Source organism: Sus scrofa, chromosome 12 (genome assembly GCF_054392235.1).
Source record: "Sus scrofa isolate SSC_HxYL_T2T_F1_AM1 chromosome 12, Sscrofa_HxYL_maternal_Yorkshire_Landrace_v2.0, whole genome shotgun sequence".
In the NCBI taxonomy this organism is placed as follows: Eukaryota; Metazoa; Chordata; class Mammalia; order Artiodactyla; family Suidae; genus Sus; species Sus scrofa.
The window spans coordinates 3,285,436-3,513,951 of record NC_139394.1 but is presented as its reverse complement, the minus strand read 5'-3'; the positions used below and the strand labels follow the sequence as shown (position 1 = coordinate 3,513,951).

Genomic DNA, 228,516 nt, shown 5'->3' with positions numbered 1-228,516 from the left:
GTTTGTGTTCATTTCCAGAGCTTCTATTCAGTTCCACTGACCAATGTATCTATCTTTATGCCCATACCACTCTGCCTCATTACTGGAACTTTACAAGAAGCCTTTAAGTCCAAGTCAGCTAGTGCAAGCCTTCCAAATTATTCTTTTTCACAGCTTTATTGGTTATTTTTATTCCTTTTATTCCCATAACAATTTTAGAATCAGATTGCCAATTTTCTTTAAAAAAAAAGAAAAACAAACTTCTGCAGTATTGATTAGGACTGCATCGAATCCATAGATCAATCTGGGGAGACATGACATATTTATAAAATGTGTTCTGATTCATGAACATAAGAGCTCTCTCCATTTATACAGGTCTATTAAAAATTCATCTCGGCTCTTTTTTTGCAGCTTATCAGCAAGTTGCTACCCAGAAGATTTTTTTCCCCTTTTTTCCTTTTGTCTTTTTGGACCGCACCCACGGCATATAGAGATTCGCAGCTAGCGGGTGAATGAGACCTGCAGTTGCCGGTTTACAGATACTAGGAATTACCTCCATGATTACACCGGCTTCGTTGCCAAATATAATTGTTTCACCTCTTAAAAATCTCATCTGTTCACGTTAAAGAAATCTCCTTACTTATTTAGAAATCCTCCATGGGGACTATTCGGTGTTATTTTAACCATTTTGTTGGACATTTACAAATATAATATCTTCCCATTCGTTTATGAGAAAACCTCACCAACATGAGGGGAGATGGAAATTTATTAGCCAATTGTTTTTTCAAGTTGCATAAATCGATGGCTTAGGAGTTCCCGTTGTGGTACAGTGAACACGAACCCAACTAGTATCCATGACGACACGGGTTCGATCCCTGGGCTCGCTCAGTGGGTCGAGGATATAGCGTTGCCATGAGCTGTGGTATGGGTCGCAGACAAGGCTCAGATCCCGTGTTGCTGTGGCTGTGGTGTAGGCCGGCAGCTATAGCTCCAACCCGACCCCTAGCCTGAGAACCTCCACATGCCGAGGGTGCGGCCCTAAAAATAAACAAACAAACAAAACCTGGGTGGCTTAAACAACAGAAATGTATTTCTCACAGTTCTGGAGTTTGGGGATGGGGGTGCGAGCAGATTTAACTCTTGATGAGGGTTCACCTGGATTGCAGAGCCCCCCTCTTCCAGGGGGGGCTCGCGAGGCAGTGGGTGGGGGAGGGGGAAGCAAGCTCGCAGGCACTTTTTAGGGCACCGATCCCATCTTGGGAGCTAATCCCCTCATGACCTCATCCAACTGACAGCACCTCCCAAAGGCTCCACCTCCTAATTCCATCACACGGAGAGTGAGAGTGTCAACATATGCTTTTTTTTTTTTTCAGCTGTGCCCGTGGCAATTCTCGGATCAGGGGTCAAACCCGAGCCAAGGCAATGACCTGAGCCACAGCAGTGATAATGCTGAGACCCTAAACCCCTAGGCCACCAAGGAACCCCAACATATGAACTTTGGGGAGACACAATTCCGTAACAGACAATCATGGAGATAAAAATATATCGTAAAACAAAACCTTTTTTTTTTTTTTTTTAGGGCCGCACCTGGGGCACATGGAGGTTCCCGGGCTAGGAGTCCAAGCAGAGCTAAAGCTGCCGGCCTACACCACAGCCACAACAATGCCAGATCCGAGCTGCGTCTGCAACCTACTCCACAGCTCAGAGCAATGCCAGATCCTTAACCCACTGAGTGAGGTCAGGGATCGAACCCGTAACCTCATGGTTCTTAGATCCATTTCCACTGCACCACAACGGGAACTCCAAAACATAATTTAAAAGAGGGATTTCCTCATGGTTCCTAGTCGGATTTGCTTCCATTGAGCTACAATGGGAACTCCCTTTTTTAAATTATGTTTTGGAATTCCCGACGTGGTGCAGCAGAAAAAGATTTGACTAGGAACCATGAAGTTGTGGGTTCAATCCCTGGCCTCGCTCAGTGGGTCGGGGATCCAGCGTTCCCGTGAGCTGTGGTGTAGGTCACAGACGCGGCTCAGATCTGGTGTTGCTGTGGCTGTGGTGTGGACGCGGCAGCTGCAGCTCTGATTCAACCCCTAGCCCAGGAACTTCAATATGCCGCAGGTGCGGCCCTAAAAAGAAAAAAAGAAAAAAGAAAAACCTAAAAGAAAGCGAGACAAAGGAAAAGAGAACAAATGGGACAAGTTGAAAAGAAAGAGGAAGAGGACAGGTTTCCATCCAGCCCATGGATGCCTCCTTGGGCCACCCCCTCCCAGCAGGAGCCAGGCCTCAGCTGAGAGTGAGAAGCTGGGGGAGCCGAGAGACCAGGAGGGGAAACAGGGCCACAGACAAGCTTCTCAGTGGGTGAGAGACTGAAGTTCTGATTTAGACCCTTGGGCCTCTAATACCCCAAAATGAGACATTTCTAACACCCCAGGAATGCCCGCGGCTATGGAACCCGCCCGGGAGACTAGAGCTTTGGCGAATGCGACCGTAGGGCGGGGAAGGCGCAGAGGCATCGGCCCGCGGGAGCTCAGTGTCCTTACAGGCCTGGGGCTGGGCGACCCCACCTGTGCCTGATCCTAGGGGCTCTGAGGGCTCCCAGCCAGGCCTGCAGACCGTCGCCGGCCCCCCACGAGGCAAACGGGAAGGGTCCGCAGAAGAAGCAAGGGCCGCGGGGTCTTCCGTCCCCGGGTTCGCGGAACAGGTGACACCAAAGGTTTACAAGATGTGGGAAGGGAAGCTGCCCACGACCTCTGGTTGGACCTGGTTTATGAAAGAGGCGGGGCCTCTCAGAGTCCGGGTGTCGACGAGCCACCCCGTCTGGGGAGAGACGGTCGGGACGGTCAGCAGCTGCCCGCTTCCCTCCTTTTTGCCACTGCTTTCAAACCAGGACCAATGCAGAGAAAAGCAATATGCCCCCAGCCCATCACAAGAGATGTTTCGTTTCTAATTAGCCCACTGCCGGCTCCCCAGTCAGGGTGCACACAAGGCCTTGCTTTCGTCCTGCTAGAAGCTCCCCAGCACTCTGCCTGCCATCCGGCTCTCTCCATCCACCCAGCTTTCCAGCCATCCAGCCATCTCTCCATCCATCCAGCCATCTCTCCCTCAATGCAGGTGATGGGAGTGACCCCCTGCCCAGGTCAGCTCTGAGGAAGTAGCCCGTGCTCACCTCCTTGGGATGGTCTTTGCTTATTAGAGCCTGGCCAGGGCACAGGGGCTGTCTTGGTTCTGGTCTCTGAGCAGCTGAGCTGGTGCAGTAACAGTGCTCTGAGGGTCCTGGCTTGCTGGGGCCCTGGGGGAGCAGGGCTGCTCCCCCACCCAGAACAGCTCCCCCCACTTGCCGGAACGGACGCAGGGTGCTCCTGAGAGGCAGGATGGCGTAGGGGTGAGAAGCCCAGACATGGAGCCAAATGGCCAAGGTTTGCAGCACCAGCCTGCCCACCCGCTGCCATGGCTGGCCAGCCTCTCACGCCTCATTGGAAAATGGGGGACAATGAAGGAGCCCCCCTTAATAGGGCAGCATGCAGAGTCACAACAGGTGCTGAGGAAGTCTTACCTGTGACCACCACCTGTCGCCAGCCATGCGTTGTCAAGGGCAACAAGAAACTCACAGTCTCACGGAATTTCTTTTTCACCCTGCAAGCGAAGAAGTACTGCACGGTCCCTGCTTCCACAGCAGCTTCCAGGCACCCTTGACCTCTCTTTCCAGCCCTTCCTGCTCATTCTCTTCATTCGTTTCCTGCACCGTTGACCGCCCAGTCCACCGGGTGGTGCCAATGAGCACATTATTGCTGCTTGAAAAACCTGCTAATTGCAGCAGGGCTAATGATTTCTGGGGTTGTCTGTGTTGTGCTAAGGCTACCAGAGGGCACCCCCACCGCCACCGCTGCCACCCGCGTCATGAGCTAATGAGCTGCCAGGAGAAGGTCCTTCCTCCTGCTGTTAAGCATGAGGGGTGCTAGGTGCCTGGCTTCCTAACCTCGGTCTTCCTGCTACTTTTTTTTTTTGTTTGTCTTTTTTCTTTTTAGGGCCACACCTGCGGCACATGGAGGTTCCCAGGCTAGAGGCTGAATCGGAGCTGTTGCAGCCGGCCTGCACCACAGCCACACGGGATCCGAGCCCCGTCTGTGACCTGCACCACAGCTCACGGCAATGCCAGCTCCTTAACCCACTGAGCAAAGCCAGGGATCGAACCCTCAGCCTCATAGTTCCCAGTCGGATTTGTTTCCGCTGCGCCCTTCCTGTTACCTTTCGTTCTTCCTCCTGCTCTGTCCTCTCCCGTCTCTGGTCAGAAATTCTCAGGGGCCCATCCACCTGCTTCCACTGCCAGTCCGGAGACCCCGGGTCACCAGTGCTGACCTGCCTCACAGGTGTTGACCTGGGAGTGGCAGTTCTCAGCCTGGGGAAGGAGAAGCTTCCTGATAAAATACAAATGATTAACTCATAAGGACAACCACGCGCCCCTTTCTATAGGCGGGTCTGCTTCACCTCTCAGAATCGTGATACACCAGCCAAGGGCGGGGGGACCCCAGCCCCTCAGCCACCACGTCCCCTCTCCCGATGTAGTTTTCCCCATAGACCGTCTCACCTCCTAACAAGTGTTCAAGGTGCTTATTGGTTATGCCTCTTCACTGCCTCCCTCCATCAAAAGTAAAGATCCGTGGTTAAAGCAGCGCCTGGCACATAGTAGGCGCACAAGAAATATTCACGGAACAGATCCACGCGACGTCCGCCGTGCATGGTCCAAGCCCAGCGGGAGCCCGAGAACTGCTTGTCCCGGGCCCGCGGTGAGCACAGGAATTGAGAGCCAATGTCCAGAAATCCTGATGGCTCCGAGGCACCTAAGCTCATGGTCATTTTTCTGGTAGTTCATCTTTCTCATGGTTCACAAAGGATCCGTCGCCTGACGGAGTGGAAGTGAAAACGAAACAAAAACCGGTCCTTTGACACAGGTCGTCTGAGAAGCACCAGGCAGCCGACGAGAGTCTGAAGGCCTGGGACACAGGAAAAGCACATCTCTAGGTACTCGCTGAAGTCAGAGCCGGGATGCTCTGCAGAGAGCGGCCATGAGAGGCCTGGGCAAGCTGGGCCGGGATTAAAATCCAGGCCGGTCCACAGGAATTTCAAGGAGCAGCCGATAGAAAGGGCTCATTCTGCAGGGACATCGTGCAGGGAAGGCTGCATGTGTCTGCAAGGTGAGGCTACAGTCCCCAGTAGCCGTTCAAATGCTATCACAGATGTGGCTGGGAAGGCATTTTGTAGATGCGATAAAAGTCCACAATTGATTGGCTTTACATAATAAGGCAGACAGCGGGCTGATCCAGGTGGGCCTCGCCCAATCAGTTGAAAGACCTTAAGAGCAGAGCTGCGGTTTCCCTCTGCGGCCAGTAGCTCTGGTCAGTGCCCAAGAGTTCCCGTCTGCCCTTTCTTTTTCTTTCTTTCTTTCTTTTAGGGCTGAAGCTGCTACACATGGAAGTTCCCAGGCTAGGGGTTGAATCAGAGCTACAGCTGCCAGCCACAGCCACACCCACAGCAACTCGGGATCCAAGCTGCGTCTGTGACCTACACTACAGCTCACAGCCATGTTGGATCCCTGACCCACTGAGTGAGGCCAGGGATCGAACCCACATCCTCATGGATACTAGTCGGATTCGTTTCTGCTGTGCCACAATGGGAATTCCCAGTCTGCCCTTTCTAATAGCCAGCCCTATGAATTCCATCTTGCCTAGCCAGCCCCCACAACCACATAAGCCAATCCCTTGCATTAAGCCTACACACACACACACACACACACACTCCTGCTGGTCCTGTTTCTGTGGTTAAACCCTGATGGACAGAGTGTATCAGTAACTAGGGCCAAGTACTGGTGTGGTCAGGATACCAGAAAATCACTATAACTTCCATTTATCCAAATATAACTGTCAGAACTCCTGCCGCGGGGAATCAGAAGCTGAATGTCCCATGTTCTCATCCTTGGCAGCAAAGCATGTTGTGTTTTGTACCGGGGACATATCTCTGCCAGTCCGTAGTGGCCCAGCATCGAAACCAGAGCCCAGCAAGGCTGAAGCTGGTAGCTTTCTCTGGTCCTACGTGTGGCCGTGGACACGGCGTGGGCTGTAAGGCCATTTCTCAGCGTCTTAGTGAACGGGAGTCCAAGGAGGAGACTGAGGCACGAGTGAAGGGCGGCCTTCCCGAGGGCCCCGAGCTCGTGGGGCGGGCTGGTCCTCAAGCTGAGTCCCCTCATTTATAAAATCAACAGACTGGGTGGTGCCCAGGTGTGTCCCAGCTCTGCATCCTGGGGTTTGCTCCACGTAACACCAAACTCAGCATCAAAGCACAGCTGTGCGGTCGGGGCAGCCGAGTTGATTTTTGTCAAAACGTGTCCCATCCTGGAATCGACCAGCAAGCTTTGAGAACCTCTGAATTTTAAATGGACCTGATGAAGCTTCAAGACCCGCCCTGGAGCACAGCTCCTGTCTGCTCGGCCTTAATCCCTGGGCTGTCCATCCACACTGACAGGTGCTGGGGGTGACCGGGTCTCGCCGAGGCCCGCATTGGGTTATTGTCCCAGCCCTGTGCTTTAGCTGATTTCGCTTGTCCCGGGTTTGTCTCTGACCCACAGACGCACCAACACTCGCCTCCGTCTTTGCCCAGGAAACACCTGGCACTTTACTCCGTCTTTGCCCAGGAAACACCCGCCCCCAGGAAAGCTCCGGGAAAGCTGCCGATGGCCAGCAGGGCCTCCTTCACACGGGAGCCAGCCCGCACCTGCGTGGGAAGCGGCTTCGGAAAAGCCAGCCAGCCCTCCCCCCCCCACCACCCAAGACACACCTCGGTCGGCCTGCTGCCTGCGGGGGGTGGTGTCTGAGTCCCTCCCCTCACCCGACCCCCTCCCTCTGCTGGAGAACCTGCCTCGGCCTCTCTTCAGTGATGTGCAAAACAGCCACAACTTGCCGAAGGGAAGTAGGTCACGTTACGCCGAGGGACGCAGAGAGGCCCCAAGCTGTCCGTTTGCTTTGATCCTGCAGACATTTGACATAAACTGGGAAACGCGGAGGCAAGCTCCCATTTTCCAAATGTAAGAAAGGAGGTTCGGACCAGGTGCTCCCCAGGGGGTGTCTTTCCACCGGGAGGAGGGGGAAGTAATGGAAACCAGATGCTCCAGGACCCCCTGGACATCAAAACAATGATAAAAATGAGAGCGCGGGGAGTTCCCGTTGCGGCTTAGCGATAATGACCCCGACTCGTATCCATGAGGACGTGGGTTCAACCCAAGGCCTCGCTCAGTGGATCAAGGATCTGGCGTGGCTGTGGCTGTGGCGGGGACAGGGACGGGGAGGGGACAGAGGGCTGCCGTAGTCCCCTCCCCAGCAGCTTCGCCTGCTCTTGAAGAGGAGCCTGGACCGGGCGGAGGCTGGGGGGGGGGGGCTCCGAAGTTCACCTGAGACGGATGAAGCTTTCAACCAGATGCTGTTAGAGAAAAAAGCCTGACGGAACTGTTTACTGGGTAAAAGGGAGTTAAATTTAGTTTTCTTGCTGCCAAGCAGGAAGGCGGGCCTGCCAGAGGAGTGTCTGAGCAGAGGCGAGGAGAGAATCGCACGCTGGCACACAGCGGACTAGGAGCCAGCATCTCACACCTGCTCTCCGAGGGACGGTGACATCGCTCTGCGCGTGGAACGCAAACGAAACGACAGCAACCGGCACGGGAAAAAGACGCAGGAAGGAGCTGATGAAGAAGCAAGCGAAGGACCAGCCCTCCCCGGCCCAAAGTCTGAACATGAGACGACGAAGCACCAGCAGTGTGAAAACATCCGCAGGACAAGCAAACGCCGGGCAAGATCAGTCAAGAAAAGAGCGGAACCACAACACACACGAGGCATGAGAACGCAGTCAGCGGCGCGAACAGGAAGACAGAAAGTTACGAGGGCGGTACAGGCACCATTTCACCCGATACGCTGAAATTCGAGAACGAGGGTTTGAGGAATGCGACGCCCTGATCCGGGCGGTTCAGTGCGTGTTTACAAAGGACAGACACACGCGCGTAGCCCTAGGGACTGTCACCCCCACCCCTCACAAGCTCTTACAAAGAGAGCCCTGCTGTCGAGCAAGCCTGTGCTTACAACTGCCTGCTCCCTCACACCCGTGGGCCAAGGAAGGAAGCTGCAGGACGGGGTGGGGTGGGGGGCAGGCCGTGGAGGAGTTTTCGGGGCCTTGATCCTGGCTCTCGCTCCGTGTAACTGCATGAGTCAGCTGACCTGGGAGCAAAGGCAACAGCTTGGTTGCTCACGGCAGCCAGGAGCCACGCGGCCAAAGAGCTCTTCCTATTCAGGAGTGGAGACCCGTGAGCAGGGGGGGAGGATACAGGTGGGGAGGAGACTGTTTTTGTCTCTGTCCCTGATTTTTTTTTTTTTTTTTTTGGTCTTTTTATCTTTTTAGGGCCGCACTCGAAGTCTGTGGAGGTTCCCAGGCTGGGGGTTGAATCGGAGCTGTAGCTGCCGGCCTACGCCACAGCCACAGCAATGCAGGATCTGAGCCACGTCTGCGACCCACACCACAGCTCACGGGTGACACAGGATCCTTAGCCCACTGAGCGAGGCCAGGGATCGAACCCCCAACCTCATGGTTCCTAGTCAGATTCGTTTCCACTGCGCCACGACGGGAACTCCTGTCTCTGTCCCTCATAGCAGTACTAGTATTGTTCGTACTAGTTATGGGACCAGCAGGAACCACTGACTTCTCTGTGCGTCTCACGGGTGAACACCTGCCATGGATACAGGCGTCAGCAATGAAGATGGGGAGCTGGCAGGTGCCGAGACGGAGAAACGCAACACCGCCCCCAAAGCCCCTTTCCTCCAATATCTTTCACTGCTGACGCCAGCAAGGCTAACGTGGGGTGCACCCGGGGGTGGGGGGTGGCCGTGAGATGGGCATGCAGAGAAGTGCACGCCGTCTCATTACAAGGTTAAGACAGAGCTGCTGCTTCCTTTCTGCCTCTCCTCCTGCCCTGAGCACAGACCTGCCCCTGGGGGCAGCCACTTGGCCGGGCAGAGGCTGCTGAAAGACCACCGGCAGGCACCTGCCTGCAGACACCCTCTTATAGGAGAGAAGCGCACCCCCATTTGTTCTCACTGTTGGCTGGGCTTCGGCCACCTGCAGCCCAAAGCATTCCTAAGAGTGAATCACCAGGGCGGATCCTACAAATTCTGGCTTTTGTGATGCCTTTAACAAAAACACCATGAGTAACCAATTGAACAGCATCATCAAAACAGGCAGGCAAAGCAGGTGACGCCTTCGTGTGTCACTTACAGGGAAGGCGAGTGGCTGGCGGGGAATGTTAAGTCAACAGCAACCCTGCTGGGAAGAGACGCAGAGTAAGGATTCTACAACTTTCCACACACACTTGCAGATCTTCAAACCACAGTGAGAGCAAGGCCTCGGGGCAGCGGCTGCACAGGGGGCGCACGGGCCAGCTCTGAGGAAGGGACGTCGCTCGAGCTGTACAGACGTCCAGTCGATACCTATTGTGCGCAGATCCTGGGAAAAGTCCCCATTGCCTTTAGCGAACACGCAAAGAGCCTCAATCATCAAGAGCCACGGCCACGGTCGGATGATCCCCAGGGGCCGGCCTGTGCCGGAGCTTGGCCTTTCCGCCGTGGGTTACATCAATGTCAGGAAAACTCCTAACGAGGTTAACCCTCAAAAGGACAAGCAGGTGATGACCACGCCCGAATTCAGCAGCACCTCCCTGGCTTGATTCCCCGGCCAAGAAGAGAAGGTAAAAATGCTTGTTGGGGGAAACTGGAGCAGGTCAGAGTCACCAACGGAGCCAAGTCTAGGAGGAGGTTCCATGAGAATTAGAGCATCTGGGAGTTCCTGTTGAGGCTCAGTGGAAATGAATCTGACTAGCATCCATGAGGACACAGGTTCGATCCCTGGCCTCGCTCAGTGGGTTAAGGACCCAGCGTTACTGTGAGCTGTGGTGTAGGTTGCAGATGTGTCTCGGATCTGGCATTGCTATAGCTGTGGTGTAGGCTGGTGGCTACAGGTCCAATTCGACCCCTAGCCTGGGAACCTCTATATGCCGAGGGTGCGGCCCTAAAAAGACAAAAAAAAAAAAAAAGAGAGAGAGAGAGAAACAGGGCATCTGCAAAGTCTCCAAGTGCCTCCTCCTACTGCCTATTAGCTGCAAGGAGAAGAAAGAAACAGCCAGAAGTAGTGGAGGCCGCAGGCACAGCTGGACTGGGCAGCTGACACCCATATCACCACAGAGGGGCACTGGACCGTGTGCCTCCCAGTGGGGTGCCCTGGGCCAGGGGCAGCACCCTGATAGGGGCTCCTGGCAAAAAACGTATAACCCCTGGCTACGCACGAGGAAACGTGAGACCAACCCCAAAGGAGGAAAAAAGCTATGGAAAGTCTAGATTAAAAGAGGCTAAAGAAACAGGACAGCCTGATTCTGGACTGGATCCTGGACTGAAGGGGAAAATGCTATAAAGGGATTTATTGGGTCAACTGACAAACTTGAATTCAAACACTCGATCCGACAAAAGCGTTGCACCGTTAAATTTACCGATGCGGGTACCATGATTGTACGGTTATGTAAGTGGATCCCCTATTCTTAGGAATGATGCACAGAAATGTTTAAGGCTAAAGGGCCAGGGGTACGCAGGCAACTTTTCAAGTGGTCGAGAGAGGACAAGTGAGTGAAATATTAGCTGATAAATCTGGGTTTTCAGGTGCTCTTTATATTCTCTGTATTTTAGGCAACTGTTCTGAACTTTTGAAATTCTTTCAAAAAAAATCATAAAAGGCAGGGCCTTTATCTGTGTGTGTTGGAAGGTGAGGTGGGGGGGACAAAGTTTCGGGGTGCGGGGACGGGGTGCAGCAGGCAGAGGATTAGTGGTAGGAACGAGAAGAGTAAGACCAGCTTGTCAAGAATGGCTCCCATCCTGTGAGGCCGGGATCCCTGCATCCCTCTCACCCGGCGCCCTCCCTGCTTCTGACTTCAAGGCCTTAGGTTTGTGGAATTCTGAGCCATGTGGATGGGGAATGCGACCCCACACTCTCGAGTGGAAGGAGGTGGACCCCCCGCCCCCGCCCCGGAGCTCCGTCCTTGACGGGGACCAAGCCGTAGCCAGAAAGCCCAGGAGCTGCGCGTGGGGCAGCAGGTGTCCAGGCCACACCAGCGAGTCCAAGTGCAGACGAAGCCCAGGCGGCTGTTGTCCACTAACTCTGCACAGAAAAGGCTGCCAGAGGCAGAGGGACAGGCCAGAGAAAGGACACCTGTTCCTGTCCCCAAGGACCGGCCAATGGCTCACTTTGTTCCCAAGTGGCCACCTGTCCCCGATCGGTGTGTAGCCACGGGGTCAGAAGGAAGCTGCAGACAAGGAAGCCGGATGCTATTTTTTTTCCTGTTTCTGCTCTGCAGAGCGTCTGAGCATCCAGCCGCTCAGTGAAATGGGGGTGAGGCCACAGAGGGTGAGAGGGATGCCTAGACAGCAGGGTAGTCCGGGCGGGCACCAAGCTGCCAGGGCCTGGAGGGCTGACATCCGTCCAGTCAGAAGGCAGACACCCAGGGACATCTCTAGGAGACACAAGAACATGGTCCTGCCAGAGGGCAGGGTCAGAACAGCCCAGAAGGTCCTGGCCGGGAAGCCTGGTCCCCCCACCCCAACCCCACCTGCCAGCAGCCAGAGCAATTCCGGGGCTCCGGGAACATCGCCCCCACTCAGAAGTCTGCCCAAGAAATGCGGATCAGCTGTGATCAGTCAAGGACAGCCCTTCTCTGGCGAGGGGCTCTAATTAATTTCCAAAGGATTTCCCCCTAAGTGGACACCTGAATCAGGTAACCGGGCACAAGCGACTCCGAAGAGAAACGGCAGTTCCCATTGGTGCTCCGGGCAGCATGGCTTGGTCTTCCTCCAGCCTCCTGAACCCGTGTGTGCTTTTCAAAGTAGAAACACATAGTTGGAATGCTTCTGAGAAAGAATAAGTGTCTGAAGATGGCCAAGAACATCTCAAAAATAGGGAATAATAAGGGGGGTTGGCTCCCCAACTATTAACAGCTCCTTTAGAAACAACTATAATGAAAAGAGTATTCTCGGCACAGGAAAAGAAGCAATTCCGAAAATTACATGGGCATTTAACATGTGATATAGCATTATGCGGCAACGGGGAAAGGGTGATTGAATTAACGGACTGTGTTGGCATTATCAATTGCCTTTCTGGAGTAATATACCCTTAAGAAATCTCTTCCTCACAATATAAACAAAAAATAATTTTAGATGGATGATAAATTCAAAGGTTAAAAAAAGAAAATTAAACTTAAATAGCAGAAGAAAATGGAGGGAAGGCAATCTCCTTAAATATGATGAGAAACTCAAAAACTATACAGGAAAAATGGACATAGGACTCTATAAAATTAAAAATCTGGAAAATGCAGAATCAATGGCAAATAGCAGACTTAGAAAAACACGTATGGTACACACGTAAGCGTAAGTTTAGGATTACGAAAACACCTAAAAATCGATTTTTTTTTTTTTTTAAGAAAACCCTCAAGGAAAATAGTCAAAAGGCCTGAACAGGCAGCTCACAGGGGAAGAAATCCAAACGGGCGAAGCAACAGAGGACCAGCACCGCCAGGGCTCGGGAAAACACAAACCAAAACCACCACAAGTTACCTTTCTCGCTTTTGGCCAGCCCTCTGCACTGCAACTCATTTTTCCCAGCCTTGATGAAGTCTGATGTATTCCTTTCTAAAACAGTTTCTGGGAGTTCCCGCCGTGGTGCGGTGGGTTAAGAATCCAACTGTTGTGGCTCAGATTCCATCCTGGCCTGGGGAACAGCCACAATCCACAGGTGGGGGCCATGAAAAATAATTATGGTTAGTATTTTTGCATCCTCTCTAAGAAATCTTTGCTTACTCCAAAGGTCATGAAGATAGTCTTGTATAATTTCTTTAAGAAGCTCTCTGGAGTTCCCATCGTGGCTCAGTGGTGAGCGAATCTGACGAGGAACCACGAGGTGGCGGGTTCGATCCCTGGCTTTGCTCAGTGGGTTAAGGATCCAGCGTTGCCGTGAGCTGTGGTGCAGGTCACAGCTGCGGCTCAGATCCTGCATTGCTGTGGCTGTGGTGTAGGCCAGCGGCTACAGCTCCAATTAGACCTCTAGCCTGGGAACCCCCATATGCCATGGGTGTGGCCCTAGAAAAGGCAAAAAAAAAAAAAAAAAGCTTTCTAATTTTAGGTTTAGAGCTGGTCTATGGGTCTATGATCCTTCTCCAAAGAATCTTTGTGGATGCTATGAGGTAAAAGTGGAGGTTGATTTATCTCTTTTATCCTGTTGCTCCAGCACTAGTTATTGGAAAGTTGTCCTTTTTCCCTTCACTCAACTGCCTTGCTGATTTTGTTAAACATAATTGATTTCATATATGTATATATATATATTATTTTTTTTTCTTTTTATGGCCACACCTGCAGCATATGGAAGTTCCCAGGCTAGAGGTCAAATCCAAGCTGCAGCTACAGGCTTACACTATAGCCACAGCAACACCAGATCTGAACTGCATCTGTGTTCGATGCTGCAGCTTGTGGCAATGCTAGATCCTTAACCTGCTGAGCAAGGGCGGGGATCAGGCAACATCTTCCCAGACACTGCGTCCGGTTCTTAACCCACTGAGCCACAACGGGAACTCCCCGACTGTACAGATTTGACGTCTGCTTTAAAGCCTTGTCTGTTCAACCTTAGTTCATCTTGGGGTCTATTTCTACTGGCTATTTTTTTTTTCTTAAGTATGAGTCCCACTTTCCTGCTCCTTTGCAAGTCTGGTTATTTTTGACTGCATGCTGGAAAGTATGCAAATACATTGCAGGCAATCTGGATTACATTATCTCCCTCTGAAGAGTGTTGAGATTTTATTTCTGGCAGGTAGTTAATTGACTGGCAGATTCTTCTGGTCCTATCAGGCTTGCTTTAGTCTTTGCAGGACAGGTCTATTTTGATCTTGAACATAATCTAGAATATAGTTCTCCTAAGGCCTGGACTTTCTGGGGTCACACCTGAATGCAAGGTCTTTCCATCTGGCTGGGCTGAAAGTCCCACCGACGTCCTCTTTGCCCAGCATGACACCTCCAGGACCATGTTTGGTTCTCGGCCCTGCAGCAGGCAATCTCTGCTAGGCCTCACAGAGCCGCACCCTGCACGTGTACAGCCCAGGCCTCAGACAAGGGACAACAGACCAAATCTTTGTGCTCCCCTCAAAGTCACACGTCGACACCTATTCCTTCAATATGACAGTGTTTGGAAGTAGGCCTTTGAAGGTGATGAGGCCAAGAGGGTAGATGAGATTAGCGCCCATATAAACAAGACCCCCAAGGGCTCCCTTGTCCCTCACCAGACATCGAATCTGCCAGCGCCTTGATCTCATTCCTTCTGGCCTCTGAAACTGTGAGAAATTAATGCGGGTTGCTGATGTGCCACCCAGTCTAGGGCGTTCTGCTTTAGCCGCCCGACTGGGTTAAGACATCAGGATCTGTGGTGGGCAGCCTCTGGAGATGCTCCCTCCGCGCAGCGGCCTCTTCTCTGGAACCCTGACTTGCAGATTTTAGCCACGCCGCCACCCCAGGAGACGCAGCAACAACGTCATTCTGTTTGGGACCCACGCCCCAACCTGTGGCACAAAATGCCCCCAGGATAGAAAGCTGAGACAGTCACAGGGACTTCGGCTCGTGTGTTCCCTGCTCTCAAAATCAGTCCCAGGTTGCCTGTTATCCAACGCCCCCCAAACATGCGCCTCTTACCTTTGACCGCTGCTATTCAGCACAGAGTCAGGTCTGGCTCCAGTTATTCCCCTCACGGGAGCAAAAGTCCTAAGGCTTTCATGCAGTCTTAAGCAGAAGTTCCCTCAGTTAAGCTGGGTTAGGACAACACACTGGCCTTGGGGTGACCACAGTAATAGCCTCTTGCAGGTTCTATGCTTCTTACGAGCAAGGCACCCCATCACCCGGGCTGTCATTCTGTGTTGGGGGGGGACGGTTGACAAGGCAGGGCCGACACACTTCGGGAGCCTCTTGCTCACTGGGCTCCCCCTGCATGAACTCTCCCGAGGCTTTTAAAAACCAGTTCCTGTCCATCCTGAATCAAGAGGGGCTCTTCAGGTGAATCAGACCCGTCTTCACACAGATTTCAAGACTCTCCTTGATGTGATGGATACGTTTATTGGGCGGTAAATGACGATGTGAAAGTGGCCGTCAACGGTTGATGAGAAAAAACCAAGGTTGTTGTTCAGCCCAGTCTGCAGACACGTCCTCGCTCAACCCGGGAGCAACGTGTCGATGGCCAGAGTCGACAGCAGGACCCCGAAGACTCTGGCGATGCTCAGACAAGACAATTACGTGATGTCCCGCAGCCTCACCTTTGGGTCTTCTTCCTCCGGAACCTAAACCAGCTGTGAGCATCCAGCACGCATTTAGTGAATGGTCCCAGCCCCGGAGCCAAGAGCACGAACCTCAAACAATGAACTTTTGGCGGCCAAAATGCTCAGGGTCAGAGACGCAGCTTCCGCAACGAAACTACCCAAAGACGGTCTCTGGGCAGAAAGTTGGGCTAAGCCCGCCTTCTTGTTCTAGCTCTCGCCAGGTCTTCAGCAGGTCTTCAGCGGTTTCCCGCACTCAGGATTCTGCCTCAGGTTATTGTTCAAACGACAGGCCTTACTTCTGCCCCGCCCCCAATCAATCCACTCATTCAAAGTTCTTCGCCTGCAGGTACCAGTGTTTCAATGGATCTTCCCGTAAACTCCCCGTTAGATGAGACTTTTTAACTTTGGGTAGGAAGAGATAAGACAGTGTAACCGTACCTTTTTGCATGCTGTCGAAAATACCCCCCCTTTCCAAACACAAGAGGGTGTCGGAGCCACGCAACCTGGGGAGCGCCACACCGCAGTGCTTACCCACGTCCGAGGACTGGCTTGAGGGTGCCCCACCACCAGGGCGGCACGCAGATCCGTCTGCACCACGTGCTGCCTGGGAGACCTTGGCCATTAGCTCACCTGTGTCCCTCCAAGAAGGGTCCTTTGCCCTTAACCAAAGTAACCATGTGTTTATTATGACAGCAGAAGTCCGTAGATAATCACCACGATACCTGAAACGCCAGGCAGATGAAGGGCGTGACAAGCACGTGGCATTTCCCCAGAAAACACTCAGTGATGACGATGACAGGAATGGAAGCATATGAGCCGACTGTAGGGCTCCTCATAACCCGGGGTGCAAGCTGCCCTGCTCCCAATCCGTCTAGACTGCGCACAAAGCTGACGCATCAGCACCCAGACCCAGCAGGGGTGGAAGGAAAGGGGCTGAGGCCGCCTAACCCAGGGGTAGGAAGGGGAGCTCAGCAAACAGGTGGCAGCCACCAGGTGGGGAGAGATGGGTCAGGGCTCCGAAGAGAAGGGTGATCCCCCAGAAACAGGCTCCTTTCTCCTTCCTGTGTTGCTTCTCTTCTTCTATCTCCAGGTCACCTCCGTCCTTACAAATCTGGGCCATTTTAAGCGCCAGAACCACCATCCTGATGAGCTGTTAACACACTCGAATCACATTTGCTTGGGTACAGGACACAGGTGCTGATAAACGAGTCACACGCTCCTGTCTGGCATAAAGCCATCTACAGCTTATTGTCACACATTCATTTACTGTCATTTATTCAACAGGCATGTCCCAAGGGTCCTCTATGTGCCAAGCACTGTCCAGGAGCTGAGCCCCCAGAGGTGACCCAAAGCGGCCAAGTCCGCTGTCATGAAGCTGGCAAATTTTACCTGATGGCTGAAATGACCACATCACCACATTCGGCGTGAATGCAGATGCAAGAAATCCTTCACGAAAGAGGTAACAAACCACCTCCAGTAACACGTGACCCAGCGTTTCGTCCCAGGGGCGCAACGCGGATTTACCGCTAAAACTGTTACCCGGTGTACCTCACCACGCTAAAATATTTAAAAAGTCATAGGATTCTGCACCTGCAGAAAAGCCCTTTGATGAAATTCACCCTTCGCTCTTGAGCAAACCTCTCAGCAAAGCGGGAAAATATGAGGACATCTTCAACCTGATAAAAAGCATCTCTGAAAACCCAGGGCTGCCGTCCTGCCTAAGGACAAAACCTGAATGCTGTCCCCCTGAGGTCGGGATCAAGGCCGAAGTGCTCACTGCGGCCCTGAGCTCACGGCACATAACGAAAATTAACTCAGAAGAGATCAGACCTGGAGTTCCCGTTGTGGCTCAGCAGCAACGAATCAGACTGGTATCCACGAGGATGATGCGGGTTTGATCCCTGGCCTCAGTCGGTGAGTTAAGGAGCTGGAGGTTCCGTGAGCTGTGGTGCAGGTCGCAGATGCGGCTTGGATCTGGCATTGCTGTGGCTGTGGGGTAGGCCTGCAGCTGCAACTCCAGTTAGACCCCGAGCCTGGGAACCTACATATGCCGCGGGCGCAGCCCTAAAAAAGACCAAAAGAAAAAAAATGTTTATAATCCATTAACAAGAAGAAAACCTGTTTTTTGGGGGGGTTTTGTTGTTGTTGTTGTTGTTTGTTTTTATTTTAATGGGCAAATGACTTGAGCAGATGCTTCAGCAAAGAAATGCAGGGAACAAGCCAATGAAAAGATGCTCAGTATCATTGGGCTTTAGGAAAAGGCACGTTAAAACCACCGTAAGGGATTTTCCTGTTGCTCAGCGGGTTAAGGATCTGGCGTTTTCATTGCAGCGGCTTGGGTCGCTGCTATGGTGCGGGTGCCATCCCTGGCCCAGGAAATTTCAACTGCTGCAGGTGCAGCAAACAAACAAACAAACAAAACACCACCATGAGAGCCCCTTACCCCGCCCCCACCCCCACTAATGTGGCCAAAATCAGAGACCAACAACCAAATAACCACAGGGATGCAAACACCTGGGTGGCGGGGCATTGCCGATGGGGTCAGGAGGGGCAGCCCTTTAGGAAAACAGCTCGGTGGTCCCCGAGAGAGACGCCTGCGCTCTACCACCCAGCAACCCGGCTCCTGGGTCTTTACCAGAGAAGTGGAAACACGTGTCCACGCAGAGACTTGTCCGTGCATGTTCGTGGTAGCTCGTTCAGAACAGACATGAGCCGGTGGATGGATCGCCAGCGAGGCGCCTCCAGCACTGAAGGCGTCCCGCCCGCAGAGGGAAGGAAATCCAGCTGGGAGACCTCAGGGAGGTAACGCAACCGTGAGCCAGCGGCGGGGGCAGAAGCCTCTTCTCGGCATTCTTTGCTGCGCCTGCCCTGTCCCCAGCAGTGGACCCGGGCTACTGGACCCTTCCTGGCCCGGAAGCACCAGGCTAGAGACGAGGGACAAGCGCAGCGGCCGGGTTTGGGCCTCAGGCCCCAGGTCCCAGCCTCTCGGGGCGGGGCCTCCTCGCGGTCCCGCCCCTTCCGGTGCCCCGAGGCCCCTGCCCGCCTCCACCTGCCCAGAGGGGCAGAGGGGATTTGTCCAGAGGCGGCAGGCTGCGGCTCGGCGGGGAGAAGACCATCTGCGGGCCTCCAGGAAGCCTTCTGTGCCCTCCCGCCTGGCCGCCCTACTGTGAGCACGCGGAGAGGCCCCTGGCGAGCCCCGGAATCCGGGCCACCAGTGTTCATCCCGCTCCAGCCGGGCTGCGCGGCGCCTGCAGCCCTGCCCTGCAAGGTCCCGCTGAGTCTCCTCACCTGCCAGGACCACGGCCTGTCTCCCACCCAGCTCTGCCCCCGACCCCGCCTCCTGCTCTCCTCGGAGGCCTGTCTTACTTAGATTTCAGGCCACGTGGTCACCCTCTAAGCTCAGCTCCTTGATGGGCTTGGAATCATTTCGTAGGCCATCTAGATTTCTCTTATTGGGATGGGAGTGTGACACCTTCCAGCTTCCTGGGTCCTGAGTGGAAGCCAGAATATCTAGCTTGTTTTTTTATTGCTTTGCTTCTTTCTTTTCGTCCTTTCCTTCCACCACACCCCCCGACACATGGAAGTTCCGGGGCCAGGAACCTACGCCACAGCTGCTGCCAGGCCGGATCCTTAACCCACTGCTCCACAGTGGGAATTCCTAGCTTATTTATTCTTAAAAATCGAACTAAACATAGAATTGCCATGTGATCAGCAATCCCACTGCCGGGCATCGATCTGGAACAAGATCAATGAACACATGAACCTCAGGGTTCATTGCCACACTGCACAGAAGAGCTAAGACATGAAGCAACCTAAAGGTCCATCACAGAGGAGTGGATGAAGAAGAGGTGGTACATGTATACAGTGGAATATTACTCAGCCATAAAAAGAATGAAGTTCTGCCATTTGCAACAACATTGGGTGGGCCCAGAAATGATCATACTGAGTGAAGTTAGGGAGAGACAAACACTGTATGTTATCACTTATATGTGGAATCTAAAGAAAGGATGCAAATGAACTTATTTGCAGAACAGAAACAGACCCACAGATTTTGAAAAACTTATGGTTACCACAGGGGACAGGTAGGGGGAGGGAAGGGTGGGCTGGGGTTTGGGATGGAAAGTCTACAATTAGGTTGTGATGATGGTTGTACAACTACGAATACAATTAAAATTCATTGATTTATTTAAAAAAAAAAAAAAAAAAAAGCTAGGAGGAGTTCCTGTTGTGGCTCAGTGGTTAACAGACCTGACTAGGATCCATGAGGACCCAGGTTTGACCCCTGGCCTCGCTTAGGGAGCTGTGGTGTAGGTCACAGACACAGCTCGGATCCCAAGTTGCTGTGGCTGTGGTGTAGGCTGGCAGCTACAACTCTGATTCCAGCCCTAGCCTAGAAACCTCCTCATGCCACAAGTGCAGCCCTAAAAAGCAAAAAAAAAAAAAAAAAATAGCGAAATTGGTGGGGGCAGTGACCAAATGTTAGCAGTTGGAGATCCTGGGTAATAGGAATATAGTATTATTTCTTGTGATTTTCTGTATTTTTAAAATTTCAATAATAAATATAAAAAGCATTTATAAATAGGAGTTCCCGTCATGGCTCAGTGGAAACAAATCTGACTAGGAACGATGAGGTTGCGGGTTCGATCCCTGGCCTCCCTCAGTGGTTAAGGATCCAGCGTTGCCGTGAGCTGTGGTGTAGGCCGAAGACTCGACTCAGATCTGGCTGTGGCTGTGGTGTAGGCCAGTGGCTACAGCTCCAATTAGACCCTGAGCCTGGGAACCTTTATATGCCTCGGGTATGGCCCTAAAAAGCAAAGAAAAAAAATTATGTTTCTAAATAAATAAAACAATAAATATTTACAAATTTGTCACCAAATAGGACAGAGTTGTGGGTGATCTGGGGACCCGGTACTTGTGATTACCATCTGAGGTTTCGGGGGCTGTCTTACGGGACTGAGATGGGAACCTGTGGGATCCGACGCCACCTCCGGGTAGGTAGTGCCAGAATTGACTCAAATTGCAGGACACCCAGCTGGCGTCAAGGAGAACTGGTTGGCTGGGGACAACCCCCACAGCTTTGGTGGCAGCAGTGTCAGAGGGAAGTGTTCCATGTGAACACTTGTGGAGGAGACGCCCGGGAGGTGGGAAATGGAGGTTTTCTAGCAGCCCATTCACACGGCGTTTCCTTCCTGTGGACACTTGCGCACCCAGACCCGGGGTCACAGCTATAGGTAAAGTTAGAAGCAGCAGTTGCTTGGAAGGGTTTACAAGGCCGATCACGTACGACACGCACCAACCCATGTCGATGTCTGCACGTGGCCTCGTCCTCTTTGCCCAGAACCTGTGCTTACCCAGGAGCAGGCAAGGGCCATTTATTCGAGGTTTGGTCTCTGCTCCCTGAGAACGGACTGTTTCCCTCCAAGAAATACCCAGGATTTGAGCTGGTTCCTTACAGCTCAACCTGGGGTCAAAGTCAACGAAAAAGTCACCTCGTTCCCACAGCACACCACCCAACTTCCAGACCCGGGGTCCAGACCGCGCACTGAACTTCAGCGAGGTGTCTCCCGTGCATCAACTGTGAACGTGCCCGGTATGGGCGGGAAGAGCTGATGCCATCTGGGTGGGAAATGCTGATGCCATCTGGGTGGCCGAGGAGCATGCGAGGCCCCGCTCCACCCTGCACACGCGCCAAGACTCCGTTCAGCCCATTCCTACCCGAGGGGGCGCTTCCCCTGTCTCTTTGCCATCCATGCAAGTTGGGGTTCTCCAGAGAAGCAGCAAAGGACCCCAGAGCCTCTTCCTCTCCCTCCCTCCCCTCCCTGCCTCCCGTCTCTTGGGGAGACACAGAGAGAAGGCAAGACAACCTCATCAGGAGCTAAATCGGCTGCGCCTTGACGTCCAGCCTTCGGAACTTGAGGAATAAATCTCTGCCGTTTAAACCGCCCAGTCTGTGGCATTTTTGCTACAGTAGCCCAAGCAGACTAAGAAAGTAGATCTATTTAAAGATGATCTAATCTTAAAATAGATTTTAACCATATAGGGAACAGACACAGAGTGACAAAGCCGACTTTATGAAACTGAAACGCAAGGCTTCCTCGTTTCCCCATCCATGCTGGCGCCGAGTCAGGGGAACACGGGCTCAGAAGGGGGCTCTTTAAGCCGGGGCCCAGGAGGGACTCAGGCCCATGGGACTCCGCCGACTTTGCACCTGGGGCTCTCTGAGTCCTTTCCTGGGGAGACGGCCTGTAGCTTGAATTAGCTTCACCAAGGGGCCCAAGGCCCCCGGGGAATCAGAACCACCTCCCTGGAAGTTCTGGGCAATCCAGGTACATTATTGTTTGCAGACGTGGACCTTTCCCTGCAAAGAAATGAAGGTTTATCCCACCAAGTCCAGAGTTCTAAACAGATTGTGGTATCTTCACCCCCGATTCAGGAAACAGAATGAGACACAGCTCTGATTCCTAGAGGATGAGGTGACCGGTGAGCCTTCAGGTGGGAGATTGGATGCCACCAGGAGAGACTGGCCTGGATGGAACAGGCAGGGTGTGACCTGGCTCCACCAGGGGCTGTTGGCACCCTTGCCGGCAGCACAACCCCCCCCCCCGCCCCAGACAATCCTGCCATGGGGACAGGTCTGTCTCCATACCTGCTGGAGGCACTGTGTCCTGCCAATGGCTGGGGGGATGGCGCTGAAGCAGACAGGCTGTCCTGCACGTCCCACTAGACCCACAGAGCTGCCAGCATCCAAAGGCTGCTGCCCAAAGGTGGCCTCGCACGGGCAGTGCAGCCCGGGGAGCAAGGCCACGTGCCTGCTTCCAGATGGTTTTCAGAACAAGCTCAGAGTCACACGGCCACTTCAGCGACAGTGACGGCATTGCGATCTCAAGTCCACATCGCTGGTGATGGCTACTCCTTTGTGAGGAGCCATTCTCCTTGGGGTTCCAGTTGTGGCTCAGCAGAAACAAATCTGACTAGCATCCATGAGGACGCAGGTTCCATCCCTGGCCTCGCTCAGTGGATTAAGGATCTGGCGTTGCCGTGAGTTGTGGTGTAGGTCCCAGACTCGGCTCAGATCTGGCGTGGCTGTGGCTGTAATGTAGGCCAGTGGCTATACCTCCAGTTCAGCCCGTAGCCTGGGAACCTCCACATGCCACGGGTGTGGCCCTAAAAAGCAAAAGAAAAAAAAGAGCCATTCTCCAGCCGCAGATTTTCAGAGGAGGTCCCCCTGAACCATGGGGCTTCTGGCAAAATCTCATGTGGCAGAGAGGGGACAGAAGTTGAAACTGTAACGACTGCTCTCAGGGCACTTTGGGAAAGGCTTGCCCTGTCAACCCATCTCAGGAGGCTGTGTTTTTTTGTTTTGTTTTGTTTGTTTGTTTTTTTAGGGCCATACCCGCAGCATATGGAGGTTCCCAGGCTAGGGGTCCAAGCAGCGCTACAGCTGCCAGCCTGCACCACAGTCACAGCCACAGCAGATCCGAGCCATGTCTGCAACCTCCACCACAGCTCACGGCAACGCCAGATCCTTAACTCGCTGAAAAGGCCAGGGATCGAACCTGCAACCTCGTGGTTCCTAGTTGGATTCGCTTCCGCTGCACCACAGCAGGTACTCTCATCGCAGGAGACTTCACCCACAGCAGAAAGAGCCACAAGGTCAGTTCCAGGTCCCACATATCATGGCTGTCCCTCGCCCTCCTGTCTTCATCAGAGGCCGGAGAGAGACATGATGTCACCACGACTGCCAATCCCAGCGCCCACCCCCGGAAGCTCCCCCCCTTTCAAGGCCGTGCACTCTGCATAAACAGCTCCATTTCCCTTTTTAAACAGTCACAAAGAAAAAACAACAACGACACAACTCCCAAAGGACACAAAAGCTAGTGTCGGAGAGGTCCAACACTGGACCAATTATTCTGGTAATTTTTTAAGTTCTGTCCCTATTTTACTCACCAATTTCCTCTTTTAAAAAAAAGCGAATGAGTTTATAAATTCAGATTTATACCGTGATGATACTAAGAATAAAGGGTCAAAAACACGGTTACAGATGGAGAGCCCAGGCTACTTTCCACCTGTGTGATTCCAACTCGGCGACATCTGGAACAGGTGGAACCGCGGAGACGGCAGACAGTGGCAGAGAGATGGCGGGGGATGCAGGGAGGCAGCGAGGCGTGAGCACGGAGGACTCTGAGGCAGCGAGACTGCTCTGCACGGTCCTGAGATGGTGGAGACCCACAAAGAGTGCAACCAGGAGGGGCCCTGATGGAAACGGCGGGCTCCGGGTGTAGGTGCCCCGCCTGGACCGCGGGCGCCGCTCAGGCGGGGGATGCTGATGCTGGGGCGGGCTGTGCAGTGGTAGCAGCGGGGGGGATTCTGTGGGAAGTGCCCCAGCCTTCCCCTCAATTTACTGTAAACCTAAAACTGTTCTAAGAAGATGAAGTCTGGGAGCAAAAATAAAAATGCAAAGCTTAAGTCGTATGAGGAAGTGTGCCCCCGACGCTGGGCTTCCTGGCCCCCAAGACGAGAGCTAATCTGAGCGGGAGCCCAGAGCTCATGGGTTCGCTTTGCTCCGGGTGGTGAGGGGCAGGTCTGCAAGGCCTCTGCTAGCCCCACAACGTGTGCCCTGTGTTCACAGCCCCGCGGCTTTACCGGGAGAGGCCACTGACACGCTCTGCCCTGCCGGCCTCACCCTAACCAGGCAGGGCCACCGTCCTGGTGGGGAGGGACCAGGCGTCCGAATCAAGTCCTGAGTTCAGATGTTTTCACTGAACTGGGAGAGCATTTGGGTCCATCCTCATCGTCTGTGGCCCTCGGTCCCCTAGAACACAGGCCGGGGCCCTCTGAGGTCAAGGCCGAGGAGCTGGATGGCCGCCACGTAAAATCAAGCTGCGGACCACGGGAGACGTCCCCGCAGAGCTTCCGGAGGGCCTCTGGCGCTGGCCCTGCACAGGCCCGGGCTGAGCCCATCAGGCGCCCCTCCCCTCCCAGGGCCTTGGCCAGGCTGGGAGACAAACCCCGGAGAGGTTAACACTCAGGGTCATCACGTGAGACTCGCGAAGGCGCAAGAGGGGAGTCACTTTCCAAACAGCAAAGAGAGTCAGCCTGACGTGACTCACGAGGGGAGCGTCCAGGGAGCTGGGGCGGGGGGCGCGGGATGGGGACTGGAAGACACCAGGGTGGGGGGCCCAGCCGGGAACTTAGCGGGGAGCAGAAGCACCCTGGGAGGAGGAGCGGGGGGACCTCCCAGTGGAAGGCAGAGCAACTTGAGGAGCCGGCAGGCAGGAGCCAGATGTTCCGTGAAAAGCACTGGAGGAACCCAGAGGCTGGAAGGGGAAGGGACGGGGAGGGGCAAGAAAGAGCTGAGAGGCTTTGGGAGCAAGCAGCTTCTTCCCAAAGAAGCTGAAGCTGGGGGGCGGGGGGGACACAGCCCTAGAGTCAGCCAGTGGGCCAGATGAGGGCGATGCTGGCCTGAGGAACCCTGGCTTCCCCTGAGATGCCACCTGCAAGGGAGTGCCGCGGGCACAAGTCCAGGAGACGCTGCGTGCTCTGGGCACCCACAGAGACGGAGAGGCTGCAGGAAAGGATGCCGGCCATGTGGCCCAAGCCCGCACGTCCCAAGTCTGTCTGGACAGATTTAGGTGCTCTCAGCACAACCTAGGAGCACCTACTAACATCTGGCAGGATGCTGGTTTTTTTAGGTGGTGGATGGGGACGGAGGAGGAACGAATGAAAAGGCCCCGGGACGCAAGTGCTTAATAATCCTCATTACGTTTTGCTCCGGCACATAAGGAACAGAGGAGACTGCGCAGCAGCCACAGACGACCTGGTTTCCGAGGACGCGGCTCAGGAAGATGGCAGGCGGCCCTTTGAACCCACAGGAAACGTAACTTTGTCTCAACTGAGTTTGCACAAAGCCCCAAGCCAAGAGCAGGAAGGAGATCTTGTGCAACGGCAGATGCTGAAACGGGAGGAGGGATGGATTCGGGGCGTAAGGCTGGTCCAGCTGCAGTCACCCTTGACCCTCCTGGTCCAGGACACGCGTTCTGGTGATCAAGGTTCTGTGAAGTGGGTGCGACAGTGGCCTCGCCAGGAACCACGAGGCAGAGTCCATGGGGTCACGCGTGGCAGGCTTGCCCAGGCAGAGCGCCGCCTGCAGTCGGCATCTGTCACTCACACGAGAGCTTCTGCTCAGAGTGGCTCCTCTCCGCTGAGGTCCTTCTGAAGCTCTGGGGGCGGGGAGGCTCTGATGACGTGCAGCAGCTGGGCACATCCGCGTGCCATTTTAGAGAAGTCTGCCCATTTGGCACAGCTGTCCACTCTCTTGGAGTGAGGAGGTGAGTCAGTCGGGCCCTTGCTCTGGACCCCAGACTGTACATGGGAGTCCGTGCCTGGCACACAGGGGATCAGTTTCCCTGCTTGCTGGGCAAAGGATTCCAGTTTCCAACAGGAAGGAAAATAACAATGATGCTGACGATAATGAAAGCGACGGAGCTCCATGTCCAGGCACTGGGCCAAGAGCTGTTTCTGGTTTGGGTTTTTCATTTTATTTTCATGCATTAAAAAAAAAAAAATGTTTTAACGGCTGCACCTGCAGCACATGAAAGTTCCTGAGCTGGGGTCAAATCAGAGCTGCAGCTGAGGCCAACCCCACAGCCACACTGGTCCAGGTCGCAGCTGTGACCTATGCTGAGCTCGTGGCAACACCAGGCCCTTAAACCACTGAGTGAGGCCAGGGAGTGAACCCGCATCCTCACAGAGACAACGTCAGGTCCTTAGCCCACTGAGCCACAACAGGAACTCCTGGTTTGGGTGTTTTTTTAAAATACGCATCACCTCATTCATTCTTACAGCCCAGTGAGGTATGGGCTGTTACATACACACGCATACGTGCACGTGCACGAGGGATGGCCCACGTGCGTATTTACGTCCATGGTTCCTAGTCCTGTCCACTGAAAGGGCCCAGGGCAAAGACACCCCAGCAACGAGCACCGCTAGGGCCCCGGTCTTGGTCCCTGAAAGGAGCCGGGGCCCTCGGAGCAATGGCTGACCCTGGAACTGAGGTGGAGTATGTGCAAGTGACCCTGGAAGAACGTGGGGTGCTGGGAGAAAGTCAGAGCTAAGAAACGCAGGCGTGTCCTGTCCCAGGACACGGAGCAGATGGAAGGGGCTCCACCGCCAAATCTGGGGCACTCTGAGCACCAGACTCGCTAAGGATGCTCATCTGCCACAGGCCACTGGGAGCAGGAATCCGCAGTGTGCGCCATTAATGGGAGTACAAGCGGGAAAGGAAGGCTCCTTCTCACGGCCAGGACGCCGAGGCCGCCCCGTCCCTGGAGGAGCCCTGGAGATGGGCTCATCATTCTGCAGCCACCAGAGTAAAGGGCCCGGGGCAAGAATCACCGGTGAGGCTGAGTCCCGGGGGACGTGCCACCAGCAGCACTCCTGGGGCCATCAGAGCGGAGGCTCAGGTGCACACACGCTGAGTGGGAGGCCCGACGAGAGACGAAGGGGGTGCCAGGAGAGTGAGAACCACCCAGGTGCATTTCGGGGCCCCAGTGGGTAGGAGCAGCTGGAACCACGGGGCTGGTCATCCATCCAGGGAGCGGGCTCCGGAGCCCTGGAGGCTGGAGTCGTGGGGCGTGTCGGCAGGGGGTGGGCGGGCAGCGAGGCCAGGCGAAGAGCCAGCCATTGAGCGGGTGAGCCCAGATGGACGCCTCCATCCAAGCCGAGAGGCAGGGCTGGAGGCAGGGTCTCGGCTGAGGTGTGACCGGGAAGCAGGGTGTAGACACAATAGACGAAGGGTCAAACCTCCTGCGAGGCTCTCCAAACCTGCACCTGACTGCGCACGGCCGCACTGCCCGTAGTTGCCAAAGAGCGGAATTTACCCAAAGGCTCATCAATGGATGGTGGATAACGTGGTATATCCGTAAAATGGAAAACTCTTCAGTAATTAAAGGGGATGGAGTATTGACACAACCCACAACCCAGGCGAACCTTGACACAGAGGACTGAAAGGTGCACGCAAAACGTCCGGGAAAGGCCCACCCACAGGTCCGTGTCCACCTGGACTTTCAGGGAGCTGAGCGAAGGCACGTGGGCACGACAGGGTTGTCTGGGGATGATGAATATATTCTAAAATTGACTGTGTTCATGGCTGAACAACTTTGAAAATCTACCCAAACCACTGAGTTGTACCCTTTAAATGGGTGAATAGAGGGTATGGAGCTAGTATAGGGTATGGAGCTAGCCTTCCCCAAACCCGGAGTGTGCGTGTGCGTGTGCGTGTGCGTGTACACCTTGCAATGAGAAGGAAGTGTAATCTAGAAGGGAGAGAAGGAAGCAGAACCCGATGGGATCTTCCCAGCACAGACACTGCCCCCTCCCCACGTCCTCCGCCTGCCTCTCATCTGGAAAACCTTTAGCCAAAGAATAAATTAATCAGAGAAATGAGAAAACGCAGAAGCAAAGAAAAGCCATCAAACAGGACAAAATAATCCAAGTTACGTCATTAAACAAAGCCAAGGACCTTTAGTTCCTCCTCGAGGGCGACTGACAATAACCTGATCCATATCCTTTGGGCTGTTTGCAAGATCCTGCAACCCCCACCAGGGGACAGAAATTACCCACATGATGACCAGACTGTAGCCATGACATAGGCCGCTCCATCCTGCACAATTCCCAGCACCGACCCCGGAACCGGAGAGTCGCGGTACTTAAAACAAGACGACACGGATCGGACCACCACACGACCCATTTCAACATGATTATCAAGAAGCTGGCTGTTCTGCACTTGAACCCCCACTCCTGCCGGTGCACCCCTGAAACGCTCCTCATTTAAAAGCTCTTGCTCTTGATCGACAAGGGGAAATGGGTTCTTTGGGACTGAGTCCGCCTTCTCCCCAGGACTGCCTCAGTAAAGCTGCTCTTCCTTTTACCCAACACTTGTCTCCCCGTGTTGGATGCGGTGGAGCCCGAGTTTGGTAACAGAAGGAATCGGGACAGTAGTTTAAGGCAGTGCTTCTCTAACGTTACGGGGCACCAGGAGCACCTGGAGAGTTTGTTAGACCAGGTCAGGCCCCAGCACAAGAGAGTCTATTTCAGTTGGTGCAGGTAGGGCCGGAGAATCTGCATTCCTAACCTACCCCCAGATGGTGCTGAAGAGGCTGATGAGGGAGCACCACTCTGGGGACCAGTAAAACCACTGGAAGTGACGCTATTGGTTCGTGTTGTTGTTTTTAGGTTGAGATATAATTCACGTACCGCAGAATCCAGCCTGTCAAAGGGCAGCGTTCAGCGGTTGTAGGGCATTCGTGATGTTGTGCCACCGTCACCACCACCTCCAGAACATTTTCAACACTCCCAAAAGTGACGCTGTACCCATCATCAGTCACTCCCCACCCTCCCCTGACAACTCCAGCCTCCAGCAAACACCAAACCACTCCTTCTCCATAGATCAGCCCTTTCAAGACACTGCATTTATGAGGAGAATCACACAAACCACGGTTTCTGCGTTGGGCTCCTTTCACTGGGCATGACGTTTTCAAAGTTCGGCTGGGCTGGAGCCTGAGCCTGTGCTTCTCTTTTTCATGGCTGCGTGCTACTCCGTTGTGTGAAAGGACCACAGTTTGTCTATCCACTCATCAGGTGATGAACAACTGGACTGGTGGAGTTCCCACCGATTGACATTGTGCTGCTGTAAACACCGCGTTCAGGCTTCTGAGCGGACAAGGCTGCCATTCTCTTGGGTACATACCTTGGCGTGGAGATGCTGGGTCATACGGCCCTAACTCTGCATTTCACTTTCTGATGAACCGCCAAATTGTTCCACAGCGACCCCGCCTGTCACACCCCAGCAGCTTCTCCACAACCTGACACTGGTTATTGTCCTGATTACAGCCATCCTAGCAGGGTGAGGTATTAGCGCACCGTGGTTTTGCCGTACAGTTCCCCCGTGATGATCTGGAGCACTTTCTCGTGTGCTTATCGGCCATCCGTGTACCTCCTCTAGAAAAAAGTCTACTCAAAATCTCTGTCCAATTTTTAATTGGGCTATGTCTTTTTTATTGTTGAATTTTAAGAGTTCTTGACTTTCTTTTTGTTGTTGTTGTTGTTCTTTTTGCCATTTCGTGGGCCGCTCCCGTGGCATATGGAGGTTCCCACGCTAGGGGTCTAATCGGAGCTGTAGCCACCGGCCTACCCCACAGCCACAGCAACGCGGGATCCGAGCCTCATCTGCAACCTACACCACAGCTCACGGCAACGCCGGATCCTTAACCCACTGAGCAAGGCCAGGGATCAAACCTGCAACCTCATGGTTCCTAGTCGGATTCGTTAACCACCGTGCCACGACGGGAAGTCTGACATATTCTGTACACTAGCTGCTTATCTATGATTTACAAATATTTTCCTATTCCATGGCTGGCCTTTTCACTTCGCTGATAGTACGCTTGAAGGCATTAATAGGCTTAATTTTGAAGTCCAATTTACTTTTGCTGTTGCCATTGCTAGTGGCTTGAGGTCACATCTAGAAAACCAATGCCTGAGTCAAGAGCATGAAGATTGAAGATTAACATCTGTTTTCTTCCAGAGTTTTATAGTCTTAGCTTTTTTTTTTTTTTTTGCTTTGTAGGGCCACACCTGAGGCATATGAAGGTTCCCAGGCTAGAGGTCCAACTGGAGCTGCAGCTGCCGGCCTACACAACAGCCACAACATGATGAGATCCAAGCTGCATCTGCAACCTACACCCCAGCTCACAGCAATGCTGGGTCCTTAACACATCGAGCGAGACCAGGGATCGAACCCACATCCTCATGGGTTCTAGTTGGGTGTGTTACCTCTGAGCCACGACGGGAACTGCCAGAGAGACATTCAGTCTTGATTGTGGGGCTCTGAGGTCAGGAAGAGAGTCCAAGTTCACTCTTTTTCGGGATGGCCACACTTGGTTCCTTCCATTTCCAGGTACGTTTTAGGACAGGCTTTTCCATTTCTGCGAAAACGCCAGCTGAGATGTTGACGGGGATGGTGCAGAGTCTGCAGGTTGGTTTGGGAAGCTCTGCCATCTTCGGTCTTCCAATCCATGGAGACTGGGTCCTTCCAATTAAGTCCTTAATTCTAAACCTTCATGGGTGTCCCGCTATTTTCTAAGTACCTTCTGCACCTTCAAATTTCTATTTTTTTCTTTGTGATGCTATTGTAAGTGGAACTGTTCTCATTTTGATGGATCACTGCTTGTGTGTTGAAAAATTTGACTTTTGTATATGGATCTTACAGCCTGAATCCCTGCTGAATTCATTTGTGAGCGAGTCGTTGTGGGGAGATTCCTTAGGAGTGTCTCTATTCAGGTCACGTAATCTGCCAGTTAAGTTCGTTTTCCTTTTTCCTTTCCTATCTGGTGTTAGTTACTCCTTTTTCTCAGCTGATGGTTCTGCGAGAACCTTCAGCACAGCACACTCATCCCTGTCCTGTTGCCATTTCTTCTAAATGAGAGACGGGGACACCTGTGTAACTTGAAGGGAAGGAATCAGGGGAAGAGGTCAGGGACAGGCACGAGAAGGAGGCGACGAGGAAGGAGGCAACGAGGAAGGTGCACAGTAACTGCGTTGGGCTCGGAAGGAAGGAGAACTGTCCTTCGCACCTAAGTGGTCCCTCTTTCCGGTGAAGTCACGGAAGGGACAGCAGAACAGCGCTGCCGGCATGAGGCAAGTCGCAAAGATGGGACCGCAATGCGGCTGGCAGGACCGCTGGCCAAGGGACAGGCCCGGCTTGCCCGTGTCACCCTGCGGTGCTGTGCCGGGAGTCCCCTCGGCTTTGGAGCGCTGTTTGGCTGCGGCGCTGCCCTGGCATCGGGCGGGCATATCTGAAAACTGAAAGAATGCTGAAGAGAGCTCGAGGCACATCTCCTGACCTTGGGTTGGATGTTTGACATCCGTTTCTTCCTCCCAAAAGGGGGGCGATGGCTGCGCAAGGATCCTTTCGCTCTGCTCTCCTGACAGAAGGCAGGGCCGTCCTCCCCACTTGGGGTTTCTATCATCACTGGACGAAAGACAGAGGTTACATCACGGCTCTGACGGGCACGACCTTCCCACCCGGAGCCCATCCGGCCGCGAAGCACCACCACATGCGACAAAGTGGTTCGGGCAGTTTGGGAGTTTATTGGCTGCAGTTCCTTGGCGCTCGTTACAATGCAAAAAACAAACAGAAAAACAATTGGAATAATAATTATAATTTTTTAAAAACCCTGTCAACAACTTTCAGTCATTTCTTTATATTTTGACAAAACTTTTTTTTAAACAAATACAAAATAATCTAAAAGGAGGAAAACTATACATGGACTATTTACACCTCTGATAAATAGACGAATACTGCTCCAGGTGCCTCTCTGATATTCTTGAGAACCAGGGCCGGGGACTCAGCCAGCCAGAGCGGCTCCAGCTGCGGCCCCAAACCGCCTGGACCTCGGCCCACACCACCCTGGTTCTCCTGCCCAGAAAGTTGGGGTTCCCAGCCTGGACCCTCTTCCATCACCTTCATGAGCTCCAGCGTAGAAACGCCTGAAGCGGCTCTAGGCAGGACCTGCGGGAGTTGGGGGGCGGGCAGAAAGCCCCCACCCCCTTCACCAGAGCTATTTCCAGAGATGTGAGCCTGCCCTGAAGGCGTCGGAGGAGCCGGGTCCTGGGCCGGGGAGGCGGCGCGCTGCACTGCCCGGTTCCGGCGACAGGAGGGCGATGCGGTGGCCCGGCCAGCCCAGCTCTGCCTGGACTGGCGCCGGGCCCAGGCGGGTGGCAGGAGCTGCCCCGAGAGTCCCTGAGAGAACGGCGGGAGAGCGGCCTTCGCGGCTCCTTCACGCCAGTTAGGAGGGCGAGGCCGACACCCAGGAGGCCGACCGGCTCGCCCTCTGGCTCGGCGCCCGGCCCACAGCCAGAGGCCCGCTGCCCCGAGGGGCCGGCACACACCAACGGCGGCCGGCGAGGAGGGCCGGACCACCGGAGGCAGAAGCGGCGAAGCCCTAAGGGGATCGGGTCAGGCCTCCTCCTTCCTCTAGAACGAGGAAGGGAGTCTGCGGGCGGGAGGAAGACAAACCAAGTGAGAAACAGGCCTTCCCGGAGCCGGGGCCACCTCCTCACAGTTTTGGTTACTAGGTGTGTCGCTCAAGGAAAGAGGCTGCCTTTCTGTCTTAAAGCCCAACGAGCAGGAACTCGGAAAAGGCAAGAGCAGCAGGGGGGCCCCCCCGGGGCGCCTGGGCGGGGAGGCCTCGGCTGGAGCAGCGGCCCCGAGTCCCCGCTGGCGGCCACCTGCCCCACGGCTGGCACCTCCTTCACCCAGACAAGCTCCCGCCTCCCCCGGCCCCGGCGGCCCCAGCGCAGCGGCCCAGGGAGCCTCTTCTCCAGGGAGAAGCTCCCCAAGCGCCAGGCAGGGCGCATCTGGACGGCTCGACGGTAACTTTCTCTTTCTTTAAAAAACAAAAATATATCTTTATCGTATGTGGCTTCTCTTCCATTCCACCTTTCTTCTTAACACAGAGTGAGATACGGATACGCAGGTTTGCGGGGCGGGGTGAGGGCTTCTTCCCGGGGGGGAACTGGAGGTAAACGGTCGGCTCCGAGCTCTGCTATCAGACCTGCTGAGCGGGGACGTGGGGAGGCAGGAGCGCTGTTCTTTCTAGAGAGAAAGGCTCAAAACCCGGCGGGACGGCGTCAGGCCCCGCCTCCCCCATGGTAACCCCTCCCCTTCTCCCAGGCGCAAAAGTGAGCAAAAGCCGAAGCTGGTCTCCAGGAGGCAGGGCGGCGCCTGGCAAGAGGCTCCCACTCAGACGCTGCTCCCGGGTGCGGGCGCGGGAGGCTGCGCCGGGCCTCGCGCTCCGGGCCTCCCTCGCCGGGCGCACTGGCTTGGCACCGGCTGCCGCAGGCTCAGTGCCTCTTCGCGGAGGAGACCTTCTTCTTCCTCGCGGCGAGCATCTCGTAGAAAGGGTCCCTGCTGATGGCCGCCCTGCAGCACAGAGGGGGAGAGAGCAGAGGAGACTGAGGAACAGGGCCAGGAGACGCCCCCCCGGGGCAGGGGTCCCCGGCAGCAGCCAGGCCCCCTCCCTGCTCGCCTGCCCCTGTGAAGGCCACGGCATAGGTCAACCTTCCCTGTGTCTACACAGCAAGGGAAGGACACGCCTCAGGAGACATGATACATGCGGCAGGATAACTGTGGGGCACGTAGGCCTGTCCCAACCCAGTCATCAGTCCACGTCTGGGAATCCAACGCGCGCTTACAGCTGTGCTCTGACTCCGCAAAACGAACGCGGTGCTTTAGTTCTGCGGTGACAGTGGCGGCTGCCTGGAGCAGGGAGCGCCACACAGCCCCAAAGCATCTGGCCTGTGGTGTGTTTGGGTGGAGGCTAAGGTCTCTACCCAGTAACTTTTTTTTTTTTTTTTTTTGTCTTTTGTCCTTTTAGGGCCACACCCACGGCCTGTGGAGGTTCCCAGGCTAGGGGTCTAATGGGAGCTACAGCCACAGCAATGCCAGACCGGAGCTGCATCTGCCACCTACACCGCAGCTCACAGCAACGCTGGATCCTCAACCCCTGAGCGAGGCCAGGGATCGAACCCACAACCTCATGGTTCCTCGTCGGATTTGTTTCCACTGCGCCACGCTGGGAACTCCATCTACCCAGTAACTTCTGAGTCCCCGCGCACACCAGCTCGACAGCCAAGACCTGTCCTTGAACAGCTGGAGCCCCAGCAACTTGCTGGCAGCCTGGAGGCCCTGGCACTGGCCCCGGCCCCGGGGAAGCCAGCAAGGACAGTGACAGCCGCCTCCGCCACTTGCCGTCCCCTCTGTCATTCTCCACTTCCAAGCAAGTGGTGAGCGCCATTCCAGAGTTTAACTTGCTTTCCCTGAGAAGCAACATCCCCAGTGCCGCTGTCTCTGGGCCGGCTCGCCAGCCCAGATGACCACGGACTCCGCGCTTAACCAGTGCGGGAGGGCTCCCGCGAGCTGACCGGGCCCCGTTCCCAGAGAGGATGAGTCTGTGAAACGGCTCCTTGGCTCCGTGGGAAGCAGGAGCTGGAAAGGGCCCGGAACGCATCCCAAGAGACCTCGCTGTGCAGGCGTCTGGCCCCGCAGGGCTTGGGAGGGAACCCGCTTCCATCTCTGGGGTGTTAGGGTGTCTGCCTCTGCTTCCTGGGTGGGCTAAGCCCTGGGGGCAGCAGGGGGGTCCCTCCAGTCCACGTGGAAGGGGCGCCAGGACACAGTGAAGTGCTCCGGGCTGGCAGCCCCGCCCTGGCCTTGCACATAGATCCCTGCTTCTTGCAGCCCTCTGCGCACGCTGGGTGCACGTGCGGAGACGGCTGGTGGCCTCGTGCCCGTGGAAGCTCCTGGGAAGAGCACTGACGAGAAGAAAGCTGTCTGCACCTGACCTTCTGCAGAAGCTTCCCAACAGCTTCAGGAAGAGCTTCTGCCTGATCAGATCCCTCCTCTGGCGCCTTCGCTGGAGACGCGTCAGAGCACGGGAGGCCAGAGCCAAGTGCCACACGCAGTGAGGACGGGTCCTTGGGCCTGAAGGACAGTAGGCCTCTGTGGTTTGGGACGGCTGAGTTCACCTCACTGTGCCTGTGTCCTCGTGCCACACAGGGACAGCCACCCTGTGGCACGGACCTCCAGGGGCTCCCGGGAGGTCCAAGGAGGCTGAGCCGTGGAGCTTGCATGTCTGTAAATCCCACGAGGAGACAGGGCCAGCGCCCGGCAGACACGGGGCCACCCCGAGGAGGGCTCAGCATCCACCTCGATGGAGGGACCAAACGTGTCTGCAGGTGACGGCAAAGGGCTTGGTTTCCTGGGCTACAGAGTATGAACGATACGAAAGACAGAATGGACGACCGCAGACAGCCTTTCTCAACAACGGGGGTGGACTACACACGACCCCTCAGCTACGATCTCCGCTGAGCTGCCACCCTGAAGATGAGACCGGCTTCCTAAGACGTGAAAAGGCCAGGCTGGCCCGTGGCACCTGGGCCTGAAGCCTGCGCCTGTGTCCCCTCCCTGGGTCCCCAAGCTGCCCTCGGAAAACCCAGGTGCGGGGCTCTCTTAAAAACGCTGCCTGGGCAAGACGGAAGCTCCGACGAGGGTTCAGCGTGGGGGCGCGGAGGGGCGCGGGCAGCGCGGGGCTTCGCCGGGCAAGGTCCCCCCACCGCCACTCACTTGATGCACTTGATCCACTCCTCCTTCTCCTCGGGGCTCGGGGCAGAGATCCGGTACACCGTGTGGTTCCCCTCCACCACGCGCCCGTCGGCCTCCGTCTTACACGCCTTAATCACCTGGTCCTTGCTGTCCGGGATGTAGAGCTCGAAGCAGTTCTGAGAAGTGGAGAGAGGCAGAGTGACGAGGGCCCGAGAGAGCTGCTCCCAAGGAAAAGCGAACACTTGTTCCCCAAAGAGGAGGACTTGGTTTCAAAAAAAATGATCATCCTTCGTCTGACCTTCATAAAACACACGCGCCACGAACACTTTCCCAGGCCAAAGAGGAGCCTGGGAGCGGACTTCTGGCCAGTGCCGACTACGCACAGCAACGGGTCTCCTCAGTCCAGATACGGAGCAGGCGCGCGTGAGCGCTACTCCCACTATCTAGAAAACTCGGAGAGAACCGCAGGTACTTAATGCCCTTTGAAGCCGAGCCGGCAAAGCGATGCTCCGAGGCAAAGGGAAGACATTCCCAAGGTGTCCGAGGCTCGCAAAGGAAGGAGCCCGGTCACGCGTGCTCTGCTGCTGCCTCTTACGGAAGGACAGCCCCACAGCTCGGCTGATTCTCAGTAAGTGACGCCAGAGCAGGTGGGCAAAATGAGAGCTGTCATCTCGTCTCATCTTTGGCCTGAACTGTAAAGGTAAGTGGAAAAGTTCGGCTGAATTAAATTAAATCAAACGAGTGCTTTTCAGGTGTTTTCCAAGCAGAGCGGACCCCTGAATAACGCGGGCGGGCAGCGACCTCTGAGCAGGGGAGAATCACGCACGATGTGCGGCCCCCGCTGTCGGTGCAGCCGCGCCTCCCCGGTCACGGCCTCAGCCCAGCGCAGAGCGGCCGCCCTGCAGCGTTGGCCATGGAAAACAACCCGGGTGTCGGGCGCTCAAGGGCCAACTGTTACCCTCGCCGTTTCACCCCTCCTGTGCCCCCGAACTGCTCACCAGAGACACTCACTGGTTTTTTGGAGTCTTCCACCTCCCGGATGCCCAGGTTCTCCAGGGGGATGATTCCCCGCGGCTCCTTGTCCTGCAGGAGGCAGAGAGAGAGAGGAGACCTCAGCGCTCCGCCCAGGCACGCGGGTCCTGGGCGGCCTCGCCCACAGCACGGAGTCCGCGCACCAGCTCCGGGGCCCAGGCTCTAAAACAACAGGGCCGAGAAACGTGTGGGCGTCGCCGACGGAACAGCCGCGCAGCCCTGTCACCAAAAGGCCTCTGCGGGAGGACACCCAGGGGAGGCTCCCCGGACGCTCTGGAAGAGGGGGTGTGACCAGCGCCGGGTGGCCCTCCAGCAGGGACACCCAGAAATCAGCTTGCTGCTTCACCCAGCGTGCCCCCGCAGTTTCCAAGCCTCAGCTCCACTGTCAGCAGCCCTAGGAAGCCCCCGTCCCGCTCTGGGTGCCCCCGTTCAGCGCCTCCAGTGCCCAGAACTAGAGCTGTGTCGCATCCTGACCTGCTTGTTACCTCCGCCCCTCCCGCCCCCCCCCCCCCCGCTGTAGGGTCCCCAGAGAGACGCCACCTGCCGGACACCTCCCCCTGGACTAAAAGGGCACCTAACTCCGTGCTGTCCCTCCGCCCTCTGGGCTGCCGTCACGGCTCCCTGTCTCTGCAAAGGCCACCCCACACCTCCCGCCTCCACACCGCCTCGCCCCGTGCCCAGAGGGTCAGTGCCCAGAGACTGTCCCAAGGTCAGGACTCCAACTGGGCTAGGCCTCGGCACCAAGCTTCACAGAACAAACGCTCCCAAAGCACCACACGCACTCTTGGGATGTGCAGCTTCGGGTTCTTCTCCTCTTGGGGGACACCTTCTCCCAACTGATCTTTCTGTTTGCAGGTTGCAGCTGCGCCAGGGCCTGTCCCCGGCATCTGTCACTTGGTCTGTGACTGCTTTAATACTCACTCGTCTTCCTCTGACAGTGATTACATCTCCAGCCAACTGTCCTTAAGCTTTTACCTTATCTGTTACTAAAGAAGCTACGGTTCTCTGACTGTATGTTCTATCCTGAGCGCAGGGTCAGCTCTCCCGCCCTGACACACCAGGCTGGGCTTGGGCTCTGGCCACTCCCACGGTCTCGGGAGAGAAGCGGCAGAGGGGGCTTCCCTCTGACCCCCCGGCCCTGATTCTCCTCTGGGGCTGCTGGTGTCCAGCGTCCAGGGGACAAGGTGCTCACTGCCCACCCTCTGTGGACGCTTTTTTCACCGTCCAGAGCGCTTGCCCACACTTGCAGAAATTGAGTCCTGTTTGTCACTCTTCCCGTTTCCCCAATTTCTCCCCCACGGCAGACGTCACTCAGGGGAAGAAATCCCGCTCAGTTCGCTGCTCCCAGACTACAGGGCATGGGGAGGGCTGGGGGGCATCCTGCCCCTTCCACTCGGCCCTGGCCGCGCCTTAGCCCCAGCTGCCCACCATGGTGGGCCCTGAACGAGTCCTGCCCTCCCCTTACCCAGCTGCTATGTTCCCCACTGCCTCCTGGATTTCCCCTTTGTCAGGTAAGTCTGGGTGGCCATCTCCACCTACCACCTTGGCCCCGAGGCTCCCCGCCTGGCATCTCCAGAAACGTACTTTCTGTGTTCCCACTGCCTCATAAGATGCTGGTGACCCCGCTGTGGTCAGCGCCGTGAGGAACCACCAGACTAGACCCCACTGCCTCACCGCTGAGAGTGTCCCAGGACCTAGGGGGCAAGGCTTAGATGCTGGCTTATGGTTCACTTCCGTCCAGAGAACAGTCAGGATTTTAAAGGTGTCACCGGTCTAGAAGAAGGCCCATACGTGGGGCAGGGATGGGCCCAAACAGAAAGGTCCCGAGCTGCTCGTGGCGTGCTTTGGGGGGTGAAAGCGAAAGACCATCTCTGCCCTGTTCCGGGGCATCTGAAACACAGCACCTCTCACGTTTGAAAGGGCTTTAGTAACAGAGAAGCAGAGCCAGCTGCGGAACTCCAGGGCATGAGTCTGAGCCCTTAAAACACACACGGTCCCGGCCGGCATTCCCCTGGAAACTGCTGAGTGACTGAGTGACGGGCCGGTGCTGTCCTGCCTCTCGCTCCCCGGTGAGAAGCGACATCTGCGTGCTGAGGAACCGCAGCGGGGACCAGGGCAGAAACCCGCTTCGCTCCCGGGCAGGCGTGTGGCGGCGCCCTGGCTCCTGCCAGGCGTGACACAAACACGGCCAGGACTCTCGCTCTGTCTTGCTCTGTCTTCATCATAAAGGACGCTTCTCAGTCTTCACCCTCTCAGACAGAGCTCAGCTGCCCGACTCACTGCAGGCTCAAGTCCATGCTGCCAGCAGGACACAGGCTGCCCCCACTGACCAGGGAGAAGGGCAGAGGCGGGAGCGCGCGGCCGTGGGGAGTCCGTCTGGGTGCAGCCACCAACCTGCCAGGCCTCCGTAAGACTGAAGAGGTCTTACCAGACGGTTTCGCTCTCAGGCTCTTGCTGCGGAAGAGACGCGAGTGCAGCACGTGTGTGCGCAGTCCTAAGTCCCCTCCCACCGGATAAGGACGAACAAGACCGCCAGCGTCAGAAAGGGTCCGTTTCTTGCCACTCCAGGCCACCTCTAGCTTTGCCCTGCTTTTGCTGTTATACATTCTGCCCCTTGGCTGTTCCTTCCCATCAAGCGCTTCCGTGTGTCTGCTGTCACAGAAGATCTGGATTCTCGAAATCACGGTCCCTTGGTCTCCCTTCCAACGGGGCACGAGCTCTTTCTCGGCCATGGGTCCGAGCTCATCCCTCCTAGCTCCGCTCCATAACCCAGTCTAAGGCCACGCAGGCTGCTCCCTGCCACCGTCTCCTGGCCGGGCGTCTGCTGTCCTAGCCGAGAACAGATGCGGGCTCCGAGCCACGGCTCCAGCGGCCTGAGACAGCCCACACCCTCCCCAGGGCCCCAATCCTGGGGTTCCTCTCAGCTCCTTCACGTCACTTAAACTCTCCTCCTGCCCCAAAGATGCAGCAGGACCAACTCGACCGTGTCCCCCCCACCGCTGCCCACCCTGAGCCCCAGCGGAGCAGCGGACGCTCACCGTCGTGTATTCAAAGTAGTAGAGGCAGTTGTCAGTCAGGATGAACCAGCGTCTTTTCCAGGTCTTTACCCTGCCACCTGCAGAGCGAAGGGAGAGGCGTGTGGGACGGGGGTCGACCGGCTCCGGGGGCTCCGGGGGCTCCAAGCTCCGCCCTCAAAGAGGGCGGGGGGGGCGGGGAGGGAGGAGGTGGGGGCAGGGCGCCAGGAGCCCCGAGACCATGGCAGAGGTTACATCCGTGACAAGACACAGAGCCAAAACAGAAGCGCCCGTCACAGCATGGAAGTCTGTGGGTACAAGCAGAGCAAGCGAGTTGGGTGGCATCCTGGAGGTGCCTCCAGGATGGCGGGATGAGAGCATGGGCTGGGGAGAGCGCCGGGACAAGGATGGACCAGAGAAGCGTCAGCAGAGGCTATGGGTGAGGTGGAAATGGGCAAACACAGGCGGAGGGAGAGGGTCGGCCCCCTGGTCCGAGCTGCCCTGCTAGGCCGCCGGCCCTGGGCTTCCAGGAGGGCAGGAGGAGGAACCGGGTAGGAAGGCACGTCGGTCCCCTCACAACCAAGGCCAGTGCTCCTGGAGCACAGAACTCAAGTCCCTGCGGTCTCACCGGCCACCCCCACCCCGTGGTGCGACGCTACCCTGGCTTTCACAGACGTCTGGGCCAGTATCCTCAATTCCTCCCGAGTCCTGGGTGAGAGGGAGCAGGGCTCTTGGACCAGGGAAGAACCCACTGGTACGCAAGGTCCCTATTCAGTCCTGGACTTCGGAGGCAGCCGGGCCAAGGGAGCTCGAGAGGGGCGGCTGTGAGCCGATAGAGGCTGCCCTCGTCCTTTCCAGTATTTCTCAATAAAAGAAACTCTGGGGTCCTGAAGTTATCCTGAGATGGCAGGAAGGAAGGGAAACGGCACTACGACCTCGGGGGGTGAAGGCCCGTCCTGCTCTTCGCCTGACCGTGAACCATACCAAGGTTATCCCGAGCCTGCGCGTGCCGGGTACCCGCGGCACCTCCTACCCGCCCCCGCTGCCTGGACGGGATGTGCTCTTCTCGCCAAGACTGAACTACAGGGAAGAGCACCTCGGCAGTTGTCACAGAGGGCACGGACCACAGGTGTAACCCTGGCGTGGCCAGTGTCGTGCTTTCTGGCTTGCCTGTCACCACCGCCAGCCGAGCACAGGGCAGGGCTGCTCTACAGACAGTACCTCCGACTGCCAGGACGGAGCGCTCACGCGGCTTTCCTCGAAGGATGCGTTGCGGGAGTAACGCAAACCACGCCGCGGAAAGAGCGTCGGGTGTTGGTCCCAGCAGCCGCTAGGCACTCCTGGACTTTCGGGCCCCCTGCATGGCTCTTTGGGGTCCCCAGACCCTGAGAGGTTAAGTGACTGATCATTAACTGCCAAGGTTGTAAATGGCACGGACCAAGGCGAGGGAGGAGGCTGGCTGCCAACTGGCACGCCACCCCCCCCACCACTGCCTGGTGTGGGTCAAGCCAACGGCCCCTCCCTGCTGGGACCTGCCCCTTCCTGTGAGCATGTGCCTCTGGCCCCTGAAGGCCCCAGGGCGGGAGTCAAGAAAGCCGGGGATGGAAATAGGGCATGCGTGTGGAAACGGGACGGGCTGGGCAGAACCAAAATAAAGGAGGCGAGGAAGGAAGACAAGGAATATATTTAGAATTGGAGTCAATCTGTCATAAAAAGGAAACCCCTCCCCATTTCAGAGTCTGAGGAAGTGGCTCTTCCATCTCTTGGGCCTTCACCCCACAAGGAACCTCCCCCGAGCCCACACCCACGTGTCTGCTCACAGGACCACCCAGGGCACCCAGGGCTCAGGAGGTCGCGGAAGAGAGGTCAGATGCCAAGAGGAAGAAGAACCTGGGAGAAAAGCAGGCTGGGCAAACTCTCTCCCCAGGGATGAGAGCTGGGCTCTTTCCCGACAGCCTGCGGCGCTGGGGCCCCTACCGCGAAGCCTCACGTGGTCCCGGGGAGCATGGCCACGGTGACAGGAAACAGACATGACACAAGCAGACAGACCGATGCGCGCACCTAGACAGTCCCTGTGGAACTCACAGGACACCCCCCGGCCCGCAGCCCCACCCCAGAGGTATAAGGTCTGCGGCTGTCACCCTGGAGCTGTGGGACCTGACGGGCCCCCAAACGTTCCCTAAACATCTGAGTCTGGGCCCTTCTTTTCCGTGTGGCTCTGCTCAAGGGAGGCTAAAGCAGACACCCGAGGGGCTCCTGGTCCAGAAAACATGCTTCCCCAAGTCAGCAATGGAGCGGATGCCAACAACATGCCTAGGAGGCCAACTGGGGGCTCTTAACGATGACTCACTGAAAAGAGGGGGGAGGAAAACAAAACGGAACATAAAAACAGCCGAGGTTGTAATGCCCTCCCCTGGCACCCAGGAGGTTAAACAGAAGGACTTCAAGGAGGGGTTCCACCTTTTAGGGGTTTTTAAAATACTTTACTTGACATCATTTTGAGTTTCAGAAACACAATTTCCCTTTTCACGCAAAAGGCCCATGTCCTACGGGGTCTAGTGTAATTCTTTTCCTAGGTTGCATCTCCCATCGCGGCGCGTGTGCGCAAGCGCGCGGCCGCGGGACCCTCGGTGGCCTCTCCTCCTCCCCTGCTCCGCTCGAGAGGCCACTGAGACTCTAGGGGGGTCCAGAAGCGTCAGCGGCGTAGCACCTGCCTGACCAGCTGCACAGGGAGCCCTTCGCGTCTTCGAATCCCCGTCACAGTGTGTTTTCTTGCGTCCCTGCGCACGGGGAAGCTCACACGACCCCACGTCTGGGGACCTGGCTGTTGGACACACCACGTGCCACCCCGGAGAGGGGAAGCAGGAAGGTCGCTCCACACCCCATCCTGACCCGTTCCCTAGGGACTGTACGGCAAGCTAGAAGCAGCATTAACACTACCACCAGCAATTAAAAACAAAAGAACCAAAACAACAGAATAAGAAAACGCTGCAGCGATTACAGTGGCCTGGGCAGAGCGAGCGAGCAGGATGAGGGGATTACATACCTCCTGGAGTGTGGGGCAAGGAAAAGGAGAGCCAAAATCATGGAAACATACAAATGAGGGAGAAAAGAAAATTAAAACAAAGAAATTAAACCCGATTGCTTAGTCTCAAAGTGCAGTGCATTCGTCATTCATGTCCGCCTGGGGGTGGGAGGGCAGACACGGGGTAACGGGCCAATTGCCCAGGCTGGCACGCGAACCAGGGGCCTGCCTCGTCTGCCAACCCCCACCCGGTAAAGGCAAGATCCGAGGTGCCACTGAAAAGCTGGCCCCAAAGATGCCACACATCAGTTCTCACCGAGCTAACGCTGCTTAGCTCGTGCAGAATCCAGAGCGAAGTGAAGACCACTCCGGGGGAAAGTAAGCGCCTTTCTTGAGAGGGCTCTCGCTTTCTAAAGCGTGTGTACAAGAGCACACACGCAACCCTGCTGACACATACGCACATGTGTGTGTACACGAGAACACACATCCTCATGGTTCTACGCGTACATGGACAGACACACGGCGGCCGCGGCCGGAAGGCCTGCCTCGGCGGCGCGTGCGCACAGAGGGCTGACTCTGTGCTACGATGAAAACACAACACGAAGACGTTAGGAGGGTGTGGTGGAGGTTTAGACGAAGTGATGCAGTGACCTAAAAACAAGCCTCACATTTAGTTAATTTTTTTCTTTTTAAAAATAGGGGATGCCTCATGAATTTACATGGCATCCTGGTATAAGAACCAAGATAATCCCTGAGCTGCTCTAATTTTAGTAGCTGGGCTGTCAGCGCTAACACTTAGTATTAGCATTTAAACAAATTTTGCTGGAGGGGGAAGCAGATCCAAAGTGGGAGGCACTCTTTAAATTCCCAGCAGGCTTCCTTTTAACTCCGTCCACTTGGCAACAAAGATGCGGAGCAGAAAGGCTGCCTCTGGGGTGGGGGGTTTTATAGCCCTAACTTCAAAGATTCCACCGGCGGCTTAAAGATACACAGCATGTGACAAATTCAAGAGATGTTTAAAACCCCAATCAGTGAAGTGGTGCTTTAAGGGGAATTTGTGAATTACGTCATTATGCATAAACACAAGGGCTTGAGATATGCTTTTAAAACGGAATATAAATCTCATTGCTGTCTGAACAGTCAGGAGTGAAAGATTCCTTTTCAGCGCTTCCCAGATGTGTCGGTAACGGCCTCGCGTGTGATGACGTCCAAGCTCACGGGACCAGGGGCCGAACTGGTAGAGGAGGTGGTTCTGACCCACCCCCTGGTAACGAGGGAGCCAGGGTGAGCGAACAGAGCGCTCCCTCAGCGGTCAAACAATTAACCTGGGCACAAGCAGGGGCTCGCCCTGCGTCCCAGGTGGTTACTGAAACAAGCACATGTGTGCGGGAACGTGTGCAAAACTCCACGACTTTTTCCTTTTGGAAACTGTCACCTTCATGGCAAGACACAACCACGAATCTCGGTGATACGAGCTCACTCTTGGCAGAGGGGAGAGGAATAAGTTTTAGTTTTTCTGAATGAACAAAATCATTAATGTGGCTGATTCGGATCAGAAAGGAGGGGGAAAAAACCAGCGCCCGAGAATGAGGAGGAGTGGCGTGATTGCGCTGCAGCCAGGCCCTGGGTTGCCATGCACGCTGCCCGTGGGAGCCAGAGCAGGAGGAGGTGATGCACTGGGGAGGCGGGAGCGCCGGGCACACACTCGTGAGGGGAGGAGAGAGGTGGGCACAGCTGGCCGCCCCCCGCGCTCAGGGGGGCAGGGAAGGGAAAAGGACCAGGTCCTCCGGGGCCCTCCTCACTCGATCCCAGAGCGGAAACGCGGAGCGCCAGCTCGTGTGGCCTCTGTGCGTCCCCGGGCCTAGCTGTGCAGCCACCTCCTTTCTGGAGGCGATCCTGTTACCACAGTATCAACTCCTACCAAAGCCTCTCCTTAGCGCCTCCCACGCCAACCCCCCTACAGAGCGGGCCCGGGGGTGCGGGCGGGCGCGCGCACCCTTCCTTTCTCGGGTCCCGTTAGGAGCCCGAGCCCGGAGGGGCATCCCTTACCGAGCTTCAGGAGCCAGCCTTCCCGGTCAGGGTTGAAGAAGGTGTGCGTGAGGTCATTGCCGTCATCCTCTGGGATTTTAAAGGGTTCGTTTTTGATGCTCTCGTACAGATTCTGGGGTAAGAGATGACACTGCTGTCTCTGATTCTGGAAATCTCTCTCCCCCTTCCCTTTCCCCGCCGTTGAACAAGCCTCGCTGGGCACCGAGCACCGGAGGCCGGGGTCTGCGCCTTCGGGCAGCTCACAGACAAGATCAGCCAGACGCCTGATGGACACTTGGGAAAGGAAGGAAAGCCTGACCGGTGGAGCCTGCAGCTGGACACGTCTAAAGCGCTTTCCCCGCTGCTGTCCATCTCGTACTGAAATTCACACGATTGAATGAAGGCTCAAGAGCAGACCCCGGCGACCCGGTCCCGCCCGCCCATCCCCAGTCAGTGCCGCCGCCGAGGCCCCTGCCGTGAAGCAGAGCCGAGCTCACCCGGAGCAGCTCCTCAGGCAGGTCCCCCCCGTCGTTGATGCCGCGATTCATGGCAATGAACCTCTCCACGGTGGGCTTGTCTTTGACGTTGGGGTTGTGCAGGCTGGTGTTCAGCATGATGATGGCAAAGGAGAGGACGTAGCAGGTGTCTAGGAGAGAGAAGCAACCGGATCAGAAACCTCCGACCCCAAAGAAGAAGGAAGGCAGATGAGAGAGAACAGAGAGCAGTGTGCACAAGAGTGGGCAGGAGTTCCCTGGTGGCACAGTGGGCTAAGGCTCCGGCGCTGTCCCTGCTGTGGCTCTGGTTGCTGCCGTGACACAGCTTCAATCCCTGGCCTGGGAACTTCTACATGCCACAGGCGAGGCCAAAGGAAAAAAAATAGGGCACAAGAAATGACAGAAACGGAGTTCCCACCGTGCGGCAATGGGATCGGTGGCATCTCTGGAGTGCTGGGACGCAGGTTCAATCCCCGGCCCGGCACAGCAGGCTAAGGATACGACATTGTCACCGCTGTGGCTCAGGTCGCCGCTGGGGTGCAGGTCCGATTCCTGGCCAGGGAACTTCGACGTGCTGCCAGTGTAGCCGAATTTTTTTTTAAAAAAGGAAATATAAACTACCTATAATCCTGCTATCAAATAATAATTCGTTTTTCTTTCTTACATAAATGTGCCTACACGTAACACACCATCGACGTATCTCACAGGAAAGTTCCCTTGTGGTGCAGCAGGTTAAGGATCCGGTGTTGTCACGGCAGTGGCCTGCGTGGCTGCTGTGGCGTGGGTTTGATCCCTGCCCTGGGAACCTCCACATGCAGCGGCGGCCGTCCAAAAAATAACAATGAATGTATCGCACAGATACAGACTGTAACACAATTAGAATTAAAACATATAGTTTTAAAGCCTGCTTTTTTGCTAATCTTTTTTTTCCCTTTTTAAGTTTTATTGACGTATAGCTCATTCACAAGGCTGTGATACCGTCTGCTGTGCGGCAAAGCGACCCCGTCCCGCCTCTACGCATATCCATTCTCTCCGAATCTTTCCCCACACAGCAGATCACAGGATCTGGGGAAGGGTCCTCTGGGCTTTGGCCGGTCGGTCCACATACCTCGGGGTGCATCCGCCAGGCCCCAACCCCGAGTCCGTCCCTCCCACCCCCGACCTGTCCCCTTTGGTAACCAGAAGTTTTTCAAAGTCGGTGTGTCTGTGTCTGTTCTGGAAAAAAAGTTCATTTGTATCCCTGTATTTTTCTGGCTCTACATACAGGCGCTATCATAGGCTGTTTGTCTTTCACTGACTCACTTCACTCAGCGTGACAGTGTCCGGGTCCGTCCATGTTGTTGGCATCGTTTGGTGCTTTCTGTGTGGGGGGTGGCACTCCACTGTGCCACATCTTCCTTAGCCTTTCCCCTGCTGGTGGACACCTAGGTTGTTTCCAGCCTCGGCTGCTGTAAACAGGGCTGCAATGAACTTGCAGCGCCTGTGTCTTTTTGGGTTATGGTTTTTCTCTGCTCATTTGCTCATCTTATTAGCATCTGCGCATGTCAATAAAGCTTTCTTCTCTTTTTAAGAGCATGATGTTTTGGTGTTTTGGTGCTGTTGGTCTGGCCACAGCCTGCAGCTTGACGCAGCGTGCAGGCTCGATGCAGAGCTCCGTTCCCAGACCAGGGACTGGACTGAGGTCACAGCAGTGAAAGCACTGAATCCTCCCACGAGACCGCCAAGGGCCTCGCAAAAGCATGATTGTAATAGCTGCCTATTTCCTAATGGAGGAACCATAACTTACATTCCTCTTGGGCTCTGGAGAGTTTCCAACTCTTTAGCACTCTAAGTATCACTGACAGCAATGTCTGTAGGCCAGAGCCCAGGCGCTTTTGGTTTAGAGACCACCTAGTGCCCAGCAGAGCCGGTGGATGCGGCGGGCCACAGGCGGGCAGCCTCCCGCTCACCTGTGGACTGGAACACCCCGTTGTTGCACTGACAGTAGCGCTGGGCAAAGGCCTCCATCATCCGGTCGATCTTCTGGGCCTCTCCTGGCAGCCGGAAGCTCCACAGGAACTGCCTGCCAGGTGAAGACAGGGCGTTACCGGACTGGGGCAGACAGTTTCTCTCTCCGTGAATCGTTCCTGGGGCAAAGGGGACCGTGAGGGGCTCCAGCCTCCTGCTAAGTAACCCTGAGTAGACGCAGGCTAACAGAACTCCACAGCTCTGTTCTCTCCATCAGAGGTAAGGTACGTAGGAAAAAAAGAAAAAGTAAGATTTTCCTGTTCAAAAGAGCAGTTCTCCTTAGACCAGTGCACAAGACTGAAATACAGATAATGTTCATTTTAAAAGAACTCCAACTTCCAGGAAAAAAGATTAGTGGCAGAGAGAGATTTTCTATTAAAGTATTCCCGACTGATCCTTTTAAGTCAAAGAGACTCGTGGCCAACAGGTTTAATTCTGGATCATTGTCATCTACCTAAATAACACTAAACACGACAGTCGTATCTTCACTCACAGCAGTGAAAATACCAAATGACAACTTCTCAAAAGGCCAAGGGAAGAAATTTGGCCAAAACATGAACATTTACTTTTTCTAAAACGAAGGGCACACGTCCTACCTCCTACTCTGGGGCAGGAAATTAAGATTTTCTAAAATGAAATTAGGAAAGATTCAACATTTAAATATTCATTAATTTCCAAAATGTGAAATGAAAGACCCGAGGAAGAGTTTCGTCAAAATTTGTTTTCGACTTCATTCCCTTTAACCGTCCAGTCATTTCTAACCACCAGCCAAGAGACGGTGACCCTCCAAGGTGCGTCTGCCACTCAAACAACCGCCAGAGGCACCAGCTCACTGAAGCGCCCCACCGGACGCAGGCCACCCGAGACCCGCCTCGTTGGGGGCTCGCTCACCGTAAGGCCTGGACGAGGTTGAGATCGGTGAACTCGTGGAGCCCCACAAACGCATGGAGAACCTGGATGTTAAACTCATCTCTGGCAAGAAGAGCAGAAGATACGGGGTCGGGTCGGGAGGCAGAGGCCAGACGCTGACGTGGAGACGCCAGGGCCGCCCCGCCCCGGCCGGGCCACCTCCCGCCCGGCGGTCCCTGCGGCATGGAGGGGGACAGGCGAGGCGCCCCTGCGCCCACGCACACACCAGCTGCGGATCCGCTGGGCCCGGACTGCTTCTCCGGGCAACGGCCGACCAGCGTCCCCTGGCGCGCGCCCTGGGGCCTTACCGCTCCCCCAGGTAGTCGCCGATGGCCGTCTTGTTGAGCCCTTCTCCTCTGCACAGGAACTGGGCGATGTCCTCACACGTGTTCTTCAGCAGGTCGTTCTCTATCAGGAACTGGATCCCCTGGAGAGACAGCAGAGACGCCCGGCGCTTCAGACCCGCGGGCACCCGGACAGGAGGCGGAAGGGCGGGGGAGCCAGGGACGCAGAGCAGGTGGCTCTCCAGGGGGCAGGGCTGGCAGCCGCTGCGGGAGCCTCGCCCAGGCCCTGGGCTCCCCCCACCTTACCGAGCACAGGCACCAGCTGCAGCCGCTCCCTTACCTTCTTAGGATCCATGTTGAATTTCTTCCTGCCCATGGCCACCTGTTTGCTCCTCTGCATGTTCTTCCTGTCAACACCACCACAGCCATTTTACCCTCCAGGCGCCCGGGAAGCCTCGAAAGCCTGACAGCACTCCCACGCCTGTCCCCAGACCTGCAGGGCCTTTGAGATTTATCCAGAAAAGCCCGGGCACGCTCAGGGCTAACCACGGGAGGTCACTGACACCCTGACCCTGGCTGCACGCGCCCTGGTTCCTTCCACGGCAGTGGCAGCGGCAGCAGCAGCGGCTCTCCTTCTCAACAGGATGCTTTGGAGCTTTGGTGGGTGTGATCTACGCATCGTGTGATATTTTCAGTAAACACCTCAAGGATGTTTAGAAAGCTCACTGAGTGGTACACCTGTCACCGTCCTCCAGTGTGAGACCGTGTGCATCACCCCGGAGCTGTAGCCGTGAGAGAGAATCGTCTACGAAGACGAAGACGAAGACGAAGAAGAAGAAGAAGAAGAAAGGAGGGAGGAGAAGAAGGGAGAAGAAGGAAGAAGGAAGGAAGAAGAAGAAGGAGTTCCCGTCACGGTGCAGCAGAAACAAACCGGACTAGGAACCCTGAGGTTGTGGGTTCAATCCCTGGCTGCGTTCAGTGGATTGAGGATCTGGTGTTGCCATGAGCTGCGGTGTAGGTCACAGACGTGGCTCGGATCCCGCGTTGCTGTGGCTGTGGGGTAGGCCGGCGGCTATAGCTCTGATTTGACCCCTAGCCTGGGAACCTCCATATGCAAAGGGTGTGGCCCTAAAAAGCAAAAAAAAAAAAAAAAAAAAAAACACAACATCTATTACCTTAATCTGTCCATCCGTTCATTTGCTGGTAGCCGTTTAAAGCCATGTACCGGTTTGGGCTCTTTTAACTAAGAATAGTGTAAACATCCTTGCACAAGCCTCTTTGTGGGCGTGCTCTCCTCTCTCTCGAGTAAAATACCGGGGGCTGACTTGCTGGGTACAGCACGGCCATAGAGGTGACATCGAGACGACCTGCCAGCCCATCTTCCCCAGCAGTGACACAGCATATTATCAACAGCACCAGGCCCCCCCGGCCCCCCCACCCCTGTCTATTTAATGTCAGCCGCCCTAGTGGGTGTGACGTGGCATCTCCTCAGACCAATGATGCTGAGCAGTTTTCCTGTGTCTATTATACACATTAAAGTGTCTGTTCAAGAGTTTTGCCCATTTTTTATTTCAGCTGCCTTTTCATTGGTAAGTTGGATGTGTTCTTTCTATATACGGTCTGGATACGAGTCCTACTGCAAAGACAGGTATTGTGAATATTCTCTCCTGGTCTGTGGCTTGCCTTCTCACTTTTTTTTTTTTTTTTTTTTGTCTTTTTGCCATTTCCGGGGCTGCTCCCACAGCATATGGAGGTTCCCAGGCTAGGGGTCTAATCAGAGCTATAGCCACTGGCCTACACCACAGCCACAGCAACACAGGGTCCGAGCCACGCCTGTGACCTACACCACAGCTCACGGCAAGGCTGGATCCTTAACCCACTGAGCAAGGGCAGGGACCGAACCCGCAGCCTCATGGTTCCTAGTCGGATTCGTTAACCACTGCGCCACGACGGGAACTCCACCTTTTCACTTCTTTTTAGAGGAACTTTTATAAGAACAGAAATTGTAAATTCTGATCAACTCCACTTTATCCATGTCTTTTAAGTTACATTTTTTTTTCTTTCTTTTTTTAGTGCAAAGGAAGAAAGGTGTCATTCAGAATGGACAATACATAGACCTCACGTGATGAGCTGGCCACTTCACTAACCCTGACGGTCCTGGCCGCACATGTTTGAAGAAAAAAAAACCAAAAGGTGTCATGAGGCCTGACAGGGAGACTCAGGCTTAGAAAAACACAGACATGTAGTGAGCTGGGTACAAAATGGTCTGGGAACCCCATGCAGAAGTAAACTCTAAGTGACGAGCATTTCTCTGCAGTTACAAGAAAAAAAAAGAACCTGCCAGATACTTACTCCCTGGCGCGTTGCACTGTACTCTCGTTTCTATGTGCTCTTAGGGTTAGGGTTAGGGTTAGGGTTCGGGTTCGGGAGGTGCAAGCAAACTTGCAGGGATGCCCAGACACAGCTGGGCCCCCAGCATCCCGGAACTGCACACACAGCGGCATCCACTAAGCTTTCCCTTTACCCAAAGGGAAAACCGGAAACTCTAAAATACCAACACGGTGGACAAGAGAGGGGAAGCAACAGTTCACACAACAGCCTAAGGGCAGTTCAAGGCTTTGAGGGACCTGCCGAGTTCTCCGGTTCAGCCCTTCCCTTCCAAAGACATCACAAGCCCTCCCTAGGGGAGCCCCTGCGAAGAAGGCGGGGAGTCCGGTCACGGACGTGCTCGCCAGGAGAAGTGGGCAGAAAACACACTTTCTTCTCAAACATGCGACGTGCGTGCGACTCCGGGCCCGAGCCTGGCGACACTCGGCCACCACACCCCCGGAAGGAGACAGACTCACCTCTCTTCTGTGGACCCCAGGTTTTCAATTTCATTAGCGACTTCTGCTATCTCATCCTTCAGTCTCTGCAAAACACAGAGCCCAGGATTACCCGGAGGAAGACACAGCTCAGATGAAAACCTCCGACACCTCACGTAACTCCCGTGAAACAGAAATAAAATCAAGCAAGACGAAATTTAGAGAGACAACCTCCGCAAAACCTAAACATTCTTGGAAAATTCACCTACTCAACAAGTGTTTACTGAGCTGCCACCAGAGAGGAAGCATCTGGGGAACACCAAGGGGGAAAGACAGCTCCTACCTCGAGGAGTTTGGTCTGAGAAGGAAGCGGCCGATGGTCCACCCTATGTAAAATGCGGATTTTCCACTGAAAAATGACTGCCTCGATACGGCCCCTCAGAGCTGCTCCGCAGCTCACTGAACATGAGGGGGAGAGAGGGCCGCCAGGACAGGAGTTCCCTGGTGGTCTGGTGGTTAGGATTCAGTGCTCTCGCTGCTGTGGCCCAGGTCCAATTTCTGGTCTGAGAACACGCCCTAACCCCGACCCAAACCCTAACACAAGGGCAAAATAAAAATAAAAAGTAAAAAGACTCCCAGGACACGGGACTCCCCAGGGCCCAGGCTGTGCAGCCAGCGGCACCTGTACCGGGCCGATGCTGCCGCCAAGCGGTTGGCAAAGGGAACACGATGCACGCTCTACCTTCCACCCCCTTCCCCATCTAAGCAGGCCCGGGTGATGCACCAGATGGGCCCCGGGGGAGGCGGCCTCCATGGTGGAGGCGGCCTCAAGAGAAGAACTGCTTGGCTTTCCCAGCATTGACCAGTGAAGCAGGAATCAGAGAACTGGGGCGACACTAAGTTAACTCATGGCAGCGCTGGGCAGGCCCAGCTTCCCTCCCACACCTGCAGCCTGGGTTACAGGGTGTGCCCCTTCTGCCCACCCTGAGCTGCCAGCGTGCTTCACAGAGAATTCTAAAAGAACCTGCATCCCCACGGGCTAATGTGATCCATCTCATGGCAGCCTGGCAACGGATGTGCTCATCCCTGTCTCCAGATGAAGAAACTGAGTCCCAAGAGCTCAAAGTCTCAGAGGAGAACCGCCCTGCCGGGGAGCGGCAGCCAAGACCAGGCCATGGGTAGACCGAAGCTCAAGCCTGGTGCGGGTCGCCTCCAGGGCCCCGCGCCCTTGGCAGTCAGCAGACGGGGGCCACTCTGATGGCCAAGCAGCCTCTCGGAGACTCCATTCGCACCCGCCCACAGGGGTCCCCAACCTGCAGGGCAGTGCTGCGGCGAGGGCAGTCAGGTGTCCTGGGAAGATGCTGCCCGGCCGCCTACCTGGATGTCGGCCAGCAGCTCCTGCTTCCTCCGCCGGATGTTCCCCAGCTCCTGGCGCTCCTCTGCCGTCAGGTCACTGGGAACTGCAGGGAGGAGGGAGAGGTTACCGCGCCGGAGATACGAAGCGTCCAGAGGCCCCCAAAGGACGAGAAAGCTCGGGAGAGGCGAGAAGCCCGGGGGAGGTGGGTGCCTGCAGGGACGCTCCGGCTGCCGTTCTGCATCAGGTCTCCCCACGTCACAAGGGCCTCGGGTCCCAGAGAACAGCTCTGACGACGGAGCAGTGGTCAGAAGGGGCGGGAGAGGAAAGGCCGCCCGTGAGAGGTTGGTCAGGAATGAAACTGGGCGGCCAGGCCCCTGGCGAGCCCAGCTCTAGGCTCAGCTCGCTCCCTGGGGCTGACCCCGGCTGGGGGCAGTGGCCGGGACCCTCGCAGGGAGGGGAGCAACGGCAAAGCAACGTGAACGACAGTTTTGTGCCACTGCTGGAGGGGTGGGGAAGGAGTATGTAGAGAGGACAGGTCCAGAAGGGTGTACCCCAAACTGGAAGGGTGTCCGATTCTGCGGACAGGGCTACGGGACTTTTCTCTCTGTTTTACGCCCTTTAACTTTTTTTGGATACCATTTAAAATAAGCTCTTATCATCAGATCTAAGTTCCTTAATTCACCGCCATAGCTCTGGGCAAGAAACCCTTCCACACTCCTTCGGACTCCGTCTCCCGTGAGAGCGGGGCTCGGGCTGGAAGAGCCTACGACGGCCCTTCCACGCGTGCGGGGAGCCACGCGGTCGGCGGAGAGACAGGTGGTGGCATCAGGCGAGCCCGGGCTCCAACCAGCACACGGCAGTCGGGCCACTCGGCCCAAGTTCCTTGACCTGCTCCGGCCATGACCCCACTAAGAACGCGGGGGGTCCCATCGGCCATGCGCCGGGCTGCCGTGAGGATGAGCCGTAGTCACCAAGGGCCTCAAGCCCTCGGGGGCTCAGGAGGCGCGCACAGGTGCTGGTTCTGCTCCCTTGGGGCCTCAGCAAAGGGCCCATGCAGCCTGGCGGGAGGGGCAGCACCTGGGCACTTCCGTCCTTCATCAGGCGTAGGCGCCTGCGGTGCGGCCACACCAAGGAACGCGGTGGCCACCCGCCACCAGCGGGTCGTCATTAAGCTCTTGAAATGTGACTGACCCGGTCTGGGATGTGCTGAGTATGTAAGCTACACATCGGATTTCACCAAAAACGTGAACTCTCTCTTTAAACTATTCTGTATCGATTACGCACTGAGATGATAACTCGGTGAATAAAATACACTATTTTAGTTGCTCTCCCCGGGGCTGCGGGAAAGTGACACGGCATTTGTGGCTCATATTACAATTCTAAGGGTCAGCCCACAGCCACAGCTCTGCTGGGAAGCACGAGACACACGACTGGCCGCCTGTGGCCCTGAACCACACTCTACCACCTTTGGAGGGCACTGCCTCCTAAGCATTTAAAAAACTCAAGCAAGACAACAAAAGAGGGTGGAAGCGATAGGCCACAGTTAAGTCTACCGTATGGGTTAGTCGGCTACATTAGATTCTAAGCGGATTTTACCTTTTTTAAACTTTTTTTTGCCCAAGTCCGCAGCATGCTGAATTTCCTGGGCCAGAGATCAAATCCTCACCACGGCAGTGCCCTAAGCTGCTGCAGTGACAACATCGAAGCCTTAACCTTCTGTGCTACAAGAGAACGCCTTGATTTTTCCTCCCTTACCCTTCTCTAGAAAAGTATCTTTTAAACCTCTCCAAGACCCACAATTAAGAAACATGTTTGAGGAGTTTCCGTCGTGGTGCAGAGGAAACGAATCTGACTATGAACCATGGGGTTGCGGGTTCCATCCCTGGCCTTGCTCTGTGGGTTAAGGATCGGTGTTGCCGTGGGCTGTGACGTAGGTCGCAGACTCGGCTCGGATCTGGCACTGCTGTGGCTGTGGTGTAGGCCGGCAGCAACAGCTCCGATTAGACCCCTAGCCTCCATATGCCACGGGTGCAGCCTTAGAAAAGGCAAAAAGACGAAAGGAAGGAAGGAAGGAAGGAAAGACGTTTGAGGAGGTTCCCTTGTGGCACAGCGGGTTGAGGATCCGGCCGCTACCACAGACGTGGCACAAGCTGCGACTGAGGCCCGGGTCTGATTCCTGGCCCGGGAACTTCCACATGCCACGAGTGTGGGGACAAAAGAAAGAGAAATGCATGTGCTTTCAGAAGCCAACCTCCCCCTTACACACAGTATCCAAGACAATACCCTCACCATGTGAAATCCATTGACATTTTCTATTGCTTCACTCTTAGTTTTCTTAACAGTGACTGTTGTTGCCCATGAAATTGGTTTTGTAGCCTAATGAAAGCACGGGGTCCTGGGGTTTGAAATACACTCTTATAGGATACGAGAGGCTGGAAGACACAGCCATTCAGAGATTCCAACAGACCACCTAAATCCAGCCCAGGCCTTCCAAGTGCGGCCTCAACTGAGTCTCGGAGGCGAGCATCCTAACAGCTGGATCAGGAGAAGGTTAGCTGACAACGGACCAGCTCTAGTTAGAGCGAAACCCATTCTGAGAAGCAATAACCCCATTCGAGAGAAAAGCATGCCTGACGGGGTCTCCCTGGGCTGTTTCTGGGCTTCCTTCTAGTCCTCAAAGATGAGATGTTCCCTTTGAGAAACTAATTTCTTGAGGTTCCAGAAGACAAACAGTCATCCCAACAACATGGTTGTGAAAATGGGAGGCAGTGGTTTACTTCTGAACAGCTGCTCTGTGGGGGAGCGACGGGTGGGCTCTGATTCGGAACCTCGGCGTCGACTGGATCGGATCACCGGTGAGTCTCAGGCGGAGGCAAGACTGCGCTCCTTGCGACAGGGCTGGTGAACAATGGACCACGAGGCAAGAGCGTGTGTCTCAAGAAGCCGTTGCCCCGGTGGCAACTCTCGGTGGAGGCTTCCTTCTCAGAACCTAAGCACCCAGGCGTTCAGGGCTCGCGCTCACACACACACACACAAACACACACACATACACGACAGCTTTCCGGAAGGTCACAATCGAGCTTCTGCAGGACAGCCTCAAACTGTGCCTGTCGCCCTCCACCTCTGCTTTGGAGAGAGGAGACAAACGGGGAAGAGGTACACACCTGCCGTCTCCCAGGGCAGAGGCGCCGCGGGCAAATTCCCAGGACTGGGGAGGCAGAGCGCCAACACCTCCTGAGCAGAGTCCTCGGGGGCGGGGACCTCGCACGCCTGTCACTGCCATGTCCACAGTGCCCGAGGTGCCGAATATGTACCTGGCACAGGCAAACACCAAGGGCCTGGACTGCCTGGAGGTGAGCGCGCCGGGGGAGGGTGCCCGGGGCGGGGCCTCTAGCCCCACAGCTGGGGGGCCTGGAACGGTCCCATGGAGAGGTCACTTCTGCTCCCCGCCCGTCCCCACACCCAGAGCTGCCACACCGCCTCTCCACCCACAGAGACGGCCGAGCCTCCAGCCCGGAAGGGAAACAGCGGGGCCGGGAGAAGACCGGCCCCAACCTGCCCCCGGAGCAGAAAACTTGACAAGAACAGGAAACTCTGAAAAGGAGGCAACTACAGAAAAAGAATAAGCTCTGGGACATTAAATGCATCTTCCCCTCTGGCCTCTTCCAAAATAAGAGAGGTCAACAAGGGACTAATAAAAGACAGAGTTAAGGCGCTCCCGCAGAACAAAGAGCAAAAGAAGAGCCTTGAAAAAAGCGGCACATCAAAATATAATAAGCAAGAGGGCCGTTCACTCTGGAAAACAAGGTGGAAGCGTCCAGAGAAATCCTGAGAGCAAAGTTCAGAAGCAGGAGGATGAGGAGTAAAGAGGGAACCAGACCGCCCACGAGTGGAGACTCGGGCTCCCAGAACAGCGGGTGCCCGCCCCGGACAGCGGAGGCTTCTAAACTCTGAAGGGAAACGACGCTGAGCCAACGGACGGCTCACGGGGCAGAGATGATCAGATCCAGAAGACCGCTGTCCGGAGCAGTGGGCCAGAGTGAACAGGAGGGCACTGGAGAGGCTGCCCGCTTTTTAGGGCGGCACCCACGGCACATGGAGGTTCCCAGGCCAGGGGCTGAGTCGGAGCTACAGCTGCCGGCCTCCACCACAGCCACAGCCACGCGGGATCCTTAACCCACTGAGCGAGCCCAGGGATCGATCCCGCAACGTCATAGTTGGTTCCTAGGTGGATTCGTTTCCACTGCGCCACGACGGGAACGCCACTGCTATTTTTTTTTAAAGGAAAAATTAAAATGTTGGCCTGTGCTTACTAGAAAAGATAGGTCTTCTCCGTCCCAGGGGCAGACAGAAGATGCTTCTACCAACGTGCAGTCAGAGCCAGCAAGACAGTTGCTCGCATTGACTCCGCGGCAGTCTCCGGACACTGCCCGCGCCGTCTCTCAATGGCTTCTCCACACCGCCCTCGGTCACCTTAAAGCACAGCGCTGCTTCCCTTTGGGTTCGACAAATCACTTGAGAACTTTCCCCCCCAAAAAAGCAGATTTAGATCTCATTTTTTCTCGTGGAATTTTGCTTTGAGGAAAAAAAAAAATCTCACATTTTCATAAATGCATTTTCCTCTGCTCAACTTATCAATGAGACACCAAATCTTCAGCTCAAGCTGTCATTCTCATGTTGCCCATAAGAAAAAAAAAGAATTCCCCCGACAAAATGCTTAATGTCATTTAGCAGCATGAAGAAGAGTCAAAACCACGGCTCGAGAGCTGGAGGGGAGAACGGCCCCTGGAACCCGGCCGGCGTCCCAAGGCGCCTGGCAGGCCGCGGCCAGGACGGGAAAGGAACAGCGGTGCTCAGAAGCCACCACGTCCACGCGGCACCTAGAGTCTCTGAGAAGGCAGCGGGGGCCCCTGGGAAAGGCGTCTCTCCGCTCGTGCCCTGGCTCTCCTGCGCAGCCACCAGGGTTAAACTGTGAGGGATCTGCGGATGGGCCAGATGGCAGAGCAACAAACAACCCCTCCCCCGACTGCCACGTGCGGCAGCCACGCTTCGGTGCCAGGGAGGCAGCTAAGCCCTCTTCCCCTGAAAAGAATGGCAACCAGGGAGGCAGCAGCCTGCGCACAAAGGGCACGGAGCAGAGGGCCCGGAGGCTGGGAACTCATGCCTGCAAAGGTTAATTTACGAGGTGTCCTGCTTACAGCGCGGGACCAGCCCAGCGGCAGCCCCTCGCCAGCCCCTCGCAGGGTTCCAGTTTAATGAAGGGGATTAAAGAGCCCCCAACAACAAGGGGCCATTGTGCTCGGCAGTGAATAGAAGAGCCACACAGGGAAGCTTCTATTTATTTCTTTATTTAAATGTGGCTCTGCAGATTTTACCCGGCAGAGACCCAGAGCTGCAACCGGCTTCATCCAGCGCATACAAAGGAGACGGTCTTAAAGGGACAGCATCCTCCTTCCGCCAGCTCTGGCTACTGCAGCAGTCACAGCTCAGCTTCTCCCTCCCCAGCGGCCGGGGGCGGGTGCCGGGAGACCTGAAGTTCAACCGAAAAGGCAGTTCTTCTGACAGCAGGAAGACGGGCGACTGCCCGTCAAACGGGACCGTGCCATCTGTCCCCCGACCCAGGGGTGACATCCAAGTGCTGGAGCTGCACTCAGGGCCCAGACACAGCTCCCCGAGGTCCACCAGCTACTCCAGGTCTCCCCACTCAGCTTTAAAATACTCATTTGCCTTATTTTTCCCACCCTAATCATCACCCGTCAGCCTTCTCCTACAGAGCCCCAGCCTCAGTGTAGGAAGGGCCAAATTCAAACCAGCACAGCAAGGCAACATTTTACAAGGGGAGGCCGGGCGTCCAGAAGGCCTTCCCTCTCCCCATGCGCGGAGAAGGTAGACAGACAGGTCTGGTCCCTCCGGAGCCTGGGCCAGGCGCCCTGCTAAGCAAGGCCGAACCCTTTCCAGGCTGGAGTGTCCGTGAAACTGAACACACACACAGCCTCAGAAAGCACCTGCCAGCCTGGAGCCGCAGCAGCCGGGCCTCCCTGTACCTTCTCAGAAACTGTCACTGCTCCAGAGGGAACAAGAGCTGCTCACAAACAGATTTGGGTGCAAGAGCACAAATCTGGGACTGAAGGCAAGGCGGTGTGTCTACTGCCTCCAAAGAGAGAGGTCAAAGGGCCCAAGCACCGGCCAGTGCAGACGCTCAAGTCAGACACTGGCTCTGTGTGGGCCGCGGGGGGAGTCACCGGGTCTCCCGGGAGATCCCAGCGCCGTGGAAAAATTCAGAAGTCAGAAAGAACTCAGGTTTTGGAGACACCAACGTTCAGTAAACTTTCACAAAACTCCCAACCCTGTGCTGACGTCAGCAATCCATGAGGTCAGATCCCACGACAAGGGGAAGGAAACAACCCACCCTCAGGGCCCGCAGGCCAAGGTAACGGAGAGGCTGTGAAACAGAGCAAGGGTGACTAAGGGGCTCCACCGACAGCCTCGCTCCTGGAGACAGACCCAGACCAGAGGGCGCAGGAGGACGTGACCTAGCCCGGAACCTGGTGACACACATACGGCCAACGGTGTGGTGACCGAACCACCTCGCACCTCTCGAGACAGGCCGCTGACTCTGGGAAACTGTTCCTTCCCTTCCTACTAAGTCAATCCTTTGCAAAATGTAATACCACATGCAAAAAAAAAAAAGTAATACCACATTATTCTGCCTCAAAAAGGAAGGAAATTCTGCCACATGCTACAGTGCGAAGGAACCCAGAAGACACCACACTAGTGAAAGAAGCCCCAAAAGGACCAGAGCTGTACGACTCCACTCCCAAGCAATCCCTAGAGAAGCCAAACTCCCAGGCAAAAGGTGGAAAGGCGGGCGGGTGTCTGGGGCTGAGGGAGGGCGAATAGGGAGTCAGGGTTTAATGAGGACAGGATTTCAGTTTTGCACAAGTTCTAAAGACAGACAGTGATGATGGCTGCACAACAATACGAAGGTACTCAATAACACTGAACTGTACACTTAAGATGCCCAGTTTTATGTGACGTATGTTTTACCATAGAAAGTTGCAAACCAAACCAAACAGCCAAAAATTTAATAGTAATAACCTGCCCTCCTGATTTCTACTCACCTCAGTCCCTTTCCCTAGAAGCTCTGCTTTGACTTTGCGTAAAGCTTGTGAAAGTGTCTCACCACCCATTTACTTCCTAAGATATTAAAAAAAATTGAGACCCGTGAACAGGACCGACGAGAATTAAACTGGCGTAACTGACATTCAACATGGGCAGAGAGAAGAGCCTTCCAGCAAACCGCCAATGTGAGTGCCTCCACTTCTGGCATAAACCCTTTCCACGCAGAAACCACCCAGTCTCCCACCTACAAGTATGGGGAAGATTCTACTACCATAACCCGCATCTTTAAGGCAAACGCAGCTCCTGGCTCAGTCTTAAAGACACCTCATCTAAGCGCTAACCCGACAGCTCAGGCCTCGCTGACCGAGACCAGACTCTGCCCAGGGACTGGGGGTCTGGGGCGACACCTGCGTCATGTCCTCGCCTAGTTGCTCCGTGACCACCTCTCCCCACCCCGGTTTCCTGAAGCTCGGAATGGGCCTGCCACCGTCCCTGTCCTTCCCAGGGCGCAGATGTCCGGGAAACAGCCCCATGGACTGTCTCAGGAAAGCAAGATACTTTATCTCCTCGCCTGACACAGAGAAGAAAATCAATATGCTTAGCTAATAAATTCTAGAACTCAAAGATTGAGTCTGCATAATGTGATGATTTAACTAGCTAAACAAGGAGAAAGGAGGTCGCATTTCAAGGTAGTAAAAGAAGCAAAGTCATAAAATCTTATCCCAAGTTTGGTTTGGTCAAAGAAAGCTAACATCTGCTTTCAATAAAAGCTGAAAACTGGGAAATAATCGCTTTCAGAACCTCAACCTTCTCTCAAAGCCAGCAGCAGTGTCTGACCGCTGGAAGACTGCAGCAGTCTCTTTCCAGACGCCTAACTCCCAACCTGTCTCCAAGGCTGCCTTTGAAAGGACCCTAGGAACTGAAATCTGTGTTCCACCTTGGGCTCCTTGAGACAACACGGAGGGCCCCCGCACTCCCACCCGCTCTGGAGAGCCTGGGAGTCCCCACCCCAGCGGGCCCTCCCGCCTCCGCCCCCGCCCCCATCCCCCCATCCAAGCAGAGAGAGCAGCAAGGCAGAGCCAGGAGCCGCCACTGCACAGCTGTGCTGCCACACCCCTTCCTCCAAAAGGAGGCTCCATGGGGGCCTGAAAAAGTCAGTTCTCTCTCTTCACCTGCCTTCCTAAAGCCTGTCTGTAAGCTGGCCCTCTGTAAAACCGCGACTATGTCTGCAGACTGAACCAGCTCCCTCCTCTGACAGCTGGCAGCTGGAACAGACCCCCAGCATGGAAACCGAGGCGGGATCCAGCCCCCGCCTACATGCACTGTTGGAAAGGGGGCCACCCCACCCAGGGAAGGCTCCAGAGTTCTAAGTGAGTAAAACGAAAACTCCTGGGTGGGTCAGGAGGGGGACCTTCCTGAGTTCGTCCCTCTGCTTTCTGCCGTCCTCACCAAAGCAGGACCCCAGACATTGGTTATGAGCTTGTTCCTCAATCTCAGGCCTAAAAGGAACCGCACCGAAGGCTTCAGCAGCTATTTTGAACGGAAGGCGCTCCTGGAAAATCCTTAAGCGGGGAAAGCCGAACGCGAACCCACAGGCAGACAAGCGGAGAAGCAGCCGCCAGCATAAGAGCGGGACTGCTCGCTCTCCGTGCAGCTCCACGCCATGGGCTCACGCACCACCCACGCGGCCTCTTACCCAGGGCGGGTCCCCTCTGCTGCGGCCCCAGGATCCTGGCAGACCCGGGGCGGCGACGTCAAAGCCCAGGCCGGTGGCAGCTCTCGGCTTCAGAGGCCATGGTGGCCCAGCAGCGCGACCCCGCGATCCCAGGCCCCCGGCCGCCCCCCCAGCTCCCCCAGCTCCGGGCGGAGGCAGGGACAGAGCACGCGCGTCATATGTGCCCGCACAGCCGGGGCAGAGGCGGCGGCGGCCAGAGGAGACAAAAGCGGAGCAGAAACCCGGGCGGAGAGGGTGCCGATGCCGGTGGGCAAGGCCGGCGTGGACGGAGAGGGCCGCGTGGAGCCGTGGCCGGGCGGACACTCGTAGCGAGGGCCGGCGGCCGTGCTCCGGACTAATTTCCATGAAGGCAATTACCGCGGCCCCGCCCCCCGCCCCGCCCCGCCCCGCCCCCGGCCGGGAGGGGCCGCCCCGCGAGCGGTTGCGCAAAGGCTGCGGTGGCTTCTCTCCCCCTCGCAAGCAAGAAGCTGGCGGCGGCTTCACCGGGAGGATGTTAACCCTTCCTTGAGGTGCCCTCTCCCTCCAGAGCCGGTCCGCAAGGGGAGGGCCCACCGTGCATCATCCCTTGGCACAAGGCTGCCTCCTTGTGCGACCCCGCGGCAGCAGGCAGTGATGCAGACAGGGCTGCTCCGACCTAAGCCGGCTTCCGTCCTCCGCTGCCCTGGGCCCCTGTCTCCACGTGGGATGCCCCAGCCTCCCACTCAGTCCGTGTGCCAGCCGCTATCTCCACACACTGGCCTGGGGTTTCCTCACCAGAGGCTGCAGTATCACGTCCCACTACATTCTGGTTAAGGGTGATGGGGCTGGTGGGTCCAGGGACCACACGGTAAGATGGCTGGTGAGGAGAAACATCCCCACCACTGGAAAGGAGTGGCTCTCCAACTCCAGAAAGGCGGGGGGCACCAAGGGCACCGTCAGACACGCAGATCTGGGACCCCAGCCCCCAAGACGCACTTTCACAGGTACGGCCCCTCGTGAAACCAGAACTCGGCCAGCTGCAGGTGGTGTCTGCAGACCCCTCTGGGAAGGGCTGTCTCTGACTACCAAGAGACATAAGGATTTTAAAACAAGTGCCACACAAGTGAGGAGAAAAGAGAAGAGAAATCACTGCACTAGATGAGGTTCTCCGATCTCACCACTACTGGCAGGGTGGGCACCTTTCCGAGAGGAGGGCATCCTGCGCCCTGCAGGCTGTGTAGCTGCACTGCTGCCTCCACGCTCGGGACGCCAACAACACGCTGCCACCCCCAGAGGGCAACCCCAAACGCCTCCAGACGCTGCCAAATTCTGTGCTCCAGATAGGCAACAAACCCCGCGCCCTCCCCTGCCTTGCAGTCCTCTGTCCTGGGGACCCCCACTCACCCAGGCTAACATGGGCCCCATGCTCTGAGCTCTCCCCGTCACCATGACGGGGTCACCACACCTGACCAAACACTTGGGCTCTGCAGCCCAGCCTGTCTTTACAGAAACAGCCACAATATAAGCAATTTTATTTTTGTGTCAAAATGGCAGTTCTCATCTAAAAGAATCATACCAAATTCATGAAAAATACACCCTAAAATTATGAAACTTTACTCTCAGCTGCAGAAGGAGACACGTTTTCAGCAAACATGTGGACTGAGAGTCCCCTTGGGCCGCTGGATCTGGCAGCCTCCCCCCCCTTCCCCGCACCTGGCCCCGGGGTGGGGCGATCCCTCCTCCCCGGCCCAGCAGGGCTCCTCGTGGCCAATTTGTCTCTGCCTCCTCCTCGCTGTCCAGAGGCTCAGCTCTCACAGGGAACCTCCTCTGTTCCACAAGCTGACCGTCACTGTATGGCCTTCCCCACGCCTCCGAACATGTCTGTGGCATGCCGGTTAGCATGTTCCCAGGGGCTCATCTGTCCCTGAAATTAAGCTCTAGCTCGCCAGTAGAAAGTGTAAATCCCCTCACAGCATTCTGCACCGTCCAAAGGGTGCACTCCCGGCCGCAGATGCCGCCCCAGCTGCCTGTGCCAGACTCGGCCGGGATGCAGAGGCGCCCCTTCCAGTCCCCAGCCAGGACTGAGCAGCAGAGGCGCCACTGCTGGGCTGAACTGCAGCCTGTGAGCCTGGGCAAAGGCCTGGGCATGAACCCAGGCCAGGCCGGCTGGCAGCAAGGCCCACACAACTGTCAATTCTCGGCACGGACAGCATGAACCAAGAAAGCAAGGAGACCAGAGGCTGGAGGGAAAGGCCACGGCCAGGAAGTCTGCCGTGTGGCCCGCCTCCCACCTACAGAAGACGATGGAGACTCAGTGGCCCCACATCAGGCCCGGGAAGTCCCCACCAAGATGGGAAAAAGAGACCGTTCGCAGGCCAGTAAGCTCAGGAAATCTACCAACAGAGAAAATAAGAGCTTTAAAAAATTACTTCCTCGGACTCAAAGTTCAGCAGTCTGTTGGGGAAGGTTACCGCCCATAAACCAGTCGCCCTGTCAGCTGCTGCAGAAGAGACACGACGACGAGAAGACATGGGCTTGGCCCCGAGGAGCTTCTATCTTGCTGCTCCTTTTAGAGAAGAATCTAAGTGCCGCATTCCTGCTGGCGACGGGTGCTTACGGGGTCAGCGACAGCGAAGCGGGCGGCCAGGTTGTCCCAGGAGGCCCCACAGAGCTGAGGCCAAGTGGGACAGCGACCGACGCCAACGAAGGAAAAGAAGAAGGAACTGGAAACGCCTGGGAAACTGCACACGTCACACCGTGTCCTCTGAGGGCGGCCGGGAGGTACCTGGGCTGCTGCGTCGCTGAGCGGGAGGCAGGGCAGAGCGTGGAAGCGGCCTGAGGGGCACTGCGAGAAAGGGACCCGCAGCTCTCCTGTGCTGTTGAGGGGGCAGTGACGAGGACACGGTGTTCGTCCAAGGCAGCGCAACTTCGCCCCAGCCGCAGGGACCCCGAGCCCAGACAGCTCCTGAGAGGCAACGCATCTCTGTCCCTCAACTCGCCAACCCTGTCACCCGGGCAAGGGCCCCGCACCAGCCCCGGCCGCCTGGCCAGCCAGGCCCCGCGCCTCTGTCACGTGAACCTCAGGCGGGAGCTTCTACCAACCCGCTCCGGGCCTGGAAGGCGCTGGATTATTCTTTAGTAAAAGCTAGAAGCATGAAGTCTTCTCCAAAGACGCCAAGACGGGCTCCTGCTCCCGCTCTGAGAGGGCGGCGCTCCCATCTAACCTCCAAGGAGGAAAGCAGGCTCCGCACACGGACACCAACCCGCGTCCGAGCTGCCCAGGGTCAGAGGAGGGTCTCTGAGGTTGGAGGGAAGCGTGGGAGGAGCTGGGGGCACAGACCCAGGCCCTGCCGGCCGCTCCGCTCCCTCCTGCCCTCTGCGGGGACAGACCTCGGGGAGGACGGAGCGGACGCAGCCGGGTGGGCAAGGCCCCGAGCCCCCAGACCCAGGGTGGCACACGCCCCTCTGCTGCCCGCTGGAGGAGGCCAGCTGACCCGTGCGAGGAAAGGCCTTCTTCCTCCAGCGCAGTCGGACCCTCGATTCGACCCCAAACCCTGGCAAACTGCCCCCAAGTGGCATGACGCGTGTGGCAGGAGGAGAGGCCCGCTGGGAAAACAGCGAGAGCTGAGCAGAGGACGGAGCCCCCACCAGGGGAGGCTCTCCTGGGCACGGGCGGCGTTTCTAAAAACGCTCTTTACCTCGCCACCGAGAGGTTCACCAAGTGGGACAGACAAAACGGCGTCCGAGCGCGTAAGGAGAGGGTGTGGATGAAGAGCCCAGAAACCTCTGGGGAGGAAGAAGGCGGCGGGGGCGGGGAGTGTCCGCACATCACAGCTTGTGCGGCGGCAGTGACCTGACAGTCCAGCACCGGAGAAGAAGACCAGCCGGAAAGAACCTCAAGAAGCACTGAAAGACATGGGTGGCCTTTCTTTCTTTCCTTTGCCTTTTTTTTTTTTTTTTTTTAAGGGCCATACCTGTGGCATATGGAGGCCCCCAGGCTAGGGGTCAAATTGGAGCCGTAGCTGCCGGTCTACACCACAGCCGCAGCAACGCCAGATCCAAGCCAAGTCTGTGACCTACACCACACTCACAGCAACGCCGGATCCTGAACCCACTGAGCGAGGCCAGGGATCAAACCCACGTCCTCATGGACACCAGTTGGGTTCGTTAACCACCAAGCCAAAACGGGAACTCCCCAGAGGTGGCCTTTCAAGTCACAAAATCTCATGAAGAAAATATAAAGAAAAAATACAAAAACAGAAAGAAAAGTAGGATTATTCAGCCAATGGGGATGGAGAAATTAGCCAACTAGTCACTTGAGGGAAAACTAAGCTGAATGCCAACTTCATTTCCCTAAGAATAAATGCAGCTGAATCAGATTTTCATGTCAAAAAAGAAACCACAAAAACTCGAGAATAAAGCACGGGTTAATATGGTCACAATCTCAGAGAGTCCGTTCGGCTTCGGAGCGGAAAATAAAGCTCCATGAGCGCAGATGCAAAGAGCCAGGACGACAGATGCGCGAACCCCGTGGCAGAGGTTAGCTTCTTACACGGAGAGCAGCGCACAGAGCACAGAGACACGGGGGAACACAACCAGTGGCGGACAGAAAAGGCAGATGCACACAGAGAAACAGGCGGGGCAAATGCCAATGACCTTTCAACTCTCCAAAATTAAAACAGGACCACCAGCAGTCCGCCGAAGGAAGTGTCCGATGGCCGAGGGGCAACGGGCAGGCAGGCGGGGTGCTGCGGGGATGGTGAACCAGGGCCCCCTCCGCGGTGCCCTGCCTTGCAGCCCCCCGGCCCCCGAGCGACCTGCTGGGCACGTTCCCCAAAGCACAAGAATGGTAACGACGACACACCATCCGGGCAGCGGGAAGGAGGAGCTGCAGGTGGACGCCAGGCCAGGAAGATCTCCCAGACTCGGTGCCACGGGAAGCGCGGGACGGCACGCGCAGCCCCTGCGCCAGAAGACGCACCCCACTGAGCAGGACGCACCAGCAGTTGTCCACGGCGACCTCTTCAGAGACAAGGCGTGTGACAGGGCCACCGAAGCAACGCTTCACTGTATACCTTTCTGTGCATCCGGACCCACAACGAAGGCGACAGTTTATGTTGAAATTTCTACTCAGAGAAAACATGGCAATGTCACCAGCCGCGTACCCCCAAACACCTGCTCGGGTTGATGCCCGCGTGCTCCTTCTGCAGAAGAAACATACCGCAGGCCGTGTAACCCGTGACCCCCGCGGGAACCACACCATCACACCCTGGTTTCCCGTACATGGCATTCCTGCTGGTCTCTGTGAAGCTGCGTCCTCAGCCCTTAACAGAGGAAGCAAAGGAGAAGAGACTTAAGAGGCCAGAAAGCGGAGGCGCAGAGACAGCCTCTGCCTTGGAAATAAAACATGCTGAGTTTCCAGGTCGGAAGTTAAGCTGTCAGGATTTCTCTGTAGAGGAAGGGCCAGGACGTCGTCTTCGTAAGCAGGGAAGGCCGGGGGGTGAGTCCTGACCGTGAGCAGAGCTGGGGCAGCGGGACTGACTCTGCCACCCCAGCCCGGGCTCCGGGGGGGACACAGAGGGCGAAGGCAGCACCTCTCAGCGGCACTGCTCGACGCCAGCACCTGGCCAGCCTCCGCGCCCCGCAGGCTGTGGCCCCCGCCTCTCGTGACTGTCCCCACTGCAAGACGGCCCCATCTGAGCTCCCTCTCCACAAGGTGATGGGAGAAGAGAGCAGCCGTGACAAGAGTCTTTTTCTAGAAAGGAAACCACGACTGGGCTGCAGCAGACAGAGAGGAGCGACCAGAACAATGTACATTCAGTGACGCGGCTCTGGAGGGGTCAAAATGCAAGGGACACGTGAGAACTGGACACTTGAAGCAATCTCCCCCAGGTCTAGCCCTCCGCTCTTAGTGTAACCACAGCCGAGTGTATGCGGGTCCTGGCAGCGAACCTTCCAGAGCCACGGGCAGGGTTGGACCACAAGGTCCTGGGCCACAAGGCCGATAGCACCCGCCTTGCCTCCAGACGTGTCCTGCCGAGACCCACACTGCCCAGCTCTTCCTTCCACAACACGGGCTCCTCGGACAACCCCACCTGCTGCCCCCGCAGTCACCTGCCTCTGGGACCTGGGCCCCAGCCACTGGCAGCCAGCCCTATGCTTCATATTCCACAATGAAGAGAACTTGCGAGCCTCAGATGCTTTTTTCAGAGCTGCACGCAAGCCCGATGCTGTCCCCCTCCTTCATCAAGAAGAAAGGGCAGCTCTGACCCTCCATTCAGCACCAGGCACTCGCTCTGGTTGTCTCCCAGAGAGCCTATGAAATTCAGACCAGGAGCTCCTGTTGTGGCTCAGCGGGTTAAGAACCCAACTAGTATCCATGAGGATGCAGGTTCAATCCTGGGCCTTATTCAGTGGGTTAAGGTTCTGGCGTTGCTGTGAGCTATGGTGTAGATTGTGGATGCGGCTCCGATCTGGCGTTGCTATGGCTGTGGTGTAGGCTCGTGGCTATGGATCCGGTTCGCCCCCTAGCCTGGGAACGTCCATATGCCACAGGTGAGGCCCTAAGAGGACCAAAAAAAAAAAAAAAGAAAAAAGATTCAGCCAGAGCCAGTCCCTTCAAAGCTGGTCGTGGCAGATGGTTCTGCAGGTCTGCTGAGATGTGTGCTCTGTGCAACGCCAGGCACTCCCGCTTAAAAATAAAGATGTCACCACTTCTGATTTTGAAAAATACAGCCTCAGCCCATGAGGGAGGGAGAAGTATCTGGGGGGTGCTCACTCATAGCACCTTAACTTCTCCTCCTGACACGCGCCTCCGCCTAAGCAACCTGCCCAACGTGAGGCTGGCCCGGCTACAAGCAACACATTTAGAGAACAGGAGGGGATGAGGGGTGAGTTAACACCAGAGAGACTACTTCAGATGCAACCTGAAAACCCACTATCCCAAAGGAGAGCCACTCTGCGCTCTCCAGCCCCTTTTCCCACGTAACTCTGCCCTAGAGTCACAGCGTGTCCACAGCTTACAAATCTTTTTTCATTTTCATTTGAACTTGACAATAAAGTCCAACCACGAACTCTGCACACTTCCTGACAATGAACTATGCACTGTTACCTCCAGTTTCTAGGGGAGGTAAGACTCCTTGAGTGTGAAGAGTCTCCAGAGCTGAAATTCTAATTAAACTATTCCTGGCCAAACAACTCCAGACTGAGCCCAACTCAAGCTCACTGGCTGAGGGCTCAGCAGAATCAGCACCCCGCCCTTGCACTCGCCCAGCCTGTGCTCGGGGCTGGGATTAAGTAGCCCCGGACGTGCCCTGCACAAGGGAAAGGCCAGGGAGAGGCCAGGTGCCAGGGACGGCGAACACACGTCAGGTGGGGCCCAGGACACCCGGCAGAAAGCCTTTCTGTGCACGGGTGAGGGCTGTGTGTCCCACACACCAAGGAGCTCAGAGTCCTTCCCAAAGAGAGGGGTCAAAGGTTAATCAAAGGGGAACAAACACTAAAACGAGCAGATTAGGAGGTGCCCGCTGGCCCAGCCGTTAAGGACCTGGCACGGTCACTGCTGTGATATGGTCCTAGGGTGCAGGTTCGATCCCTGGCCCAGGAATTTCTACATGCCCCAGGCCAAAACAAAACAAAAGGACGAATAAATAGCCCATTAAACAGCCCAAGCAGGAAAGAAAATGGTGCCCAGTTCAGTGAAATGGTTGCTCTCCGCTGGCACACGGCTGCACGGCTAGAGTGGAAGTCAGCGGTCGGGAGAACCAGAGGCGACGCCTCGTCTGCAGCAGGACGGCGACCGCGGACTGTGGGGCAGGCGGAGTTGGGCTTCTTTAGAACCACGGGGGCTTCTGGCCACCGTGTGGCATGTGGTGTTCTGGGACCAGGGCTCAGACCTGAGCCGCAGCTGTGGCAGGGCCAGATCCTTAACCCACTGCGCCAGGCCGGGGATGGAACTTGCTTCCCAGCGCTTCCGAGATGCCACCAATCCTGCTGTGCCACAGCGGGCACTCCGAGCCATTTGTCAAACTTGATTCCCCCGTCTTGGAGCCTCTCTGGGTAACAAGCTAGTCCACGCCGCGGCGAGAGCAGCACACGCTGGCACCTCGCTTTCCCAGGGGAGACCATGGACCCGCCCAGAAAGGCCACGAGCTCACTTCACGCTCACATCTGCCTGATGCCACCTCCACATCTCCCCTCGATGCCTCGCGACACTGCCTCCCTCTCGTCCCACAGAGACCACACGACCAAGCTCTCCCAGGGGGACTGAGGGAGACAGAGAGCCACCTGTCAAAGCAACGCTGCCTGCTAACCGCCTCTAAACCACCCGGCCCCACGTCACCCCTGCGTCAAGGGCGCACCCTGAGCAGTTGCGTTTCAGCTAAAGCCTCCGACATGGGAGAGGCCGACAACACGGGCCCCCTTACTTTCGACTTTGCAGTGGTTGGTGAACAGCGCCACCCGGGCAGGTCTGAGGCCAGGCCAGGGCAGGAGCAGCGGTCAGAGGGAAGGACCGGCTCAGGGAGTGGTGGTCGCGTCTGCCCACTGCCCAGGCCAGGCGCCATCGGCGAGCGTCCTCCTCCACGGGCACGAGGGCCCCTTGTGCACCAGAGACCTGGGCTACTGCGGACTCCCCTCCGAGACAACCTCCCACGGGGGCGGCTCAGCCCTGACCCGGAATCGCCTCTCGCAACCGCCCCCTCTTTGCCGGCACAGCGTTATGAACCAACACCCACTGCCCTCTCTCCCGGGGCCGCCCCCACGGGACCCCACGGATGTGGTCCACGCCCCGCCCAGCAGAGACGGCACCTGGAGACGTGCCGCATGGTGCGCCCGACGAGGAAAGGCATAAAAAGGAGCCCCAACACTTTCAAAGCCATAAGCCGCTTTGCAAAACATCCTAACGTGCGTTTCAGACCTATTCCCGTCACTCGTTACTGGCTGCAAGCTGTCTTACGTTTAAAGGGCAGCCTCACGTCCTTGTCACCCAGGGAAGGCACCCGCGAAAGCGCCACACCCAGCCAGCCCCTGACGTCAGGACACGCGAGAGCCCCGACCCAGGCTCCTCGAAGCCAGTTCTTCTGCAAAAACTTTCGGGACTTACCATCCACGAACCGTGTCATCCCTTTACTCAGCGTCCAGCTGGTGACAGCGCGGGCGGGCGGGGAGGGGACACCCGCAGAGGAAGCCCCACCGGTGCTTTCCGCCCGGTCTCCCACACCCCTCCTTCCGCGGGGTCACACGCGCTCTGGGGGTACCTGCAACTCCAGAGCTCCTAGGACAGGCACCCACACTCCGGAAGTACAGACACGGTCGCCGAGAAGGAGGGCACAGGCCACCGAGCCACACGCAGGGCGGCGCGTCGGCAAGAAGAGTGGGGGGGGGGAGCCTTCCGTGTCACAACGGGCTCTCCCCTCCCCCCCCACCTCTCTCAGTCGGCACTCCCCCCCCAAGAGGCGGCGACTCGCAGACCTTCCACGCTGATCAAAAGAGACGCCGAACCCCCGCCCCACTCGCCCAGGCAACACCGGGACTCACCAACCCCCTCCTCGGTTTGACGGACCATCTCTCCCCCCGCGGCCGCCCCGAAGGTGGTGGGGCTCGTTCTTCAAAGGAGAGCTCGGCCCAGGTGCCCTGGGAGGCAGGGCTGGGTGGGGCAGGACCACCTGCGGGCAGCCGGCCACCCGCGGCTCCGAGCTGCTTCCTGGACTAGGGGAGCTTGCGGCTGCGCTCCTGGGCCAATCGGCCTCCAGCCACGGCGGCGTCCCTCCCAGCTCACTGCCACCACCCAGTTCCTGAAGTCAAGCTCAAGTAACTTCCTCGAGGTTAACCAGCTCCGCCCTGGCAAGCGTCTGACGCTGGAGTCCAGGGAGCAGCAGAGGCTCTTCTGGGCTTTGCTCAGCTTCAGCCGAAGTGACAGACAGAGCGGAGAAGGCGTTCTTCTCACCCCCCAAGGACTTTCTTGGAGTGAATCACTTAAAACCCCGGTCATCTCACAATGAGATTACAGCGCATTTCCCCAGAGTGTGACTAAGAGATCCTAATCATTCCAAGACCTCATGAGGTCACAGGAGAAAAGCAGAAGGCAGGCTTTAGTGGCCACCCCCCAAAAAAATCTTCGGGTATCACTCCCAGGGTAAGTTCAATGGCATCCCCAGTCTAGGTTCAAACCCAGCCATTCTCCCCCCCCTCCTTTTTTTCTTTTCTTTTTATAGCCACACACGTGGCATATGGAGGTTCCCAGGTTAGGGGTCTAACTGGAGCTGTAGCCGCTGGCCTACACCACAGCCACAGCAACACCGGATCTGAGCCGCATCTGTGACCTACACCACAGCTCATAGTAACACCTGATACTTAACCCACTGAGCGAGGCCAGGGATCGAACCTGCGTCCTCATGGATCCTAGTCAGGTTCGTTACCGCTGAGTCACAACGGGAACTCCCAGCTGCTCTTTAGGGCATGCTCTTGTTATAATCATGACACAGGCTCCTTGTGGAAGTTAGGTTATGGCAGTGAGGGGAGAGGTTTAATCCTGTCACCCTGGGGTAATCGCTGATGACACGTCGGTGTATATTCTTCATATTCTTCCATATTTTTATGTACTACATTCTCATTCTCTCTCTTTCATGTATAATATTTAACTCGCAGAGTTCCCATCGTGGCTCAGCAGAAATGAACCTGACGAGTGTCCATGAGGATGCAGCTTCGATCCCTGGCCTCAATCAGTGGGTTAGGGATGTGGTGTTGCTGTGAGCTGTCATGTAGGTTGCAAATGCGGCTTGGATCCCGAATTGCTATGGCTGTGGTTTAGGCTGGCAGCTACAGCTCCAATTCGACCCCTAACCTGGGAACCTCCATATGCCACGGGTGCGGCCCTTTAAAAAAACAAAAAAACTTAACTCTCTCTGTATCTCTCTTTATAGGTCTATATCACTCATGTATCTGTCACATTTAAGAGGATAATAACCAAATATATTATATAACATGTGAGATACATTTTACTGACACACCCTGGCCCCAGAGCCGTCAGTGCGGAGCGGAGCCACATGGAGCGCCAGCACTGGTTATCACTCAGGCTCCCGCGAGGGGGCTCTGCCCAGCCACAACCTCAGTGTCCTGAGCAGGTGTGAGGCGGGCCAGGCTCAGCTACGACCTTCAGTAGGTTAAGAGCATTTGTGACTTTATGACGTTTTCAGCTTATGATGGGTTTATCAGGATGCAACGTGAAAAGCTTCATGAATATTCACATAATGTTCTGGGGAAAGTCTTTTTCTCAGCACAAGACCCATGTCAGTCACCACCCCAAAGAGACAGAGACGCTCTCGGGGTGGGAGTCTGAGAGAAGAGGGACTGGCCCGTCTTAGGCGTGAGGCCGGAGTCTGGGGAGACCACAAGGCGCTGCAGCCCACCAGGCCCACTGGGGGCCACAGCTCCTGCCCGCCAGTCCCCTGGACAATCCAAGAGGGTGGGTGAGCAGGGGGCCAGGGAGTGGCCAAGGGAGCTGTGAGGAGGCCCCGGGAGCCAGCCCCGTGGCCCTCAGGGGGCCATCATCTGCCCACCAAGCCTCAGCTCTGGAGCGTGCGCGGTTTCGAGACCTTGGTACTTACTCCAACCCTGGGCCACCCCAGGCTCGTCCGTCTCCCACCACCAACCCTGGGCCACCCCAGGCTCGTCCATCTCCCACCACCAACCCTGGGCCACCCCAGGCGCATCCGTCTCCCACCACCAAGCTTGGTCTGTTTCTCTATGTGAAATAATAGGCACACATCGTAGGAAAAGCAAATAGGACCCAAGGCTTGAGACAGAAAACCCGTTTCCTGCCGCCCCCCGCACCCCCGGCCCCCGCCCGGGAACCAGGCTCCTTCCTCTACTGATTGCCTCCTGTTCCCAAACGCCTCCCACTCCTCCTCTCGGTCCCATTCTAGACGCCAACCGCCCGCCGAGGAAGGTGGAGACCTGGCCTGTACCCTCCCACCCCACGTGGTGACCCAAAGAAGCGATCTCCAATCTCCCACCTGCACCGTGTGGACCGCACACCTGGCCGGCGGCACCCGGGCGCCACGAGGCGGATGTGCACTCAACTCTGTCTTATCCTCACGTTTTACCAAAAAGGGAGGGGAAGTCACCTCGCTACAGGAGAGGGAGGAGAGCTGGGAACTGCGTCCCGGCCCCGCAGCGTAGCGCTTTCCCGACAAGCTGCCAAGGGGAGAGGGGCCTGGGGCAGGCCGAGAGCCCCGGCGGGGACTCCGCGAGCGGGGTGGAACGTGACAGAGGCCGCCCGTCTGCAGACACCTGGAAACACCGCAGCCCTCTTCGGAACAGGGCTTCTGAGTCACCTGGAAAGCACGCGTTCGTGCTGTTCGTCCTCGCAGGCGTGAAGAGCAGGGATCAGCGCTGCACGAAAAAGGCAAGACTCAAGGCAGAGGAACGGTGTGTGTGTGACGCGGAGGAGGCCAGAGGAGAAGCGCTGGACTCGTGCTGACCCTGCGCCTCATCACACCCACCAGGACGTGAGGCAGGATTCTTAGCAGCTGCATCACCAAAAGAAAACGAATCCGACATTTTCACAAAATCCAAATCATGCCTTTTATCCTTTGTTTCATGGACACAATTTAAACTTCAATTTTTTCCAAGAAGAATTTTTGCAAGAAAAAAAGACACACGCAGTTCCTCACAAAGTCTGGTCTTCTTTTTTTTGCGGTTTCTTTAGGGCCACACTGGTGACATGTGGAGGTTCCCAGGCTGGGGTCAGTTGAAGGTACAGCTGCCGGCCTACACCACAGCCACAGCAACACCAGATCCGAGCCGCATCCACGACCTACACCACAGCTCATGGCAACGCCAGATCCTTAACCCACCAAGCGAGGCCGAGGGATTGAACCCGCATCCTTATGGATACTAGTTGGGCTCCTTACCACTGAGCCACAACAGGAACTCCTGGTCTTAGTTTCTATGTGAAAAAATCTATTATCGATTCCATAAAATGCCATAAAACTGAAAAAATGTATGCATTTCTGTGCATTTTTCCTGAGGAGGGGTCACATGTTGGCCAGGGGCTCAGAGAGGACCCCCACGTGGGAGAGTCCGCACTTGGACGCAGGCCTCTCAGAGCGGGCGAGGGCAGCGCCGGCCCAAAGAAAACCCAGGTAATCACCTGCTTCCCGGAGGTGATGGACCGATGCCCCTGCAGGACGCATGCCTGCTGCTGTCGGCACACTGGTGGTGTCAGCTGTGCTTTACAAAGCATGAATGCGACATACTCATGACGCTAAACAGAAACACCTTCCTCCACAAAGAGGAAGCAACAGTGTGATTCACAAATGAGAAAGACCAATGCTAAACTTGCTGTGGACGAAAACATGGACCACCTGAAAGCAGGTGCTGGTTTTAAACGCCCTCTAAGATAAAGTCAAAAATACTGGTGGAGGCAAAGTCGATCTGTGCTGCCCTCTGCTGGCGACATGAAAAGATTGTTCAAAGTTGACAATTAGCCATGGCTGCACGTTACCTTTTGAAGGTACCCAGGAGAAAGGAGGAAATTCGTGTTCCACCTCGTGTCCAGGCCATGCGGGCAGACACAGGCAACAACATACACAATAAATAACGAATTCACCAGCACGCCGGAAAGCGGTGAGTGCCCCGGGGGAAAGCGGGAGCTCAGGCACGCGAGTGTGGGCGTGGGGATTAGCGAAGTGCTGAATGCGGTGGTCAGAGCAGGCATCACGGAGATGAAATCTGAACCTCAGGGACCCCCCCACCCCAACCAAAACCCCTGCACACAGCCTCTGCACGCCTAAAATTCCGTGGGGTGAGACACCCACTACCCTTCTCCTCCGACCCTCCCGCGCCCGGCTGCTCGCCCCGTGGACTAAAAGGACCACGCGCCACCTGCAAGACGGGATTACCAAGGCCACGGCCCGCGAACACACCAGACCCCGAGACCGCTGGGGGGTGGGGGGTGCCAGCCTCCCGCTCCCGGGTCCGCCTAGGAGAAAGCCTCGTCGCCTGGCGACCGGAGCGCCCTCCTTCTCAGCGCTTAGAAGCCCTGCCCTTCCATTTTCCAGCTGGTGGTCACACACGCATTACTAGCTTTTTTTTTTTTGTTTGTTTAATGGCTATGCTGAGGAGTTCCCGTCGTGGCGCAGCAGAAACGAATCCGACTAGGAACCACAAGGTTGTAGGTTCGATCCCTGGCCTCACTCTGTGGGTTAAGGATCTGGTGTTGCTGTGAGCTGTGGTGTAGGTTGCAGACGCAGCTTGGATCTGGTGTGGCTGTGGCTGTGGTGTAGGCCAGCAGTTCCAGCTCCGATTGGACTCCTAGCCTGGGAACCTCCATATGCCGCAGGTATGCTGAGTACTGCACATTTCTCTCTCTCTATTCAAGAAAGGCTTGAGTCCTCGCTGTGTGTGCACTTTGAACAGGGCCTGTTGCATGGTGCTGGGCTCCGGAGGTGAGGACAGACGGTGCCTCCAGAGGAGCCGCGAAGGGCAGCAGTCACCCAAACCACCAGTTGGTCTGGTCTGCTTAGGACTGGGAGGGGAGGGCCGGAGCGCCAAGCTCTTGGAGGGAGAACATCAAAAATCAGACCTTGGGAGAGGCAGGGAGAATGGGGGGGTCCAGAGTCCAAAAAAAGGAGAGTCGCTTTTGAGAAAACCCGCCGCCTTAGTGGCATCATCTGGTATTCAGGAGGGGATCTAGGGCGAGTCGCATCCCACCCTGTGGCCACGACCTTGCAGGAAGACATAGAGCCTGGCCCTTCGGGGTGAGGGAGGCACTGCCTGGGAGAGCAAGGGTGCTTCAAAGATGCCCAGCGCAAGCGGCCCTTTGCGACCTGGCCCACCTGGCTCCCCACCTGCCTACTGTCACCCCAACTTCACTTCCCTCCACTGAACAAACTCCGAGTCCAGTTACCCTCCTCTTTTTGAAAATGAGTCTATACCCAAGTCACAGAATGACACTTGCACTGGAGAACGGGCGGGTTCTGTAACCCTCTTCCCGGCCAGCAGACCTACGTGGAAAGAAGTTTGCCAAAAAAAGAGATCTCGGAAACGCAGATTCAAAGACAAGAGGATATAGAACTCGGAACAAGAAACAGGCTCATGGAGCTGCTAGACAGCCTGAGGTCTGTCACCCCAACTAAAGGGGCACAGGCTACTGCACCATAACCAATCATTTTAATTTTAAAAATCTGCATCCGTTTCCAAAGACACACAGAGATACGGTCACAGAGATACAGAACTTCTGCAGCATCGAAATGACCCGGGAGTGGGGCAGGCAACACTCCTACCAGCCCCGCCACCATCCCGCCCACACACGGAGTGGCAGGGGCCAAGCCCACCACACCAACCAAACCTGCCAACACCACGCCCACCAGGTTCCTCCCGGGGTGCTGGGAAGCTCCTCCCTCAGCCTGACGGGACGCATACTCCGTGCATGGAGACCAGACAGATGCCCACGGAGTTACAAGTCATCAAAGGTGATGGCCCTTAACTCTGAAACTGCCCAGACGACAGCCTCTCCCAATCGAGGTCAGGTGAAGAACACAAATGTAAACCAGTAAGAAATTTTCCCTAAAGGCTGAATTCTGGTCTTTTTGTTCTTAAATATCACAACACACTGCTTGGGAAATAAAGCGTAAATATTAAATGATCATTCTGAGAGCTTTAACACAAAAGGGGGGCTACCTCACTGCAGGAAGACAGAATGTGCCCGTCGTCTTTCTTCTTGTGCACAACGATTCCTGATTCTTGCCCTCGGGGGTGGGGGGAACGGTGCAGAACACACAAAACCCTAAAATAAAAGTCCTTTTATTGCTGCCTACGTCACAAGGTTAAACAGTATGTGTTTTTCTACAAGTTTCGGTTTATTTTTTTGCCGCGCCTGAGGCATGCAGAAGTTCCCGGGCCAGGGATCGAACTTGTGCCCCAGCATCGACCTGAGCCACTGCAGTGACAATGCCGGATCTTTAACCCAGTGAGCCATACTGGGGACTCCTACAAGTTTTTGTGTGTTGTTGTTGTTGTTTCCAACTAACATGCCTTAGAGATTTTCCTATGTTGGAGCCTAAAGACTGACGTCAGGTGTTTACAAGTGGTACATCCCCCAGTTAAGTGGGTGCTGGCCTTCGATTTCCTACTGATGAAACGTTAAGCTGTTTCCCACGCTGCCATCATGAGCTGGGTGGCGATCAACATCCTTCCACGTCTATCTTCTTGTACTTGCAGGAGTGTGTGTGTGTGTGTGTGTGTGTGTGTGTGTGTGTGTGTGTGTAAGAGATGCAGAAATGCTGAATTACAGAGTCAACTGGAACGGGCAGTTAACCTTTTATTTTGAATAAACTTAGACCTGCGGGAAAAAAACGCAAAAACACGGCATTGCCATATGCCCTTCCCCAACTTGTCCTGAGGTTACCATCTTACACAGCCTCATACGTTACGGAAACCAGGAAAAGGACACGAAAACGGTGCCAAGAAGCAGTCTGGCAATCCTACTAGCACCTCGCCAGTTTGCTAAGGTCCTTTATTTCCGGCCCTGGCTCCCATCCAGAAGCCCCCACCACGATTTGTTCTGGGGGCGACAGTTCCCAGGCCTGTGTGTCACGACCCTGACACTCGCAGAGTCCTGCCCAGTTATGCGGTAGCATGTCCCACTGTTTGGATTTGCCTGTGGTTTTCTCCTGATTCAAGTGGAGGCGTGCACTTGGGGCAAGAACGGTCCCGAAAAGAGGTTGTGCTCTCCTCGGCCATCACGTGGCGTCTGCGACATGGATGAACCCCTTACCGGGGACGGTAGCCCTGACCACCCGGGGAGGGGCGTCCAGCAGGTCTCTGTGCAGTGACTGTCCCTCGGTCCTTGGCTGACTCCTAAGATCTTGTTAGGAGAGACTCTGAGAGATACTTTCTCACCCACCACTCTCCGTGCCAACGGCTGGGTGATTCCCTAGTTGGCTCCCGTCTTTGGACCTGTCCCCACCATTCTCTGAGCACTTCCTCACTTCCTGCCATCACAAGATTTTCCCGGCAGGCTCATTTTGTATTTTTCCCTGTTCAGTCCCACAATCACCCTTTTTACCAAGGACTGCTGGTTCCTTTCAATGGAGAACGGTATTTAGAAACCAAGATGTAGGCATGGGGGTACCATACACACATTTTTAGGACGTTCCCGTTGTAGCTCAGCAGTGACAAGCCTGACTAGGATCCATGAGGATGCGGGTTCAGGCCTCGCTCAGTGGGTTAAGGATGCGGTGTTGCCATGAGCTGTGGTGTAGGTTGCAGATGCGGCTTGGATCCCACGTTGCTGTGGCTGTGGTGGAGGCCGTCAGCTGTAGCTCCGTTTAGACCCCTAGCCTGGGAACTTCCAAAAGCTGCAGGTGCGGCCTTAAAAAAAAGCAAAAACAAAACAAAACGAAACAAAACCATTTTTAACTGGGACAGACGTTACCCAACTGCCTTCTGAAACGGCACCAACTGCTCCCCACCAGACACGACCAGAACGTCCACTTCCCCTGACCCCACCAACGCTTCGACTATCTGATGCCTGCTGTAGCTTAAACTTCCCTGTTTCTCAGGAACACAGGACACTCATGCTCACTGGCCAGCTGTGCTGCCTCTCTGAATTGTCCTAATCTCCGTCCTATTTTTCCGATGCCTGCTTTTCTGCTGGTCGGTAGACACGCCTTACCTTTCAGATAGTAAATCTTTTTCTTCAGTGTTGCAAATACTTTCTCCCACTTCTTCTGCCTGTCCTACCTTTTTTTTTTGTGAGAGCTTTTGTCACACAACATCAAATAGAAATAATACACTTAGGAGTCCCCGCTGTGGCACAGTGGGTCAATCTCTGAGGCAGTGCAGGATCAATCCCTGGCCTGGGAACTTCCATATGCCACTGGTACAGCTGAAAAAGAATAAATAAATATTTATACATTAAGTTCATTCATGGGAAGTCAAAACTGTGAATTGTTTTTTCTCTCATGGCTTCTAGGTTTTGTGACCTGCTCAGGAAGTTGTGTTCCTTCTCAATAAAATTGGAAAAACATTTTACATAAAATTTACATATACATGCATATATCTTTAAAATTTACATACATACATATATCTTTAAATTTACATACATATACATATATTACATCGTTTACATATTTGTGTTTGTCCTTCTATATTTAAAGAGGCAAAACAAAACAAAAAGCCCCAGACGGATGATAGGGGAATGTACACAGACATATGTAAGAGACACTTTGACCTATAATCCATCAGGAGTTTGGTTTGTTTTTTCAAGCACAGAATGACAAAGGGGACCTCATTCTTTTCTGAATAGATAAGACAGTTGTCACAGCATTTATTGAAGAGCACACCCTTTCCCCACCGTCTAAAACGGCCCCAGGGTGGGCTCACTCGCTATGTGCCGCCCAGGTCACTCTTTCTGAGCCTTTTGGGTTTTTCATCCTGGAAACGAAGACACTTCCCCATTTCACCAGGCTGTCGTCAAAGTGCTTAAAACAGTGCAGGCATCTCGTAAGCACTTAATATATGTTCGCTACTATGAGGAACTAAATGTGCCTACAAACACCGAAGCATCCAGCCAGTGATGCCCATAAAAAACACGTGAGCCGAACATGTGATGAAAAATTGCCGAGGAGCCACATTAAACAACTAAAAGGCACAACGTAAAATAACCTTAATGAAATATTTTACTTAACCCAAAATATCTAAAACATTATCATTTCAATATATAATCAATACAATACGGTGTTTCGCATTGTTTCTTTCGTACTAAGGTGTCGAAATCCAGGGTGTGTTTCCCACGTAGAACGTACTTCGAGTGCTCAGCAGTGGCTACCACACAGGACAGTGTGGGGCTAGACTAGGTCATGCCTCGGTTGTATATTCATGCCACAATATCACACCTGTATTTGCAAGAAAAGTACTGAAAGAACTGAACAGCCATTCGTGACTCAAACACATCTGGCAAACTAGAAACAGGAGGAATCTTTTTTAAAAATGAGAAAAGGTATTTACAATGTATAGTCAATGTTATACATTGTGGGGAGACACAAAGCTTCTCCTTTAAGACGGGGAAAGAGGAAGGGCATTCCCTGTCATTGAGTTCACTGGTGCTGTGCTGGAGGGCTTTCCAGCCAATCCTTCTCCCTCGGGGAGCCCCAGGATAACGGGGTCCCACTGCTCCAGTGAATGGGCAAGAGAAAGGGCGCAATGATTGCAAAGACGAAGAAAAGGACACAATGGTATCACAGGTGGTTTGACCATCCGCAGAGAAAAGGTAAAAAAAAAACCACCACCACAAACCCTAAAGATCAACTGTTAGAATAATTCACAGAGCTCCTCAACGCTCTTGGTTACCAAGTCTACACAGAAAAGCACAAATGCAAACACCTGGTCGTGGCGCAGTGGTTAACGAATCCAAATAGGAACCATGGGGTTGCGGGTTCGATCCCTGCCCTTGCTCAGTGGGTTAAGGATCCGGCGTTGCCGTGAGCTGTGGTGTGGGTCGCAGACATGGCTGGGATCCCACATTGCTGTGGCTGTGGTGTAGGCCGGCGGCTACAGCTCTGATTCAACCCCTAGCCTGGGAACCTCCATGTGCCGAGGGAGCAGCCCCAGAAAAAGGCAAAACAAACAAACAAACAAAAAAACCAATGGGCAAGAGTTTAATGGGGAAAAATTCTAACGTTTTATCAGAAGACTTTAAAGAGGTCCCCTGAGACCCATGGAGAGGCAAGGTGCGCTCGGGACCCAGCACGCTCACGGATCCAAGGCCACTGCAAATCACAGCCCCGCCGGTCTTCCTTGTCTGTCTGCGGCATAGGACATGTGGTTCTGACAGGGACCGACCAACAGAGATGAATCCGGAGCCCAGAAAAGCCCCGTATGGATCTAAACGCCTGACATGACCGAGCTGAAAGAAGCTGCAGGCTGATTTTGTGTAAACACCGCTGGGGACGCACCCTCCGCTTGCAGACCGGGAAGCGTGAGGGCCGTCGCAGCGGCACCTGCGGCACCAACCCCGACATGGAAACCACCTAAATGTCCATGAGAACTGGAACCGATTTTTTTTAACTGTGGCATATTCAAAAGATAAAATATCACACATGCGTAAAAGTGAACTATGACTACACGAAACAACATGGATAAATCCCACGGACATAATGTGTGCACACGCGCACACACACAGCCTTTAAAATCAGAAGAAATCGTCAAAGAATTTTATGCCAAAAAGTGCTAAGGCTGTACACCAGCTACAATGAAAAAAAATATAAACCATCACATGTAAGCAGAAAGTGTGAAGGGTGGGCTGAGACGCTCTGAGATGCAGACTCAGAGCACAGACCCCCCCCACACACCCCTTCCTAGGGAAGAAGAACGGGCTTCTGTAGACTTGGGGTCACCTGAAAACAGGAGGGACAGAGACCCAGGAAAAGGTGGTCCAACAGAGGTCATCTCCAGTGACTCCGGAGGAAGAGGAAACACAGGCCACACAGCAGGCCTGCGAGCAGCCCATCTAGGCGCGAGCAGAGACCGACGGGCCTGTCCGGGGACACACCGGGACGTGCCGAAGCAGAGCGCGAGGGCAGAGCTGCAGCATTTAGAACACGGCCGGTAATGCCAAAGGAAACCAGGCAAAAGGGAGACAAACAGGTGCACCCGGAAAGCAGCACAGCTGCAGACACCACACGGCTCCGTGGGCCCGTGCTCTGTGGGCAACAGAAAGCACACAGAGCAGGTCTGAAACTGGCCATCTAGAAGCACGAGCAGCACTTCCTGTCGTGGCTCAACGGGTTAGGGACCCAGCGTTGTCTTTGTGAGGATGTGGGTTTGATCCCTGGCCTCGCTCAGTGGGTTAAGGATCAGATGTTGCCGTGCTGTGGTATAGGTCCCAGTTGCAGCTCTGATTCGACCCCCGGCCAGGGAACTCCAAAATGCCTCAGGTGCGGGAGGAGGAGGAAGAAGAGGAGGAAGAGGAGGAAGAAGAAACAAAAATATTGTTAAGCAGGTTAAAAAAAGTCCAAAGTGGGAGTTCCTGTCGTGGCGCAGCAGAAACAAATCCAGCTAGGAACCATGAGGTTGCCGGTTCGATCCCTGGCTTCACTCAGTGGGTTAAGGTTCCCACGTTGCCGTAAGCTGTGGTGTAGGTCGCAGACATGGCTCGGATCCCGAGTTGCTGTGGCTCTGGTGTAGGCCGGCAGCTATAGCTCCGATTAGACCCCTAGCCTGGGAACCTCCACGTGCCGAGGGTGTGCCCCTAAAAAAGACAAAAAGACAAACAAAAGAAAAAGTCCAGAATGGCTGCCCCAGGAAAGGACCGCCAGGTGGGGCCGGGAACTGCTCTTCTGCATTAGAACCTTGTTGGTTATGTAACCCGTTTTCCTCTTCTCCATGACGGCAAATGTCTGTATTTGTTACTTAAAAGACCTGTTTATATATCATATAGTTTTTTTTCTTTTGGCCTTGCCTGTGGCATCCAGGCCAGGGATCTAACTCATGTCACAGCAGTGACCACACCAGACCCGTAACACACTGCGCCGTAAGAGAATTTCTAGATGAATTTTTAAATAAGGGGCTGAAATCAATGCAGCGCTTCCAAATACAAAAAGATCAAATGGAGTCAGTAGTGGTTACATTGAGGGTTCCACTGTGTGAAGACTTGACAATATTTGAAAATTACTTTTAATTAGTTTTTTTTTTTTTTTTTGGACTTTTTTTGCTATTTCTTGGGCCACTCCCGCGGCATATGGAGGTTCCCAGGCTAGAGGCTGAATCGGAGCTGTAGCCACCGGCCTACGCCAGAGCCACAGCAACGCAGGATCCGAGCCGCGTCTGCAACCTACACCACAGCTCACGGCCACGCCGGATCCTTCACCCACTGAGCGAGGCCAGGAATTGAACCCGCAACCTCACGGTTCCTAGTCGGATTCGTTAACCACTGCGCCATGACGGGAACTCCTGAAAATTACTTTAACCTGAAAATGGTATCGGCATGTTGTTTCCTTAAGGCAGAATTTGTCTTGATATACAAACCACACAGTTCACACTCTTAAAAAGTGTACAATTCAGTGGTTTGCAGTACACTCACAAAGTTACCTGTCACCTCTAATTCTAGAGCGTTTTTATCGTCCTCAGAAGATCCCCACCCCGCCCCCAGGAGCAGTCACTGTTCCTGCCTCCAGGCCAAGCTGCCGGCAGACCCCAACCCTGTGCATCTGCCCACGGACCCTGCATGGCCTTCAGCCTCGGGTCCTTTCCCTCAGCACGGTGTTTTCGGGGTTCGAGGCACGTCGCACGCACCCCACTTCGTTCCTCTCCAAGGTGGAAGAACACTCTACCGCGGGGCCGCACCCCATCCCGTCCCTTCCCTCATCAGTTGACAGACCCTTGACTTCTGAGAGGAACGCGGTTACAAGCAAGCGTGGAAACTCTTATGTGGCGCATGGTCTCTTAGGCTATGCATGTGCATCACTGTGACAAAATAAATTTTAAGGTCGTTTTCATTTTCCTACCTACCCCTCAGAGTCCAGCTCCAGAAACACACATTCCCCCCCTCCCGCCTCCGCCACCCCCCCCTCCCCCTCACTGTCACCCACCGCGCCCCCTGTACCGGAAACAAACTCGGACTTGTGGTAAGTTTCCCCTCTAAAGAGTTTATGATTCTATGAACCAGGACTCCCCTTCTCAAAGACGAAGAGTGTCTGCTAAAAAAGCTTTCTACGCTTTTAGGTAATCACAGGACAATCACATTAGCTGTCCCCTCGGCTCCGTACAAATTCTCACCACCCACTGAATGATCAAGGCTGGTTTCAACACTGTCCTGAGTCAAAAGGGACATGTTTAAGGATCAAACATGCCCAACAGCTCTGCAGGGGACGGTGGTGGCTAAGCCATCAGGAAAGCTCATTCTTTAACGGGATTAAAGTAATGCATCACAAGCACCAGCCATTTATGAAAAACTCAACTGATATTTCCAGCAACGATCTTTCTGGAACTTTTACTACTTAGGAGAATACAAGACTAATGGGGCGGCGGGGTGACCACATCGCCACATTGGGTGTTCTGTGCACTTCGAAACCAAATTCAATGAACAACTTTTAGAAATAATGGCCAGCCTTCAATAAACATGCGAACAGCTGACATCAGGGCTCAGGCTGTGAGCGTGTTCACGCAGGCGTGGGGGAGGAGGGGGCTGGGGAGCACGGGCACCTGCCTGCTCGCCCCCTTCTGCCGTGGGCCTCTGCTCTGATGCACAAGCACGGCTTCTCCCCTTCCTGTCTGCTCTGCTCCCTCTCTGCCTGACTAATTCTACGTCACCCCCTTTCTCTGCAAAACCACAAGACCAACGTTACAAAATCGGGGCACTCCACCCATCCTTTTACTCAGCTCGGAGAGCGAACCGAACACGTGGCAAGGAGCCAGGGCCCAGGAGCTGAAGCCGCCGCCACGCCCGCGGGAGGGGGGCGCAGACCAGAGGAGGCGGGAAGGCAGTGAGCACCCCACGGGCGCCAGGTCCAAACTGCTTCTGGGTACCTGCCACTGATTTTAAAAACAAACTTAGCGGAAACCATGGTTTGGTCTAAAATCAAATCTCATTTAGAAGGCGTCAGTAAAATACAAGACAAATAAGAAAACTCTAAGGATCTATGTTTCAAAGGGTGTTTCTTCAAGATTTTCTCCAAGCTCGTACTTAAACTATTGTTCAGATGTATATTTTCCCTTAAAAAAACACCTCCCTTTCAGTCTCAAAACTATTCCTACCAAGTTCGGAGGCAGGTCTCAGTTTGCAGAAGCCACCATCACGCAAAGAACCCCACATGCTCCCACGATACCATGAAATCCTTCTCGGCTCCCCACTCTGGGTCTGAGAAGGGACAGCTAGTCAGGTGCCCGGGGAGGGGGGCATGGGCTTCGGGGGCACAGCGTGGCCCCCCCGGGAGCGATGCCACGGCTCTGCTCAGGCAGCAGCAGCAGAGGTGGAGGAAAGCAGGGGCTTCAGGAGAGAGCGGAGGCAGAAAGGACAGCACTACTAACGCCTGGATGGGGACACGAGAGGAACGGAGGAATCCGGGTTACCTCCCAACATGTGACCGCACGTCACGTGGGTGGACCTGCTGTCTCCCAGGATGGGCACGGCTGGGGCTCCACCGTGCCTAGCTGAGCGTGAGGCCCCCTGCAGATGTCCGTGGGGATGACGAGTGAAGCAGGGAGCCATCCAGGCCTAAGGCGTCAGGGGAGGAAGAGGGCTAGAGACACAGCGGGTCCTCATAAGTCAGGAAGTTATCCGGCCAGAAAGTCGCTGCTGACCGTGAACCGCCCGACGCGGAACCAGCATTCCCAGGGGAAATGCAGGACGAGGTTCCTGAGAGCCCCCGATCCCTTCTTATCAAAGGATCAACACATAAGCTGGTTTCACGTGTGTCTCTGTCTCGGGTCACCCCACTGGTGCTGAACTCGCGCCTGCAGGAGGCCCGTTTATCACGCGCGTGCTCGGCAGGGCGCACCACGGCCTTCTAGCACTTGGGAACGCCCGGCACTTCAGCACTTACTTGGGGCCATTTTATTTATTTATTTATTCATTTATTTTGTCTTTTTGCTTTTTCTAGGGCCGCTCCCGCGGCACATGGAGGTTCCCAGACTAGGGGTCCAATTGGAGCTACAGCCGCCGGCCTACGCCAGAGCCACAGCAATGCGGGATCCGAGCCATGTCTGCAACCTACACCATGGCACACGGCAACACCGGATCCCCAACTCACTGAGCGAGGCCAGGGATCGAACCTGCATCCTCATGGTTCCTAGTCGGATTCATTAACCACTACGCCACAACGGGAACTCCACTTGGGGCCATTTTAAACAGAGAAGTTACCCACAGAAAGGGCATAAACACAGCACTACCCAGGGCCCTTATTTGAGGCCTGAGCCCTGTACGGAGGCAGAGCTTGGCCTCACTCCCAGGGCCCAGGAACCCACGGAGGGAGCAGCTGTGTCTGGGCGTGTTCACAGACGCTGTGAAAGCACCACCTTCGTGTTCATCCGGGGCTGCAAACAGATTCCACGGAGCTGGCAAACTCCAGACGGAATCCGTGAATAATGAGGACCGGCCGTGTAACCCCGGGGCACGGCCGTGCTTGACGAGACTCCTTAAACCAAATGCTGACCCCAAATGCTCCAAAGACCCGATCAGGAGGAGGAAGGAGGGAGAAACCTGACCGACTTTGCAAATCTGCCACCTATTCCCAGGTGCCCGGAGTTGGGAAGACGCCTTCTCTTCACCAGTTATAAGGCTGGTAGTGCGGAGGGTCCCAGGCTGGGGTCGAGTCGGAGCTGCAGCTGCCGGCCCACGCCACAGCCATGCGGGATCCAAGCCGCGCCTGCGACCTGCACCACAGCTCGTGGCAACGCCAGGTCCTTAACCCACTGAGCGAGGCCAGGGATCGAACCCGCAACCTCATGGATCCTAGTCGGGTTCATCCCCTCTGAGCCACAACAGGAGCGCCAAGGCCGGTAGTTTGATCCCCACTTTCCGATTCCTTTCTCTATTTCCAGTAATTCAGAACTTGGAAGGGAAAAAAAGGAATATTTATTGCTCTCTCTCCCACTGGAAAGCAAAGAACTTTATTGTGTGCATTTCATAGCAATTTTCAGATAAATTACCTTTAAAACATGTCTAACTGGAAGAAAATCTCCATCACCAATTAACTGGTTTGGGGACCATCAGGACAAATAACGTTGTCAGCGGTTAGGGTGATGCTGGGAACTTGCAAACGCACATCGGTGAGTCGGTAATTTTGACCCAGCAAACGGAGATAATGTCACAAACCTCTTATCACAGAGGGGCTGGTGCAGATTAAATCCCGCATGGAAAATGGAAAATGCCGAGTTAAATACAAAGCTAAAGACAGTTCTGTAGAGCACAAAGCTTCTTGTTTCTTACAAGACAGTCCTTCCTGGAGTTCCCGTCGTGGCGCAGTGGTTAACGATTCCGACTAGGAACCATGAGGTTGCGGGTTCGATCCCTGCCCTTGCTCAGTGGGTTAACGATCCGGCGTTGCCGTGTAGGTTGCAGACACGGCTCGGATCCCACGTTGCTGTGGCTCTGGCGTAGGCCGGTGGCTACAGCTCCGATTCGACCCCTAGCCTGGGAACCTCCATATGCCGCAGGAGCGGCCCAAAGAAATAGCAAAAAGACAAAAAAAAAAAGACAGTCCTTCCTGTCAAAAAGTCATGTGTAATCCTGGTTGGAAAATAAGACATTCAAGAACACATGGAGAGAGAGTTCCCCTCATGGCGCAGTGGTTAACAAATCCGACTAGGAACCATGAGGTTGTGGGTTCGATCCCTGGCCTCGCTCAATGGGCTAAGGATCCGGTGTTGCTGTGAGCTGTGGTGTAGGTCACAGATGCGGCTCGGATCCCGCGTTGCTGTGGCTGTGGTGTGGGCTGGTGGCTACAGCTCCGATTAGACCCTTAGCCTGAGAACCTCCATGTGCTGCAGGAAGTGGCCCTAGAAAAGGCAAAAAGGCAAAAAAAAAAAAAAAAGAGAGAGAGAATACATGGAGAAAAAGAGGGCACGCAGGGCACAGCCCCTCTCTCCCAAAGCTTTCTTCCCACCCCACAGTCTCCAGGCATGTGCCTGGGTGAGCTGCGTGACGAGTCACCAGGAGCATGAGGACACCGGGGCCAGGCCTCTCCCTGAGCCTCTCCCCAAAGGCTGAAAACTACAAACAAAGGCTCAGAGGGCTGTTTGCAGCCCTTGTTAGTACATGGGGTTTGCACCCTCACTGGGGGGAGTCGCGTAAGACCACCAATTAAGACGAAAATGGTACATCATTAGGTATTCAGTGGACTAAATACGTGGTTCTCTACACTGCAATTATGAAAAGACCAATTTCCCCAACTTTAAGTTAAACCACTTTTAACTCCTGCCACCTAACTTGTCTGGGGATCAATCACTGATTCTTTAGAATCACCTTTAGGAGTTCCCATCGTGGCTCAGTGGTTAATGAATCCGACTAGGAACCATGAGGTTACGGGTTCGATCCCTGGCCTTGCTCAGTGGGTTAAGGATCTGGCGTTGCTGTGAGCTGTGGTGTAGGTTGCTATGGCTCTGGCGTGGGCCGGTGGCTACAGCTCCGATTCAACCCCTAGCCTAGGAACCTCCATATGCCACAGGAGCGGCCCAGGAAATGGCAAAAAGACCAAAAAAAAAAAAAAAAAAAAAAAAAAAGAATCACCTTTAATACCTTCGTTCCAAAGCAGATTATCCGCCTGATAGTTCAAACACCCAACCCCTAAACAACAGAACTGTTCTAAAAAGATGTTACAAAATAATCCTTTTTTGAAAAAAATATCCACACCCTCCCCAACTTCTTCTTAAAAGAAGATCCACTCTGCGGGGCAATGGTGCAAACTGGTGGGCAGCAAAGGCCCAGCTGATGACAGGAGAGGGCGTCCGGCCTCTGGCTGCACTGCGGGGAGGAAGACAGCGACCCCAAGGGCGCGTCCACGTAAGTCACATGGGAGCTCCCAGGGCGCGGGTCCCCAGGACGCGCAGAGCAGCTCTGCGAAGGGAAAGCCCGGGAGACGCCGGCGCATGCACACGGCTTCCTAAAGGGCCACCGCGCCCGCTCCCCCCATCGGGCAGTGCTCTTGGGTGCATGTGCCCAACGGAGAATAATTCATAAGTCTGTGGGTAAAGCCTTCTCTCCCATTTACAAAACTGTAATTTTGTATAAGAATAGAAAAAAAAAAATGTTCTCATTTACTTTGCGACTGTTTCAAGTTTTATGGCTTTTTTTTGGTCCCTCCCTGCAGTGGCTTGACACAGGATCTCAGTGACAAGACCAGGGATAGAACCCAGGCCGTGGCAGTGACAGCGCCAAATCCTAACGACTAGACCGCCACACAACTCCCACGTCACCTGTTTTCCCGTTTGACTGATGCAGAACCGTAACAGGGAGGCACCTACTAGGAGCTGGGGACGCCTCTGTCTGAGACCGGGTGAGTGACAAGGACCTACTGCAGAGCCGGGGGAGGTCTACTCGGTGCTGGGTAATAACCCACGTGGGGAAGGGTCTGGAAAGAACTCGGGTATGCCTGTCATTCACTTGGCCTGACACTGACACCACTTCCGAAATCAACTATACTCCCATAAAATTTAAAAAAAACCCCAAATGATAACATATTAAGCCATTCCTTACCTGACTCCTTCATAAAAAGCCTTTTTTACACCTGGTGACACACCTTTTGTGCATCCTGTTCGCCATCACAGTGTACACGCAATGAAACCTTGCTCAGGAGACAAGACCCTCCACACGACCCCATCACGCCACCCGCGGGTGCTATTAACCCAAGACAAGTGAGAGCACGCGCACGCGATGACCTTGAGGAAGCTCGCAGCAGCGTGACTCGCAAGGGCCCCAACCTGAAACCACGCACACGACCACGACCAACCGGGGCCTGGATAGACACACGGCAGTCCATCCAGACGGGGGCCGCCACGCGGCAGTGAAACGGAAGGACTGCACCCCAACAATGACCTCAAACACTCGGTGCTGAGCGAGGGCCAGACACCACAGACCGTACACTGCAGGAGTCCATTTATATCAGGTTTTGGGAAACACACACCAGTCTGTGGTGACAAAAAGATGCACAGGCGCCTGGAGTGGAGGGAGGGACGGGCTGCGATCGGATGGGACGAAGCGCTAGAGGGCAGTGCAGACGGACTGTCTCGACTGTGACGGTGGGGTCTGGGTGGTGTGCACATCTGTCAGACGTCTCCCAGTGTACACTTTAAATGGATGCCATTTATGTAATTTACACCTCGAAAAAGTAATTAAAAAAAAAAAAGACAAGAAGAGGGAACCAGGAGAGTTTATAGTAAAAATTTATGCGGAAATGAATGTACTTATGATGATGAATCAAGACGTCTAAACATCACCACTGGCATCTTAGCTTGCGGTGGACGCCGTACGAAGCTCTCCATGCCCGCTGACGATGGCATTGCTGGTGACACTCCCCAGACACCTGCTGAGTGTCGCCCCCCCGCCCTCCCCCCCGATGTACACGGAGCACCTCACCGGACCCTTCGTGATGACCTGAGAGGCAGGTACAACTGCGCTGTTATCCCAAGCCCGTGCCCCTTAGAGGACTCAGATTGCTGGCCCAAGGCAGAGGGTGACAGTAAACACTAAGGCTGGCGGATGGAAGGTACCTAACAATGCATTTTAGAAAGAGCATTAAACCAGTTAATCAGGAGTTCCCGTCGTGGCTCACTGGCTAACAAATCTGACTGGCATCCATGAGGACAAAGGTTGGATCCCTGACCTTGCTCAGTGGGTCAAGGATCCAGCGTTGCCGCGAACTGTGGTGTAGGGCGCAGATGTGGCTCGGATCCTGCGTTGCTGTGGCTGTGGCGCAGGCCGGCAGCCACAGCTCCGAATGGACCCCTAGCCTGGGAATGTCCATATGCCTCAGGTGCAGCCCTAAGAAAAAAAACATTAAGCAAAATGTAAGCTTCTTTCCACCAGCGTCCCTGAACAGGCACTGTTCTCCCTACCTTACATAAAGGAATTCTAAGACCTACCTGTTCAGAATTAAATCATGGTTTGCGTGGACTCATTTTCAAAAGTCTTGAACACAATTTGTGGACACAAATGTCTATAAAAAGGCCTCGTCAGTCGCAAGGAGACAGAGAAGTGCTGAGAAGGCAGGAGAGCGAAGCTCCACCGCTGGCCTGGGCCCAGTAAGCACAAGGTGGGTGGAGATGGGACGAGCTCTCACCTTAACTCTTCCGACGCCCTCTGAACTCAACAGAGAAATACGCCTGGATGAGGCACGCACCAACCAGAAAAACCTGCTCCTTTTCTTAACGGCGTGCAGAACGTGGAACTCTGTTCGTGCCTCAATTCCAAGACCCAGAGCGCCCAGCGCCTAACTGGGACTCTGTAAACATCTGTTCAACCAACTAACAAGAGATGACCTGGGAAAGAAGCTGCTGTAATTCTCATTCTGATTTATACCAACACTAAACACTTAGAACGAAGCCACATTAGCAACAAGAAAAGAAAGAAAAAAATATTTCAATGCTACATCAAAAACCTAATGACTAGGAGTTCCCACTGTGGCTCAGCAGGTTAAGAACCTGACTAGTATCCATGAGGATGCAGGTTTGATCCCTGGCCTCGCTCAGAGGGTTAAGAATCGGGCGTTGCCGTCAGCTGCGTGGTAGATCACAGATGTGGCTCAGATCCCAAGTTGCTGTGGCTGTGGCGTGTAGGCCGGCAGCTGCAGCTCCAATTCAACCCCCGGCCCGGGAACTTCCATGTGCCATGGGTGCAGTCCTAAAAAGAGAAGAAAACAAAACAAAACAAAACAACTAATGACTAAAAAAAAAATTCAATGTTTGTAAGGATAAATCAACAAATATCATCACATACTAGTGTGACATGTAAATGTGACAGAACTTTCTGGAAAATCATGTAGCAGTACATACCAAGAGACTAAAAATAAAAGTTTTAGTCACTGACCCAGTGATTCCACTTACAGGAATCTCGCCTAAAAAAAAAAATCAGGGAATTCCCGCTATGGCCCAACAGGATCGGTGTCTCTGCAGCGCCAGGATGCAGTTTTGATCCCCGGCCCAGTAGGTTAAAGGATCTGGCGTTGCCAAAACTGTGCATAGGTTACAACGGCAGCTCGGATCTGATCCCAGGCCCAGGAGGAACTCCATATGCCTGGTGCAGCCAAAAAAGAAAAAAAATCAGAAACATGGGCAAAGTTTTACCAACAATGATGTTACCAGGTTATCTGTTACAGGAACAGAGAGGAAACTTCTAAGTGACCAACAAAAGAGGACAATTAAACCATGGTGCAACCATATTACCCAGCGTCTGGCAGAGGCAGGCCACCACGGGGCCCTCGCATCACCGCGTATCTCTCTTTCTATCACATTCTTTTGGTCAAGGAGACCACGGCGTGAACTGTGGCTCCCAGGGGAGGGGCTGGTGTGTCTGCTGCTACAGAAGGTGCTAAAGCCCTGGGTCCTGGGTCCTCAGCTGCAGACCAGCCAAATTCAAGAGTGGCCATCATCTGGGCTCCTCCGGCCACTTGGTGTGGGGGAGGCAGCACCCCCGCCTGGGTTCCAGTGTCTGCTGGGCTCCATGGGATAAACTGCCTGGTTGTGACCCTTGAGGGCGCCTGCCTGTTTCCAGCCACTAGGGGGCGGTAGGGAGCCAGCCGGTTGCCAGCCCCGCCTTTGGGGTCTTTTCTTCTTCTGCAAGACCCCCGTGAATGTGGGGGTCCTCCCCCCGGCAGATGCCACTGAAAATCGTCCATATTTAAATTTTAATGCTGAGAAAAATACTTATGCTTTGAAAAAAGCTACAAAACAGTCCACAGAATGACTGGAACTATTTTTTAAGCTTTTTCTGTTGCTGTTGTAAATAAAAGCCACGTATAATCCCCAAGCTTCAGTTTATCTAGTAATTCCAAACTTTTTCCTTATCAAACCTTACATGTCACAATTTTTCAGCAGTTTCCTGTGAATTGCTGTCCCATGCAGTGTCTCATTTGACCTCGCAACAACTGCACGGCAGCGAGGAGAGATACACCAAGGTCCACACCTCGCAGGGAATCTACGTCCAGGATGGAAGGAAGGGTCAGCTGAGTGTTAAGTGCATTTTTCCAGCTGGAACCATCTGACAGATGTGGTTGTGCTTTAGGCCATTCAGAATTCCCCTCAGAGGGTTCTGAGCTTTCAAGCAGAGGTTTGTAAGAGACTCAGTGGATCAAAAGAAGCAAAAAATAACCAAGCGTGGGGTTTTTTCCCCCTTTGTTGTAGTTACCAAGTTGACCTGTCTCCCCGCTGCAGCTTCCCCCAGTGTCTGTGTGGTTTCCGTGCTGCCCCTCTGAGAAGACATCTGCCCTTTGTGCTGCTCAGCGGCGGGGCAGCCCCAGGCCGGGCAACCCCCTGGAGCCCTGATCTGCACTGCAGAGGAGGGACCTGCAAAGAGCCTCCCCTTTCCCACTCGGGACATGGACTGCCAGGCACACAGGCCCAGTCACCTGCCAGAGTGTCTCCCGGGAGCCCTCAGCCTCTCCTTAGGGGCTGCTGGTGGAGGATCTGAAAACGAAGCCATCTCAGGAGGCTGCAGCTGCCCCTGTCCTTCTTACCTTAGCTCTTGGGCAAACTTTGAAAAGTTAACATTATGGGAAATTTCCGACACAGGCAAAAGTGGAAGGAAGCGTGTAACAAACCCCCCGTGGACCCGTCACCATGAACATTTTGGTGCCGTTTCCTTTCCGTCTTTTTTTGAAAAACGCATATTCCCATATGTCTACCAATCTTAAGTCCTTTTTGGAAAGTGTAGGATTAAAATAAAAAGCTTAAACCTCAGCTTCCATCTTAAGAGACTAGCAAAAAGGAGAAAACGAAATCAAAGCAAGCAGAAGGGAGGAAAAGAGAAGAGCAGAAATCAGTGAAACAGAAAACAGAGCAGCCGGCCAGAAAAGTCCCCACTGTGGAGGGAAGCGGATCAGCAGAGACGAGACAGGCATCCACAGCGGGCACCACGTCTCAGCAGCGTGGTCATGCCGAGCCGAGCGGGCCTGGACCGCACGGGACAAGGAGCGCGGACGCGGGGTCTGGCCTGGCTTCTGGGTCTGGTCCTGTCGCTGACGGCCTCTCATCCAAATAGCTAGGTTTTCACAGCTTAACAAAGAATGCGATGGCATTTTGCTAGTTTAAAATGCTTTTTTCTAAAGCAAACGAAAATCCCACTACAAGAGATCTTAAGATTTTACACAGAAGGGAAAAGTAATTGTACACAGGAAGCATCACACACATCTTTCTAAAAGTTACAGACATCAAATGAGTCTGATGACAGCCCTTCTTAAATTAAAATCCTCCCCAGGTGTCACCGTTATTCAGCCACCCCCACTTGGAGTGACTGCCATGAAGACGTGAGGCCGCAATACTTGTCTTGACACCTCGCACACTCCCTGGGAAACACTAAAGACAGCCCTGCCCGTCCCCCAGCCCCACCAGCTCTCCCCGACGCACAGTTTAGTTCTGGGGGCGGTGTTTACGAGGGTCACAGAAGCTTTTCTTTGCTTGTGCCAGTGTGACCGATCAAATGCTTTTGTTTAACAACCAGGACGCTTTGTCACTCGGCATCGCACGGCCGCGCTCCACGCCCGCACACGCGGAGCCGGGCTCTCCAAAGCGCGCCTTCCTCGCCACAACGCAGGTCCACTGAGCTCCACGTCTCACTCGGTGGACACCCAGCGCCTCCTCGGGATCGCGTCCGTCCCACCGTCTCCGACCCGTGAGAACCCCCGACCTTGGATACCAAGCGGTTCCGAGGTCCTTGTTTTTTCCAAGTGGCAGCTCTCCAAGCACGGTTCAGCCCCGCAAGGACCGCTCCCTGCAGTCCTGCTGCTCCGGGCAGGAACTGGGGGATCTGTAACCTACTTCCGTGTGGAAATCAAGGGCCCTCGGGGATGACACGGAGAACTAAAAGCACACGAACCTGCTGGGGCCAGTAAAACCCCTTTGAACTCACACTTTCTCTGTCAACGGCATTCTTCCTCTAAGGATAGGTTACTTTTATAGTTCTTTAAGGGAAGCTGAAATTCCTCTATTAGAATGCTATATATACACATGTTTATATGTTTCAGAAAATGAGAGGTTACAGCAAGATCAAAAAAGGGAAAGGACAGTAGTATTTAGCCAAAAATTCAGCTTCGTATCCGTGAAACCTATTCGGGGGGAAATTAAGCCTTTAACACAAATTTACGAAAGAGCACTAGCACGCGTCAGGCTCCCTTGACGCAAGACGCCCACCATGTGACATGAAGGAAAAAAGCAGATGATCTGGGAAAATAATCACCCATGTCATGCCAGTATCTTCTTCCAGAATAATGAACTCCTTTTCCCTATTCAGCTCCATTGTTCAGGGATGTTTCCATTACCTGAAACCAAAAAAATTCTCTCTGCCAGCAAAGTAAGCACAAAAACATTCCTAAGAACGGGCGCAACAATACCGCCTTTGGCCTGAAGACACTCTCTGTTCTAGCGATCTGAAGACAAACAGGGCTGCGAGGAGCCCAAACAGGATGCAGGGGCCAGAGCCTGCTGCTGCTAGGCACGCGCACTGCCTCTGAATCAGGAGCGCTCTTCTTGACAAGAAATGCTTAACACAACTGGAAAATGTCTGCACGATACCACGGTCCTTCCCAGCCACGTGGCACATCCCCTCGAGGAGAAAGAGGTCTCGGGAGTTCCCCCGTGGCCTGGCGGTTAAAGGATCCAGCGATGTCACTGCTGTGGCTTGCGTCACTGATGTGTGTGGGTTCGACCCCTAGCCCAGGAACTTCTGCGTGGCGCGGGTGAGGCCAAAACAAAGAGGAAGCCCCTCCTCACAAGAAGCACCAGAGTGGTGTGGCCTGCAGAACAGCCCCAGAGACGTGCACCCTCTAGTTCCTGGGATGTGTGGCTCTGGTAACATCCACGGCAGAGGGGAAGCAAGGCTGCTCATCAGCTGACCCAGGACTGGGGCGATTACCCTGGATTATCCGGGGGAGCGCAACAGGATCACAAGGGTGCTTAGAAGTGGAAGTGGGGCGAAGTCACCGTCAGAGCGATCTCACGTGATAAAGACACTGCTGGCTTTGAGGACATAATGAGAGAAACAAAACAAAACAAACAAAATCAACATAATACTGCCAGGAGCCACGGGATGCAGGTAGCTTCTAGAAGCCGGCAAAGGCCAGGGGACAGATTCTCCCCTAGAGCCTCCAGGACAAAAAAGAGCTGACACCTGGTTTTAGCTGTGAGACCCTTTCCAGACTTGTGACCCCCAGAACAGTAAAATAAATTTGCATTGTTTCAGGCTACTAAAATCATGACGATTTCTTAAAATAGCTGTAAAAAACTAATACAGTCAAGCCACTTTGTCTCCCTATCGTGCTAGGGTCCGGAAAAGACCCAAATCAAAGCAGAACCCACCGACATGTCCAGCTGCTTTTCTGAGTTTTCGTCACGAAAAAAAAATCGATTACCAATTTTTTTTTTTTTTTTTTTGTCTTTTTGTCTTTTGTTGTTGTTGTTGTTGCTATTTCTTGGGCCGCTCCCACGGCATATGGAGGTTCCCAGGCTAGGGGTTGAATTGGAGCTGTAGCCACAGGCCTACGCCAGAGCCACAGCAACGCGGGACCCGAGCCGCGTCTGCAACCTACACCACAGCTCACGGCAACGCCGGATCGTTAACCCACTGAGCAAGGGCAGGGACCGAACCCGCAACCTCATGGTTCCTAGTCGGATTCGTTAACCACTGCGCCACGACGGGAACTCCCGATTACCAATTTTTTATAATGATTTTTATTTTTTCTATTATAGTTGGTTTACCGAGTTCTGTCAATTTTCTACTATACGGCAAAGTGACCCAGCCGCCCCCCCCATCTATATACATTCTTTTTCTCACATTATCCTCCACCATGCTCCATCACAGGTGACTAGATCTAGTTCCCGGATTTATCCATCAGGATCTCGTTGCTGATCCACTCCAAATGCAAGGCTCGGCCTCTATTAACCCCAGATCCCCAGTCCATCTCACTCTCTCCCCCTCCTCCTTCACAACCACAAGTCTGTTCTCCAAGCCCATGAGTTTCTTTTCTGTGGAAAGCTTCATTTATGCCGTATATTAGATTCCAGATATACGTGATATCATCTGGTATTTGTCTTTCTCTTTCTGACTTCACTTAATAGGAAAGTCTCTAGTTCCATCATCCAGCAACCATGCAACTAGTTGCTGCAAATGGCATTCTTTTGTTCTTTTTTATGGCTGAGTAGTATTTCATTGTGTATATATACCACATCTTAATCCATTCATCTGTCGGTGGACATTCAGGTTGTTTCCATGTCCTGGCTACTGTAAATAGTGCTGCAATGAACATATGGGTGCACATGTCTTTTTCAAGGAAAGTTTTGTCCGGATATACACCCAAGAGTAGGATAGCTGGGTCATATAGTCGTTCTATATTTAGTTTTCTGAGAATTACCAATTTTTTATTTGTCTTTCGTCTTTTAAGGCTACATCCGTGACATATGGAGGTTCCCAGGCTAGGGGCCAAATTGGAACCATAGCCACTGCCCTACACCACAGCCCCAGCAACACGGGATCCGAGCCGTGTCTGCAACCTACAACACAGCTCACGGCAATGCAGGATGCTCAACCCATTGAGCAAGGCCAGGGACGGAACCCGCGTCCTCATGGATACTGGTTGGGTTCGTTAACCACTGAGCCGCAACAGGAACTCCAACAATTTTTAATCCTTGTCAAAACACACATTTGTCAAGCACCTTAATTCCTGCCATAAAGCAGACTCACACGAATCCCCTCACTGCAGGTTACATGAGCCCTCGTAAAGAATTTCTTTGCCACACTCATCTTTCAAAAGCAGAATAATCATGTGCTCCATCCACGTGTCCCTTTTTTAAGACTTGTACTGAAATCTCTGAATGCATAGAAAGCATCCCCACAGCCCTCCCGGCATGCCAGGCGTGAGCAACTTCCTAACTGGTTACTACCACACCCAGCTGCAGCAAGAACCAAGCCCCCAAATAAACCACAAAACAGAAGAATGAAATGAGGCATCACACAAGTGAGGTAAGATGGCTAAACTCTAGCTTCAACAACCACCTGCAGGTTTTCAGCAGCAATTTCAATGACCTTGATTTCCAGACGGGCAAGCAGAGCACCGGCCCAACAATTCACTCCCCAAACCCTGAGGGCCTGCAGTGCACGGCGCCCAGGCTTAGGCACCTGGGTTACGTCTGAAAACAGAAGATGAAGTTTCCGGCTTCGGGGAAGCTTCCCTTCCAGCTGGAGAAGACCAGCCACACGTAATACAGGCAACTGGCAGCAGGTGATGAGTGCCTGGGGCGGGGAGTGGGGGACAAGCAGGGGGAGGGGCGTGCAGGCGGGGGGCTTCATGAATCCAGGTAGCCTCCCTGGGGATGGGATTGAGCAAAGGCCGGGAAGTGAAGGCACGGGCCACAAGCACACGGGGCGGGAAGCACGCTGGCAGGGGAAAGCAGAGGCGTGGAGAGCTGCGAGGGCCTCCCCGGGGGCCACAGCCCAGAGGGTCTGCCTCCACGGCGAGACCCCGAGGCCGAGGGCAGAATCCCTAGTTCTCTGCGAATATTACACATCCATAAAATAGTCTTTCTTTGGAAAACTTTCTTGATACATCTTTCCTTTCACTGAAGCGCTGCTGATTCACAATGTTGTGTTAACGTCCGCTGCACGGCAAGCGTCGCAGTCACCCACACAGCCAGCCTCCTTCAGATGCGGCTTGTCCTGGGCTGCTGCCTGCCGTTCCCGCAGCGCCTTGCTGTTGACCCGGAGCGATCTGCCCCTTCTAACCCTCCCGTCTCTTCAGCACCCCTTTCCCCCGTGCTCTGTCGGGACACGGGGGCGGCAATCACAGCGCGCGGCGGTCAAAGTGACCCAACAGGCCGCGCGAGTCCCCGTGGAGGAGGAAGCTTGCCTGCCACGGCCACTCGGGTGACCAGGAGGCTGGGGCTCCGAGGGGACGCCCACGGCGCTCAGAAGCGGCTCCAGCTCCACGTTACTGGCAGGTGTCGCCCTGACACGCGAGGGACGTCCCCAAGAGGTGAAAACCCAGAGGCGTGAGATCAGGAGTCCTGAGCCGTGGTCCTGACGCCAAGGCCCCGAACACGGCCACGAGGCAGCCGGCCCCACGCTCCGCCCGGGCTGCAACGCGGGAGCCGTCGTGTGCCCGGCCCCCCGGCCCCCGGCAGCGCCCTCTCCACAGGCTCCTTCGCTTGTCTGGGAGGCTGGAGGGCGAGGAGCCGCCAGCTGGGCACAGACCTGCACGGGCAGGGCTCTGCGCACCTGCCCGGGGCCCCGGGCTTCTCCACCGTGCCGGCTGTCCTACTCACGACGTGCCAGGGAACCTTCACAGGCACCAGCACGACTCCTGCCACCGCCACGCCAGCCCCGCTTACCGGAGGCCCTGGGAGAAGCCCCTGCCACCCACCCATCGACGAGCTCCTCCACGCACCAGTGGCCTCTTTCAGGAGAAATCTGTTTAATAGGCTGTGACACATGTTTAAGCCCAAAAAGGACCCAACCTCTAGCCAGACATGGAACTCACGGAATTGGGACTCCCACTTCCAGGAGAAAACCAGAGAGTTTAAAGAGTTGATAGTTGAGCTCCCACCATGGCACAGCCGCAACGAATCCGACTAGGAACCATGAGGACGCGGGTTTGATCCCTGGCCTCGCTCAGCAGGTTAAGGATCCAGAGTTGCTGTGAGCTCTGGTGCAGGTCACAGACATGGCTTGTATTTGACATTCTGCGGCTGTGGCGCAGGCCTGCAGCTGCAGTTCCCATTCGACCCCTAGCCTGGGAAACTCCATGTGCCGTGGCTGCGGCCCTAAAAAGCAAAACAAAAAAAGAAAGTTGATAGAAAGCATACCAGGCAGTTCCCTGGTGGCCTAGCAAGTTAGGGATCTGGCATTGTCACTGCAGCGGCTGGGGTTGCCCAGATATTCCCACGCACCGCACCGCAGGCGCGGCTGAAGGGAAAAAGGGCAAGAGGCGTGTCGACGTCCGAGCGTGTCGACGTGAACACAGGGGTGAGAAGCAACAGGAGGCGAGAGCCAGCAGGCCGAGCGGCCGAGGTGAGGACACACGGGTGCAAGTCCCAGAGAGCCAGCCCAACGCCAGCTCTGGCGCCTTTCACACATCAGTCTGCCAGCTTCTCCATCACCTCCCCTGTTAAGCGGGCACGGCCACCATTTCTCCACCTCTGCCACCCAGGCCTGTGTGAGGACAAAGTAAGAACCTATGAAACAAGTGCAGCAGTGAACTGAGCCGCATGGCAGGCGGCTCAGCGCTGCTGCTGAAATAGTTACAGGGCTAACAACTGCTCTGCGAGGCTCCCCCCTCACTTGATCCCAAAGCTGGGTGGTTTACTCCAAAGCAAATCTCACCCGCAGCACCCTGAAAGCTGGAATCCTCCAGGCTCCCACAGCATTTGTTCACATCTCATATGTTTTTGAAATGTTTAAACCCCCAACCCCCGCTACGCTGCAAACTCCTTGAAAACACGGTCCGACTGTAAAATCCTCCACTGCCCCAGCATCAAGCAAATTCCCTGCCACGGAGGGAGAAGATGATGAAAAGTGGGTTGAAGGGATGGAGAGATGGATAGATAACTGGAAAACAATGTAGAAGGCAAGAAAGAGAAAGGAATCAAACATTGTTTTTTCAAGGCAGAACAACTGGGGTAATAGGTAAACGGTGATGAACACTGTTTAAATGAGGGAGGGAGACTGGCACGGAGAGAGGCAGAAGAACGCCTTCAGAAGTCTGAATTCCAGGTAATGAAAGAATGCCCACGGGAAACGTCCATCCGGCACCTGAAAATGCAATACAGCTAAACATCAAAATGCTCTTAATTTCAATCAGCGGGGCTGCTGGAAACAGTATTTCAGGGAAGCAGAGAGCATAAGAGAAAGTAACTTAAGCTAAAAAAGTTGCAAAAACACATGCAGTCTGGCAGCTGCTGCTGCACATGAAAGCCCCAACAGACAAAATGAAACACGAGCTCGCATGGTGATTTCAGCCCCAGTTCCAAGCGCAGCTGCCCAAGTGGACCTCTCCCAGGGGACGGCCCCGAAGTACCTTGTGACTCCACTCGGGGTGTCCATGCAGCTCTGGACACTCATTCTAGAAACCCACCAAGTACTCTCATCCACAACTCTGTTTCCCAACTCCCTTGGAAGCTCGGACCCTCCCAAAGTCTGGCAAGCCCAGGCTATGGGATCTCAGGTCCTCAACCAGTCCTGTGGGTGCTCCCCTTTCTCCCCCTCCCACTGCCTTAAGCTTAAGCTCAGGCCCCCAGCCATCCGCGACCTCACCTAGACGCTGCAACAGCTCCCAAAGGGGCGCCCTGCTGCCGGCTGAACCACACCAGACGGAGGAATCTTGGCACATCCCAAAATGATCCCCAGGAAACAGTCCAGTCCCCCCAACCCCGACAGCTCATCGTGAGCAGAGCCTTCCAGGGCCGTCCCCTCCCCGTGCCTGCTCTCAGGGCACAGAGAACCATGCAGCTCCTCCATTCGCCCTGGCATCTGCTCATTCTCTCTGCCTGAAATGTATTTCTTTGCCATAGTCACCCAGTCAGCACCAACTCATCTTTCAAAGTCCAGCCCAAGTGCCAGCTCTTCCATGCACTGTTCTCTGCCCAATCCGGTCCCACCCCGACTCCAGGCAGAACCGCTCTCCTCTGTTTGCCTGTGTTTTCAGGTACACCTGCCACATCCACCCCACACTCCCTCCTGCCTGCTTCCCAGTCTGCTTCCTCCTGGGCTCCTGGCATCTGGGACAACAGGGGCTGCCCAGCGCAGAGAGGGCACCAGTGCTTGTTGACTGAAGAAGCCTTTATGAACTGCCTGCAGAAAGCAAGCCTGTGATAAGATTACTGGAGGGGAAGGGTTTTCATAGCGTTAAATTAACCGCATCATTCTTACCCAACTTTAGTAATTACACTATAGACTGCAGCGATGCCAGATAAAAGCATGCTTTTGAAATAGAAACCTTCCTCAGGACTCAAAAGAAAAAAAAAAAAAGTGGAAGACATGGAAAGCCCTTGGCGAAGGAGGGTGATACCCTGGCCTTGCTAAAGGAGCCGCGCCTCCCAGGAAGCTGCTCACAACCACCTCAGCACCACCCCTTCTCAGATCAGAAGAGTAACAAAAACCCCCCACATCGCGTGTTTTTGTTGTTTTTTTTTTTAAGTCCATGCAAAGAGAGAAGCAAAACAACCTCACCAGCAGTTTCAGAGGATGTGGGATTACTTCTTGAACATTTCTAAATAATTTTCCACCTCCTCCATGCTTCTGTTATTGCAAGCGAAACTGTGCAACAATAATTAGAGACCCTCAAGAGGCAGTGTGGCAAAGGTGTGGACAGACGGGTTCGGGCAAAGTGCGTTTCCCTCGGAGCCCACTGTCCCGGGCTCTCGTCTTGGAGGGTGAGCAGGACCGGGCCGGAGAGGCCTAGAGGACAGAAGACGCCACCAGCCACACAGCTCTCAGGTTCGAGCTCGCCAACCTCTGCTGCAGCATCTCCCCCTCTCTCTCCCTCTCTGTCTGTCTGTCTCACCCACACACACCCACACCCACCCACACCCACACACACACACACACACACACACACACATCTCCGCCCTCCTCCCCCACCAAGTGACCTGTATGCTTGCATTCACCTTAAAATGAGAAGGCACCCTCCTTCTAGCTCTTACTGTAGAACTATCGATTTTTTTCCCCCACATCCACAGCATGTGGAAGATCCTGGGGCCAAGGATCGAACCTGTGCCACAGCAGTGACAGTGCCGACCCCTGAGCCACCAGGGAACTCCGGAACGACTTATCTTGAGTACATGAAATATATATGAAAAAAATTCTATTTGGCAAGATGGTTTTGAACTAACACATGGGACATTCAGAAAGGAGCGGTTAGAGGCCCGAAAATCCCACAGACTGAACTATTTATCATTGTAACCCAAACCGATAAAAGCCGCTCAACTCACAAGGTCTCCCCTAAAAGAAATATTTTGGTTTTGGCCGGAAGACAACATATGGGTTGAGAGATCTTCAATCTTTAAGAGAAAAACTAAGGAAAAGTAAATTAGCGACTGCCACAAATGGTCAAAATCTGACCTAATAGAAAAAATAAAAACCTAATTTAAAAAAAAAAAAAGCGAAGACAAAAAAAAAATCGGACCCAAACTCCAGTGAGAAAACAAATATATATTTTCCCCATGCTTAAAGTATCAGAGTGAGAAAAACATAAATTAGGTGATATAACAGAAGCCTTAAAAAGAAGAATTAATCTCAGTTAAATAAAGAAACCATCATCCCACATGAATAGCCAGGTCATAATACACAAATATGCCGAAGAAATTTTTTTTCACCCTAGCTAGTAATCAATAGATATAATGAGGTGCCATTTTGTAACCATTAAATTAGGAGTTTTTTTTTTTAAAAAAAAGCTTTCAAATGCTAATCTTCGCCAGTGGCACACTTGCATCGACTCTGGAACACATACCGCACACATTCACACGTCACTAAGAATGGGGCAGACTGACACAGCCGTGTTGGAAAGCAAATTGGCACCACCGTGCATCAAGAACTCTGAAAATGTTTATATCCTCTGACAAGGTACTGTCACCCCTGGAAATCCACCTTAAGGACCACAAAATGTATCCCTATGGTAACCTCATGTTCCAGATTTTCTAGGAAAGCCCCAACTTCATACAACTGAATTCTTTTCAGTAAACGCACATCACTAAGTGTGGAGCTGCATTTGGGAACAATGAAAGTCATCAATATCACAGAAAAACAAAGAAAACTGGTTTGGCCCTGGGTCAAGCACGTTCAGAGACATGGTTCTGGTTTCTGTTTGGGATGGAGCGTCGAAGACAAAACTTTAAGGTCAATGAACGTTAACTTTTGCCACATGGAACCTGGTTCCATCCCCTGTGCCCTCGGCAGCTGCTGCCAGGGACCAGGCCCCACGCTTGTTCCTTGTTCCGGAGGCACAGAGAGGAAACAGGGCATCTCTCCCGGACGCCACCGCCCCACAGCAGCACCCAGGCACGCCCCTGCCAGCCTCACCCCATCGCCTAAGGACTGCAGGTGTGCCCGGGCCAGACGGACGTCCCCACTCTCTGCAGAGGCTTCGTTCTTAAAGGCCTCCTCCCCCTCCTGCCGCCGAATAGGGACGAGCCCGAAGGTGGAAAGAGGCAAGAGGAGACGGATCCGGGGGAGAAGCGAGGGCCTTGACGGCACCACCACGAGTTCGACCAGCTTGAGAACTGGGGCTCGGACGCCCGAGTGTTTTGTCAGAGTCTCGATACAACATTCCCGATGTCACGACTGGACGACCCCGCCCAGCGCCACCTCAGGACCTGTCCTCACAGAGAGGCGACACACTGGCACCTCCTGGAGCAGCAAGTCCTGGAGTCAGAGCCGTCTGAGGACCAGATGAAGGCCGAAGACGTCAAAAGGCCCCTTCCCACACGGCCTCAGAGGGCGCCCAGGAGCCCTTTAAGCGGCAGACCGCAGGTTAAAGGGGTCTGTTCCAGCCCCGAAGTCACGGAGAGGAAAGAGTGGCTGAGCCTTTCTTGGGCAGGGTCCCCAGGGAGGCAAAAACGCCTCTTCCTTTTGCAAAGGGAACCGTGGCGTCCAGGAAGTACAGTGATCTAATAAGAGGGTAACGTGACCTGAAGAAAACAAAAACCAAAAACCCCCTCCCAATCACCTCAGGGTTCAGAAAGAAGCTGGCGGGGGAGGGCTGCATAAAGACCAGCCAGCCGCCAGCATCAGGAACCTCTTTCTGAAAGTGTCAATTAAGCTTTTAGGAAATCACTAATTCCATATTTCCCAAAGAAAAATAAGCTTTCAAATGACTTTTGTTTCATCTTCCCCCCACTGCACACAGACCTTCACAGGACATGTGAAGTCTGAACCAGGCTGTGCCAGCCTAGTGAGTTAAGACCCTCCGAATAAACCCTTCGGGATTACAGAGCGGGTACAGGAGAACGGGCTTCCAGACTCAGTGGCGCTGTCACCGGGTCTGCACAGGACACTTAAGAGAATGCAGTCAAGAAAGGCCTCCTGCTTCGTTTCTGAAATTCTCTTTAATTGAAGAGAGAAACCCAGACTCTCTCTTCAGCTCATTATAAAGAAGTTATGTTCCAAAAGTTTTCTTTATACCAAGGTGGTAGCTAGGAAATCATAACCCCTTTCCCCAAAGATACAATGTTACAACCGTGGTTGGGCGTTCCTGCTGTGGCACAAAGTCTCCGGAGCCCCAGGACGCAGGTTTGATCCCTGGCCCCAGCACAATGGTGAAAGGATCCGGCGTTGCTGCAGCTGTGGCACAGGTCACGACTGCAGCTTGGATCTGACCCCTGGCCTGGGAACTTCACATGCCAAGGGGTGGCCAAAAAAGAAAAGGAGAAAAACCAACCAACCCACCAACCAACCCTGGTCCTGTCCTAGGCTGACCCAGGACCAGGACCCAGCAGTGGAAGGTGAGAGGGAAACCCCGGACACGGCGTTCTAGTGCTTTAAGAGTCCTCAGCACGGGGCGTACCTGCTGCAGCTCAGCGGAAACAGATCCAACTACTATCCATGAGGACGTAGGTTCACCCCTGGCCTCGCTCAGTGGGTTAAGGATCTGGTGTGGCTGTGGCTGTGGTGTAGGCCATCGGCTGCAGCTCCGATTCGACCCCTAGCCTGGGAACGTCCATCCGTCCTAAAAAGCAAAAAAAAAAAAAAAGAATCTGCCTGCAGCGGCTTGGGTCACAGCTGTGGCTCAGATCTGATCCTCGGGGCGTCCATATGCCACAGGTGTGGCCATTAAAGAAAAAACAACAACCCATAAGGGAAATGGAAGGTTGTGGAGATGGAGGCAAAGCCTAAAGAACCGAAAATCTTCCTACGATCACCCTGAGCTATTAGGTACTTTTCCAGTGGTAAACCTCTGGGTGGGGAAATCTTCTCTAATTCAACCTTTCTGGTTCCTCCAAAATACAAAGAATATAATTTTTTTGAATTGTATAAAGAGAAAGCAAAAGCTTCTTCATCTTTCCCCGGGGTCAGCCAGCCCCCAAAGATGTCCCAGAGCCTGTGAGTACGTTACCCCTACACAGCAAAAGGGGATTAACCAGCGCAGAATTAAGGCTTCGGGTCCTTATCCTCATCCAAGGGGGTCCAGGGCAGCACAAGGTCCTCATTAGAAGAAGCAGAGGTCAGAGAGAAATGAGAAGATGCTACCTGCTGGCTCTGAAGATGAAAGGTGGCCACCAGCCAAGCAACGTGGGCAGCCTCCAGGCGCTGGAAAGGGCGAGGAGACAGATGTTCCCCTGGGACCTTCAGAGAGGAGCACAGCCCTAGAAACACCTTGATTTCAGCCCAGGGAGGCCAAATGTGGACTTCTGACCTCCAGAACTCTAAGACAAATGTACGTTGTTGTAAGCCACCAAGTTAGAGTCACCACAGGAAACAAGTACAGCCTGCCTCCCTTCACCTCTTCCAAGCACAAACTCATGTCATGCCTGGTGGCAGGGCAGTCATTGTGTTAAAGGCAACCAGACCAACAGCTTCCTGCCTCGCCCGGTGGGTCAGAACCCCAGGAGCGAGCATGAAGAAAGCCTGGGAGAAGAACACTGCGATCTCTGAGATCCGGCAGAAAGCAACAGCACAGAAAACAGCAGCAGGCCAAGCTGGAGAAGGCTTCTCCGGGTGGGCAGAAAGAGAGAAGCCCGGAGGGGCCAAAAAATCCTTTGCGCCCCGCCAGAGGGTCTTTTTTTTTTTTTTTTTTTTTTTCTTTTTTAGAGAATTTCACATTTATTTCAATCCTTTTTTAAATCTTTTTTAAGGTGAAGCATTATTGTTGATTTACAATGTTGTGTTCATTTCTGCTGTACAGCAAAGTGATTCAGAGACACACACTTTTTTTTAATTCTTTCCCATTACGGTCTAGTGATTTTTTTTTTTTTTTTTTCCCAATCACAGAACAAACAGCACATACTGCTTTTACCTGTAAGGAAACAAGGGGACATGGGATGGGTACCACCCCTCATGGGCTGTGGACCTCAGGCCACAGCGGGTTTTGAGAGCAGCGGCCCTTGCCGTCTGCCACTCACGGTTGAGGGTCCACCCTTCTGGCGTCAGCAGTTCCTCAACAACTTACCCATAAATAAACAGAAAACCATAGCCACATGCTTCACCATTCACATTTATAACCTAGCCCACTGACAAAGCTTGCTCCCTCAGAATTCAAGAAACAAACGCTGCCTATGTCGCTTTGTCACTAAAGCAGGACTGGGTTCCATTTAGCCTCATAAGCGTTTCAAACTCTGCCACTAAACGACAAAAGTTCACCACTCCTTCTATAGGCCACTCTTTAATTTCCTATAAACAAAATGGTCAGTGACTTAACTAAAGCATCTCACGGAACCTGCAGCACCCCACGATCTGGAGCTATTTGCGGGAGGAATGCCCTGCCGCTGGCCAAGAGCTTCCAGGGTAAGCTTAGCTGGAGGAGGATTTGCAAAATGGTAGTTTTGTCAAGTTTTCTCTGTGTTGTGTGATTACGATGCCGCGTCTCTGTGCGCAGACAAGAAAGCAAACTTGGGTTACTCCGCGCCCGTCGGGCTTCCCCGGCAGGAGTTTCGTACCAGCAGCCAGTTCACACGCAACAGCGGTCAGCGATCGGGGGTGGCCGGGGTCCTGGCCCCGACGGCACCCTCAAGTCGCAGCCTGCCCACTACGGGTTCGCTGGCTCTGTTTTCTCATTTTCGCTCTGAACAAAGACCTGGACCGGGGCACACAACTTGCGAACACCGAAAGGGCCGGAAACTACGGAGAACGCGCCCGCGGGGACTCGAGCGATCGCTGAGGCCCGCGGTGGGGCTGCAGGACGGCCGGGCCCGCGCCGGATAGCGGCCCGCGACCCCCGCCGAGACCCCGGCCCCGAGACCCCCGCCCCGAGATCCTCGCTCTGCGAACCCAGCCCGAGACCCCGGCCCCGCGACCCTCGCTCTGCGAACGCAGCCCGAGACCCCCGCCGCGAGATCCTCGCCCCGGCGACCCTCGCCCCCGGGACCCAGACCCAGTGACCCTCGCCCCAGAGACCCCGGGCCCTAAGACCCACGTCCCAGAGACCGGAGGCCGGAGATCCCCGCCTCGCCAGCATCGGCCCGAAGATCCCCACCCTGGACACTCGGGCCCTGAGACCCCGGTCCACGACCACGGCCCCAGAGACCCCAGCCCGGCGACCCCCGGCGCCCGCCCTGGAGACCCGGACATTGCGACGCCGGCCCCTCAGCGTCCCTCAGCCCTCCGCCTCCGGGCCACCGCGGACCCCTGCCCTGCGGAGGCCACCGCCCGGCCCTGCTGCCCCGGGCTCCCGTCCGGCACCACCGTCCCCGGGAAACGCGAGCCGCCAGAGGCGCGGCCGGGCGCCGGGCCGGAGAAGAGAGGAAGCGAGAAAGAGGGCGTCTGCCGGTCGGGCCACGGGCCATACTGACCGTAGCTGTCGTCTTCGTCCATGGTGCCGGGGCCGAGCTCCACGCCCGGTTCGCCGCTCGCCCCTGGTCCCGTCGCTCCCGGCCCCACTAGCCCAGCCCGCCTCGGAGCCCCGCCCCCGGCCCCGCGCCCGCCGCCCGCCCCTCGCCTCCCGCGGGGCGCCCCGCCTGCCGCCTGCGCGCGCGCACACACACACTCCCCTGCACGCGGCCGCTTCCCGGCCGGCGCCTGCGCACGCGCGCCCGCCCAGGCCCCGCCCCCGGGTCCGCAGGCCCGCCCCCGCCGTTCGCGCGCGCGCCGCCGGGGCTGCCGGGGCTGCGTCCTCTAGAGCGCCCGCTCCTGCGTAGGCTCGCCCACCCAGGCCCCGCCCCCGGCGCGCCCCTTGGCCAGAGGCCCCGCCCCGACCACGCCCCAGCCCCAGCCCCGCCCCGGCCGCCTCCGGAGGCCCCGCAGGTTTCGGCTTTCGCAAGGGCAGAGCTGGCCCCAGCGACACAACCCAAGCCAGGCCGCCCACAAAGGCCCAAGGTCGTGTCCGGCCACTGAAGGGCAGGGTGGCCCTCGCTGACGTCAGCTTCGCAGGTCAGGCCCGCCCAGATTGCCAGAGGAGCCTGGCCCTTGGCCAAAGACCAGAATATTTGAATTCACTATTACTGTGGTCTGAATCTTAGTACTGTGACTGTCATGAGATCCCAGTCTCATACTTTCTTTTACTTGTCTTTATTTACCAGATCTAGTTTCAAAGGGAAGCACCTCGTCTCTGAGCCATGAAGGCTTTCGGAGACCTTGATTCCTGTGCCTCTTAAATTCACGAGTTTCTAGACTGTTCCCTGCATGTTTCATTTGCCTGCACTTTGCAGACCAGTCCCCTCCCACCAGTAAACTGAGCTGCCCCCCTTTGCTGAGCATGGGCCTGAGCTCTGCACCTGGGGGTGGGGACCTCTGCAATTTTTAATTTAGAAAAGTGAAGAAAAACGCCATTTTTCCAGCCACTCCCAGTTGCAGTCACTCTTCCTTGGTTTGGTGTTACCCATAAAAATTACAAGTGCCTCAGCTGGAAGGGACATCAAAATCACTCATCGCACAGGGAGGTCCAGGCTCCTCCTGGTGTGCACAGCTCTGGACACGCAGCATGACGTGCTGCACCCCGGAGCTGCTGGAGGAAAGCACAACCCAAATCCCCAGAAATGTCCCTTAAAGGTCACAAGACCTGGATTGCAATACCTGTCTCAGCAGCCTGTTTCCTTACTGGCCAGACAGCCCTAAAATATGCCTCCCAGGAGACAACAAAGAAAAGTAATTCCTCTCATGCAGAAGGAATAAATGAATGAGGAAACTTTCTGCATCTGCTTCCTATTTGCCTTATGACCTGGGCAAACAGCTCGACTCCCCGGACCTGTTTCCCACTCCTAGAACACAGCCTCTGCCTGTAAAATCCGGGCTTCTGCCCAATATTGATCTCCGAAGTGACAGATCTGTCACCGTGCACTCGGCTTCTCCACCGCGGACAATATTTTTGTTAGATGAGATGGATTTCAACACATCAGCCTGAGGAATCCTAATTGTTACATCCCATCAGGGTGCAGCTCTGGCCCACCCTTGGGTGGCTGAGACAATCATGTGTTCACAGACACCCTCTGACTCCCCTGAGTTGTCTGACCAGCCTGTGGTGGAGAAGCTTGATGGCTCCTGAGCGTCCGAGAAGGTGGTCTCCTTTTCCTTAGATTCCGTGCTGCTTGCGAGTCATTCCAGAAGTCAGACACTTCCGCTGTACAGAGTGTTTGTTCTCTTACTTCTCAAAGGTTGATTCTGGTGGACCTAGGAGTTTAGTCGTCACTGGTTTCACCTAACTCTTGCTCAATGACCAAAACTTGGGAGGAAAGCAATTCAGGTAACAAGGTAGTTCTAAGATCTGATCTCAACTCCCAAACCCGGTCCCTGGAGATGGAAAGGGATACGGGGCCTGAATGTTAATCACTTCGATTAGCATAGAATGGACTCTTTACAAATTCCCTTAACTTACATTGTTTCATTTTAACGGAGTGTTCAAAAGGCAGGTCCTGACGCTGAAAGGCTGAGAAACCAGTCACCATGGACTGAAGAGAAGACAGAATAAAATAGAATCCACGTCCATCACACATCATAAGGATGATGTTTGGCGCTGGTAGGGATGTAAAATGGACGTGACTGAGGGTCACTGTCGTAAGACCCTCTATCAGCTCATGGCTGGGAGGGTTCGTTGAACTGCTATCGCCCACTACAGATTTGGAAACTGAGGCTCACAGAGCTCACAGTGTAGAATAGGAGCCACCAGTTCAGCTTCACCTGCCGCTTGTGTCCTCAGCCCCTGGAGCACAGCGAGACCTCAAAGGGCAGAGCTGGAGGCAGGGAGTCTAGTTGTCTGCTGCTTCCCCCAGATCTCTTCAAACATTAGAATTTCAGAGCAAGTTTTGTGAGCCGAGGTAACCCCAGATGCATTCTTTCCTGTGCATATACGATGGTGTTTCAAACTTCTTTAGAAACAGTGTTCAAAAGGGAGCAGGTTCCCGGCTTCCGATACTTTCACACAAGGGAGCACCCACAGGCTTTTAAAAGATGGAGGCTGATTGCCACCTTCACCCACGTGAGCCGAGTGCCAAGCTGTATTAAGTGGGAAAAGGAGGACAGACAGGTGTGTATATTTCCATCTCTAACAAAAATACACATACATGTGACGTGTGTTCACTCGTACATTTAGCCATTTGACAAACATTGGGAGCGGCCTGGACTGTGCCAGCCACTGTTCAACATGCTGGGGGCACAGCACAAAGGAAGTGGCCACAAAGCCGTGCCCTCTTGAGGATTCCACCATAGAGGATGAGTGTGGACTGTGGCTGGCAGGTCACACGGGAGCCTGGAGACCACCCTGCCTCGGGGAGAGGAGTCCGTTGCCAGGGCAACAGAAGCAGGAGACTCTTCAGTACAGACCCTCCATCCTCTTAGGAGTCGAACTGTGAATCCAGAAGGATACGTTGAAGCCCTAACCCCAGTACCTGTGAATTGTGAGCTAGTCTGGAAACAGGGTCTTTGCAGATGTAATCGAGTGAAGATGAGATCATTAGGATGGTCCCAACCCAATGACTAGTGTCCTTATGAAAAGAGATGAGGACACAGATACACAGGGAAGGCCACGTGAAGATGAAGGCAGACACTGGAGAGGCACTGCCACAAGCCAAGTGGCGCCCGGGTTACCAGAAACTGGAAGAGGTAGAGGATTCCTCAGAGAGAGCACGGCCCTGCCAACACTGATTCCAGACTTCCAGCCTCCAGACTGTGAGGGGATAAACTTCTGTTGTTTTAAGCCACTCTGTCTGTGGGACTTTGCTATGGCGGCCCTAGAAAATTCATAGCTTGCTATTTATGTAGTTACTTGGCTGCCCCACGGCCTGTGGAGTTCCCAGGCCAGGGATCAGATCTGAGCTGCACCTGGGGCAACACTGGATCCTTAACCCGCTACGCCAGGCCGGGGATCTCACCTGCATCCCAGGGCTCCAGACACACCGCCGATCCTGCTGCTAAATTATTTACCGTATGCATGTATCACCCATTTTCTGCTTCTTCAATTGAAGTATGGTGGATTTACAAGGTTGTGTTAGTGTCTGGTGTACAGCAAAGTGATTCAGTTGTGAATATATATACATGGATTCTGTTTTTGTTTTTGGCTCCATTAGAGGCACATAGAAATTCCCAGGCCAGGGATCGTAGCTAAGCCACACCTGCGACCTATGGCACAGCTTGCAACAAAACTGGATCCTTAATTCACTGAATGAGGCCAAGGACTGCACCTGTATTCTCACAGCCAATGTTGGGTCCTTAACCCGCTGAACCACAACAGGCACACCTTAAAATAATGTTTTAAATACGAATTTTATTTAATTAATTTATTTTTGCTTTTTTAGGGCCTCACCTGTGGCATGTGGAGGTTCCCAGGCTAGGGGTCGAATCGGAGCTACAGCTGCTGGTCTCCACCACAGCCACAGCCACACAGAATCCCAGCTGGTCTGCGACCTACACCACAGCTCACCGCAACCCTGGATCCTTAACCCACTGAGTGAGGCCAGGGATTTAACCTGTGTCCCCATGGATCCCCGCTGGTTTCGTTTCTGCTGCGCCACGACGGGGACTCCCCATGTGACCTTTCTGCTCTTCCTCATGCCCACATTTTAGTGGCTCCTTCTACTGAATGAAATGATTCTATTTCTTGCCTTTCTCTTCTCCCATCAAGCCGAGCGAGGCAGCAGGAGGCCAAATGGGAGGTACAGGCTGGAGGGTCTAGGGAGAAGAGGGAGGGCAGGGTCCCTCTGCGTATGAGCCCTGACACCCTGTCCACATGCAAAAGGGACAGAGGAAGGAAGGGCCGAGGACAAAGCACAGAGACTCAGGTCCATGGTCTGCTGAGACCAACAGACCCACAGGAACCACTGCATCCAAGGCCTCCCTTCACTGAGCCATTGCCCAGAGCTCTGCTGAGGCCACAGCCCGGGTAGGTCACCGAGGGTCTACCCGACCACCCTGTGAACGCTTCGCCCCCCTTGAGGCCACGGTGAGAGGGGGGTCAACTGAGGCAGGGCAGCGGTCCTTCTAGAAGCCAGCCCCTGACCCCACTCCACCCAGGTTTCAACGGGCATTCCCCATTCAGGAGTCCTCCATGATATAAGACAGGGGCCTGGGCAGCCCTCGCCAGCCCTGCCAGCCTCGCCAGCCTGCGCTCGGGAGGGAGGAGGTGCTGGGGAAGAGGGCGCTTCCCGTGGGCAGAGACGCAAACCGAGCCGCTCACACGCGCCAAGGCTGGGGCATCGTCTTGCTTTGAAAACCTGCAGATTCTATTTTGCTAAAGCCTGCAATTTCTTCTGTGTGTGAACAGCTCTTCAAATCTGTCTGTAATGGAACTTGATTGTATCCAGCTGTCACCAACCGTCCCCCGCCACCCGAAAGACAGCTGGCCACGTGCCACAAGAGTCCAAGAGAGGAGCCAGTGCTCCAGTTCCTGCCAGACCTGGCAAGATGTTTCCACTTGTAAAAAAAAAAAAGAACAAAGGGGGAGGGGGTGGGGGGCGGGGCTGGGGCTCAGAGGATGGCTGCTCAGGGGGATGTTAGCAATGCAAACTCTCAGCACCCCCCCCCAGACCAGCTGAATCGGAACCTCAGAGATGGGGTCCAGCGACCTGTGTTGTAACAAACCCCGGGGACTCTGAGGCTTGCTCAAACCCCAGACCGAGGGCTAGAAGAGCAGTGAACTAGCATCACTCAGGAAGAGCTTCATTGTCAATGCTCAAACCTCACGGCCGAGAGTCCCGTTTCCTTCACGGTCATGTTACACGAGTGTTGAGAAACTCCCAGGTGATCCGCTGCCACTCGGCAAGAGGGAGAACAGAGCAGGTGGAGAGGGAGGGGCTTGGTTTCGCTTTTGGTTTCCCCGTGTTTCGCTGTTGAAAGTGGAGTGGGAGGGGAGCCCTTGCAGTGAGATGAAGTCATTTGCCAAGAGCAAGGGGCACACAGGCAGCGGGAGGGCACACGTGTGGAATAAGCACTGAGGGCGGAGGGGGGCCGCCGGAGACAGAGCCTAAGGGCAGCATCCAGCCAGGGGCAGAAGGGTCCTCCCGAGGGGACCAGCGGGTCCCAAGGCAGGAGCGGGGAAGGAAGGGGCTGACGGCCGGCCGAGCAGGGCCTGTGCGGCCGAGGCAGGGGCCCCTCTAAACACGAGCCCCACCCCCCACCCCGGCATGAGGGGAGGCTAAAGAGGAGCCAGGGCAGTGACCTACCCAAGGCCCTGAAGGCCAAGGGCGAAGGGCACTGCAGACACCTACCATGCATCGGGCGTCACACATGTCCTCAAGCCGCCCGAGGGAGAGAATCAGCAGAACCTGGTTTTACCCAGGTCCCAGCTACACCGAGGCTGTCCCCGCGACCAAGGCTGGCCAGGACTCCCACCCTGGCCTTCCTCACCACACCAGCCAGCCTTCCACTGCCTGCTCCTGAGGGCAGGCCTGCAGACCCCTGTGCTTTTTCTTAATTGGAGACTCCACGCCCGCCCCCCCTGTGGCCCATGGATCCCCCGCCCTGTCCCCGTCTGATAACAGGCACGTACAGCAGCCTCAGCTGCCTTACGGCCTCGGACCTGTCACCCACCTGCCTCTCTGGCACAATGTGGCCCTACCACTTACCTGACCTCCCAAGCCAGAGGTCTTCCTCCCACCCGGAACCTCCCACTTTTTCTGTCACCTCTGCTCTTGGTTGAGTCCACCTCCAAACGCCCAAGGGCCCCACCCTGTCCCCACCACGTCTTGGCTCCAGACCCGACCTCTTCTGGGCCAGCCTGTTGGACGGGTCATCCTCACCGGCTCCTCCACCCCAGCCCCGCTGCACGCACCAGCCGTTAGCCCCGGGGGGCCTGAGGAGCCAATCAGACCTGCGGACTTTTGCTGAGAATACCGCAGGCTCTCTCACCCGAAAGACACACAGAGGCCGGCGTGGCGACGTTCACGTGCACGTGTGTCAACCAGGATGTACCCTGGGCTTTGGCCCTGCAGGCCGCAGCCCACCCACCTGGCCACACTCTGTTCCAAGCCTCCCCTTGTCCCCGAGGCTGCATCAGGTGGAGCTGGCACGCCATCTTCCTGGTGCCACTGGGGCCACCAGCTCTGCGCTGGAGACCACAGGCTGCCTGGAGGAAATGTGGCCTTTGCACCCAGAACCACCAGCTGGGAAAGAGCAACGCAGAAGAGCTAGGGGCTTGCCTGTATGAGCCCTGTGCCCAGGTCTGCAGCACCTCGGGACCACTCCAGCCACTGTGACACGAGCCTCTAGACACAAGGTGGGCTGGGCAGAGAGGCCTGTGAGCTGCATCCGTCTCCCAAGCTCTCCCAGCTGCAGGGCAGCCGCTCTGGCTGGGGTCTAGGTCATGTCTCGGCCCCTGTTCACACCTTGCTGTCCTCACTCTGAGCGGTCTGGCCAAAGCCCCATGGCAACGGGGCAGAGGGTCCCCATGTGTGAGGAGCACGTCTGGGCAGGAGTTCTGGAGCATCACTGGAGGGAAGGCAGAGGGGGGGCTTGGCACCAGAACCCACTCACCAGAAGCCTGCATCCGCCCAGGACCACGCTAGTTTCTGTCACCTGCTCATAGGTGCTGCTTTTGCCATACGTCACCCCGTCACAGGAGTCTGCAGGGATCAGTGCCCCCCGGCATCACCTTGACGTGCAAGACACGTTATCAGCCAGACCCTGACCCTCCTGCTCAGCACAGACGGCCCGCCTGACGGGACTGGCACTGTCCGCGTGAGCCCAGACCGCGCTCCTGCACCAACGCTGGTGCAGCCCACACAGGAGGCGAGGCTTCCGCACCACGGCCTCCCGGACCCAAACCGAGGCCCGGGTCGCCCCTGCCGGCCGTGAGGACAAGTCAGTTTAGTAAAACCTCTGATTTCTCCCTCATCTTTCCCTGCAGAAATCCACACATCACTCAGTTCAAAAAACTGTCAAACGACAAACCCCAGTGGAACGATATAGTTTCCAGGTTGCGATTTAGTGCTCGTGGAAAATCAGCTACGAAGCTCAGGGAGCCACTTCTAAGGATTCCGTCTTCTTAAAATTCAAATAAATGTATGCATTTAAACATTCAAACAAACCTCCTGACTCCCCTTTATCTGTAACGAAGATCTGCTCCTGGCTTTCCGCACAGACAGCTGAAAGCGCCCGACACCCCTTCGTGGACGGGTGACCAGAAGGTGACCAAGGCTGAGTTCGCAGGTGAACCGAGGCAGCAGCCTGGGCTTGGGGTGACCCTTTCAAAGTCAAAGGGAAAAAACAAAGACAGGCAGGACTCACAAAAACTCGTTATTTTATTGCACCGAGAGATCTTGGCGACGGGGGCCCCTCGGCCCCTGGAGCAGGGCAGCAGGTGCCGGGACACAGGCTCTACGCACGCGACCGGGACCCCGGCTGCGAGGCAGGGAGTGAGAGGGCTGGGGACCCCCGGGAGGTGCCCCCAAACACAAAGTTAAATTAAACCTGTATTCTAAGTCAGCCGCGTGACGCTGTTACAAAGGTTCTGATGACTTCTATAGGGACACCTAGGATGTGGGGGCTGGTTTTCTGGGCCTGTCCTTTCCCTCGCAGTTTGGCCAAGGATTCCTGGTGGGAGGGGAGGCCTGGCCTCTTCCTACCAGTGACGAAGGGCACAGATGCGGGCTGGCGCGCGTCACTGCCCAGGAGACCACGGGTATGCGGTCCTCCGAGACGGTCTCGTGATCGCGCGGTGGAGAAAGGAAGAGAGGGGAAATTCGGTGGCAGCAAACACTTGAAGGTTCCTTTTTTCAACTAGAGAATGTGACAAAAATACGGCCGGGGAAACAGTGCCTACTGGAATGAATGCCAACATCTCAGGAGGGAAAAAAACCTCGCCCGCAGAGGCACCTGCCTTCCCTCTCAAGACAAGTGACAAAGCCACCGAGCAGTGGGGTGGGCCCCTCATCTTTGAACAAGGTGTGGCTGACGTGCAGGAATCAGTCCTCTGGGAAAAGGTTCCTGGACCAGCCCAGGCAGGGCTCAGTTTCCCTCCACTGGGACCAGAACAGCCTCAGCTCAGGGCGCTGGAATTATTCTCTACAGCTTTTTAAAGGGAAATACAAAAACAGGGAGAAAAACCAAAAATGACCCACACGAAAAAATTAATGTGTCTCCTCGCACAAAAAGCATGTAACGAAAAGCAGCCTTCGGAGTTCCCGTCGTGGCTCCATGGAAGCGAATCTGACTCGTATCAGTGGGTCGGGGATCCGGCATCGCCGAGAGCTGTGGTGTAGGTCACGGACAAGGCTCGGATCCCGAGTTGCTGTGGCTGTGGGGTAGGCTGGTGGCTGCACCTCTGATTCGACCCCTAGCCTGGGAACCTCCATGTGCCTAACTAAACAAACAAAAAACAAAAAGTGTGTGACACTTTTTCGATACCACTAGGATCCCTCCAGGCGCAGGACGAGCTGCAGAGCAAAGGGCAAAGCTCCGTGAGGAAGAAAGCGGGGGCAGGCAGGGCATCGGGCCTCAGGCCGAGGACGCCACTGGAAGGACAGGAGCCGGTCAGACCCAGGGCCATCTCCCCGCCTGCCGGTCCCCAGAGGACAGGAAGCGCGGGCTGTGCCAAGGGTAGTCTTCAGACTGCCTCTGTACCCCCACCGCTGGGATGCCTGGGCTCCTCCTGGACAGTATCGCCCTCACTGAGGACTCCCCGTCTCTATCGAAGGACAAGTTCGCAGGCGCAGCCTGGGCAAGAAAAAAGTGAGCGTGATCTTGCTGAGTTACACAATCCTCTCAATTCAAAAGCACTCACGAGACGGAGCCAACGGAGCCAGTACGTGCACATTAGAGGAAGGAAACATATTGCTAATGGAAGCCACAGGCCTGGTCAAAAATAAATGTTTTATATCAAGTAGTAAAATAAAAGGAGGCGTCTACCCCAAGGCCACCGCCTCAATACGGACCCGCGGGCCCCTGCAGCTGCAAGCGAGGCCCAGCAGAGACGGCGCGGACTGACAAGAGGCCTGGAAAGCGGCGGGGCCCATGTCATTTCAGCCCCCGCCCCGCCACAGCCACCTGCCCGGCAGACAGTCCAGGGTTTCTTGCTGGGGGGGGGGGGTGCCCCGACTCCACACAGGGAGAGGCAGCTGGGTGGGGCCCGGGGGGGACAGGTAAGGCATATGGAGCCCCCGCCTGAGGAAGCAGGAGGCGCAGGACAGACGGCAGCAGCTGCCGCCAGGAGTAGGGGATGGGTGGCCACCAAGAAGAGCAAATGACAGCACGCTGTCACCTCCGGTGCTCGGGACACACCGGGCAGGCGGGGCCACTGCCTTCCCACCCCCAGGCCCCTGACCAGACGCCGCTGGCCAGCAGCCCATCCCGGGCTCCCCGTCACCACACGGCCCCTGCTCCCCCTGTCATCGTGCGGTTTTGTCACAGTGCGTGTCGTGTCACCAGAGGTCCTGATCCACAGCAGGCCGGGCCTCTGCAGGCCGCCCCCACAGCAGGCCCCGCTGCAGGGCTGGAGCCGGCCGGGCCGGAGTCCATAGCCAGCGGCTCTTCAGTCCAGATGGACAGTCCCAGGAAGGGACGCTGCGTCCCTGCAGGCTGTGGGCAGAGAGCGTGGTTCCTGATGAGACAAACGAGACCCTGGGATCCCGCCGCCCAAGTGCGCGTCCAACACGGGCGACGATGGGGGACGCCAGGTGGAGCCTGGAAACACGGCCTGGTCCGCCTCTGCCAGGGACCCGTGTGTGCATGCCACACCACACACGCCCCAGACACCCTCCCACGCCATGCCACACCTCCCCCGTGACACACACACCCCCCCACACAGCCCACGTCCCTTCCACATGCCACCCCACGAGACACACAGACACCCTCCCACGCCATGCCACACACAGCCCAGGCCACACATGCCCCCCGTAACACACAGGTGCACACACACAGCCCACACCCCTTCCACACTCACACACCACCCCACCAGACATGCACACACACACACACCAGAGCCCACAGCGCACGCCCCAAACTCACCTATCTCGACAGCAGCGAATTCAGCGGCGATGGCTGAGGCTGGCAGCCTTGGCTGGGTGAGTCACGGACCAAAAGTTCCGTCTACTCTGAAGTTTCTGGAAGGCGTTGAAGTTTCTTTTCTTTTCTCTCTTGAATTTTTTCACTTTCTTTTCCTACGTCAAGAATCGCAGGTGTCACAACTCCCTGAAAGCGCTCCCCCAACGTGGGTTGCTCTTTTCCAGGTGTCTGCTATGTGCCAGCCACATGCAACCTACACCTGCAGGCTCAGCCTCCCACGGCCCCACTTCACTGTCGGAGGAGCAAGGGTGACGGGAGGACAGAGGTCCTGCCTGTGGCCCACGGCACCCGAGCCCGGCCGCCTGCCTCCAGCCGCCCCCTTGGCCGCTTCGCAAAACTGCTGCCACTTCAGATGGCCCCCAAATTCCCAGCCTCCTGGCGCCTCCGGAGCAGAGCGATCCCCCCGTGCTCCCCCAACCCTGCCCCCGCCAAGCGCCACCACATGTCACCTTGCCCCGGTCGAACGCTTCATCCCAGTCATCGATGACCGTGGCCGCACGGGCCAGCCTGCTGTCCTGAACGGCGTCCCGACTGACAGCGGACACCTCGCCGTCCCACGTCAAAACTGCAAACCAGACACGGCCACGTCGGGACCCGGGTGGGTCCCCGTGGCCCCGCGGCTGCCCTTCCAGAACCAAGCTGCACAAACTAGGCTGCTCTATCCTGACCATTCCACGTGTGTGACGGCCTCCTCTTGGCGAACATGGACCCGCAGAGAAGGCCCGGGGGAGGGTCAGCGCGGTCTCCGGTGGGCGACCGTCCGGATCCTGTCACTTAAACGCAGACACCGCTAACTCTCCGAACCACCTACCTACAACGTGGAGCTCTTTTTAAAGCCACGCCCTCACTGAGAAACAAAGCTCTCGTGCTTTCTCTCCGAGTCTGAATTAGAGAAGAAATACGTCTGAATAGGAACTCAGAGCACGAGCGCTGGACGAGCTGTTCCATCTACGTCCCCCCCTCCCACCCCGACTCAGGGCCTCTGAGGCCCACCCGCCCGCACCCCCCCCCCCAGCCCCGGCCCCCAGGACAAGCTTTTCTGGACCCCTCCCTGGACAAAACCCGCCTTCGGGGTCCTGACCTTTGTGTAGTGGCTGTGGGGGTCGGAGGGTACGAGGGGCCCTCGCACTCCTCTCCCCATCTTTAGAGCCGAGAGACCCCTGAGCACAAGCCTGAAGCCACAGGTCCATTCCCAGGGTCTCTACCACCTAAATAAGCCAGAAGTCCAGGCCTAAAACCAGTACCTCTCCTCCCGTAAGCTTTATCTGATGAGTACTTCAGCAATTCCTGGACCACATCAGATTCCTTCTCTCCGTCCCAAGATACAAGAGGAGTCTGTCCCAGCCCTGTAATCAGAGGAACATTTATATAAACCTAAAATAAATCACCATAACAGAAAAGAATACACACAAAAAAAGGAATGCACAGGTATATACAACTGAGTCCCTTTGCTGTACAGCAGAAATGAACACAACACTGTAAATCAACTATACTTCAATTTAAACAATGAAATAACCAGGAGTTCCCGTCGTGGCTCAGTGCTTAACGAATCCGACCAGGAACCATGAGGTTGCAGGTTCGATCCCTGGCCTTGCTCATTGGGTTAAGGATCTGGCGTTGCTGCGAGCTGTGGTGTGGGTTGCTGACACGGCTCGGATCCCACATTGCTGTGGCTCTGGTGTAGGCTGGTGGCTACAGCTCTGATTAGACCCCTAGCCTGGGAACCTCCATACACTGTGGGAGCGGCTCAAAAAAAGGCAAAGAGACAAAAAATAAAAAATAAGTAAAAAATAAAAAATGAGATAACCATAAAAAATAAATAAAATAGGAGTTTCTGTCACGGCTCAGTGGTTAACGAATCCAACTAGGAACCATGAGGTTGCGGGTTCAATCCCTGGCCTCACTCAGTGGGTTAAGGATCCAGTGTTGCCATGAGCTGTGGTGTATGTTGCAAACGCGCCTCGGATCCTGCATTGCTGTGGCTGCGGTGTAGGCCGGCAGCTATAACTCCGATTTGACCGCTAACCTGGGAACCTTCAAATGCTACAGGTGTGGCCCTAGAAAAAAAGACAAAAATAAATAAATAGACAAGTAAATAAACCACCAGGGAAACGGTCACACACCTTATGTTTACAACAGCAGCACAAATCTCGCTAATGATAAATTCTCTAAGGGATGTGAAAAGCAAGCTCTTCTGCCTGTGGCAAGGAAGCTAATGACTATTCTTTATCAAGAGAATAGGCTATTAGTCCAAATCAACTCTGAGACAGACGATGAAATTCCCTCCAGTGGTTAAGAATCCTACTGCAGGGAGTTCCCATTGTGGCTCAGGCGTTAAGAACCTGACTAGTATCCAGAAGCATGTGGGTTCGATCCCTGGCATTGCTCAGTAGGTTAAGGATCCAGTGTTGCCAGGAGCTATGGTGAAGGTCACAGACCAGTTCAGATCTGGCTTTGCTGTGGCTGTGGTGTAGGCTGGCGGCCACAGCTCCGTTTAGACCCCTCGCCCAGAACTTCCACATGCCACAGGTGTGGCTATTAGAGAAAGAAAAATAATGATAATCCGACTGTAGTGGCTCCGGAGGTGTGGGTTCGATACCCGGCCCAGCACAGTGGGTTAAAGGATGTGGCATTGCTACAGCTGTGGCTTAGATTCAATCCTGGGCCTGGGAATTTCCATACCCTACAGGTATGGCCATGAAATAAGACAAAAAAGAAAACCCAAACCCAAACAGAAAAGCTACAGGCAGCAGGGAGCCCTGGCTCTAACGGAGGAAGGGAGAGAAGGAGCCCCACACGGCGGCCCCTCACCAGCAGGGCATGGACTCGGAACGGCCAGGGCAGCAAGGCCCCCACCCCCGCCCGCTGCAGCTTCAGGGCAGCCCGACTCCCAGGCCCGTCCCGGGAGAGCCTGGCCACCCAGGACACCTGCAGACAGCACTGCCTGCCCCTCTCCCAGTGGCCAATCTGGCAATGACCTGGTGCCCGCCCCTCGGGTTCAGGGCCCTGAGCAGGACAGTGCTCGCCTGCCCGCAGCCTGCCCCGCCGCCTTCTCCAGCTGCTCCTTAGCTCGGCTCAGGCCTGGTGGTCACCCAAAGCCACCTGCAACCGTCTTGGCCATGAATGCCCACCCCCATTTGGGGACTGTGAGCAGGCTGTTGGGGGTCCCTGCAGCCCCAGCACCTGTCCACCGGCACCTGCGGCTTTGCACTGGGGGAGGGGGGTAGCCTCAGCCCCGCGGCCCCGCAGCATCTCCCGCTTGGCCAACATGCTCACAAAGTGACCCCCTGGTCTGATGACCACTCCGTCTGACCTTTTGCCCAGTGACACCCTGGCCACCTGACATGGTTATTCCTCAGTGTCCAGCACTCAGTGCTTTGCAATGTAATTAAACTCTACGTTAGTTCACGAATTCGTTTCTCAAGAGTTTAATAAAACATAAGCCAATCCCCAGGGGCCTGTGCGCCCTGGAAGCACGAAGACAGCTGGATTCCCACACGGCAGAGCCACCCAGGACCTGGGGGCCCTTCCTGAGGAGCTGACCTCCCTACCTGGGTCCAAAAGACATGGCCCGTCGGGGCGCCTGGTCAGCCCAGGCAGCCAGGAAGGCAGGAGAGATGAAAGAACATGAACAAGTCACCTGGGGGGCTCGGCCTGGGCAGGGCCACAGCACACAGAGCCCAGCAGCAGGAGGCCAGTGAGCCTCAGAAAAGCCCAGTGCAAGGAGAGGCAGAGGGAGGCTGGCTTCCGAACCCAATGCTCCGAGTCCACGTGGCACAGAAAAACTCCAGGCTGTGTGGCCCAAGAGTCATTTAAGCGGCAAGGTTTAGATGGAACAGCCCTGCGTCAGGACCTGTAGAGCTGCCGGGCACACCCCCGGTCTGCTGGCACTTTCAGCTGAACGACCTGCCAGGGGAGGAGGCTGTGGCCCAAATGGGCAGACAGCTGCACGTGGGCAGAGGTAGGCGCTCCCCTGCAGGCCCTCCCACTGCACTGCACCTGCCTCTAGGCCCCCGGCAGGCCCCAGCCCTGCTCCCCGACCCCCCGCTTCCACCCAGTGCACACCTGTGGGCTCCCCGGGGCCCTGGCCGTTCATAGCCAGCAGGAGCAGGCTCCCAGGGACGGCAGCGCTCCTGCCCCTCTGGCCTGTGGACTGGTTCTCGTCTGTGTGCTGCTGGGACTCCTCCTTCCTTTTTTTCTTCTTCTTTTTCCTGGGTGATGCTGCTGTGGTCTCTGGCAGGACCGCATCCGAGAGAGAGCAATTCCTAGAGGTCAGGGCCAACCGTCAGCTCCAAGCACACCGAGACCCGCACCCCGCAAACCTGGATGGCATGTGCCCTGGCGCTGTAGAAGAGCCCGAGGGACACGCCCGAACCGGACCAGGACCGAGCGGGCGAGCTGTGCCTGGCCACTGTCCAGAGAGGCGCTTGTGTGTTCTCAAGCCTGAGCCTGGCCTGGCCCACGTGACCTCCCGGCACGGCCAGGGCTGGCGGGTCTGGACCCGTCCCCATCCCCCGGGACACCCGATGACATGGTCACGTCCCAGAGGTCCCCACTGGGCGGGGACGGAGAGCGGCCAGTGGAGGGGCAGGCCTCCTCGCACTTACCCGCGCCGAGGCGGGTCCCTGGCCAAGGCTTCTCCGCCCAGGCCCTCGGCTCCCTTCCGCCTCCTCTTCCTGCTATTCACTTGGTGGCTGTCGCTCACACATCCCCCGGGCCAACCGCTGCTCCCCAGGCGCCAGCGCTTTCCTTGCTGCTGTCCGCCCTCTTCCTCCCATCTGTCCGCTGGCGGCTCCGGCCGGCCCTCCTTCCTGCGCTTGGGACTCCACGGCTGTCCCTGTAGCAGCCCCTCCTGCGGGGCCGGGGAGGAGGCGGCCACGTCCCCCGTGTGCTTCCTCTTCCTCCTTCGCCGCTTCCCGGGTGGGGCCGCCGCGGCCGTGCAGGTCTCGCAGCCCTGGTCCTCGGTCTCAGCCATGCAGGGCTTCCGCTTCTTCTTACAGGGGCTCTGGGGGGGCTCGCTGGCCTCTGGCGGCTGGTGGGGAGGGGCCTGGAAGCCCCCATTGACCTGAGGCAGGGGCGCAGAGGCGGACGAGCAGCTCTGTGGGTCTGATGTCCTGAGAGGCTGGGGGCTGCTGGGCAGTGACGGGGGCCGGGGGCCGAGGGGGGGCTTCAGATGGCTGGATGGTCTGGGAGCAGGTGAAACAGCCCTGTGGGGACAGTCAGGCAGTGAGGACAGGCTGGGCCCTCCCGCAGCCCCTTCCCTTTCAGGCGAGGACTTTAAATGGTCCTCCCCGTGAACCTGAGAGACCCATTACTGCATCCAAGTCAGAAAACAAGGCGTTCCTGCCATGGCTCCGGGGTCAATGAATCCGACTAGGAACCATGAGGTGGCGGGTTTGATCCCTGGCCTCGCTCACTGGGTTAAGGATCGGCATTGCCGTGAGCTGTGGTGTAGGTCGCAGATGCAGCTCCGATCCTGCGTTGCTGGGGCTGTGGTGTAGGCCGGTGGCTACAGCTCCGATTAGACCCCTAGCCTGGGAACCTCCATATGCCAGGGGTGCAGCCCTGAAAAGCAAAAAAAAAAAAAAAAAAAAAAGAAAGAAAGAAAGAAAGAAAAAAAAAAGAAAACAAGCCAATGACAAAATTCAAATGTTAAGATCAAAGTTAACAAGAACTGCCACGTATCTCTCAGTCCCTTGTCCTCAGGCAGCTCCGAGCACCTCTGCAAAGCCCAGCACTGACAGCTGGCAATAAAAATGCATTCAGAGAGGCAAGTTCTGCTGGGCCCTGACGGTGCAGCCTCCACAAGTCTCCAGGGGATGGAGCCCAGGCAGTGAGCCTGGCCAGGACGGCCAAGCCCACACACCCTCTGCTAGGACTCTCCTAGGACTTTCTCCCGAAATGGGGTTCAGGAAAATGGGGAAGGTAGACTTCCCTCCCAGGTTACACAGCACGAGGAGTGAGGAGCCAGGCCAGACGCTCAGTGCTCGCTCCTGGCTGCCCTGTGACCGTGGAAAGGCCAACTTTCCACTCAGAGCCGTGACTTTCTCATCTGCCAAGGAGTGACCACAACGCCCATGTCCAAGGGCTGCGGAACTGGACAGGACTGCTGCAGCCGCATTGAAACCAGGACAGACTCTGACGGCACATCCCAACCGCGCCACTACGTCATGTTACCCCGCATTTTCTAGAATCAATAAAACACTAGAAGAGTTCCCGTTGTGGCTCAGTGGTTAACGAATCCGACTGGGAACCATGAGGTCTCTGGTTCAATCCCTGGCCTCGCTCAGTGGGTTAAGGATCTGGCACTGCTGTGGCTGTGGTGGAGGCCGGCGGCTACAGCTCCGATTCGACCCCTAGCCTGGGAACCTTCATATGCCGCGAGTGCGGCTCTAAAAAGACAAAAAGGCAAAAAAAAAAAAAAAAAAAACCCACTAGAGATTCTGTGTCAAAGAAACGACAGCCAAGAAACCCTCTCCTCTTTCTTCCCCGTCCCTAGCTGCCACAGGCCTTGCCAGCCTCAGCCCCCAGCCCTCGCCTCTTGGTGGTTCTAGGCTTTCTGCCTGGGTGCACCGAGGGACATGGCACCCTGCAGGCCAGGCGGCGACAGCCCAAACCTCCAGAGGGGCGTCTACCCAGGAGCGGGAGAAGCCCCCACGGAACCAGCCGGGGGTGCTCTGAGGGCCAGGGAGACAGACCCCACCCCACCCAGACGGGGCAGACCCCTCCTTCTCTCCCTGTCATGGGGCCGGGGGGACACCGGCAGACCAGATCACAGCCCACCTGTCACCACAGGCACGTGGCAGATGAATGGAAGATGAAGACAAACGAACAAAGCCAGGACTGCCGAGGCCGAGCTGCCTCTGACCCGCCGAAGCCCCTGGAGCAGGACAGAGGAGGGGCAGGCAGAGCTGCGCGCGGTCCAGCGCCCGCTCACCTGATTGTGCTGCGAGGCCAGGTGGAGGCGGCCGCGGGGTGAGCGGGTTTCCGGGGGTGGGTGAGGTCGGAGGACGGAGAGAGGGGAGGTGGACGGAGGTCACTGCTGGCTGCCCTCCGCAGGGTGCTGGCCTGCAGTTATTGACATAAATAAAAGCTTGGTGGTCTAAAAAAGGTTGCCGTGAGAGAAGAGGGAAAACGAAAATAACATAACGTAACATAAAAAACAAAAGAGCCCAGAAGGGATGAGGACAGAAGGAGAACAGACAGGGGAGTGAGGGCGGGAGAACGGCGGGAGAAGAATCAGAAGTGGTTTTGGTTAGAAACAAAAAGGAGAAAAAGAAGGAAGTTTGAACAAAAACCTCAGCACTGCGATTCCACCCCAGAGCTCCGAGCTGTGCACAGAGGTGCAGCCAGCCCGGACCCCGTGTGTCCCTGCCAGGCGCCTGTCCCTGCCGCCCTAGGACACCCACTCACCAACGGCGGACCTGTGCGGCCCTGGCCCTGTCAGAGGACGAGCCTCCGAATCCCGCCCTCGCCGGGCAGCCCCTACAGCTCGGCCCCTCGGGTGGCCAGATGCCTCCACGCCACTGTCGCACCCCCAAACTAACGTCAACCCCCCTCCCGCACCCCCGGTGACACACGTGCGGGCCCAGCCTCCCCATACCCACCTTCTTGGCGGAAAGGGCCAGCTTTTTGGCCGGTGGAGGAGACATGGTGTTGGCGGGCTCGGGCGCAGCGCCGCTCAGGATGGGGCACTTGGCCTTGGCCAGCCTGGCATCCTCTTGGGCTGGCGGCCCCCTGGAGGGAGTTCCCTGAGACTCGCAGAGGTGGGTGCTTCCGCCCTGGGGGGCCTGGGGGTTCCTGGCGGGGCCACTGCCGGCTGAGCGCTCAGGGCTGGAGCCGCCGGATCCCCTCCTCTCAGCAGCGGAGCCCCCATCGCCCGCCTGGGGCCCAAGCCCGTTGGCGGTCCCGGGGGCCAGGGGCCGGGGCGAGGGGGAGAGGCTGGCCTTGCCGCCCCAGGGGCCCGGCCCTCGGCCCTCACCCCTGCTGCCTCCAGGCTCGCCAGCCCCTCGGGGCCCCTGAGAGGGTCTGGGTGGCGGGGAGAGGGGCGGAGGCGGGGCTGGTTTCTTGACTTTCTTTCCAGGCTCCTCCAGAAGGGTGGGCGCGTGGGTGGGCGTTTTGGAGAGTTTGGGGGAGGGGGACCCCACAGGTGGCTTTGGGGGCGCGTATCCATTCTGAGGCTTCAGGCCCGACACGGAACCATTCCTGGCAACGGGCACCCCAAGCTCTTCGGGGGTCTGTGGCTTCTTCATCATCGCAGGGTCTGGTCTCTGAAGAGAAGCAAAGCAGAGGATGTGTTCAGAACCGGAGGGAGCCTGGCTGGCAGGGCGCCAGGGGGCAGGTCCAGACCAATCGCTTACACGATACACCATACAGACACCGTCACTTCTTTTCGGCAGGTCTCGAGTTGGGGATATACGGGTGTGTATCTTTACAATCACCTTTACTACGAAAGCAGGTCGTTCCCATCAGGATTTGAGAAGCAGAAAGAAGTATAAAAGCGAAAGAAAAATGGGTCAAGTTCCGCGACCTAAACACGGCCACGGGTTAAGGCGCCGGTGTTTTCTCCTTTTGGTCTTTGCTTCGGACACGGGTGCCTGGGGCCCCCCAGGCCCAGCACAGGCTGTCAGCATCCCCTGTGCTACACCCTCCACCAAAGTCCCTGATGTCTGAACAGCAGCCACCTCACTGTGTGCAGTTCATCCGCCAGCCGGGCTCCAGGCACCCTTGAGATTAGCGACGCGATGCCAAGGGGCCCTCCTTCTCTCACCACTGCTGCATCTAAACCACTCACTCAAATGCTCCCCGAGGCCTGCGGCAGTGCCGGTCACCAGGACAGCGCCCCCACGCAGGCCAAGGTCCTGTGCCCCGGAACTGCCGAGTGAACAAACAGAAGCCTAAACTTTCTTCTAAGAATTCCATGCTGATTTTTTAGAAATGAAACAAGGCTGTTAAGACTTTCATAAATTAGGAGGCATGTTGCCAAAGTCCATTTACTGGCCTCTTCCAGCAGGAGGTTTTTTCCAAAACATTTGCTGATTTGATGCCATTCAGAATCATGTAAATGGCCACATCCTTTGCACACAAAAAACAGTGACTCGACGTCATAAAAGCATTTCTTTTTATTTTTCAATTTTATTTTTTGTCTTTTTAGGGCCACACCCACGGAAGTTCCCAGGCTAGGGGTCGAATCAGAGCTGTAGCTGCCGGCCTACACCACAGCCACAGCAACGCTGGGATCCGAGCTGTGTCTGCGACCTACACCACAGCTCACGGCAATGCTGCATCCTTCACCCACTGAGCGAGGCCAGGGATCGAACATGCGTCCTCATGGATACTAGTTGAGTTCTTTACGGCTGAGCCACGACGGGAACTCCCATTTAAGTATTTCCTCATTAACATTCCTACTAAGGGGACACATCTTTCTATTCCATCACAAAACCTGTTCACTTGTTGAGCATTTAAGTACAGGGAACTGATGCAACATTATTTAAAGTAAAATGAGGCGATCCCGTCGTGGCTCAGTGGTTAACAAACCCGACACGCATCCATGAGGACACGGGTTCGATGCCTGGCCTCACAGTGGGTGAAGGATCCAGCGTTGCCCTGAGCTGTGGTGTACGTCGCAGACGCGGCTCGGATCCTGCACTGCTGTGGCTGTGGGGTAGGCCGGCAGCTGTAACTCCGATCTGACCCCTAACCTGGGAACCTCCATATGCCTCGGGTGTGGCCCTAAAAAGCAAAAGACAAAAAAGCAAACAAAAAAAAGTAAAATGACTTTTGTGCAACCGCGGTGTATTCGGAATGTTACTTTCCTAACAACCACACGCAGGGTCAGTGCGGCGGCCTTGCGGGTGGTCTGGGCCGGGGGCGTCCCTGGCCTCGCTCGCCCTCAGGCACCCCCACGTCCCCGCTGTTTCGCTGAGCTGCCCCGAGGCTCAGGCCTCCCCGGTGTGGCCACAGGCACGATCACCTCTGCAACTGGGTCACGGCTTGTTGCTGCGAGCCAGCGCCAACGCTCTCTGGCTTCTGTTTTCTTGAACGGTGGAAGAAAACAGACGTCCCCAAGGGACTAAAACCCCTGTGGAGGGTGGAGGGCCCGGCAGCCCACGTGTGGACTTGGTCTTTGAGGGAAAGGACCACAGAGGCGGGAGAGGGAGGGCCGATCTACTTGTGAATCATGAATTATTCCGCAGTAAGGAAATCGCAATGACACTGTTACTAAAGCTGCGTTAACTTTTTTCAACATTTCAAATGCACACAAAAATAACTCCCAGGGTACTTCCTGACTGCGAACGCTTTAGCGCATCTTACCGCGTGCTCGCCTCTCCCTCCGCACACGTACGTATGACGCCCGTGTCCGTGTATCTTTCCTCAGTCTGAGTAAACTCTAGACAGGACAGCCTTCCACCTCTATATACGCCCACGTGTATCCCCCAAAACAAGGGATGTTCTCTTAACGTAACCATGGCATGATGACCCAAATCTGGAAATTAACGTCGGTACAAACTACTAAAACGTGAAGACAAAAATAGTTTTTCCTAGATGCTGGGAGTGCCCTGGTGGCCTGGCGGTTAGCACTTGGTGCTTTCGCTGCTGTGGCCAGCCTTCAGTGCCCACTCTGGGAGCTGAACTCACACACCAAGGCGGAGCACACGGCGGCTAAAAAATACACACACACTCTCCCCCTTGGGATGCTTGTGGTCAAAGCCTGGCCGGGGGCACCTGTCCCTGCTTCTGCGTGGCAGCTGGTCTCAGACGGCAACACACCGGGAGCTACGGTCTAGATGTGCCGAGGCGGGCTTTCTCACCCCGTCCCCTCCTGCTCCTCACCCGTGGAGGCTGGCGACCCCCTCAGGGAGAAGGCGGCACAGACCAGGACCGCGGTCTGCACGCCTCTGCCCCTGGGCCGCGCGCCCCAGCGTGAAGAGGGCGGGGGGCGCCTCGATCCCCCGAGAGGCTTGGGCAGGAGGACCCGCAGTGTCTACGGGACGCTCCCAAACACGTACCTTTCCAGCCGGTGGGGAGGATGCGGGCCCGTTGCTGACACTCTTTTTGACGTGGTCCAGAGCCGCCCCAGGGCAGCCGGGAAGGGATGAGGCCGTCCTGGAGATGGAGCCCTGCGGACTCTTCTTAGAGCCTGGAATTCTGTGGAGGAAACAGAACACGTCAGGGGCTGTCTTGCTAAAGCTGCGGGGGCATTTCCAAAACTGAGTGGGAGAAGGAGCCGGAATTTCGAAGTCAAGCTTACAAGCCCATTAAAAAAAAAAAAAAAAAAAAAGGCCTGGCAAAGGCAAAAGAACAAAAAGCCAAAAGGAACTGTGACTGTCCCCTCGGGCTCCTCCGAAGCCGCGTCTTGCCCTTACGCCGTGGGAATGTCCCACACAGCCCTGGATTCTGCTCAAAACAGCAGAGAGCAAATTACAGTCAGAGTTCTTCCGAGATGAGAGTCTCGGTTTATCAGAAAGCCAAAGAGACCCCTCGAACGAGTCATCTGACTTCATCCGAACGTCGATGAAGCAGCAAAACTGCTCTAGTTCGGGAGTTCCCGTCGTGGCGCAGTGGTTAACGAATCCAACTAGGAACCATGAGGTTGCGGGTTCGGTCCCTGCCCTTGCTCAGTGGGTTAAGGATCTGGCGTTGCCGTGAGCTGTGGTGTAGGTTGCAGACACGGCTCGGATCCCCCTTTGCTGTGGCTCTGGCGTAGGCTGGTGGCTATGGCTCCGACTGGACCTCTAGCCTGGGAACCTCCATATGCCGCGGGAGAGGCCCAAGAAATAGCAAGAAGACAAAAAAAAAAAAAAAAAAAAAAAAAAAAAAACCTGCTCTAGTTCGCATGTCCTCATCCTCCAGGTCAGTGATAAGAAAAGGTACCTCAGGAGCTCCCGTCGTGGCGCAGTGGAAACGAATCCGACCGGGAACCATGAGGTTGCGGGTTCGATCCCTGGCCTCACTGTGAGCTGTAGTATAGGTCACAGATCCCGCATTGCTGTGGCTGTGGTGTAGGCTGGCAGCTGCAGCTCCAATTTGACCCCTAGCCTGGGAACCTCCATATGCCGTGGGTGTGATCCTAAAAAAAAAAAAGGTATCTTCTGGGAGTTCCCACTGTGTTAAGAGTCCAACTGCAGCAGCTTGGGTCACTACGGAGGTGTGGGTTTGAGCCCTGGCCCAACGCAGTGGATTAAAGCTGTGGTGCAAGTTGCAGCTGTGGCTGGGATTCAATCCTTGGGGCCTAGGAACTTCCATATGCCGTCGGTGCAGCCATTTAAAAAAAAAAAAAAGAACAGAAAAGGCACCTTCTGGAGGCCTCCACCCTCTGGCTACACAGCCTCTGCCTTCCGACAGGCCACTTCGCTGCCCACATGACCGCTCCCCCCACCGAGGAAGGCACGCGGGCAAGCCAACATCCAGACGGTCTCGTCTCACTTGGGGCAACAACAGAGAATACCAGGCCAGCTTGCCATCTGCGTTCCGAGCCGTCTCAACGGGGCCCACGGATGGACTCCTGCTCTGACCTTCCCAGAGGCCCTGACTCGGCCTCGGCGGCCAGGCAGACATGGTTGAAAATGCCCTTCCCCGCAGCCACGCTCCACGACACAGGGCTGGGGACACGGGGCTGGCGGGCTGCTCAAGAGCCCACTCCCGGGGGCTCCCTATTACTGCCGCGCGGGAAGGGCCCAGAGGCGCAAGCTGGGGGCGAGCCTGTTACCGCAGGTAGAAGAGCACGTAGGCCTGCTGGTTCAGAACCACCTTGATGTTGCTGGCGTGGACCAAGGAGTCGTTCATCTGGTACCACTGTCCGCTGCTGGCCTGAAGCACAGGGTGTGGACGAAAACAAAACAAAACAATCAACACCCGTGAGCCTTCCTTTTAAAAAGAGAAGTTCCTTCCTTTTAAAAAGAGGAGTTCCCGCCGTGGCGCAGTGGTTAATGAAGCCGACTGGGAACCATGAGGTTGCGGGTTCGATCCCTGGCCTCGCTCAGGGGTTAAGGATCCGGCGTTGCCATGAGCTGTGGTGTAGGTCGCAGACGCGGCTCGGATCCTGCGTTGCTGTGGCTCTGGCGTAGGCCCGCAGCTACAGCTCCAACTGGACCCCTAGCCTGGGAACCTCCATAAGCCACGGGAGCGGCCCTAGAAAAGGCAAAAAACAAAAAACCAAAAACAAAAAAAAGAGAGAGAAGAAAGAAATTTCTGTTGTCACATATACCCAAGTGCTGACTAGCCAGCAATGACTACATATTAAAACGTCACATATGCGTCCAACTCTGAACGTGCCCCCAAGTGTCCTGGAGTCCCCCCTCTTCCCTGGCACCCCAAAAGATGCACGCTTTCCCTCTGGAAGGCTATCTGGGCAGGAGGTCTGGTGGGCACAGCACCCCCCCACCCCAATTCCTGGCCTTCCTGAGACCTCTCCAGGGATCTAAGGACGGGGCCCTGGGAGCAGCCCCCTCCAGGGTCTCATCGCAGGGGCAGGAGGGGAACAGTTCCAAAGACATCCCTGCGCCCCACGAAGCAGCACAACTGCAGAACACGGCCGCTTTCCAGGGAACAAACGTTCCGCAGAGGCCACAGCCGCACGTGCGCACGTGGGCGCTGGACCCGTCCCCCAGAGGCAGCAGGCATTCGGCCAGCTAAGGGGCCGGACACGGATGCAGGAGCCACGGACCTTCACGTAGCAGTAATAGTGGCCGGCGTGGCAGCTGTAGCCCGAGTGGACCAGGACGGCGTAGAGCCCGTACAGGACGGGCTCGCCGTTACTCTGGGACATGTAGGGACGGATGTTCAGGAACTCCGGATAGCCGACCTCCTGCGTGAAAACCAGGGAACAGGCGATTACGATTCATCCCTGAGCCCGAGGGCCACGCCAAAGGCACGGTCAGCCGGTCTTCACCAGCGCGGGCAAGGGGCCCAGGGCAAGGCTGAGGCTGGGAGCCTTCTAGTCAATGAGTAAGAAAGAAGCAGAGGCGTTCCCGCTGTGGCTCAGTGGCAACCCACCCGACGAGTATCTATGAGGATGTGGGTTCAATCCCTGGCCTCACTCAGTGGGTTAAGAATCCAGCGTGGCCGTGAGCTGTGGTGCACGTTGCAAACGCAGCTCGGATCCCTCGGTGCTGTGGCTGTGGCTTAGGGTGGCAGCTGCAGCTCTGATTCGACCCCTAGCCTGGGAATTTCCACATGCCACGGGGGTGGCCCCAAAAAAGTGACAAGAAAAAGCAGCAGCGAAGGGATCCCTCACAATGCAGTGAGTTAAGGACCCGGTGTTGTCACTGCTGTGGCTCTGGTTACAGCTGCAGCAGGGTTCAATCCCTGGCCCAGGAACTTCCGCAGGCGACAGTGGCGCAGCTTAAAAAAAAAAAGAGAAGAAAAAGCAGCGGAGAGGTGTTTGTCTTTTCACTGCCCGGTTGGGGGACTTGGTGCACTCCCGTCTCTGCTGTGCATTCAAGCTACTAGCTCTCTCACCACCTGGGTCCCATGTGTGAAATGAGGCTTGTCCAGTCTCTCCCCTGCCACCAGGCGGGAACACTGGAGGAGGAGGAAAGGGGACAGGGCTGGGATTTGGCTGGTCAGGAAAAAAGGTGCTGACTCCACACAGTGAAACAGTAGGTTAAAATTTTTAACCTGGTGGATCGGGATAAAGGCCACGCCAAAGTTAATTTCAGAAATCAACCATCTTGCAAAAGAAAATACTATCGAATGTGATCTTTTAACCACAGGGATATAACACACCTGCACTTCTGCCTGTCCACACACTGACTTCTAAAACCGAAGTGTAATTCACACAGAGTGCAAAGCACAGCTCTGAGCGCAGGTGAGGGAGTGCTGACCAGTGGCTGCTGGCAGCAACCCACCCTCCCATCAAGGGACAGATGCTGACCCTGAGAGGCCCTCCCCTCCGCGTAAGCACCACCCTTCAAGTCCCGTGGCCAGCGGTTACTTCTGCCTGTTCCTGGGCTTCCTGTCATTTGGTACTTATCTTCTTTTGATCAACAGAATGTCATGATATTCACCTGCGAATTTTTTTGTCTTCTATCGGCAATCTCGGTCTCAAGAGCCACTGTGCTCAACAGGCTCAGGAGCCCCCGTCTCATCCTGTGAGACAGGGGGCTGAAACCAAACAGACTGGTGTCTCTCAAACTGCGTTCTAATGGAAGGCTGGCTCCAGGAGACGTCACGGTGAAACGCGAGCTCCTCAGGGCAGCAGCATGGTGACCTGTCACCAGTGATGAACTCCCACTGGTGTCCCAGCACCTCACACGGTATGGTGCAATGTGAGGAATGAATGATTCCCACAACACCTAAGTTGAGAAAATTCTTCATAACAAATTCCCCTTCGAGATTCAAAATGCAAGGCAGCTTAATAAAGGCTCTGAGAAGGTCTGCAAGTAAAAAGAATTACTGGGAGTTCCTGTTGTGGCTCAGCAGGTTAAGAACCTGACACAGTCTCCATGAGGATGAAGGTTTGATCCCCGGCCTCACTCAGTGGAAAAGGATCTGGCATTGCCACAAGCTGCAGCATAGGTCTCAGATTCGGCTTGAATCCAGCATTGCGGTGTAGGCCTGCAACTGTAGCTCCAATCTGACCCCTGGCCTGGGAACATCCACATGTCTCAGGTGAGGCCTTAAAATGAAAAAAAAAAAAAAAAAAAAAGAACTATTTAGGAGCTCCCTAATGGCCTAGTGGTTAAGGATCCAGCATTGTCACTGCTGTGGCACATGCTTGATCCCAGAACCTTCCCATGCTCCAAAAACCAAAACAAAGCTATGTAACTTTGGCTTGGTGTTTCCCAGCTCAGTGCAATACAGCACATCTTCTTTCCAAGTACCACACTGCTGTCTGCAGACACCAGTTTGGGAAGTGCCAACCCAAGCAAGGTCCCTGCCACTGACAACTGAGAGCAGATCAACAGGCTCTTAGGAAGCAAAGCATCTTCTATTAAATTGCCATGTGGGGAGTTCCTGTTGTGGCACAGTGGATAACAAATCCGACTAGGAACCATGAGGTTGCGGGTTCAATCCCTGGCCTTGCTCAGTGGGTTAAGGATCTGGCGTTGCCGTGAGCTGTGGTGTAGGTCACAGATGCGGCTCAGATCTCGCGTGGCTGTGGCTCTAGTGGAGGCTGGCGGCTAGAGCTCTGATTCGACCCCTAGCCTGGGAACCTCCATATGCCACGGGAGCAGCTCAAGAAAAGGCAAAAAGACAAAAAAACATAAAAAATAAAAAATAGCCAGTTCTTATTGTGGCACAATGGGATCGGCAACATCTCTGCAGTGCCAGGACGCAAGTTTGATCCCCAACCCAGCACAGTGGGTTAAACGATGCAGCGCTGTGGCAGATGCAGTCTAAGCTGCAACTGTGCCTCCGATCTGATCCCTGGCCAGGAACTTCCATATGCTGTGGAGTGGCCAAAAAAAAAGAAAAACAACTTGGGCTGCAGGATGTTCTCTCATAGGGCAGCAGGTTAAGGATTTGGTGGTTGTGGCACTGCCACAACTACAGTGTGCGTTTGATACCTGGCCCAGGAACTTCCACAGGTCACAAGTATGACCAAAAAATAATAATAAAAAAAAATTTAAATTGAATTATAGGGAGTTCCCTGGCAGCCTAGTGGGTTGAGGATCCAGCATTGTTACTGCTGTGGCTCAGACTCAATCCCTGGCCCAGGAATTTTTGCATGCCACAGGTGCAGCCAAATAAATTAAACTACAGTTGATTTTTTTTTTTTTTTTTGCCTTTCTAGGGCTGCTCCCACAGCATATGGAGCCGCATCTTTGATCTACACCACAGCTTACGGCAACGCCGGATCCTTAACCCAATGAGCAAGCCCAGGGATTGAACCTGGAACCTCATGGTTCCTGGTCGGATTCGTTAACCACTGAGCCACGATGGGAACTCCTACAGTTGATTTTCAATGTTGTGCTAGTTTCGAGCATACAGCAAAGTGATTAAGTTACGTATACATTTGTTTGCAGATTCTTTTCCATTATAGGTTATTACAGGATACTGAGCATGGTTCCCTGTGCTGTATTAGCAGCTCCTGGTTCCTTATCTACATACAGTAGTTTGCTAACCCCAAGCCTCGAACTTCTCTCTCTGCTCCCCTTTGGTAATCATACATTCGTTTTCTATGTCTGTGAGTCTACTCTGTTCTTTAAATAAGTTCATTTGGGAGTTCCTCTCATGGCTCAGTGGTAACGAACAGGTTCAATCCCCGGCCTTGCTCAGTGGTTAAGGATCCGGTGTTGCCGTGAGCTGTGGTGTAGGTCGCAGACACGGCTCGGATCTGGTGTTGCTGTGGCTGTGGGGTAGGCCGGCAGCTACAGCTCCGATTGGACCCCTAGCCTGGAAATCTCCATATGGCGCAGGTGCGGCCCAGAAAAGACCAAAAAAAAGATAACTAAGTTCATCTGTAACTATTTAGAGTCCACAAATAAGTGCTATCTTGACACCTGCCTTTGTCTGACTTACTCAGAATGACCGTCTCTAGGTCTATCCGAGTTGCTACAAATGGCGTTCATTCATTCCCTCGCAGAGCTAAGCAACACCCCACTGTGTGTGGACACACACCGCGTCCGCCTTCTCCGTTCCTCTGTCACGGGCATTCAGGCGGCTCCCGCGTCCTGACTTCTGTAAACAGTGCTGCTGTGAACACCAGGGTGCGTGGATCTGTTTTTAACGAGTTTTCTCCAGACACGCACCCAGGAGTGGGGCTGCTGGATCGCACAGCAGCTCTATTTCAGGGTTTCAAGGACCCTCCCTTCTGCTCTCCATCGTGGCCGCACGTCACCTGCCTCCATCTTAACCAAGCGGCTCCCAGGCAGCCTGGCGCAGGCGCGGCTGCCAGCGCTCACCTTGGTGATCTTGCCCCCGCTGAAGTTGGCAAAGCGCTTGAGCGAGAGCGTCAGGACGTTGGAGGTCCTGTGGATGGTGAAGCGCTTGCTGGCTGGAACCTTCTTCTTGCATCTGCGAGGAAGGGGACAGGGGAGCTGTCAGCTGAGGCTCTCACGGGTGTTGTCCCCATGCTGGGTTAAGGTCGCAACATCAGGAACAACCGCTCTTTCATAAGGGGTCCTTTTTTTTTCCCCTTTCTTTTTTGGTCTTATTTTAGGGCCGCACCTGCAGCATATGGAGGTTCTCAGGCTAGGGGTCCAATCAGAGCTGCAGCCACTGGCCTACGCCAGAGCCACAGCCATGCCAGATCTGAGCTACGTCTGCGACCTACACCCCAACTCATGGCAACGCCAGATCCTTAACCCACTGAGCGAGGCCAGGGACTGAACCCGCAACCTCATGGTTCCTAGTCAGATTTGCCTCCGCTGTGCCACAACGGGAACTCCAGGGGTCTTCTCAAATGAACTGTGCACCCTTTGCAGCCGTAACAAGGCAATTGACACCACCTCGGGGAAGGAAGGCTGTGCCAGGGCAACAAGCCCTGGAGAAAGGTGGAGATTCGAAAGCAAAAACGAAGCGCTTTCCCCCCGGGGGGCTGAATGAGATGAGCAGATGAGGAACTTTGGGCTAAAGCAGGAAAAGCAAATTCAGGCAGATGGGACTGAGCGATAAACAGGCCGGCAGGAAATCACTGAAAGCAGAGCCAGGAGACAAGGAAATGAAAGGGGAGACGATCCAGGCAAAGGTGAAGAGCTTCTAGAGCTACGGGAGGCGAGCTGAGGGCGTAAAAAGCAAGCTTTACGCACAGTATCCTAAACCCTAAACCTGAAGCGCACAGCGGAGGAAGCCGTCTCTGGCCCTCGCCGCTTTTCAGCGCCACGGCTATGAAGTGAAACGCCCACACACGGAGACTGCGCAGCCCGCAAAGGCAGGTCAGGGTCACGTCCGCTGAGATGGAAAAACTCCCGGTGACGGCCCCAGGCGGACAGAGACGCCGCGGAGCGCGCTCACGCAGGAGCGGACGCCACACCCAGGCGGCCCCTGGCGCGCCTCGGTTTCCTCCTCCCGTGCAATGGGGTGAGCACAGTCCCTGCTTCACACGCGAGGGCACGAGAGGCACAGAACACGGGGACCAGCGCGGAGCAAGCGCCGTGCAGCATCTGCCAGGACGGCCACGGCTAGAGCCCTTCATTCGTTGTGTCGAGGGCTCTAGTTTTAAGCCACATCGACGCCCTTCAAGAAGGGGGACAGTGGTCACCTCCAAGGGCAAGAGGGAGGGAGGGGACGCCAGGTTAGGTGACATATTCTGTCATTCGGGACAGCTCGATCTTCTTGCCACGAGCAAGATGAAACTTACTTTGCGCACATGTAGGCGTTCTCGCCACTCAGGACATCTGGTTTCACGAACAGCTCCAGAGCACGCACGATGTTCGCGGCTTGCTGCGACAGAAGGACAGAAACAGGGAATACACAGCAGAAGAAAAGGGCTGACTCCAGAAATGCCACATGGAAGGCCTTTTTCGGGCTGAGGCAGCAAATCCCAGCACTGCTGGCCGCCACCTTCTGGGAGTCAGAACATCGAAGGGGAACGGGAGCCGGGCCGTCACTCTGCTCTGCGGACGAGGCTGAGCCCCGCGGGGTCTCAAGGCCACAGCAGGTCAGGTCCCAGCTAAGCATCCGGCTCAGAGCGCGCTGAGACGGGAGCACCGGGCCCGGACACGCGGCATCACCAGAGAGCTGCCCCAGCTCGCTCAGGCTCCTTCTCAAACCCTGCACTCAGAGCTGTTCCTGGTCACACTTCAGAGCACAAAGCTGCGCTTTTCCCTCTTTTAAAAAAAGGAACACACAGAGGGAAGAGGCTGGAAGGAAATATGCAACATGACGGCTACGTTGAGGCAGCAGGACTCTGAGGCTCCTTCCTGACCTTCTGGATAACACGCTTTATCGGGTCCTGCCCTCTCCCTCCCTGTCCCAGTGCAACGGGAAGAGCAGGGCGGGGTCTGTACCCGGATCTCCAGGGCCACATCCAAGTAGGGGTCGTAGGTGTCCGAGACGCTCTTGCACACGGAGCACTTCACTGCGGGGGAACAAGGCGGTGGTGGGCGGGTGCAGAGGGGCCCCCCAGCCCCACCCCGGGGATGGAGAGAGCTCAAGAGGGGAGGAGGGCAGACCACTTCCCAGCCTGGCCGGCAGCTTTGCTCGGGGAACCCCTCCCGGGAACAAGACCCCCAGCAAAGCAGCGGGCAGGGCTGCAGCACGCAGACCAGGCTGCAGGCCTCCGGGGCCCGGTGGGTCGAGCTGGGCATTTCCGGTTAATACTTGAGTCCCCGGCCAGAAGGGGCAGAGAAGGTCCCCCACTTACCCCGCGATCTGAGATAGCCTCCAAAGATCTGATGGACCAAAGTTGTAGCCTGCGTCTGACGATCCAACCTGGAGAAAGCCCGCAACCCGTCAGGAGGAGGGCAGGCCGCCGGCACCCTGCCAGCCCCCATCTTGTCACCTGCTCAGTGTGAGGCTGGGCAAGGCGGCCACACCACCGAGTCCCACCCGCTCAGCAGCAGCTCCAGCCACAGGTCTCCCGTTGTGTTCTCACCCACGTGGCCCGCTCCCCAGAGGCCGCCTTGGGCCTTTGACACCCTCCTGCCCCCGCGGGAGACAGCCTCACCTCTGACAGCACAGAAAGGACCTGTGCGTCACCTCGTCTCAACGAACAGATGCGCCCCCACAAGCCCCTCGTCCTGCCAGCACCCCGCTCCTTCCGGAGGGTGCACGTACACGCTGTCTATCTGGGGAGAGCAGGAGGGCAAGCAGGAACAGCCCCACCCTTGAACTCTCTCAGCAAGACAGCCTGGGGTCAGGCAGACCTGGATTCAATCCCCCAGCCCCAGAGCCACTAAAGAGTCCTACTGCGCCTGCAGCTGCGGCTACTCATGTGAGGAAGATTCTGGAAAAAACGCTCTACATCTAGCCTCTGCTCCTGGTTTCGTTTGCAATGCACTGAATCTGGCTCAGACTCGCTCCTCTGAGACTGTCCAAAGCCTCCGGGACACAAAGGCAGCTGACCTCCTGGTCTCTCGGCGGGCGCACCACTGCACACTTGCCCGACGAGCACCTCCTCCACCCGCCCGCCCACTCTCTGCCTCCTGCCCCTGAGCCCCCCCCGCCTCCTCAGTCACCAGGGGTGCAGGGCAGGAGACCAAAGGGGAAAACGAGGGTCCTGAACAAGAAACGTAAAGATAGCGAGGCAGGAACCCCTCGTGCCCCTGCAGGAAAAGCCGCCCCATCAGCCTGTGCTCCACTGTGCGGCCTGAAGGGGGCGCCCGAGGCAAGAGCGAGCTGACCTCCAGATCCCCGGGTAAAGGAAAGCCAGGCGCTGCCAGTAAAAACTGGTGAGGGGCAGCCCCTGGGAGCAGCAGGAAGCCAGAGAGGCTGAACTGAGACCCAAAAAAAATCAGTCAGAGAGGTGGACGCCCACTGGGAACAGGAGGCCTTAAAACCAAGAGAAAGTGACCAACAGGAGAGAAAAGTCCCTGAACTCAGAACTGAACTTGGAGGTGCCCATGGGAGGGGCTCGGGAAGCGGCGAGAGCATGGGGACCGCGGGGAGGGGTTGGCTGAGACCCCAGACCCCAACACCAGGCCCCTGGAAACAGAAACCATCAAATGTGCAAACCAGGAACCAAAAAACATTCCCAGGAATTAAGACAAAGCAACGCCAGCGCGCTCCCTGGGGCAGAGGCCCTTCCCAGCAGCGCAAAGGCGGACCGCTTTCCCAGGCCGTGGTGGTGACCCTGCACAGTCACAAAGGAGACAGCCCACCTGGGGGGTGGCACCCCGATTCACCAGGTCTAAGTTATTCCACAGATCTTTACACCGTGACACCTAGAACAGGGCTGATCCAGAAGCGATGGTGCTGAAGGCAGACACGTAGGGACATTTTCCTGTCCAAGCGTCCAGGGTCAGTCAGCCTCCAGCTCCCACTGGTCCAGTCCCTGCTATCTGGGAAAACTGGCCATGATGCTCAGCTCCAGAACATGGCTGTGAAACTGCCAGACTCCAAAGAAAATAAAGACCAAACGACTTGGAGAGTGGGACCAGCCCTAGGCTTCCAGACCCTGCATCTCAGCCTGGGTGGTCTGGGGTCCCTGCATATGCACGTATTCACATTTATTTATTTTCGTCTTTTGGGGGCCATGCCCATGGCATATGGAAGTTCCCAGGACAGGGGTTGAAATCAGAGCTGTGGCCACCGGTCGCAGCCACACCAAATCTGAGCCCCGTCTGAGACCTACACCACAGCTCACAGCAACGCCAGATCCTTAACCCCAGAGTGAGGCCAGGGATCGAACCCATATCCCCATGGATATGAGTCGGGTTCCTTTCCACTGAGCCACAGCAGGAATTCCCTGTTTATTTATTTTTATTTGGGGCTGCACCCATGGTATACGGAGGTTCCTGGGCCAGGCATCCAACAGGGCCACAGCAGTGACAATGCCAAACCCTTAACCCCTAGGCGACCAGGGAACTCCTTAACTGGGAGTTAAGACTGAAGCGGCAAAGGTGGGGACGAATGTGGGAGGAGGATATTAAGTCTGATGTGCTCCTCACGCACTAGGACTTGGGCAGGAGGGAGGAGAGGGCAGTGAAGGACACATTAACAGCCGGCAACCAAAGTCCCCAAAAGAGGAGCAGGGCACCAGGGGACAGGGCCGAGCTGTCACTGGAACAAAGACACAGGTCTTCCTGAATTCCAAAAGAAAGTTTAAAAATGAACAAGCAGAAAGACACCCGACAGAGAGACAGGCACAGTGAAGACGGCCCAGCTAATAATGATACAATCTGGGCGTTCCTGCCATGCAATGGGTTAAGGATCCGGGGGTGTCTCTGTGGCAATGTGGGTTTGATCCCTGACCTGGCACAGTGGGTTAGGGATCTGGTGTGGCTGCAGCTGTGGTGTAGGTCACAGCTAGGGCTCAGATTCAATCCCTGGCCCAGGAACTTCCAGATGCCATGGGGGTGGCCATTAAAAAATAGTAATGAGGAGTTCCTGTCGTGGCACAGTGGTTAACGAATCCGACTAGGAGCCATGAGGTTGCGGGTTTGGTCCCTGCCCTTGCTCAGTGGGTTGCCGTGAGCTGTGGTGTAGGTTGCAGACGCGGCTCGGATCCCGCATTGCTGTGGCTCTGGCGTAGGCCGGTGGCTACAGCTCCGATTCAACCCCTAGCCTGGGAACCTCCATATGCCGCGGGAGCGGCCCAAGAAACAGCAACAACAACAACAACAACAACAACAAAAAAAATAGTAATGATAACAATAAAATCTGACCGACCACACTTCAATCCCAACAATAAAAGATGAAGGAGCTGGACTTAAGGGTAAAAGAAGCAGTTTTTTTTTTTTTTTTTGTCTCTTTGGCATTTCTTGGGCCGCTCCCGCGGCATATGGAGGTTCCCAGGCCAGGGGTCTAATCGGAGCTGTAGCCACCAGCCTATGCTAGGGCCACAGCAACACAGGATCCAAGCCGCGTCTGCAGCTTATACCACAGCTCACGGCAATGCCAGATCGTTAACCCACTGAGCAAGGGCAGGGACCAAACCCGCAACCTCATGGTTCCTAGTCGGATTCGTTAACCACTGCGCCACGACGGGAACTCCAAGAAGCAGTTTTTTAACAGTCTTGCAAAGCAGCCACCTCAAAGGGACCGGGCGTGAGAGACACAGGAGGAAGGGGCTGACGGGAAGCTTTGGGAAGCGGGGCTCATGCTCCACGGGCACAGCAGCGTTTTCAAACCAAACGGCATCAGATGTGACAAAGAAGGACACCCTAACGCTAAAGCCTCCAGCTCTCGAGGACCGCAGAAATGTCGTGTACATCCCGCCACGGCCGCCTCTGCAGAGAGAGGCCGTGAGAGGAGTCGGGGAGGCGGCTGAAGCCCGCCCTCTTCTGCCCCCCAGCTTTCCTGCGGGCTTCAGGTTCCTCCAGAAAGACGGAATTCCTATCACCCCGCCCTTGGCACAAAGATAACGACGAGCTTTGTGAGAGACAGGAAAAGTCCCCGCTGGCAGCAGAAGGCCCTCGAAGAGATTGAGCAAAGCACTTCCCTCCATGAGCGGCTGAGCCGGCGGCGATGGGGCCACGTGCCCGCCTGAGGGCAGCCGCACGCGGGTGGGGGGAAGGGGGGCACGTACTTGGCACAGCCGCTCAGGCAGGCCTTCTGCATGGCATCGATGGTGTAGCGCAGAAACTCGTGCGCGTCCTCCTGGTTCCCAAAGCGGAAATGCCGGGCGATCTCTAAGGAGGGAAGGAAGAAGCCTCAGGCCGGCAGGGAAGGGCTCTCGCCTTCGCCTCCACGTCCCACTGCCGTCGGTCTCCCCGCCAAGGGCGAGGGGGCCCAGGACTAGAGGGCGAGTGAAGCAAAAGGAGCCCCGCCTGACGCCCCGCGGTCCCGCCAGGCCTCACAGCAGTGACCTCAGTGAGACCCGGGCCTGGAAGCCCCCGCGCGTAACAGGAAGCACGGACGCCTCCCACTCCGAGCGCCGAGGAGGACGGGCCCCCCACTGACGATGCAGCTGCTTTCCCAGGAGCACCACGGACCACGGTGGGGCATCACCATCGCATCGCAAGGCAAGCTACAGACTTCAAAACCCAACGGGCCCAGCTTTTCGGCCAGAGCAAAGGAAATCTGACCTTCGTGGCCCATGGACACGGGGTCCTCTGGCTTTGAGAAAAGGCCTGGCCGCCCACCCTTACCCACTTCTCACCTCCTGCCCTCGTTCCTGCTCCACCACCTGCCCAAAACACACGGCCTCCGCCCAGCGGCACCTGCCAGTGGGGGTCTCCACCACCCTGCGTGGGCCGCCCCATGTCCAGCCCCAGGACGGGCTCTGGTCTGCTGTGGCCTGTGCACCGAGATGCTGGGACACGTAGCTGGGGCTCTGAGCACCCGCCTCTCGGTGCCCCCCTCCCCGGCCCCCGGGGCAGGCGGCCGCTCTTACTCCTCAGGTCCCGGATGAAGGACACGGGCTTGATGGCGTTGCCGCTGTTGGCGAAGGCCTGGACGATGTGGTTCTGCATCACGCACAGCATGCAGAAGCTGCCCTGGTGACCTGCGGGCAGTGACAGGGGTCCTGGTGAGGACATGCAGAAGCTGCCCTGGTGACCTGCGGGCAGCGACACGGGGTCCTGGTGAGGACATGCAGACAACACGCCCCCACCCCACAGAGAGGGCTGTGCAGCCCGGGCCGACCCCTGAGCCTGCAGCCCCAGGGAGGGCGCGCGGCCGCCACGCAGCCCAAGAAGTCTGTTCCCAAATGCAGGCGAGAACAACGCTTCCTCGGGCCGCCAAGCTGTAGCTCCTGATCAACAGCCTGGAGAACTCAGGCTTTCCGACACCTCCTTCGTCTGTCTCCAGAGGGGGGACCTCTGCCCTGCTGCTCCCAGGAGACACCAGGCTCAGCCAGCTCTGGGGAGCCACCCCCGCCCCCAGCTCTGCAGCTTGGCCACCCCAGGACACCAGGACCATCCACACAGACCAGAGGCCACCTCGCCCCACCCCACACCCCAGGTAAACTGTCTCCCCAGGCATTAGGGCGACAGCGCCAATTTCAACCTTTACCTACTGCCATGAACTGCCTCACACACAGAGAGGAGAGCAACGACTACACCCCACATTAGGCGATCTTTAAGTACCGCGTGACAGCTGAACTCCCCCCAACCTCTCACAACCCCCTCCTCCGCACCCCGCACCCTCTGGCAGCAGTAACCACGCTCCCCGACTGGGTGGCTGCTGTTCCACTCCCGTACTGACTGTATCACACACGTGGCAGGCACGAGGATGCCGCAGCCGTGTGTTTAAGCTCACTTCCTGCTCTTTAATCTGTGCTCCAGGTCACAGTCCATGCACACGGCTCCCTGCTCACAGGTGCCTTTCCCTGCTGCCGCCAATGCCCCGGCGGACGGCCAGCTACCGCCTCCCTGTGTGGGAGTTCCTCTATGGCCCACAGCTGCAAGGGACACGTCCAGGTCCAAGATGCTGTGGGCTCATATACAGCGGCACTGCCTTCCCAAAGAGACCCAGCTCACACCCCAAATTCAGCACCAACCCATCAGCCTCCCCTCGACACCTGCCATCACCCAGGAACTTAGACCTATCTCAGAATAAAAAATGAGGAGTTCCCATTGTGGCTCACTGGTAATGAGCCCAACTAATATGCACGAGGATGTGGGTTTGATCCCTGGTCTCGCTCTGTGGGTTAAGGATCTGGCATGGCTGTGGCTGTGGTGGAGGTTGGCAGGTACAGCTCCGATTCGAACCCTAGCCTGGGACCCTCCATATGCCGCGGGTGCGGCCCTAAAAAGACGAAAGGCAAAAAAAAAAAAAAAAAAAAAAAAGAACTCTAAGAGTCAGTTGTGAATGGAGACAGGGCTTCAGCTTGACAAAGCTCCGGAGATGATGGCAGTGACGGCTGCTGCGTAACGCTGCTCAGCTTTCAATTTTCAGGTGAGCAGAGGTTTCTCAACTCGTCCCATATCCAGTCATTACTGTTGGTTTTTAAATGACAGTAACTGTGGAGGGGGCCGAACTTAAGCAAAAAACTAATGCTATTTATTTAAGATAACAAACATAACCCTTAACAAATGTCAAACCGGAGTTCCTGTCGTGGCGCAGTGGTTAACGAATCCGACTAGGAACCATGAGGTTGCGGGTTCGGTCCCTGCCCTTGCTCAGTGGGTTAACGATCTGGCGTTGCCGTGAGCTGTGGTGTAGGTCGCAGACGAGGCTCAGATCCTGCGTTGCTGTGGCTCTGGCGTAGGCCGGTGGCTACAGCTCTGATTGGACCCCTAGCCTGGGAACCTCCATATGCCGCGGGAGCGGCCCAAAGAAGTAGCAAAAACGACAGACCAAAAAAAAAACAAAAACAAAAAAACAAATGTCAAACAAAAAAACTCCCTTTTTTTTGCCTTTAGGGCCACACCCGCAGCACGTGGAGGTTCCCGGGCTAGGGGTCTAATCGGAGCTATAGCTGCCGGCCTACAGCACAGCCGCAGCAACAGCAGATTTGCGCCAAGTCTGCGACCTACACCACAGCTCACGGCCCCACCAGACCCTTTACCCACTGAGCGAGGCCAGGGATTGAACCCCAGACCTCAGGGATATTAGTTGGGTTCGTTACTGCTGAGCCACATCGGGAACTCCAGAAACTCCCACTTAGAACATTTCATTCAGAGGTCCCATCGTGGCTCAACGGTTAACGAACCCGACCAGGATCCATGAGGACTTGGGTTCAGTGCCTGGCCTCGCTGAGTAGGTTAAGGATCCGGCGTTGCCGTGAGCCGGGGTGTAGGTCGCAGACTCGGCTGGGATCCCACGTTGCGGTGGCTGTGGTGTAGGCCAGCAGGTGCAGCTCCGATTCAACCCCTAGCCTGGAAACCTCCATATGCCGAGGGAGTGGTCCTAAAAAAAAAAAAAAAGAAAAGAAAAAAAAGAAAAAAAAAAATCTAACTCATATTAAGATGTCACTATGAAAGCTGTGTGGAAATTAAGCCTCTAATTATTACGTAAAATGCTGAGACTGTTAGCCTGAGAAATCATGACTCTTAAATAGGGCAAGGAACAGCTTAAGCCAGAAATATCTGCAACAGGATTCCCCAAATCCCTGGCAACACACAGGATTAGTTTAAGTAGCACAAGGACACTTTCTTCAGGTAATTAGACGAATGTAGCACAAGGGTCGTATCGACGACTTTGGGACACTGCTACTTGAACACGGGAGCACTGCACGAAAAGATGGGCTTTAATCCTCTTGGATGTTTTCTGTTTGTTTTCTGGACAGATCTGGTGCAGAAGCGGTCCAGGCACGCGGCAGGACTGGGCTCTGTGACACCCCCCAGTTGCACCATACTCCCCCGGATCCTTGAGAACCTTCAAACAGCGAATTCGAGGTGGAAGAGAGGCCAGCCCAGCACACGGAGGGGTCACTTGGGGATCTGGTCAGGTGCCAGGGAGTGAAAAACTCTAAAACTTCTCCTAACATGCCTTACTCTAAAGATGCTAGGAAATTAAGGCTGACATTGCACAGGGAGACACTGGCACGGCCCCCACCCGGGCATGGGGGGGAGCTGCTCCAACTCATGCCCTGGCCACCAAATGCCACAGTTCAGCTGGGCCGGGTCACAAGGACAGCTGTTACTCACTCCCACCTACATTAACCCTCCCTCCCAAAGCGAATTTATCCACTTTTTTCTTTAATAGTTAGTGCTTCTTGCGTCTTGTCTAAGGAAATCGCCCAACCCGAGGTCAGAAAGTTATTTGCTCACATCTGTTACGAAAGCATTGTTTTGACTTTTGCTAAACCCATTTGTTGGTGTGTGCTGTGAAGTGAGGATTCTGTCTCTTTTTACCCACATGTAAACCCTAGTTTTTTGAAGTTCCCGGGCCACGGATCAAACCCACAGCACAGCAGAGACCCAAGCCACTGCAGTGACAACACAGGATGCTTAAACTGCTGTGCCACAAAAGAACTCCCTAAAGCCTAGGTTGTTTGGACTTTTTAATTTTTTTTATTTTTTTGTCTTTTTTTGCCATTTCTTGGGCCGCTCCCGCGGCATATGGAGGTTCCCAGGCTAGGAGTCCAATCGGAGCTGTAGCGGCTGGCCTACGCCAGAGCCACAGCAGCACAAGATCCGAGCCGCGTCTATGACCTACACCACAGCTCACGGCAACGCCGGATCCTTAACCCACTGAGCAAGGGCAGGGACTGAGCCCGCAACCTCATGGTTCCTAGTCGGATTCGTTAACCACTGCGCCACGACGGGAACTCCTGGGGCTTCTTTAAATTCCACTTATTTAAAGTCGGAAGCACATGTCTACATGAAAACCGATGTATAGTGCCACGCCCCCACACATGTGTGGGTCTCTTCTGGGTTCTCCCCACTGGTCAGCACTTCCCTCCCTGACTCAACTCCAGGCCTTTTTTGGGGCTCTTTTTAGGGCCACACCTGAGGCATATGGAGGTTCCCAGGCTAGGGGTCCAATCGGAGCTGTAGCCGCCAGCCTACACCACACCCACAGCCATGCCAGATCGGAGCTGCATCTGCGACCCACACCACAGCTCACGGCAACACTACATCCTTAACCCACTGAGCAAAGCCAGGGATCAAACCCACAACCTCATGGTTCCAAGTCAGATTTGTTTCCACTGAGCCATGATGGGAACTCCTATAAGAGCAAATGTTTTTTAAATAATTCCTTGTCTGGTGGAGAGAAATTCAACCAATGTTTTGTGTGCAGATGCTATTATCTAGTCATATTGCCAAATTTCTAGCTTGGCTCTGGGTTCTTTTGCTTTTCTACACAGGAATATCATTTTCAACTAACAAAGCATTATTCCTCCTCTTCTGACACCTTTGCTTTGGCAGCATTATCAATGGCCACCCTGGCTTCCCTCCTTATTTTAAAAGGTGTGCCTCTAGGAGTTCCTATCGTGGTGCAGCGGAAACAAATCCGACTAGGAACCATGGGGTTGCGGGTTCAATCCCTGGCCTCGCTCAGTGGGTGAAGGATCCCGCATTGCCGTGAGCTGTGGTGTAGGTTGCAGACACAGCTATGATTTGGCGTTGCTGTGGCTGTGGTGTAGGCCAGCTGCTGTAGCTCCAACTGGAGCGAGAGCCTGGGAACTTCCATGTGCCGCGTGTGCGGCTCTAAAAAAAACAAACAAAAAGGTGTGCTCCTAGAGTTCCCTGATGGCTCAGTGGGTTAAGGATACAGCACCGTCACTGCTGTGGTGCAGGTTCAATACTTGGCCCCAGGAACTTCCAAAAAAAAAAAAAAAAGACTATTGAATTTGCTAGTATTTTATCTAGAATTTTTTTTTTCTTCTTTTTGCTTTTTCTAGGGCCACTCCCACAGCATATGAAGGTTCCCAGGCTAGGGGTCGAATCGGAGCTGTAGCTGCCGGCCTACACCACAGCTCATGGCAACAACGGATCATTAACCCACTGAGCAAGGCCAGGGATCAAACCCACCACCTCATGGTTCCTAGTCGGATGCGTTAACCACTGCGCCATGATGGGAACTCACAGAATTTTTACATGTATATTCGTGAACGAGCTGCGGCTATAGTTTATCTTTCTCACATTATACTGTGTGATTTTGCTTTGCCCAAGTTAAGGGACCCCACGGCACGAGCTCGGGAGCAGTCTGTCACCCTCTTCTCTCGAGAAGCGCTGGTGAGGCGCTCAGATGATCCGTTTCTTGCAAGTTGCAGGAGAGGTGCGCATACACCGTCTCCACCTGGCGTTTCCGTCATGGGGAAAATGCTGGCCCCTGATTTCGTCCTGTAATAGCTGAGGGGCTGGTCAGCCTTTCTGCTTTTGCTTCGGTTTTGGTGAGAGTCACATTTTCCTCGTCTCACCCGTATCCCAGTTCTACTTGGGATGTTTTATGATCCAGATAACCCCCCCCCCCTTTTTTTTTTTTGATTTCTTGGGCCGCTTCCGCAGCATATGGAGGTTCCCAGGCGAGCGGTCAAATCGGAGCTGTTGCCACTGGCCTACACCAGAGCCACAGCAACGCGGATCCTTAACCGAGTAAGGCCAGGGATCGAACCCGCAACCTCATGGTTCCTAGTTGGATTCGTTAACCACTGCACCACAATGGGAACTCCAAACTCCTTTTTTTGTTCAGGTAACTATGTTCAGACAAGTTTAGAGACCATTACTCTGCCCTGGTTCTCTGGCAAGGCCCATCCTGCAGCGGGCACCATTGGAAAATGTAGGATTTATCAGTAACTACGAACCGTGAACTTCCCCTCCGAGTTCCACCCAGGCTGAAAACGGCGGCGCCACGAGCACTCAGGGCTGTCCCGTTAGGAGCCCCCCGGCCCAGCCCGGCCCACCCGGCCGCGCGCTCACTCACAGCCCCGCGTGTGCTCCCTGGAGAGCAGGTAGTTGGCCAGGGGTGGCGTGTAGGTCAAGCACTGCACGGTGGAGTTGAGGAAGCAGGTGTTGCCGAGGTTGTGCAGCCCTGCGCCCACGCGGTAGACGCGTCCCCAGCGCAGGGACAGCCGCTCTCCGGGGAAGAGCACCTTCTGGGGCGCGGGGACCCCGTCCCCATCCCCGTCGGATGCGAGCTCGCCACCTGCGGGGAGGGATGGGGGAGAGGAGGCCGCCTTACAGCCGAGCCCGCAAAGTGCTGGGTTCCCGCTGCTGAAGCCCAGGGCCCCTCGGGGACGGGACGAGGTTCCGAGAAGGAGCAGCTGGAGGAAGCCAGCCGGGACCCGGAGCCACCCCGCTTCTCCCGGTTTCCAAGCCCTGCTCTGAAGCTCTAAGGACACGGATCTCTTTCTGGACCAGCCCCGTCTCCCTACGGCTGACCCTACGACCTCCCGACCCCATGCGCAGCATTCACCACCGCCCACACTCTGTTCCGCTCCTGGGGTCGGCCCACAGCAGGCCTCTGCCAGCACGCCCTGCACCCCAACCCTGCCTGATGGCCGGTGGCTCACCCCAACTCCTGTGGCACCCACTGCCCGCACCGGGGGGCTCACCCCCACTCTTGGGGCAGCCGGCTCCCTCCGGCCGGGGGTTCAGCAGCACATATTTGCTTTTCAGCGACTCCAGCTGGTAGGAGAAACTCTTGCTGGCCGGCTCGAACTCCAGCTTCTGCAGAAGGACCTTCTTGGCGGAGGAGGCCAGAAGCCTCCCCAGCTCCCCATCGTCAGCCGAGTCCCTGCGGCCCGGCTTGAGGGCTTCCTTCAGCTTGTCCACTATGGGCATGGCGCATCACTGCGGGGGCAAGAAGGGACACAGAGCGACAGTGAGCAGGTCCCGGGAACAGGTGTTCCTCCTCTGGCTGCTCCCTCCGGGTCACCGGATGCCACCCACCAGAAAGGCGGCTCTGGATCGGCTGCCCACCCCTCAGAGGATGCATCCGACATGAGACGGAGCTGACCACTCGGACACAGCGGCGCCCACGCCCTCCCTCAAAAAGACAAAGCGGGAGTTCCCGTCGTGGCGCAGTGGTTAACGAACCCGACTAGGAACCATGAGGTTGCGGGTTCGGTCCCTGCCCTTGCTCAGTGGGTTGACGATCCGGCGTTGCCGTGAGCTGTGGTGTAGGTCGCAGACGCGGCTCGGATCCCGCGTTGCTGTGGCTCTGGCGTAGGCCGGTGGCTACAGCTCCGATTCAACCCCTAGCCTGGGAACCTCCATATGCCGCGGGAGCGGCCCAAGAAATAGCAACAACAGCAACAACAACAACAAAAAGACAAAGCGCCTCTGCAAACAGCGCTAAAAGGACAGGCCCTTCTTCAAAGAGCCCCATCAGGTTACTCTGGGTGTCATGCTTAGGGCAGGTTCCCTCAAAAGCAGGGACACACTGGTTCTAGCAAGACACGCCGGTCCCACACGTGCATCCAAGTGACAAAGGAACCTGCCCGGAGACTCCTAAGCACACTTCTCTCTCCAGACCTGTCCTCCCCGAACCAAGGCCCCAAGCCTCATGGGCCAACAAACAGGAGAGATGAGGCTGGTCCCACCGGGAAGAGCTCAGTGCAAGGTACACCATGGATTTCACAGACTCCGTTTGAGAATGCAAATATCACGGTCTGGACTTCCCGTCGTGGCGCAGCGGAAACGAATCTGACTGGCATCCATGAGGACGCAGGTTCGATCTCTGGTCTCGTTCAGAGGGTTGAGGATCTGGTGTTGCCATGAGCTGTGGGGTAGGTCACAGATGTGGCTCGGATCCTGCGTGGCTGTGGCTGTGGCTACAGCTCCAATTTGACCCCTAGCCTGGGAACCTCCATATGCTGCAGGTGCGGCCCTAAAAAGATTAAAAAAAAAAAAAAAAAGTGTCCTTTTAAGATTGTTCATATGCCACAATGATGATATTTTACATTTATTGGGTTACATAAACCATGCTGCAAAAATTATTTTCACCCACTTCTTTTTACGTTTTAACATGGCTACCATAAAACTCAGTTAGCCCGGTGGCTTGCGTTACTGGACGGTGTTCGCACAGGAGGAACCCACTCTCCCTCTCCCAGCGACGCGAGCCGCTACAGTCAGACTCTTAAGCCCTGCATCACAGACTATCTTTTGGAAAGTGAGAGAGGAGACAAGACAGTACCAGGACCAGCACGGCACACACCAGACACCTGAACTTGGGGAGGCGGAGCACGCGGGGGTGCGGCAGCAGATCTGGGCCCTGGAACCTGACAGGCCCAGGTTATTCTGTCACCGGTTAGCTATAAACTCCAGGGACACTCACGGTGACTGCTGGAGATGATGCTTCGTGAAACAGGAACAGGATAGCCTCAGAGGGCCTGTGAGGTTAATGGGGAGACAGGCCCTGGGTGAGAGCTCCCCAAGCCTCCGTGTAGCAACTGCGACAAACCAGAACTTTGTCACCTCTGCCCGCTACACTGCACCTCCCACTTGTCTTCCCTCCCACCACCCTCAAGCATCGGGGCCAAAGCTCAAGGACTATCTGAGTCACGCTTAGAAAAACCAGGTCCCTTGCACCGCTCACTGCCACTGGGACGGTGGCTGCCTCTGGTACGAGGTCTCTGGCCTGACCCAGGACACCTGACTGGGCAGGTGTAGCTGGGACTCTGCTCGAGTGAAAGCACCGCCTCCAGTGCCTCTTAGTAATAAACCATCCAAACGTATGGTCACGGGGCATCTAATCCTGTGTGTGGATGAAATTTATTTTCCTGTTAAAAACGTCTGTAAAAAACAGAAATGTAAGAAATTAATTTTTTTGAAAGCAAGCACAGGTTCTTTGACATGAAACAAATGAAAGACGTTTCCTATGGGGGATTTTCTTTTCTTTTTTTAATAGTTATTTCCCCAATTCGTTTTTTTCTTACTGCACAGCGCGGGAACCGGTTACGTGTACACATTCTATTTTCGCACGTTATCATGCCTCGTCTTATGTGACTGGACACAGTTCCCAGTGCTATGGGGAATTTTCTGAGTGTCTCACCAATGGAACCATGACTGCTGGACCACACGTGAGTCCCCTGGGGGGATGACAACAGGCAGAAGCCCAAGAGGCCTTACCTGGGGTGTCGGGACGTGGGTGCACTGTTCTTGCAGCACAGGGTCAGGTGCTCGGCCAGACGGGCAGGTGCGGTGCTGGGCCCTCAGGCCCACGTCCTCCCCGGCTTTGGCCCGTTAAATCACCAAAGCCACAAGCATGTGGTCCAGAATGAGTAGCAGAATCTGTGGGATGAACAGAGCATCACACGAGGCCGGCTCTCTTCCCACGGTCTCATCAGCCCCACTCCCTGGCCACAGAGCACGAAGGCCCAGCACCTACCCCACCGGGAACAGGATGGATAGCGCGGGACTCAGGAAGAGCAGAGAGGTGAGCTGCTGACCAGCTACCGAGGATTTCCACGGACAGGACACGAGAACCTTGCTCTTCTCTCTCCATCTTAACCACCCGCCAGCGACAAGGCCCGTGGACCCCGACACTCGCCAGTCAACGCCAGTCTTTCTCACATTCGCTGAGAGCCCGAGATAACAGACCCTCTCCAACCTTCAGGTGTCACGAGCCAGTAAGATTCCCCCCGCCCCAAACAATCAAAGGCACAACGAGAGCAGGCAAATCTTCACTCTGCTAAATCCCGGGTTTTGTTCTTCTTCTTTAGTTACCATCCACAACCACTATGATTCCAGAAAATGAAAGGACTTCAAACTCTTCACTGTGAAAACATCCAGACACAATGTAACCAGAACAGTGCAGGGAAGAGCCGAGCTTCCCTCCCTCCTTCAGCCTCAGGACTGACCACCAGGACCAGCCCTGACCCCTTTCCTGCCCCACACCACTCTGCCACCAGTTTCCGACACATCACATCTGAGGTCCCTACTTCAAGGCACATTAGCACAGACAAACAAAAAAGACACAGTGGAGCTCCCTGGTGGCTCAGTAAATTAAGGATTTCAATCTGTGGCTGGAGTTTGATCCCTGGTCCAGGAACTTTCTGCATACCAAGGGCAGGGCCCCTCCCGCCCCCAAAAGGGCGTAACTGACACGATCTCAGAGTGCAGATCTCAGAGTGCAGACAACCCGTTTCGGTCTTAGGAAAACCCCTACAAGATCACACATTGCCGAGGACAGGGGAGGACTCCGTTGTGGGCGTGGGCTTGTGGGCGTGGGAAGGCAGAGGATTAAACAGCACTTGGGAGATTTAACCCAATTTGAGATAAATACCTTAAAGAACACCCAAGTTCCACACAGTCCCCTCCTCAGTGTGGACGCAGAGACTTTGAGCAAACACAATTTTCCAAGTTTTGACACAGAGATCAAACCTCTACATCACCAGTTCCACCGGAAACATTAAGCGACAACCCGAATGGGACCTCTGAGGTGCAGCATGCGAGAGAAAAAGGTCCTTGTCATCGTCAGCAAGGTCTTTTTTCCCCCCATTTTCAGAGCCACACCCAAGGCACGTGGAGGTTCCCAGGCTAGGGGCTGAATAAGAGCTGCAGCTGCCGGCCTACACCGCGGCCGCGGGATCGGAGGTGCATCTGGGACCTACACCACAGCTCACGGCAACCCCACATCCTCAACCTACCGAGCGAGGCCAGGGATCGAACCCACGTCCTCATGGATACCAGCTGGGTTTGTAACCCAATGAACCACAATGGGAACGCCGTCGGCAAAGCCTCTGATGCAAACACTGGGTAAGAGGCTCTTCAAAATTCAGAAAGGATACCCTCTCCTGTCCGTTTCCTGTGGTCCATAAACATCTCACACTTACCCCTGCTTGTTTCTACCTCGACTCAAAAGCTTCCTCCAAACAGTCGCCATTCAAGCACATTTTCCCTTCCCTCCCTTTAAATGCACTTTTCCAGTATAAACTGCACCCAAGACTGGCAGCGTCAACCACGTGCTGGCAGAGAGGAGCTCCGGACCAGGGAGCTGGGGCCTCCCTGGGGCTCTTTCGGAGGGCTCTTCTGCAGAGCAAACAGCAGGCCGCAGCCAGGAGGGAGCAAGCTGAGCTCCCCTCTCCTCGGAGGCCTGATTGTCTGCATCCCTCAGAGACAGTGGACTGTGTCAGGACCACGATGCTTTCCTCTCTCACCTGTCTTGGTTTGAGGATGCTAGTCTCGCTCCTGGAACCCCAGGGGAGACCCAATGCTACGTGACCAAAGAAATGAGTATTTAAGAAACACATCTTGTACCCGAGTCCTCACGTCCACCACGACCATGAGGAAAGCTACTTTCTCCACATCTCTTACTAAAAGGAAACAGACAGAAACTCAGCTCAACTACCAAATGAACGCCCTTCCCATGATTCTGACTTAGGTCACTCCATTGGAAGTCTGAATCCTGCATAAAAGACGCTTCTGCATGTAACGACTGAGCCCAACATCGACAGCAGCGTGGGCTCCTGGCCAGGGCTGCTCTCCCTTCCACCAAGGGTCGGCCCAGGTGTGCGGAGAAGAGCAGAGAGCAGTCCTGGACAAGTCTCCCCGTCGGCCCTGGAGCTCCTCGCGGACCGCGTAGCCCGAGGCCTTCCTCTAGACCCCGGAGCCCCTCGCGGACGCGCAACCCTGGGGCCTCTCCGTGGGCTCCGGAACCGCTCGTGGACGCGCAGCCTGTGGGGACTGCGCAGCTTCACGACCTCCCCGTGGAACCCACAGTCCCTCGCAGACGAGCACTCAAGTGTCCCCAGAACCCTCCCAGCGCACGCCGCATCGGACTGCACCTTCCCACGCCCCGCCTGCCTGAAGCCCTCCACCCGGTCTGCGCGCTGCCCCGACCCAGCCCCAACCTACCTGGCCCTCGGCAGGCCGGGAAGCAGGCCCGCGGCGCTGGCGTCTACTCTGCACGGCCCCGCACACGCACCATCCGGGCCTCCGGCGCCTCACACACGTGTCACGATGACGCTTAAAGGCGCCAGCGACTCGCAGCCCGGGCGGCGGAACCCCTAAAGCCCTCTGCAGCTTTAAGAGGCGGGGCTAGCTTGGACCCCATTCCCTGGGCCCGCCCACAGCCGCTATACGCACCCTGTACGTCATCTCCCCTATCCGCGCTCCGCGAGCCTACGCGGTGACGCAAGCACGTAGAGCGGGAGTCGTCCCGCCCTCTAGGCCCTTGCCGGGCGAGTTCCGGAAAAGCACGTGAGGCGCCTGCTTCCGGGTCTGGCGCGCTGGGCGCACCTGTGGCGGCGTCCGACCTTCCTTCTTGCGCACTGTCCGGACGGGCGCGCGTGGCCCTGGCTCGCACCCTCTGAGGCCTTTAATAACCAAGACACTTGCCGGGCGAGAAGAGGGCTACAGGCCCAGTAAAGCCTGGTGTGGCGGAGCAAAGAGCTCTTGGGATGAAGGGGTCGGAAGTGAGGGCGAATGACCTTTACAGAGTGCGGGGCCTCGCGCAATTCCCAGACTCCACTCCCTTCCTCCAAAAGAGTCTTCCTGACTACAGTTAAGGTTTGAATTGGTTGAATGTTTGCAAACACGTTTTGCTTTTACAGTATTTTTAAAAATGTCTTTCACCTGAATCCGCCGGATTGCCTTCCGTCGGGTTCCCCAGAGCACGTGAAGAGAGCGCTGCTCGTGGCCTGACCTCCAGATACTCTCATAGAAGCAAAAGATGATTGTTATTTCACAGTAAACGACGTTTCCTAGAAGGAGTACACGACCCAACTGCTGACAAGTGTGAAGGGTGGGCTGGGCGGGTTCCTGGGTGAACCAACTAGAAACCCAGACCTAGTTGTCATGCCCCCTTTCCGCACAGTCCTTCAAGCAGGGATGGTGGGAGAGGATGGGTATAATTGAAACAAAATCGGAGTTCCCGTCGTGGCGCAGTGGTTGGCGAATCCGACTAGGAACCATGAGGTTGCGGGTTCGATCCCTGCCCTTGCTCAGTGGGTTAACGATCCGGCGTTGCCGTGAGCTGTGGTGTAGGTTGCAGACGCGGCTCGGATCCCGCGTTGCTGTGGCTCTGGCGTAGGCCGGTGGCTACAGCTCCGATTCAACCCCTAGCCTGGGAACCTCCATGTGCCGCGGGAGCGGCCCAAAGAAATAGCAAAAAAAAAAAAAGAAAAAGAAACAAAATCCACCGGTAGTTATTACTTGGTGTGGGGGGGTGTTGAAAAAGCAGACAAGCATAAACAAACTCACAGGAGCCTGAGTTTACGCTCTACCCTGTCTCTGAGAATCCTCAACTACAGAGATTCAGATTGGGATTTGTCCCTGAGTCCTCTCTGTGCCCTAAAACAACGACTCAAGGCTTTCTCATTATTCCAGTCCTGATACAATGCATAAATGAGTGATTAAAAATATGGAGACATACTACCTAGCCATAAAAAAGAACGAAGTAATGTCATTTGCAGCAACATGGATGGAACTAGGGACTCATACTGAGTGAAGTAAGTCAGAAAGAGACAAATACTGTATGATATCACTTATAACTGGAATTTTTTTTTTTTTTTTGTCCTTTTGCCATTTCTTGGGCCGCTCCCTCGGCATATGGAGGTTCCCAGGCTAAGGGTCGAATCGGAACTGTAGCCACCCCCCTACGCCAGAGCCACAGCAACGTGGGATCCAAACCGCATCTGCAACCTACACCACAGGTCACGGCCACGCCGGGTCGTTAACCCACTGAGGAAGGGCAGGGATCGAACCCACAACCTCATGGTTCCCAGTCGGATTCGTTAACCACTGCGCCACGACGGGAACTCCATAACTGGAATCTAATACACAGCACAAAGGAATCTTTCCACAGAAAAGAAAATCATGGACTTGGAGAATAGACTTGTGGTTGCCCCGGGGGAGGGGAGGAAAGTGGGAGGGAGTGGGAGCTTGGGGTTAAGGAATGGATTAACAATGAGATCCTGCTGTGTAGCACTGAGAACTATGGCTGGATACCACGGAGCACGACAATGGGAGAAAAAAGTATGTACGCATGTATGTGTAACTGGGTCTCCATGCTGTACAATGAAAAAAAAAATTGTGTTGGGAAAGTAACAATAAAAAAATAGTCTATTAAAAAGGGAATAGGAGTTCCCGTCGTGGCGCAGTGGTTAACGAATCCGACTAGGAACCATGAGGTTGCGGGTTCGGTCCCTGCCCTTGCTCGGTGGGTTAAGGATCCGGCGTTGGCGTGAGCTGTGGTGTAGGTTGCAGACGTGGCTCAGATCCCGCATTGCTGTGGCTCTGGAGTAGGCCGGTGGCTACAGCTCCAATTAGACCCCTAGCCTGGGAACCTCCATATGCGGCGGGAGCGGCCCAAGAAATAGCAAAAAGACAAAAAAAATAAAATAAAAATAAAAAGGGAATATAATAAAAAAAAGATGTCAACATTACTATGTAGGAATATATTTACTCCAGAGATAAGACATGTTTTTATGTTTGTAAAGTTGTTTGTTCAAAATTAATGGAAAATAAATTACTTTTGAAAACAGCAAAAATAAATAAATAAATAAAAATAAAAATGTGGGGACATGAGTTCCTGTCCTGGCACAGCAAAATGAATCTGACTAGGAACCATGAGGTTGCGGGTTCAACCCCTGGTCTCGCTCAGTGGGTTAAGGATCCAGCGTTGCCTTGAGCTGTGGTGTAGGTCACAGACAACTCGATCCTGCGTTGCTGTGGCTGTGGTGTAGGCCGGCAGCTGTAGCTCCTATTTGGCCCCTAGCCTGGGAACCTCCATATGCTGCAGGTGTGGCCATAAATAGCAAAAAAAAAAAAAAAAAAAAAAAAAAATGGGACATGCTGTGGCGGGATCAGTGGCATCTCGGGAGCACTGTGACACAGGTTCAATCCCCAGCCTGACACTGGGTCGAGGATCTGCCGTTGCCCCATGGCAGAGGTTGCAACTAACTGTGGCGAGGATCTGCCGTCAAGACCATATGCTTCGTGACAGCCAAAAAAGAAGGAAAAAAAGGTTGTTTTGGACACTTCTTTCAACTAACCCCCCGGGCCTCCTTGTGATCATCTGTGAAATAAAGATGATTTCCAGCAGATCTTTGATTTTAATAACAATATTGATGATATTTGCTGCTACTGCTGAGTTCATACTATGTGCCAGATACCAGGCTGGCCACTTACCAACACTATCTGATTTAATTGTCATGGCAGCCCTACAAAAAGATAGTGTCCTCGTTTTGCAGATGAAAAAATTGAATGTGCAAGATCCCAGCATGCAAGTGGTGGTTTACACCCAGGTCTGTCAGGCTCTAAGTTCCCTCAGGCCCTCAGAGGTAACTCTGAAATTTTGGGGCGCCCCCACTCCCACCTTACCCCACTATCTTATTCCCTCCTAGAAGCCTTCAGAGTAGCATCTCTAGAAGCACGTTCACAGGGCCAATATAAAAGCCTTGCCTAAAATGCTCAATCTCAGAGGTCACCAGAGAAATGCAAATGAAAACCACCATGAGTTGATATTCCACACTTTCTGGAACGGCTAGAAGTTAAAGGACCACATGACTACATGTTGGAGAGAACGTGGAGAAGCAGATTGTAAAACTGCCAGGAATGTAAAATGATGCAATCAGTGAGGAAAATAACTTGAACTTAGCTTAGGAGCACATCCATTGCTGTCACCACTGCAACCACCTTGAGCTTGTAGGCGGGAGTCCCAATTGTGCAGAGGCCGACCTCCTTCCCCTTGACCTCCGGATGGGGCGGCCAGTGCCTCCTGGACACCCCCGAAGGCCCCATGAGCACCTGGAAACTCATCATGCCCCCGAATGTACCCCCTTCCAACACACACTCCGGGCAAGCTGCTGCTCACTGGGCTGGTGTGTTGGAGGGCAGACCAAATCCTTGCCCTTTTCAGCTGCTTTCCTGGGGGTGAGCCGCTGGGGGGCACTGCTGAGACTGGAGGGCAGAGGAAAGGAGAAGCAGGCCTCTCCCTCCCCCCCAGCTTTGTTTTGTTTTGTTTTTTTCTTGTTGTTTTAGGGCCACACCCATGGCATACGGAGGTTCCCAGGCTAGGGGTCCAATCGGAGCTGTAGCTGCCGGCCTATACCACAGCCACAGCCACGGGGATCGGAGCCACGTCTGTGACCTATACTACAGCTCACAGCAAGACCAGGATCTGAGCAAGACCAGGGATCGAACCCGCATCCTCAGGGATACTAGTTGGGTTCATTGCTGCTGAGCCACAACAGGAACTCCCCCTCCCTCTGCTTTGAATAGAGTTTCGGGCAGTGGCTCCAGCTCGGTCCAGAGAGGCCATGGTCTGTCCTCTCCCCGGGCTCTTGCAGGGCAGCCTCCTGCTCTGCCCCTCCATCCTCGAGGTGCTCACCGCTTCCTGCTGCCGCTCCTTGACTCCCCAGGGAGTTTCTTCCATTAGAATGTAACCCATCCCTACCCCAATCCCTGCTCTTTGACAGGCTGCTCTGAGTGGTGTCGGTGTTCCTGGCTGGACCTGGACTCATACAGCGACCCCAACGTCCACCTGCCCAGCCAGCATCCTGGGCTCCTCTCTCTCCCTCACCCCATGTAAATTGTCAGTCAACAAATGATGCTATTTTTTTGTTGCTGGTGGTCTTTTTCGGGGGGCTGCACCCACAGCATATGGAGGTTTCCCAGGCTAGGGGTTGAATTGGAGCTGCAGCTGCCAGCCCACATCATAGCCACTGCAACGTCAGATTCGAGCAGTGCCTGCAACCCACACACCACGGCTCATGGCAACACTGGATCCTTAACCCACTGAGCAAGGCCAGGGATTGAACCCACATCCTCATGGATACTAATTAAGTTTGTCACCACTGAGCCACATCAGGAACTCCCAAATTATGCTAATTTTGCTTTTCAAATATTCCTCAAGCCATTCCTTCCCCTCCGTCCAGCCAATGGCTAAGGTGAAGCCCTTCTCTGCTTTCTCCTGGGATATAGCCAAACCCTTTGCCAAATAGAATAACATACTTCAAAAGCTTACCTGAGCCCAGGTCTCTCCTGTCTGAAACCCTTCCCTGTCCCTGGTGCTGATGGGAAAGCCAAGCTCCTTAGCAGAGTCTCTGAAAGCCCCCGGGGGCTGGCTCCTGCCTGCCTCTCCCCACTCCCCAGCCACTCCCTACCCTGGATCCTTCAGCGGAGCTAAATGCAAGTGTTCCCAGATCCAATTAGACAGTCTCTACTCCAGGCTCAGGTTGGTCTTTTTTGGGGCTGAGCCTGCGGCACATGGAGGTTCCCAGGCTAGAGGTCCAATCGGACCTGTAGCCACCAGCCTACACCAGAGTCACAGCAACTCGGGATCCGAGCCGCGTCTGCGACCTACACCACAGCTCACGGCAATGCCGGATCCTTAACCCACTGAGCGAGGCCAGGGATCGAACCCACCACCTCGTGGTTCCTAGTCGGATTCGTTAACCACTGTGCCACAACGGAAATTCCTCAGGCTGGTCTCTCCCCCTGGTCCTTCAGCCACCCCCCTGGTGCCACCTCCTCCAAGACGTTGCCCTAGATTCCTTCCATCCCTGCTAGTGGGTTGGTGTTGCCTTGGGCTGGCAGCAAATTCCACTTATACATTCAACCGGAATGTTCTCTGGACTTCTCCTCCCCTCCCCCCAGCCATATCTCATTTCATCTCTGTCTCCCTGGGCCTGGGACACCGGAGGGACACTGTGGATAAAGGTGAAATCCACATGCTAGCGATGAGACAGTTGAATAATCCCTAAATCCTGAAAGAGAAAACAAGGCACATGGGAGATGCAAGAACACAATCATCTCAATTTTCAAAAAAAGCTGGAACCAAAATGAATCGAATGAGAACTTGCCTTTCAAAAACCACGTTAGCAAATTCAGCGTATCGTCACTCAGAAGTCACCTGGGGGCTCCTTACCTTGGAGGTCAAGGCAAAAGGGACTGCGCCCTCCCCGGGTCCCTCGGCCTGGATGACCAGAGCCGTGCTCATTTCTGGAAAGACCTCGAGCACACTTCTCATCGTAAACCACTCATTGTTCTGACTCTCACATCGACCACTGTGAGGTCTGGTTCCTGTGAGCCACTCCCGCTGGGCCCACACAGCTAACAATTGCCAGTTTTTAGAACCTGCCAAATTAGATCCACACCCGGGGCTAGTTGAACTCACCAAGGAAAAGCCCCGTGGCAGGGCTCGCGGAGCGGAGCAGGGTTTGAGGCCTTCTCTCCCCTGCATGCGGATGGACTGGGGCCTGTGTTGGGTGCTTTGGCCAAAAGTAGCCAAGAGGCCTTAAATCCCTGGGCTGGCCTCGGCCGCTGGCCCGCCTCCTGTCCCCTCCCAGGTGGAGCTAAGAAAACTCACTGCCGTCAAGGCCGCAGGTGTGTGCTTTCCCTGTGTCTGGGAGTAACTACCCACCCCTGGTAAGACTGAGGCCCTGCTTGAAGCCTTGCAGAAGTTCGCGGTCCCCAGTGCCCGCCAGCCCCCCACTCCCTGCCGACCCCCCACTCCCTGCCGACCCCCCACCTCCACTCACTTCATCCCGCTGGGTGTGGCTCCCACCACCCTCCCAGGTAGGGCTTGACCTGTTCCTTCCCCTCAGGTGGTGCTGGTTATTCCTTGTAGCTCAGCGCTGCTTGTGTCTGTTGGGGGTTCTGACCAGTGGCCCCCCTTGGATTTCTTTCACAGAAAGAGCAAGGCTGAAGGGGAAAGAGTGGGGTCTGGTAGAATCTTGAACAATCTGGCTACCCCATGTGTGGCTCTTCAGACCGATTTAAACCTGCAAGATCGGGAGTTCCCGTCGTGGCTCAGAGGTAATGGACCCGACTAGTATCCATGAGGACATGGGTTCAATCGCTGGCCTTGCTCAGGGGGTTAAGGATCTGGCATTGCTGTGAGCTGTCGTGTAGGTGGCAGAAGTGGCTTGGATCTGGTGTTGCTGTGGCTGTGGTGTAGGTCGGCAGCTACAGCTCCAATTCAACTCCTAAGCTGGAACTTCCATATGCTGCAGGTGTGGCCCTAAAAAAACCAAACTAAAAAGTAAGAAATAAAACGGCAAAGATAAAGAAAGCTGAGATAATTGTTGAAACTGGATCATGGATACATGTCACCTCTGCGTGTGAAACTTCCCGGACCAGGGACTGAACCCTCACCACAGCAGTGACAATGCCAGATCCTTAACCAATAGGCCACCAAGAAACTCCAGAAAGTTTTTATTATCCAAATACGCGGCTGAACCATTTTCCCCATACATCTCATCATATGGAAAAAAAATCCAAAATCTGTCTGCGGTGGACGGACCGCCTTTAATGTTCTGGGGCACAGACATTGGGGCAAACATTGTCCCGCTAACTCTTTGCCGCTTCGCAAAGCAGCAGTGAGCTTATTCTTGCTGACTGGGGAGCAGCTGCAGAAAGTGGTAGACCCCAATCTTCCAGCGTGTCCTGGAGTAACAGATTCTCCGTGCGGGCCAGAGGGCGGGCACGGGTTCAAACACACCGTGAACAAGTGTTCCCATGATGACGTGCAGTAATAGGAGACTCCGCTAAAGTTTCAATTGTGAGGGGACCATCTTTCCAAGCTTGAGGGGGAGGGGGGAGGGGAGAAGGGGGGGGCACGGCAAACAAGGGAGGCCTGAGGGAGTAACGCCACCATACAGACCTTATCTGGATCCTGACTCAAACCAACAGGCCATAAAAAAGGACCTAGGAGACCATCGGAGATACGTGAACACTGACTGGGCATTCCATGATATTAATAGATTCTAATTACTTTTTCGGGGTGGGATAAAAGGATTTCGGGAAGTGTTTTTAAAGTAGCTATTTTCAGAGATAAGTACTGAAACATTTACAGGTGAACATGGTTGGCGTCTGGCATCTTCCCTTGCCGATCGGCTCAGGCAGGGTGGCTGCGGGGGGAGGATGCAGGCAGAGAGGGAAGACGGTGGGCTCACTGTTCAAGACACAGGATGGACACACAGCTCTGATCTCCTGTGTGCGTGTGCGCATGCACGCACCCGTCCTACTCCGTAACAGAAAGGGAGACGCACGTGCTGAATGCAGGGGCCCCATCCTGCCTCTTGGCCAACTTACGAAAAGCACGAAAAGCACGTTTGTGGAGTTCCCTGGTAGCTCAGTGGGTTGAGGATCCAGTGCTGTCCTGCTGTGGCTAGGGTCTGATCCCTGGCCTGGGAACTTTCACATGCGGTGCTGCAGCCAGAAACACACCCAAACGACAACAGCGAAAGGAAAAGCACGCCTGCTGTCGCCTGCCCCCCGGTCTCATCCCACACAGGTCTCCGAGCCCCCAGGCCCGCACCCTCCCCTGCTCCTAAGCTAGAAAGCGGCTGTCAGACACAAGCACACGGAGAGAGGCAGCGTTCTCGTTGATAATACTGTTTATTGTCCACGGACCGAGCGATCACTCGAGAAGGATACAAGGCATCGGAGACATGCGCTGTCTGCTTGTCGACTTTCAACAACTCTCATGTGTTCCCAGCACAGGGAGGTCTCAGACTTCATATCCCAGCAAAATCACATTGCCCCAAAATTTAAACGACAACAACAACAACGAAGAAATCCAAACAAAAACGAACAAGGTCAACAAAGCTTTAAATTACGGCGGCGAGTCCGATATTTCTGAGTACTCATCAAGCAAAGATTTGGAGAGGATTACGATGTAAACTTGATCTTAAATACTGTGAGCTGCTTGCACGGAAACCAGAAGAGAGGAAGGAAAGGGCAGCGCTTAGGATGTAACATATAAATTAAACAACGCCAAGTGGAGAGCCTTCTTAACCTCCCTCTCGACGGCAGCGATTCACCGCGAGGGTATGAGTGGCTTTCCTCGGCGGCCCCCGCATCCTTCGTCCTGACTTTTGTTCTCCTCCTCGGCACGGCTACAAGCCCCACGTACATGGATTGACTACAAGGAGGCCACGTTTTGGAACCCACCTACTCACAGATCCTTCGCTTCGTAATAATTGGAACCGAAGAACAAAAGGTGGGAGGTGGAAAGGCAACGGGACTCAAGGGACCGAAGGAAAGGTCTGAGGGGGTCCCCATCCGAGGCTGGTGACCACGCCGCGTCCACTCTGGGTCCAATGCTTCCACGAGGCAGAAACCTTTGGGAAGAGAAGGTGCACGTCTAACCCCTACTGAGAGTCATAAAAACACAGCACAGGAATGATTACAACGGATGCCAGAAACAAACCCCAAACGTTAAAAAAGATCAGCAGAAACAGGAGTAAATGTTACATATGATAACACCATACAGGAAGCAGACGGGGGGGGGGGGTGTTATATTGATTGGAGGGTCTGGTGTTCTCGTATATACTGGATTCACACGGACTGGTCCATCATGACATCTTATAACTTCCTATCACTGCACAGCATGAAGAGGCCCTCGGAGCGGGCCAGATTCCCCGACTCTGCCCTAGAAAGGGAGTCATCAAAATCTGTGCTGACCGGGTCCCGGTGGGCACGGGGGCTGCACGCCACAGGGGGGGGGTCAGGCGTCTGAAAGGTGCTTTGGGGTCAACGCAGAATAGCGCAGGCTTAGAAGCTGACTTTGGGAGAACTCTGCAGGAGAACCACGCCCAGGCCGACAGACTTCACTTTCACTCTGTGTGTGTGTGTGTGTGTTTGCCTAATATACACCATAAACTCGGAACAGCCGATTTATACACCGCGAGTGGGTGGGAAGAAAAAGGAGATTATCTTTACTGTTATTGGGAAACTTGCACCAGAAAACCATCCTCGGGGGACAGATCTGTTCTCCAGCTCCCTATGAAGTTTCTTAACTGGGTGATCTTTGTGATACAAGAAAGTCAAGCCGAGGGGGGTACCCCCGTGATTTGGGCTCACATATCATCTGAGAATTCATCTTCAGAAGAATGAGATGTCTCGAAAAGCCGGCCACAGTGTCCCGGAGGGCCACAAAGCGATGGCAGTCTTATTGATGCCACCGTTGGAAGGACTGCACCCTACACTGAGCTAACAGCTTCACTCGCAGGAGCCCGCCCAGCACAGGGAGGTCACAAAGCTCTCAGGGCGCTCTGAGGCGTCCTGGGGGACAGGGCGGCACCCAGCTCCTGATGTCCTCAGGGTGTGCAAAGGGCACAGCCAGCTCATGCCACTGGCCACACACAACCCCTGGCAAAGCCTGTTCCTGGGGGTCCCAGGCCAGAAGAGCAGGAGGGAGCTGGAGAGACGGGGGGGCTCAGAGGCTCCGCAATGAACTACAAGGGCAGCCAAGCATCCCCCCGAACGTCTGCCCCAGGGCAGAACGGTGCAGATTCCCTCAAGGCCTGGGGTGTGTGCTGGGGGCTTGGCTGGGCTGAAGCTTGTCGCTGTCATAGTTCTACGAGGCCCGGGAGGGAGGCTCCCACGGAAATTCTGCAGATTAATACAATCGATCGGGGCTCCTTCGAGAACAAGCCCTGGGTCCAGGGCTGCTCCTGGACACACAGAGGTCACGGGTGCTGGGAGTCCGTGGCGGGCACAGGGTACTCACAAGGGGCAGGGACTGCCACCCTAGGGCCAGAGGGGTGGAGGCTGCAGGAACTGAGGGACATGCCCCTCTCGAGAGGAAAGGGACCTGGTAGGCCTGCTACACAGTCTGGCAACGACCCTCAAAAGTTTCTGCAAAAAGCATATTTACGGGCTCTGCCCTGACCAGGCTGGGGGACCCCTGAAGGCTGTCTGCTCAGCGTGTGTGACAGTGCCGGGGCGGGCCTGGGAGGCAAGCCCGTGTGTTCGGCCCCTGGCCACACCGAAGGGTGGGAGACCACGCCGCACGGCGCCCAGGGTGGGGGATGGGTGCAGGACCCACCTCTGCCTCCAGACCCACAAGCACATTGAAAAGGAAAATGGGGGCGGGCGGGAGAATCACACTAATGTAGACCCGCTTGGATGACTGTTTTATTCATGCTGTTTCCAGGGAGGGATGTCGGAGCTGGACCAGTCTGGACTCTCGGAGGCTCTCTGTTGGCCACAGGGGTGCCGGTGGCCTGCTTAGGGGTCCTCGATGTCGAGAAACTCCTGCTTGGGGGGTGCCGCTCCGCGGTACCACGCGCAGGAGCCGTCGCTTCTCTTGATGCAGGCGAAGAACTTGGCCTGGTGCCCGTTGATGTTCTTCTCCGTGACCCAGTCCATCCAGAGACACTCGTCCGGAGAGGAGATGTAGCAGGGGATCATGGGACAGCGCGTGATCTAGGAGGGGGGGACACGGAGGTGGACTCAGCGGGGCACCAAGGCCACTCGGGGGGGCCTCTCCAGAGCCTGGCGCTGCACCTGGCGAAGGCGGTCCAGGGCAGTGTGCAGAATGAATGACCGCGCTAAGTGCAGCAGGGAGGGAGAGAGCTGGGACTGGAGTGGAACCTGCTCCATCAGCAGCCCTTCCTAAGCCCCACGCTCTCCAAACAGCAGGACAGGCCTGCAGGGGGCACTGTGCACCACCTCTGCTCCCCCAGCTGCTATAGGCGCGCCTCCACTTTGGGCCATCTGGTCTACCTTCTCTGAGCACAACAGGGCCTCAGCGGAGCCCCACCCCCCTGGGAGTACAACGTAGTAACGATACAGAGTTCCCTGGTGGCGCAGGGGGTTAAGGACCCGACACGGTCACTGCTGTGGAGCAGGTTTGATTCCTGGCTTGTGAACCCGCACATGCTGTGGGCATAGGCCCCCAAATAATAAGAGTAACAAAAACAATAAAGGGTCTTGGATCTCGGGGATCGGGTCAAGGCGAATGAGAAGGACGGTGTCTTGCTTTCAGTTACGCTCAGGCTCAGAGGGCTCCACAAGGAGCATCCTGGGAAAAGAACCTGGATCCGCAGGAGGGTGAAAACCTCAGGCCTCGTAAAGAAAAAGAAGGAACTTGGGTTTTGTTTTGGGGTTTTTTTGGGCCGTACCCACAGCATATGGAAGTTCGTAGGCCAGGGATTGAATCCAAGCTGCAGCCATAACCGAGGCCACAGCTGTGGCAGCAATGGATCCTTAACCCACTGCGCCGGGCCGGGGATCGAACCCACACCACCTCAGACAATGCCAGGTCCTTAACCCACTGCACCACAACAGGAACTCCAGGAATTGTTTCTTGAGTTCATGTGGGGCGCAGAGGCGTTTACTGGACACACATGAAGCTGCAGGTCAGAATTCACACTCTGGGCAAGCTAAGGGGTGGGCTGGCGAGGATCTGCCAGGATGGGGAGGGGAGCCCCACAAGCGGTGCCAACCAGACGGCCAAGCCCTGCAGCCCTGCTTGGTCCAGCACCTTCTGGACCCAGACTCACTTCTGGTGACGCAGAAGGGCGCCTGGCACCCAGGAGTGCTGCCTTTGCTGGGAGTGGGGAGCGGGGCGGTGGTGATGGAAGGGTGAGAGGAGCCCGTGGACCAGGGACGTGCTAGCGCCGCTGCAACTGCTTGGCACAACCTCTGGGCTGCTTTTAGGAAGAGAAGCTGGGGCTTTGGGGGTTCTCAACAGAGACCCTACGTTTAATGTGGCCTCATGCACGGAGATGGCTGGTACGCTGGGCCACCCTTTCATCAGGCACACGGGTCTCTGCATGTGCACATTTGTAGAAAAATACTCCTAGGACCACGTTCTGCTCAGCCAACTCCTCCAAGGAGGCTTTCTTCCTAGAAGCCACTGGCCACATGGCCAGAGTCCCCTTACCTCCCAAATGTCCCCTGCCGACATCGCACGGGTGGGCAGGCCACACCCCCAGAGCCCTGCCCTAAGTCAGGAAAGCCAGGGATCAAACCCCGGCAGTCCACCTGGAGGAGGTGATGAGGTGACGCCCAGGAGGAGAGGCTTACCTTGCACTCACAGCCCATCTGGTACCTGTGGTTCAGGCTCTTCTTCTGGGTGGTGCTCAGGGTGTCCCAGGGCACGATGAAGTCACAGAGCGTGATGTGCATCTTGCCGTGCCCCTCGGCCTTTCCTGGGGAGACAGGAATCGCCAAGCTCAGGACGCGTTTCGGCTCTTCCTCCGCATCTGCATACGGCTCGGGCGGGGAGGGTCCGTTCCGACAGGACCGTGTGCGATGCCGCATCCCCTCCGAGATCCAGATGCCGAAGCCCCGACTCCCAGCATCGCAGCACGAGACCGTATTTGGAAAGCAGGTCTTTAGGAAACTGAATAAAGTGAAGCCAACAGGACTGGTGCCCTCATGAGAGACTGGGACACAGGTGCAGAGGAACGACCACGAGGGGACACAGGGAGAAAGTAGCCGTGTACAAGCCACGAGAGAGGCCTCAGAAGACACCAAGCCTGCCAGCACCTTGATCTTGGAATTCCAGGCTTCAGAACTGTGACAAAGTGAATTTCTGTCACTTAACCCCCCAGGCTGTTTTGTTACAGCAGCCTGAGCGGACACATACCTCATGGGTTATTTATTCTGAGTATAAAAAGAAAGCAAGCTCAGGTGTTCCCGTCGTGGCTCAGTGGTAACGAACCCAACTAGTATCCATGAGGACGCAGGTTCGATCCTTAGCCTCGCTCAGTGGGTTAAGGATCTGGCATTGCTGTGCGCTGTGGTGTAGGTTGAAGACGCAGCTCGAACCCCGGCATTGCTGTGGCTGTGGTGTAGGCCGGCAGCTATAGCTTGGATTCGACCTTAGTCTGGGAACCTCTATGTGCTGTGGGTGTGGCTCTAAAAGGACAAAAAATAAAAAAAAGAAAGAAAGCAAGAAAGAAAAAAGCTCACTGTATTAAAGTTAGAGAATGTAGGAAATGATTTTTTCACTCCTCTATTCTCATTACCTGGAGCTAACATTTTGATGCGTGTCCTTCCAATATTACTTTATGCACACGTATTCAGACACAAAAGATCATGTATTGTTTCCCGTTTTTTCCACCAAATATTTATTCATAAGCATTTCTTCTATTTGGCGTGGACCTTATAACCCTGGGTTTTTCATAAAGAGTAAAAACAGAGTCTTATACGATTGGAAATCCGCCCCGAATGCCCTACACGGGGGATACCGACACCGTCGGTACCTCAGGCTCCTGACTCAGCCCCCTTCCGCCCTTTGCTGACGGGTTCTCACTGTGACAGCCCGGGCACTGGCCACACAGGGAAAAAGACAGGCAATTGTGTTCGGACGGAGGACAGAACCCGACGAGGGCCAGGACGTCGTCTCGAGTCTGGTCCCTCCCGCTACAACGGCGCCTTGTCAAGAGACACAGATGCCCAGCGATGGCACCGGAGCCTGGCAGAGAGCAACGCGCCATCCCTGAGAGGCAGACAGGTGCCCCGGGCTATACTTGAGCAGCCCCGCTTCGCAGAGCCCCAGGGCATCCGGCCTAATGATCTCAGGCACAGCCCCGGCCACGCAGAATCCGCTAATGGAACCGTGGCTCAGGGAAGCGAGGCTGCAGCTCGTGGACGGCGCCCTGTCAGGAAGAAGCGAAAGAGAAGCCTCCGGCCAGGACAGGTGAGCATCGGCGTGCCTGAGGCTGGGAGCAGCGTCCCTTCCGCTGGGCTGGGTGCTGGGTGGGCTGCAGGAAGCACCTGCTGCGAACTCGCCCACTCTGCCTTCTGTTTTAACCATGCCTCTTACCTCGGGGGCTCTATTTTTCCTCGTATCTCTTTGGACTTGCACGGCGTTCCAGGTATAGGAAAAGGATCAAGGAGCAGGATGGCTACCGGAGCATTCATTCTGCTCCGAATAACGAAAAAAAGATGGGTCTGCGGAGTTCCCACTGTGGCACAGTGGGTTAAGAATCTGACTGCAGTGGCCCAGGTTGCTGCGGAAGCACAGGTTCAATCCCTGGCCCGGAACTTCCATATGCCTTGGGTGCAATCATTAAAAAAAAAAAAAAAAAAGCATGTGTCCAGGTGGCCTTAAACCTCAAAAACAGATATATATTTTCCCAAACCTGTAGCCATTTTCTGGGAGTTCCAAACAGACGAGGCGCAAAATGGGCAGATGGCAAGTAACTCCTTCCCGTTTCCTCTGCATTTACCACCTGCCTGGTGGCGCGCGGCCCCTCCCTGCCCCGCCCGATAAAAGGTTTCTGATGATGGGAGTTCCCTGGTGGCCTAGTGACCAAGGATGTGGCATTGTCACTGCTGTGGCTTGGAAACTTTCACACGCCACAGGTTCAACCAAAAAACCCCAAAGAGTTCACTGATGGTGACACCATCAGTTCTAACCATGTGCTTCATTCTTTCTTTCCTCCCTTCCTTCCCTCCTCCCTTTTCAGGGCTGCGCCGGCGGCATATGGAGATTCCCAGGCTAGGGGTCAAATGGAGCTGCAGCTGCCAGCCTGGCCACAGACACAGCCACACCAGATTCGAGCCACACCTTCGACCTGCAGCTTGCAACCTACACCACAGCTTGCAGCAACACCAGAACTTTAACCCACTGAGCGAGGCCAGGGGTTGAACCCACATCCTCATGGATTCTAGTCAGGTTCTTAACCCACTGAGCCACAACAGGAACTCCCTTCTTTATCTTCTCCTTGCTGTCTTCTTTTTTTCTAACCTTTTCACCACCGATTCAAGCTTCTGCAGAGAGCAGGCCAAGGCCAGACCCAGGGGAGAAATGGAAACTGTGTCTTCAGGGGCTCCAGTCACTGGGCTAATGTGAATTTTATTTTATTTTATTTTTATTTATTTTTGTTTTTTGTGTCTTCTTACGATTTCTTGGGCCGCTCCCGCAGCATATGGAGGGTCCCAGGCTAGGGGTCGAATCGGGAGCTGTAGCTGCCGGCCTACACCACAGCCACAGCAATGTGGGATCCGAGCCGCGTCTGCAACCTACACCACGCTCAGGGCAATGCCGGATCCTTAACCCACTGAGCAAGGCCAGGGATCGAACCCACAACCTCATGGTTCCTAGTCGGGTTCGTTAACCGCTGCACCACGACGGGAACGCCTGAATTTTAAGTGTTAAGGACGACGGGCGCAGCATCTCAGAGATGTTAAAAGGAGACTCCTCTCAGTAGAGATAATTAGGCCTTGGCTGGGCATCTGTCTGCCTCGGAAAGAAAGCGGAGTCTTTCTTGGATACAGCAGGACAGGAATGAATTAAAATTTGTAACTGAGGGTTGTCTGTTGTTTTGTTCCTTCTGGAGGAGGAGAGGGCTGCGGAAGAAAATTACAGGGCCCGCTCCACAGCAGTTCCTGAACACGGCGTCTCGTGGAGCCCGGCTGAGCACGTGAAGCTGAGTCACCAGCCCAGGGGAGGGGCTGCCCCGGGCGGTGCGGTCACTGGCGGGGCTGCAGCCAGGGCCGGCTGCGCGGCGTGCTGGGCCCCGCGGTCTGGGGGGAGCCCGTTCTGACTCTGGGAGAGCAGGACGGAGAGTCTGGGCTCCAGAAGGTAAACACCAGATTTCCTCCAGCGCTGTCTCGACGAGCCAGGAACACGTCGGCCGAGAGAGGCCCCTCGGCGACGGGGTGAGTCAGCCGCCAGCGGAAGGGCCTTTTACTAACCTCACGCTCCGCGGCCGCTTAGGAAACTGAAAAGCACCTCATGTGACTTGTTTGCTTCCAGATGAAACGTGGGTTCGTCTCGGGCGCCAGGCACACGGCCACCCAGTCAGGATGTCTTTGACGGTCTCACGTCTTTATTACAAGCAGAGCTACAGGGTGGACGGGTCATGGGCAGCCTCTGAAAGGGTGCTGCCCTCACCCGCATCAACTGTCTTCTCATTCGGCCTGGGGACAAGTTAAGGGGCCAGTGCGGGAGCCGCGCAGGTCACATACATGGGACATGGTAAACAGCCTTTGACAGTGACCATGGGCGGCTGCACTCGCACAGGGGAAGAGCCGGGTCGGCAGAAAGTAACTGGAGTCATCGGGCTTCCTGAGACCGACCCACGGCGCCCCCTCTGGACAAGAAGCCTCTCCCCGTCAGAGAAGGGCCGGGGCACAGCTGATGGTCCTACCCGCGTCCCACAAAGGAGGAAAAGCAGCAACTAGCGAAACAATCACACGAGGCCGCCACGCAGAACCGCTGGCCTCCACCTTTGTCCTGGACCCGTTTCCTCTGGGGTGAGTGGCACAGGGATGGGACACTCAGCAGGGACACTGCATGCTGGGCTCCTGACTGCTGGACATAAGCCACCGCCCTCACCTGCGCCGGGATCCAGCCAAAGGGCTGTGGTCTGGCCTGCCCACGCCACGGAATAAAGGCAGTGCCACACTCCTCCAGGTCTCCGGACGAGAGGCAGCTCTGACCGACCGCAAAGGGCCCCAGGAGATGAAATAACGCCCAGAGGCTACCTGTGTGCAGGGGGCGATCCCCTTGGCTGCTGCGGCTCAGCCCTCCTGAGACTGTGCAGCGGGCTAGCTGGCACCTCTGGAACGAAGGATCTGCCTCTGACCCAGAGCAGGGAGGGTTCTCAGCCCTGGCTGCACACTGGTCTCTCCAGGAGAGCTTTACCAATGCTGAAGCCTGGGCCCCATCCCTCGAGACTCTGCTCGAGTTGATCTAGGGTGCTGCCTGGGCATCGGGATTTCTGCCACCTCCCCGTGATACTCCAACGAGCTGTGCAGGGTAGGCGTTGGGACAGTGGGACTTTTACACCTGGACGGGTGACGGAAGAAGCCGAGTGCGACAGACCCGGGTGTCAGGCCCCCCAGGGTCTAAATTCTGGCCACACCACAGCACCACTCACTTGCCGGCAGTGTGATGCCAGCAGGGCTGTGCTGAGAGCAACACCTAACCACCAGCTCTTCTGGGAGGAAAAGCTCTGGTGTGTAGCATCTGCCGAATTCTATGGTGTGAATACTCCCACCCTGGCCAATTTCAAGCTACCGACACGGACATCAACCCCAACAGAACAATCGGCTTGAAAGTAGAAGAGGGTTCGCGCCAGTCCCGGGCACACGGCTCCATCTCTCTCTTCCTCAGTTTTCCTCATCTATAAAATGGGGGGTCACAATCGGGGGTGGTGAGGATTAAACAGAACCCACATGAAACACATTTGGAGAACAACGGTGCCAGGAAAGCTGCACTCCTATTGCTAGGAGCTGCGAGGTGGTGAAGCCTGATGTGGGAGCATTTAAGACAGAGCCTCCGCACGGGCGAGGATTCCGCTGGGTGTGTCTGGCAGCAGGTGGTGGCCCGGACACGGTCACTTTCCCCCCAGGAGCTGCCCGGCGACGGGGTGCAGGCTCTCCCTCCTTGAGGAAGCGCTTCGGCAGCTCTGCAGTTTGGCCAGGCAGCCCCTAGAGGGCAGTGTGAGGAGACCCAGCAGGACAGCCGAGGCTCTCCCTGAAAAGGGTGCTACAGTCCAGCACAAAAAAGGGACACAGGAAACTAGAAGCTGTTGATTTGTTGGGGCCATCCGGTCCCTGCACCGTGGGAGGCTGTGTCTCCACCTGTGCATGTCCCAGGCAGGTCAGCTCTCAGCTTTGTGACTGTGTCCTTGTCCCTTTTCTCCCCACTTGGTATTATTGTTTCTGTTATAGAAACAGTAGGTGCTGCAAATGCGAAACGGTGCCGCTGCTTTGGAAAACAGCCCGGTATTTCCTCAAACGGTCAAACACAGGGTCACCTGCAATTCCACTCCTAGGCATCTACTCAATAGAGATGAAAACACACGTCCAGGCAAAAGCTTGCACATGTGTTCAGAGCAACACTGTTCCCAGCAGCCAAAAGGTGGGAACAACCCCAACAAAATGCTGAATGGATAGACAAAAATCCATCCAACGGAGTATTAGCCACACAAAGCAGTGAAGTTCTGATACACGTCACAACATGGATGAAACATTACACCTTTTAAAACATTACACTGAAAGAAGCCAGCCACCAAGGACCATATATTACCTGATTCCATGCATAAGAAAGCTCCGAGTAAAGAATGATACAGAGACAGGAAGATTAGTGGCTGCTGAGAGCTGGGGGTGGGAGGCGACTGTGGGGTTAGGAAGGTAATAGCTAACGGTACAGGGTTTCTTTTTGACTCTGGTGATGCCTGCGCACCTCTGTACAGAGACCGTCGTGGCACAGGGGAGACAAATCTGACCAGTACCCCTGAGGACGCAGGTTCGATCCCTGGCCTCCCTCAGTGGGTTAAGGATCCAGCGTTGCTGTGAGCTGTGGTGTAGGTCGCAGACACGGCTAGACACGGCTCGGATCTGGTATTGCTGTGGCTGTGGCATAGGCTGGCAGCTCCAGCTTTGATTTGACCCCTAGCCAGGGAACTTCCATATGCCACGGGTGTGGCCCTAAAAAGACAAAAAAAAAAAAAGGCAGGCAAGCAAGGCAAGCAAGGCTCACAGGCCTAGAGCCTTGAATTATACATTTTAAGTGGGGGCGTTGTATGCTGTGTGAATCACACAGCTCAATAACACTGTTAAAAAAATAGATGCTCCAGGAGCGCCCGTCAGGGCTCAGTGGAAATGAACCCGACAAGCATCCGCGAGGACACAGGTTCCAGGAATTCTCTGATGGGAAAAGGCAGGGAATCCCCGAGACGCCACCCCCGCCCCGCCCGCCAGGGGCTCCACCCCCGCCTCCCCACCCGTATCCTCCTCCTCACCTGCGATGAGGTACTCCTTCTTTCCTCCGATGTCCAGCGAGACGCCGCACACCGCGGAGGAGGGGGCCGTGTAGATAAACTCTATGTCCTTGTCAGGTCCCTTGAACATCTGGAAAGAGGAAGAGGAGGGCTGTAGGCAAAGATGGACGGCACGGCCCCACCCCGACCCAGCGGCCCTGCAGAAAAGGGGGCGGGATGTCCCCGTGAGGCAGAGTGGACAATGACCACCCCCCACGCACAGGGCTCTCTGAGCCGCTCGGATTCACTGCTTAGCGTGGCAGCTGTCACCTGGAGGGACGCAGCTCAGACAACACGTCTGCTCCCCCTACGCCGCTGAGGTCATCTCAGCATCCCTGGTGGGGGGGCGGCTGTGTACCTGTGAGGACCGCCGCGTTTGTCTGCTTCCAGGAATTCTGGTCAAGCACTGGCGTCCTGACGGGGACGGGGACCAGAGCACAGAGGCGCCCCTCCCGGGAGGATGTGACGCCTGGGCAGGTGGAGTCTGACTTTTCAATTCCTGATTTCCCTACGGCCTCTGCCAACAGCCCTGCTGCCCGGGTGAGGGGTGCACTGTCCTGGGGCCTGGGCAGGAAGTGGGGAAGCCATGGCGGGGTGCCCCTACCGCCCCACCCGGGACAGTGGGGGTGGGGGGTGATGGAAAGGGACCCCCCCCCCAGGACCACACAGCAGACTCCACGGGCTCCGAGATGCCACACCAACCACATCAGGACTCCCGCTGTGGCGCGACCAAGGTTAACAGTGTCATTTGTTTGGGGGGCAACGTTTCAATAAGAAACCCAGTAAACGAACTCAACTAGCATCCATGAGGACATGGGTTCGATCCCTGGCCTCGCTCAGTGGGTTGAGGATCCAGCGTGGCCATGAGCTGTGATGTGGGTCACAGACGCGGCTCGGATCCTGCGATCCCGCGTTGCCGTGGCTGTGGTGTAGGCCAGCAGCTACAGCTCCAATTCGACCCCTAGCCTGGGAACCTCCATATGCCATATGCCGCAGGTCCGGCCCTAAAAGACAAAAAGACAAAAAAAAAAAGACAAAAAAAGAAACCCAAACGGATTCGGCTCATCCTCACGTCATGATGAACCAGCTTTGCCCCACTCCGACCCAAGAGCACAGCAAAAAAAGTTCACCAAAGGGCTCAGCCTGCTTCCTTCTTGGCGTCAACACCTGCCTTTTCACGGCCCCTCAACGCGTCGCAGGAGAAGAGCCCTGTCTTCCCCGCTTCAGAGAGATTTAGGCACCGAGAGACCGGGTCACCCTTGAAGGGACACAGAGGCGATGACCGAGCATTTTGTAGACCTTCTGGTAACATTCATTTGCTACTTTTTATTTTTGTAGCAAAATGAAATATGGATGGCCACACTACGAATCAGGTCAAAAACCGTCCCTGCAGCTGGAGCCTAGAACTTTCTTCCCTCTTGTAGATCAAGTTAGTTCCTGTCAACGACGACGAGCCTCCACCAGCGCGGGTCCCGTCCTCCCTCCCTCCCTCCCAAACCCGGGCTCCTGGCCACCCATTCCTCTCCGTCTGCAGCCCCCAACGTCTGCCCCGACCCTCCCCAACCCGGGGAAGCACCTTCTCCACCACCGGCCAGGCTGCCGCGTCCACCTCTTCCTCAGACGCTGCCCTGGCGCCCCTGTCCACAGGCCTCCTCTCTCCAAACCCACCCCACCCCCCAGAAGGCAGAGCGACCGGGTCTGACTGGTGCCCACCCGCAGTTTGGGGGAGTCAGTTCCACTGCCCTCTCGCCGGTCGTGGGCCGAGTCTCCACTGCCTTCGAAACCCCCAAGGAGACATGGAGAGGCACTGGTGGAACGTTCCAGACGCTGTGAACTTGGTAACTGAACGCTGAGGCTCTGCCACTGATTCACAGCAGAGTGAAGATAACACTCTTCTCAAAAAACCTGGCTGATAGGAACAAGCCCTGTCCACACAGCATCTCAGGCCCTTAGAGGTGAAGGAAGATCAGATCCACTTGAGGCTTGACACCCCTGCTGTCTGCCCCACTCGTGGCTGGACCGTGTTGCATGGACCCAGTGGCGTGTGGCGGTGCTGGGACACCTCTGCCTGGCCCCTGGCCTCCGGAGGCCTCCCGGCTGCCAGCTTGACACCCCTGCTGTCTGCCCCACTCGTGGCTGGACCGTGTTGCATGGACCCAGTGGCGTGTGGTGGTGCTGGGACACCTCTGCCTGGCCCCTGGCCTCCAGAGGCCTCCCGGCTGCCGGACCACCCGCAGCTCCGCCGAAGCCACCTGGACGGTGGGTCACTTTACCTTTATCTGCTTGATTTCGTACTGGATCCGTTTGATGGGGTTGCCGTAGATGTCGTTCCCGGAGTCCACCTCCTTCTCGCTGACGGCCTTGGCCCTGATCACTGCGAAGCAAAGACACGGCAGTGAGCTGGGTCCCAGAGAGGCCGGCCTGGCGCTGGGGAGAAGCGGGGGCAGCAGGGGGTGGGAGGCCAGAGGCGGGATGCCCCAGCCCGGGCACGGGCGGACCCATCCACTGAGATGCAGAGGCCGGGGGACCGGCAGCGAAGCCAGAACCCTCAGCTGACAGGGCCCAGACGGGGGCTGCTGAGGCCTCCCGGGCTTGAACCAAGCTTGCTGCTGAGGGCAGGCTTGGGTCCTTCGGGGCTTTTCTTCTTTCTCTCCAATGTGTATGGAGCGGTCGCTGGGGAAGCAGATAAGCGAGCTGACCGCCCTGCAATCCCAATCCCGCGGTTAAGGACGTCGAGTCCCCCGACCCCCACCGCCAGCGCCCACTGGGCTTTTTCAGGCTGAAGGCAGCGGGGGAGTTACCCTCCTACAAGAGGGGGTCTCACACCTAAAAGGTCTACCCTGCCTGCCTCCTGATCTGTCCAAATTGTGTCCCTGAGGACACACCCTGTGGACCCTTTGCAGTGCCACACGTCAGGGGCTCGGCAGAGGAAGGGGCGGGGCATCGGATGGGGGGAGCCGTCCAAGGACACCGCCGGCCAACGGCGGGGCAGGGCAAGAGGCCTTGGAAAGAGGACAAGCAGAAAGAAGCATGATCCCAGACCTTGACATGAGGTGAAGGAAAGGGAAAGAAGTCAGGCTGGGAAGGTTCCGGAATGGTCCCTGAGGCCTGAGGCTGCTCGCGGGCCATGCGCCCAGGGCTTCCTGCTGGCAATTAAGCTGGGACTCTGCTCCACCCCGTGACCTGCGGTTGTGAACCAGCCATTCAGGCTGTCACCAGGGCAGCACCCTCCCTTTTTCCATTTCAAGGCTTATCAGCTGGTGGCAGGGCCTGTTTTAATGGCTTTAAAAGCTTTGTCCTCCAAGATTCAGCAGTTCAGGGTCCAGCTAGAAGAGCATCACGTGAGTGCGGGTGTGAGCAAAATAGAGAAATAAGAAGCAGACAGCCACCGGCCGGAGGAGCCTCCCTCCTCCACCCCCCAGGGGCAGCTCAAATCAGAGCTCCTGGCTGGCCTTCCCCAGAAGGCAAGGGGGCCCGGGCACGAGGCTCCCCACCTGCACCCATCCCCTGGACCCCAGGATGGCCTCTGGACCCCAACCTGGCCCCAGAGTCTCACACCACAGCCCCGGCGCTCCACCCAGGCCCAAACCCATCCTATTTCTTCTTCCGTCGGAGCTGAGTCATGACAGGCCGAGGCCGCAGGTTCCTGTTTCCCAGGCTGAGCCAGGCCCCGGGTGACAAAGCCACATCTAGGAAATGCCAGCTGGTAGACCACCCCAGAACAGAGGGCCTTGCCCCAGGTAGGTCAACCTGTTCCCAGCCTCTCTCCCCACCCCCCATCTCCCCCACCCCTACCCCCACACGTTATCTTTTCATGGTCACGTCCCTTCCAGCTCAGACATCGTCCCTAGCAGCCCACTGACCTTGTCTAGAACACAAGACCCTTTGCAACCTGGCACCAGCCAGTGACTTTTTCAGCTGCCCTGGTGCCTGCCCCACGCCGCTCTTGCTGTTCCGCCCAGTCCATAATCCTCCCTGAACCTGCCCAAAGGTGTCCATACCCCTAGGCAGGCAAGCTTCTTCCGATCTGAATGTCACCTCCCCCTCTCTGCCTAGAGAACTTCTATTCATCCTTCAAGACCCAGCTGAAACAGCCCTTCCCTATCTTCCCTCTGGGAAATCCTGCCCCGCCCCTGCAGCCCTCGGTATATTCCGCACTTCTGGCCCATTCCGCTGTAAACAGCTGCGCCCTGTGTGCTCAGGGCCCTGGGAGCTTCTAACAGGCAGCAGCTACGTTCTAAGCACAGAAGAGTTGGTGCTGTTTGCTGAGCTGAACCTGAGCTACCTGGATGGCAGCACAGGTGAGGTTGGTCTTTGGCCCCTCTTACGACCTACCTGATCCGTACCTCATTGCAATGCTGTACAAATAAGTGTTTCTGCAAATCAGTAGACATCAGAATAGCCCCGTCATAAGTCTGCTCTTCACAGTGTGGACTCAGCTCAGGCTCTCCAACGAAGCAGTAACTCCAAAGAGAAAACAGTTCTGGAAGCAGCAATGCTGCCAGATTTTACTACAAGACACCCAATTCTGCATTCTTTTGGGGACTTTTTTTTTTCCCCCGTCTTTTTGCCTCTCCTAGGGCTGCTCCCGTGGCATAGGTTCCCGAGGCATATGGAGGGGGTCGAATTGGAGCTGCTGCCACCGGCCTACGCCAGAGCCACAGCAACGCAGGATCCGAGCCGCGTCTGCCACCTACACCACAGCTCACGGCAACGCCAGATCATTAACCCACTGAGCAAAGCCAGGGACCGAACCCGCAACCTCATGGTTCCTAGTCGGATTCGTTAACCACTGCGCCACGATGGGAACCCCTCTTTTGGGGACTTTTGGCACTGCTTTTCAGAGGGCCAGCACTCTGCACAACATTACCGTGTAATAGGCGCTCGGTAAACACACTGATGGTCTCCGAAAAGCAGCAAACACCGCCCCCAAACAGCCAAGTCTCCATTCCGTTCCCCGCATTAAGGTCCAGCTATAAAGGCTGCTGAGGCTCCCAGGCAGTCCGGGTCCTTATTCCGAGGGGCAGCATGAGGGCTGCATCCTGCTGGAGCCCCTCCCCGCTGTGGGTCTCAGGGAAGTTCCTGGGACTCAGTTGCTCACGTCTGAAGTGGAGACACCCGGCCAGTACCTGCCCCGCGTCGGGGTGTGGGGGGATTAAGAGGCTGGGACATGTGACATGCAGTTTCTGGTTCACCACGCACATGAGCTCAGGGCAGAACAAAAGGAGAGGGGTGGGGTGAATTCTCCCACTCCTCAAGGCAAGGCCTTAGGAAGCTGCCCCACGTCCACCGCTCAGGCCCAGAGAGCCCATCCCAGGCAGCATGGATCCCGGGTCCGAGTCTGACGTGAGTGCTTGGGGCTACAGACCACACGCTTGCCAGGACAGAAGAGATTGGTGGAATCCAGGGTCCAGAGTTAAGACGAGAAGGTTCACTGGCCCCTGGGCTCCCAGCTGCCTACAGGGGAGTGGGGGGTGGGGTGGGGGAGACTCTCCAGCTGGGCTCGTCCACACAGGACAGGCGTTCAGATTCTTTGGGGGTCTTTGAACTCTGGGAAGGAATCTCAACGTTTTATAAAATGAGACAGAATGTGAAGGAAGAAGTGAGAAGACAGAAAAGAAGGACCAGTCCTATGGAAACCTTCCCCAAAGCGTCCCCCTCCTCCAGCCTTGGAGGTGCTGTCCACACACCTGTCTGCGTGGGTGGGAGGGAGCCGCTCTGCTGACCGGGAAGCGGGGAGGGGGCAGCAGCAAAGGCATTCATCACAGCCAATGGATCCCACGGGCAAGCGACAGAGAGGAGACAGGTGCGGGGGCCCCGCGAGGGAGGGCGCGCCGGGGCAGCATCGCGGTGGAGCCCAGCCGGCTCCGCATCCCGACCCTCAGCTTTCTGCCCGGCACAGCCTGAGTGGGGACTGCCTGCCAGGCCGAGCTCAGCGCTCCAAATGGGGCCGCCTTTCAAGTTCAAACCCTCCTGGGCCCCTCCTGTTGCCCAAAGGCGGAGAGGGGCAAGGGGTGGAGGGCCTTCAGCAACAGAGCTTGAAGCCTCCAAGGAGCACCCAACCTGGGCAAGACAGACGACGGACAGGAAAACGGAGACACACACTGTTTCCCAGCGCCAGCGGCGGGCAGAGGAGGCGGCAAGCAGAGGTCTCCAGAAATGCATGTCCTGCTCCCGGCGCGATGGGCCTCAGCCCCAGCTCCTTGCTGGAGGCCACTGGACTGGGCTGCCGGAGTTCCCGCTGTGGTGCAATGGGATGGCGGGTCTTAGGAGCGCTAGGCCGCAGGTCTGATCCCCCGCCCAGCATGTCACAGTGGGTCGAGCATCTGGCATTGCCGCAACTGCGGCTTAGGTTGCAACTGCAGCTCGGATCTGTTTCCTGGCCTGGAAACTCCGTGTGTGGGGAAGCCAAAAAAAAAAAAAAAAAAGGACAGGGCTGGGGAGAAGAAAGAGACCCAAAGAATCCAGGAAGAAATTAAACTCGAGACCCGGGCTCGTGTGTAGCAACAGCCCAACATGCTGGGCCTGGTGTCTGGTCCTGGGGTGGGGGGTTGGCCCGCGTCCCGTCCACCCCCACGAGTGGGCAGCCCTGCTCCACCACCCCGCCCCTCGGGAACCAGAGGCGACAGAGGGAGGGAGAGTCTGTAGAAAGATGCCTGTTGTAACCACTTGGCACCCAAAAAATGACGGCCTCTCCCTGGGCCGCTCAGATTTTGTTTTTTCTCCCTTCTTTTCTGCCGTTAACGCGACATCTGGGTTTGAGATCCAGGGTGATACACTGGCTGATGAATTCACCGCCAGATGTTGGCTACTGGAACGTACAACCATGGACTTAATTCAAAGCACACGCAACCGCAGGGCCCCCGCCCCCGCCCCCCAGGCCGTGGACACCACACGACGTCGATGTCACTTCCCCTGCTCGGAGCCTGCAAAAACAACCCTCGGTCCGCCCAGCCAGATCTGGGATGGAAAAGAACGGGGTGGGTGGAAAGTCGAGGTCGTGGCCGATGAGCCAAGGAACACAGGCTGCGTTCAGACCCGGAGCGATGACGACAGCCCAGCAGAGCCCGAGGACCGCACCTCCGTCCCGGGGGGCGGGGGCCTGCAGGAGACCTCGGGGGTCGTCGGCACACACCGAGGCCGAGGTCAGGGCCAGGGCTGGTCGGGAGGAGCAGCACACGCACCAGCCCAGGCGGACTCAAGCCCGTCTCCCACACCCCACCGACCCCGGAGCCCGCCTGCGCCTGCGGGCTTTACGGGGGAAGCAACGGGAAGAAAGCGAGCCTAGCCAGGCCCTGAAAGAGACCGCCTCTCACAGTGAAATAAACTGACCACCTGCCATGGCCCAGCTGCTCTCTGGAGGGGTCCCATAGCCGCACGTATGAATATAGCCTAAGGGACCTTCCCCGACGGGGCCACTTGGAGCTGGGTAAACCCGCAGCCATCAGGACTTCCAGACGCTCCAGGCCTCTTCCCCAGCCCTCAGGGTCCGCCCGGGCAGAGCTCCTAGCTTCGGGACAATCACAGGTCTGCCTGGAGTCCTCAGGACTTGGAAAAACATCCATCTAAATACAAGGTCAAAAGCTGGCCCCGAACCATCTGAGTCTTACGTGTATGCCCTGACTCAGGCTGGCAAGGCTGGCTCGGTGTCACCAGAGGCCACTGCCCCCTCCCAGCCCAGCCCAGGAGCAGCCTCCAGCTCAGCTCTGGGAGGGCTGCCCAGGGAGAGGGCCGTCAGCAGGGACTGTGCCACCCGCTCTTCAATCTTGTGCACGTCTCTGGGAAAGTACCTAGTCCCTTTAGGGGACAAGATCCCAGAGTCACTCACTGCGGGGGAGGGCTTGGGGGACCTCTGACGGGCCAGCACATTCGCCAAAGTCTTTCCTGGCCCCATCAAGAATTGTGGGGGCGCTCTGCCTGCAGTCGGAGCCCCATTTGAGAGCAGTAGCCCCCATACAGTTATGGGGGGGCAGCCCCAGAGGCGCACTGGCAGGGCTCAGATGCAAAGGAGACTACTGCAGCCTGAGCTGCAAACGTCCTCCAAGGGCCCTGGGTCCATTTCCTTGTCTCTGGGAGGAATTACACACCAACCAATCATTTCAGAAGAATTAAAAAGTAACAACTTTGTCGCAGAGGAAACCCAGCCCCGCTTCCTCCAGGCCCGGCTTCTGACCCGCACCCTCCAGGTGTGCTCTGTTCCGCTGGGGTAATGTGGGGAGGGCTGGAGGTTTCCACACTTTCGTCCGCACTTTCTGGAGAAAGGGGTGCCACAGGTGTAGACAAGTACGCCTTCAAATCTCAGAGCGACCCAAGTCCTCGCTTAATGCCTGCAGCTACATCCCGAGGCTGCTGCTAGGGATGAGGGTCTCTTGTCCCCTTTCCGGTGGACACAGTGACACTCTGGCTGGTTGACCTGGCCGAGGCCACTACCTTTGGAATTCTTTTTTTTTTTTTTTTTAGGGCCGCACCGAAGGCATATGGAGGTTCCCAGACTAGGAGTCAAATCGGAGCTGTAGCCGCCAGCCTACACCACAGCCAGAGCAACGCCGGATCCGAGCTGCATCTGCGACCTATGCCACGGCTCACAGCAATGCCGTAGCCTTAACCCCCTGAGTGAGACCAGGGATCGAACCCAATCCTCATGGACATTAACCACTGAGCCACCACGGGAACTCCTCTCCTTTGACTTCTGGTGAAGTTGTCCCAAGTCCCGGTTGAGGATGGACTGTGGTGCCTCCACCCCAGACACCATGAACCCAAGTGTGGAGTCAGGAAAGCAAGGGGCGTCCCGTTGCCTGCGTCTACACCCCAGACACACAGCCTGCGCTCTGCCCTATGAAAGCTGTAAGGAAGTGACTGTATTTTTCAGAGCCTGGTCCTGGACGACTGGGGCACTCCTGTCTGCCTGCATGTGACTCAGTCAGCTCAGAGGGCTGCGAGGAGCACAGTCAAGACACGACTTTTGCAATGGGGCTGCGTCTGCTTCTTTGGGGGTGAGCGCGAGACCTCACCAGCTAGAGGGGCAGGGGGTGCATGAGCGGTGATTTGGAAACGGGTTGTGGGAGCTCCCTGGTAGTCTAGTGGTTAGGACTCAGTGCTTTCACCACTGGGGCCCGGGTTCAATCCCTGGTCTGGGAACTGAGATTTCACATCAAGTCGCTGCATTGCAGCCGAAAAGGGGGGTGGGCCGTGCTCACACGGCCTGCAGACCGCACTGTCGCCCCAGGTTTCCGGGCCACGCCCCTCCCTGCCGAACTGCACGTGGGAATGGGTTTGGCTGAGCAGCCTGGGAGATGTCACAAGGAATGCATGGCGTCAGCGCTGGCCTGGTGCCCGGGAGGCCGAGGGAGCATCCAGCCCCACCTGGCCCTCTGGCCTCACTGTCCACCCAGCCCTCCCCTTCCCGGCTGCCCCTTGGTGGACACCCTCGGGGGTAGTCCCCAGGCTCCCCGCTCTGCTGTCCCCAGCCTCAAGGCCAGGCCCCTTTCGGTCAGGGGCGGAGCAGACCTCCAAGCTCTCCGCTTTCAGGGAAATGAAGTAATTAAAAACAGCCCCGTGATGCCGCAGCGAACCGAGGGCTTCTTCCGTCCCTCAGCAGCTGGGAGAGAGCAGACCCACCCCCCAGGTCCCCCAAACCTCCCCAACCCCAGGAGCCAACAGATGTCCAGAGCAGGGCTGTGCTGTCCAGAGTGAGGGCAAGACTTGGCCACTGCAACTCAGGCCAGGCTCAAAAATGCCTGGAATGACAACTGCTCAGAGCAGAAGTGTTTTTTAGGGAGCTGGGGGTGGTGGGGGGAGGGTGACGGGCGCAGGGCAGACGACAGGAAACAGCAGCGCAGCTCCCGCCCTGGGCCACGCTGCCCACGAGCCCGGTACCTGGGGATCTGCCAGGCCCGCCCAGCGCTGTGCAAGATTCTAGCACATACACGTGAGCTGCTGTCCACTGGATGCCCCGTCTCCATGGAGACCGGCTCTCCCATCTCCATTTCCCGGCCGTTTGCTTCGGTTTGCTTGGGCTCCCTCGGGAGCAGGAGGGCGCTGTCTCTAAGCCGCCTGGCAGCGCAGAGAGGGGCTGCAGCTGTCCAGCTCCCACGCTGCCTCCCGAGCCCCCAGGACCCCTGCCCCACACCCAGCCACCCTCCCTCCCTTCTCCCCGCAGGCCCAGCGGGATCTCATGCCAGAGGCCTTGGTCACGGTCTTCCGAAGCCATGGGCTCGGGCCCTTCCCATTCACGTGCTGCTGAATCATTTGAAAAAAACGCATCCCGCTCCTGGGAGGATTTGCTGAGAACAGTGCGGCTTTGTGGAGGGAGCTGCTGCTCGGCACTTTCTCCGCCAAGACCCCGAGGAGGAGCCAAGCCCAGCCTGCAAACCCCAAGCCTGCAGCCTGGAGCCCAGAGCCCTGAGCGGGGGGCAGGAGCAGGGCCAGGGGCAGGGGGAGCCGGGAGAGACACAGACAGGACGTCCAGCCGCCCTGAGACCCCCTCCCCGCCCACAGGCTGAGGACGGGCTACCGGCTCAGAGGCCAAGGGCTCCTGTCCTCCCGCTGCTGCTGGGGGGCTGGGACCTGGGCCAGCTCTCCCTGTCCAGGCCGAGGAGCACATGCTGGGGGGTGGCTCAGGCCCAGTCCGCAGGGACATGCAGTAGCAGTGGCCCTGGCGTGGGACGCTGAGGCCCGGGGCCCGTGGGCTGACCCCCAACCCACAGAGTTGGGATGGAAAGGCTGGAAGCCACGACCCACATGCCCAGCTTCCAAGGTGGGGGAAGCTGGGAGGGCAGGCTGGGGGACCCACCCCTCAGTTAGTCCCAGGACCTGCCTTGATAGTAAGACCCCGGTGGCAGCGCGGGGGTGGGGTGGGGGGTGCAGTCGACCCAGGCTCCGTCCCCAGCCTGGGACGCAGGTGGGCTGTGCCATCAACAACTCTCCAGCATGACACCAAGTGGTGGGACAAGAAGCCACCCAGAGCTTGTGGGGGCCGTTGTCACTCACTGGCAGAGGGGCCCCTGCCCACCCCCCAACAACTTTAAAAACCTGTCTTCCCCTTCTTTTATGTATCCGATGTTCTCACACACACACTAGGACCTCACAACTGGCTGGGCAGGGGAGGGGACAAGCGTGATGGCCCTCGGGGCACACGTGGAACACGGGATCGCACGCATCCAGAACCAGTGATGGCCACTGGCGCAGGCCGGGCAGAAGCGGCCCCTGCTGCTATGGCCCCGGCCCTGGTCACACCTGGCCAGCCTGTGCCTGCCTGAGCACGGTGGACCTGTCACCAGTGCTGGTGCCTTTCCCCTCGCAGACCCCGGGGGCAAACAGGGGCCTGCCCCCAGTGGGCCCAGGGCTCACAGGCGGGGCTGAAGGGAAGTAGTGGCCGGGCGATGCAGAGTGAAATAGGAACAGGGGCAGAAGCACAAAACCAGGGGAAAATTCGAGAATTCTCCCTGGGCAAGGGAGCACCCCGGGCGCCCCTGTGGCCTTGTGCGGGACAGGTGGGGAAGGGCAGGGTCTCACCCTGCTGCCAGGGGACGGTGTGGGAGTGGCCATCCGGGCAGAGATGAGTCACCCTCCACCCTGGCTCACCGCCCCTCCCCCACACCTACTCTGAGCGCCAGGGTGGCCAAGAAGGGACGGTCCTCGCCCAGAACACACAGGGCCACAGACACAACCTTTGAAAGTGGAAACAAAAACAACACTCTCAGAGGCAGGCTTGTCCGTCCCTTCATCAGCCTGGCTTTCAGGCCAAGGCGGGAAGCCCTCATCCATCACTCAGGGTCGGGGTCCCCTCGTGGCCACAGCTAAAACCTGGTGACCCTGCAGCACCCCCTCCACCCTCTCAGGCCGGGTGATCCCTCTGCTACAGCAGGAGTTCCTGCTGAGCACCTACGCCAAGGGCTGGGACCCTTCCCTGTAGAGAACCCTCACCCGGCCTGGGGGTGACAGAGCACTCCTGGCCCCAGGACTTTTTTGCTTTTGTTTGTTTTCTAGGGCCACACCCACAGCATATGGAGATTCCCAGGCCAGGGGTCTAATCAGAGCTACAGCTGTCGGCCTCCACCAGAGCCACAGCTACGCAGCATCCGAGCCGCGTCTGCGACCTACGCCGCAGCTCACGGCAATGCCAGCTCCCTAACCCACTGAGCAAGGCCAGGGACGGAACCTGTGTCCTCATGGATGCTAGCCAGATTCGTTAACTGCTGAGCCACGATGGGACCTCTCCCCCAGGACTTTTTCTGATGGAAAAGCCAGACAGCAGACACCTGCAGCAGGGAGACGGAGACGGTGTGAGGTTCCTGCCCTGAGCTACTGATTGCAAAACAAGACCAAGAAAACCTGGGGGATGGCGTCGCCGCCCCCACAAACGGGCTTGTTTGGGGGGTGTGGTCTGGATGCGTGGGACCCGTGTCCAGCAGCCACTCCACCTTTCATCAGCACCCTTCCATCACTGCCTGCCACCCAGGCCACCTGTCACCTCCACCAGAGAGTGCACTACGGTTCCCACGTGTGTTCGCTGCTCACCTCCAGCCAGGGCAGCAGTGCCTGCCGCTCAGTACTTGCAAAGGAAAAAGAGTATAATATCAGCTCAACATTTTCCAGGACCAAAAAAAAAAAAAAAAAAACCGGAAATGGGAAGGGAGGATTGGCGTTCCCAGGCCACGTCCGAGCTGTCGTGCGGCCAGAGCACCTCCGGACGCACAGCCTCTGACCCGCGCGCGTCAGGGGCGTGCTCCTCCTTTTGGGAACAGGCACGAAACAGAAGCAGCGACAGAAGCGAGGCTCAGGGAGTCACCTGACAGTGACAGGGATGGAGTAGGCACAGCAGTTGGAGACGTCCCAGTGACGGATCCCAGCTAGAGGGGGAAACCTGGGGGACCTGGGAGTCCGCTGTAAGTGGACAGGTTGCTCAAAAGAGCCATCAGCACAAGGCAGGCTTGCCAGACTAGTGGAAGTGCGAGCACTGCCTCAGGTCGCCGGGTGGGGATGGGACGAGGCCTGCATCCAGGTTCAGACCAAGGGCAGGAGTTTGAGGACCGCCCTTCTGCTGGTCTGCACACACACCTTTCTGGATACCAAGGCGGAGCCACTACTCCCAGAAAGGAAGAGGCGGGCTTTTCCCACGCCCACGCCCCCTGGATGATAAAACGGTAGCCCACAGGATCTTCCTTGGGGCAGAGCTTCTGTGCCTGCCCGCTGGCATCTCTCACAAGCGTCCTATCCAAATACATGTATTTCTTGCCTATCACTTAGTCTCTCGCTGAATTCCTTCTGCACGGCGACATAAAGAACCTGAACCTCGGTTGAGTCCAGACACAGAGGGAATGATTCTAATTTAAAACTGTGGGTTCAAGTCCCAGTGTGGGTTTGGGCTCAGTTCAGGCTGCTAGTACTGTCAGTTTCAATAGGACACGGTGGCAAAAATGACACCTACCTGTGCCACGGATGAGTTAACTGGGTCCAAACCAGCTTCCAAAAGACTTCACGTGACATAATATCCTTTTTATAAGGTTCAAGCACAAGTAAAACCCAACAATATGGGGTGTGTCTGGCTCTGTTGTGACCGCAGGGACAGTCCCCAGGTTGAGCAGGTACTCAACACAGCTAAGGAGGAACGGCAGGCAGTTCCCCCGCGTGGCCCAGCGGTTAAGGAAACCGACCAGTATCCATGAGGACGAGGGTTTGATCCCTGGCCTCGCTCAGTGGGTTGGGGATCCAGCGTTGCCATGAGCTGCGGTGTAGGTCACAGATATGGCTTGGATCCCCTGTTGCCATGCCTGTGGCTGTGGTGTAGGCTGGCAGCTCCAGCTCCGATACCCCCCCAGCCTGGGAACTTGCATCTGCTGTGGGTGCGGCCCTAAAAAAAAGGAAGGAAAGAAAAGAAGAGGGAAGTGGCACAGATAAAGCTGGTTTGCAGCACATCTCCCAGACTTTAGGTTTGGGTGGTGAATTTGTTCGCTGTATTGTCTACAAACCATATCCTAAAAAAAGCCACTAACGGACCCATGATGGCTGCGTGTCATGACCAAAGAGGGTAGACTCCACTCAGTGCAGCTGAGGTCCTTGGAGGGAGGGAGGGAGCCTCTCCTTGAAGTGCTGGTCCAGGCGTCGGCTGACATCCGGCTGAAGCCTGCCTACCACCCATCTTTGTACATAAAGTCTTGCTGGAACTCGGTCGGTCGCATCCAGGCGTGACGTGCTGTCCGCGGCTGCTCTCCAGCTCCCGTGTGGCCGGAAAAGCCTGACGTGTTTACTGCAGCTCTTTGCAGAAACGACTGGTCCCCCCATCCCAATCCTTAAGTGTACAACTGCCAGATAAAAACCCACCCAGTCCAGAGTCTCCCCAGCTGCAGGGCGTGCTGGGTCCTAAGTAAAGCCGAAGGGTTAGGAGGCCACCCAGACCCCACATCCCCACCCCCAGCCCCAGAAGGAACCCTGTCTGCAGGGCTGGGTCCCCAGAACCACTTCCCCTTTCTTCTCTTCCCTCTTCTTGCTCCCACCCCCTCCCTCCCCCGCCCCCTCCCTCCCCGCTTTTTAACGTTAAAGTTACAAGAATGTCACTAAGGGATAGCCTATTAAATGATGTTGCTTTGAAAGACTGGGAGATTTTTCCCTCAACCTCGCCATTTAATGTCTCAGCCGGTGGCTCAGCAACAAATGATGTATCTTTTGAAATCGTGCCTGTCTGACCCTGGATACCCCTAAAAGTCCAGGGCTTACTTGGCTGAAACATCTGAAGGACTTACATGCACCTGGAGTTTCCATCTAGGCCTGTGGCACACGAACGCCGCCTCAGCTCCAGGACGCACCTCTGCGCGACCCTGGCCAGGCCCTGTCCCGGGCCCCACACGGGTTCCTGTTTTCCTGCTGAGGTGCCTCCCTGGACGGGACTGAGTTTTAAAAGCAAGATTGGGAAAAGGTACAATTCCTGCAAAGGGACTCCCTCCAAAGGACAGGATGACGCCTGGTGGACCTTTTAAAGAGGCCACTGGTTTCTGAGCAGACGACGCCAATTCAACCACACAGATTTGGGTATCAGTTCCGGCAGAACACCCAGGCATCAGTGATGTATTTACCACAGGCAGGACTCTCGCTTTTAACACAGTCCCTGGAACGCTTGCAAGCGTTTCCTGGCTTCTTCAAGAAATTGCTTGTGCAACTTGTTTTGCTCTAGAATTTGCTGTTGAAGGTCACGGATCACCTGACTGTGGCTGTCACCATCGACGATGCTGGCCGAGGGAGAAACGGGGCTGCAGTCATAGTCTCCTTCTGTCTCCCCGTCCGCAGGGGAGTCAGGCTTCAGGTGAACCAGACGAGCTGGTCTCTGCTCTGTCTCGTCTTCCAGCTCTGTCTGGAGGTCGGCGGCCCCCAAGCTTGGCTTGGGGTGTTGGATTTGCTCGAGCCAGTCCAGCTGCTCTGGTCTTCTCTGCCCCGTCTGCATCTCCTGCCCCTGCCTCGATGCCATCGAGCTCACTCTGCCTGCCTGTTCTTGCGGCTGAGGCTGCAGGGGGCCCTGTGCCAGCACGTCTGGTCTCGGGGGCGCCTGTCCAGATTCCGGGCTGCAGGAGAGCAGGGTCTTCTCGCCGGTACACGTGCCTGCCCCGGGAGACCAGAGTCTCCTCTCATTCTTCATCAGGCCCTTGGCCATCCTGTGGTACTCCTGGCTCTCCAGCTTGCTTAGTAACTTCTCCAGGCTGGTTCTGGATGGCAACAGGTGGGCGTCCAGCGCCACTGGACTCGTGGGTTCCCCGGCAGGCACCACGTCTGTCTGGGCATCTCTTGCGTCCTTCTCTCTCTGGCTCTCCCTTCTTGGTGTCTGCATCTCCAAGAAGCCCTGCTCTTCACTGGGGCTCCGGTTCGTCCCAGGCTTGGGGTCCAGGTGCAAGTTCAGGTGTCTTTTCAGCTTCCTGTTTGTATTAAACAACGCTTCGAAGGCAAACTCCAGCTCTCTCTGCCACCTGCTCTTGTCACTGAGCTTCCCGGGCGGCGAGGCCCCCCTTCTGGGGTTGGCGCCAACTGGCCACAGCTGTTCCTGGTCGTCAGCTTTGCCCTTGGGACTCTGATCCAGACCGTTGTGCTTCGGGCCTTGAACTAGACAAGCCGCCTTCCCCGGCTGCCTCCTGCCCCCCTGGGCTGCCTCCTTCTCCCTCTCCTCCAGGCGTCTGATCTCCCCCATGTCCGTCCGCCTGCTCAGCCCAGGGTCCGGGGGGCGGCGGCCCCCTCCGGTCTTCACGGAAAGCACTCGTTTTCCTTTATTTCTCTCTGGGGGGCTTGGGGGAGGAGGAATTGGGCCCGCAGGCCTGGAGGCTCCCTCCCACTCCTGGTCCCCTGCTCTCCTCCGGGACGTGGCGCACCAAGGCTGCCGAGGCGCCAGCCCTTTCCTGGGACCCTTCTCTTGCTGCACGGCTGCTCTGTGCTTCCTCCTGGCCCTGGGCGGCCTGGCTGCCCTGTGCGGGGCCGAGCCCTCCGAGTCAGGGGCACGGTCCTCGGCCCATCCGCCCCCGAGCCCCGACAGACAGGCTACGCACAGCCTCTCCAGGCCTCGGCCTCGCTGGTCTGGGGCCTCCCGCCACCCTGCCTTCAACTCCTCGGCCAAGCGCCACAGCAGCTGGCTCTGCGGCTGCTCGAGGTCCTGTCCTCTCTGCAGCGGCTGATCTTCCTCTCGGGCCTGCAGCAATTTCTGCTTCTGCCTCAAAAGCAGGGCTTCGTTGTCAGGACCGGGGCTCCGCGGAGCAGCGCTCTCCGCGTTCCTCTTCATGTTGGGGGCCTTTGCAGACACTGGTTTTGGGGGGAAGGTGGTGGGAGCCACGAGTGGACTTCAAGGACACTGGGGGCCGGGGAGCCACGGCTCTTCCACGTCAAGCCCCCCAGGCAGGAAGATGCAGGCGCTGCCGGGAGCGTCCGGAGGAGCGCGAGCCCTGGAGACAAGGCACAGGGTGCTAAGCGCCGGACGGGCGCCAAGACTCGTCCTTCTGGACCACTCTCCTGGTGCCCACCCCAGACGCCTGTCCCCAGGCTCCCAATTTCTGCCTCACTCTCTTCAACAACACCCGAGGGGCAGCTGTTCCCCATAGGGTGTGGTTTTGCCGCCCCGAGGGCCATGTGGCCACGTCTGGGGACATTTTGGTTGTCACAACTGGAGAGAGGGGTGCTTCAGGCTTCTGGCGGGTGGGGGCCCGGAGGCTGCAAGACATCATGCAACACAGAGGACGGGCCCAAACGCCAACAGTGCTGAGGAAGTTAAGATCCCACCGCAGGAGACAAGCGAGGGTTCAGGTGCAGGGCTGCAAACGCCTGGCCCTTGGAGGGAGCTACTGACAAACAAGAGAAGGAGGGGAGGAGGAGGAGGAGGGACCTGCTGGGAAAGGGGGTGGGTGCACGTGTATGTGTGTGCACATCCTGTGTGTATGCATGTGTGTGCTCGTATGGGTGTCTGGGAGGAGGCGTGTGTGGGTGAGCGTGCTGACCTGCACGTTTGTACTAGGATCCAATGCGAACCAGAGAGGGGGGTGTGCTGGTGGTATTTCTTTTCTCGTGGCTCTCTGGCATTAGGCAGGCACGTGTGCTCCCCTGGGCCTTCCAAAAGGAGGTGCATTTACACCAAAAGAGTGTTAAGTCGGTTGACTGCAGCTGGTGTTAAAAATGGCCTGATTTGCGGGCTAAGGAGCTGGGTCCTGGAGTTCCCGTCGTGGCGCAGTGGCTAACGAATCCGACCAGGAACCATGAGGTTGCAGGTTTGATCCCTGGCCTCGCTCAGTGGGTTAAGGATCCAGCGTTGTCGTGAGCTGTGGTGTAGGTTGCAGACGCAGCTCGGATCCTGTGTTGCTGTGGCTGTGGTGTAAGCCGACAGCTGTAGCTCTGATTAGACCCCTAGCCTGGGAACCTCCATATGCTGCGGGTGTGGCCCAAGAAATGGAAAAAAGACCAAAAAAAAAAAAAAAGGAGCTGGGTCCTGGGCTCCGCAGGGGAGCCCATCAACTGTGTGGGCACTCTTTCCCTTCTTTCATTTTAGAACATGCAGAGCCAGGCCAAGCGATTTTAGCCCAAAGTAATGGCAATCGCCAGGACACCACTGCACCAACGGAACGGCTGATGTGAACAGCACAGGCTCCCCCTTTTGCACATCTTTCCATAGGAACCCCTGAAGTAAGGAGCTGTTAGCACCTCTGGTTCACAGGTGGGGAAACCGAGGCAGGGAGCCATTAAGAAACTTGACCCAGGCAGTTCCCGTTATGGCTCAGTGGTAACGAACCTGACCAGTGACCATAAGGACGGGGGTTTGATCCCTGGCCTCATTCAGTGGGTTAAGGATCCAGCGTTGCCGTGAGCTGTGGCGTAGGTCACAGATGCGGCTCCGATCCCACGTTGTTGTGACTGGGGTGCAGGCCGGTAGCTACAGCTCTGATTTGACCCCTAGCACCTGGGAACTTCCATATGCTGTGGGAGCAGCCCTAAAACGACAAAAAAAAAAAAAAGGAAAGGAAAAGAAACTTGACCCAGATCACACAGCTGGCACGGGGCAGCTGGGAGACAGCGTGTCTTTGATCAGCATCCGTTGGTCACACGGCTGCTGCTTCTGATATACGTGATCAGGCAGCTATGCATGTGGAAGTGGTTCATACCATATTCCACCAATCTGCCAACCACCGCGATGAGCAAGAAGAAAGAGAAGCTTGGGTCATTAACACAAGGGTTGAGATTTCCAACAAAAAGCGCCACAGCAATTCAATAGGGAAAAGAATAGTTTTTTGTTTGATCTCAACAAGTGTTCCTGGGGCAGACGGCTAGCCACATGCGGAAAAGACGCATTTAGACCCTTACCTCACCCCACGCACCCTGTCCAAAATTAACTCAATGTGGATCCTAGGCCTTAACGTAAGGTTTAAAACCACAGATGCTTAGAAAGAAACAGACGTGTGTCTTCATGACGTTGGCTTAACAAAGGTTCCTTAGCTGCAACACCAACAAGCACAAGCCATCCAAGCACGTGATACGTTTGGAGGCGTCCATATTAAAAACCTTTGCTTTTCAAAGACATCATTAATAAGTGAAAACACAAGACACGGACTGCGAGGAAACATCTGCAAATCACACGAGCAACAAAAGACTGGAACCAGTTTGCATAAACAGCTCTAGTGACTCCGGGAGAAGGTAGCAATCCAATTTAAACACGGGCCAAAGACGGGACACCCGCGTCACCAAATAAGATTTATGTATGGCTAATAAGGTCCATTCAACATCAGCAGTCATTAGGGAAATGCAAAATGCGAAGTGACAACGCGCTACCACTTCACACCCAGTGAGACGGCTGCCATGAAAAAGCCAGGCAGTGACAGGCGGTGGCGAGGATGTAGGGACCCTGGCACCCTCACACGGACACACGTGGTGCCGCCATTCTGGAAGACAGTTTGGCAGTTTTATAAAAAGGTCAAAAACGTAGATTTACCGCGTGACCCGGTTGGGGGTACCCTCCCAGGTGTGCACCCGAGAGAAGTGAAAACACGTCCCACAACAAGAAAGAGAAGCACAGCGACCGAATAACCATCCCAGCTGCCTGGGAGGGGCTGCCTTTGAATCTGGGTGCCAGATGCCAGACACCGAGCTTTTCCCACGCCTGGGAAGGGCCACAGGGGTGTCCAAACAGGTGGGGAGGGAAGGAGCTGTGACTGCCCCGGTCTGTGTTGTAAGACAGCTGGAGAGAATGGGGAAGACCGCCTGGAGATCTGGCGCTACCCCGGAAGGTGAGCGGAAGCTGGAGCCCCGCCCACTGCGAGGCTCCGCCCACTCGGCCCCTCGGCCACACCCAGAGCCAGGCCCGCTGCCCAGTTGGTTCTCCTGGAGACACACAAATGGATGGAAACAGTATCTGGGGATCGAGCCCGGGAATTAGTCAGCTCCTCAGTGCAGGAACTGAGAACCCTGTACCAACCGGCAGATGCACCCTCATCCTCCGCCCGCGCCCCCAGCTCCCCCACATCCTCACCCCAAGCCCTTCCCCACTCCTGGACTGGACCAGCGTGTCCTGGGCATCCGAGTTCTCCCTCGTGTCTCCTGATCCCGCTGCCCCAGGGCGGGAGGGGCTGGCCTGTGCTGCCCCAATGCCCGTCCTTACAGAAGCCCAGTCAGAGGGAAGGACACTGGGTCCATTCTCCTCTCTCACCCTTGGCACCCGCGGTGCACAGAGCCAGCCCTGCGCGGTCACCTGGGCAGTGGCTCAGACAACCTTTCAGCAGAGACAGACCCCTCCCAGGCCACCGGGGAGGGACGCTCCTCATGGGCAGCGGGAAGGACCACAGCTCCGCTGCCTTCTGACTCCCCCAAAGGAGACGCCAGGGCACCCCATGCCCGCTGATGAGGAGGCAGGGCAACCTCATCAGCATGGGGGCTGTGCAGCACCCAAACCAGGAGCTCTGATGCCAGGCGGGCTGGGATCCAGTCAAAAGGTCTCATGTGAACCTCCTGACCAGGCTTCCTGTCACCCACCTAATTCCACCCCACCCCACCCTTCTCTCTCCAAAGGCCCAGAGTCAGAGCCCCAGGGGGTTGGGAGACACGGTTCAGCACGTTTTCCTTGAAATCTTGAAAAACAGATATAAAAGGGCTCCCAATTAGCTGGCGTGGCCAGAGAGAACATTTCCACACAATTTAAGCTTGCTCTTTCATCTGTTAACATTTCTCTTTCTTCTGAGAGTACATAACACAGGTATAGTTTGACCATTTTATGAGAATTCCGGATAGTCTTCAGGACTATAATAGAGAGAGAGTCTCCAGGGCTTTTAGATATAAAGGACTTCACCACGCACGCGCACACACACACACACACACGACGCTCTTGAGAACCTCCTCTAGCTCCCAGAAAGGCCAGTGAACGTCTGAGCGCGCACACACACACACACACACACACACACACACACACACACCCACTCTTGAGAACCTCCTCTAGCTCCCAGAAAGGCCAGTGAATGTCTGAGCGCACGCGCGCGCACGCACACACACACACACACACACACACACGATGCTCTTGAGAACCTCCTCTAGCTCCCAGAAAGGCCAGTGAACGTCTGAGCGCGCACACACACACACACACACACACACACACCCACTCTTGAGAACCTCCTCTAGCTCCCAGAAAGGCCAGTGAATGTCTGAGCGCACGCGCGCGCACGCACACACACACACACACACACGATGCTCTTGAGAACCTCCTCTAGCTCCCAGAAAGGCCAGTGAACGTCTGAGCATCACAGAGACGCAGACACAGTCAGTCCTGCTCATGAGGAGCGGACCGTCGGATGTGCGTCCACCTAACGGTAGACGTACGACGTGTGCTCATCCAGCGATGTCTCATTAAGATGAAGCCATGGGGGGCAAAGCTCCAAAACCCAAACCGAAGTACTGAAATGCTTAAAGAATTCACCTGGGGAGTTCCCGTCGTGGCGCAGTGGAAACGAATCCAACTAGGAACCATGAGGTTGCAGGTTCGATCCCTGGCCTCGCTCCGTGGGTTAAGGATCCGGCGATGCCGTGAGCTGTGGTGTAGCTCGGATCCCGCATGGCTGTGGCTCTGGTGTAGGCTGGCAGCAACAGCTCCAATTAGACCCCTAGCCTGGGAACCTCCATGTGCCACGGGTGCAGCCCTAGAAAAGACCAAAAAAAAAATAAAAAAATAAAAGAATTCACCTGCTAAGAAATCAGGGGAAAATCTGAGAAAGGGGGCGGTGTGTCTCCCCAGATGGGCTCAGAAAGGAGACAGTGGGTAAGGACAGGAAGAAGGGCTGTAGCCTTGGTTCAGGAGGAGAATGAAAAACAGGGAAAAAAGTCCTAAGGAACCAAGAGTGTCTGGAGGGAGGTTTGCTCTGGTGGTTCAGGGCACGGACTAACTGTGGGACCCGGGGCAAGTTTCTGACTCTGGGTGCCTCGGCATGCTCACCTGTAAGATAGCTGGGGATCATGACAGCGGCACCTGTCCATGTAAAGACTAACACGCATCACCATTAGAAACATGCTTGGGGGGCTGTGCGGGGAGAGGGCAGGCGATACTCACCGTGTGTGTCTCCAGATGCCTGGACTAGACCACTGAGAACGCATTACAGGGAGTCAGCAAGTGGCCGCGTGGAAAGAAGCACTTTTTTACAGGGTTGTCTTGAAATCATTGAGCTGACTTGGTAGGTAGTGAGACACCCATCACTGGAGGCATCCAAGACCAGCCCGGATAAAACGAACATGAGGAATATTTTAAACTCCATTTCTCTGAACCGTAGCCTCTAAAAACACACTTGTGACACCCAGCAACTTGCCCAGAAGCTCCAGTTTTGCTTACTTCTGGCTCTCCCTCGGCTAAGTTCCAGAATGTCAGTTCTTAAGGCCGGCTGGGTGTTAGACCAGCTCTATCACAATCACCTAGCAGGTGGGCGGCTGAGCTAGACTGAGTCCTGGCCAGGTGCCACTCTAGGCTTTTCCACCCGAAAACTGGGGTGGTGTTTGTGACTCTGTAGGTTTAACCGTCTCCCTGAGGCCCAGGGCAGTTCTAGAAGGATGAGACGGCCCGGCAGCCAGCCTCCGGGAGAACAAGCCCAGGTTGCATCTCCGCTGCTTCCCCGACCAGCTTCACAAAGACAGCGGGAGGAAGAGACTCTTCTAAACTTACGGGCGACACCAGGCCGGCCCGGGGGCTGCTTACGGCCAATGCCACCGCGCCTTGGTCTCTCCCAACGATAGCAGTCGCTTTCCCCCAACTTTACGATGGCAGATGCCCGCCTAGGTCAGGGGTCCCCGAGGCCAAGAACGGTTCTTGCGGTACCCGGACCTCCCCACCCCCACTTCCCCAAACTACCACCTTCTCCCCCACCCCCGTCCCAGCAGCTTCCATGCCCATCCCCCCAGATCAGACTGCAGGCGCGAGAACTTCCAAATCAGCCTTTGGGACTGGGGCCTAGGCTCCCTCCCTGGCCCACTTCCCAAGGCCCCCTTAGGGGCCTCACCAAGCAGTGGGGCACAGAAAGATCTCCAGTCCCACACTGGGTAAGAGGAATCTGCGTGGGGTCTCTGGGGCCACTGACCACAAAGCTGGCTGGAATTGCAGCTCCCACCTCTGCCAGCAGCCCAGCCCCAGCTCCCACTGGTGAACTCTGGCAGCCGCTGTCACGGGAACGACAGAGCTGTTGTGCTGTGACATCAGAGCAGGGGTGAAGTCAGGGACAGTGACCAGCCAGAGGGTGAGCACCTGTCAGGACACCGCTCACAAAGATTTGGCCCGGACAGCAGAGGGACGGCCAGCTTGGGGGCAGGGAACATGGTTGACAAAAACTACAGCTTGGGGATCCTGTGACGGCATTCCAGAACCTCCCAGCACGGCCACCACTGCCGTCCTCTCCAGGCTGTTTTTGGATTGAAGACATTTTTCGCAAGCCTGGGGTGCCCCGACAGCACCTTGGGGCTCAATCCTAGAACGCAGCTCCCATCCCCCCGATGGACTTGTTCTGCTCAAGGGTCTCTCCCCTCCACGGGTCCCAGCACTGAACCAGGCCCACCCTGCCTTAAAAGTCTGGGCTCGGAGTTCCTGTCGTGGCTCAGTGGTTAAGGAATCCGACTAGGAACCATGAGGTTGCAGGTTCGATCCCTGGCCTTGCTCAGTGGGTTAAGGATCTGGCGTTGCCGTGAGCTGTGGTGTAGGTTGCAGACGCGGCTCGGATCCCGCGTTGCTGTGGCTGTGGTGTAGGCCGGCAGCTGTAGCTCCAATTCGACCGCCAGCCTGGGAACCTCCATATGCCGCGGGTGCGGCCCTAAAAAGACAAAAAGACAAAATAAAATAAAATAAAAGTCTGGGCTCATCTCACTGTTGACCACAATCAGACCCATACTTCAGCACACTCTGACTTTAAAAATGACATGTATCACTCAAGTTCAACACAGAAAAAGTAGAACACACACACTTGCAAAAGAAAGTCTAATTTCCCTCCCGTATCTGAACATTCTACATTTCAGTAACAAATTCTACACCCACTGGAACCACTGGGCATCCAAGGCTGTGATTTCTTTGACCGCCGCCCTGCCGCTGTAGCTAAGTGTTTCTAACATGTCCCCGAGATAAACAAGACGGACGTGGGTACCCTGGTGACAAGATGCCACGTGCCTTCTTCTTTATTTCTTACAGAAAAATCCCTAGATTTAGAGTTTCTTAACAGAAGGTGATTTTTAAAATGCCCTTCTAAAAGCTTCAAAACTGCTCAGGTTAAGACAAAACAAACCTATATTTTTTTTTTTTTTTGGCTGCACCCACAGCATGAAGAAGTTCCTGGGTCAAGGGCTGAACCCGTGCCACTGCGAAGGCCAGAGCCACAGCTGTGACAACACCGGATCCTTAACTTGCCAGGTGCCAGGGAACTCCTTAAACACACCTACCTAGAGTCAGCTCTTCTAAGGACCACACAGAACAGGGCCACAGACAGGCCGAAGCTGTGACGTCCGACCCATTTCTGGAGACGTGAGCCACGATCCGACTCCTGGGACCAGCGCCGGCCCTTGGCGGCAATGACCTAGGGCCGGTTACTGACTGCTCCCCATCCAGAGAGGCAGAGACGCCTGCCTGACCCGCCGCCCACCTCCCAGGAGCAGGAAGAGGTGAAGTCCTTTTGCACTGAAAAGCCCCAGGCAACTGGTGACTCCCTGCCTGGAGCTTTACCCTGCCTTCCAGAACCGGTGGCAGGAAACAAACAGCCCCTCAGACCTATTTTCCAGTTCCCTGTTCTGGAGCCAACGGGACCAAGGGGCCCAGAATGTCACAACTGAGAATCGGGGACCGGGAGTGCACGTCCCATCATGGCCCTGCTCCAAAGCCACCCCGCCCAGGATGCCTGCGTCCTACCTGGGCAGACTGGGCCAGTCCTCCTCCCCCAGGGGCTTCGGACAGTGGAGTTAAATGCTTAAGGGCTGCAGCGAAAAGCCCCGGGAGACAACTCTTAGTGTCCCCAAAGCCGCCCGGCCACAGGGTCAAGAGTCCTTCTGCAAAGGGGACACCCGCAGCCGCGAGACCATGGGCAGCCGGGTTAGGTGACCTTCCTGGCGTCGGAGCCTGGTGGTGAGGCGAGTCTGCCGTGTCCCAGGGTCACTGCGTGTGTGCCAACACTCCCAACACGCAGCCCCAGAGGCTCCTTCCTGCACGTCGCCACGGCTCACGCGCTCCTGGCATCCTTCCCGCCCCTGTCCTCGCTCTCCACTCCTTCCCATGCCAGGGGACCCAGGCGAGGACACAGTGGCCTAGGGAGGGTCCACCCGCTCAGCACAGTGACTTCTCCACTCCCTGGAGTGACCAGGGGCGGGGCCCGGAGGAGGGGAGCAGCCGGTTGGAGCAGTTTCTGTTCAGCGCCAGGAGCCCTGAGCACAGAGACATGTGGGCTGCACCGAAACCCCTGCGCACGCCCTCGACTCCTGATCTGGGCCAAAGGCGGGGGGCCGCACGAGAGAGCGGGGCCACAGAGGGAAGCCAGGCCAAGTTCCACCCGCTGCAGGAGGAGCACGGAAAACAGAGGCGCCCGGGAAGGTCAGGGGAGGTTTATGTCCCGGTTGCACATGCGTGACTTTCTTCTCTGGGGACAGAGGCCACAAAATGTCACAGAAGCATCACACAGGGTCTCAGAACTCCAGATGGGGTGGGCGAGGCTGGCCTCCACGGGGTCCTTCCCTTGCCTTTGCAGACCTGACTCATTCACCAGAAACTCACTCAGATCTGCTCTGGCACAGCCCAAGAAGAGCAATCCTTTTTTTTTTCTTTGTTGTTGTTTTTTTAGGGCCACACCCACGGTGTATGGAGGTTCCTAGGCTAGAGGTGGGGACTGCAGCTGCCAGCCTACACCACAGCCACAGCCACGCAGGATACGAGCAGCACCTGCAACCTACACCACAGCTCACAGCAATGCCAGATCCTTAACTCATCAAGCGAGGCCAGAGATCAAACCTGTGTCCTCATGGATACTGGTCAGGTTCCTTACCGCTGAGCCACAATGGGAGCTCTAATCCTGCTTTTACAGAAGAAGCAGCCGAGACTGCCAGCGGTACCGTCAGGACTCAGAACCAGCTCGAGCTGTGTCCAAAGCCTGGGCTTTTTCTCCCGATACTTTCCAATTTTTCCTTTTTCCTCTAAGGTGCTGGTCCATGTCCTCATTTTGTCCTTGTTAGGAGTCAGCTGCTGAAGAGCCTTCTAGGCAGAGCCTCCAACCATCCTCGGGGGGCCCTGGCAGAGCCTGGGGCAGAGCCTGGGGGCAGAGCTGTGGACGAAGACGCCTGACCCTATGGGGCCTCCCAGAAAAACTATCCAAGACCTCGGGAGCACAGATCAGAAAGGGCCGAGTGAGGTCCCAGGGACTCTGTTCCCAGGGACTCCTCACCCCGAACATTCCACAACCGAAGGCCAGGTCGTGGCCTTGAAGCCCATCTCTCCCTCTTTTAGGGAACTCTGCCTACAGGTTCCAGATTCGCCACATCTCTGGGGTCAGTTTGGAGAAGGACACCCTGCGAGCATCACTTCTTCTGGAAAGCAGGGAGCAGGCCACCAGGTGAGAGGTGAGCCAGCCCCAGGACACCCAGGCCCCGGGTGGGGAAGTTTCCATCAAGAGCCAGATGGTAACAAACAAGACTCTGTTGCCACCACCAAGGAATCTGCCTCGTAGCTCAAAAGCAGCTGCAGACTTTGTATTGCCACCGGGTGTGGCCACATCCCAGGAAAACAGGTGATGGGAGCTGAGGGGGGGGTGCTAAGCCCTGAAAGGCCGGCAGAGTCTTAGGAGACGGACTGCATCACAGCCCTCCTACTGCAGGGCCCAGCCTTGCTGCTGCAGCACCAGGCAGAAACGCAGCAGCCACGTCTCCTCCAGGGAACGCCAGGCGACCCCAGCGCAGGGGTCTGAGGGCTGCTGCAAAATCAGATGGTAGGGCGGCTGCACAGCTCTGCGGCTGCGCTCAAAACCACCCAACGGCACACTTCGAGTGGGTGAAGAGGAGGTGAAAAACATTGTGAACAGAGCTGATAAAGAGCATAAGAAAAATGATCAGTCTTCAAGGAGCAATAAACCCTTCCCTCATCTGCCTCTCGGAGGAACAAAGCAGCAGCCTGGGACGTGGTCCCACCGTCCAGGCTCAGGCCTCTCACCCTCGCCCCTGCGGCCTCCTCCCCGCCCCTCCCATCCTGAAGGAACCCCCACCTGCCCCCCACTGCCTTTTAACTTTCATTACACAATGAATACAGGCTCATCACAGAAAATTTACAAAATGCACGTAAACAAAAAGGAAAATCACCCTGGGTCTCACCCACTGCCTAGAGTTCTGAGAGACATCTTTCCAGACTTCTCCCTACATGTGCGTGCGTATGCACAATTAAAAAAACAAGACAGAGGTACATACAGAAGCAGTAAAACCGCATAAAGAAAAGCCAGGGAATTTTCACCATAAAAGCCAGGACAGTGGTTCCCCTAAGGAAAAGGAGGGAACTGGGGCCGGAGGGGTTCACAGAGGTTCGGAGGTTTGGGGGGTGGCACTGACTTGTTTCTCAATCTGGGTCTTTGCTGGATGACTTTTGTTACAATGTACAGTTACCTATTCTGCATTTAAAACATTACATTGGATAGTGTTTAAAATGTGAAAGCCTACAGACTATCGCTAGGCTTTTAAATTTAATGCACTCTGAACATTTTTCTAGGTCATAAACACGAATCTATAATACTGTTTAATAAAATGACTGCTTCCTATTCTGCTGTCAGGATAGAGCTGAATTTACGTAGCTCATCTCCAACTGCTGGGCAAGCCTCGGGACCAAGCAGCTCTCAGGGGTCCTTCCTTTCGCTCCTTTCAAGCCAACGCGAGTCTTGGTTGCTGTGTTCAGCCTCCTCTCTGGGTCAGATCTCTTGTTTTAAAACCCTGTCTCCTCACGTGGCTATTTGCGGGTCACGTGACCCCGAGCAAGCTACTTCATCAGCCTGTGCCTCAGTCTGCTCATCTGTAACATGGGGATAATTGTGAATTACATTCATTCCAGGAGTGTGTGCAATTCGGTAGCAAGCGCTGAGCACCTGATCATGACTGCTGCTGTGACTGTCATTTGTCACGGTCACTTTCCCTTCCCTGAACCATCACCGTGTCCCTTCTAGCTCTCTGGCCACCCTCCTGGAGGCACCAGAAGCCAACTGTGCGTCTCCGAGCTCCCGGACCTGTGTGAAAACCACGGCCAGCCCTCAGGGTTGGGAGGGTTACACGTCCAGCAGGGCGTCCAGCACAGAAAAGCTAACGTCCGGCCCCAGCCCCGAGCGGGCCCTGCCCCGGGCATTCTCCCTCCACCCTTTCCTGTGATTCTTGCCCACGACCGAGGTACAGAATCTCTGGTCTCCTCTTTGGAGATGGAGAAACGGAGGCAGGGGGCACCTGCCCAAGGTCTCGCCCCTGGACTGAGCCACGGGGCTGCAGAGTGGCCACCCCAACCACGCTGCTCTGAACCCAAGGGCCCCCCCGACACCAGACCCTGCCCTCAGTCCACCCAGTCCCCAGGGTCTCCGAATCCCAGCAGAACGCCGCAGGGCACGCAAGCCCGCTGACCACCAGACCTTGCTAGGGGATGCCTGTCCCCTGGCACTGGGCTCCCACCCCCCATCCTGTCACCCTCCCACCTGCCTCCTGAGCCCTCCCCCCATGCAGGTGCCCGCTCCCCTCCCCTGGAGGTCAATGGCCCTCACACCGCCTTCCTGCCTGCAGCTTCTTCCTTCCTTCCCCTGCCCCCGACCCCGCCGTGTCTAACAGCTCTCAGGGGACAGCAAAGACCTCGGGGTTCCCACCACTGGACCCCGGCTCGGCTGCGGCACCCAGGCACGAGGCTGCCTGCACCTTGGTTCCGAAGCCCCCTCCCACCACATCTCCCAGACTCCTCTCCAGGCCATGATGTGTCCTCGAGGGGCAGTGACTGACCTTGCAGGGGACACACGCCCCTTTGAGAAGCTGGTGGAAGCCGCGGCCTCTGTCCACAGAAAAACAGACGTATACACACGCGTGTCACTCTCTCTCTCTCTCACACACACAGCTTTCCTTCCAGTCTCAGGACTCAAGCGCCTCCCCCCCCCCGCCCCCCGCCGCCAGCCCATCTCCGGACACAGCTTCACACACCCAGGCTGGGACACACCAGGCCGGGACCCTTCTTTATTGAGATTACACCTCAACTTGATTTTTACAGCAAACACCCGCCCAGGCCACCTGGCTGTATCTCTGAAGCTTAACCCAGGACACTAACTGTCACAGCTGACCCAGGGAGCGGCTCAGTTCTTTCGGCTGCAACGTGGGACTCCCCTGGGTCTCTGTCACTTTCCCCTTGGGGTGCACATCCAGGCGGCAACAGAGGCACCAAGGGCTCAGGACTCCAGTTTGCCTGGGGCCTCAGGGGTCCCGGCTCTGCTCTGAGGTACCAGCGCCCCGTCCGCCCCCCAACCCAGCCCGGAAGTCCTCCTCCCAGCCCCTCCCCCGGTTGCCTGTCCTCCCAACATCCTGGGGCATCTCACCCCCCACTCCCCACCCGAGTCCCCGTGGTCCTCACGGGCTCCGGACCCCAAAGCAACGGCACAGAAGCCTGGCCAGGCGCTCTCAGAGTCTGTTGGTTTCAAACCACGCACAAGCGCAGCTGTCAATCGCACCGCATGGGAGGTTTCTACAATGTTCTCTCCTCCCACCAAACCGCACATTGTGGCGGGCGGCGGAATCACCTGGAGAGTCGGAGAAACACCAGTGCCCACGGCCCGGGCCCCGAAGGTCCAGCACGGACGCCACCGGGGCGAGGCCGGCTGTCACCCACGGGCGCGCAGCCTCCTCGCCTCCCCTCAGGCCCTCCCGCCCCGAGCCTGCTCTGTACCCAGAGCCCGCTGGCCTTTCCCAGGCAGCCCGTCCACCTGCCTGAGCACCGACGGTCGCCACCAGGAAACGGCACACTTAACGCTGCCGGGATGCGCGCTCCCCCGGCTCCGTCCTCTGATGTAGGGGTTCTTGGTGCCCCCAACCCTGCTTTCCCACGGCTGCCTCTCCCGTCCCAGAAAGACCATCCTAACCACAAGGCCCCTGCCCTTCACCCCCCACCTGTGTGTGTGCACTGCAGGGTGGAGGGCTGTCCGGGGCAGGCCCCGAGTCCCCGAGTCCCAGCCAGGGGAGAGGCGTCGGTGGCACTTGCACCCCGCCCCCAGACTCTGCCTTCTCTCTTTTTTTTTTTTTTTTTGTCTTTTTGCCATTTCTTGGGCCACTCCCACGGCATATGAGGTTCCCAGGCTAGGGGTCTAATCGGAGCTGTAGTCACCGGCCTACGCCAGAGCCACAGCAATGCAGGATCTGAGCCACGTCTGCGACCTACACCACAGCTGACGGCAACGCTGGATCCTTAACCCACTGAGCAAGGGCAGGGATCGAACCCACCACCTCATGTTTCCTAGTCGGATTCGTTAACCACTGCGCCACGACGGGAACTCCTGCCTTCTCTTAATCTCCTTCCGCGTTTCTCCCCTGTCCCGCTGTTTCTTCCCATCCTCCAGGCTTCCAGAGTCCTCTAGGCACATCTCCTAGCCATTCTGGAACCCAAAGGGCTCTGCTGCTCCCACGGCCCCCTGGGCCCTGGATCAGTGGCTCTGCATCAGGATAAGGGGGCTGTGTGCCCCTCCATAAGCCTGGGGGTCGTCTATACCCGCACCAGTGGGAGGCACCTGACAACCAAGCTGAGATGGCGAAGGAGAGGCAGGACCCAGGCCCATCCGCGCCTCAAGGACCAGCGGCCAGCACTCCAGACTCCAGAGCACTGAGCGGGTCTCGGGGCAGGCTGGTGCTGTGTCCTCACATCCCAGAGCGGGAGGAACCCGGGGCGTTGGGAGAGCGCCCTCCAGCCACGTGCCCGGCCCGCAGCGCAGCCCCCAAGCCCTGGCACATCTTCTGGTGTCCCTCGCCAGGTTGTCGTCACTGCCCTGGAGAACACGGCCTTCTGGGGACACTGCCCAAAACCAAGCCCAGGAACTCGAGTGCCCCCGCCCCAGCCCCCTCCCCATCCTCCCATCGGAACCTAGAATCTCTCCTCAGATGCACAAGGCATTTCACCTGGGGCTCAGTTACTTTGCGAATGAGCTGCCCGAAGCCCTCGGACTCCGACTTACTTTAGACCTCGCTCTGGCCGCTGGCCGTGTGGGCGTCTGCGGCCCACCCTCAGCCACCGTCTTAAACCCGCTTCCACACCGCCTGGCACCAGTGTCTACGGTGCTCACCCCCACCCCCGGCGCAGGGACGACGCTTGCTGCTCCCTTCCGTGCCCTGGGGCGCAGCCGGCCACTCCACAGCTATGGGTTGAAACGCAGGCGAGTCTGATGTGAAAATCGGGATGAACCCAACACAGACGGATTATGCGAGAGGGTTACATTAGCACACTCCTCTGCAAAAGGAGTCGCCAACAGTGTCTTTCACGGGGCCTCACGCAGCTACAGGAAGCTCCTCTGCCCGCCTGTCCCAGCAGGTGTCTGGTGAGGGCGCTGCCATTTCTGAGCGCTCGGCTCGATATTCTCCCCAGAGGCCACTCTCTGGCCCCCATCACAGGGTGCCCAAGGCCAGCCCGTCTGCCCTGGCAACCACGTGGCCTGGGCTGCGGTCCCTGCTCCACTGGGTGCTAGAGACTCTCGGAGGGTCTGCGGAAGCAGCGTCTGGAGACGGGAGCGTCCTGAGCAAGGCGCTCTTGGGAGACGGCGGCTCTGAGCCCCGCCACCCAGGCCGGAGGGGAGACGCCAGAGACCGGCCCAAGCAGCCCAGGTCTGCCGAGGGGCTCAGCTGGCTGAGGACCTCCAGGCTCTGCCCCAGAGCTGGTTTCCAGCCAGATGACTGGAGCTGCGAGGCCAGCAGGAGATAAGAAGGGCTCCCTTAGGTGAGAGGGAAGCCGGCCAGCAGCACATCGAGCAGGGCTCTGAACTGAAATGCTTCCCGCCTGGCCTCGCTTTCCTGGAAAGGACAAGGAGCCTTCCAGGAGGAGCCCCGCTCCCCTCCTCCCCCCTTCACCCTAAACCTCACAACCTAATCTTAAACTCTTTTTGCCAACCAGGGTTCCACTCCCACAGGCTGCGAGAGCTAAGGAGATGCCTCCCAGAAACCCTCACACAGGCAGACAGAAATATGACTGTTTCCTAGGCCGACTGCCTCCTGCAGACACCAAGCCATTTAACAAGCCCGCATCCAGCCAACAATGAAAGGAGCCAGCACACTGCAGAAGGCCAGTCTTCAAGGACCCCAACGTGCAACAGGCCATTGCCTTTCCCAGACTCCTGGGCCACTGCCTCGATGGCACAGTCACCTGGAGGGCTTTAAAATTACAAAAGCCAAGATCTGAACCAGACCTTCGGTATCTGCAAAGAGATCCAGACCCCAGGCAACGCCGCTCTCGGCCGGAGCGGGAATCATCACCGAGCCTGCAGCACCTAAAGGAGAAGCAGGCATGGAAAGGCCACTGCTTTTTCTGCAGGGCTTGCTCCACGGCCATCCGGGGCCCACACCCTGGGAGGTCTCAGCAGCATATCCGGGGTGGAACGAGCACAGAAGGGCTGCGTGTGGAACGAGCCTGGGCAGCATCCCCCTCAACTTCACGTCCACCCAGAACCTGGGGATGTGGCCTTATTTGGAAGTAGGGGATTGCAGATGTGAACAAGACGAGGTCACAGGGGACTAGGGCAGGCCCAGAATCCAATGACTGGTACAAGAGGAGAAGACACGGGCAGGCAGAGAAGAGGGCCACGAGGGAATGGAGCAGCGACTGGAGCGACGTGTCCATAAGCCAAGGGACACCAAGGGTGGCCCGGAGCCACCAGGAGAGAGACTGGGAACAGACCCCCTCAGAGCCTCCAAAGGGACGTCCCCTGCCAGCACCTTCACCTTGGCCCTTAGGCCCTGCAGACTGAGAGAGAATCAGTGCCTATGGTCTAGGGCTCCCGGTCTGCCGTCACTTGTTGCAGCAGCCACAGGAATCTCATGTACTGGGCTCTGCAGCACGAGTCTGGCCTCGGCTGGCCTGGCTGGACCGCTGGGCTGGGCTGGGGTTAAAAGTGTGGGCTCGGCTATGATTTTGCTGCAAATGATTTGGACACAAATGTCAGGAGGTGCAGGTGGAAGAGAGGGTGACGCGCCAAGCAAGAAGGAGCCTGCAGACTCACGGAGTCTCCTGGACCCTGACCTTTGCTGCCCTTGATCCAAACCCAAAGCAGAAACCTTGGCTGATGCTGGACAAGGATGGGAGCGGCTGGCTGGACACTGTCTCCGCGCAGCTGAGGGGTGTGAGGTGGTCCCCAGGCCCAGCCCCTTCCCTCTTGGCCCCCTCGACCCCAGTGTCTTCCGAGCCATGGGTTCCCTCGGGGCCTGGGCCTGATTCTGCCCCGACCGCAGCCTCTCTCTCAGCGAGGGGCCTGCCCAGGCCTGGACCCCCAGGCGACATGACATCCCACGGGAGGGCCAGTCCCGGCCCCCCCACTGGGAGGAGCCTCTCCTCCTCCTGCAAATCTTCTCCAAACTGGAGGACAGACTCGACTTGCCCCAATTCGAGTTCTGCGGAAGGCAAGCACACACCTCGCCCCACGCGCAGGTGGCCTGAGCTACGTGTTGTGCCTGAAGACCTCCCAAGCCAGGCGGTGGTGGCAGTTCCAGGGGCCAACTGGGGTGTGGCCAGGAGCCGGGGAGGAGGCAGGGGAGTGTGGGGAGATCAGAGGGGCATGGCTGACAGGAGGAGAAACCCACAGACCCTGGCTTTGAGTCGGCCCACGTGAGTGTGGCCCAGCCTCACCACACCTGGCCTGGCAACAAGATGCTCTGCTGGCTGACACTTAGAAGCTGAAAAAAACCTGTTGGAAGCAGCCGCAGAGGCCCACCTGCTGTGCATCTGTCCTTCTGGTTAAAGGCAGCGTGCCTCGGGAAAAACCGCCTGACCATCACCAGGGCACAGGGGGCCTGCGAGCACCAGAGCTGGCTGGGAACCGCTGGGGCCCAGGTGGTTCCTCCCGTTTTTGCTGCATTCTCCCTGCTTCTGTCTCCTGCCCCTCTGGGGATCAACAAATAACCAAGCTCTCCTTCCCTGGAGAGCTCCCATCTCTGGGGGGGCAAGGGGCCCTGAGGGGAACAGATACTTGCTGGGGCCTCTAAGCAGCCATACAGCCCTATCTCAGCCTCCAGTCACCAGAGCCCCCAATTTGTGTGAATGTCCTGAAAAAGCAGTCACCACTCAAGGACGCTCCTGCCTGTCCCTGGATGCAGGGTATGGAGCAAGGAGCCCGCCCTGGAGCTCTGCCCATCTTTCTCCCTACCCCTCGGAGGCCAGGGGAGCCTGCCCAGGAGAGGGAAGCTTCCGTCCTGGCCAGCCTGATCTGACCAGCCCCAAATGGGGCTGGTGGGAGAGGCCCCGCTGGTGCAGCCCTTCCCCACCCAGCTCCAAGCCCAGAGGAGCCCAACTCCCATTTCATTTCACCTGTGAAAGTTTCCTCCCGGGGTCCCCAGTCCTCCCACCCCCACGCCGTGTCCCCCACTCTCCCCACCCCCGCGCTGGCATCCCAGGGCCCTCCGCCTGCCAAAACCCGATCCGTTCCCTGGCTCCCTTTTCTGGGGCTGGAGCTGCAGCGGAATTTCGGTGGAATTTTGAGGTTGAGAAGCATCTCGGCAGAGAGGAAAAGAAAGGGAGAGAAGGAAGGGGGAAAAGAAAGTACGATTTTGGCGTCAACTTGCAGGATTCTAGAAGGCACCGAGGCCCAGGAGGCGGGCGCTGGGTCCCTCTGCAAGATGCGGCCGGGCGGGCGGGGCGCCGGCGAAACCTCGGGGGTCCCGCGCGGCCCGCGGGGGCGGTGGGCACCGGGCCGGGGCGGGGTCGCGGTCCTTACCTACGTCTGCATTGCAAAACGCCTGTTGCGGGTGCACGGGGGAGCAGCTGCAGGCGTCGGCCGGGCGGAGCAGTGTCCCCAGCAGCAGCAGGAGGCCGAGCGCGAGCCGCAGGCTGCGGGCCGCGGCGCCCATGGCGGGCGGGGGGCGGGGGGCGCGGGCTCGGGCTCGCCGCCGCCGCCTGGGCTCGGGGAGCTCCCCTCTCGCCGGCCGGGGCCGCGCGGGTCTCGGCGGCGCTCCGCGGGCGCGCCCTCCGCTCTGGCCCGCACTTGCCGCACAAACTTTCTCGGCTCTTGGTCGCGGGCGCGGCGAGGGGCGCGGGGTGCGGCCCGCGGCGCGGAGGAGAGAGCGGGCGGGGGGCGGCGGGCGGCGGGCGGCGGGCGAACGAGCAGGCGGGCGCGCCGCGGCCTGGGTCCCGGCGGCTCCACTGCCTTCTACGAATGTGTGCGCCGCGGGCGCGGACCGAGCCGGCCTTTTATTGCGATACTTAGCTCCTTGGCTCCGCCCCCCGGTGGCGGGCGGCCAATGACGGCCCCGGGAGCTCCCCTCCCCGCGCGCCTCCCGCGCCTCCCGGCCCTCCCCCAAGCCCGGCTTTTGTTGTTCCCAGCCCGGCCCGGCCCCCGGCCCGCCGCTGCGCACCTGGCTTCCCCCCGCCCGGGACCGCACCCTGCAGGCTCCCGAATCGCCAGGGGTTGGGGGAGGGGGTGCTGCGGCGCGGACAGCGCCCCACACAGCCTGACTCAGCACCTGGGACTCGCAGCCCACCCCTCCAGGGCATCAGGCGGCACACCCACCAGCCCTTCCCCTCCAGCTGGGCACAGGAGGTGTACACTGCCTGATTCCCTTCCACCCCGGGGGGCGCTGAGATTCTAGCCAGAGACTGAAAGAGAAAAAGGATGTGCGCTTTGGAACAGGGGTCGTTCTCGGCCGCCCCTCGCCCTGCCCCCGCCCCCTGCTCCCTGTGGCTGGGTGGCCTGAAACTTACCAAGGACTCCTTTTCAAATGGAGGCCTTAGAATTTTAAGTGCGCTTAGCCAGCGGAGTTAGAGGGAGAGGCAGAGTGGTTACCAGGAGCAAACCAGGGTTTTGTTTGTTTGTTTGTTTGTTTGTTTAGGGCCGCACCCGAGGCACGGGGAAGTTCCCAGGCTAGGGGTCAAATTAGAGCTACAGCTGCCAGTCTACACCACAGCCACAGCCACACAGGGGATCTGAGTAGGGTCTGCCACATACACCACAACGCAAGGCTGGATCCTTAACCCACTGAACAGGGCCAGGGACCAAACCGGCGTCGTCATGGCTGCTACTCGGGTTTGTTACCGCTGAGCCACAAAGGGAACTCCAAAACGGGATTCATAAACTGGCCATATTTTTAACCAGCCAGCAAGGGGGGTGGTTGGGCCCAGAAGCCCAGGAGCCTGAAGGACTGGATGAAGGCATTTTCTGGGCCCTGCTCATGGTTCCTCCCTTAGCCCACAAGCGTGGGAGCTGAAGGACTTTTCCCAAAACAATTCTGGGTTCCAAGAAAGGCAGAGGGTCTTAGGAGGCATCCATCAGGAAATGTGACACCCCCCCCCACCCCGTCTGCCTATGAGCCCCTTCTGTGGTGGGCACTGTTGCACAGAGAGCTTCATTCTTGCCCGCAGGATGTTTGTAATCGAGCTGCAGAGCTGTAAACCGAAGAATAAAGACATAATTAAAGAATAATCACCCGCTAAGCTGTGTGATGCTGACTCGAGATATGAAACTGGAAAATATTGAAAGAATGGAAAAACAGTTTCTTTCTGTTTATGCGTGCTTTGCAACAGACAACTTGGAACCAAGTCAAATAGGCAGAGCAGTTATTTTTAGCACCCTGACAAATCCAAAGTCACTTTTTCGGCTTTTGTTTCTGTAAAATAGAGCCGTGTCATTCGTGAAATGGTGTTTGATGCTAACTTCTTAAGTACAGTGAATTCGGGAAATTATGACACGTTGGCTGCCTTTTCGTTTCTTCTCTCTCTTTCTTTGTTATTACAAGTAGAGCAAAATGCTGTTGAACTTTACAGAAGCTAAAATCAATTTGTGAGTTTATGAAACAGGTAACTCGGGGGCTCTCAGCCTTTCAAGCAAGATAGACGCATAAACAGTTAAACATACATGAGGGTGAGAAATATGTTAGAACAAAACATTGTAAATCAACTATAATTTTATTTATTTATTTATCTTTTTGGTCTTTTTAGGGCCGAACCATGGCATATGGAAGTTCCCAGGCTAAGAGTCGAATTGGAGCTGGAGCCGCAGGCCTACACCCCAGCCACAGCAATGCAGGATCTGAGCCGCATCCGTGACCTATGCCACAGCTCACGGACATGCTGGATCCTTAACCCACTGAGCAAGGCCAGGGATTGAACCCGCATCCTCATGGATACTAGTTGGGTTCGTTACTGCTAAGCCACAATGGGAACTCCACCTATACTTTAATTTTTTTTAAGTGTAGAAGGTTAGGGAGTTCCCATCGTGGCGCAGCGGAAACGAATCCGACTAGGAACCATGAGGTTGTGGGTTCGATCCCTGGCCTCGCTCAGTGGGTTAAGGATCCAGCATTGCCGTGGGCTACGGTGTAGGTGGCAGACGTGGCTCCGATTTGGCGTTGCTGTGGCTGTGGTGTAGGCGGGCAGCTGCGTCTCCGACTGGACCCCTAGCCTGGGAAACTCCATGTGCCACAGATTCGGCCCTAAAAAAAGCAAGAAAAAAAAAATGCTCACCCCACCCCAAGCCCAGCATTTTACAGCTGTCCGGTGCTCGTGGTGGCCTTGGCTCCTGGGCGCCCAGCCTCCTTCCCCTGGCCTCTCATTCCTCCCCATCAGCCTCTGCCTGGGCTCCCAGTTAGAATCTTCCCATCTCAAAACCATGGGACCTGAGGCTTCGGATTAGGAATCCGTAGAGAACAGGAAGCAGATTATGATCTGGCTGAGGGTCAATGGATGCCGTTCCCAGGCTGCCTGCACCACCGCCAAGAGGGTTCAGCCACACGTGATGAGTGCTGAACGAGGGCCAGGAGGGGGCCGCAGCTCTGCCCTCTGCCCGAAGAGGACGCCCCGTGCCCAGAAAGAAGAGGACCCCAGGGCTGACAGCTCCCTCCGCAGCTTTCCTCCTCACCAGCCTCCCCAACCTTGATATTAGGGGACAGGCTAATGGGGGAGCCACACAGGAGACCCCAACCAGCACCCCGTGTGTATTCTGACCACAGCCGAATGGACCTTGGCTTCTGACTGTGGCTCCTGCAGGGGTGGACTGGAGGAGGCCGCACCTGCCAGGCCAGTCGGGGAGGGGCCTTCTAGGACCGGCAGATCCCACCCGAGGGGCCGCTGCTTCCCACCAGGAACTCTCCTGCCTCCCTCCCAGAGGGACTTTCTCAAGGCACAGCCCAGCAGAGCGGGCTGCCGGTCCCACCCCGCCGGGAGCACACCCAGCAAACAGGTCCAGGCCAGGCTTGGCAGCGCAGTCGTCGTCCAGGGCCAGGAGGAAATGCCAGCGCCACCTCTTTCCCTCCTCTCAGGTAAACAGAGTCAGAATGACCTCAGCAGCCTTGGCCGGAGGCCCTGCTGAACCAGGCATCGTCCCCTGCAGGAGGGTGGGTGGACGCCCCCTCTCACTAGATCCGCTTGCCTGGTTTGGATAAGATCCATTTCCTCCTGAGCAGGGACTGTCTGCTCCCTAGAGACAGCTGGAGTGGAGCTGAAGCCCCCACACTCTGCAGGCAGGGTCCTAGGAGCCAGGAGCTGCCATCGGCCCCAAAACTCAAGAATCTGGACCCGAGAGAGTGGGTGTGTCTAGGGCAGGTCTGGGGCCCTGGGAGCACGTGGCTTTTGAGGCTGGGGGTGCGTTCAAGTGATGCGTGGCAGAGGGGAGCGGGCAGCGGGCCTCTGGGTCACGATGGGCCCCCTGTCAACTCTGGGCAGCAGATTCAGGCCACAGTAGGCGGACAGTGACGCCCAATCTTGGCATCCATCCCGAGCTTCTCGGGCGGGGCTGTTTACCACAGGACATCCCAAGGCTGACAAGGTATAGGAAAGACAGGGTTGGGGGGGTGCGGAAGAGAGGCCACGGATCACTACACTGTCAACCTAAGCGTCTTGCTGATGAGCCATGGACCCGCTAAAGGACATTTTGATTTTCATTTCATTTCACTAATTTCATCATTAATCCTCTTCAGCCTCGGCACTGCCTCCCTCGGGGCCAGATCTTTCGCTGGTGGGGCTTCCTGTGCACGGGGAGGGGGGGAGGCGGGGGGGGCAACATCCTTGGCCTCCACTCCCAGATGCCAACAGCACCCCCTCCCCAGGTGGTGATAAACAAACCGTCCTCAGACATTGCCTGATGTCCTCTGGGCTGCAGAACCTCCCTAGCTGATAAGCCCTGTCTAGATACAAACTGGTGGCCCTGAGACCACACGCAGAGACACAAATGACAAGGTTCTGTTCCTGTCGAGCAAACAGTGATTGATGCCCATGGGGGCCCCGGTCCTCAGGCATCACCCAGAGACCAGGCTGGGAGACAGCACTTTGTCCACCCTGGCGCAAAGGGAGAGAAGGCAGGCAAGAAAGAGTGAAAGGATTGGGGTGTGTGTGTGTGTGTGTGTGTCTTTTTAGGGCTGCACCAGCGGCATATGGAGGTTCCCAGGCTAGGGGTCGAATCAGAGCTACAGCTGCCGGCCTCCACCACAGCCACAGCCATGTGGGAGCCGAGAGCCCCATCTGCCACCTACACCCCAGCTCACAGCAATGCCGGACCCTTAACCCACTAGGCAAGGCCAGGGATCAAACCCCCATCGTCATGGATACTAGTTGGGTTCGTGATTGCTGAGCCACCAAGGGAACTCCAAGATTGTTTTGTTTTGTTTTTTAAGGACCCATGAGCAAACAGTATGCATGACGTTTCATTTATGGGAAGTTGAACATATGTAGGGATATAGATGGATGTATAAACAGGTGTTCATCTAAAAGGTTGTGGTGGGAACTTAGGTGACCGGATAAGATGTCATATCCTGCTCGGGGGGAGGGGGGCAATTTTCAGATGATGGTCCCCCCTAAAATGGACAGCTCCTGGGGGAGAACACGGATATTTTGCTCTACTCCCCAGACAGCCTCCCACAGCTCCTCTAGACACTGATTTTCCAGTGCTCCCGCTCCATCGTCCACACAGCCCTGGCTCCTGCCTCCCGCTGGGGTTTTGGCCTTACTTTATGCCATCCCATAGGGCATCTTTAAGAAGGCAGGGCCTGGCCTTTCTCCTTCTCTCCTGGCCTCCACACCTGTCAACCCCTCTCGCTCCCCGCCCAGGCAGGCTCTCCTCTCGGCAAAGGCTGCCCTGAGCCAGGGCGTGAAGCACCTTGCAAACCTGCCTGCCTCTTAAGCCCCGCTCGCCACCGGGCAGGGCTCAGCCTTTACTGACCGGGCAGTCCCACGCCACCTGTGCTGCTGGGCTCCAGTCCAGGGTGACTCCACAAAGCAAGGAGGGAGGGAGAGGGGCTGTCCTGGGATGAACAGGAAGCCTGTGAAGGAAGTCGTGGCTCCGAGACCGCCTAGACCTGCAGCACAAACACCTCCTCCAGGGAGTCGGCTTTGCACAGCCAGGGTTTCACCCTGGGCCCGAGGCCTTTGGGACGTGGCTCCGCATGGAGTCTCAGATGGCACTGCCTCTCCTCCCTGTGACTCAGAAGGGTCTCCCATCCTAAGGGGGGGCTCCGGGAAGGGGAGCGAGGACGGGCCAGGGAGCAGCTCCCGCACAGCCCGCGCCCTGGCGGTCCCCTCAGGCCACCTGAGCTCAGCCGTCCTCCTCTTCCTCCGGCCCCCGCCTGTCTATACCTCCCACCCAGCCCAGCCGGGCTCTCCTCAGACGCTCGACCCCCGTTAGGCATCCTTTCCACGAAACACAAAGGAGTCTGCGAGCGGCTAAGCAGTGGCCCTCTTTGGGGCGCTGCTCTGGTCGTCTGTGCCCGGGCCTTTCCCTCTGGCCCTGGGCACGCGGTCATGTGCTTTCTCTCGTGGGCGGGTTAGGGAGCCGGGCCATCGAGCAGAGATGGGACCCCAGGCTCCTCCGTCCAGGCTTTCTCCAGGAAGCAGCCTCCGCTTGGCATTCTGGGCACCAGGGGCCGGCAGGAGCAAGGGGCGGGACAGCGGGAGAACTGGCTGCCCAGCACAGCAGGGGATGCGTTCGAGGTTTCGGGTTCCCCTCCCTGGAAGCCAGAGGCAGGAGGCTCCGTTTTCCCGCCCTCCCGCCGTCCTGCTCCTCCTTTGGTGTTGGGAGTGACGGCCCATGGCCATGATGTCATCGCCTAATGCAAACAGAAAGGGGGCTGGTTTGGCGGCGCTGGCTGGCGGCCTGCGCTGAGTGCAGCAGTAAATTGCATTTCAAGGCTATGATTAGGACGGTGCCCAAGAATTTCCTCTTTCCCTCTCTCTTCTCCTTCCTCTCCCCAATCCTATTTTTCTTTCTGTGCTCCTGCCTCACCTCTGCCCCCCGCCCCCCGCCCAGGGCCCCCTCCTCTGGGATGTGCTTCGTGTTCTCGGCGAGGTCGGCTGCGGTCAGACAGTCGCACCAAACGCCTTCCATCCCCAGCCTGGCTCCTTGTCACCTACCGATCCCAACCCGCCGCCCTCCCCTGTGACCAGCTCTGGAGCACACGGACGAGGTCCTAGCCCCTCAATGTCCCCCAACAGAGCCTGGGGTGAGGGCGAGGGGATGGAATTCCTCAGGGCCCTCATTCAAGCTGGAGCTGCGATGCCAGACAAGACAGACAGCAGGGCGTTGGTGGCTCTGGTCACCAACAGAGGGATCAGAAGGCGACGGACGAAGCCATGAGAAAGGCCAGGAGAGGCCGGGCTCCGGAAAGTCACTCGCCAGGTCCTCCCTGTCAGCCCCAGCTGTCCTCGGAGCTGTGGGTCTGGCTCAGGGACTGTTTTTGGCTCTCACACCCTCTCCACTGCTACGAGGCGGCGGCCTGTCTCCCGGTGCGAGAGGGGCCAAGGCCGCGGTTTGCTCTCTGGGACCCTTTGGCCTGGACCCACTTCGCCCCTGGAGAAGCGGATCTTGGGCACAGCCCTGCCCCAGTCCCGCTGCTTCTCTCCTCCTGCGTAGCCCTGGTCCTGCCCCAGTGTCCCTCGCCTGAACAAGGCCAATGGCTGGTCACGGCTCAGCCTCCCCTGCCAGATGGCACCTGACCACAGAGCCGTGTCGTCAGATGCCCACAGGGGAGGCACCACGGTCCGGGTGAGCTGCGGCTTCCAGCACCCAAGTGTGCCGAGGGTGCTCTGGGTCCTGCTCAGTGCTGCCCGTCTCTGTGGCCTGACCCCTCGGGCAGGTAGAGGGGTGTCCCAGATGTGGTCTCTTGACAGGTACATGGCCTCCTGTCCCTGCCAGGCCCCCCACCAGACGCACTGCTCTCCAGCCCTCCCTCCCCACTGAGCCAGGACGGGGCCTCAGAGCTCTTCCCGCTGCGCCCCAGGAGCCAGCCAGGCGAGGGGGGGCATGATTGATTTCCATCCCAGAGAGGTGCTCAGTGGGTCGCCCAGGCCACCCCGGGGAGGCTAGAGACAGAAAGTGCGCTTCTGTGGCCCATCTACCTGGATTCTCAGACCTCTTCGTTTTTCCTCACGGTTCGTTTCTGTCTACACGGCTGCCCTCCCACGACACCCGCTTCTTAAGGTTATGGCTCACCTGTTCATTCATTCACTCAACAAGTTTGCACTGGGCCGCAGCTGTGAGCCCGGCGTGCGCAGGTGCCAAGGATGCGGATGGAACAAAAGCAGCCCCTCCCCTCCAGTGGCCCTAGCCCCCCCTTCGTAGCAATACAGAGACCACGGCAAAGTGTGTCGGGGGCTTCGATGGAGGAGTGAGGGCACCGGCGAGGCCCGGCTGGCCTGGGGTAAAAGGGACCCGGCGTGGGTCAGAGTTACCCAGATAAGGGGGGAGCACTGCGCTCGGTGAAGGGCCGAGAGGGAGGAGCAGCCAGGAGTTGCAAGGGGGTCCCGCGGCAGAGCGCAGGGGGCGTGGGGGCAGGGCGGGGGTGCGGGCGGTTGGTGGAGACAGGGCAGCTGTCCGAGGTGACTCACCGCCGAGCAGGCTGATTGGAAACACATGTCCCGCCAGGGCGCCTTCATTACTCAGAGCGAGGGTTCCGGGACCGCATGGGAGTCGGCAAGGAGGCTGATGGGGAAGGAGCGGCTCGGCGGGGCTGGGGACGGGCCCTGGGTTCCTTACCTCTGCCCCGTGACATCTCTGCCAGATGGCTCCTCAACACTGGCTCAGTTGCTACTTGCTACATTCAGAAAAAAAAAAAAAAAAAGATTATTATGAAAACTTCCAGAAGTTCCCACTGTGGCGCCGCGGGTTAAGGATCCAGCCTTGTCGCTGCAGCAGGGCGGGTTCGACCCCTGGCCCGGCGCGGTGGGTTAAGGAGCCGGTGTTGCCGCAGCTGTGGTGTAGGTCACAGCTGTGGCTAGGATTCAATCCCTGGCCCGGGAACGTCCATGTGCGGCCAAAAAAGGAAAAACAAACACAGCCTTTCAGACATATACACAAGGAGAGAGAACGCTGTGACAGTCACGCATGCACCACTGCCCACCTTGGAAAATGATCGACTCATCTAATTTCGTTTCATCGAGACAGGCCCCAGTGGGTTATTTGGCAAATCCCAGAGCTTTATAAATATTGGGAGAATGCTTTTTGTTGAAGGTCTCCCTTCTCTTCTTCTGGGTAGAGAAGAAAGTTAACTTCATCTTATGAGGGTTTCTCACAAGAATTTTTTGGCCTTTTGAGGGCTGCTCCCGCGGCATATGGAGGTGCCCAGGCTAGGGGTCGAATTGGAGCTGTAGCCACCGGCCTATGCCAGAGACACAGCAACGCGGGATCTGAGCCACGCCTGCAACCTACACCACGCTCAGGGCAACGCCGGATCCTTAACCCACTGAGCAAGGGCAGGGATCGAACCCACAACCTCATGGTTCCTAGATGGATTCGTTAACCACTGAGCCAGGGTTACTCCGAATTTTTTTCTTCTCTTCGGGCAAAACCCAGCTTCCCAGAACCAGATAAACCAGGGCTTCGCCTCCATCACCGGCTGTGTGACTTGTGCCTGATGGCTCAACCTCTCCCATCTTTGCTTCCTGTGTCAAAAGCGGGATCCTGCTGGTTCCACCTTCCAGAGAAGCTCCCAGGAAGCTGTCCAGCACACGGCAAGACCCGGGTGATGAAGGGGGGTGGGGGGGAAAGCAGATCCCACAGCTAAGAGGCTGCTGGAGCCAGGATTCAAAATCTAATCTGCTAGACCCAGAGCCTGTTACTTTGTTCATACTTTGGGCACAATCGATGTGCTATCAGTACACTTTTTAGGGTCCACTGAACCAAGGCTGCCACTGGCTTTTGGTCATGATCTGGAGGTCCCTCTGCTCTGAAGCCCCGGTCCCCTGGACGCCAGGGCTGGGGGAGGGGTCTAGTGCCAGAGAAACACTGTCCTCAGCAACTCAAGGCCCTTGGGAATGAGCAGCGAAGGGGGCCTCGCAGCCAGTGGGAGGGGAGAGCAGAGAGAAGAGGGCGTCTCCCTCCACGTGGAGGTGGGCGCAGGGCTTCCCACCTGGGGACAGGTACCCTGGTGTAACCCCAACCTGTGGGTTGTGGGGAATAAACACCCAGCTGCCTCGAGTCGGCTAAAGTGGGATTTCTTCAAGGAATGCAGGGCACGTGGCAGGGCCTTGGGCCTCGGGACTCTGGAGAGCCCTCGGGGGCCATAACCCTCTTGCTCCTCTCACCCCCGCAGTCGCTCATCTTGGCCACTTGCCCCCCTCTCCTTTCTCTCTCTGCGTCCTCCTGGCCAGCCTGGCTGCTCTACCCTGCTGGCCCTTTTGTCCACATCGTCCTTTTGCGCACAGATCTGCCGGGGTCATGTGACCACCCATGCCTGGCCGTGGCCACGGGCACCAAAGAGGTAGCCAGGTCCTGGGGTCTGAAGGACAGGTCTGTCCAGAAGGGGAACATGTAGGGACAGCTCTCTGGAGCGAGGACAGGGCCTCACAGGGAGACACGTTGGGGGAAGGGGGCAGCCAGGCCCTTCAGCAGTGGGAAGGGGCAGGCAGGATCTGGGCCCAGGAGGCTGGCTCTGTGCCGTCGGCTCAGGAGACGTTTGGCCCACCAGAGGGTTCCCTGGGGCAGCACCTCCCAGGCCTCGTGATGGCTCAGACCTTGATGGGAGAAAGAGCCCCATTCGAGGAGATGAGATCAGAACCCTGGCCTCGTCTGCGCCCATGTCTCCTGGCAGCGCGGAGGGCAGCAGCTGTTCCAGGCTCGGACGTCGCCTGGAAGGCACGTCTGGGGCTGCTACTTTTGAGCTGACTGCCAAGGAAAATATTTTTCGCAGGTTCCTGTGAGCTGAGAATGGAAATACAACACCGGGCAGGATGCAAGGGGGAGGGAGGCCGGCCTTACCCCGAAAGTCGAGTCAGGAAGACACCTGGGGATGGCATTACTCCGGCACAGCTGGGATGGCCGGTCCTGGTGGCCAGGAGGGCCCCAGCTAAGCAGCGTGGCCAAGGGTGGGGAAGGTCCAGGACTGGGACAGATGACAAGGGCGTTCGAAAAGCATGCTCTAAAAAGCCAGGTGAGATGACTCAGGCTCAACCCAAGGGCTGCAGGAGCTCTAACTTAAAATAAACACATGTAAAAACAAAAAAAGAAACTTCTGAAAAGTAGAGAATTCGGCCCAAACTTTGAAAGTTCAAATACACAAAAATAAAAAAAAGTATCATTAATACTCATGTAGAGAGAACTGATGTTAATATTTTGGCACCTGTTATCCATTTTTAATTTTCATGTATATATATGAACACATATGTGACAAGTAACATTGTATGTTCTACTTGGAAGCTGCCTTATTTTAAATCCAAGAAGGTATCACAAATATCCTTCCACTTGATTAAATATTTTCCTGAAAGGCTATTTTTAACATCAGCATGGCATTCTGATGTGGGCTCTGCCCAGAAGGCAGGATGAAGTTGCCAATGGCAGTTCCAGGCTTCATGGTCCTCATAGCTCCCAGTCCCAAAGAGTAAGCAGGTGCCCTCAGCCGTTACTATGGCAAAATACTCGAGGAAGGCTCTGATTGGCCAGGCTTGGATCCTAAGCCCATCCTCGAGCCAATCACTGCGGCCAGCAGGGTTGTGGGCTTTGATTGGTTCGGCCTGAGCCTCCTGCCTATCCTGTAGCCAGGAGGAGGCTGAAGGAAGGGATGCTGGGCAGACAGAAAGCATAGATGCCCACAGACTGCAAGCCAACCGGAGCTCTATAATACATGTGCAAGGAAGGTCCAACCAGGGAGTGGGTCTAAGACTAAAGAACTGGGAGACATGGGCTTTGCCCTGAAGAGGCTGCCAGTTTGAGGGAGACCCCAAAATACACAAAAACCAATCAAAGGAAGGTTAGATGACAGAAATGAGATAAACTCAACAGGAGGCTCTGCTGCAGGACAGACCTGGCGTCAAGTCCCCTTTCCGCTATGATGTCGGCCAGTCTCTCTGAGGTCTCCCCATGCCCTGACAAGTGTGGCTCAAGTCCAGAGGAGTAATCTATTGACAGAGAAGAGCTCAGTGTGGAGCCTGGCAATAATAGGGGCTTGGTAGAGGGCAGTTAATAGGAGGAGCAGTTCCCGTCGTGGCTCAGTGGTTAAGGAACCCGACTAACATCCATAAGGACGTGGGTTCGATCCCCGGCCTCACTCAGAGGGTTAAGGATTGGGTGTTGCCATGAGCTGGGGTGTAGGTCGCAGATGCAGCTTGGATCTCGGGTTGCTGTGGCTGTGGTGTAGGCCGGCAGCTACAGCTCCAATTGGACCCCTAGCCTGGGAACCTCCATATGCCGTGGGTGCAGCTCTAAAAAGACAAAAGACAAAAAATAAATAAATCAATAAATAGTAATAGCAGCAGGATTTGTGGGGGTGTTGGAGAAATTACCAAGCCCAGACCCGCGGACTGGAAAAAGTGTACAGGTGAAGGGTGGATTCATCACACCGAGAGGTGGCAACCACCCAAATGCCCTTGGAATGACGGCTGGATAAAGAAACGTGGTGCCTCGGTACAGTGGACAATGATTTAGCCATCGTCACAAAGCATCAGGCACTGACACGTGCTGCGGCAGAACCTCAGAACCACGTGCAGTGAAAGAAGCCGGACACAAGAGGCCACGTCGTGTGTGAGTCCATGTACATGAAATATTCAGAACAGGCTTAGGGCTGGGCGGGGGGGAGAGCGAGAGAGGGTTTCTTTTCGGAGTGACAAAATGTTTTAAAATTAACTGTGGAGATGGCTGCAGAACTGTGAATGCGCTAACGCTATGGAGTGTAGACTTTAAATTCTATCTCAATATAAGTTTGGTTTTTTTTCCCCCAAAGACATGTGAATGGTGGGATTTGGGCCCTAAAGGTTAGGTTGAACTTGGCCAGCCGGGGCAGAGAAGCTTTCCCAGGGTGGCAGGGGGGCGGGGGCAGAGAGAGGAGACAGCCTGGCTTGTGGTCATGGACCTGGCGAGGGCAAGGCCGGGGGTGGGGGGCGGGCAGGGAGCATCTGTAGAGAAGCTGGCAGGGAGGAGGCAGGGGCTGAAGACAGAAGAGAAGCTGAAACCGAGTCCCCCCGAAACCCCGTTCCTCTGCCGAGTGTACAATTAACCCCTCTATCTGAAACGCGATTCCGTTCTCGGCCAACACCTGTTCCCCTCAGGATGGAGGAGTATCGCAGAAGAGGGGGGGTTCAACCAGCATACAAGCCCCTGGGTCCCTGTCTTCTGATGTCACCACCTTTTGCTGCAGTCTCCCAGGCCTCCCCTGAGTCCCCAGAGGGCTGGCTCAAGGGTTAATGAGGAGAAAACGAAGATGTAGAAACACAAAAGATTTGCTGGTCAGGGAAACGGGTAACAATTTAGATTCTAGACCAGCCACACGGCAGAGTCGCAGAACTCCCAGTTCCCTGGAAGAGAGACTATCTGACACGCATTCCCGAGCTGTTTGCATTGGGAGCAGACCCACCCCCACTGCCATGAAAAATGCTCACGCAGGCATAGAGACCCCAGACCAGGTGAAGCCAGAAGTTTCGGGATGCTCAGAACTTCGCTTTGCCACCAACGAGCCGAGAACCATGCACGAGCTGATGGGGACAGAGTGAAGGGACAAAGTGGGTGGTCTCAGTGGGATGGGATCGTTAACCCTCCTGGGGGGGTGGTAAATGAAGAAAACAGTAGGGGAGACCCCCCCACCCCCCACCCCCCAGGAAGTTACTGATCACACAAGAAAGCAGGTTTGTGTAACAACAACACCCAGCACGCTTGCTTAGCAACAAGGTCACGCACGAGGAGCAGGAGCCATGGCCCGAAACAATAAAACAAAGGAGGGCTGAGCCCCACATCCTGCGCAGAGACGTCAGCAGGTCAGTGACTCCCAGGACGGGCCCGTGTGCACACGCGAAAGGCAAAAACATGAGGGAGAGGTGCCCTTAGAGTGAAACTGAGAGGATGGACCGTACCTTAGTCTACGCTACTGCCTTTCTGCTCATTTCCATGGCGTCCCGACTGTCCCAGTGTGACCTCGTGGGGACAAGCAAACCGCCCAGCTGCTGTGGAGGAGAAGCTTGACTCCTATCCAGGAGTGAGGAAGTCGGGGGTCTTCACCCCTCCCCACGTTTCCGGGGACCAGGACCCTGAGCCCGCCGGGCTCCCGGGCCGCATCCTCTTGCTTGTAAATCTCACAAGCGTCCTTCGCGAATAAACTCCGCCCTGTCACCCTGCCTCTCACCGAACCTTTTCTGCACCCGGACCAGCGGGAGAACCCACGCTCTCGACCCAGTCCCGAAACCCGGTCTGCGCTTTCAAGCTGATCACAGCCCCTTGGCCCCCTCCTCACACGGCCTTGAAAACCTCTGTCTCCCAACTGGCGACTGAGAGCTGGTCTTGGGACACCCGGCCACCATCCTCCCAGGTTCTGGCCTCGTGAATGAAGCTACTCTTCCTTGTCCATCAATACTTGCCTCTCAAGTATTGGCCTTTTGAGCGGCTGAACTTGGGTTTGGAACCAGTCTCCTCCAGTTATTTGGCTTTTTTTTTTGGCTTTTTAGGTCTGCATCTGCGGCCTATGGAGGTTCCCAGGCTAGGGTTTGAAGCGGAGCTACAGCTGCTGGCCCCCACCACAGCCACAGCCATGCAGGATCCGAGCTGCATATGCCACCTACACCCCAGCTCATGGCAATGCCGGATCCTTAACCCACGGAGTGAGGCCAGGGATCAAACCCGTGTCCTCATGGGTCCTAGTCGGATTCGTTTCTGCTGAGCCACGACCGGAATTTCAGCCTCGTCCTGTTATACCAGCCCTGAGGCCCCTCCAGAGGAGCCTGGGGCTGGGGCTTCTGCTGCTTCTTCAGGTCCTAATGTGCCAAGACAAACAGGGAAGACTCCCAGGGCTCATCAGGGACACGAGGGACAGGGTGGGAGACGAGGCAAAGGCTCAAAGCATGTGCTCCCAGGAAGAGAGCACCAGGGGCACGCAGCCACCTCTGCAGGCTCGGGCTCTGGGCTCTGTCCTCTGCCAAGGAGGGCCCTCTCCCTCCTCGATGCCCTGCAGGCTTTCCGTGCAGCTGTCACCCTGCTCGTCTCGAAGCCAGGCCCTATGAGAGCAAAGCCCATCCATCACGAAAAAAATAGAAGGACAACAACAACAACAACAGGAGTTCCCGTCGTGGCTCAGTGGTTAATGAACCCGACTAGGAACCGTGAGGTTGCGGGTTCAATCCCTGGCCTTGCTCAGGGGGTTAAGGATCCGGCGTTGCCGTGAGCTGTGGTGTAGGTTGCAGATGCGGCTCGGATCCCGGGTTGCTGTGGCTCTGGTGTAGGCTGGTGGCTACAGCTCTGATTAGACCCCTGGCTTGGGAACCTCCATATGCTGCGGGGGCAGCCCTAGAAAAGGCAGAAAGACCAAAAATAAATAAATAAATAAAATAACAACAAAAACAGAAAAACAAACCAAAAAAGCTCATCCAGGGATTTCTCTCTGTGGCTCAGAGAAAACGAATCCGCCTGGTATCCATGAGGATGTGGGTTAGATCCCTGGCCTCGCTCAGTGGGCCGGGGACCCGGTGTTGCCATGAGCTGTGGTGCAGCTCTTGGCTTGGACCCTGGGCGGCTGTGGCTGTGGCGGACCCGTGGCTGCAGCTGGGAACTTCCATGTGCTGTGCATGTGGCCCTGAAAAAGAAAAAGCCCGTCCATCGTGCTCTAACCAGTAAGGCAAGCTGTCCCCACAGCGTCACCGCCAGCTTCTCGTCCATCGTCTCTTTTTGGGCAGGACAACCTCTGATCGATGCGTATTTACTGCCACCCGGCACCCACATGGCCCCTGGAACTGTGGGGTCGTCTGGCTTGGCTCCTGGCCTCGGGACCCGGGTGGTCCCAGTGGGAGTCGTGGGGGAGGGAGAGACCTGAGGGGGTGAGGACAGGGTTTCTTGGGGTGGCAAAGGCAGAGCTTTGCTGGCAAAAGAGCAAGAGAAATCCGAGCCATCAGAAGATGAGGGGGGAAAAAAGCCAGGCGCCAAACACAAGGGCTTGGATGGAGCGACAGTTTGGGGGGCACGGGGTGTGGGGGGAGTGGGAGAGGGGCTCTGGGGCTCATTTCCTCTCGAGGGGCCTCTTGACAGGTGTGACCCCCGTACTCCTCCCTCCAGCTCCAGCGGCTTGGAGGGAAGGCCTACCTGGGACCCGCCCTGAATCAAACACCAGGGTCCCCTGGCTGGAGAGACAGCGAAAGACATTTTTGGTCAGAGACATGCACAGATCTTAAGGGCTGGGCTTGATGGATTCCCAGAGTGAAGACACCGAATGACCACCGTCCAGAATGAGAAACGGACTGAGTCTCCAGCACCAGGACACCACCTCTGCGAGACCTTGGTCCTGACCGCCAGCGCTGGGCACACACCCCGCCAGGCTTCTTTGAGGTCAGACCACCCCAAACCCACATCTCCCCACTTCGCAAAAACCCGTTCAGCCATTTTAGAAAGATGATTTTATGCACTCAGAAAATGCAGTCACTGCTGGAGTTCCCACTGTGGCGCAGGGGACACCAATTGAACAGTATCCATGAGGACTTGGGTTCGATCCCTGGCCTCGCTCAGTGGGTAAAAGATCTGGTGTTGTCGTGAGCTGTGGTGTAGGTGGCAGACCTGGCTTGGATCCCGCGTTGCTGTGGCTGTGGTGCAGGTGGCAGCTGCAGCTCTGACTGGACCCCTGGTCTGGGAACCTCCATGTGCTGTAGGTGCCGCCCTAAAGAGCGAAAAAACAAACAAAAAAGAAAATGCAGTCACTGCTTTAGTTCACCTTTTCTTTTTTTTGGCCTCATCCACAGCATGTGGAAGTTCCCAGGCCAGGGATCAAACCTCAGGCCACAGCAGCAACCTGAGCCACAGCAGTGACAATGCCAGGTCCTTAAGCTGCTGGGCCACAGGGGAACTCCACGTAACTTTCAATTTCTCACCAGCAGTTATATTTATCTGTGGCACAGTGGCCAGCTCGGGGGAAGTTACTAGGTGGCAGGAATCACGTCTGTCGAAATCACTCAACCCCGGCAGGAATATCCAGAATTTGGCCCAACAACCCCCTTCCCTTCCTGGAGAAGCAGCCCAGGACAGAACGAAAGGACAGTTCCGGGGCTGTTAGGACGTGAGAAAATGTCAAGCTCCGCGGATTTCTGTGACTAAGGAAACCGCATTTAGGGATGACAGCTGTGTGTGGCCAGCCGAGCGTGGGGGTGGGGACCCCCGGATGCTGATTCAATGCTCCGTGTTCACGTGAGATTTTTAAGCCATTCGTTCTGTTTACACCTGTTGGAGTTTTATTCGCAGGGGAAAGCAAACCAAATAGAGACCTCACGTCAGAGCAAGAGCCAGCCCCATCGGCTGAAGAAACCCCATCTCTGAAGAGACGGACAGAGCTGCCTCGCTCTGCTCTTTCTCATGGATGGGAAGATGTGTGACCACCGTTCCGGGACCGGCCTTAGGACTGGGCTCAACCAGCTGCTCTGAAGGACGTGCCCTTCCCCCCCGAGGGGGCGGAGGGCAGACCCTGGTGCCCGCGCACTGGGGTGAGGGGGGGCCCGAGTCTGGGAGGAGAGCAGGGCCAAAGGAAGGCTGCAGAAAGAGCTGGCTGGGCATGCTCTTCCCAGAAACACTCACAGCAGTCATCTAATTTTTTTTTTTTTTTTTTTTGAGGCTTCCTTTTATCACGCTCAGCAAAGCCTTATGTGCCAAAGCTCCTTGATGAGCTGGATGAGTAGGAGGAAGTCTGACTTGTGAAAAGTTAACCCTGAACAAAGAAAACAAGAAAGGCTGTGTGTCTCAGGCTGAAGGCTTTTGCAGCAACGAGGCTGAGTTTATTGCCATGAAACGGGCTGAGAGCATAAAAGCAGCCGGGCTCACTCGTCCCGGCCGCACCCCTGCCTCCCACGAAGGTTCTCCTCGGATTCTCGACTGCCTCTCTGCCGAGGGCCACCTCCATGGCCCAGCTGCTCCAGTAACCAGGCACCTGCTGGCTTTTCTCCCCGCCTCTTTCCCCAAAGTCACATCACAGGGGACTCAACGGCAATGTGGGCTTTGTGTTTGGGCTTTGAAAACAAGATGCAATGAATGCACACCGCCAGGTATAGAAGCAGAAGAGAGAAGGGAGTTATGATATAAACACCTGAAAATTCTGGAATAGCTACACTTGTTCTCCTTTATTTTCTTCTCCCCAAGAATGGTTCAAAAAAAAAAGGGAATATCACTTGCTGGGCTAAGCACTGGGCATAGAGAAATGCTTAAGGCCTGGTCCCTTTTCTAAGCCGCCTGTTATCTACATAGACAACATACAGAACATACAGAACATCCCTACAGTGAAATAGGAGAAATGTTACAATAGCCTCCTTGATTGGTTAAGATACTCTCAATTATAAGCAACTACGTATCAAACTCATACAGTCTTAAACAGTAAAGTAGATTTATCGACTCACAGAACTGAGGAGGCCCTAGAGAGGGCAGGCGTTGTGCTATTTGATCAAGGTTCTCCCCTCCTCTGTGAATCTGCTTCTTTCTCACATTGGATTGCCTCATGGTCCCAAAATAGCTGCCAGTGCACCCAGGCTCTATGCTTCCACATTCAGGTTACTTTCTTTAGCCATGCACTGGAAGTCTTGAACTCTGCTATGGGAGGGGTTAGCAGCAT

The 228,516-nt window shown here is 56.1% G+C and overlaps 4 protein-coding genes and 2 long non-coding RNA genes across 30 annotated transcripts; 2 read left to right on the top strand and 4 right to left on the bottom strand.

Annotated features, from left to right (window-relative positions):
- Positions 1-23,228: 23,228 nt before the first annotated feature.
- On the top strand, positions 23,229-23,858 carry LOC146397986 (uncharacterized). The gene is made up of 2 exons (XR_014820386.1): positions 23,229-23,307; positions 23,436-23,858. It is a non-coding gene; the product is annotated as an uncharacterized LOC146397986 (long non-coding RNA).
- Positions 23,859-31,520: 7,662 nt separating this feature from the next.
- On the bottom strand, positions 31,521-108,549 carry CYTH1 (cytohesin 1). Of its 6 annotated transcripts, none has more exons than XR_014820637.1 (13): positions 108,461-108,549; positions 52,527-52,609; positions 51,192-51,256; positions 48,686-48,752; positions 48,370-48,488; positions 48,044-48,124; positions 47,095-47,207; positions 45,149-45,297; positions 44,673-44,784; positions 39,623-39,699; positions 36,551-36,635; positions 35,574-35,728; positions 31,521-33,374 (listed from the first exon to the last, which is right to left on the bottom strand). XR_014820637.1 is itself a non-coding variant. In XM_084983423.1 (13 exons), exons 1-13 carry the CDS (start codon positions 108,480-108,482, stop codon positions 33,296-33,298), a joined length of 1,194 nt encoding a protein of 397 aa, XP_084839549.1. In that variant the 5' UTR covers positions 108,483-108,549; the 3' UTR covers positions 31,521-33,295. The 6 variants fall into 6 exon arrangements, 3 of the variants coding, with proteins under 3 accessions (XP_084839549.1, XP_005656960.3, XP_084839550.1); XR_002336946.2 differs by lacking the exon at positions 108,461-108,549 and adding an exon at positions 70,859-71,031 and having other exon boundaries at positions 39,623-39,701; positions 44,672-44,784; XM_084983423.1 differs by having other exon boundaries at positions 36,564-36,635.
- A 7,765-nt stretch (positions 108,550-116,314) lies between these two features.
- Positions 116,315-155,847, bottom strand: USP36 (ubiquitin specific peptidase 36). 19 transcript variants are annotated; one of them, XM_084983412.1, is made up of 22 exons: positions 155,774-155,847; positions 153,047-153,208; positions 152,253-152,710; positions 150,487-150,766; positions 149,898-150,119; positions 143,977-144,087; positions 143,170-143,272; positions 139,345-139,412; positions 138,989-139,059; positions 138,340-138,422; positions 136,943-137,054; positions 132,760-132,900; positions 131,803-131,903; positions 130,103-130,241; positions 126,701-127,363; positions 126,031-126,161; positions 123,701-124,300; positions 123,159-123,358; positions 120,338-120,439; positions 119,543-119,658; positions 119,037-119,188; positions 116,315-118,607 (listed from the first exon to the last, which is right to left on the bottom strand). In XM_084983412.1, the coding sequence occupies exons 4-21, from the start codon at positions 150,755-150,757 to the stop codon at positions 119,057-119,059; spliced, it is 3,366 nt and encodes a 1,121-aa protein (XP_084839538.1). In that variant the 5' UTR covers positions 150,758-150,766; positions 152,253-152,710; positions 153,047-153,208; positions 155,774-155,847; the 3' UTR covers positions 116,315-118,607; positions 119,037-119,056. The 19 variants fall into 19 exon arrangements, 17 of the variants coding, with proteins under 17 accessions (XP_084839538.1, XP_084839535.1, XP_084839540.1 ...); XM_084983409.1 differs by having other exon boundaries at positions 143,977-144,141; positions 150,529-150,766; XM_084983414.1 differs by having other exon boundaries at positions 150,529-150,766.
- An 8,397-nt stretch (positions 155,848-164,244) lies between these two features.
- Positions 164,245-210,413, bottom strand: TIMP2 (TIMP metallopeptidase inhibitor 2). Of its 2 annotated transcripts, none has more exons than XM_013989846.3 (5): positions 190,122-190,256; positions 177,654-177,754; positions 175,363-175,471; positions 168,683-168,807; positions 164,245-167,077 (listed from the first exon to the last, which is right to left on the bottom strand). In XM_013989846.3, exons 1-5 carry the CDS (start codon positions 190,138-190,140, stop codon positions 166,880-166,882), a joined length of 552 nt encoding a protein of 183 aa, XP_013845300.1. In that variant the 5' UTR covers positions 190,141-190,256; the 3' UTR covers positions 164,245-166,879.
- CEP295NL (CEP295 N-terminal like) lies at positions 190,403-192,133 on the bottom strand. Its single transcript, XM_021066520.2, has one exon. The coding sequence runs from the start codon at positions 192,131-192,133 to the stop codon at positions 190,472-190,474; it is 1,662 nt and encodes a 553-aa protein (XP_020922179.2). The 3' UTR covers positions 190,403-190,471.
- An 11,054-nt stretch (positions 210,414-221,467) lies between the features above and the next one.
- Positions 221,468-228,012, top strand: LOC146397985 (uncharacterized). Its single transcript, XR_014820629.1, has 2 exons — positions 221,468-222,482; positions 225,990-228,012. It is a non-coding gene; the product is annotated as an uncharacterized LOC146397985 (long non-coding RNA).
- The last annotated feature ends 504 nt before the right edge of the window (positions 228,013-228,516 follow it).

What these genes read in the sequence shown, in the direction of transcription:
- TIMP2 (XM_013989846.3), bottom strand. An exon ending in ACGAAATCAAGCAGATAAAG is followed by an intron (nt 175,472 to 177,653) that starts GTAAAGTGACCC and finishes TCCTCTTTCCAG; the next exon opens with ATGTTCAAGGGACCTGACAA. An exon ending in GAAGGAGTACCTCATCGCAG is followed by an intron (nt 168,808 to 175,362) that starts GTGAGGAGGAGG and finishes CTGTCTCCCCAG; the next exon opens with GAAAGGCCGAGGGGCACGGC.
- USP36 (XM_084983401.1), bottom strand. Translation starts at nt 150,757, where the DNA reads ATGCCCATAGTGGACAAGCTGAAGGAAGCCCTCAAGCCGGGCCGCAGG. An exon ending in ATGTGGCCCTGGAGATCCGG is followed by an intron (nt 138,423 to 138,988) that starts GTACAGACCCCG and finishes CTTCTGTCGCAG; the next exon opens with CAAGCCGCGAACATCGTGCG. An exon ending in GGGCCCCGGGGAGCCCACAG is followed by an intron (nt 120,440 to 123,158) that starts GTGTGCACTGGG and finishes CTCTGATTACAG; the next exon opens with GGCTGGGACAGACTCCTCTT.
- CEP295NL (XM_021066520.2), bottom strand. Translation starts at nt 192,133, where the DNA reads ATGAAGAGGAACGCGGAGAGCGCTGCTCCGCGGAGCCCCGGTCCTGAC.
- CYTH1 (XM_005656903.4), bottom strand. Translation starts at nt 70,886, where the DNA reads ATGGTCCGTCAAACCGAGGAGGGGGTTG. An exon ending in TGCCTGAGGAGCTGCTCCGG is followed by an intron (nt 44,785 to 45,148) that starts GTGAGCTCGGCT and finishes CTCTTACCCCAG; the next exon opens with AATCTGTACGAGAGCATCAA. An exon ending in TGGAAGACTCCAAAAAACCA is followed by an intron (nt 35,729 to 36,563) that starts GTGAGTGTCTCT and finishes TCCACTTCTCAG; the next exon opens with AACTGCTTCGAGCTCTACAT.